Source organism: Polypterus senegalus, chromosome 17, assembly GCF_016835505.1.
Source record: "Polypterus senegalus isolate Bchr_013 chromosome 17, ASM1683550v1, whole genome shotgun sequence".
Lineage (NCBI taxonomy): Eukaryota > Metazoa > Chordata > Cladistia > Polypteriformes > Polypteridae > Polypterus > Polypterus senegalus.
This window is the reverse complement of record NC_053170.1, coordinates 13,042,311-13,312,985: the sequence shown is the minus strand read 5'-3', so window position 1 is coordinate 13,312,985 and position 270,675 is coordinate 13,042,311. Positions and strand designations below refer to the sequence as shown.

Sequence of the window (270,675 nt, the reverse complement as noted above, 5' to 3'; positions counted from 1 at the left end):
TTGGCCATCTTTATTTTGGCAATTGCAATTAAAACAAGATAATCATCATGGATCACAAGTGTTTTAACATCACTGCTTTGATTTGTTTTACAAAGAAGTATGAAAACATGAAGAGGCTGTTCATTTTGACAACATTAGTTCTCCCAGCTACTGTAAGATGCACAGATATTCATATACAGATATTATGGTCGGAAAACTTAACATCAGGCTGAAAAAATTTCCTGTTATTAGATCTTTCATTTTCATGTGATTGGGATTTTTGAAAAATATTTGTCCTAGAACTGTGAGAGTATTAAATCTAAACAATATACCCTCATTCAAATTAGTCTTACACCCAGAAATATTGTCAAAAGGATCTGTTATACCTATAACATACGTATACCTATTATACCTGTTATACCTTGGGGCAGCAGTAGCTGAGTCGATAGAGCGGGTTGTCCAGCAATCGCAGGTTCGATCCTGGCTCCTGGCATGAGAATGCAGCTGTTGTGTCCTTGGGCAAGACACTTAACCTACCTTGCCTGCTGGTGGTGGTCGGAAGGATTGGTGGCGCCAGTGTTCGGCAGCCTCGCCTCTGTCAGTGCGCCCCAGGGCAGCTGTGGCTATAAGTAGCTTATCATCACCAGCGTGTGAATGTGTGTGTGAATGGGTGAATGACTGTTGTGTTGTGAAGCGCCTAGGGGGGTTCTTGAACTCTAGTAGGCGCTATATCAAATATAGGCCATTTACCATTAAACATCCATCCATTATCCAACCCGCTATATCCTAACTACAGGGTCACGGGGTTCTGCTGGAGCCAATCCCAGCCAGCACAGGGCACAAGGCAGGAAACAAACCCCGGACAGGGTGCAAGCCCACCACATGGTGCACACACATCACCAATGCACCTAACCTGCATGTCTTTGGACTGTGGGAGGAAAGCGGAGCACCGGGGAGAACATGCAAACTCCACGAAGGGAGGACCTGGGAGGTGAACCCAGGTCTCCTAACTGCGTGGCAGCAGTGCTACCCACTGCTCCACCATGCCCCCTATTAAACATGGTAGTGTTAAATATCAATTACTGATATAAAGTACCATGTCCTTTACATAAAGAGTTGCTTTCATTCAAATCCATCTTTTACAATCCCCTGAATGTCAGTCAGTCATTTTCCAACCCGCTATATCCTAACATAGGGTCACAGGGGTCTGCTGGAGCCAATCCCTGCCAACGCAGGGTGCAAGGCAGGAACAAATCCCAAGCAGGGCACCACACACACACGGGACAATTTAGGATTGCCAATGCACCTAACCTGCATGTCTTTGGACTGTGGGAGGAAACCCATGCAAACATGGGGAGAACATTCAAATTCCACGCAGGGAGGACCTGGGAAGCGAACCCAGATCTCCTAACTGCGAGGCAGCAGCGCTACCCACTGTGCCACCATTTTTTAACCAGGAATTAAACAAAAAAAAGTTTCTTGACGGTGTCTGAAAACTCCATCAACGATTTAGAGGAACAATAAAGGATCGTCTTAAAAAATTGTTTGTATGGCTTTAGTAGTAGGGTGTTGTACCCTGTTAGCCATTATGGATGTGGTAAGAAGTTAATCAAAATTAAACCTTTTATTGGCTAACTAGAAAGATTATAATATGCAGACTTTTGAGGCAACTCGGGCCTCTTCTTCAGGCAAAATGTAATGTACTGATGGGGAGAACATGCAAACTCCACACAGGGAGGACCCAAGAGGCAAACCCTGGTCTCCTTACCACGAGGCAGCAGCGATGCCCACTGCGCCACCCTCCCCTGAATGTTTGCTTGTACAGTATATTGATTTGGAGAGCAAGCGGTTTGACAGCAATGGCAAAAAGCATAGGTGATAAAGGGTATCTCTGTTACATATTCAGAGTCTGTGCTATTTACAGGACATTAATGTTTGGGTTCACCCTCAGATTTTCACAGCATAGGAAGTCCTCATTCATTTTTAAAAATGTTTTCTCTGCATTCAGGCACAGCAAAGCATCAAGGAGCTTGGTAATTGTAGAAGTGTATACTACACTGAACATCTAGCAAAGTTTGGACAGTATTTGCCTTATTTTAACAAAAACCATTTGATCTTATGAAAGTATAGATGTGAAAGAGCTTGTTCAATTTGTTTTTTGTTTATTTGGTCCTTGCTAAAATGTTGACATCACAGTTCAATGGTGGAGTTGGTATGAAGGATACACATTCTAATGGGTTTAAAATTTATATTTGGAAGAAACTGTGACAGATGCCTCTTCTTTAGCTTTCTTGAATATAGCCAACAATAACTGACTTGATTTATTAATTTATTTTTTTTATATATATATGTAATCCTGCAGGACACCATCAGGGGCACCCAACATGTAAAGATAAAATAGCACCCTAAGTCTCAGAAAGCTACAGAGGTCTGTACAGCACATGTGAACACCGCATCTCAATGGACTCATAGAGTTGTGCAGATTATCGCCAAAGAGTGCCTATAAATGAATAGCAACATCCATCCATCCATCATCCAACCCACTATATCCTAACTACAGGGTCACAGGGGTCTGCTGGAGCCAATCCCAGCCAACACAGGAAACAAACCCCGGGCAGGACGCCAGCCCACCACAGGGCACACACACCAAGCACACACTAGGGACAATTTAAAATCGCCAATGCACCTAACCTGCGTGTCTTTGGACTGTGGGAGGAAACCCACGCAGACACGGGGAGAACATGCAAACTCCACGCAGGGAGGACCCAGGTCTCCTAACTGCAAGGCAGCAGCGCTACCCACTGCACCACCGTGCCACCCTAATAACAACATACAGACATAAATTAATGACAGGTAAGACACATACATTTATAATCTAAAAGTACTTAAATTGTTAATTCAGTTGACAACAGAGGAGAGGAAAATAAAATCTCCATTGTGACATGAATGTTGGAGACAATCAAACCAGACCCTGGGAAAGATCTTCAGATTCAAAAACCCATAACTTCAGAGCTGTGAGCATGATCTAAATAATTTAACTGGCCTACCTTCATGGGACAGATGTGTTAGGTTTATACTGGAGGAACTAACATAGTCACTAATACTACATGTCTATTGCTAATTTGTTTCTGTCTGATGTTACCATTATGATAAGAGAAAAGACAATAATTTAATTGGATTTTTAGGACAAGTATAGCATACTTTTTCCATGCTGTGCTCCTCAAGTTCTTCCCTGGTGGGCCACAGTGGCTACCTGGTTTTTTTTCCACCCAGATTCTCCACCAGAAGCCAATTCTTGCTTCTCAAGCAGTTCTTTCTCTTCCCTGTTGGTTTAGTTTTAATGAACTCACTCATCAAAATTTCCAATCCTTTATCTTTTCCTAAACAACATCATTCCCTGCTTTTAATTACCACTTGTCTTCTTAAATAGCTGCCAATTAACAATGGGATGCAAATGATAAAGTAACCAGCAGCACGCCATTTGACTTGATCTGTTTACCCCGTGTGTGTCGCCATTATGGTGTATCTGCTTGAATAAAATATTTGGAACAAAATGTGAGATTTAGTAAAGCGCGCCTGGTCATAAATCATGTGTATGATATCCTTAAAATGGAAAAATCCACAATTTAAGAATGAAATGATGTGGAAGAATGAAAACACTTCTAACAAGCCATAAAATTAAATAAGCTCTGATATGATCAAGGACCGGCTTCTGGTTAATCAATTGTGTCTGAACAGAAAACAACAGCCGCTGCGGCCCGCCGTGAGAATTCTTGATCGACAGCTCTGACAAATACCCGAAGAGCTTCTCGTCGAATCATTTACTGCAAAGCCTGAAGTGACCACTAAGAGGCAGTGTGGGTGCAGCATGTCAGATTGTGAGTACGACTGCCTCCGTATAATCAAACCATCTATATACGTCATAACATATTGTTCATTACATTTGCGTGCACTCTTAAAAGTGAAGGTGCCAAAGTGGTTGTACGGGGCGATGCCGTAATGCAGCGTTTTTCAACCTTTAAGTATCTGTGACCCTTATTTTTCATAACAGTTTTAATCGCGCCCCTCTAACGTTTTTTTGAAAGGAGCCCACTAATACCAATGTGTTCTTTTTTAATTAATGATATATCATAGATGCATATTTTATTATACCTACTTAACTTTTATTGACATTTTTCTAACTCTATATTTATTTTTCTAGTATCAGAATGTAGCTTAAGTTCATTTGTTTTGGTTTCAATAGATGTATTTTTCATATTTTTGATTTTTGTTTTCTTTTTGTCACATCTTCGCATCCCCCTTTTTGTTACTTTGTGCCCCTCTAGGGGGGCCCGCCCCACAGTTTGAGAACCACTGCCATAGGGCACGTGTGTCGAACTCCGGTCCTGGAGGGCCACAGTGGCTGCAGGTTTTCATTCTAACCGTCTTCTTCATTAGTCAACAGTTTTTGCTGCTAATTAACTTCTTTTGCCTTAATTTTAATTAAGTTGACTCTGACCACTTTGCTGTTTCGTTTACCTTAATTAGCAGCCAAATAATAGTGAGACACAAAACAAGCTGCTACATGACCAGTTCACCTGTGCCCATCACACAACATCTGAAAGTAAAGAAAAGTGAAAGTCTCAGTGAGGCTAATCTCTCAGGTCACCAAAATATTTTGATATTGCTGTTGCAGAATGAGAGCAGCAACAAGCCATGGAAATAAATAATGAGTTTAATTAACAGCAAGAATCGGCTTCTCATTAAGAAAGTGATTGGAGTGAAATTGGTTGGAGTCTGCAGCCCCAAGTTAATCTGCTCATCTGTTGGCTTGTTTCACGTCTCATTTCTGTTTGGCTCTTATTTAATGAAGAAATGAATCAGTTGAGAGAACTGAATCCTTAAAAACAGGGCTATTAAAATCAAGGGGAAAAGAAGTTAATTAGCAATGAAAACTGGTCACTGATTAGGAAAAGGGTTAGAATGAAAACCAGCAGCCACTGTGGCCCACCAGGCCTGGAGTTCGACACCCCTTCCATAGGGGAACCATTTTCACTTCCAAAGAACCATTCACATGTAAAAGGCACCATATAATAGATAGATAGATGTGAAAGGCACTGTATAATAAATAGACATATGTGAAAGGCAATATGTAATAGATAGATAGATAGATATATGAAATGCACTATATAATTTGAAAGGCACCATATAATAGATAGATAGATAGATGAAAGGCACTATATAATAGATTGATGTGAAAGGCACCATATAATAGATAGATAGATAGACATGAAAGGCACTATATAATAGATAGATAGATAGATGTGAAAGGCACCATATAATAGATAGATAGATAGATAGATAGATAGATAGATAGATAGATAGATAGATAGATAGCACTTTATTTGCTCCCTGAAAAATATGATGCAACAAATTGCCTCTCAAGTACACACCAGAATGACTAAAATGAAAGAAAACTAAATAGAAAGAAAACTGCTGACTGGTCTTAAGATTAAAAGAGCGGTCACTGTGAGGCGCTATAAAGACTATTGCTGTTGCTATAAAGGAGCCCCAAATACTTTTAAATGAAGGTCCCAATGTGTTTCTTCAGAGCTATGCATACCAAACACAACATGCACATGAAGGTTCCAGAAATGTCCTTAACTTGTTTAGATCCCTAATAACGTCCATAAATAAACATAAATTGATGATAACAGACCTGTGAAATTCCAGGTCTGGGTTTCTGATTTTAAAAGGACACTTTCTGCATACAGTAACACAGACTAAGTTCTGGTTTTCTTAATATGTTAGTATCCTACCTGCTATACACATTCAATATTTTTAGAGTATTGGGAGCTTTCTCAAAGCCCAATGGACCACTCTCATAGGCATAGAACCCTTCCTTGACTTAAGTGGTCCTTTTCAAGCAGTGGGTCAGCAAGGAACCATTCAACCCAGTAAAGTGCTATTGCAGAACCAGTATTTGTAAGAGTACAGTAGCATTTCTTAACACATTTCTGCTGAAATAATGTTGTGTCGGAGAGAGGATGTGCAGCAAAATGGTGGTCCGTTTTGACTCATTCTCTCCTCCAACACTACCTCCAGTGGGTTGAGAAGTCATCCTATAACTGAGCCTGCCTTTATAATTATCTTATTGATTCAGTGAGCCTCTCTTGAGTTGATGTTTCCAGCTCCAGCACACCACAAACTGGCAATCACTGAATTGCCGAGCATTTAAAGGATGCCATTGCACACATTAAAGGAGTGCAGTGTCTTTGTTAAAAGAGTCGGCTCCGCCCTTTCTTATAAAGTTCCACGAGATCAGTCCAGCTTGTCATTGATGTGGACCCCCAAGTACTTACAGAAGTGTGCCACCTGCACACTACTTGAAATGGTGGCTGGGAATGGAGGCTCATTGGTGAGGTGAAAAGCAGTTCCTTGGCTTTGGTGATATGGACTTGCAGACAATTATGTGAATTTCCCCTTGGGATTAATAAAGTATCTATCTATCTATCTATCTATCTATCTATCTATCTATCTATCTATCTATCTATCTATCTATCTATCTATCTATCTATCTACTGTATCTATCTATCTTCAATTCTCCAGGTTCTCCATTAGTGCAGAATCATCTGAGAATATCTGCAAGTGACATGATCAGGTGTTGTATTTATAGTCCAGGATGTAAAGGATGACGAGGAGAGGAGATGGGGCTGTTTCTTTTGGTTTTCCAGTGTTGCTCATATTCATATCAGAGACACACCCTGTTTGGATATAATATAATAGAAATAGTGGCTTGAGATATTTTACATTTAATTAAGTATTGGCCCTAGATCATCATATATGCAGGTGATATAACATTAATTGCAATGAGTGAGCAGAAGTTCCAAAGGAAACGGATAACATGGAAAAGCAAGCTTGAAGCCAAGGGTGTGGTAATAAATATCATACATTTGTAATGAAAATAACAAGATAAGACCAAGAAGAGAAATGGAAAATGTGGATGCAGATATGGAAAACAACTACAAAATAAGTATAATAACTGAAGATGGATTGGTAAAGAAATTAGAAATAAATAAAACAAATCTGATGTGCCAACAAATACGCTGCAGAATCTTAGGCAATAAACAAATATCCAAAATAATATAAATTGAAATGAAGTACTTAAGGTGAGTTTTGGGGAAAACAAAAAGATAGGATAGAAATTAAAGAAAACTCAATAACTCGTGAAATTTATTAAAAAAAAAAAAAAAAAACTACATTGGCATATAAGAAGGATGAATGAAATAACGTATCCTAAAAAGGTGCCCAAAATAAAATATAAAGGAAAAAAAAACGAGGGGAACACCAAGAAGGATATGAAGAAGAAAACATCAAGAATCAGTAAAAAAGAGAGCTGTGGCCATGGCATAAATGAAGACCCTGGTAAAAACAGAATACAACATACCCAACGGCACAATACCCATGGGTGTCATAGTTGGGGGTGAGCGGTGGATAAAGGTAATGATTACCCAGGGGCCACTGGGGGTCGGGACTCGAAGCCTGCCATGAAAAGGCCCCACTGTGACTGCTTATGTATAGGTATAGGGCCCAGAGTTCTATGCTACACCCCTGTCAATACCGTAACGTATAATGGGCAAAGATGAAGTAAGTAAGTAAGTAAGTAGTACGTAAGTAAGTAAATAACCCCGGTAAAGAGAGAGGGGTGGGGTGGTCGATTGGTGCATACTAAATACACAGCAGAAGTGCTCCGCAAGCTGTGGATTGTCAGGAAGCTTCTTTGTTACACGTGGACCAAGTTCGGCCTGCCATCGGAGTGGGAATGTGCGGCGCTTCTTCTCTCTACGCCCAGGAGGTGGCACTGTTTCTCTACCCTGATGTATTCTTCAGCTGCAGCTTGTGATTCAGCGACGGACTGCGTTTATTTATATATAAAGTGACAACAAGTAAGACGTGTTTGATCCAAGGCAAAGTCAGAGTAGACAAGAGCATTTATTTATTTAGCTAGTTGTGCGTATATGTGTTTATATATTTTTGCTTTGTCGAACGCTTTAAATAACATACATATATATATATTTTATTGATTAATTTTTTTTGCAGACCTCTACCTAATTAAAGACTTTTGCCAACACTAAATGAAAAGGGAATTGTCTCTCACAATTAAAAATGATGTAAAAGACATTGCGTACCGTCCTGAGCGCGTCTAGCAGGCACTATCTGATCCTCACGTTCAACTAGTAAAATCTCAGTGTTGAAAATTTTTCATCTTTTAGGTACTGAGAGTGCCGTGTTTTGGACTAATATGCTGTCCCTTTACATGCTGTCGCGTCCCTATTGACTTCTAAATGAATCACTTTATAATGCAAACAATTAATCCTAAAAGTCTTTCACAGCCTACCCTGTAGAGACTTTCATTTCATTACTGGAAAACCTTGGCAGCTGTAATTGTTATACATTTGTTGTAGTAAACAAAATCTATTAAGGGGAACAGTGATAATAAATATCAATTGGAACAATAAACGTAACAGTACACTCTAAAATACCGGTTCTGTAATGGTTGTTTGGCTACTTGTTGAAACACTGCTTGACAAAAGCCCTTTTCATTCAGGGAAGGCTTCTCTGCATATGAAGCTCGTTCTTTGTGGTTTAAAAAAAAACAAAACAGATATCTTTACTCTCTATAGGATACAACAGATGAGGAGCACCTGCAGTTAGCCGTTGTCTTTGCATACAGCGAGAGTCCTTTTGAAAACGGGGGGGATTTCACAAATCTATCTATTTGTGACTATTTTTGTAATCTGTAACGGATATCTGGAATCTTCGCGTGGATAGTTCAATTGGGTGATCAAAATTGCATCCCTCTGAAGAACCAGTTTGGCACCTATACTAAAAAACAGCTGATAAATCAGTATTTATTTTATATAGTGCCTTCCATTGAATGTAGCGTCCCAAAATTATATGCAATCGACCATAACATTACAACTTGTAAAAATACAATGTTAGCATTGATGAAATCCAATTAATTGCATGTTTAAGGTACAGTGGTTGAAAAATAATCGGAGAATTGTGGCGTCACGCTGCTGTCTCGCAGTACGAGACCAGAATTTGCGACCCACTAGTCCTTCAACAACAACAACAACAACATTTATTTCTATAGCACATTTTCATACAAACAGTAGCTCAAAGTGCTTTACATATTAAAGAATAGAAAAATGAAAGACACAATTATAACACAAAATAAATCAACATTAATTAACATCGAATAAGAGTAAGGTTCAATGGCCGGGGGGGACAGAAAAAACAAAAAAAACTCCAGACGGCTGGAGAAAAAATAAAATCTGTAGGGATTCCAGACCATGAGACCACCCAGTCCCCTCTGGGAATTCTACCTAACATAAATGAAACAGTCCTCTTTGGATTTAGGGTTCTCACGGAAGGGCTTGATGATGATGATGGTCACGTAGACTTCTGCCTTTTAATCCGTCCATCATTGTTGGAGCATCATGAAGCTTTGAGTAGGTGGTGGTGGCGCAGGCACCAGAAAAGAGAGTAGGGGTCCTTGTCCACTAGTCCTTGTGCGGAGATTGCATGTTCTCCCCGTCCAGGTCCTCGTAACCCCTTAATGTCCCAAGACATTCAAGTGAGGAGAATTAACGGTGCCAAATTGGTCCTAGTGTGTGTCTGTTTGTTCGCCCTGTAATAGACTGGGAATCGTGGAGCTGCGGATGTCTGCAGTTAGATTCCCTCTCCCAGCGTTTGTTCCTGACTTGCGCCTTATGCTAACTGTGATAGGCTCCACTCCCCTCGACCTTGGTCTTGATTGAGCGGGTTAGAAAATGACATGACGTGAGAAGTGTGAATACATTACTTCGATTTTCGCGTGAAGTGAGAGCCTCTCCCAGCATCAACGACTCTAAGGCAGGAGTCAAAAGGGAATAATCCGTCAATTCGTACCGCTGCTTTGTGTTCAAATTAATGGTAGAAAATGATTTACATACATCTGGCGATGTGTTTTAAGAAATTATAGAAAACAAACTGGACTTAAAAGTACAAATTAGTGCCAAAAATATATTCATCATTATTTAACCTTAGGATGGCACGATTGTGCCGTCGTAGCGTTGCTGCCTCTCAACTGGGGTTCACGTCCAGGGTGCTCCCTATCTGGAATTGTTATGTTCTCCTCATGTTCGTGTGTGTTTCCTCCAGGTACTCAGAGACCAAAGACACGCTGGTTTGCTGAATTAGCATTGCTAAATTGGCCCGTTTGTGACTGAGTGTGTTCACAATGTCCATGGATCGTCCCTGCATTGCGTCGGATGCTTGCCGTGCTATAGGCTTCAGTTTCTCCACGACGCTGCTATCAGGATACGCGGGTTTGAAAATGAAGAAATAGTTGACATTACTTCCTCGCGACCCTCCCATAATAAACTGGTTAGGAAAATGGATGGCTAGATAGCATTAGCTGCTTTCACGTCCTCTTCTATTCTGCCCGTGCGTGCGTAGGTTTTGGTTCCGCATCGCCGAGCGTTAGATGTCCTCTCGTTCCGAACAAGTGGGCGTGAAGCTTCACACGTTTGTGTTCCCTGCCATGGCCTGGAATAAGTGGGTTCAAATAGGGATGGGTGATCCATCTTCTTTCATCGGGGAGACTAGCTGTGAAAGCGCGTATATTGGTATTTTTTTTATATAAATGAAATACAAATAGAAAAACTAGTTGTTTTCCCATTATTTGCATCGCCTGATTAATTCGCGTCTTTTTTTAACTCAAAGCAAAAGCTGTAAAGCCGGACACGTCGTGCATTTCAAGATGTCAATGAAGCTCTGATGCACCGGCTAGTTCATCTGAGGGCTATTTTATATAGCGCCAGCGAGTCGGCATTTTACGATGTGGGCACAAGACCACATTAAAAAGACCGTGATAGGGATGAGAGTCCCTGTAATTTAAAGACGACCAGCCCCAATCCTCGGCCATTAGGGCGCGCTATCGGCCTGGCTAAACGGTAGTCATCGTTTCACTGCAATCTGCATTGAAGAGGAGCACAATTGCTGCTGACTGACATTAAAGTATGGCTTTAGAGATTAAATAACACGGATTAGTAAATGGATTTACGAGAAATTGCTTAATGTGCTTACTGTTCCAGCTACAGTAACCCAGGACGGGACGAGTCATGTTAGAGTTTTGTTCACGTAAACTGCTATTCATACCCAAGTGACTCAGTTTGTGGAGCCTTCCATATAAATCAACTGCAACGGGAGGCTGCACATAACCCACTATCAATAAATAATAAGACGCAGAGTTAAAACAACATGCCAACATGAAATGCTATTTTCCCAACGACAATGTCAAAAGGAGTCAGAGCTTGTCAAGGAGGATGGGAGGAATCCTGGCCGGGACATCAGCAAGTCTTTGGACTGTGGGATAGAAACTGGAGCCCTGGAAAATACAAACATTATTAATTACATAATCAATTACACATATGCGTGACTTAGGGACTCGCGTGAAAAAGTAAGTACAGCCGCTCTTAATTGAAAAGTTTTATGACTAAGACATAAATAACAATCTAACATCCGGTGACAACAACATAGAGAAGATTTGGCTTGATCGTTATTTTTTAAGGGAAAAAAAAAATCTAACTTGTAAAAAAAACACAAGTGTGAAAAAGTACATCCACCCACAGTTCAGTTAGCTTATAGAACAATAGCTGGAAGTAGCCGCTTTCTACACTTTATATAAGTCTATTCCATCATCACTGTTAAAAATTTAAGGTGCCAAAGTGGTTCTTCTGAGCGATGCCAAAGGGGAAACGTTTTTGGTTTCCAAAAGATCAGTCCATACTGGAAATAACCTTTATTTATTGTCATCCATAAAAGACTCTGTAAATAACAATAAATAGATGCCATTAATTTGAAAAGAAATCTTTCTGCACGCAATCACACAGGTTAAGTTCTGGTTTTCTTGATCGGTGTATCCCTGCCAGACAGCCTTCTATACATTAAGGATTTCTTTTTTGTCAACATATTTGAAATCATTTCAGAGCCCAAAGAATCAATTTATGCAAAAAAAAAAAAAAAGAAAAGATACAGAAAATCATTCACAGAAAGAAATGGCTCCTTGTCAAACAAACATTCTATAAGGAAACACACAAGCCAGTAAAGTGCCATTAAAAAAAACCAGAATGTTTAAGAGTGAAGCACAGGATTTTTGGTTCACTCCTATTATAAACATGCCAAGTTCAGGACATTGATGACTGGCTCCGTTTGTTAAAGGGATATTCTACCCCAGAGGTTCTCAACGTGTGGAGCGCGCCCACAAAAAAGGGGGTGCAAAGATGTGGATAAAAGAAAACAAGAATCGAAAATATGAAAAATACATCTATCGAAACCAAAACAAATTAACTTAAACTACATTCTGATGCTAGAAAAGTAGATATAGAGTTAGACAAATGTCGATAAAAGTTAAGTAGGTGTAATAAAATATGCATCAATGATATATCATTAATTAAAAAAGAACACATTGGTATTAGTGGGCTCCTTTCAGAAAAATGTTAGGGGGGCGCAATTAAAACTGTTATGAAAATTCGGATCGCAAATACGTAAAGGTTGAGAAACGCTGGTCTACCCAAACATTATATTTTTTCAAATGTTACTTACTCATGCCGTGAAGTTTGGAGTGATGGCTGTGAAAAAATGTTAATCTTATGTTTTCATGGAGAACAGTCATCACAAAAGTTTCTGTCAGAATAGGCGTCAATAGTAAGCAACGCTGGACAATACCAAAAATGTCCGCGAAAAAAAATCTCACATTACTCGTGTCGCAAAATCAATACATCAGATCTTACAATCATATACTCACAATGTGCATAATGCATGTATTTTAGCTAAAATATTGTTAAATTTATGCCTCCAGAAAATGAAACCAGTCCGTAAACAGGAAGCTCCTTCTCACAGGATCGCGCTTTTGAACTGAAGACCCGCCTCTCCCCCTCCAGTCATTGGTCAAGAGTTCTGTCTTCAGAAGCTCCACCACTGAACACTGGAAAGAGGAATCAAAGAGTATTCAGTATTTGTGAATAATCATCTATTTTGGACAATTCTAGTCAAAAAATAAAAAATAATAGTAACCCCAAGAAAAAGAAGATGGAAGGCTATGAAAAATTGTTAATCTTATGTTTTCATGGAGAACAGAAGTCACAAACGTTTCTGGCAGAATAGGCATCAATGGTAACCAATGCTGGACAATACCAAAAATGTCCACGATAAAAAAAAAATCTCACATTACTCATGTTACAAAATCAGTACATCAAATCTTACAGTCATATGCTCACAGCGTGCATAATGCATGTATTTTAGCTAGAATATTGTTAAATATATATCTCTAGAAAATGAAACCAGTCCATCTCATAGGATCACACTTTTGAACTGAAGACCCGCCTCTCCACCTTCTGTCATTGGTCAAGAGTCATGTCTTCTGAGCTCCACCACTGGACACTGGAAAGAGGAATCAAGGAATATTCAGTATTTGTGAATAATCACCTATATTAGTGAATTCTAGTAAAAAAATATATATATAATAGTAACCCCAAGAAAAAGAATATGAAGAATCAAGAACTTCATATTGTTTGGAAATGTTTTTATAATCCTATCCAGACCTAAAAATATAAGAATGCAACAAATGTGACAGACAAGGGGAGACAATTCAGCCCATCAAGCTTGTTTGTTCAGCTAATAGCTAAGCTGATCTGATATCCCATCCAGAGACTTCTTTAAGGTTGTCCAGGTTTCTTCCTCAGCTCCATGTTTTGGTAGTTTGTTCCAGACTTATATGTCAAAACCATTGTGTTTTCGTGACTAATTAGTGTTTGCATCTTGCACTGTGGCCTCTGTGTTTCTGTTCACGGAATCTTCTGCTGATCGTCATCTCTGACACGTCCACATCTACCCCATGATGACTGTGTCTGGTCCGTTGCACAGGCGCTGGGGGCTTCTTCTTCACTTTAGTGAGGGTTCTTCTGTCATCAGCACTGGCGGTCTTCCTTGGCCTACCAGTCCCTTTGTGAATTCTGAGCTCACCAGTGAGTTCTTTCTTCTTCATGATATTCCAGTTGATTTCGGTCATCCTAAGGTTTTACTGCTGTCTCCAAAGGTTTTGGTCTCTTTTTTTTCAGTGTCCTAATTTCTTTTGTCCTCATGTTAGGCAATGGGAAATATAGACTCCTAAGGGTAGAAACAAGCCAAGAAACCCACCTGAAAAATTACAAACACCAGTGATGGCAATTGTACCAAACATTATAGTGCCCTGAATTTGGGGGAACCATGTAGAAAATGTGTTGTCATCTCTGCATGGTGTGACTTCAAATGTATGCAAAGACCCTTAAATGAAAGTCTAACCACAATTGTTTGATTTGTGGCTTTGAACTGTGGAGCAGAGGGGCAAATCAAGAAAAATTGTTTCTTTGTCACAAACATTATGGACGGCATTGTATGTCATTTCCTTTTCTTCCAGTAGAGAGAATGACATGAAGATGGCACAGATATTAGTGCTGCGGCCTCACACATTCAGTGATCCAGGCTGGATTGCATGTCCTCCCTTTGTTCTGGTGGGTACTCCAGCTGCCTTTCATATCCAAACAAACCTGCACATTTGGTTAACCGCTGACTCCAAACTGGCACAGTCTGGGTTAGTGTGCCATATGCTGGACTGGTACCCTGTCATTCGTTCTTTAATTGTTAGAGTTCAAATAACAGCCGGTGCTCAGACCAGGAAAACTAGCAAATTTAATAGCCAAATAAAATTCAAATACCTAGCAGATACTTAAGAACACACTGGTATTGGACACCAGGAGGTCTTTGTAAGCACACCTGACAGGATTTATACAGTAAATTCTAAAATGTGCTTTAAAAATCGAGGACAGCTAAGGTACAGTATACAGTTCTAAAAACAAGGTACACGGCAAAAATGATTGACAAAGCAACAGATCAAACACAATTACACAATAAAACAATATAAGTTGCCAAATAACAGAACAGGATAACCAGAAAACATTCTCTTCTTGGCATTCAAATGTGGCACTTAGTGCCACAGCACACCTGCCAAGTTGTTTTGCCTGCCTAAGGTAAAGTCATCCCTGATGGAGGATCGCAGGAATCATGGGAAAGAGGGGTCCTTTCATCGGATTAGCGCTACTTCAGCTGTGGAATGGCCAAATAGGGGAGTCAGCTTGATGAATGAGGTCTCCAGGACTCTAAACAAATCCAAATCCTATTATCTGATATCATCTACTGTTAAATTCTACTTCGTACTTCTAAAAGTTTTATTTTTATACTGCATTGAGGATTTGTTCTGTTCTGTGTATTGTAGTGTATTGTATTGTATTGACCCCCTTCTTTTTGACACCCACTGCATGTCCAACCTACCTGGAAAGGGGTCTTTCCCAAGGTTTCTTCCATTTTTTCCTACAAGGGTTTTTTTGGGAGTTTTTCCATGTCTTCTTAGAGAGAGTCAAGGCTGCGGGGCTGTCAAGAGGCAAGGCCTGTTAAAGCCCATTGCGGCACTTCTTGTGTGATTTTAGGCTACACAAAAAAAATATATTGTAATTGTTTGAATGCTAGCAGACAAGATAATACCCATAGAGTGGCATCAAATTGTAGGCTAGGTTCCTGCCTGGTGGCTGACGTTGTTAGGATAGACTCCAGCCTCCTGAAACACTGTGCTAGAAAAAGTGGACTCAGACAGGGAATGGACAGATAGAAGGACATTTTCCATTGCCACTTTTCTAAACTTGTTTACTTCTAGCAAATTCCAAAGGGAAGTATGGACATTTTTCACAGCCGAGCACGTCTTAGATAAAGCCACTTAAAGAATACGATGGCAACAGATATCACTGTTGGCTCACTTCTTAGCCTTTGTGGATTGACTAATATGGTGTCTCAGGCACATAGGTAGGGTTTGTATCTTGCATTTTACAAACACAAAGGCACGTGAGCAGGTCACATCTCTTCCCTATGTGCACCCCTTATGGAGACCCCAGAAGGCCCCTTGATTAAAGTGGTGGCATTTCCCAGTCACCTCTTTTGTCCTTCAAATGAGGCCAATTGGAACAGCAGTAACTACCCTGATGCTTTGTCCTTTGGTGGTCATTTCACTTTAAGACCCCCGTGCCCCCCTTCAGAAACATATTTGCTTCAATCATTTAATGACATGAATCAAGAAAGTCCATTTGCAAAAGCATTTTCACCCTCGGGCAAACCTCCTTGGGCTCTGCCCTTCAGAAACCTGTTGGAAATGACGTAGCGGCAGTTGTTGAAGCACATTTCACACCAGGCTGTATGTGATATGTGGGATGAGCGTGTTCTATAAATGAAAACCCGCGTGAAAAAATACAATGTAGCATATGAGGATCCCAGTGAGGCAGATGTTGTGAAGTAAATGCTACCAGCCAATTGAGCTGACATTTCAATTTTGCCAAAGCAGAAATCCAACACATATGTGTTTAAAGCAAAAGCTCTGCGTTACATGAAATGTGCAATGTCAGTGATATTGGTCACCTTCAGTTTCCTCATCCTGTGTTTTGTACACGATCATGTGAAGCTGAAGCTTGTCCTGGCAGCTGTGTGCTCAAGACTGGAATCAGTTCTGGACTGGATGCCATTCCAGTAAAAAGGTTAGAATAATTCCCAATAGCTAGATATGGCAGAAATACCGAGTGCAAAGAAGGAACCAGGGTCGCGCCACAAGGCCCATTCAGACCTGCACAGGGGTAAATTGAAATCACCCATTATTATTATTATTATTATTATTATTATTATTATTATTATTATTATTATTATTTTGCAGATGCCTTTATTCAAGGTGATTTACAGATTAAGTTATAACGCATAATACAAGAATGACTAGAAGGTGCAAACTTTACAAGCAACAGAGAACAAGATAAAAACCTGCCATGAGGTTCTTTAGGGATGTGGGAGGTAAACTGAAGAGAATGTGTTAACTTCACAAAGCCAACGATGGAGGAGGGCAATTTGAACCCAGGACACTTTAACCACTTAATGTATAAAAAGAATTTCCCTGTTTAAAATACATTTTATTCTGGTTGTTTTCAAGGTTTCATCTGTTATGCGAGTTTGATTCTGTCACCAGGAAGCTCACAGAACAAAACTGATGGCAGCATGAATAACTTTTGAAGTTATAAACTTTCTCTGTACTCTGTACATGTGACAATGACAACCTTATAAACCTATTAGATTTGTACTATTCTTCTTTTTTTTGTTTCCTTCATTTTATTATCAACACTGGGACCCCAGCATTTATTTTTGTTCCATTATCCTTTTGTTTCACTATATATATATATATATATATATATATATATATATATATATATATATATATATATATATATATATATATATATATATATATATATATATATATATATATTGTCACAAGAATGAGACATGGACAGATAAAGGGTTGGAGCAGCCACCCGTATAATGTGGTATCCTGGCTGCAAAAGGTCGCTTTTATCAAATAATCAGCACTGAAGTGCATTCAACTGAGTCCAGGACAAGACTGAGGAAACAAAGGAAAAGGGGCAGGTTTTAAAGGGGGAGACAGGAAGTGAGGTCATATGGATCCGGCATGTGGTCTTCCACCATTGGTTCATAGCCGGACGTGACATCAGAGGGACTGGAGCTGGTGTGGCCGACTTCCATTGGCTCAGTCCCGGAAGTGATGTCAGGAGAGCCAGGTGAAATCCCCCGGGGATGGTCTACAGGCAAGGGAGAAAAAGAGTCATTGCACTCTGCCACACCCTGGCATGCCTCCGAACTGCCTTCACTCAAGCCCTTTAGCTGCCTCCGATGCGCACGTGTGTGACAATATATATATCCACCATCCATTATCCAACCCACTATATCCCAACTACAGGGTCATGGGGGTCTGCTGGAGCCAATCCCAGCCAACATAGGGCACAAGGCAGGAAACAAACACTGGGCAGGGTGCCAGCCCACCGCAGGGCGCACACACACACACACACCAAGCACACACTAGGGACAATTTAGAATCGCCAATGCACCTAACCGGCATGTCTTTGGACTATGGGAGGAAACCCACACAGACACGGGGAGAACATGCAAACTCCACGCAGGGAGGACCCGGCAAGCAAACCCGGGTCTCCTAACTTCGAGGCAGCAGCGCTACCCACTGTGCCACCGTGCTGCCCTATATATATATATATATATATATATATATATATATATATATATATACAGTATATATACTAGCCATCCCCCATGGCTTTGCCCACATACTAATGAAACAGGATAGCGAGGAATCTGTCTGATTCTGGCCACGACTATGTCACTTCCGGGTCCGGCTATATTTATATATAGGGTAGAGTGTTGGCTCTAAGGCAAAGTATCTGTGCTGGAAGGGGTCTTACTCCATTGGGCCCTTGAGCAAGGCCCTTAAACTGAAAAAGTTGCTCCAGCAAAATACAATAGGTGACCCAGCTTGGTACTATACATTAATACAATGTACCAAATATAGAAAAAAAATAAATAAATAAGGAAACCTGGGTTCGCTTCCCGGGTCCTCCCTCTGTGGATTTCCTCCCACAGTCCAAAGACATGCAGTTTAGGTGCATTGGCAATCCTAAATTGTCCCTAGTGTGTGTGTCCTGCGGAGGGCTGGTGCACTGCCCAGGATTTGTTCCTCCCTGTGCTGGGTGAGATCGGCACCAGCAGACCCCTGTGACCCTGTGTTAGGATATAGCAGGTTGGATGATGACTGGCTGATATACATAAAATATATCAAATGAAAAAATAGTATTTGTACATACATATTATAGTATAGTAAGTGAGGCAAGGGAGATAACAGAAGAGTTGGTGTTGGATGCTCCCCCACAACATAATAAAAAAAGGGAGCGGTTCCAGTGTACTCCCAGGATGAAACGTCTTATGCAGATGCATATCTATTATGTCTGCCCACTCCCAGTGAGTCAAGGATTTAAGCAGGTCCGATGTATAAGAGGCCGATGCTTAAGGGCGAATTCCATTCTCGAGGACATCAGTTGAAATTAAGGGGAAGTGAATTTAAAACTGAAGCCACGAAGCACTTCTTCATGCAAAGAGTTGTGGGACTCTGGAGTAAACTACTGGGACATGGAGTTGAAGCAGAGGCCCTGACAACCTTTAAGAAGGATCTGGATGAGATATTGGGACAGCTTAGCTATTTGCTAAACACACGTGTTTGATGGAACTGAATGGTCTCCTCTCGTTTGTCAAATTTCTTATGGTCTTATGAGACCTCCAGAAGATGGGGTGAACTGATGTCAGCAGACCCCCAGCCTGTTACCGCTGGATTTGGGAACAAAGGATGAAAGGTGTTAGCGACAGCCGGAGTGCAATTACACATGTGTCTGTCCAGTTGCTAGGCTGAGGAAGAAAAAAATAAAAAATAGACAAAGCATGTAGAAGAAAGGTCATACAAAATGTAAAATAATTTAATAAAAGTACCAAATAAGGGACTATAAATAAGAAAATGCATCAGTATTACACAAAAGCAATGTGGTGGCAAATGTATTGCACCTGCACGGGCCGTGTGAACGAGGTGTAAAGTGATAATTCTACGAGTGAAAACTTTATGTGGTTGGCAATGGATAAGTGAAAATAATCATAAATTGACACACGTGTTGGGAAATCAAAACTCTGAGACGAATGGGCTAGAGTCACTAAACGAGGCCTGTACTGCAGCAACCAGCACCACGTTTATCCCAGAAAAATGCTTCGACAATAAGAGAAATTAAGTTTGATGAGCAATAGATAGATAGATAGATAGATAGATATGAAAGGTGCTATATAATAGATAGATAGATAGATAGATAGATAGATAGATAGATAGATAGATAGATAGATAGATATGAAAGGCGCTATATAATAGATAGATAGATAGATAGATAGATAGATAGATAGATAGATAGATAGATAGATAGATAGATAGATAGATAGGAAAGGCGCTATATAATAGATAGATAGATAGATAGATAGATAAATGTGAAAGGCACTATATAATAGATAGATAGATAGATAGATAGATAGATAGATAGATAGATAGATAGATAGATAGATAGATAGATAGATAGGAAAGACACTATATGATAGATAGATAGATAGATAGATAGATAGATAGATAGATAGATAGATAGATAGATAGATAGATAGATAGATAGATAGATAGATACTTTATTAATCCCAAGGAAAAATTGACATACTCCAGCAGCAGCATACTGATAAAGAACAATACTAAATTAAAGAGTGATAAATATGCAGATATAACAGACAATAACTTTATATAATGTTAACGTTTACTCCCTCAGGGTGGAATTGAAGAGTCACATAGTGTGGGGTCTCCTCAGTCTGTTAGTGGAGCAGGACGGTGACAGCAGTCTGTCTGTCGCTGAAGCTGCTCCTCTGTCTGGAGATGATCCTGTTCAGTGGATGCAGTGGATTCTCCATGACTGACAGGAGTCTGCTCAGCGCCCGTCGCTCTGCCACGGATGTCAAACTGTCCAGCTCCGTGCCTACAATAGAGCCTGCCTTCCTCACCAGTTTGTCCAGGCGTGAGGCGTCCCTCTTCTTTATGCTGCCTCCTACTAATGTCTAATACTGAAAGGTGGTGGCAAAAACGGGCAGCTCTATTGGAAGAGGACAAGTGAAAGGGATTGGATGCATATTGTTATTCCAGACGAAATGGGTAACCCATGTATCAAATATGTATATATGTAAATCCACCTTAATTTTACGACGGGTGTCCGTGTCTCTGTGTATCTGTGTGTCCATCCAGTTGCTATGTTTCTGTCATTCCAACAGATGGTGCATCACAAACATTTGTAGTAATGCAGTGGTTCTCAACTTGTGGGGCGGGCCTCCCTAGGGGGGTGCGAAGTAACAAAAAAGGGGGTGTGAAAATGTGAAAAAAAGAAAACAAGAATCAAAAATATGAAAAAAACATCTGTTGAAACCAAAACAAATGAACTTAAACTACATTCTGATACTAGAACAATAAATATAGAGTTAGATAAATGTCAATAAAAGTTAAGTAGGTATAATAAAATATACATCTACATTTCAAAAAATGTTAGGGGAGGGGGCGCGATTAAAACCGTTATGAAAACTCGGGTTGCAAATACTTAAAGGTTGAGAAACGCTGTAGTAATGCATTTCGTTGCTATAAATATTGGTGATGTGCCATCTTTTGGAATAACAAATGCAATGCATGTTATTACTTCAACAAGAACATGTATTTCTATAACACATTTTCATACAAACAATGAAGCTCAAAGTGCTTTAGAAGATGTCAAAGAGAAAGTAAGTCAATAATTTTTAAAGAATAAGTAACATAGAAAAGAAAATCTTAATAAATAGATACATATCAAGTAGAAGAGCAGTGTCCTCATATACAATATCATGATGTAAGTCCCTAAATATGAGTACGGTGATAAAGTTAGATGACCGGGAAGACTGAAAAAAAAAAAAAAAACTCCAGTTAAGTTGGAATCTACAGACATTCCAAGGTCTAAAGACTTCCCAGTCCCCACAGGGCATTCTACCTAACATAAATGTTCTCAATTCATTCCTCTTTGTTTTCAGGCTTCATATGGGAGCCTTTGATGAAGTTGTTCTGATGGGCAGCTGGGGCTCCCGCCTTCATTCCATCATCACAGGTGACTCCAAGGTGTCTTGATCAGTGTGGTGGTGGTGGTGGCAGAGATCGAAGAAAAGACAGCAGAGAAAAGTAGGGATTAGTAAAGATTGCAAACCCCTGAAGAATATGGTAATTCTATTTCCATATAGTCTATTAGGAGTACAACTAAAATGTTGCTATGAAAAGTTCCTAAAGATGAGTCCAGTGACAAGGTCTGGTGAGTCTGGTGATACCCATATTCAAATAATGGGTTTTTAGCAGACTTTCAAAATGTCCCAATGTATTAGCCTGGCAAAATTTCTATTGATAAAGTATTTCAGATTTTAGGTGCATAACAGCAAAAGGCCACCTCACCACTTTTAAGCTTGGCTCTTGGAATTATAAGCTGACTACCAATTAGAAGATCTAAGGTTACGACTTGGAGTGTAAGGGGACAGGCACTTTAAAATATAGGAGGGGGCAAAATTATTTAAGGGTTTATACACCATTAGTAGTATCCATCCATTATTCAACCCGCTACATCCTAACTATAGGGTCACGGGGGTCTGCTGTAGCCAATCCCAGGGTGCAAGGCGGGAAACAAACCCTGGGCAGGGCGCACACACACACACACCAAGCACACACTGGGGACAATTTAGAATCGCCAATGCACCTAACCTGCATGTCTTTGGACTGTGGGAGGAAACCCACGCAGACACGGGGAGAACATGCAAACTCCACGCAGGGAGGCGAACACGGGTCTTCTCACTGCGAGGCAGCAGCGCCACAGTGCCGCCCCCATTAGTAGTATTTTAAAGGCACGGGTAGCCAATGTAACGATGCTAAAACTGCTGTTATGTGTTCAGCTTTTCTTTTTCTAGTTAAGATTCGGACTGCTGCATTCTGCACTAATTGCAACTGACTGATGTCTTTCTTAGGTTGTCCTGTTAGGAGTGCATTAAAATCATCTAGTCGACTAAAAAACAAAAGTGTGAATTCCAAAATGCATTCCAAAAGATGGTGCCCTGCAAACGTTAATGCTGAGGCCATGTTGATTGCTTAGATTTCAACCCGTCTTAGACAGGTGTATGTTTACTGTGAATATATAATAATCCTTCTATATAAAAGCGGTCGGGATTGTCCTTCCGTCCCGTGAGTGCTACGCAGGCGTGGAGTTTCACACACGCCCCGTCCATTTTGCAATGCACGATCAATCAATCAATCAACATTTATTTATATAGCACATATTCATACAAAAAAAATGTAGCTCAAAGTGCTTTACAAAATGAATAGAAAAATAGAAGACACAATAAAAAATAAACATAAGTCAACATTAATTAACATAGAATAAGTAAAAAACAAAAAAAAAAACTCCAAGAGCTGGAGAAAAAAAATTAAATCTATAGGGGTTCCAGACCACGAGACCACCCAGTCCCCTCTGGACAACCTACCTAACATAAATCAAACAGTCCTCTTTGTATTTAGGGTTTTCATGGAAGGACCTGATGATGATGGTCACGTAGACTTCTGGCTTTCAGTCCATCAATGTTGGTGCATCATGATGCTTTTACGATGGGATTTGTAGTTTTGTTTTTCCAGGTAAAAGATGATTTTCTACTCCAGACTGTGCGATATCTTCTTCTTCTTTCTTACTATATAAAAGCGGTCGGGATTGTCCTTCCGTCCCGTGAGTGGAAAGCGTAGCGGTATTCCGCTTATCACAGACTTACTATTTGCAGCTTGCGGTACGAAGCGACATGATGTGAGCAGAGTTCTGGTGCTCCCATCGTTCCCTTGCTTTTGTGCTCGATGCGCTGGAAAAATAGACAAAATGATGTCTCTGGAAATAATTAATGTTGATGGAGTACAAATGCCTCACCGCGTAGTAAATATCAGGGGGGTTCAAAAGGGCGACCTCAATATAGAAAAAATAATATAATAACAGAAACTACGAGTATTAAAGTAATACCGCTCAAATGCAATATAACCAAATTAATGAGTTTGTATAAAATATCAAATTGATCTACATACTGAATTGCCTTAAGAAGTGGTCAACTTAAAAGTCGGTCGCCTTAAAAGGCGGGTCAGCCTAGTAATAATAATAAATGAGGAGAGAGAGCGAGAATGAGAGGAGATTAGGGTCACCCTTGAGTCGTTCAGATAATAGCAAGAAGAAGTAAAAGATTATTTCTTCTATTTTGGGACACTGTATAATAGGGGTTCATATTGCAATGTTTCCCAAGGCCAGGGGTCTCCTCACTAGAGCGTCTTACATTGCATCTCTCCTTCTGTACATCATGCAATAGACTTCACCCCTGCCTCAACCAGGCCCTGTGATACTATATATTTGTAAATATGTTTGTGTTTTTAATCGACAATACTCAGTACCAAACATAATTGTGTATTTGTTCTTATTTGAGTAATTAGACATACATACTTTTCATCACTTATCAGTGGTCCCAGGTTCCGGCCCTGGACGGCCACAGTAGTTGCAGGTTTTCATTCTAACCCTTTTCTTAATTAGTGTCCTGTTTTTTGCTGCTAATTAACTTCTTTTGAACTCATTTTCATTGACTTGCTCTTGAAGACTCAGACCCCTTAATTGTTTCTTTTTCCAAACAATAATGAGATATAAAAAGAACCAAAACATGACCAGCAAACTGCATACATCACACAATATCTGAAAATAAAGAAAGGTGAAGGTCTCAGGAATGTTGATCTGCTCAGGTCCACAAAGCATTCTATCAGAGTTCTTAGAAAAGAGAAAAATCAACAATTTTGGAAATGTCTGCTATTGCACAATGAGAGCAGCAATAAGCCATGGAATTAAAGAACGGGTTCAATTAACAACAGGGCTCGTCGGCCAATTAAGCAACTGGTTGGAGTGAAATCGGTTGGCATTTGAGGACCTGACTTAGGTGGTCTTCTGTTGGCTCCCACACTTCACAATTCATTTCAGTTTGGGTGCCGTTTAAGGAAAGAAATGAAGCAATTCCGAGGAACAAATCATAAACAAGTCAATTAAAATGAAAGGAAAAGGAGTTAATTAGCAGCAAAAACTGGTCCCTAATTAAGAAAAGGGTTAGAATGAAAACCTGCAGCCACTGGGACCCTCCAGGACTGGAGCTGGGGACCCCTAACTTTCAGTATGTCTCATCCTTAGGTTTACTTGCATGCTAACTAAAGTACTGTTCCAAATCCGCCAGCCTTAGTCTGATTCTGCCTGTGCCACCTTTACAGGACAATTCACATCGAGGGTCTAGTCTTATGTTCATTGTCCCTTAACGCTTAACTGGAATCTCAATGGACTCAACGTGCTGAGACCCACAGATCATGTACCCATAAAGCAGTAGAATGTGGGCAAGACTAACAATTTAAGGGGCTTTGAATTTGGCCTGAAAGGGGATGCTGGATGTGCTGACACGGAATTATCAGGAACAGAAACTCTGCTAGAAGTTTCATGTGGAACACTGCAATGATCGATGATGAAAATAGTCCACCACCCTAAAAAAATGACATCTGATGAAATGAACTGTAAATCCTTTCAGAGTAAGAGATGGACAATGATAAACCAACGGTGATGCCAACAGTGACCAAGCAGGACAAATAATTTTAGTTTGTCATGGATTGAGTATGGAGGTCAACAACCCAGCCAAGTTCAACTCTTGCACTGTATGCTCTTAAAAAAATAAGATGACAAAATGGTTCTTCATAGAGATTCAATAGGGGAACCATTTTGAATTCCCAAAAGAACCATTCACATGAAGTTTCCAGAAAGATCCTTTTATCCGTAACAGGTTTCATAAATAGCCATGAACAGATGATAACAGATTTGTGAAATCCCAATGGGTTCCTAATTTTAGAAGGACTCTTACTGCATACAAGAAAACAGACCGAGTGAAGGTTTTCTAGACGTGTTAGCATTCTGCTACGCAACCTACTAGACAATAAAGATTTCTGGGTTTTTTTCCCCATATATTAGAATCCTTTTCAAAGCCCAAAGAGCCAATTTCATGTGCAAAGGACGCTTCTCAGAATGAAATGTTGTTTGTTTTTTTGTAATGTGATGGATCTATGAGAAACCACACAACCCATGAGCATACCACAAGAGTGTATGGCAAGAAGAAGTGAAAAACTGGAAAAAAAAACAACATTTCCTAATCTGAGGAAACCCGTATCCTGCTGATTCATGTAGAGGAAGAATAAGTCAAGTGAAGAAGCATGAAGGTCTCCTTTGAGTTCTCTGGTTTTACATGTCTGATTAGATTCAACTTTATTGTCATTGCACACAGCACAAGAACCATCAGGACATTACTAATAATCATCAGGTAATCACCAAGTCCTGTAAAGGTAGCCATGGGTGACAAGCAACACATAACAGATTTCTTTTTTTTTTTTGCTATTTATTCAACAGTGGAAGCTGGTTGCCGTCTCTGTGGAGTTTGCAGGTCCTCTCTGTATCCCCGTAGGGTTTTCTTCCAGCTGCTCAGGGTTAATACCACATCTACAAAGAAGTGCATGGCAGGCGGACTGGAAAAATTCACCCCAATGATGAATGTGTTAATAATCCTGGCTACGGACTGGCACTCTGTGCAGGGAGTGGTCTGTCTCATTACGCCCTGTTCTGGGGGGCAGGCGGGCAGGGGGGCGGGGGCATTTAGCCAGGTTAAACCCCTCAACATATCAGGCTCATAACAGCCAAAGGACCTGTGCAAACACGTACCACAAGGAGACCTTCCATCTGAGCACCAGGCACATTAAGTGTGTAGTCTTTGTTGAGAAGTGCTGCTGTCCACCCAGGTTGTAGGTGTCGAGGTGCTTAGAAGAATTTATATTTGTATCACAAATTCAATTTTTGTTTAGGGTTTTCTTGTCGTTTTTTATTTTTTGTAATCTTATTTTGGTTTACTGTCTGTGGTGGCATGGTGGCGCAGTGGGTAGCGCTGCTGCCTTGCAGTAAAGAGACTCGGGTTCGCTTCCCGGGTCCTCCCTGCGTGGACTTTGCATGTTCTCCCCGTGTCTGCGTGGGTTTCCTCCCACAGTCCAAAGACATGCAGGTTAGGTGGACTGACGATTCGAAATTGTCCCTAGTGTGTGTGTGTGCCCTGCGGTGGCTTGGCACCCTGCATGGGACTGGTTCCTGTGTTGGCTGGGATTGGCTCCAGCAGCACTCCTGTGTTCGGATTCAGCGGGCTGGAAAATGGATGGATGGATTTACTGTTTGTTATTTTAACTCAAAGTTTTGTGTTTCCTGTACATATCTTTATTTAGTGTTTTGTGTGGATTTCAGTTTGGATCCAAAGTTATGTTTTTTGTTTAAGGTTTTCTTGTTGTTAATTTATTTAATTTTTTTATATTTTTATTTTGGTTTACTGTCCAGGTGCTTAGACTAATTTATATTTGTATCACAAATTATATTATTATTTAGGGGTTTTTTTTTTTTTGTTTAATATTTATTTATTTATTTTGTATTTTTTATTCTGGTTTACTGTCCCTTATTTTAACTCAAAGTTTTGTGTTTCCTGTATATATCTTTATTTAGTATTTTGTGTGGATTTCATTTTGTATCCAAAGCTGCATATTCCCTGTGGTTCATTTAAAATTTCTGTAAAGTGCTTTGAGCATGGGAGAGGTGCTACATATAGTAAATAAAATGTATTATAAAATGTAGGCTAAATCTGTGGAACATTTCACTAAACTTCTATAAACCCTCTTTTGTAATCTGCCTTTCCAGTAATTATATCATAATGTATAGAGATCTGAATTATATATTTAGCTCCTTGTTGTGTCAATAAGTACCCAGCATTTGTCCACTGCTTTTTTTTTTTTGTTTTTTGTTTTTTGTCTTCCATCCTGTGGGGTGGCGTTATGTGCCACCACACCTGCTCAAAGCGCTCTGTTCTGTAGTCACCTCGGGCACTGGAAGAAATGAGGAGGACTTGGAAACCTTTATTGACGAGCGTATCAACTGTGGCCACTGGAGGGTGGGTGACCAGCTGGCCTCGGTCATTCTGACCTTCATGATGCACTAACTGATTACCATGAGACCTACTATCTGATTTGCTCGTTTCTGTCTTGTGACTTGTAGACCTCCAGAGGTTTATTTTTTCTCCTATGGCCATCATAGGAGTTTTTTGTTTTCCTCTCCTCCATTTCAGCTGGTGAAACATTCACATTCAGGAATCAAGAACTTCATCGACATCCTAAACCAACGGAAACTGCTATGGACTGTTCTGTTTGGTTTTGTATCTTTTCATTAACTTTAACAACATCAAACTGTTTCTACTAAATGGATTGCCTAGGTAGAATGTAGATACTACTATATATATTCATTAATATGTATATACATATATATATATATATTAATTTGGATCTGGCTGTTCTATTGTGAACTGTAATGTATAAATATATAAATAATTTAATTAGAAAATGTTTTTCTGATAAGAGTGAAGTTTGTTTGGCTCTTTAGTGGTTACATGTTGCTTAACAATAACAAGTTGATTTTGTATTTAGTATATTTACATTTATTAGAACTAATCATAGTATTAATTAATAAAAATAATCCAAGTAGATAGATAGATAGATAGATAGATAGATAGATAGATAGATAGATAGATAGATAGATAGATAGATAGATAGATAGATAGGAAAGGCACTATATAATAGATAGATAGATAGATAGATAGGAAAGGCACTATATACTAAATAGATAGATAGATAGATAGATAGATAGATAGATAGATAGATAGATAGATAGATAGATAGATAGATAGATACTTTATGTGGTATATCTTTGTTTTTGTTGATTAATCTGTGGAAAGCACCTTGAGTTGCATGATAAGCTGATAAAGTTTTGGTTTTTTTTTTAATCCACGCTCTCAAGTATAATTTTGCTTATTTGTTTTTTTGAGATTTTATCCTATCATACCCTCCCTCAGTATTTTCAGACACCTCCCTCAATATTTTGGTCTGGCACAAGGACTCATGCTAGTGCTGCCAGTTTGGCCTCAGACCTGCTCACACAGTTCTGTCTCCATCATCCTCTGAGTGGTCCTTCCTGTTGGACATCTCTTCTGCTTAATGTTTCATTAATGTTCTAATACATGATATCATCCTTCACCTATTTGTAAAAGTGACAACGAGAATAAAGATCTACCTTTCTATCTACCTATAACCGTAGAAAAAGAGTTTCTTTGTGGAATGTTGGGTGCCTCTTTAAGAATAACCAGCACCCGGGGTCCAAGCACATATCAGACTGCACAATATACAGTAGTGCCTTTAGAGCACCACAGCGCACTCCTTAAAATTCTTATATGTCCTGTCTTTGGAAAAATGAAACCTTGCGTAGTGTAATTCCACTGCCGTGTCTCACTTTCATGCAGACACAGGATTTAAAAATGTGCAAAAATGGAACAGCTGGAATTATGTAAATAATCTCTGAAAAGGTGATTATGTACCCCTCAGCTGACACCCACGCTCAAATATTTAGGGATATCAAAGATACAGTGTATCCCCCCCAAGCATTCCCATAACATCACCAGTCACCACTGTGCCTGCATGTACACCTACATGACAAGGAAACAGTAATAGAAAGAAAGAAAGAAAGAAAGAAAGAAAGATGACACAGGCCACCATTTATCCATTCATTTTGTTTTAGTCTGGAGATGGGACCTATCCAGGCCGCTTTGCGTACGAGGCAGGACAGGCTGGAACACCAGAAATTACATAACCCGTCAACTCCCACACCCAGCCTCACATTTTTGCCTTTGCCACTGAAATTCCGAAAAAGCATGAAAACTTTTCACGGAAGTCCTCCATTCTAGAGATCGAACCGTGGTTCAAATAGTGAGCGATGGTAGAAATACTGCTCCGCCAGCGCGTTGCCAGGCACATGCACCCACATGCGATGGGGAGTTACACGAGATCGATCTCTTTTTTAAAAATCTATCCACAGCATACCATTAGAATCTCGTGTAACCCGCGTTCATATACAGTACATACATGGAAGCACGTGCTTAATGATAAATATCCTCAATGCATCCCCTCCTATTGCATTCTTTCAAATATATAAATAAATCATTCAGATAGGAGCGCAGATCGCGAGACGGGGGCATGCGCGTCAGAATTTTTTTTTTTTTTTTGGTCATTCAAAGGCTCCTTTCCTGCCGCCCAGGGAGTATTGATTAGAACCTTTCACCCCACCCCCGCCAAAACACAAACGCATTCCTTCCAAACCCATCACCAGCCCCCATCTTCCCTCTCAGTCCAAAACGTTGCATTTGAAGCCAACAGATGGCCACACGGTTGCTACACAAACCTCGGCTCTGGTTTATATATGAGTGGATTAAGTCACACACTGACGGGCATGCGCGAAGCGGGCGCGCGCACTCACACACTTAAGCACACATTGCACATTACAATCAGCAGTGAGAGACTCTCATCGACACCCACTTCTTCTGCTCGTGAAAGGGGACGGCCCTCCAGTTTCTCTCACACCACGTGGTTTCCTTTTTGCAAACAAAAAAATTGACTCAATTTTTTTCAGGTCGATTTTATTTAGAGGCGGTGCCAGCGGCTGCAAGAAGGTCCTGTGACAGCGTTGGGTACGACTGTACGAGGTTTGGGGCAACGCGAAGGGAACATTTTTTTTTTCTGATCCCGCCATACTACCCCGGCTTCAGTTTGATCCGAGACGAAACTCTTCATTTAATAATTTTCCAAGAGGGAGGTCTTACTATTTTTTTCCCAGTGGCTCAGTTTCTCAGAAGCGTCCACTCTTCGCCTTCCATTCAATTGATTCGAACATTTTCAGTTCCGCTTAACTTTTCGTTTGAGTTGTCGGCTTTGTGACACTTGCATTTTTTCTGATTTGTTATTTGCAATACCTGTTTGTTGGACTGAGTCAAAATATTTGCTTCAACACCTCTAAACCGTTTCGGTTTTTCTGGGGGGGGTGACGATCTTACTATCCAACATGAACAAGCTATACATTGGAAATTTGAGTGAAAACGTGACACCAGAGGACTTAGAGAAAGTCTTTCAGGACTGCAAGATTCCATTCACCGGACAGTTTTTGGTAAAGACTGGCTATGCGTTTGTCGATTGTCCAGATGACCAATGGGCAATGAAAGCCATCGAGTCATTTTCTGGTAAGCTGTTTAATGCATGGATCTTCCTTTGCATATGTGTTGTGTGTGTTGGGGGTGGGGGTGGCTGATGGGAATAATCAATATAGTAGCCATCCTCTAATTACTTTATGCTGAGTTCATTTTGGAACGCTGTTTACAAATCATAAGAGAAAAGACGCGTTGTCTTGCTTTTTTTTTTAGAAAGTAGAATGAATGTCAAACATGTAGCACTCGAACTGCCATAGGCGGATGTATGGGAGTGTACTGTCAGTAAGCTGTTGTTTTATACATTAGACCAACTTTCACGGGGCGTAATCTAGTTTCTTTAAAAAAAATAATAACAATAAAAACATAAAATAAGTGAAGCCGATTTCGGAACGGGGGATGCACGGAGAAGCCACGAGAGGTGGAATGGACCGAGTTCCTAAAAGCTTTTGGCCCCCCAAGCCGCCCATCCAGAGTGGCGTCGCCCTTGCTGCTTTGGCTTTCTATACATTCAGAGCTATACGGTCGAGTCTCCTCCAGCTCCACCCTCCCCTCCCCCCTTTGCCAAATAATGGGCCATTATAGATTAGAATTCAATTACATCGGAACAAAAATACCCGTTGAGCGGGTCCAAGGGCGGCGAGCAGGGCTCTTGGGGTGTCCTCTACTTTCAAGAAGGAGGCGCCCAGCACCTTGAGCGCTGTTTTGGAGAAATGTGGATCGAAATTGCGCTTTACATTTCGGCTGTATTTTGCACGTTTCACGTAGCATGTGATGTGTTGTATAGAAGCGCGAAGATCGCCATGCTGCCAGTGATAAAACTCTTTTCCTAACGCCCGGGTGCAGGATCAGTCCAAGCAGGTCACCGCACCGTAAACATCAGGCACACAACCTCATTTATTATCATCGTTACACTAATTGATATGATAATAAAGTCAAATAAGCTTTGAAGTATTAATCGCCGTGGCCACTTCATAATTTAATTTGTTTACTAAGAAAGTTAACTCCGAGCTTCATGTTGGAGAAAAAAAAAAAAAGAAATTATCGATTTGATGGTTTTCTGCAGAGAGGCATTTAATGGTTTTCAATGGGCAGGAAACTTTTTCTCTTTTTTTTTGGCATTTTAAATAGACGAAAACAACAGGGTAACGTGTTACAAAATAATGTTGTATACGTTCATTAAAGATGGCTTCAAATTTGTTATGATGTTTTGTGAGAATGTATGTGGTGGTTTAAATAAACTTCTATAGAATGGATTTGTTTGTGAAATTACTCTGTAAAACGTTTTGTTCATGTTTTTTTTTTTTCTTTATATATTGTGAACTCTAATATAAAAGTTAAGATGATCGATACAAATTACAAGGAATCAAAACACGGCTTAATTTTGTTTTTAGGAAAAGTGGAGCTGCACGGTAAACGCATTGAGGTGGAGCACTCAGTCCCTAAAAAGCAAAGGTATTTTTTTTAATATATATATGTATATATGAATTTATTATTGAATCGTCGAATGTTGTATAACATTTCTGAATGCTTATTTGCATGACGACTTGAAAGAAAAATAAAAAAGAAAAAAAAAAAAGAAAATTGCTTTGGGACCAGTGAGCAATGTGGCGGTCGTTGAAAGGGCCAGGGTCAGTGGTGGGTCGATATGGGCTAGCTTGTTTCTAAAAGTTTATAGAGTGGCTGGAGGGTTTTGTGCAAGGAAGTTACTTCGTGTCTCCCTTTTCAATGGAAGTGAATGAAACTCACACTGTTGGGAGAAATTATTGCTGGGACACCACATGCTGCATGGGACTGAGGAGAAGGAAGCTGAAGGTGGAGATTTGCTGCTGTGTGCTCGTCTTGCTTTCTGAAAGTTCCAAAGTGCGTGTCATGTACAGCTTGTTTTCAAGTTATCAATGAATATTTGTGTGATCATTCATTTGAATTTTAGCTGCCAGCGTTCACAGAGTATATTGTAAATGTGTGGTTTGACTGGAAAACTGATTTAATGGGTAAACTTGTAGACATATTTAAATTTTAAAGGGGTTCAGTAGCCTGCTTTATTATCCCCCTTTTTTTTTTTTTTTTTTTTTTTTACAAATCACCTAGAGCTCAATTTTCAAATACGAAAAAGATTTATAATCAACTAGTCATGTGAACGTACAGTCAGCGCACGTTTTCATTCAACTGAATAACTCACACACACACAGAGACACACACCATATACTTTTATGTGAAGTTCTAAAGGATCACTCTGGAAAGCTTCATAGCCAACCAGGTTTCTCCATATATTGCAGTTTCACTCATACATGCAAGCAAATAACTACCACAAACACTTTTATCAAGGGGAATTTTTGAAAAAGTTATCTGAATATATTGGATATTCGTGTATTATTACAAGTAATATGCACTATACATACACACATAGCAGGAAATTCCTTAGGATTATTTGGAAAAGCTGTATGGCAAATAAACATTTTTACTGTATTATAAATCCACATGTATTTGTAAGCAAAACAGACACATACATGATATATACATATTGTATGCACTTATCAAGGAAAATTTGTGAAAAGTTTCATAACCAAGTAGTTATCTGAATATATTGGATATACATGCCTTAACAAAAGAAATACACACTCTACCTATAGAAGTAACTGGAAATTCTTTAAGATTATTTTGACAAAATTCCTAGTGTGTGTGTGTTATAAATTCACAGGTACATAATTCATTCATATATATATATATATATATATATATATATATATATATATATATATAGTAAGATTTTATAAAGAATAATTTTTGAAAAGCTTCATAGCCAAAAAGATAAGTGTATATCCTATTAGTTCATATGTGCTTGTGAGCAAATACCAACCACACATTATGTATATATATATATATATATAAATATATACATAGCTTGAATTTATAATGGATCATTTTTTAAAAGCCTCATAGTTAATAAGATATGTGTACACACTTTAAATTTATATATACATGTAAGAAAAATCCTACATTTTTATTATGCTATATTTGTATAGTATGACTTTATAGTGGATCACTTTAAAAGCCTAAGAGGTAACAAGTTTTGTGTACATGCTTCAAATTTATATACAAATGTAAGCAAATATCAGTGGTTCATTATACTGTATGAATTTATAATGAAACATTAAAAAAAACCCTCATAGTTAATAAGATCTGCATAGATGCTTTAAATGTATGTACACATGTAAGTAAATTTGAATGGTCTATTGTATTGAATAATATTGAATAAAAAGCCTTATAGTTAATCGGATATGTGTTCATGCTTTATATTTTTATCAAAGTAAATATTAATAGACCTGATTATGAACTATAAACAATTAGATGTGTGTGTATTGAATAAATTCATACAAGCTATAAACAAACACACATTTTATTTATATATGTATATATTTGTATAGTATGAATTTATAATGTAACATTTTTGAAAAGATGCATTACCAGTGATATATGTGTATATACAGTTAATTCATACATATACATACATACATACATACATACATATATAATGTACTGTATATATGTAGATAGATACTTTATTAATCCCAAGGGGAAATTCACATGTATGTATATATACAGTATATATATATATATATATGTGTGTGTGTGTGTGTGTGTGTGTGTGTATATATATATATATATATATATATATATAACAAAATACCTTGCACATATCATATATAGTATGAATATACAATGATAATTTTTGAAAATTTCACAGCCAAATAATATTTGCATATTATCAGGCAAATACCAAATATGCACACACAGCTCATATTATATATTGTTAATTTATAAAGCATTTTGGAACAGTTCATACCCAACAAGTTATGAGTTGCACATACACCCCCAAGTAACTCCCTTACACAATATGCATACATACACGTGCAGTAGCGACGTATAATTTTGAAAATGTTCAAAGTCAGCAAGTTATCTCAATATCCTACAAGTTGACACAAACATTTGAAAAACACCATAGACGTTCGTTGCATATACGAGCAGTACGAGATTATAAATAAAAAGTTTATATACATATTTACACGCGCACGAGCAAGGGAGTAAGGCACCTAGATATGTGTAAGGCATTGAGTAATCAGTAACTGAAGGTCATTCTTTCAAATGTTCCTAACTAGCACATTGTGTGTGTGTGTGTGTGTGTGTGTGTGTGTGTGTGTGGAGTACACAGGCACATGCACAGGGTAGAGGGCTGTAGACACCATCATGTTTAAAGAGCTGGATTACAACTCTGCATTTGAAAGGCTCATATTGGGTTTTACTTTTTCCTTCAGTGAAAACGTGTTTTTGTCATCAAGAGATTTCCTGCTTGGACGTTTTCATTGTCTTGTTAATTCGCATTAGAAAGAAATAAAGAAAGAAACTTCATTTTTGGTCCATGCGGTTGAGTTGTGGCCGTTGATTGCTTTAAACAAATGTGAAAGTGTTTCGTCTAATTTGAACTGTACTTGCTAAGCTAAGATCAACACAATCGAATTGAGGGACTGCTTTATATTTTTTTAGATGTAAATGTATAACTAGTACAACGCTTACAAATGTTGTATTTATGAATTCTTAAAAGTTCCAAATAAACTGTTAGGGTGATTTTATGATTATTTTTTTTTTAATTGATGAAAAAAGTTTGCCATGGTGGCTCCCAATCAGTTGTGTTGTTCCTCGCCATCACAAAATGAAGGTGGTGGAGTCGACGCCGAAGCTTTATTCTATATGACTCTGGGCCTGCTAGGCGTTGCCCTTCAGGGATTCGTTTGCAATTTACGATTTGTTTACGTGAGCTCGCTTTAGCTCCCGCCACGTGTGGAGTGGCCGAATTGAACAAAATCGAGTTTGTAAAGTAGCAGCAGCAGCATTGTCAATGCACACTGGGGCCACACATTTCCTGCCTGCACTGCCTTGTGAGCGCCTTTCTGCAGACAGGCTCATTCTGGTTCTTCATGTTGACTGCACCAGGGTCGTGGATTAAAGGGGCCAAAAAAAAAAATCTGTTCAAAACACTCGCACTGTCCACTCTGCACACACTTTAAAGAGGCACTTGATAAATGCTTTTTAAAAAGTTTTCAGTTCTTCCATCAGTATAATCCTCTTGCTTTTATTTTTTATTTCATATGGAATAATTCTGAGCGTAACTGTTAACGCAACACCACCAGCAAATTCTATTAATAATGGATTTTTATTCTGTCTCTGTTGTCTGGATTCTGTTCATGTTACACAATGTTTGGATGTCTGGAAAATGCTGCTTATCATTATAGCAGGCTGGAATTGCTTTCATGTTACAGAAAACTGTTGTAGGGCTTTGAAATGTGGACTCGTAAGCAATCAAAATAACACACTAAAAATAAAAGTTTAAAATAACACACGCCTGAGAAAAAAAATAAGGCAATTGAAACCCATGGTGTAAGAACAAATCTTCATCAAAAATCTAAAATAAATTCTTGAGAAAAGCCCAGTGCTTGCTACACAAGTCCCCCATAGTGTTCAAATGTGCCCGAGCACGTGCTCCCTCCCTCCCTCAAACCCCAAATTGCGCGCTCACGTCACTCGACTGAAAATGGTGGGCAAACTGGCAGCGCACTCCCCTCACTATTCCATGTGCCTCACACTGTCCCCCTAGGCCGCACTCTCTCTCTCTCTATCTCTCTCTCTCTCTCTCTCTCTGTCTTCTTCCGCTTGGGACCATATGAGCTAATAACTCTCCAAACTGGTAAATGATCAGTTTATTGTGGACCCTGAAAGGATTTCATCTTTTGTTAGAGCAAAATGTTTCACCATTCTGTTTACGCAAGGGGTGATTGTGCACCATTTTATCCCCCAGTTGATTTTTGTTTCGTATCTCAATAAATCCAGGTCTGCAAGTTGTGCTCGACCATTAAGGACGATTTTACAATGAAAATCGTCTACCTGTTTCTGTGAAAATCGTCGTTAACAAAGAAAAGTCTACGACACCACTGAGCCATGATACAACAATCCACAATTGACAAAATGTGTACTACATGTAGAAAAAATCACATCGGGGGCAACCTTATATTAATTTCAATTTGTATTATACACAATTAAAATAAAAATCTTTTAAATTAGAAATAAAAAATATTCAAATTTTGTTTGGATCATACAATGTGGTTGTATATAGCGCTCGCTGCTTCCTGCCTTTTGAGACACGTGGCGTTTGTATCTTTATTTAGCAGAGGCTCCATTTAGAAGATCATTTTACCTTGCTCTGTTCTTAAACAATTCGTTTAAACATTCCCCTTAAATCTAAATTATAACTGTAACCTAAATTATAACCCTGTTTAAAAAAAAAATCTTACGTGTATAAACATGCATTTTATCAACGGCAAAAAAAATCTTTTCAAAAGACAGAAGAAGACTCGTTAAAATCAACAGCGTAGTCCGCAATTTTTAATTTTTAGCCCATTGGTGTGAAAGTTGAATTTAAACTGCAAAACTTTTATTTTTTTAGAACATGTAAATATTTAAAAAGAATTGTCTGGGAAGACGGTCAAAAATCTAAAAATTTGATGAAAATCAAAGAAAAGTCTTCACAAATATTGAAAAGCACGTGTGTGTGTGCAGAGAAAATCTTTAGTGCAGCGGCTGTGATTTTCATATTCGTAACTGATCTACAGTAGTGGTGTTTATATACGAGCACACATACACACACACACATACACTGGGGGTGTGAATTAATAAATACACATCCATATCGAGTACAGAAAAGTGACTGCGTTTCTAATTTGTATTGTCTGCTCCTAATTGATTTGACTCTGACATGAAGTGTTGCTTCTGTATACCTAGGAGGTATGATGGGTGAGGGTCTCCAGAATGAAGGGGGGTTGTTTTCTTAAAAAAAAAAAAGTAGCTAGTTAGCTTTGTAAAAGGCAACTATGTGAAGTGTGAAGCTCTTACTCTAATTTTGACTCAATTATAAAGAGTATACCTGTTCCATTTTGTGGATCATTTTTGAGCATTTAATGTCTGTATTGCTCTCTGCAACCCCCTGAATTGGATTAAGAATGTTTCTATCTATCTATCTATCTATCTATCTATCTATCTATCTATCTATCTATCTATCTATCTATCTATCTATCTATCTATCTATCTATCTATCTATCTTTCTGTTGTAGTAGCTTTTCATGTCTGTCTATCTCATGTTTTTCATATCTAGGTATGTAGGTATGTTTGTATGCATTTATCTTTTATATAATGTCTATCATATGAGTATGACATCTCTTTGAAAGTTCACATTGGTGCCTGTATATTTCAGAGTGTGGAGTTCCTTTATACCAACAGCAATGTACTTTAATAATGTCTCACATTGACTGGAATTGCTCATTTTATCTCACACTAAGTCAGAAGCTTTTCCTTTTTTTAGTTTTTGTTCATTTTAGTCAAACAGGTGTTCATTTGTCAGGGGTTTGTTGATTGCCATAATATATTTAATTATTGAGCATTTGTATAAAAAAAAAAAAAAGCAAATTCCTCCTAAGAAAAAATAAGGTGCTATCAATATAGCAGCTCTGTATTAAAATAAGTGGGTCCAGCAAAAAGGTGTATGTGTGTTTAAATGAAAAAATACTTATGATAGCTTCTAATGTTCAACTTCCTAACTTTCTTCATAACTCAGTTCTGAACGGAATTTTTGCTGTTGCATCATCACTCTCTCTTTCCCATAGTCTCTTATCTGTGTATCTGTCTGTCTCTCTTTTAAATAGTGTCCTATCTATCTATCTATCTATCTATCTATCTATCTATCTATCTATCTATCTATCTATCTAATATTGCCAACTATACTAAAGTATCTATCTATCTATCTATCTAATATTGCCAATTATACTAAAGTATCTATCTATCTATCTAATATTGCCAATTATACTAAAGTATCTATCTATCTATCTATCTATCTATCTATCTATCTATCTATCTATCTATTCAGTTTGTGTGTGTGTGTGTGTATATAGAATATATGCAATATGTATTTGTATATCTAGAATGCAATTGTCTGTCTCTTGATTACTTGTGAACTAATGGCACTAGAATCTTCATCTTAAAAGCTTATGACCTCAAATGTTCCTGAAATAAAAAAAAAGGTTAATAAAATGTTTCATTTTAGGACCATATATACACACGTTTCCCTAGTATATGTACATAATAACCCTGTATATATAATATGTGTGTGAGTGCCTGTCTTTGTGGAATTGCCTACTGACAGACGGACAGTTTATTCTATAGATGTTACTAAATAAAGCAGCTTGTAGTGAATGCACACACTATACGGTTTTATTAACTTTATATGCTTGGGAGACAAGTGTTTGTAGGTATTCTTATAAACCGTGACGCGTGTACAGTGTGGTACAATCCTGTGAACTGCGCTCGGCTGATCCTGCAGGTCATCTTAGCGATGCCTTTAGCCTTTGTGATATGTCTGCGTAGCTGAGTATTTAGTTTGTGGTTTTCGACACTGACAGTCCACTCAGACCCCACACTCTGCTTCTTCGGACCCCTAAGTGGCTCCAGTTTCCCCAGCTCTCTTCCACTGACTCAGGTGTGTGCAGAGAACATGGAAGAGAAAGAGCTAAAATGTACTCTGATTTCTTATGAAGTTGTTTTGGTCCTCTCCAAAAAAGAAACTAATTGGCTGTGTGTTCTCTTGTTCTAGTTTTTGCGGACTATTCTGGAATGACAGCTCAAGTTAGCTGTTACACAATAAGTTGAAAGGGAAACGCTGAATGTTTAGTTGATGTCCCCATGTTTCACAAGGAGGTGGCTTCCCTTGTTTTGCTGTATCTATTACTTTGTACTCGGGAGTTGATGGTGTTTTGTTTTTCTCTTTGGCTTCTGCCCTTTTGATGATGCGTGTGGCCTGTTGACCACGGTTTTGAACTGTCTGTCAAATGATTAACTCAGAATTTCTGTAGGACACACCAGATAATATAAGCATTCTGGCTTCAAATTGTACCAGAAGCATCAGATCTATATATTTTTTTTTTTTTTGGCCAAAACTGGTTCTCATAGTCTGTCTCCCTTGGTTACATGTCTCTGAAACTTTTACAACGAATACAATTAAAATAAATTGCTCTCCAATAAAAACAGAGAGTTTAACACTTTGCTTTAAGCAATTAATCTCATTTGCTTATGTGCCTGTTTATGAGAGCCAATGATTCTGGGGTGCTGCTCCATATGCAGATGAACGTCCTTTTTTTTTTCCTTTGTGAAAACATACTCTGTGATGTCACTTCCTGTATAGAGCACAACTGCCCCCACAAGTATGGAAATAGGGTTAAAAGTTTAAGTTTAAAGCTCAACTAGTGAGGATTGGCTTATTTAAGGCTGTAAGATACGGTGCAAGTGCAGAAAGTTCCCAGACCTCTCTGCCGTGTAGAGCTGTAAGAGACATGCAAGGCGTCTCCTGCATTTTAAGCTTTTTCTTAACACAACAAACCCTCTCATACCCCCCAAACCCCACCCTCCTTCCCATCTGGCCAGATCTGAGAAATTCACCTTTCTATTCTTATCCCACCACTGCCTCCGGATACTGGTATTAAATTGCAGAATGGGGGCATTTTAAAGTAGGACTGCAGTATCTCTGTCATTGTGCTGGGTGCATGTGTGAGAAGGTGTGTCAGGGAAGTGGGGAACCTCTTAAAGATGAGTTTCAAAAAATAAATAAATTCCACGTGGGACACTGTGTGGCAGCCATTTGCCTTGATGTGCACTTGTGTGCCAAGATTGACTTTATGGCAGTCAGTGGTCAACTTTTAAAGTGTTTGTGACAAGCCAGACTTTCTGGAAGCTGTTGACCCACATGTGCTGTCACATAACCCTCATGAATTGTCTCTGAGGTTCAAGTGATGATTTAATGAAACAGAAATGGCTTCTGTGCAGTAGAGACTGTTGTGTAGGTGATGTGTGTGCACAAGCTGAAGAGGCAAGTGGCACGACGTGGAAAGCAACATTCATGAGGCTGGCTTTGCTCTGTGGTGGGCTGGCATCCCCATCCACTGTAGCTCTTGTTCTCGATTATCTACCTGCTACCCCGAGTGAAAAGACATCTGGATTATTTTGAAATCAGTTTTGCACAAAATGTATGAATTTCTTCAAAATCGTTTCATTTATTGACTTCTTTCACCCTTCTGGGAAGTTCAGTTTGTGCAGATCATCCAAATGATTAAGTAATGTTTTCTGAATGATATGACTTGGAAAAAAAAATTTTGTTTCATATATTGCCCCCTGTGTATGTAAATTACTTGTGTCTGTGTGGAAAGAAGTTGGGAGGGTTGCAAAAGAATTTTGACAACAAAAAAAAAATTTAAAGAAGACTCAAGACCCAAAGAGACAAACTTTGAGCTGTTGGACCTTCTTGTGAACCTCACTGTGTTTGAACGTGAAAGAGAAAAGGGCGGCAGTAATGTTTGTCTGAAAAAGGGGGGATAAATAAGGCAAAATAAGAAATAAAATAAAAAACATGTAATTAACTGGGAAGAAATGAAAATTTAACTTGTATCTTTATCATCTGATGCGGCACTTTTCTAGCTTTGTTTAGAAGTACTTGGAAACATTAGAGTGTATCGTCTGTGAAGGAAAAAAATAAAGGTGCAAATATATATATATATATTTCATTATTTGTATTTAAAATACATATCTCTATGTTATGACATATTTCATAATGATATACGACATATTTCATCCCTTGTACTTAAAATACATATCTCTACGTTATATATATTTATATATATAGATTTCATTACTTGTACTTAAAATACATATCTCTGTGTTATAGATATACAACATATTTCATTATTTGTACTTAAAATACACATTCCCTGTTATATATAATTATGCTTACAAATTAGAAATGCAATAAAGTGTTGAGATTTCATCAGTTGATGCAGCTCTTCCTGATCTGCATTTTTATATAAATAATATGAATGAGTGTAGCCTTAATTATTGTGTATGTGAAAAGGAAAAACGAAACAGGTGAACAGTGGCTGAAAACAAGAAAATGAATATGAAAAATAGAGGAAAAATATGTAAATACACTTAAGAGAGTCAATGTGTACAAACTGTGGAGTGTTCATTCTGTAATTTCTGATATACATTCATAACAACAACAACAACATGTATTTCTATAGCACATTTTCATACACACAGTAGCTGAAAGTGCTTTACATAATAAAGAATAGAAAAATAAAAGACACAATAAGAAAACTATACATATACAGTACATATACAGTAAATGAAGTCTTGCAGTAGTTTGTATCTTTTGTATCTCAAGAGGAGAAAAATGAAACAAAAATGGCAAAAAAAAAAAAAAACAAATAAATAAAGCTAATAAAATGTGAAAAATAACAAATTGTATCTTTATAGCCTGATGCAGCCTTTTTGTTGCTCCATTTAGAAGTAATTGAATTGGAGAAGGGCTGCATTAGAGTGTGTTTGAAAAGGGGAAAAAATAAAAGTACAAATAATGAAATCTATACAATGTATTTGTATATTATTATCGGGGCTTAAAATAGATAAATGTATTTGTATATGTATGTAGTGAAATCAGAAACACAATGGAGTGTCGATGCCGCCCTCCTCTAACTCCTGATGTACATTTTATTTAAATAACGCGAATGAGTGAAGCCTGCATTAGTGTGAAAGTGAAAAGGAAAAATGAGGTGAATATCCGCTGAGTGACTGAAAAGAAAAGAATGAACGTGAAAAACTTCAGAGATACAATATATATATATATATATATATATATATATATATATATATATATATATATATATATATATATATATATAAAAAAAAGTTCATCGATTTAATAGAGCCCTGCTGTAATTTCAATGTACATTCGAAATGCAGTAAAGGAAGTCTTGCAAAAGGAGAAAAGTAAAATAGGAAAAATAAAGCAAAATCACAAACAAACTTAATAAACTGTGAAAAATAACACGATAAACTGTATCGTTATCACCTGATTAAGAGCTTTGTTTAGAAGTAGCTGAATCCAAGAAGGGTCGCATTATAGAGTCTGAAAAGGAAAAAAAAATCTATGCAATATCTATGGAATTTATTTCATCATTTGTACTTAGTACTATGGTGGTGTACCGTGTTAGCCTTTATGAATGTAATGAGAAGTCAAGCAAAATGACCCCTTTTATTGGTTAACTAAAAAGATTGCAATATTATTACAATATAGTTAGCCAATAAAAGGGGTCATTTTGCTTGAATTTTCATTGTTTGTACTTAAAATATATATTTATATTTCTATATCTATGTTTAGAAATTAGAAGCACAATGGAGTTTTGAGAGTTTGAAGCAGCCCTTCCATAACTCCTGATAGGAGTTTTTATATATATATAATACAGTATATATATATAAATTATGTGTATATGAATGAGTGAAGTAATGGAAAAAAAGAGGTGAACAATCAACTGAAAATAAGAAACTGAATAGAAAATAAAATGTGTACAGAAACTTAGATAAAGATACAGTGGGCTGTTCAGAGTTCATCCATGAATGTAGCCCTGCTGTAATTCACAATTATACATTTATATACAGCATAATTATACAAAGTCTTGCAGTACTTTGTATCTAAAAAGGAAAAAAAAAATAACAAGTGAACATCAGAAGACTAACTGAGAGAAAAAAAATGAAAACAGTGAAGCAATTGAAGTAAAATAAATGTATAAATACAATGGGATTTTGATGGTTCACTAAATGATGCACCCCTTTCTTTAATTCCCTATAGTTGCATCTGTCTATGGGTATATAAATTATAAAAGACCTGCATTGTTGTGTACTTGAAATGTAAAATGAATTAAAAATAAATATAAATAGGAATAACAGAGAAAAGAAATTTATAATAAAGCTAAAAATGTAATATCTGGGCTGCTGAGATCTCAACATCCCATGTAGCCCTCCATACATATGTCTGTGCATACGATGTAAGTGGAGGGCTGCATTCGTGTAGCTGAGAAGAAATTACTAAAAAATAAAAGAAGGTTAGTCTGATGCTGAAAAATAAAAACTAAAAGTTAGAAATACAATATTAAAGGACCTTTATCACCTGACGCAGCTGTGCATATGTTTCTATATGTAAATTAATTACAGAATTAGAGACTTATATGCATCTGCCAAGGGAACATCTGTTGAATGATTGAAAATAAAAAATAAATATGAAAAAGCTAAATAAAAAAAAATCTAGAAGTTCAATAAACTGTAGAGATTTCACCAACTGGTGTACCTCTGTGTTTATTATATATAAGAATTAGAATATATATGTATATGAATTAGTATATGAAGTGCTGGATTAGCCTGTAACTGCAAAAGAAGGTGAACATCAGAGGAATGTTTGGAAACAAAAAGTTAAAAATGAAAATGAAGAAATAAAATAAAATAAAGTTAGAAAGATGAGATTTGGCTCTAGAGGATTCATCAACTGATTGAGCCCTTGTTTAATTCCTTAATTTTATAAATGTGTGTATATACTGTATAGTATATGTGTATGTATGTGTGTTTATATTTATATATGAATGTATCCATGTGTATGTATATTTATTTAATAAATAATAATAATGAAGTATACATCGAGAGAGATGAACAAAGGGCTACTCTTACGTACAGCTACCTACAAAGTAAAAAAGGGAAGGTAATCCTGATGATGGAAATAAAAGAAATAAAATAATAAACCCAGAAATGGCTTCTTGAGGCTGTTGAGCTTTCATTGCTTAGCAAGTCCGTTTTCAGCTCTCTATGTATTTCTGTGTATGTCTGACATATTGGCTATGAATCGTGAGAGTGTCTGATTTATTTAGTATCTGCAAAGTGTAACCAAAAATAAAAATAAGAAAATGGAGACAAATAATAATAAAACAAAATATTTGGACTGATGAGCACTCATCATCTTCTGTTATCCTTAGGTATTTCACTATATTCTATATATAAGCATGTATATGAACTGGATGAAGGCTGCATCAGAATGTATACAAAAAGGAGAAAAATATTTTAATGAGTTAAAAATAAAATAGTCAAAATGAAACTGTTTGAAGTAGACGATCCTTTTAAACTGTAATGTACATTGTCACGTGTACATGAATTAAATGATTCATTAGAATGTATACGCTGATTAAAGAACAATGGTGGAAGTCAGTTTATTGATTTGCGACTTAAAGTCACAAAATAAAACGTTTGGTCCACTGAGCCTTTCTGGTGGTGTTGTTCGCTAACTTTTCTTATCTGTGTTGCTTATCGGCCCACAATGAAGTGTGAATCTGTGTTTACGGCGAGACACACCACAATCTCGGTTTAAATGACCATTTGTGGCGAAACTGTGATGACGAATTTCATTTCATAATATGAACCGGCTTATTACTGTACATGTGGTGACTGGTGCTGATAGAAGTTCATGTCAATTATGAGATGCTCCCTTTACAGTGTGTCTTGTGTTTTGTTTCATGGAATAAAATAACAGAAACTGACGTCAACTCGCACGGTGGCTGTTCTGCTGTGATTTGGGTTTTCTTGCTTGGTTGCCATTTTCCTGTGGAGCTCCTCCAGCAAAGTTGGAAAAAACGGAAGAACCACCAAGTAGATCTAAAGAGGCCACCATAAAAGATGGAGGGCTGTGCAAAGATAGACAATGTACTGTCCGGTTGTGTGGTGTCGTTTGTGTTTAATATTTAAAACAGGGGGATTACACAGAGACAAATGTTGAGTTGTTTGAAGACGTTTCCACCTGCAAGAATTGTATGGAAGAGTAAATTAAGAAAAAAAAAATCCTATTGAACAGATAAAGATAAATATTTAAAGTTACATTAGCTAAAAGAAACCAAACCAACAACTCCATGGTGCATTTTAACACTGGCAACGTACTGTCTTGTTGGCAGAAACCTCTTTAGCAAGCATTATGGCCAAATCACACTTTTAATTTCGAGGAAGTAGGAGGAGAAAAGACTCCAGAGGTGTTAGCATTTTTGATTAAATGCGCACCCTTTTTGTATTTCTTTGGCTTCCTGTTTGTTTAAGCCAAGGATCTCCACCAACTAATCCCATAATAAAGAAGGCCCAGAATTTGTAGACTTGGACTTTTGGCTTAAGAGCCTGAAAAAAATGTGATGGGTGTGGCTGGAAGAAGGTGCTAAGGACCATTAATGATAACCTTCTGTAAAGCAGCGCCATCCACTGACTTAACCCGGCGGTTCTCAACCTGTGGGGCGCGCCACCCTAGTAACAAAAAAGGGGGCGCGAAGATGTGAAAAAAAGAAAAGAATCGAAAATATGAAAACTACATCTATTGAAACCAAAACAAATGAACTTAAACTACATTCTGATACTAGAAAAATCAATATAGAGTTAGATAACTGTCGATAAAAGTTAAATAGGTATAATAAAACTTGCAAAAAATATAGGAATACATTTTATTAGGGTCTCAAAAAAACGTTAGGGGGGCGCGATTATAACTGTTAAGAAAAGTCAGGTCGCAAATACTTAAAGGTTGAGAAACGCTGACTTACCGGTTTGTACAAATTTGACGCTTTTGCACCTAAATAACGTCGTGTTAACATTTGTAAAATTTCAGGAGCAAACAAGAGGTCACAAAAGAGTATTTTCAGTTGAAAGCGTTTTGAGGGAACCATCGAAATCACCGTTCTGCTCGTGAAAGCTGATGATTTTTGCCATTAAACATACATAAGGTATGATCTATAACATTGTACTAATTATACAAGATAATAAGAAAACTCTTGAACAGTGGCGTTCTTTACCCACAGGGCTGATTCTCGTTGTCTTTGTTATTCACCCAGAAAGGATTTGTGATCTACAATACAATACAATACAATACAATACAATACAATACAGTTTATTTTTGTATAGCCCAAAATCACACAGGAAGTGCCGCAATGGGCTTTAACAGGCCCTGCCTTTTGACAGCCCCCCAGCCTTGACTCTCTGAGAAGACAAGGAAAAACTCCCAATAAAACCTTGTAGGGAAAAATGGAAGAAACCTCGGAAAGGCAGTTCAAAGAGAGACCCCTTTCCAGGTAGGTTGGGCGTGCAGTGGGTGTCAAAAGTAGGGGGTCAATACAATACAATATACACAACAGAACAATTCCTTAAGACAGCATAATAATAAAAATTTTAGAAGTACGGCTTAACAGTAGATGATATGACATAATTAGGTTTGGATATTTTTAGAGTCCTGGAGACCTCATCCATCTAGCTGCCTCCCCATTTGGCCATGCCACAGCTGAAACGTTGCTCCGATGAAAGGACCCCTCTTTCCCATGATTCCTGTGATCCTCCATCAGGGATGACTTTACCAACTATATCTGATCTCAACTATAAAATTCAGAAACTTTCTAACCATCCGTCCATCAAGCTGCTAAACCCCAAACACAGGGTCATGGGGGTTTGGTGGAGCCAGTGCAGGGCGCAAGGCAGGAAACAAACCCCGGGCAGGGCGCCAGCCCACCACAGGGTGCACACACCAGGGACAATTTCAGATTGCCAATGCACCTAACCTGCATGTCTTTGGACTGTTGGAGGAAACCCACGCAGACACGGGGAGAACTCTACGCAGAGAGGACCTGGGAAGTGAACCCGGATCTCCTAACTGCGAGGCGGCAGCGCTAACACTGTGCCACCCAGTGGCGTAGAGTAGTGGGGGCGGCAGGGGCGGCCCGCCCTGGGCGGCACTTTTAGGGGGCAGCAAAGAATTACTGTATATTTTAGTCTTTTAAATTGAAATACCTAAATAAGGGGGTGGCAAAACTTTCCTCCGCCCCGGGCGGCTGACACCCACGCTATGCCACTGGTGCCACCGTGCCGCCATTTTCTAACCAGGAATTAAAAAAACAAAAAAGTGTCTTGACGGTGTCTGAAAACTCCAGCAAAGGTGTTGCAGGGTCCCTTTGGGGTATTCAGGTTATCATCGAGGAACAATAAAAGATCGTCTTAAAAAATTGTTTGTATGGCTTTAGTAGTAGGGTGTTGTACCCTGTTAGCCATTATGGATGTGGTAAGAAGTTAAGCGAAATTACACCTTTTACTGGCTAACTAGAAAGATTATAATATGCAGACTTTTGAGGCAACTCGGGCCTCTTCTTCAGGCAAAATGTAATGTACTGATGATTGTACTAGTAATAATATTACATTTTATTTATACAAGGTGCCTTTCTAAAAACTCAAGAACACCGAACAAACAATAAATAAATAAAAAACACGTGATAAGCAACTTAAAACATCAGAAAATATAAAAAATTCAAACCAAACGGAGTCACTGTAATCATAAAGAAAAGGCCATTTTAAACAGCTGGGTTTTAAGTTTACATTTGAAAGTTCAGTTTGATTCGATATTTCTAAGCTCAGCGGGTAGTGAGTGCCAGAGCTTGGGAGCAGAGCGGCTGAATGCTGTGCTCCCCATGGTGGTTAGACGGGCGAGAGGGACGGACAGATGGATGGATGGATGGAGGAGGAGGGAATGGCAACATGAAGAAGGTTGGACAGGTATGGAGGGGTTGAGGTTATGATTGGCCTTAAATGTTCACAGCAGAATTTTAAAATCAATTCGAAACTTAATCGGGAGCCAATGAAGCTGCTGCAATGTGCTAATGATGACATCTCGCCTGAAGATGGGGCCCGAGTTGCCTCGAAAGCTTGCGTATTGTAATCTTTCTAGTTAGCCAATAAAAGGGGTCATTTTGCTTAACGTCTCCCTACATTTGTATGGCTTGAAATGCGAATGACAGTAAATGTACGTCAGCTTCACCTTCAGAAGGTTTTGTGAGCGGAAAAATGGAATCAAATTACAATGAAAATTAAACAAAACTCCCATAAAATGTTTTTCTCAATTTCCTCCTCTGCCCCGTATTTTAATTTTTTTTTTCTCTTTACGTGACATAAAGAAGGAATGAATGTATCAGGGTGAAGTGTGAGGTACCAGTAGTCCTCTTAAACTTGGGCCTTGAGGTTTGATGTTCCACTCTGACACCGATGCAGCGTGTTGTTAGTAAAAATGTAATTAAAAGTGAAATTTTCTGACTAAAGAAACAAAGTCACAGTGACTGGTTGTCTTTGTGATCGGTGCAAAACGTTTCAGTTGTCTTCCTCATCATGGATCATCCATAATGAATGCTGGGATGAGTTTCAATAATAAGCAAAATCACCAGGGCGGAATTAACACATAAAGTGCATACATGCAATACATCCATCCATCCATTATCCGACCCGCTATATCCTATCTACAGGGTCACGGGGGTCTGCTGGAGCCAATCCCAGCCAGCACAGGGCGCAAGGCAGGAAACAAACCCCGGGTAGGGTGCCAGCCCACTGCAGGGCGCACACACACGGGACAATTTAGAATCGCCAATGCACCTAACCTGCATGTCTTTGGACTCTGGGAGGAAACCCAACATGCAAACTCCATGCAGGGAGGACCCAGGAAGCAAACCCGAGTCCCCTAAGTGTGAGGCAGTGGCGCTACCCACTGCGCCACTGTGCTGCCCCACATGCAATACAATTTTTATTTTTGTTTAGCCCAAAATCACACAAGAAGGGTGCCAATGGGCTTTATGACAGCCCCCCAGCCTTGACTCTCTAAGAAGGCAAGAAAAAACTCCCCCCAAAATACAACCCTAGTAGGGGAATAAAATGGAAGAAACCTCAGGAAAGGTTCAAAGAGAGACCCCTTTACCAGGTAGGTTGGGCGTGCAGTGGGTGTCAAAAAGAAGAGGGGTAACTACTGTACATGGAGAGACCCTTCCTTTATTTAAAGTTGTACGGGTTTCTTCAACAATACACACACAAGTTAATTTAACACTGCAAACTTTTTTACTGTGTGAATATGCCCCCCCGTTATGAATGAATAATTGCGTTTTCTGCATACCGTTCTGGGTGGCAACTGCTGCTTGTGGCGTTCACTCTATGAGCCTTTCAAAACGTGCCCTTTCCACACATCTTACATCAAATCATTCAAGAATCAGTCCAAACCACTACGACCCGTTCCTTCAGTGGGACCCTGCAGCTAAGAGTTCGTTCCGCTTTCTCTGCCACTGTCCTGCCACCACTGGGCATCAGTCCTCGTTCTTTCTGCTGAGGCGGTGGCAATGGAAACTTAGCAGTTTTTATGTTTAAATCTGGGAGCGTGACGTAAGAATTAAAGCATCCTGTAGGCTGGAAATCAGCTCCAGAGATCAGACGGACGCAAGCGGGGACCTGCGCCGGGGCCCTGCTGCTGTCGAGCAGCTTGTCACTTGCTATGCTCCGTTTTTAAAAGGGAGGCGGCACGGGATTTGAGAGTCTGAAAAATATTAAAAAGAAAAAAAAAAAAAGACCGAAGAAGGGATGAAAATGGGTGCCAAAAAATGAAATCAAACAAATGTGTGACTTTAAAACTTGTGTTGTGAGTCACTTTTTGTAAGTAAATGTAAAGCCCTGGAAACTGGAAAACGACTGTGTCAGGCGTCATCGGCAAAAGGAAATAACAGGTGACGCTGAATTCCACGTTGAAAGAAAAATCAAACATATGAGTAAGTCAAATGTATTTATCATGACAGACAGATAGAAAGAACTGAGCTGTACATTTGGTAGATACCCTTGAACCTAAATGTGTCTAAAATAAAGAGAATTCTGCCTTACGTTTTATGGATGGATAGTACTTGAAGTTGTGTGTTTTTCTTATTTCAGTTGTTGTTGTGTAATGTTCACAACTCACAGCACTTATTTTCCATTAAAATGTGTTAGCAGTATATTATTAAACAAACGTATATATGCATAAACAGAAGCATAGTTAGTTAAACTCACAATAAAAGGAATAATCCTAATGACATAAGCAGATATGACATTATAAAGTCCATTAGCATTCTAATTGAAATGAAATGACACGCTTTGTTAAGCTCTTCTCATTCTAACCCTTTCGTCTGGTTGCTTCTGTATTTACAGTTACATTTGAGAGAAGTAAAATAAAATAAACTGTATGGAGAGATGAAATAACAGAACAGTTGCAAGGTTGGATCGTATTTGACAAGCAGTTCCATGGCTACTTTTAGCTTGGAGTGAGCAGTCTGGCCATAGATATAAATTCAGAGTATTGTCACAGATAGATAAATACGCTACCATCTAAACACCCTGACAATGAGCATAGAATTAAAAAAAGCAAACTAAATAACATTCAATAAAGCACTGCAATATGTCTTTATGTATCACTTTTTAAAAATTTAAAGCTGCCCAATAGAGTGAGGCCATAGGGGAACCGTTCTTGGTGGACCAGAAAGTCTCAGAAAGAACCTGCGTTTATTTAGAGCTGTAACGGGATACAGCAATAACCATGACGATAGATTTGTGAAATGCTAATGGGGTCCTGATTGGAATATATTTCGTTTTCTGATTTGTCAGTATCCTATAGGTAGCCTCAAGATTTCTGGTTTGTCTAAATATTTGGAAACTTTTTCAAGCCCCAAAAAACAGCTTGTAATGAAAAAAAAAAAACCCTTCACAAAATCTAATAGTTCTTTATCAAACAATGGGTAAGCAACAGACCTCACAACCCAGTAAAGTGTCATTACAGAGCCAATACAGTTTAACAGTTTGTGTGTTTCAAATATAAAACAGTTCAACAATTAATTAATAGAAATGTATTCATGGTATCCATTTCTGTTAGTCAGTTTTTACTACATGTACTTTGTTTTCCAATCTGTCTAAACAAATCTGCGTCTTTATGTGTACTCATTATAGAGTTCGTAGTCTGTAAAGTTTGTATTTGTTTCTACCTGTGAACTTGTCAAAAAGCTCTGTGCCACAGTCAATGAAGAATGCTATGCAAAGATAAACTGAACTGAAGTGACAACATCCATCTGTCTATCTATTATATAGTGCCTTTCGTGTCTAGCTAGCTATTTATTATATTGTGCCTGTAATAGACATGGAATGCCCTATATGATAGATAGATTTATATAATCCCTTTCACATCTATCTATTTGTCTATCTGTTATATAGTGCCTTTCATGTTTATCTGTCTAGCTAGCTATCTATTACATATTGCCTTTCATTGACATGAAAGGCACTATATGATAGACAGATATGAAATGTATTAAATGATAGATAGATAAGGAAGGCGTTATATAAATCTATTAGATAGATAGATATGAAAGGCTCTATCTATCTATCTATCTATCTATACTATATGCACAAATATGGGACACGCCTTTTAATTATTGAATTCAGGTGTTTCAAACAGACCCACTAGCCATGCAGTCTCCATTTATAAACACTTTTGAAACAAAATGGGTCATTCAGAAGGGCTCATTGACCAAGCATGGTACTGCGATAGGATGCCACCTTTTCAATAAGACAGTCGGTTTGTGAAATTTCATCCCTGCTGGATAATCCATGGTCAACTGTATCTATCTATCTAAAGGTGGCATCATATTTACAAGGTTATAAAAATACTCCGATTAACTCTGTCCATTTCAGTTTGCAAGACCACATCAAGCAGCAAACGAAAAACAGAATCAGACCTTAAAAGTTCTTGATCTGCATACTCAGCTTCAAGTATGACATCCCTGATGAGAATGAATATATAATGTGTAGAATAATGTACATTTGGCAACAGATACCTTTATTGATTAGATATGTAAATGCCATAAAAATAAAAAGTATTTTTAATTGATCTTAATATATTTCAGAAAGTGTGGTGATTGGTGTCCTGTCCACAATTTGCTCCTACTTTGCACAGTTACTGCCAGGATTGGCTATGGATAAAACTGAACATAAAAGTATACAAAATTAGTTTGCAGAGATTTAATGTTATTAACGCCCCCAATGAGATGCTGGTGAAGCCAGATTGGCTGTTTGTGACTCTGAGTGTAGGTTCAGTCCAGGGTTCTTTCCTGCTGCCAGGATAAGCTCCACCTCCTGACTCTGAACTGGAATAAACAGGATTGAGAACATTATATAATATTTTAACAATAGAAAAGCAAACATACAGTTAGATAAGGGTAAGGTTTAGGGCTCTCTGAGGCAGTGCTCACTTGTCTATCTATCTATCTATCTATCTATCTATCTATCTATCTATCTATCTATCTATCTATCATGTAGTCCCTTTCATTTCTATCTATCTATCGAAATATATAGATAGATATGTTATTCAATAAATTCCTGTTTATAAAAATCAATTGGATAACCAGCTTCACCAAACCTTCATATATTTTAAGCTAAAGTGGGCCGTCAATAGAGAGGCACAGTATCTCAGTCTTCAGAGATTCAATTCCTCTGTCTCAGGAGGTGATCCAGGACAGCAAAGCAGACCATCACAAGAACATTTAGTAAAAACACAAAATACCACCCACCTGATCTGAATCAATCCGCATCATTTTAATTAGTTAATAACAATTCATAAAACCATGTAGGATCCCTCTGGTGAAGTTGGATGCTAAACTTGTAATGCAGGACAAAGTGCAAAATCTGCAACCTCTTCCTACACAGATATGTCAACTTTAAATAAACATTCATTACTCATAATATAGTTAAATAAATGCATTCATTTTCTGCCTTTCATTAGGTAGTTGATGTGGATTTTCACTCAGTTATGCTTCCCTTTTTATCCCGCACTTCCCCTGAACAAGTGTAGAAAGCGACATACGTCAACAAACTGAAGAAATGTAAAAGAAAAACATAATAAAGAACATTAAATAAATTACTACCTGATATGAATCAATCAGCACTATTATTATTATTATTAGGAGCAGTAGTAGTAGTAATATATTTTTAATAAGATTTTGTAGTAATAAGGCATCATGTAGCAATGCTATAAATAAACTGTGATGTTTTAATCCAGTACGGCCTATCCAACTAGCAGTAGAGGATAAGAAAACTCGGCTGAGACATTTCCATTTGTTCATTTAAGTTGTACTTTAAACTAAAACATATTTTTAAAAGTGCTAATCAGCGTATCGGCCGTAACTTAAACATACTGATCAGTTTATAGAAGTATACTGTATATATATATATATATATATATATTTTTTTTATCTATCTGCAAAGTTGGTCAAAGGGTTGTGAACTTTTTAACACTTGTTCACCACTGCAAACAATCTGAGTTGTGCCATCTTACAAGATAATGGTTGCAAAATGAAATCTTGAATATTTCCTATTTTTGTAACATTTTTCTCATGGAGACAACTGTGGTTTATAAAAGTGTTGTTAAACTTGCTGAACGCTTGTCAGTTGTGATTTCTGTAGAAATGAAATCAAAGAGCTATGTTTAAACTGGCCAGACTTTACAGTCGTGTTCCTGGTGGAACTTTTGTGCCTTAACAATGTGATATTCGTCATTTCAGGCTGCTCACCTTAATTTTCTTCCCAAAATGCTGGTGATTTTTCCAAGTTCCTTGTGTATGTTTGCCTGGCCCTCGGTTTGAATGGTTCCATTGTGTAGATTGATTTGGATTTTGTGAAGCTGTCTTTGGTGTTTGTCAGTGGACTCCGTGCTGCGTGACTGAACATCCATCACAAGGTACACACATACATGTTGCCACACACACACACACACACACTGGGCTGTGCTAACAGCATCATAGACCCCTGGGAAAAGTAGAGCACTGGGGCTCCCTTTTTGATAGCAAACAGAAACATAGGTAGGCATCAAAAAAAATGTAGGCCTCTATGCTTGTGGGGTCCCTGGGCGACTGCCAAGCGTGCCCATGCATTAAGATGGCCCTGCACAGACACACACACTCTCATACTATGCCACTTTAGAGATGCCAGTTGTCCTAACATGTAATTCTTTTTGAACCTGGCAGGCACCTGGAGTGCCAGCAGAAAGCTCAGACAAACTCAATGTGTAAATACAAGTTTTATCAAAACTGTACAACTCCGCTGTGGTGGGCTGGCACAATGCCTGGGGTTTGTTCCTGCCTTGTGCCCTGTGCTGGCTGGGATTGGCTCCAGCAGACCCCTGTGACCCTGTGTCAGAATATAGCCATGACTGACTGACTGTATAACCCAAACTATTATTTATTATTTTGTAAATCGCAGTTAAGCTTAGCCATTAGTGTGACTTACTGAAAAAAACAAAAAACAAATAAAAAGATGAACAATTATTTCAACATATGCCTTTAAAAGATCACTTTTTACTTCATTTCACTTTAATCACGTGTTTATTTTAATTACTTCTAGAAATATAAACGAAATGTATTTTATTTGAATAAAGCGCCTTTTGACAAAAGGATACAGTTCTGTAAGTAAGTTTGCAGTTTCTAATATCTTAAAATAAAATGTACAATACTGGCTTTTAGGGAGAGTCATTTATACGAGGTGTGTTGAAGGTGGAGTTGCAATTCTCCCTTTTTCTGTTTCTTTGTATTTTTGGAAAGCGAAAAAATATGAAAATAAATGTGCTGAAAATGATCAATAATTATATCATAGTTATGAAATTAGGCACGTTTTAGGCAAAGTATCATCACGCATTAATAAATAGGAATGAATCGTTTTGCTTTTGTTTCTGTATAATAAACTACATCAGTGTGACTCCGTAAAGCTAAGTCTTCTTTCTTTCTTTCTTTCTTTCTTTCTTTCTTTCCTTCCTTCCCATGTCTTTCTGTTTGAAGCGTGTGACGCGACTGGTTTCTTGTGCGAGTTGTTAAGACGTCGAGATCACAGCGTGCCTCTGCCCAGAGAGTGCTGCGCACCTTGCAGGAACAATTGAATACGTTTCTTTTTCTTTTTTTTTTTTTTTTTTTTTTTTTTGTTTATTAATAACTGGGAACTCGGCAGGAGACCAACATGCACAGATGATTTGTGAATGACTTTGAACAAACTAAACAGCCCCATAATTTCAAGTGTAACATTTTTTTTTTTTGTCGTTGTTGTTGTGGTTGTTTTTCATTGAGCGCATTCGGCAGCGTCCGTGTTCATTTCTGTCTTATACACCTTTTGGCTTCACAAATTGTTTGCTCTTTAAAGCCATTCAAGGAATAAAGATGCTGGTCAGACTCGTTTTTTCGCATTGAAACTAACTCGGATATTTTGCCAGAAGCAACTTTAAGAAATCGAGTTTGTTCAGTGAGCAGACAGGGAGAGCCTGTTGAATGCACAGCCGTACGCGCTGGGAGCTCAGGGGCATCGAGACCCTTGGCGGTCTGTCCAATTTATGACTGAAAAGAATGGTGTAAAGTATGTAGGAAATTGCATCCCGGGCAGATCGGAATAAACCTCTGATCAAAAGCTTAATGTACTTACCTTTCTTCAAAGATGTCTCATACTTTCTTTCCAGTCCCCCCCACGCCCCCCAAATTGATGTTCCAACAGACGTATTGGGTCGTTAACGAATAACCAACTATGGATTATGGCAGACAGCATCCATTTGATTTTCTGTGCGTCATCCCAGACTCCTCATCTGAAGATGTCTCCTTTGAATCATTTATAAATATGTCTGAAGTTGAATTCCATGGTTAGGTGTCTACCAAAACTCTACCCTTGGGGTGGTAAAAAATAAAATGAAATCTGCTTTCTGTCATGTTATTGAGAAAGTGGTGGCCATCACTAAATAGCTGGAATTCCATCTGAAGCTGATTGTCTACTTGGTCGTAGGAAAACCCTGAAGTTAATTGTAGTCCATAGCTTGTTTTTCAAAGATTTACTTTTTTCATCAAACACACTGGTATTATTGAGAGTTCTTAATTGATGACCATAATTAAAGGTGCTATATAACATAAAGCATGGCTGCCTTAAGCCTACACCGTTTAAAAATGGTTCTTCACAGGAATGCCCCAAGTGAACCATTTTTGGTTCCCAAAAGCCTCATCCACATGAAGGATCTAGAAAGACCCTTTATTTATGTTCGAGCAGTAAAATTCTCCATACAGTCCATGACCATGAATAGATGCAGCTCATTTGTGAAATTACAATGGCTCCTGATTTTACTCTTACTGTGTACCATAACACCGGCTATGTTCGGGTTTTCTTAATCTGTTATGCCCCTGCCTGGTAGCCTACCATACATTAAACATTTCAGGGTTTTTTTCTACATATTAGAAAGTTTTTCAAAGCAACAAAGAAACGACTTCATATGCAGAGAAACCATCCCAGAATGAAATAAAGCCCAATAAAGAAGCTTGAAGTGCCATTAAGAGTGTAGTCGATTTAAAAACACGCAGGATCCATCTGGCGAAGATGGGGGCTAAACTTGTATTGGATCTCAACGTGTAAATCTGTGACCACGTGCTTAGTTTCATACCTGGATACATATTAAATATAGATTCATGACTTACAGTGTCATTTAATAACTGAACTCGTATCCTGGATTTCTTCATGTAGCTGATGTGGACTTTTACTCAGATCAGTTCCCTTTTTTCCATTCTTTTTTGGGTAAGAAATGCAGAGGGAAAAGGATTTCAACAGGCTGGGCAATCAAACTGGCACTGCAGACAAAAACTGGGGTTGAAACATCAGGGTGTTAGTCTTGACGTGGAGCTCACATTTAAAGCGTACATTGACCGTGTTATGAGGCCTGCCTTCTCCCACCTCAGAATCACAGGCCATAAGTCTGTTCCTTAACGTGGGAGATGCTAAGAAGTGGACTTGTGCTTTTGTTTCCTCACACTTCGACTATTGTAATGCACTTCTCACAGGACTGTCTAAAAAGATAACAGAAAGATGACAACTTGTTTAGAATTCAGCACCAAAAGAGTACGTCCTCGTACTACAAGAGCTGAGCAAATGACCCTGATTTGAGCAAGACTGCATCGGTGACCTGTTGCTTCTAAAATACTTTTAATAGTATTTATAGTTGCTTTAAATAGACAAGCACCTTCATGTATTTCAGAGTGTCTGACTAAAAATGTCCCAAAACGGTCCTGAACATCATCAGGCACCTGCTTGAGAAACACAAGGAAAATGGAAAATCAGTTATTATGCACCAAAGATCTGGAGCAACCTGCCCTTAGATATTCGTCAGGCCTCTCCTCTTAGGATTGTCGAAAAGCAGCTGAAGAATACTTTACTACTCTGACTTTTAGTTAGTTTTCACTAGGATATATTCATGGATTTTTATTTTTACTTTTACCTAGCTTTTATCTTAATATGATTTCTTAATGTTGGATTGTGTTCTTATTTTATTATTATTATTATTATTGATTCTGTTTTGTTGTTATTTTGTCTAACAGGCTCTCTTTAAAGCACTTTGAGGTGCATTCAGATGTAAGAAACATGCTATGTAAATTAAATTATTATTATTGACAAACTTGTGAACAAATAGAAATTTGAAAGAAAACAACAAATAACATTGAATACAAGCAAAAAGATTATTATTATTATCATTTATAAAAAAGTCTTGATTCTTGTAATAAGGCCTTTACTACCAATAATATAAATAAACTGAAATTCGGTTTGGATAGAGGTTGGGAGCCTACCACCCACCACACCACAGACCACGGCAGGATCGCAAATTAGGACTTGGAAGGGCAGGGATAGGCAGACTTTATCATTCCAGAGGAAAATTTGTTTGCAGCAGGAAAATACAAAACAAAAGGGTATTGTTACACAAAGACATGTCCTATATATATATATATATATATATATATATATATATATATATATATATATATCTATATATCTATATATATATCTATATATCTATATATATATCTATATATCTATATATCTATATCTATATATCTATATATATATATCTATATATATATATATATCTATATATATCTATATATATGTGTATATATATATATATATATATATATATATATATATATATATATATATATATATATATAGAGAGAGACAGATATATATATATGTATATATATAATATATAACTATAGACAGATATAGATATCTATATATCTGTCTATATATATATTATATCTCTCTCTCTCTCTCTCTCTCTCTCTCTCTCTATATATATATATATATATATATATATATATATATATATATATATATATATATATATATATATATATATATATATATACTATATATATATAGGACATGTCTTTGTGTAACAATACCCTTACATACATATGTATGTGTGTATGTATATATGTATATGTATATATATATATATATATATATAGAGAGAGAGAGATAGATATATAGAGATATATACACGGTGGTCCAGATCTAATTATGCAGATCCAGATCGTCTGGATGACTTTGATTTATGCGGGGACGATTCCAGTTCGGTGCAAAGACGATTCTTCATGTTGTCAGTTCATACACTTCTCAATGGTCCGGGATTTTTCGGGTGAATATTCTATGTAATAAACTTAATAAGTTATAGCGTAATGAAAATTGCATAATTAGATCTGGACCACCCTATAGAGATAGATAGATATAGCGGGTTGGACAATGGAGATATATATATATGTTGTATACTAACTTTGTCTATGTTATATCTTAACGTATGATGTATAAAGTTATACTTTATGTTGTATACTGACTTAACATTAGGCGCTAGGGTTACAGTTGCTACCTCATCCTGTGATGTTATATATATAATATATATATATATATATATAAAATAAAGAGGGAGAGAGAGTTAAATCTAGAGAGATATATACTCATAACATACTTAAATAATTGAATTCATATTCTGTATTTGCTTATGTAGCTGATGTAGACTTTTGGTCTGTTTCTGCCACACACTTCCAAAGAAAAGTGTGGAAAGTTCCACTCATGAGCAAACAGACAACAACTTTAATTCATAAAAGCACAAAATGCAACCTGATAGGAGCTGATCAATATTATTATTATTATGATTAATAATAATAATAATAATAAGCCATCCTTTAGAAATTCTATAAATAAATTGTGATGTTTTAATACATTAAGTCATATCCAGTTATCAACAGAGATTAGGAATACAAAACTAAAACATTTCCATTTGTTCATTTAAGTCTGGCTTTTATCAAAATTAAATATGTGCTAATTAAATAAATTACCACCTGATATGAATCAATCAGCATTATTATTAGTAGTAGTAGTAGTAATGATAATATATTTTTAATATTACTTCGTAGTAATACGGCATCATGTAGCAATGCTATAAATAAACTGTGATGTTTTAATACATTAAGGCTTATCCAGCTAGCAGACATTTCCATTTGTTCATTTAAGTTGTGATTTTACCTAAAACATATTTTAAATAGTGCCAATCAGTGTACTGTTCGCAGTTTAAACATACCGATCAGTTTATAAAAGTGTGTCAGTCTGCCAAGTTGATCGAAATGTTGAGAACATCTGAAGAGCTGATTGCTACCAAAGTGAATTTCCACTCTCAAGGTAAATAAAAGCACCAGTGACCACCTGACAGGAGTCGACCAGCCTGCCTGCAAAGTTAGTCGAAGAGTCTATAACATTTTAATGATTACAATTGACAACAATTCTAGTTGTGCCATCATTTTTTTACAGAATTTGAGTGCTGAATATTTCCTATTTTTATCACAGTTTTCTCACAGGGACAATTGTGGTTTATTTGTAATAAAGTGTTGTCAAACCTGCTGACAATTTTTCAATGGTGAATTCTGCAGAAATAGAATCAAATAGGAATTGTAAGAGCATGCCCATGTTGTTTTTATGTTCTTGACGATGACTTGTTCATTATTTGAGCTTAATTCTGCTGACCTTAAATGCTGGTAAGACCTGTGAGTATTTTACACCCATTGTGTTCCAATACGTTGCATGATGTAAATTCTTTAGGATTTTGTGAAGCCCCCTTCGGTGTAATGTTTCTTGGATGGTGTCCTCAGTGCTGCATAAGAAAACAAGCATCCTTCAATAAACAGAAAAACTAAAAAAATCCTCGACTCGTGACCCTTTTTCTGCTGTGTTGTAAAACCAAATAGAACCACAGAAAACGCTTTCTTGCGACCATCCAAAAGAGGAACTCTTATCAAAATTAATTGGGCACATGAAATGATTCCTCGCCAAACTTCTGCAGATAAAACCTTTTTTTTTTTATTTAATATCTGTCAGAAACCCCTCAAAAGCCGGAAGTGATTCAAATGAAGTGGCACCCTCTCGTATTTCACAACAGAAAACACTTAATGACTTCCATACTTCTGGTGGGCCACTTGTCAAATGGGCCGGCGCTCTGCAGGACGGCCCATGAGGCTGAAACTGCTGTGTCGATGCAGAAGGGTGGCTTACTGTAGTTATGCCCAAGTGCTGCCATCACAGCCCACAGCAATGCTCAGGCCCAAAGAAGTGGCCATTGTGTTTTGTACAAAGTCATTTAATGACATTTTACTGGGTTGTGTGGTTCCTTGTACAACCTTTGCTTGACAAAGCACCATTTCATTCTGGGTAGGGTTCTTTGCATATGAATTTGGTTCTTTGTGCTTGGAAAAACTTTGTAATATGCTGAAAAAAACCTGAAATCTTTAATGTATGGTAGGCTACCTAGAAGAACATAACAGATTAAGAAAACCTGCACTTAGCCTGTGTTATTGTATGCAACAAGAGCCTCTTAAAAATCAGGACCATCGCTATTTACTGTATGGAGCCTGTTAAGGATGCAAATAAATAAAAGGTTCTCTCTGTAACCTTCCTGTGGATGGGTCCTTCAGAAACCAAAAAATGGTTCCCCTATGACAGGGGTCCTCAATCACGGTGGTCCTGGAGAGCCGCAGTGGCTGCAGGTTTTTGCTCCAACCCAGTTGCTTAATAAAAAGCACTTATTGCTAAAGTAACACTTCTGCTTCACTTTAGTGATTTTGAGCCCTTATTGCTTAATTTTGTCTTAAACAGCTATTTTAATTGCTCCTTATTATCAATAACATGCAAATGACAAGAGAGAGCAGCATTTCTCCATTTAGCTTATTTACATTTACACCTGTGTGTATTTATCTGTTTAATTAAATACTTGGAAGAAAAATGAAGAGAAAAAAGTGAAGGACTGAGAATTACTCGTCCATTTTAGCCTTCAAATCATTTGCATGATAGAAAGGGAAAGAAAATCTAGGATATGAGAATGACCTGACATAGCAGAGTTAATTTAATTTCATAGCTTGTTAGTGCTTTATTGGCAAGAATTGCTTTCTAATTAAGCAACCAGGTCAGAACAAAAACCTGCAGCCACTGCGGCTCTCCAGGACTGGGATTGAGGACCCCTATGGCATCGCTCTGAAGAACCAAACCTGTCGCCTTAATTTCTTCAGATTGTGGCTGTAATGTGGTGCAGATGGAAGAGTGAAGCCTCAGTACTTCTAACAAGAACGTAGTTAGCCAACATCAGCCGAAGGAGAAAGATCTGTTAAGATGGAGTCATTTCGTTCTGCGTGCCATGTGTCACTTAGCCCAAGAATTCCACGTTTTGTGCTGAGTCTATGAGATATGCGATCACCAAATGACTTCTTTATCAGTTTAAAGGTTAGGCACAGTCCAGCAAGAACAGACCCTGAAATGTGCCCCCAGATTAAATGATTAACAACACAGCAAAACCTGTCCAGAGTTGTAAAGGATGAATGCGGGAGTGAGCGAGTGAATGAACAGGGTGACTAAAGGAGTGTGTGAATGAATGAATGAATGAATGAATGAACACGTAAATGAGTGAGAAACAAAAATGAGACTTAAGCTAAGAACAATCCATTAATGTTTGTTTTATGGGAGTACCAGCCACAGCCTGCACCACCATCAAAAGAAAGGGAAATGTGGTGAACAGGTGCAAATTTTGAAATTCCCTGCTGTGTTTTTTTTTTTTATTATTATTATTTAAATGTCCGTTTTCCCAGCAGTAGCCTGGAGAGCCTCCCCTCACTCTGCATTATGCTTAGCAATATTTTCAAACAAGAATCCTGCATCGGAAACATTCGATTCATTCCTCAGCCACACCACATGCACTTCAGAGCAGCTCATCCACCTGAGGCTAAGCCCAGCCAGCATTTTGATGGGAGACCCCCTAGGAAAAGCTTGGGGTTGCTGCTGGAAGAAGGTGTTGGTGAGGCCAGCAGGGGGCGCTTACCCTGTGGTCTGAATGTGGACCCCAACACCTTCGTCAGTTTAGCAACGGGGACATTGTGCTGTATATATGGCGCCGTGCTTTGGATGAGACTCCTGACTCTCTGTGGTCATATAAGATCCCTGGGCATCCTTCATAAATAGTAGGGGGTATCCCAATATCCTATCCAAATTGCCCACATGGTCTAGAGATGCTGACCCCCTAATCTTCCCCTGTCTCTAACTGGCTAACTATCTCTCACCCCTTTACCACCTAACACACGGGTGTCGAACTCCGGTCCTGGAGGGCTGCAGTGGATGCAGGTTTTCATTCTCACCGTCTTCTTAATTTGTGACCAGTTCTCGCTGCTAATTAACTTCTTTTGCCTTAATTTTAATTATCGTGACTCAGACCCCATTAGTTGTCTCTTTTTCCTTAATTAGCAGTCAAACAATAAGGAGACACAAAAGGAGCCACCACATGAGCAGCTCACCTGTGCCCGTCACACAATATCTGAAAATAAAGAAAGGTGAAGGTCTCGGTGAGGTTGATCTGTCAGGTCACCAAAACATTTTGTCTGTGTTCTTTGAAAAAGCAGAAAATCAACAGTTTTGGAAATGTCTGCTGTGGCACAATGAGAGCAGCAGCAAGCCATGGAATGAAATGAATTTAATTAACAGCAAGAATAGCAGGCTTCTCATTAAAAAAAAAACAAAAAAAAACTGGTTGCAGTGAAATAGGTTGGAGTTTGAAATCCCAGTTTAGCTGGTCATCTGTTGGCTCATTTCACGTCTCATTTCTGCTTGGGTGCCATTTAATTAAGGAAGGAATACATTCTGAGGATGGAATCCTTAAAAACAGGGCTATTACAATGAAGGGAAAAGAAGTCAATTAGCACTGAAAACTGATTAAGAGGAGGGTGAGAATGAAAACATGCAGCCACTGTGGCCCTCCAGGACCGGAGTTCGACAGCCCTGACCTAACGGCTAATGTGTGGTGGCACAAAATTGGCTGCCGTTGCATCAGTGGTGGCTGAAGTGGCTCCCCACTCTCTGAAGCCATATGAATGTAAAGAATTATTATTATTATTATTATTTATCCATCCAGTAATTGGGTTCTTTCATACAATGTCATTTGTTTGTTTTAACCCACTACAGAGATACCAAAAAATAAAATGATCAAAGAAACCTATTCAAGTGGTAAAAGGCAGTGATTTAGAAAGGACCACCCTGGTTTCATCTGAGACCACAGCCAGGGTTGATCTGGCGTATCACTTACTTGCAAAAAACAAAAAAAAATTCTTCTTTATGAATGAACTCAAATCTAGCAACCATATTGGTCTATCACATCCAGTTTTAGAGAGATGAAAATATAGAAGAAAATAACTTCTTTTGAGAAAAAAGTAACATAATTTTAAAAGAGAAAATGATAAATTACGCATAAAATTGTTGTAAATATAATTTTTACTTACAAAAAGTAGTCACTTGGTAGTTTCTTGGGTTTTCTTTCCCCCCTCTTATAATCCCCTGATGGCGTTTCCCGGTCTGCTAACGTAGACTCGCTTCACTTCCCACTGTAACGTCTTTTCATTTGAGTCTCTCCCCATGTCCATCAGAGACCGCATCCTACCATAATCCAAATGAGAGTGACGCAAACGCACTCCAGCTAAGCATTGCTCCTCCGCCTGCTCGTCATAGTTTTACTCCTTTGTTACGCCCACGAAAATTGGGGCACACGCTTTCAGAGGCATCCCAAGCTCTTTGTTTCAACTTCTCACAGCATGGAGTTGAAGTTTGCATCCTCAGGAGAGCTCCTGGATTTGAGATCCAACCTTCCTTTTTCTAGCCATCCATTCCTCTCAGAAATTTTCTAAAAGCCGTAACTTTGGTGGTCTCAATAGGGGAAGGCTCTGCGTTCTTTGATCGTTTGCTTACCTGTTATCTGATCGAGACCACGGGCGGATCAACCTGGCCTTGCATATTAAGAAACTAGCGACTGGGAGCCCGATCGAATCGGGCTACAAATTCTACGTTTGTGAAATCCATACTTTCTCTGCAAAGAATTATTTGCTTTTTTTTGAAGTCCTTGAAATGATTTTGTTATCATGGCACTGATTTGTGCTTAAAATAGACCTTTTCGGCCGATGTAATGAAGAGCTTCCTGTTTAAAACGGGGCTGCGAGAAGTGAACTCAGCTCTTCGGCACACCTCGTTTGATTTTTTGCAGCAATCAAATTTTCAAAACATATTTTACAACTCTAATCAGAGTCGGAGCAATAATTATGTTGGCGTGGTCATTTTAAATCTGAGATCGGCTAAAATTTAAACAATGACCGTTGTTAACACCCAGCCGTCATTACTCAGTTCTCCAATCGATGCCAGAAGGACGGATGCTAACGACCGAACTGCCCAAAGATAGATTTTGACGTACCAAGCAAATGGCGATACGTTCTAAATTACTTTCGGTTCCGGAGCAGTCGAAGGGTTTAAGTCAGTCGACGATGTTAGTCCTGGAAAGTACGCCCCACCAAACCAACGTTCCAAAAACCAACCGAACTTACTGTTATCTGCTCGAACCAACAGCGACGTACTATACTCGGCCGTCCAGCGGCGTCACTGAAGCATTCGAACATATTCTTAGCCAATCATGCAATACTGCGTCTGCGTTTGCCACGTTATGTTCTAACTACAGAGGCAGAGTCCCATTGAATGGTTCTAACTTGTATTGAGTCGAGTTATTGATGCAAACACCATACATACGGATAGTATCAAATTATGTATAAGGATAGTTATTGAGAGGGAAAAAACCTGCAGCAAATACATGATTTTGAGATGTTTCCACCTCACCTAACATTAGGACCAAGGAAAGATGGCCATTTTTCTGCACAAAATATACTTTTTGAGCATGAAGTATATTTACACCTGTGGCATGGGATGCCCGGAAGGACTGGAGGAGAGATTGTGCCTCCTCCAGACCTCGAGAGGGTGACCTCCCTGGTGGCTTTGGGGACCACGGGAACAGAGCATAGAAGCTTTACCCTATAGGGGCCCGTGGTCACCGCCATGGGGCGCCCCAATGCCTGGAGAGCCCTGGTCCTCAGCATTTCTGCCACACCCGAAAGTCCTGGGCGGAAGATGACCAGGGACACCCGAAGTGCTTCTGGGTGCACAGCTGGTACTTCCGCCACACTGGGGAATGCCGGCGGAAGCTAATCGGGAGGCATCCGGGTGTGTATAAAAGGGGCCGCCTCCCACCATTTGTTGGCTGGAGTCGGGAGGAAGACGGAGGAGTGGAGGCGGGCCAGAGAGGAAGGCATTGTGTGAGAGGCCCGGACTTTGGGGGAGTTTTGGGTTGTGTGCTTCACTTTGTAAATATTAGTAATTGTAAATAAATGTGTGTGGGTTTCAACCAACGATGTCTACCTGTCTGTGTTCCACACACCATAAATCTTCTTCTTCTTTCGGCTGTTCCCGTTAGGGGTCGCCACAGTGGATCATCTTGTTCCACATCTTCCTGTCCTTGTCATCTTGTTCTGTCACACCCTTCACCTGCATGTCCTCTCTCACCACATCCATAAACCTTCTCTTAGGCCTTCCTCTTCTCCTCATGCCTGGCAGCTTTATCCTTAGTACCCTTCTCCCAATATACCCAATATATTGTGCTTTCTAATCCTGTCCGTCCTCGTCACACACAATGCAAATCTTAGCATCTTTAACTCTGCCACCTCCAGCTCTGTCTCCTAGGTAACTTATTATTTTTTTTTAAGAGATCAACAAGTTTCTTCAAAATGTTTTTCACTGAATCCGATAAAAGGCAGAAATCGTTGTGGTGGCAGAAAAATTTCCAGTTTCAGAAATGGATTCAGCACACCTCAATCTATTAAAATACCCTGTTGGTAGGATTTTGGTTCAGATCAGTGTCATTTCTACATATTTTTTTCCAGTATGAAGGATTTCAAACATTTAAGACCGTCCATCTTCCCAATCATTTTTTTTTTTTTTCCCTGTCCTAGCATAGCAGAACTCCCTTCAGCCTGCCACCTTTACAAAGCAAACACAAATACGCCACAATGAAATGGAGCCGAGCCCAAGTGTCTCCCCCCTGCCACTCCACACCAACCGTTTAAATGGTGGGAAGGCAGAGGCTCCTCCTCACCCCGGGGCAACTGCTTCCCACCCAGATTCACAACAAGGAACTCAAACAGGCATTGGAAAGTCAATCCGATGGAACTCGCGGAGAGCCGGTGTGTCCTGTTGCTCTTAGATTTCTCTTCCAGTGTTCGAATGTGTACTTCTGCCTACTCTGATATTCATGTTATTTACATGCTTTAACCGCAGAGTAACGTCCAATCGGGATTCTTTTAAGAAGTAATCTTTTCAGAAATAAAATGAGGGATGTTGTCTATACTTGACCTCCATTGCATGTACTGGTCACAAGTGGAAAAGGCCACTTTAGTGAAGTCCTAACCTACAGTTTATTGAACCAAAATAGTTCTTTAAATGATTCAAAGCGCCAATAAAAAAAAAAACACGGAGAGCCAAAAATGTGAATTGAAATGCAAGTACAATCGAAGAGTCTGAGCATATTTAATAAATAAAAAGCTGAAGAACATAAGTGGAGACGCAGTCAAAGCGTCCTCTACACCTGTCTGAGTCTTCTCCAGGGCCGCATGTAAAGCTGCACTTCATAATCATCTCTGATGTTCATACGTCCTGTAGCTGGTCAAAAAGAACAACCCTGCACTGCTTTTGAAAGCAGTTTTACTTACACGCAGACAATTGCAGCTTTTCTAAAGCACCGGTCAAGAAGCCTTTTCTTTAGAAACGTGACCTTAAAAAGCACATTTCAGAGATTTTTCTGTTAAGGATAGAAAAGCAAATAAATGAAGGATAAGGAGAAATAAAATGGAGAGAGGTTATTCCATAATGAAAAGTGGTCTGTTCACTATACCACCCAACCTGCAATGGGGGGGCATTCGAATGGAGGCTCTTTACAGAAATGAATTAATGAATTAAACAATTCCTAAAGTAATGGAGGTATGGCGGGGCGGGGGGGTCCCAGTTGGACCAGAAACTCAAGTCAAAAATGTCCTATTAGCTTTTGAGGTAATGAATTTCTACAGTAGCCCCTCACTGGCAATGCCAGGCAAGCAGATGGATTGAAAAGCTGGTCTTAGAAAGCCAAACATGACCAAGCTGCTTAGATGGAAATGCTGTGGCAAAAAGGGTATTATTTGTATTAACAGAAATGAAATAAATCCCAAAATGCCCCTGATAGAAATATTAGGTCAGAATTTAGGAGTTTTGGATTCTTTCTAAATAAGTCGGAACACAAAAACAGTCCCGAATTGGAGAGGGAAAGCATTACTGGAAAGTCCTGAATGGGAGTGGGTCCGATTTGTAACTTTTGGTTTTATTTATAAACCTTTCTTGACTGAGGTACCCAGAATTATTTATCATTGTGTTTTTAGAAAAAAAATTAAAAAATAAATTAATCAAAACTTTCAAAACAAGGTCTAGCCATTCAAAGCAAACAGACTTCCAGAACTCAACTCCCTGCACTCAATCATGAGGTTTCTAAACTTTGATGAGGGGGGTCTTCATCTTTCTAGGCTTCCTTTGTATCAGTTTGAAATTGGGTAAGTTAAACTCAGATAAAGTGCATCGATTTAGGGAAAACATTAATTTGCTAAAATAAGTATACATTTTAAACTTGTTGCAAATGATGACAGAAATCTAATTATTAAATGAATGTACTGACAAAAATTGTTTTTGCTTTAGCCTGGTGATTAATAAGAATAAATATTGGTAAAAAAAAAATATCCTTTAACTTTGCCTTTACAAAGAAAAGTTGTAAGTAAATGAAGATTGCAAAGAATCCTAAGACTTTTCAATTTTACCAAACTTTGAGAAAAACCAACTGATTAATTTTAGTTCATCAAATAGTTTTAAGACAGCGTTCACATGTGAAGTCAATTGCAAAATACTTGAAAGTTCATAAATAAAGAGAGAGTTGAAGGAGATTATAAAATGTGACAAATTATTTGTTGATTTCTGCCAGTTTAAAAACTCTGTGTACGTTTTGGTTTAAAGAAATCTCTTTTTCTTACCAATGTACATTTCATTAATTGTGTGACATATTTTTAGTATTTCAAGCTTTTAAATCTTGTTAGAGGTTTTACTGTGCAATGTGAAGCAAACAAAAAAAGCTGAAAAAAACTTCAGATAAATGGAACTTTGCAGAAATTTATGAACAAAAACACTCTGTGTGGGGTAAGGCATCTAAGTTAATAAAAATAAGAATTAATTAGAAACAAACAAACAAACAAAAACTAATTTGGATCAGTTCACCACAAAATAAAAAAACAGTTAAATAAAAAGTCAGTTTTTCAATTTTTAACCTGCAGTTTTCTGCAGGTTAGGATTCTGCTAAATAGATTTGTCTTGAAATAATTAACTTTTTTGTTTAGTGAATGTTAAATAAACTTTCATCTCTATTAGATGAATAATTATTTCTGTAATAAAAATATGTTTAGTTCTTGTATTTTGTTATTTTAAATAAATTCAGATTTGCACCATTTTAGTTCACAAACGATTTTACAAGGTAGAATCTTGTAAAACAAAAAAACGCTTTACCAATTAAATAGAAACAGACAACTTCTAAGTATTACTATTATTATTTATTTTTTGCACTTTTGGAAGTTTTTAAAACGGATTAAAGTGAAGGGAATGCTTTGCTCCAGTTTATAAATATTTATTTGTGAACATTTTTTTTTAAAATCACAAAAACACCAGAAAGGTTTATGTTCTATAAATCAGAGGAAAGTGTTTTTTAATTGTATTTTGTTGCCTCGAGTAAATATTTATTATGCATCCGAGAATTTAAGTATAGTTGAATTTAAGAATTTTATTGTTAGAATTGTTTAAACATTGTAAAGAATTGGCAGAAAAATTAGTCCTTAAAAGAAACAAAATGGCTCCAATTAAATTGTTCTTACTTACAATATCGTTATGATTCGAAAAATAACTAAAAAGAGCATTGGTTTTTATTTGTATTTTAAAATTTTACATTCTAAAAATAAGAGCTTCTGTTTTAGCAGTTCGTTATTTTCTTCCTGCGGTGTTCTAATATTAAGTGCAGCTGCATTTTTTCTGAACGTAAGAAGCAAATCGACTGATTACATTTGCACGCTTTTGTGATTTTCATTGTATTTATTTATTTTTAACGCAAAATCTATACGTCCAAAATAGAATCCAATTACGTAAGCAAAGGCAAAACACGCTTGCCGGTTTTGATCCTTCAATGTCCCGAAACCTGGTGGTCCGAAAAGGTGAGAAACTCTTCAGGGCGTGCGTTCACTTTAGTTTCGGGGGAAAAAATAGTTGTAAAGATCTAGCCATGCGGCCCCATAAAAGGGGGGTGGGTGCGCCTTGGTCGTTAAATTACGCATCCTCGTGTTTCCCCTTTGCATGTTTGTAAGCCGGAGACGGCGGCACCCAGCGCGCGCAGCTGCTTGATCTGTCCGCAACGTTCGGGAAGGCTGAGCGCGTTCACGAGTCCGCGCGCTGCCTCCCCTGATGGGCGGAGCGTGTTTTTCTCCCCGCCTCCAGCCCGCAGCTCTCGTACTACGCTCACTTTATGAATGGAGGAGAGTTTCCTCCCGTCGCCATTCTAAGGCCCGAGTGTTTATTTTGCGTACGAGGAGCCGTGCTTGTAGTAGTGGCGTGCAGCGAGAGGAGCGGAGACAAGGAGGAGACGTAATCCGCAGAGCTGTCCGCATGCACCTTGTGCCGTTCAGCGAGCACACGCGGGGCTGTGCTAAAGCCGAAAGTATTCTCGGCATGAGCAGCTGCATCTCTGCCCGGAGTTCTCTCTGGCTAACGTAGAAAAAAGTATAGAATGTCCGGCAGCGTGGTGCTTGAAAGAAGGCAATGAATCGTGGGGGCAGTCACGGCGCTTTCATACGAGAAGCGATAAGAAGGAAATGTTTCCACCGCTTTTCGAAGAAACAAATGTCACAAGCAGCCTAAACGATTTCCTTTCTTTGACAACACCTACATTTTTTAATGCCATATGCGTAATGTGTCAAGAATTATATCGTCTAACGATGCATTTTTTATGGTATTTCAGCTTTAGATTGTCCAGCTGATTATCCCCGGCAATAAATATGAATGCCCTCGTATAGTCATTCGGTTGTGAATTCAATGTTTATACGCATGTGCGTAAACAAACACACGTAGGTTAAGGTGAGAGACACGTGGTTTGTTGGCCAGTATCCTGCCACACTGTATATTGAACGTTTCTGTTTTGAGGGGATCCAATAGCGGAAGTGGCCTTTTACTAACTTTATTCTATGCTAAGGTGGTCCTACAGTTCCTGTATATATACCACAGATATTTAAGAAACGGAAGTCTCGTTGTGCCCGGTGAAGATAAATCACTTTCTTGTATAAAGCTCAGTTGTGCTTATACTGCACCATCTAATTGTCCAACCCGTTTATTCCAATGTAATATACAGTAAGCGCACATTATATAAATAGACACTGTTGCTTCGCTGTTTCAATTGAACCACTGTAGTTTGTTCACTTGTGTAAAATGCCTTTTCTCTTTTGTTTACTGATAATGATTAACGTATAATTCTGTGTTAGTATTCATGTGGAAGTGTTCAACATTAAGTATTGGTTATAATGTGTAGCATGTATAACATGTTAGAGTGCTTACCCTCAGTAATAAAGCTTGTCATTTTTATTTTATTCAAATAAAAATCCATCCATCCGTTTTCCTAAACTGCTTGTCCAGGGCAGCTGGAGCCTACCACAGGAATCATAGGGTGCAGAACAGGAACAGCACATGGGCAGGACAACAGCCCATCACAGTCTAAGGCATCCATTCATTCATCAAAACTGCTTTATTGTGAGCAGGGCTGCAGGGAAGCTGGAGCCTATCCCAGCAAACATGGCAGGCAAGGCAGGAACAATCAATCTCCAGACAGGACGGCAGTCCATCCCAGTCTAATAAACACATTGATGTTTATTGTACTCTCGTTAATAAACATCTTCATGCTTATAATACTAACATCCCACCTTCAACTGCTGCCTTACTATAGAAGTCACTTTTGTTTAAAGGGTAACACGGTGGCACAGGAGTAGCCTCTCAGTCATATCCTGGGTCCACCCTGTATGGAGTTTGCATGTTCTCCCTATGGCTTTCCTCCGGGTGCCCCTGTTTCCCCATCACTGTCCAAAGACATGTAGGTTAGGTGAATCGGTGACACGAAAATGGCCCTAGTGTGTGTATGTGTCTTTGCCCTGGCATATGCTAGCTGGGATAGGCTCCATCACCCATGCGTCCCTGGTCTGGATTAAGCGGGTTTGAAAATTACTTGACTTTTGTTTAGTACCCATTCATGCATCCACTTCCCAAACCCGCTTTTTATTATTTGAAGTCAGCAAGAGTTCTTATAAACAGCATGAGACATCAACACTACGCCCTTGTGGGAAAGAGAGGTGCCATCAGGAACAGAAACTCTGCCAAAGGTTTCACATGCAATACTGAAATGAGTGATGATGAACACTCAATTTTTTTTTTTGTGTTTTTCCACATATTAGAAACCTTTTCAAAGCCCAAAGAACTAATTTCATATGCAGAGAACCCTTACCAGGATGAACTGGTTCTTTGTCAAGCAATAGATCTATAAGGAAACAAACAACCCAGTAAAGTGCCAGTAAGGAGCCGAGTGCAGCTGAGGTCAGCAAGAGTTCAAATCAACAGCATGAGATGGCAGCCGGTCGCAGGGTACACACATGGCACACATGAACTCTTGATCAGGCAAGACACTTTAGTGGAGCAGGTAAAGAATACCAGTGCCAATGTGGAATATCTTCAGTGGCGATGAACAGACGGAGTCCAGGTCTCGGGTGCTAGGAGGCGATGCTGATAGCCAGCATAGTCAGGGTTGGCTGTGCCTTTTAGAAAAGATTGGGTGGTCACCTTGGGCAGCAAAGTCCAGGAGGCAGCACTTTCTTAAACATTACAGAGCCTGACTTACAAGCACTTGGCTCAATGCAACTGTCCAAATCCCTTTAGCCCCATTATATATTATTGTACATATTAGCAATGTTTGATCTTAACCAACTATACAGGTGGTCTTTTAAATGCCGAGATGCACCATACTCTCTTTACACTGAATACTCAATTTTCTTTGTTTTCCCCAGATGCCAATTTGCGCTAATACTTTTGCTTTATCACTGTTTGCCTTTTCAGCAAATGTATTTTTAATCTTATTATTTTGACATTGGGTAGACGCATATTTTGGATATATACATATTTTTTCCTTTTCATTTCTTCCTTTATTTCGCAAGCAGAGTGTGCATTGCCATTACAAGCATGTTAAGAAGAACCATTTATGTGCCTGTTAGGATTCCTGACAGAATTTAAGGAACAGAAAAACACCAAAGGCTGAATTTCTAAATTGGTCAACATACACTTTACAACCGTGGCATTTCTTAACTTAGATATTTAATATCATATATACCGTGCCTGTTTTATATTTCTATAATTATGATAAGTATTCTAAATTAGTAATAACATGTTATGAAATTAATGAGTAATTATAGAAAAACCCTATCATACAACAAAGCTGTCAAATATATATATATAATATATTTATCCCTATCTCTCTCTTTCTCTATATATATATATATACTGTATATATATGTATCTCTCTCTCTCTCTCTCTCTCTCTCTCTCTCTCTCTCTCTCTCTATATATATATATATATATATATATATATATATATATATATATATATATATATATATATATATATATATATATATATATATATATACTATCTATCTATCTATCTATCTATCTATCTATCTATCTATCCCTGTAGTTAGAATATAGTGGGTTGGATAATGGATGGATGGATGTGTATATACTTTATGTATATATATATATGTGTGTATATATATATATATATATATATATATGTATATATGTGTATGTGTATATATATATATATATATGTGTGTGTATATATATATATATATGTATATATGTGTATATATGTGTATGTGTGTATATATATATATGTATATATATATGTATATATATATATGTGTGTGGTTTATAAAAAGGTTTGGGGTACCATTTACACCTTTCAATACACTCTTAACATATCGGTTCATCAGTGTCACCTTACTGGATTGTATGGTTTCTGGCCAACCCTTCGCTTAATAAAGAACCGTTTCATCAGGGAAGGATTCTCTACATATATAAAGAGGTTCTTTTGTGCCTAATATGTGGACAAATCATAAATCTTTAATGTCTAGTAGCCTAGCTACCTACTGACAGATCATGAAAGCCTGATCTTAGCCTGTGTTATCAAAATTAGGAGCCCACTGGTATTTCACAGATTTGTTTTAATCTTCTTGGCTATTTGTAGAACCTGTTATGGATCTAAATAAAAATATAGTCTTAAAAATTATGGTTCTAAAATGACACTTTGGTGGATTGAGTCTAAAGAAATCTTTAAAGTGTATTAGGCAGGGAAACTTGAATTTCACCTGTTTGTTTGCAGTAAGAATCTTGATAAAATCAGAGACCTACTGGTATTTTACAAATCCGTTACCAGCCAATCATTAATTGTTATTTATGGAGCTTGTTATGAATCTAAATAAATAAACATTCTTTCTAGAATCTTCAAATGGATAGTTCTTTTGAGAACAAAAATGCCCTCTGTGCAGGGTGAGCTCATTTTTGCTATACAATGGAAAGTTGTAAAAGAACATTGTACAGTATATCTTCTATATACTGTAACACTGAAGAACGGTTCTTCCTTAGTATTTTAAGCACAGAGATATATTCACTCGAAAGAGAGGAGAGGTTGTCCCCCTTGGCGTTGTATTGGGTTTGACTGTTTATCAGTCAAGGTCTGCAATAGTTAAATTAAAATACACCCCCATTTTGCCACCCTAGGTGACCGCCAAGTTTTACCTATATGGTTGAGACGGCCCTGCCCCTATGCCATGACTCTGAAAAACCGCTCTGGTGCCGTCATTTTTAAGGGTCCAGGACAACTAGAGATTGCTCTGAAGACTGAGCTGCATTTAATAACTTTACAGTATATCGGCATTTTACACACCGTACATTTCTAGCATTTAAGAGTAAGCCAGACTGGCAGTGTCTTTGTATCTGTACGACTATTAGTAGATTCATTTTGCTGCATCTCCACGCTGTTGAAAACAATACCCGGATAATATATTGCATTCACTGGCACCTGCTGAATGATTAATAAATATAGAAGGTATATGTGAAAATACGCCAGTAATTAAGTAATATAAAACGTGTAATGTTAATTTTATGACCCTGCTTTTTATAAATCACCTACCCTTGCAATTTTGGCATAAAAAACACAAAAGCTGGAAGAGGCTCGTGTAATGAACGTGTTTCAGCAACATTCAAGAATGCGATTTCGAACGCTGCCGCTTTTGCCATCCATGATGTGTTTACATTCTTACGCTAATATCGAATAAATGCCCGCCTGTGCGTCCTTGTGAATGCGTGCATATTAATTCGCACGGGAAGCACGTCACGTGACCTCGGGGGTCCACTTATTTGAATAGTAACGCTGTCATTAACTAGATCCGATTCGAGCACATGCACATGTTGGTGTCGAGCCAGCTGGTAGTGTTTATGACCCAAACGGTAATTTATTGAAAGGAAATCCTTGACTAGCCCACGACACGTCAAGTCAATTTCTCAAGCCCTGTTTTTGCTGATCCAGCAGAACGGACTATGGCCGTGAAGCGCCTTAATTAATTAGCGATGTCAGTGCCTAATCCCGAGCAAAGAGAGAGAGACTGAGGAAGAGAGAGAGAGAGAGAGAGACGCGTCTGTTGGCGGAGGGGGGCGTCTTGCGCGACTCAAGTGGTTGCCTCGTGTTCGTCTGTTTTTATGAGGGCTAGTAAAACGCCGTGGAGGATGATAAATCCCCCCGGTCTGCCGACTTCGTGTGAGACTGGAGACTCCGCGCCAGGGCGAGAACACTTCCCCTTTACAGGAAATTGCTCATCGGGCTTGGAAGAGGGTCTCCGCGCAAACCCACATCCTGATTGGTTCTGTTCAGATCTGGGGGCTTTGGGAGACAGCCAGCTTCTCAAAATCTGCCTCTTTTTTTTTTGGTATGTGGGATACTTTAGTCAAATGTGACAGAACAAACCAAGAATGATCTTTTCGTGTCTTTTCCATGTTAAATAAGTTGGAAAGACTTGTGGTCTTGGTCATGAAAATTGCTTCTGTCTTCTAGCGACTGTAAACGGCGCAATTTATAGGCAACGCAAACAAAATTATTCCTGCTGCAGGGAATGGGAAGGATTGGGAGCTTCTATTTATAGGTCTGCTTGTCAGCTGGGGACTGGAAGTACTGGAATGGCGCTCTTTTGATATTTACATGTGGCTTCAGAGGAAGCATTTTTGAATAAAACCCGTCGGTGTGAAGGAAAGACCCCGTTGGTAGGAAATCACTCGTCCCCGCCCAGCCGTGCAGCCGTGCCCTGCCCTCGAATTCCATGCCTAGGCCTGCAGCCTCTAATCCAAACAAGCCAGATGGACACAGTGGCCGCCCCTCGTTTCTAAACTTTCTTATAGGCTCTGCATGGACCCGCACACGCGCTGTCCATATGCCCACCTCCATAGATCAACTGCCCTTGCTTACAAGTGTGGGGTAAACACTGCGATCCGTACAAAGCGACAACAGTATCCTCTGCCCAACATATATGTGAAGGGGACATATTGCAACAAATCACGACATACATACATAATAATAAATAACGGTCTTATGAGAGACTGGCCCATATTTCTTAAAACATGGACAGTTTCAGCAGAAAATGCTCCACGTCGCCATAGACAAAACTAGAAGCGGTTTGTATCATCTACCATCCCCGATACACATTTTCCCAGACCGCGTGTGGCTTCACACGAGGAGCTCACGAAAAGTGAAGGCAACGTTTACTTTGAGCGGAATTTCTTTTGGCGCAAGATAACAAAATGTACAACGTGTCATTTATGACATACAAACGAAGCAAACTGGCAGGGATTTTATGGTTTAGTGTTACCGTGTCCCGAATGCTGGTGTACAATGTTGAAAACTTTAAGGGGCAGCCGGAAACATGAAGGGTGTCTAATATCATCATGTTCTCGAATTTTACCACCGTTGTGCATATATATTTTTAAAATTTACCTTTTTCATTTCACTATTCGGTTCCTACTTTCTACACCAAAAATGCGAGTCAAAATCTTAGCGAAATATCTGCACGGTTTCACTTCACATGTCACTTTTCTAGTGCGTGGTGTATTCTTGCTTGCGTGCACACTACACCTCGCTTTCATTTGCCACATAGGCCGTTTGTATTTTTTTTTTCCGCGGGGGTGGGGTGGTGATTTTCACTATCTGAATGTAACCTCTCCTCGCCTGCAGACGAAGGGGGTCTGTCTTCCACCTCCAAGCAAAATGGCGTCGGAGAAAGAGAGAGAGAGAGAGACAAATAGAGCGAGAGAGAGAGAGAGAGAGAGGGAGAGCAACCTGTCAGTTGAGCGAAATCAGACCACCTCGGCCCTTAGGTGACCACAAAAGGAAGAGCACAGCATTTCCACATTTTCTTATTTTGATGATATTAATGGATTTTTCTTTTTACAGTGTAAATCGTCGAGTGTAACAGGCCATGAGCGCACTTCCAAAGACAAGGCGGTACACGAGGGAAGTGGCGGATCAAGGCACGCAATCGGCGTATTTTAAGGCCACAGTGGCCACTTGAGTTCCACTGGTATATACGTGAACATTTGGTGGCCCTTTGTAGACTAAGCACTAAGGGATGGGGAAGTGTAGTGGATGGAAGACCCTGAAGCAGGACAGCACACGAGCGGAATGGCGTAAAAGGAGTGGCACTGCCCAGGCAGGTCACCATTATAGTGGATAAGCGGAAATAAGAGTTTTACCTTTAGTGCATAATAATTTCTTTAGGGATACAGAACAATGAGTGACCATATATATGTAAACAAGCACGTGCAGCGTTTACCGTTTTACTTCAGGCAAAGAAGAACAACGATTACTGATTGGATTCTTGTGTGTATTTCAAATATGAAAATGTGTGTTCTGCATTTCTGTATTCAGTGTTCCGTTATGGAGGATTCTTTTGTGTGAATTCCGAGTTTGAGTGTTAAAAAAGGTAGAAGATAGGCAGAAATAATAATTTTTCATTTAGTGAAAAATAAATCGTCAAGGCATACTAATCAATGAGTGTGCATACACACACATACACATATATACTCGTATATATGTATGAGAGTGTAAATTCTATGTTTCTGTGTTCAGTGTTATGGAGGATTCTTTTATGTGTAATCTGCGTGTAAGTGTTTGAAAAGTGCATTTTTAAGGTGAAACGGTGTGAAATGTGTAAATTCGAGAATATGTGTTTCTACCGAATGTATATGCGCGCGTGCTCGTGTGCTACGCACATCTGTGTATATGCAGAATATACAATAGGTCAGTGTGTGTATTGATGTAGGGGTTTATCTGTCCAACTATCTATTTTGTAATGTCTCATCTTTCAATGTTATAGCGCCTTTCACATCTATCTGTCTATTTTATAGTGTTTGATCAGTCTATGCACATGTACTAGTAGCAGCTTTGTCACTTGTACAGAGTAATTATTATAAGAAGTAGTGGAACACGCGGAGCTACAGTCTTAAAATTAACTGCAAATAAAATTTACATTTTAGTACATACATTTTTTTGAATTTCCAGAATATATCGGGTCATAAAATGTAAATTAAGCCTAGGATCAAAGTTCTAGCCCCATTAGTTAGCGAGTAATCCCGTGATAGAGATATACACTAACATTTATATGGGCATACACCGCTACTGACAGTGTGTGACCTTGAGCAAGTCACTTCACCTGCCGGCGCTCCAACTGGAAAAACAAAGTGGTATTCATAACATATAGCGCCTTTCCCAAACTCAAAACGCTTCACGGAAAAAGAAAGGGACAACCGGAAAAAAGCAGATCAAATACACAACATTGGATATAAAATAGTAGAACAAAAGCTAAATAAAAATACCTTCAGGGAACAAAAATCTTTGAATTTGAATAAGACACAATAAACCAGAATAAAATCTGTATATATAAAATGTCTGTCCGTCTATGGGGCTAGAACCTTGCATCTTGATTTTTATCGACAGCTTATGACTCGATATGTTCTAGAAATTTAAATATATTTAGGTAATAAAATTTAGGATCGTACGTCCGCGTGTTTCATAGTAAAACAAGGAAACCCCGAACAGATAAACACAATCTCTGATACAAACGCAAATCAACCTGCGCACCTCGAATGAGGAATCAAGCAGAGCGGAAGGGTCACAATGTCCAGGGTACGTTAAATGTATCCTGAACAAATGCGTTTTAAGTTGCTTTTGAAAAGAATGTGCTGAGTTGGCTGAACTAATCGATTTAGGTGGTCGCTCCAAAGTCTGGGTGCAATAGAGCTGAATGCTGCCTCACCCATTGGTATTGGCATTGGCACAGTGTAATCCCCTTTTTTTAAATCGAATATAACTCAACCAAAGGACTTAACTTAACCTAGGAGTAACCTTGGAGCACACCTTTCCTTACCTCGCTTTATTCTTGACAGCATCTCATAAATCAGGAGACAACCCAGGAGAGGATGTCACACATCAATGCACACGTGCCAGGTCAAAATAAATTCCATGTAAACGGTGTCAAGCCAGAGAATCGAACCCAGGTCCACAGTGACTATATAACGTATACTGTGTACAATATACAATTTCTGACACCGATCTTTCCATTTTACGAGTGACACAACGTTTTATTTGCACGAATTCGTAGGATTTTTGCAGAAAGTAGGTAATGCTGATTGGGATTTGTACTGTGGCTTTGAATTACCGTTTTATAAAGCCAAAGTGAAAAGTGAGCGATCACCCCTGTCAACATTTAGCGCAATGCAAGGGAGGAACCAACCCTGGACGGGACGGGATAAGTGCAGCGCGGGCGGGAGGCGCCTTAACTTTTCATACCCACATAAGCAACAGCCATAGGCCGCCATTTTAGAGTCGCCAAATACGCTACTATTGTAACACGTCTTTTGGAATGTGGGAGGAAATGGGGGTGTACTGCCAAAAAAAAACCGCTAACAGAATCGCACCCTGGTCATTGAGCAACTAACTATATTTGAACGCGCTTACAAAATTAACGTGCAAATTAACAAGAAAGGCGCGGTCAGTAAAATTTTAAGGTGTTTTGCCAAAAAAAGACCGGATTTTTAAAAATCGTTACATGAAATGAGTTGGACATTAACATAAAAAAATCGAACATATTGGTTTTGGCCTTCGGTTACTACAAAATACTGTTTTAGGAAAAAGCCTACACGATCCGTTCGTGTACACAAGAAGCACGAGATCGTGGAAAGTGACGTGGTGGACAATTTTTGGACGGGAGGACTGAGATTGATAAATTCACGCGCATTTATTTAATTGTTTGTGCTGCCCGTGCACGCACATCTCTTATTTAGATTTATTTAATTGTTTGTACTCCTCGCGCGCGCATATCTCAATTATTTATAACTACTCAAGTAATTCGGGTAAAATCAACTATATCATCGCATTAAAATCGATCTGATTGATCAACTTGGTCCGTCCTTAATCTTTTATTTTATTTTTTTGCTTAAAATTTTGATTCGACATTTATTGTATTTTTTCTCACTTAAGGCCCTCGTGTCAGATCTTGAGGATGGGACACGTTCGAAGAGGAATCCACTGACGAAAAGTAACCTGTGAGGAACTTTCAGGAGTGATCGTGTTGCTTAGAAAGTACAATTTATTTTTATTAGAATACTGCCTCTTTTTTTTTTTGTTCATATAACAATTACATGCATGCGCACGTGGGCAGGGCAATTTAACAGGACGAAAAATGTTAATAAAGTAATCCCCTATACTCTATGATTTCATTTTTCACATCATTTCCACTGTTCCTTTTCACCCTAGCGCTGTATCTCCACTCATGTCCCGCGAGTACATTTTTTCCCCCAGTACATTTCGCATAAGCACACTTTGCTAGATGTGGCACACAAAATGGAGGCTCTGTGCACAGCTCTGCCTTCCCGATACAGGTCGTTGTTGAGCACAGCGTGAACTTTGACCTAGTGAAGGCACAGCCCCTTTTTTTTCTGAAGAGAGAAAAAAAAAAAAGAAACCACATTCCAGAGGTTGGTTTTCATTCTCAAAACCCCAACCCCCAAGAAAAAAATATACCCTTGAAGAAGTTTCGAAAATTACACAGTGACCGTGCAATGTGGATCATCAAAGATAACATGCAAGGCGCACGCACAGACTCCCAGTGCAGTGTTACTGAAGCAGGCATGCAGGTTACCATAGCTGTTTACACACACATCACTGGATCAATGCCTCCTCTTACACATTATGATTTTCCTAACATGATAAAGCAATTGTTTTTCTTTATTATCATCCATTCCATTCCAGCTACTGGATTTTTTATTTTCAAATGAATGAAATATTCATTTGAATTCCAAATTAAAATGAATGTCATGTGCCACCTGGCTTTAGAAACAGAAGCCCCATCAGTGAATCCCATCCACACCTTGTTGATCTCGAGTATATTGTCAGGAAACTTGACTGAAAACACTAAACAATGTAATTCGCCCCCACTGCCATCAATCTCCTGGCCCTGAAGGGGCGGGCCCAAGGCCTCATTAGGTTTTTTTTTTAAGTTACCAACCTACCATCCCCCCACCCCACCCCAACCCCACCCCTCCTTCTCCAACCTTTCGAGTTTCATTCTCTTCTTCCAACCCACCCAACCCCCCAGTCTGTTCAGCCCTGTTCTTCTGGCCTTTTAAACCGAGGAAGCAGAGCATTCCTAATCTTTGGCGAGGTCAAAGGTGAAAATACGGGTTTGAGACTTGATCACAAAGTTGGGTGGGAAAATGGCAAGGACCTCCGTGAGCCTGTTGGGACAGAGAGCAAAGGGGGTGGCCTCCAGCTCTGTGGAATTTGTGTGTACGGCGGTGGTGATAGATGGCGTGTGGGGTTGGCGGGAAGCACGTTTAATATTCAGGAAATATTCGAGCATGCTTTGTTATGGTCCTTGCTCTGAACAAGCCCAGATGTGACTTTCATTCTTTGAGGAGAATGAACACTACTGCTGGAACCATTCAATTTTTTTTTTTTTTTGTGGCTTACCATTGACAAAAGCACACAAGTGTCACGTAAAGAAAGAAAAAAAAGAGTCCACTAATAAGCATCAGAGGGACACAACAAAAAACCTGCAGTATATCTGCCTTTTCCTGTCTTATCCAGACTAGTGACAAAAAACCGATCAACAGATTTCCTATTGTTCATCTATAAACTGCAGTTACAACATTTGGCCACATAGTGGCACTGTTCTCCGATTAACTCTTTGTGTGCTTCAAAAAGCACAGTTTCACTCAGAAATCAACCTACAATGTCTGTCTCTGCATGCCGTGGCCACCAGTTTGCCGGGAATATGCGACAGGCTGGCTGCCCGGCTGTCTTTGTGTGGTGGTAGCAGCGGTCAGAGTCACAGTGTATCACAATCTGGTTTGTACCTCTTGTTATTATAAGTGGTGGCCCTCCCAGGACTGATCAGCAGATGCTGGTACCTCACATTCGTCTTCGGTCACGTCTATCAAAATCGGCGTCCGACAAGTCAGAGTTGGCGATAATATGCAAAACGTCATCCAGCGATTATTTTGCTCTCCGAATCCTCTTCGATCTCTCACCAGATGTCAATGGCAATTTTTTTTGCAGTTGTTTGCTCCTCGCTACTCATGTGAGCGCAGGGAATCTCGGTCAGACCAATGAAGCTATCTTTCCTTCTAAAACATAACGGTGGGTTTTTGTCACCACTTACAATTGATGACCACCGTCAACCCCTCCTTTTGACAAAAGTCGACATCGGCCCTGAAAGCAGGGTATGATTACTGAATGCAATTGAGCGTAGGGCCGCATTAAGGTGGGTGCTGTTGATACTGCAGCATTAGGCCCATTCCTGAAATAGGCCCAGATGAAAACAGATGAGAATTTTCCGGAAGCTGAACAGTTTTCCTTTGCTATATTAACCTCAAAATAATTCTTAGAATGAAATTTGGAGTCCGACTTTTCGGAGGCCTAGACACAGCGTTACTTATTATACAGTTACTATTGTTCTTTGCACTGTGACGTGACTATAACGTCGTCGTGTTTATTATTAACCGAAGATTTCAAGTTAATGCTATCAATTTTACGTTAAACAGTCTACTTAGTAATTTAGCTGCGTTTTTTGCAATATTTAGAGGATTCTTGCCACTTTATTATTGTTCGGTAAGTGCCACGTAGTAAATTTTTCACCCTGAAAGTTAGTTGTACAGTAAAAATCGATGGCTATTTAAATGGTTGTATCTGTAAAGGTAAAACTAAAAGCCTGCCCGCGGGCCCGGCATGGATGTTTAGAATTTTTTAAATCCTCGACAGGATTCTGGTCTATTATGAAGTTTAAATCGTTCACAAAATTTTTACCCTCAGGAGCCTGAGCTGAGTCACTTTGACCCAACGTCTCTGCAAATTCATTTTTTCTTACTCTGTTTCGTAAGAGAATTGTGAAATTTTGTGTATTTCATTGTTAAGTTTTCTGCATTAAGTCCACTTTTCAGACAATTGCTATCGAATGTTGATGTTACATAGTTTGATGTTAATCTCGAGTTGTTACGATACTACGTCGTTATTATTATTCATGTTCAATAAAGGCTGGCTGGTTGAGTTGCAAGCAATTAAGGCTCCTTGGTCGGTCTGAGTGTGTGTGTACGGTGAGTGTCGAATGCACCAATGGCGAGAAAAAATAGGCCATTTTTGCACTGCAGCATCAGGCCCAATTCCGTCTTAATCCGGCCCTGATTGAGCGCGTTCAGTTCCACCCACCAAGCCCAGGATAAGGTGAGTAACCTTAAAGCAGAAACCTGATTTCCTTTAAAAAACAAGTATGCTTCTGGAGTTCTTCTTTGGTAAAATGCTCCACTGCACAAAAAAGAATTAAACATCAGGATCAACTGCCTTGAATCTGAAAACAATCATGGAGCCTGTGCTGGTTTTACGTGTTTTATTAATATGTTTAGTCCCAAAAGTGCCATGACGTAATCGCATTCCATCCTCTTTTTACATCCCTGACTTGAGCCCCTGAGGATTCGATGCATTGTATGGCCGCCGCGTCACCCGGTTGCCACATTTCAGCATGTCTATTGCAGATAGCTGTATTCAAACTAAACTGACATTTTGTTAATATGTTTCTGTTACTAGATTGCACACTGCACACTCTTCTGTTTGGCTGTGCAGTTGAGCCCTGCAAAGGACCACCTAACTCTTACATGGGCTTCTTGCCTAAACCCATAGCTGCTGGCATAATAATAGCACAGGTATTTTTAATTCAGCAAAATAAGTATTATGATAGGTTGCTTATCACTTAAAGACTAATCAGACAGTGTAATGCACGCTATTTTTAACGTGTTAACTCCAACCCTGCGCCAGAGATTGTGTTGCTGAGTTTAGTGCTGAACGATTTCTAAAATACTGAAACAGATTAGTTCAACCAGAAGAAGGAATAAAGCAATCACCTGAGCGTTTGTCTTGGGAAGTTTATCTAGCAGACATTCCCACCGTCTTCTGCCCATGGCTACGACAAGCATGTGTGCAGCTGTATAGATCCACAGAATACGAAATCCTCAGCTGTAACTCAGTTAAGGGTTTAGGTAGTAGATAGAACTTTTATTTATCCCCAGGATGAAATTTGGCTTTTTACAGACGCCCTTCAAATAAAGAAATACATAAATGGATAGATAAATAAACAAATAAATACATACTACTAGGGGGCTTACCCACCTCTTGCTTCACTCGCCAACCCCCCAGCCTGTGCTACGCACCAGCCACTTCCTTTCTCTGCCACTCTGTGTTGTGAAGAGAGGGGGTCTGAACGCACCCCAAGGAGATGCGGCCGCTCCTCCAAAACCCCCTCTTAAATGGTGATACAATGGGAAACAAATACAGTTTGTTTTTTTTTTTTTACCTCCTCTTTGCTCGATCAGCTGGTGGCTTGCTGCTCCCGCCATGCTACGCGATCTGCATTTCGCATGGTGCTTTGAACATTTAAAAGCCTGTACAGCAGCTGTCCTACTCTTGGTCTTTTATTTCCGGCCCTGGGCGTGATTAAATCTCTTGGCACAAAGTCTCGTCTCGCGGGACGTGATTTCTTGATATTTTTTAATTTATAATTTAAAAACAGAATAAGAATCTGAAAATCTAACAACATCACAATAAAGTATGATAAATTCTGAAAAGAATGATGCCAAACATATATATGTAGGTTTTAAAATAAGGCCGATTTAAAATGTGACATAAAAATGTCACATAAAATCGTTGCTCAAAATTTTTGCACTTTTAGGCTTAGGATTTTATATATGTAGAGTAAATATATATATATATACAGTATATATATATATATATATATATATATAATAGAGAGAGATATATAGATATAGATAGATATGTATATATATAAACACACACACTGGAATGACTATAACGCAAGAAAATTAATAAAGTAAAATGTTCTGACCTGGCTGTCACAGTCCCAGTGAGGTGCTATACAGGTGTATTGGTGTTGGTATAAAGGACCCCCAGCCTCCCTTCTTGACACTTATGATGAATAATTCATTGTCTGAAAGTCCTCACTGTTGGTGTGCCACAGAGAGGGCGTGCAGCATTGTTCATAATGACATTTGGTTTTGTTTTATTCCTCTCCTTTGCTATGACCTCCAGATGGTCCCGAGTGTGTTCTGTAACTGAGCCTCCCATTTAATTATCTTGTTGATTTGGTGGACCTCCCTTGAAGTGATGTTTCCAGGCCAGCATACTACACTGGTCATCACAGAGTTCTAGAAAATGTGAAGGATGTCATTTCCCACATTAACGGAGCTCAGTCTCCTAAGAAAAAGCTCATAGTCCCTTTGTGTTTCAAGACCAGTCCGATCTGGTATTAATGTGGATCCTCAGATACTTGTAGGAATGGACCACCTCTACATCCACTCCTTGAACAGTGACCAGGTGTAGAGGCCTCTATTAGATTACATAGCCAAATAATCGGGTTACTTCTTGTTCTTCTTTTGGCTTCTCCCATTAGGGGTTGCCACATCGGATTATCTTTTTCCATATCTTCCTGTCCTCTTCATCTCACTCTGTCACACCCATCACTTACATGTCCTCTCTCACCACATCCATAGACCTTCTCTTGGGCCGCCTTCTTCTCCTCTTACCTGCTAGCTCTACCCTTAGTACTCTTCTCTCATTATACCCAGCATTTCTCCCCTGCACATGTCCAAACCAATAGCATCTTTAACTCTGCTACCTCCAGCTCTGTCTCCTGCTTTCTGGTCAGTGCCAATGTCTCCAGCCCATATAACACAGCTGGTCTCACTACCGTCTTGTGGACCTTCCCTTTCACTCTTGCTGATACCCGTCTGTCACTAATCACTCCTGTCACACTTCTCCACTCTACCTGCACTCTCTTTTTCACCTCTCTTCCACACTCCCCATTACTCTGTACTGTTGATCTCAAGTATTTAAACTCCTCCACCTTCACCAACTCCACTCCCTGCATCCTCACCATTCCACTGACCTCCCTCTCATTCACACTCTTGTATTCTGTCGTGGTGGTCCTACTGACCTTCATTCCTCTCCCCTCTAGAGCAGATCTACATTACATAGCCAAACAACCAGCTTACTCATGGAGAAAATTATGTGTGTTAACCTGATTTCCCAGAAACCCATGACTCGCTTTCTCTAACCGGAACTAGAGTCTACATAGGCATTTCAGAAACCGGGTTTTCTGTGAATCACCAGGTTATTAACGCTCATGTAAATGCACTGAATGAGAATTTCAAATTGAAGGACGTCTCGTCAACAACTGGAGGATATGCATTTGACGTTGTGTTGATAGTTACTGCAGAATTTGATTTACAAGAACTAGTAAACCAAGTAAAGCAGGTTTAACGTTCAGTGGCACAAAACCGGAAATAATGGCGTCATACCAACAAAAGAAATTTCACTAATGAGAGGAAACCATACAGTACATCGAGTTCGTTTTGGTTAGCTGCAAGCTAAGCTGTCCCAGTACCTCATCTACTGTAGATGCTTCTTAAAGGTTGTCCAGGTTTTCAGCTTCAACTCCACATCTCGGTAGTTTGTTTCCGATTTCCCCCAACTCTTCAGAAGTGCTTCCTGGCTTCAGTCCTGGGTCCCTTCCCCCTTTTTGTCCACTGGTGTCCTCGAGTGTGCGATTCTCCATTAAGCTGAAAGAACTCTGCTGGATCTCCTGTATTTTCTCGATGCCTTTTGAGAATTTTATCAAACTCGGTGAGTTCATCAGATGACGTCTTCTGCTTGAGACTAAACCGATTTGATTCTCGGAGTCTGTCACCGTAGGACACGTCCACAAATCCTGGGATGCACCTGGTTGCTCTGCACACCTTCAAGTGCTGCTATGTCTTTCTTGTGGCATTATGAGCAGAATTTCACGTCGTACTCCAGATGCAGTGTCACTAGTGCATTACATAGTCTGAGCGCATTTATATTCAATGGTTTTTACGATGGGCGGCAATGGTGGTCCAGTAAGGAGACCACTTTTGACATCTCAGGTCCTCGCTGTGTGGAGTTTGCATGTTCTCCATGTGTCTGCATGGGTTTCCAAGGTGGAAAGGTGGATTGGCCATGTGGCCTGTGGGAGTTTGTTCCCCTGCGATGGACTGTCCAGGGTTTATTCCTGCGTTGCACCCTTTGCATGCTGGGATATCCTCCAGCCCCCCTGCAACACAGCTCAGGATTAGGTGGGCTTAGATAAATGAAGGTTTTACGATGTGACCTCACATTTTATTAATCGCTTTTCCACATTGCTTACACGATGAGAATGTTTTCCTCAATATGAACCCCTTAACCTTTCCTGTAGCTCAGCGTCTCCCATCTTGCATTTCTAATTGATGTTCCTTTTGCCCATGTGTAGCACTTTTTTTGCTCTTTTCTACATTGAATTTCATTTTCCAAGTGTTCGCCCAGTTTTGAAGCTTGTCCAGAGTCTTTCTGAATTGTTTTTGTGGCCACCTTAGTGTCTGCCATTGCTCCAATTTCAGTATTCAGTATTACCCATATTTAAACTAATGTTATTAATATTAATTGGGGGAAAAAAAGAAACAGACTCAGGAGAAACCCCTGAGGGTCTCCACTGATGGCCCCATTTTCCACTTACCTGTACTCGTCGTCTCCTTTACCAACCCGAGATCCAGATTTGTAGGGTACCTCAGATGCCTACAAGCTACTAGTTTTAGAGTAAATCTTCAGTGTAGGATGAGCGAGTCAAAGGCTTTTTGAAAGTTCAAGTAAATTCTGTTTGTTTCTGTCAACTGTTCCAGTTGTCCGCTCAAGAAATTATCTCAAATATTGGTCAAGCAAGAGAACATCTCACAGGGAAATAATTCTTGCAGAAAAGGTATTGGGGCAGGTGGAGTGTTGTTCAAAGAAACTGGTAAGAGTGACGCAGATGAAACCAAGAAGATTGGCTTTGACTAGAAATGCAGTGAAGGTGCTTGGAAACTTCTGGAGAAGCAAGGACATCATGGTGGCGACCTAAAGTTAGACTGTGACAAACACTCGGATGGTCGATTGCAACAGATGAATGTGAAGGGTGGATGTTAAAGTAGAATGACCAATGGCGGGCAGAAGCTTTTAAATTGTGGTGCCATCGGAGGATGTTGAGGGGTTCTTGGATGGAACACAAAACAAATGAGCGGGTTTTACGTCGGGGACATGAGGGAAGGCAGTTGCTGCTTAAGATTAGAAGACACAAATTGAAAGGAGAACATTATGGCAGGGCTGTCTTAACAACATCATGGACCCCCTGGGCAAAGTAGTGTGCTGGGGCCCCTGTTTTAATAGCAAAACAGAAACATACATAGGCATCAGAAACATCGTGGGCCCCTGGCCAGTGCCCAATGTACCCATGTGTTAAGATGGCCCTGCATTATGGTCATGTGATGAGGAAACAAGTAGGTTTAGAGAAGGACGCTATTCAGGGATGGATGGAGGGGAAGACAGAGAAGAAGGTGGATACATAATGCCTGAGACTGGGTCAAGTATGGACGTCAACTCAGCTGCAAGAAGAACGGATGGCAGACAGAAATGGGAGCAGGTCCCGCTCACGCTGTCTGTCCTCCTGAAGTTTGGGATTAAACGGTACAATTTGGTGGCATGCATCAAGTGAGCCAATTCACAAATCTCATTGGCTCAGATTGTGCTTAAACATAAAAACACGCAGGCGGATGGCATCTTGGGAGAACGCCTGGCACAATGACTTCTGTTATTGCACATGCGGGCCAGGAGCCTCTTTGTTTCTCTCCGAGTCTCGTCTAATCATATTTAATGCATTGCTGATAAGAAATAAACAAATTGTTTCCCGTTAATTGCATTAAAATATTATTCGCAGCCGAGGGTTCACACAAAAACAGAAAGCCATGGTCTGTGTTTGGAAAAATAAAAAATAAAAAAACAACAACATTAGCTGAATTAGGCAGCACGGCGATACCGAGCCACACTTGTCATTTTGAGCGTAACATCCATGTGTTAGGAAACGCAAGTCGGGAGATTAAGCATATTTAACAAGCAGATGCAAAACCCTGGAGGATTTGAGAATTTCCTAAAAGCCTCCGAAAGGGTGTGATTGCTGTTAGATGGCAGCTCTTCAATTATACCATGTGGATGGGTGGGCATATTCATAAGACCCATTCACAAGTAAAATGTGCAGCACAATCTGCAATTTACATTTAAGGTGCTGCCCTAAAAAATAGATAAATAAATAAATAAAATGTTTACTCCACCTGAACAATCAGTGGGCACAGGAAATGTACAAGTGCTCCCATATCCATGTGGGGTTTCCTCCGGGTGCTCTGGTGTTCCTGCTACATCCGCAAAGACACGCAGGTTAAGTTCATAGAGAACTTTCAATTGGCTCCAGTGTGAGTGAATGTGGGTGTGTGTGTCTTGTGATGGACTGGCGTCCAGTTGTGGGCGGTTTGATGCATTGTGTCCAGTGGAGTTGGGATAAGAACTGAGACCCAGAATTGGACTGAGCAGCTCTGAGAATGAACGAGCAAATGAAGAAATGAATCTTGTCCTCCTTCCATTTGAGCTGTGGGAAGACATCAAATCATGGATGGGCTTTACACGCCTCCACCCAGAAGATTAAAGAGAGAGGACACCAGATGTTTCTTTTTTTATTTTTATTGACTTCAAGGTTTCATTATAAAGTGCCAGACATTGTTTCAACCCTCCTCTCAACCAGGAAGACTTTTGAAAATCCAAAAGATGAGCCACAGCAGGTGGAGAGTGAAGCAGCAAAGCACTCTGGGAGTCAAGTTTATGTTGTGATCCAAAACCAAAGTCTTGCAGCTCCAATATGAGATTCTATCTGTTATATAGTGTCTTTCACATCTATCTATCTATCTATCTATCTATCTATCTATCTATCTATCTATTATATAGTGCCATTTCTATCTATCTATCTATCTATCTATCTATCTATCTATCTATCTATCTATTATATAGTGCCTTTCATTATCTATCTATCTATCTATCTATCTATCTATCTATCTATCTATCTATCTATCTATCTATCTATTATATAGTGCCATTTCTATCTATCTATCTATCTATCTATCTATCTATCTATCTATCTATCTATCTATCTATCTATCTATTATATAGTGCCATTTCTATCTATCTATCTATCTATCTATTATATAGTGCCTTTCATTATCTATCTATCTATCTATCTATCTATCTATCTATCTATCTATCTATCTATTATATAGTGCCATTTCTATCTATCTATCTATCTATCTATCTATTATATAGTGCCATTTCTATCTATCTATCTATCTATCTATCTATCTATCTATTATATAGTGCCATTTCTATCTATCTATCTATCTATCTATTATATAGTGCCATTTCTATCTATCTATCTATCTATCTATCTATCTATCTATCTATCTATTATATAGTGCCTTTCATTATCTATCTATCTATCTATCTATCTATCTATCTATCTATCTATTATATAGTGCCATTTCTATCTATCTATCTATCTATCTATCTATCTATCTATCTATCTATTATATAGTGCCATTTCTATCTATCTATCTATCTATCTATCTATCTATCTATCTATCTATCTATCTATCTATCTATCTGTTATATAGTGCCTTTCATTATCTATCTATCTATCTATCTATCTATTATATAGTGCCATTTCTATCTATCTATCTATTATATAGTGTCTTTCACATCTAAACTGAAAAAAACATGTGATGATTCACGCTTAATATTTTCAATCTGAACCAATATAATTCTTTTTAGCTTATTGATCCCACAATTTTTAAGTTGAGGCAAATCATTTAAAGTGATTGGGTGCAATTCACTTGTTTTTTTTTTTACTTAAGTAAATCTATTTTTTAAGTTGTTCTTCTTTTTTAGCAGTTGGAAAGCCATCAAACTGGAAAGTTCAACCGGAAGAATATACAAAATGCCCCTCAAACACAGCACATGAACAACCTAAAATATTAAGTTAACTGAAATAGGATTTCTACGTTTATTCCCTCCACCATAACTTACTTTGGTACAAACATCTTTTTTTACTTTGATTGAGATCTGAAACCAAATATTTCAAGCTGCAACACTAAATGACTAATGTTAAGTTGCTTGAAAGAAAAAATTTACGTTGAATGAACAACATCCATGTTATACTTTTTTCAGTGATCTATCTCTCATTATTTTATAGCGCCTTTCCTATTTATGTATCTGTCTATCTCTCTATCGTGTAGTGCCTATCAAATCTTAATCTATTTAATTCTTCATTTGGTCAAGTAAAGTTAGCTATTTTAAAAAGTTTGAATAATAAACAGACTTCTGGACGATGTGACCTTTATTGTCACAGTGAGTTTTACGTTGAGAATACAATTGAAGTCCACGTGTTATTATGAAGGAGGTGCTGTGCTCCAATGTTGAAGACAGTTAAAAATTTGTGATTAAGCAAAATATTTCAACATGCATAGAAAATGAGGAGTTTTGTACTGTTGAACTTTTTAATGATGTCCAATTATGGCATTCTGTTAAACTAAAATGTTTAATGTGTAGTATAATGGATGAAGTGTTTAAAAAAGCTGTAGTGTTGGGGAAGGAGGTTAAATTGTTTTAGATGAAATGATTTGTTTGAAATTTTGAAAATGAGCAGTAATAATAATAATGATGATCATCATAATGTTGTTGCTGTTGATGATATTATAATAATCACAATAATAATAACAACAACAACAATAATAATAACAAGAAGAACAATAATCATAACAGTTGTTATTATTGTTATTATTATTATCATTATTGCAATTATTCATGCATTCATTTATTTATTCATCCATTACCTATCCAAGAAACTTGAGAAGATTTTTGAGTGTTTAGAAGTACAAAGTAAACAAGGAGACCAAACCAGATGTTAACGTTAAACACAGGAATCAGGTGTATTTTAAAACAAATCAGTCAGTAAAACCTACATTTAGATAAATTCTTGTTGCATAACAATTAGAAGCTAAGGTATTCTGTCGTGAGAATAAAGTCCACATTTGGTTCAATATAAAATTATAATAACACATTAAAGCAAATTTGGATTTTGGGAGCTTTTTTTTTTAATTATTATTAAAATTGTGTGAATTGGATTTCTGATGGTTATGATGTGCCCAGCATTTAGCTCCTTTTAGACTACTGATCTTTGTCTATTTTACTCTCCACATTCAGACACATTTGAGGCTCAGTCTTAAATGTTTTAAACTTTGGAGGAAATAATTAGTTTGATAAAATAAGAATAATAAAAATGCGTTGGCACATCTGAGGTTTGAGCTAAACAAACGAGTTTGATGGACTGAATGGTCTCCTCTCATTTGTCAAATTGTTTCTGTTCTTATGAAATGTTAAAAAAAATCTTTACTAAATATTAAAAAAAAAATCCTTACTAGTTATTCGTTATCTTAGACTCGAAATTCATCCAAATAGGAAACGTAAACACCTATTAAAAAACTTTGGTAAAAATTGAAAGTACAAATATCTCCTTACTGATTATTTTGCTATATTTATGGTGAAGTGACCTTTCCAAAACTTGTGGAAATATAAATGAAATTGGAGAGCTGTAATTTTATTTATATTTTTATATATAAAGCGTATCGCTTAAATTAGTGTAAAATTTGTGAAAAACAAAATTTCTCATTTCTAATCACTAATTTAGAAATTTGTGTAAAATAAAGTAAATATTTGAAAAATTGTTTGTTATAAACTTGCTAACCAAAGTTGTGGGTCTGAAAAGTAATAAAATGGTTTATGAATGTAATGAAACTTCTTAACTGTCGTGTGTTTCGAAATACTTAAGCACAAGTGAGATGTTTTCATAATTCAGAACTGGTTCCTGCTTGTGCTCTCCTGTTTTGGTTAGACTTGGGCTTTACTTTCCTGATTTAACCTAATTATTTTATATAATGATTATTTTTTATTTTTTATTTTTTACTTTATTAATTAATATTTATTAATTTTTTGTGAATTTCCCCTTGGGATTAATAAAGTATCTATCTATCTATCTATCTATCTATCATATAGTGCCTTTCCTATCTATCTATCTATCTATCTATCTATCTATCTATCTATCTATCTATCTATCTATCTAGAAGTAACTTACACGCCATGATCTTCTTCTTCTTCTTCTTCTTCCGGCTGCTCCCGTTAGGGGTCGCCACATCGGATCTTCTTCTTCCAGCTCTTCCTGTCCTCGTCATCTTGTTCTGTTACACCATCACCTGCATGTCTTCTCTCACCACAGAAGCATAACACGAGGGATTTGATTAAAATCTCCAGCTTAAAATGAGCGGATTCCTAATGGCTGATTTTTATTTACATTACGTTGAGTCAATTGTGGAGTTTATCCATTGAACATTAATGCCTGTTGACAGAATTAAAAAGTATTTCTTAATAACTTGTGATGTCTTGAACAGTTGGTTCTCGCTGCTTATGAAGCTATCAGATTAGAAATAAATGTAGCATTTAAAGTCCAGACAGGACAATCTGACACCATTAACTATTTTGGTTCCATTTATTTTTCAAACGTTTACAATTACAGATTTTTTTATTTTATATATTTTAATTAAGCACGCCAAATTCCGTTAAACATGTCAGTTAAACTTGTGAAAATACACTTTGGGCTTTTGGAGGAACGGCTTCATTCTCGGTGGTTTATGTGTATTTATTTAGCAGGGACTTTTATTGAAACCAATTTTCAAATCAAAAACTCCATAAACAGGAATAAGACGGGCGCAGAAGCTTCAACTCCAAAGCACGTTCGGATCGTAATTAATATTTTTCTACAAATGAACTGTATGAAATATATATAATTATTCGTTGATGTTCTATTCATTATGGTAAAGGAAATTTGGTTTTAACAATTGAATATTTTACTAAGTTAGAGGTTGTTTTTAACTTAATTTTTTAATAAACCAGAATTTTTTTGTTATCAAAACGATTTCTGAATACGCGAAAATTTGGGAATTAAACTCACAACGGATTTTTGAGATCTAATTGCTCATAATGTTCCCAGATAACAAATATGACATTAAAATTCAAGATAGTAAAGTCTGATACCATTAAATATTTAATAGGTTTTTCAAAAATGCCCAATTACTAATCATTGCTTCAATATGCAAACTTATGATAACAAACTTTGAAAATAAAAAAATATATATATAAATAAATAAATAAAAGAACAGTGGGCGAATTAAGCCATAATTGTTACTGTATTTATTTGGCAGGGGGCTTTTATTCAAAGTGACTTGCAAAGCTACATGTTATGGTCAGAGCAGCACAAATTGTAGGACCTTCTTTACGACAAAAGCTCATTCTCGTCTAATTTAAATTTTTGCATGAAGAATAAAGTCTGAAAAGCTAAAACATAGGAGTATTATGATCTATAAATCCAAACAGATTTGTTTTGTTGCGAGCAGGTAAAGATTTTGTAACCAAAGTAAAAACTATAAAAGTGATTTGATTATGTTGCTTCCAGATCCGACACGTAACTTCAGAGCGACCGTTTTGAATGAACTGAACAACTCGTTTGTTAAAGTGAGATTTTGAAAACTTCATACTTTACTTCTATAAACTCCAGATTTAAACAAATTTTGAAGTTAAACGCATTGTGATACAATTGAATATTTCTGTACTGGTGTGATCTAAAATAGCAGTGGCAAGTTAAAGGGAACAGATGAAGAAAATGACATCGAAAAAGAGCAAAAAAGCAGATGGCAAAGACACCAAAGGCCGATAAGCACTACAGAAATGAAAGTCAAAAAGACCTGCCTGAGAGTCCCAAACCAGAGAAATAAAGAAACACAAAGTGCACGAGCTCTTCACTTTCTAAATGATCCACAACCTTGGATAGAGAATAGAGACAGGACTTTAGTCGAGACCCTTTATCTCGTCACAACTGCGTCATCACGCACTACAAACATCCGGTTGAATTCCCTGAAAGCCAACAAGATGGTGGCTCCTGTATACAAACCAAAATAGCTTTAGAAGAGGCACAAAATAATCGTATCAATTAAAATCATCTTAAGTACAGACTGAACATAGAAATGAACATTCAAAACCCAAAATGAGCACACAAAACCCTTAAAACATGGAAGGGAAAAATGAATAGAAAAAAAAAAATAAAATCATAAAGCAACATCCAACAATGTTAGGGGGAAATTCATCCTTCTAACAGTATAGAAATATATTGCATATATTTCAATAAATGTATAAATGTATCGCCCTGCCATAGAATGACAAGCCATCCAGGGTTGTGTCCTGCCATTTGTGAAATGCTGTCAGGAGAGGCGCATCCCTCTGATAATCCTGAACTGGATTAAACAGGTCTGAAGACTGGCAGGTGGAAGGACAGACTGACAGTTGATGATTTATTTTATGTCTTTATTTAACAAGGACTTCTATTCAAAAGGCAGATTCATAAAAGGAAATGTGTGGGAACCATAGAATACAGAATTTAAGATTTTCATTAAGGAGATTATCACAGTTTGATAAAATAAAATTCCAGCTTTTAAAATTTAATCACTGTTAATTCAACGGCATTTTAAAACCTGGCAATTCTAATCCAGGATGGCATGGGAGTGCCTGTTTAGAACAGCCAAGGACATAGTGAGAGCCCTGTAAAGGATTATATATAAATATATACTGCGTATGTTTGTATGTATGTGTGTGTATATATATGTATATTTATCCATCCATCCATCCATCCTCTTCCGCTTATCCGAGGTCGGGTCGCGGGGGCAGCAGCTTAAGCAGAGAGGCCCAGACTTCCCTCTCCCCGGCCACTTCTTCCAGCTCTTCCGGGAGAATCCCAAGGCGTCCCCAGGCCAGCCGGGAGACATAGTCCCTCCAGCGTGTCCTGGGTCTTCCCCGGGGCCTCCTCCCGGTTGGACGTGCCCGGAACACCTCACCAGGGAGGCGTCCAGGAGGCATCCTGATCAGATGCCCGAGCCACCTCATCTGACTCCTCTCGATGCGGAGGAGCAGCGGCTCTACTCTGAGCCCCTCCCGGATGACTGAGCTCCTCACCCTATCCTTAAGGGAAAGCCCAGACACCCTGCGGAGGAAACTCATTTCAGCCGCTTGTATTCAGATCTCGTTCTTTCGTCACTACCCATAGCTCATGACCATAGGTGAGGGTAGGAAGGTAGATCGACTGGTAAATTGAGAGCTTTGCCTTACGGCTCAGCTCCTTTTTCACCACGACAGACCGATGCAGAGCCCGCATCACTGCGGATGCCGCACCGATCCGCCTGTCGATCTCACGCTCCATTCTTCCCTCACTCGTGAACAAGACCCCGAGATACTTGAACTCCTCCACTTGGGGCAGGATCTCTCCCCAACCCTGAGAGGGCACTCCACCCTTTTCCGGCTGAGGACCATGCTCTCGGATTTGGAGGTGCTGATTCTCATCCCAGCCGCTTCACACTCAGCTGCGAACCGATCCAGAGAGCTGAAGATCACGGCCTGATGAAGCAAACAGGACAACATCATCTGCAAAAGCAGTGACCCAATCCTGAGTCCACCAAACCGACCCCTTCAACACCCTGGCTGCGCTTAGAAATTCTGTCCATAAAAGTTATGAACAGAATCGGTGACAAAGGGCAGCCCTGGCGGAGTCCAACTCTCACTGGAAGCGGGCTCGACTTACTGCCGGCAATGCGGACCAAGCTCTGACACGGTTGTACAGAGACCGAACAGCTCTTATCAGGGGTCCGTACCCCATACTCCCGAGCACCCCCACAGGATTCCCGAGGGACACGGTCGAATGCCTTTTCCAAGTCCACAAAACACATGTAGACCGGTCGGGCAAACTCCCATGCACCCTCCAGGACTCTGCTAAGGGTGAAGAGCTGGTCCACTGTTCCGACCAGGACTAAAACCACACTGTTCCTCCTGAATCCGAGGTTCACTATCTGACGGACCCTCCTCTCCAGAACCCCCGAATAGACTTTTCCAGGGAGGCTGAGGAGTGTGATCCCTCTATAGTTGGAACACACCCTCCGGTCCCCTTTTAAAGAGGGGACCACCACCCGGTCTGCCAATCCAGAGGCACTGTCCCGATGTCCATGCGATGTTGCAGAGACGTGTCAACCAAGACAGTCCTACAACATCCAGAGCCTTAAGGAACTCGGTATCTCATCCACCCCGGGCCCTGCCACCAAGGAGTTTTTGACCACCTCGGTGACTTCAGTCCCAGAGATGGGAGAGCCCACCTCAGAGTCCCCAGGCTCTGCTTCCTCATTGGAAGGCATGTTAGTGGGATTGAGGAGGTCTTGAAGTACTCCTCCCACCGACCCGCAACGGCCCGAGTCGAGGTCAGCAGCGCACCATCCCCACCATATACGGTGTTGACACTGCACTGCTTCCCCTCCTGAGACGCCGGACGGTGGACCAGAATCTCCTCGAAGCCGTCCAAAGTCGCTCTCCATGGCCTCTCAAACTCCTCCCATGCCCGAAGTTTTGCCTCAGCAACAACCGCCGTTCGCTTGGCCTGCCGGTACCTATCAGCTGCCTCCAGAGACCCACAGGACAAAAAGTCCTATAGGACTCCTTCTTCAGCTTGACGGCATCCCTCACCGGTGTCCACCAACGGGTTCGGGATTGCCGCCACGACAGGCACCGACCACCTTGCGGCCACAGCTCCGTCAGCCGCCTCAACAATAGAGGCACGGAACATGGCCCATTCGACTCAATGTCCCCACCTCCCTCGGGGCGTGGTTGAAGTTCTGCCGGAGGTGGGAGTTGAAGCTACTTCTGACAGGGGACTCTGCCAGCCGCTCCCAGCAGACCCTCACAACACGCTTTGGGCCTACCAGGTCTGACCGCATCTTCCCCACCATCGAAGCCAACTCACCACCAGGTGGTGATCAGTTGACAGCTCGCCCTCTCTTCACCCGAGTGTCCAAGACATATGGCCGCAAGTCCGGCGACACGACCACAAAGTCGATCATCGACCTGAGGCCTAGGGTGTCCTGGTGCCAAGTGCACATATGAACACCCTTATGCTTGAACATGGTGTTCGTTATGGACAATCCGTGCGAGCACAGAAGTCCAATAACAAAACACCGCCGGGTTCAGATCGGGGCCATTCCTCCCAATCACGCCCTTCCAGGTCTCACTGTCATTGCCCACGTGAGCATTGAAGTCTCCCAGCAAAACGAGGGAATCCCCAGAAGGTATGCCCTCTAGCAACCCTCCAGAGACTCCAAAAGGGTGGATACTCCAAACTGCTGTTCGGGCGATACGCACAAACAACAGTCAGGACCCTTCCCCACCCGGCGGAGGGAGGCCACCCTCTCGCCCACCGGGTAAACCCCAATGCACAGGCTCCAGTCGGGGCAATAAGTATGCCCACACCTGCTCGGCGCCTCTCACCGGGGGCAACTCCAGAGTGGTAGAGAGTCCAGCCCCTCTCAAGGAGATTGGTTCCAGAGTCCAAGCTGTGCGTCGAGGTGAGTCCGACTATATCTAGCCGGAACCTCTCGACCTCGCGCACTAGCTCAGGCTCCTTCCCCTTCAGAGAGGTGACATTCCACGTCCCAAGAGCCAGTTTCTGTAGCCGAGGATCAGACCGCCAAGGTCCCGCCGCCACCACCCAACTCACATTGCACCCAACCTCCTTGGCCCCTCCCATAGGTGGTGAGCCCATGGGGAGGAGGACCCACGTTACCTCTTCGGGCTGTGCCCGCCGAGCCCCATGGGTGCAGGCCCGCCACCAGGCGCCGCCATCGAGCCCCACCTCCAGGCCTGGCTCCAGAGGGGCCCGGTGACCAGCGTCCGGCAAGGGAAAACGTTGTCCAAGTTTTATTTTCATTGGAGGTTTATTGAACCGCTCTTTGTCTCATCCCTCACCTAGGACCAGTTTGCCTTGGGTGGTTCTACCGGGGCATAAAGCCCCGGACAACATAGCTCCTAGGATCATTGGGACACGCAAACCCCTCCACCACGATAAGGTGACGGTTCAAGGAGGAGTATGTATATTTATCTATATGTATATACACTCACCTAAAGGATTATTAGGAACACCTGTTCAATTTCTCATGAATGCAATTATCTAATCAACCAATCACATGGCAGTTGCTTCAATGCATTTAGGGGTGTGGTCCTGGTCAAGATAATCTCCTAAACTCCAAACTGAATGTCAGAATGGCAAAGAAAGGTGATTTAAGCAATTTGGAGCGTGGCATGGTTGTTGGTGCCAGACGGGCCGGTCTGAGTATTTCACAGTCTGCTCAGTTACTGGGATTTTCACGCACAACCATTTCTAGGGTTTACAAAGAATGGTGTGAAAAGGGAAAAACATCCAGTATGCAGCAGTCCTGTGGGCGACAATGCCTTGTTGATGCTAGTGGTCAGAGGAGAATGAAAGGGCCGACTGATTCAAGCTGATAGAAGAGCAACTTTGACTGAAATAACCACTCGTTACAACCGAGGTAGGCAGCAAAGCATTTGTAAAGCCACAACACACACAACCTTGAGGCGGATGGGCTACAACAGCAGAAGACCCCACCGGGTACCACTCATCTCCACTACAAATAGGAAAAAGAGGCTACAATTTGTACGAGCTCACCAAAATTGGACAGTTGAAGACTGGAAAAATGTTGCCTGGCCTGATGAGTCTCGATTTCTGTTGAGACATTCAAATGGTAGAGTCAGAATTTGGCGTAAACAGAATGAGAACATGGATCCATCATGCCTTGTTACCACTGTGCAGGCTGGTGGTGGTGGTGTAATGGTGTGGGGGATGTTTTCTTGGCACACTTTAGGCCCCTTAGTGCCAATTGGGCATCGTTTAAATGCCACGGGCTACCTGAGCATTATTTCTGACCATGTCCATCCCTTCAGGACCACCATGTACCCATCCTCTGATGGCTACTTCCAGCAGGGTAATGCACCATGTCACAAAGCTCGAATCAGTTCAAATTGGTTTCTTGAACATGACAATGAGTTCACTGTACTAAAATGGCCCCCACAGTCACCAGATCTCAACCCAATAGAGCATCTTTGGGATGTGGTGGAACGGGAGCTTCGTGCCCTGGATGTGCATCCCACAAATCTCCATCAACTGCAAGATGCTATCCTATCGATATGGGCCAACATTTCTAAAGAATGCTTTCAGCAGCACCTTGTTGAATCAATGCCATGTAGAATTAAGGCAGTTCTGAAGGCGAAAGGGGGTCAAACACCGTATTAGTATGGTGGTCCTAATAATCCTTTAGGTGAGTGTATATAGATAGATAAATAAATATATATAGTGTATATACTGTACGTACACATTATACAAATATATATGAACCTTTCCACAATATACATACATACGCATTTTTAATGCCTGTCTATCTATCTATCTATCTCTCATTATTTTATAGCGCCTTTCCTATTTATGTATCTGTCTATCTCTCTATCGTGTAGTGCCTATCAAATCTTAATCTATTTAATTCTTCATTTGGTCAAGTAAAGTTAGCTATTTTAAAAAGTTTGAATAATAAACAGACTTCTGGACGATGTGATCTTTATTGTCACAGTGAGTTTTACGTTGAGAATACAATTGAAGTCCACGTGTTATTATGAAGGAGGTGCTGTGCTCCAATGTTGAAGACAGTTAAAAATTTGTGATTAAGCAAAATATTTCAATATGCATAGAAAATTAGGAGTTTTGTACTGTCGAACTTTTTAATGATGTCCAATTATGGCATTCTGTTAAACTAAAATGTTTAATGTGTAGTATAATGGATGAAGTGTTTAAAAAAGCTGTAGTGTTGGGGAAGGAGGTTAAATTGTTTTAGATGAAATGATTTGTTTGAAATTTTGAAAATGAGCAGTAATAATAATGCTGTTGATGATAATAATATTATAATAACAATAACAACAATCATAATAGCTGTTATTGTAATTATTCATGCATCCATTTATTTATTCATCCATTACCTATCCAAGAAGCTTGAGAATTTAAATGATTATTTCACAGTTACACAGCAGTCTTACCCGTCGAATATCCTGCATTTTGGCTGATGGGCTACGACCCACCCTACGCAGGGGTCCAGGAGTGTTTTCACCCTGGTTATATAAATTACATCTTTTCAAACGCCTGTTCCATTAAAACTTCACGACTGTAAGCTTTGCCCCCAAGTTCCCAAAGACAATGGACAAGATAAAGATGGACAGCTGGATGGGTAATAGTTGCATTCATTCTAAAATATAATTCACTGAGCAGACCATCTTTAAATGTGGTCCAGTCCGTCATGCCGTCCCACTCCCACTCTGCCCAGTTAGTTAATCTGTAGCTCATTTAGCACCTTTGACGAGGAGCTGCATGAAGCACGTGAAGACTGTGGTAGAGGCGAGGGAAGTCCTTTCAGCACACGATTCTGAATGTGTTGGTTAGCAACATTCTTCCCAAATTGGCGACTCCAAGCTTCTGTAAGATAAAGCAGATGTCCCTGTCCTTGTCCCTGTCCCTGCACGCCGTGATGTTCTCACATACCGACATCTACATGACATTACTCACTTTTTATTTCATGTCATGTGTTCATTTTGTGTTTTTTTATTTTGTATACCGCCTTTCCTAGTAGACCCAGTTACAAATTACTTAACGTAAACCTTTGTGAAACATTGGAGCCCTGGAGCTCTGCGGACCGGACTGTGAAATAAAGTAAGTGATCCCCGGAAAGCCGAAAATGCCAGCGTGACACGAGCTAAACGTTTCAGTGGTCTTCTGAACTGTTGAACAGGCTTTCTTTCAATGGCAGGATTTGACTCCTTTGGTCCACCACACACTTCTCTGAAAGTCCAGCCAAAGGACATTTATTAATTGGTCTGTGGTCGTGGCTGCTGTGCGTCCTGCCACGTCAGACGGGGAGCCTCTGGACGCCTCGGGACGCTTAGGCCGTGTGAGCGCATTTGTGTGGTTGAGCATTCTTTGCTGAGGCAGAAGCCATGTGTCAATGGGGACCGGTCATCAGTGTGAAAGCGGCAGGCCGACATCAAAGTATTCAGCATGGGACTGTAGTGGCTGGTGTTGTAACAAAGAGTGTGTGCACGTTGGGTGCTTCCTACAGGAATGTCTTCCGAGAAACTGAAGCCAATTCACCGCCAGTTTCCTCCTCTACTTTTTATAGTCCGCTGCACACTGACAATTCAATTAGCATGAGGGCCGCACGGTGGAACACATGGCCATCGAGTCTCAGGTTCAAATCCTGGGCCAGCCAGTTGCTGTCTGTGTGGCGTTTGCATGTTCTGCCTTGGCTCTTATGAGATTTATTATAATCTGAAATGTATTAACTTCTGGGTTATTAGAGCTTTAACGATTGACATGTTTGGCTGTTTGACAAGTCCATACTGGGTGAATGGCCTGTTCTAGGATGGCACAACCCAACATGCTGTCACGTCAGGTCAGGTTGAGGAGCACACACTAGTACAGCACTTTACCGGACCCCCCACATGACCAAACAGCTCGGGAACCCGGTTGGCAACCAAAGCTGACACGCGGTCCAGTCCCACCCAATCTACCTGCCACAGCCAGGTATTAATGTGGACGTCCCCTTGGCCTGGTCCAGCCACTCAGGCCCTCAACAATGAGCCAGACCACCCTCAGGTAATCGAGCACCATGGCCGTAGTGCCATAACTGACGCTCCCTCACAATGCAGGTCATGTGCCTCATTCGGGACTCCGTGATAAACACAAAAGTCAAACCCAAGGACTCTCCGAAGAGACACTAGTGAAGGAGTCCAGTCTTCGTCTCTTCGTCACTGGATAGCGTCCATGTCTCACAAACAGGAAACACCAGGACTCTAAAGACTTGGACCTTCATCCTTGTGCAGATATCAGGAGTGTCTCACACCCTTTTCCAGCGACCTCATGGCCCCCCCATGCTCTCCCAATCTGTCTACTGACTTCATGAATGTCGAGGTAAGTAAACCTCTCGATGAGGTGACACTCTCTCCGCAGACAGACATACAACCCCAAGAGGTCATTAAAGGCCTGGATGTTGGTTTTTATCAGGACACTCGGACCCCTCACTCAGTCTCTCGAGACCCCCAATCAGAGCCTCCATTGATTCCAAGAAGATCCCAGTATTGTCAGCAAAGTTAGGATCAGTGAATCTTTCTTCACTAACAGACGCCCCACAGCCACCAGACCCCACAACCCTACCCACCACCCAGACTGTGCAAGCACTGAACAGAGTAGGAGCAGAACAGACCCCTGATAGACCCCAGAATCAACTGGGAAAGACACTCTGCACAGCACTCCCAGTACCAGTGTACAGGCCGGCCATGATACCAGCAACTTCAGAAGGACATAGTTTGTCAGTCTTTATTCACGTAAGTCTTGCAAAATTACACTGGGTTGAGTTTTGAGAGTCCCTGAAGTATTAATGTCCACCATACTACGTATTCGACTATTTCTATTTATGCGATTCCCTGTGTGAAGAAGTGCAAACTTTGTCACATATGAACAGGATGGGTTGTGACAAGTGACCTTGAGCTGGATAAGTGGATGTAGAAAATGGATGGATGGATAAACCAAAGAGTTCTTCCTGAATGCAAGCCCTGTGTGGCTCAGTGACGTAGCTGGTTAAGCTGTACCTTTAAAATCACTGTGTCACCCTGAGCCAAATATTGCCAGTACTCCCATGCTTAAAAAAGAACACCAGCTCTGTAATGTAACCAAATCTAATGAGGCGCCTGTCCGCTCGTAATACTAATTCTCTAGTCTTCAGTGTCAGAGGAACAGATTGACTGTACATAAATTCTCAAATTTGGGGATTTTTGTGTTATTCAATGAGCTTCTTCTTCCTCTTTTTTTTTTCTCATTTTATTTTTGAATCGACAGCCTTACTTTTAGGGTGGCAGAGTGGCACAGTGGTAGCGCTGCTGCCTCGCAGTTAGGAGACCTGGGTTCGATCCCGGGTCCTCCCTGCGTAGTGTTTGCATGTTCTCCCCGTGTCTGCGTGGGTTTCCTCCCACAGTCCAAAGACATGCAGGTTAGGTGAAATTGTTCCTAATGTGCTTGGTGTGTGTGTGCCCTGTGGTGGGTTGGCACCCTGCCTGGGGATTTGTTCCTGTGCTGGCTGGGACTGGCTCCAGCAGACCCCCGTGACATTGTGTTAGGATGCAGCGGGTTGGATAATGACTGACTGACCATACTTTTACAGACTGATGGCAAAACTGTTGCAAGATAGTATGACGCTTATGTTTAGGAAACTCATGCAATCAACTGCAGATATTTAGATACTATGAGGGGGAGTCAAGCTAAAGGTGGAAAATGGAATGATCCTTAACAAACCTGCTCATGTCATTTCTCAAAGGAGTCTTCACCCTTTTCAAGGCACTTGCACCACCTGCCTGGCAGTGCCAGCAGAATAAAAGGTTTTGCCTTGTCCTCGCCACCCCTCATGCCCCCAAGTTATTGTCAAACACTCCATGCCAAGGGGTACTACAGTCACTAGTGCAGGTTACTGTGACTTGATGGAGACCAAGGTGAAGCCTGCCATTCGATCCAAGTGGTGGGGACTGCTGCTGTCTCAAGGGGTCCTTGAATGAAACACACACTGCTAAGAACACCAAGGCCTGTCTGGAGAAACTGAAGTGTGAGGTATTGCCACCTCCTCCTTACTCGCCAGATTTGGCACCGGGTGATTTCCAACTTTTTTGGACTGCTAAAAAAAAAAAAAATCATCTGGGTACTCGTCGATTCAAGATGAATGACAACGTGAAGAGAGTGATGCACAAATGGTGGCGAGGACGAGATAAAACCTTGTATCCTGCATTGAGAAGGGTGGAGACTCCACTGAGAAATGACATGATCTGGTTTATTAAGGTTTGTTCCATTTTTGGATAAATTCCATTTTCTAACTTTAGTTTGACTCCCCCTCGTACTAACAAATTTTAAAATTTAATCGATGACTTTGAAACTGGGCAACATGGGTAATTCACATTAACTGCCGAAGTACTTAGGTTAGATTAAATAAAGTTTATTAATCCCATGGGGAATTTCAGAATTAGGGTTAGGGTTAGGGTTCTACTCCATTTGTACAGCTCATTAAATGTGATGTGGACCACAGTGGTGTGAACAGCCACCCTAACCCGACACAGACTGGCAGAGACACGAGTTCCAGCACACAACGCACTTTACTTCACTGGTGGAGGACTTTTTCTTTGCTCCCACAACACAGAACAACAAAGCACAGCACAGTCAATTCTTTCTTTCTTTCTTTCTTTCTCTGCCACCTCCAGTCCTCCCTTGCTTGTTGTCGTTGTCGTCCTCCTCCTCCACCCCCCCACGACTCAGGCTCCTCAAATGGAGAGAGGCCGCTCCGTTTATTCAGTTCCTGGGAGTCCTCCATTAGTATTACCTGGAATCACTCCCAGGTGTGGTGGAAGTCCATGACAGGTCTCTGTAGCTCCCCCTGGCAGCCCCCTCACGGAATCCAACAGGGCTGCACCAAACTCCAGCTCCCCCCGTGGAGTCACAGCCACCCAGGAGGGCTGCCCTCTAGCATCCCAGGGGAGGTATTGCCTCAGTGATCTTGTCTCTGCTCCGCTCCTTGCTTTCCTTCCAGGTAATGGCTGTGACCGCCCGTCACAGTGGCCAATAAAAGATTAAATTTGACACATGGTCGGCTTGTTCAGAACTGTTCAAATGATCAAGGAGTTCTACGAGTGTCTGTTTGATCCTAGCTAAGATGTTTTTAATTCAATAATATGTTGGCCACCTGGTATTGTTGCGCAAATGCATTGACTTGGGTTGTAACCTCCCCGACGTCCTCCATTTTGAGTTAGCACGTTCTCCTTGCATCTGTGTGGGCTTTCCTCTAAGTAGTCTGTTTTTTTCCTTCCCCATCGCTAGCCGAGCCCAAATCAATGTGTTGTGATGGACGGCCCGGGATGCTTTCATAAAGGAAGGAGGAGAGAACATCCACATGGCGCTAGATGGCAGCCCCCCCCTGGGTTACACCAGTGCCTCGAAATCCCACAGGGCTTCATGGGAGCCGGAGTTTGGTTCAGCCTTGGTGCTACCAGGGAGATGCTGCAGGGATTGTAATGCCCAATTTTGGCGGGCATCCGCATCAGATGGAAGTGCTTCTGGACAACGCTAACAGGCCACCAGAAGAACTCCTGGGTGCAGGATAAAAAAAAAAAAGCTCACTGCCACTGTTGGGAGGAAGGGGGTACGAAGACAGAGAAGAGAAAGAGACAAATATGGCTTTTTATTATGTGTGCTTTGTACTGCATGTTTGCAAGTGGGGAAACGACTGGGAAGAGTTTCCCACAGCAGAGTAAAGTGCCCGTGTGTGTTGAAGAACTTGTGTCTGCATCTGTCGGTGTCAGGTTTGGTGAACTGGTGTGCCCCCCTGCAGGTCACAGTGTGTATGAATGGACCCTGTGGTGCACTGCCATGCAGTGCATGACTGGTAAACAAGCCTTGTGCACAGTGCTTCCAGGATAGGCATCTACTCATGCGACCCTAATTTGGATGAAGCAGATTTGATAATGTTATTACTTTGAACACAACATCCACTCCAACCTACCACACTATGGACGGCTGTGTCAACTGTTTAAAGGTGGAATCCACCGTGACGGCATTTTGAGATCTTACTGGATGTCAAACAGAGCGCATCTCCAGGCAGGAAAGAGTTAATAATCCAGTTTGCCCAAATCCTGTCGTCTGTGCAGACAGGACAGCGGCGCTGATTGCTAGATTCACCGCTCAAGGAGCTGGATTGCCGCTGATTATACCGTACAGAACATGCGTCTCCACACCCAGTTGGCAGACCTCCACGCCACTGACTGACTGGAAAGTTCAGAGTGTCTGCCGAGTCGTCCTTGTCATTGGATGCACTTGTGTGAATTGTGTAGCAACGCCCTCCCCTAATGCTCCCCCAAAATAGCAAGAAATGCTTTTAGGAGATGAGGAAATGTGGTTTCAGCTTTATCTGAAGCTGCTGTCACTTGTCGTCCAGATCGCTTGTCTGCAAGGCCCGTTTCCCCGACTTACTCATCGAACAGAAGTCGCGTGTAGCTCCATCTCCAGCCGTTACTGCCACATCAAAGGAGACTCAAGGGCCGCAGGCAGTGCTCCCAATTTGGTTGTTTTACCCTACATGTTGGCATGGCTGGCCTGTTGCCAGAGGTCCCCGCCTATAGAAATTCTTCAGTCTGAGAAGACACTGAGATTTGGAAAGCCACCTTCCTGTAATTCTTATCACCTATTTGTATATTCAGGGTTGATGAAGGGGCCCGTGTTGTGGAGCATAATGTCCTAACAAAGTGGCACAAAGTGTCATGATTTATACACTTCCTTGATCGTCCCCCTTTACAACCAAACAGCCATTCAATCCATGTATTAACCCACCTACCTGCTAATTACCTTGGGGGGGCTACAGCTTATCCTGGTAGCATCAGTCACAATCTAGGAATCATCTCCGGATGGAATGGCTGGTCTCTCCCACAGCCAGTAGTAATAAAACTATATGATTAAATTATCAGAGCTGTCATCCTCTTACGGTAAAGCCTGCGTTCAATTTCAGAGCCCATTTGCTGTGAGTGGCATGGTGGCACAGTGGGTAGTGCTGCTGGCTCACAGCCCTACTATGCTGGGTGTGAATTCCATACCCAAACATTGTCTGTGTTGATATTGCTTGTTCTTCCCATTTCCACCAGATGCTCTGGTTGTGGTCCCAGATCCCCAAAAATGTGCAGCTTTAGCCCACTGGCGTTCACAGACTGCCCCCCTGTGTAAGTTGTAGGTGCAGGTGTAACTGGGTCCTCCAACTGACGGATGCCCTGTTTAAGATTTCTTTCCTACTTTGTGCCTAGGACTACCAGGATAGGCCCCACCTCCCATCCCTAAATTAAATTCATTAGGTTTGTAAAGTTTTGACCCTATAAAATGCACACATCCCAAAGGGATTTTTGTAGCTTGCAATCAGAGCCCCAAACAACAACAGCAACATTTATTTCTATAGCACATTTTCATGCAAATGCTGTAGCTCAAAGTGCTTTACAAGGATGAAGAAAAAGAAAAAAGACAAAATATATAAAAAATAAAATTGGTAGGGCTGCTGCCTCGCAGTTAGGAGACTCGGGTTTGCTTCCCAGGTCCTCCCTGAGTGGAGTTTGCACGTCCTTCCCGTGTCTGCGTGGGTTTCCTCCCACAGTCCAAAGACATGCAGGTTAGGTAGACTGGTGATCCAAAATTGTCCCTAATGTATGCTATGTGTGTGGCTGCGTGCCCTGCGGTGGGCTGGCATCCTGCCCAGGGTTTGTTTCCTGCTTTGCACCCTGTGTTGGCTAAGATTGGCTCCAGCAGACTCCCGTGACCCTGTAGTTAGGATATAGCGAGTTGGACAATGACTGACTGACTAAAAGTAAGGTCCAATGGCCAGGGAGGACAGAGAAAAAAAAAATAACTCTAGAGAGCTGGAGAAAAAAAAATCTGCAGGGGTTCCAAGGCCATGAGACCACCCAGCCCCCCTCCCCCCAGGCATTCTACATAACAAAAATGACCTCAATCAGTCCTCATGGTATTCAGGGCTTACATGGAAGAACTTTTTTTTTGTTCTTTATTTCACCTTATACAATTTCTTGTATTAGGAATGTGTTAGTTTTCGCATACCCCTTGGGGTCAGAGTGCAGGGTCAGCCATTGTACAGCGCTCCTGGAGCAATTGAAGGTTAAGGGCCTTGTTCAAGGGCCCAGCAGAGTAGGATCTCCTTTGGCAGTGATGGGGATTGAAACTGGCAACCTTCAGGATACCAGCGCAGATCCTTAGCCTCAGAACTTGATGATGAGTTCTCTCCGTGTCTGTGAGAGATTCCTCCGGGTGCTCCAATTTCCTCCCACAGTCCAAAGACATGCAGGTTAGGTGGACTGGTGTTTCTAAATTGTCCCTAATGTGTGCTTGGTGTGTGGATGTGTGTGTGCCTTGTGGTGGACTGGCACCCTACGCGGGCTTTGTTTCCTGCCTTGCGCTCTGTGTTGGCTGGGATTGGCTCCAGCAGACCCCCGTGACCCTGTAGTTAGGATATAGCAGGTTTGATAATGGATGGATGGAACTTGATGATGACGGTCATGTGGACTTCTGGCCTTTTAATCCATTGATGTTGGGACATCATCACGGTGCTTTGATTAGGTTTTGGTGGCGCTGATCATCATCACAGAAAACAGGAAAAAGAACAGCAGAGAAAGTAGGGGTTAGTATGGATTATGGAGCCACCATGAATGATAATGATAATTAAATGCATATACAGAATATCAGGATTAAACTAAAGATGAAGCTTCGAGAAAGCCATGTTAAAGTAATGTGTTGTTAGAAGTTTTTTAAAGTGCGAATTTCTATCAGTCAGCTATTCCAGATTTTAGGTGTCTAACAGCAGAAGGCCGCCTCACCACTTCTTTTAAGTTGAGCTCTTGGAATTCTAAGCAGACCCTCATTTGAAGATCCAAGGTTACGATTTGGAGTGGAAGGTGAGAGGCCTTCTGAGATGTAGGATGGAGCAGATTATTGAAGGCTTGGTAAACCATAAGCAGTAATTTAAAGTCATCTGAAAAGGGGTGGAATCTCAGTGTGGAAAAGGGGTGTGGTCATCTGCAGAAGAAGTTCTAGAATGATGGGTGTGGTGCGAGCTCAGCCAGTCTGAACAGTTCACAGCCCAAAGCAATGAGGCTACCAGGCATTACACCACAATTTAGCCAGCTTTGGACCCCCAACACCCCTAAGGGACCATAGCTCTTTGGGTCTCATTTTTTTCCCCATTTCAGCTGCTGTGTAGCTGCCACTCCTCATTTTGTGTTCTTCCCTTCCCTTGTGGACTTTCCTCCACCACCGATGTTTCAGAGATGCTAGCAGGTAGGTTAACTCTGAATTCAGATGTTGGGAGTCTGCATGCAGATTGAGGCACCACGACACTGTATAATTGAAATCTGACTGTTTTCCCTCATGCGTGCATGGTTTTGCTCTGATTTATTCAATTACTTATTAATGTGCTTTTTGACCTAACCAATGACTGTACGGGGAAGCTTGCTGAAAATGTCTTCTGGCTGCCCCTTAATGATCTGCTTATCTTTGTGTGGGATTGTTTACATAAGTTTCCTTTGTAAGCCGCTAGCACATACATCCCCTGGTGACAGAATCGGGGGATTCCCCTAAGAGAGGAGCGCACTTGAGCTCAGTGTCTCGTAGAAGCAGTAATAAAAAAAAAAACAAAAAAAAAACAACAACATAAGAAACGGCAAAGGACCTCTTGGTGCCATCTGGTGTTCTTCTTTATTATTATTATTACCCAGCTAAATCTCCAGTGTTAAATCACCTGCTATATTATAAAAGTAACCCTTAAAAGTACAGAACTGGAAACAAGCATTTCTGTGCATACTCTTCATGTTAATTTCACATTTGTAAAATTTACTTTGAATTATTATTGCTGCTGTTGTTTATTTAAAGTGGTTTATTAAGCCTGAGCATCAATAATATGGCCACTTAACACACAAGGTGTCCCACCGGCCATATTTCAGATTTAGCTTGAGGATGTTGCAATAAAACCACAAGTCAACCAAAAATAATATAAGCATTTTTACATACCCAAGGGTGTCTTCTTCCAAGTAAATCATAGGTTTCCATGTTCAAGACTATCTCTCTATTATAAAAAAAAAAAATCTTTGGAGGGAGACGAGACGTGATCTTCTTGTAAGACACTTTGACGTCCCGCAAGACAAGGCAGTGGGGCGAAAGGACAGCTGCTGTACAGGCTTTTAAATGATTGACGTGCACCGTGACAAGCAGAAGACGCAGCTCGCCAGCAGCAGCAAGACAGCAGCTGATCCGACCGCATCTCCTTAGCGTGCATTCAGCACCCCCCTTCACAACGCAAGCAGCATTATACGTCCCACGAGAAAAATATTTAACCACGCCCGGGGCCAGAAATAAAGGACAAAGAGTAGATGACAAAGTACAACGTTGTAAAGAATTCAGAAATGTTGGCGCGGTACACATGCAGAGCAGGTTAGAGATAATGCAAGTGTGAAAAATTTTGAAAGTCTCAAAAAAAGGATAGCAAAGATCGCATTAGCGCAAACAAACGGAAATGATTACTCAGGAAATAATGGAGCAGTGAAAAGAGATTGAATGCATTGTTCAGTAGAAACTTTAAGTCAGAGAATGGTAGATCGTCTAATTTGTGTGGCCAGCCAGAATTAAAAGATTCCCAAATCGATGGTGCGGTATGAAGTTCCACGAGACGGAGACTTATAACATGAGATTCTTTCACCTCACACCCTACTTACAACTATTTTCAAACAAGACCACGGTCATCTAACCTCTCAGTTGTGTGTAAGCTCTTTTTAGACACACTTCCTGCGCTCTCAGCTCTTATAAATTTTATAAGGACAATAATTTTATACGTTCTAGATGACACGTCAACAACAAAGCAAAGAAAAAAGTGCACGGAGAAACATTCAAGAAAGTCGTTTTATTTATTAGAGAGAAAGAAACGATATTCACTCACAGGCAGTTATACGTTGTGTTATCAAGATGAAAGTCCAAAAACTGAATCAAAATTCAATGCGATCTTGAAGAAAAGTTAATTCCAAATATTGTTTTTTACGAAAGTTTTAAAGTAAAAGTGAAAATAATGCATTTGTAACAGTTCCCATGAAAATAACAATCTCTTAAAATTGTAAATCCGGTTAACCAAACCGGGGAATGGGTGAGAAAAGCGAGAAGGGGCGGAGCCCCCTAGTCTTTCATTAGTAAAATATGCGACTTGAACGTATATGTGCCATGGCAAGCGGCGCGTCACAGCTGAGAGAATCTACTTTTATCAAAGATCCCACCTGCATTGAGCCGCATACGGTGAAAGACCTGAGACCATTAGACAGCTGACTTTCAGACCTTTCTAATGGTGGTGTATAGCTGTCTGTGATTGGTCGTTTGTTCAACATGTCACAGCTGTGTGTAGAAGGCTGCAAATATACACAGTGGACCCTTGACTTACAAACGATTCGTTCGCAAGGGCTGGTTGTAACTCAAGTTGGTTGTAAGTCAAGACTATTTTTCCCATAAGAAATAATGGAAATACCCATAATGCGCTCCGAACCTCCCACAGCAACACTTACTTAACCTTTTCATAATAAAAAAGGATTGTATAATGTGCATAATTTACCAAAACACAAATAATTTTTCTAATGTACTAACCAAAAAGTTATAAAAAGTACCTAGCCTACCAGAAACAACAATTTCATACTGTACTCACCATTTAATTTGACATCTTTGGGCTGCAGGAAGGGAGGAGGAGGAGAATGAAACGGAAGGTGGTTATTGTTTAGAAGGAGCCTCCTTATGCAAATCTTTTCTTTGTAAAATTGTCGAGATGGTGGATTTCGACATGTTGTACATACGTATTAGCGAGATCGGTCACACGAACACCACTCTCATATTTCCGCACAATTTCCTTCTTCGTTTCGATTGTGACCGCTGTTTCTCAAGTTAATAATGACAGTAGTCGAGCACTCAGTTCAAAGCTGGCAGTGTGGTGAACTGCTGTAATAATACACTCCAAAGCGAGCCGGTGCTGACTCAGCCTGATGACATCATCATGTACCACGGCAGCCCGCTAGCTAACATCCCTTAACAATCACTTTCTTTACCTTCGTTACCTTCTCTTCCTTCCTTAGCAATTATGCGTCTCGCTTGCCATGGTCTTAGTGAATTATATATATAGATAAATCACTGCACTGACCGAAATTACGTCCACAAACACATGTATCTGGGCTCCGACTGACGCTTACGAACGTTCTCGGCTGTTTGTTTACAATCGCACAAGTGGATACACGTGACCGCATTCGGGTCGTAACACAAGATGTTGGTCGTAAATCAAAACTAAAATTTGAGTCGTAAATCAAGTTGCTCGCATGTCAGGCCGGTCGTATATCAAGGGTCGACTGTATTGCATATGTGACAGTTAGTCTATGCACACCATTTTTTCTTAGCTTGCATGCAGATTGTTAGGGTGATGTGCACTAAGACTTGAAGTTTGTACTATGGAAGTGTCTTCTTCTTCAAGAACAGAAAACATACGGTTAAGAAAGTTCTAGAAAATTTATAGCATGCTAGTGATATAGAATATGAAGACCCTGAATGGCATTTCTGATCTTCTGTGAACTAGGCATTTGCTGAGTGCAACTTTGAAGCATCACGGTGGACAGCTTTACAGTTCAAGCGTCCTATCTGGATGTTCTCTTCTGCACGATGTCCCAATGTTAGTTTTCTGAGCAGTGCTCTTCCTGTTTCAACTTCTTAGTGTAGGCTACTGGTGAAGTTTTGTTACGCGGTACAAAAAACTGCAATGCGTGTTTTGAGAGAACGTGTAGGTGCAAGAGGCTAAATGTTTCCAAAGAAGGGGGTCATCTTGTGCCCAACAGTATAGCTCCGCCATGGGACATCCTATCTAAAATTGGCCCAATGACAGCGGACAGATTGGGGCGCAAAAGATTATATGGTTGTGCCTCATAAAATGTCTTGGTTATGTACTGTAAAGTCCAGTTTTTTTTACAGAGAAATTCCTAAAACGCCTTTGTTGATAGTGGTGTGAAACAAAAGGTTTTTATTCATTGTGGTCGCCCAAGTTAAGGAGGGTCAGTGAAACAGAACTATTTTGGGATGCCAACACGGTCCTCCCAGTTTACTGATATTGCCCAACAAAGTAACAATGCAAAGGCAAGAAAGTTAAATGGCACATAGTCAAGTGATGTCTAAGCGTTTCAGTTCTGCTGATGGGTCTTCTGACCTGGAGCTCCTTTCATCAGGTCGTCTCTCTGCAATCATGGATGCCTCCTTCCAAGCAGTTGTCCCTGTGAAGCTCCTTGTCTGGAAGGTGGGGGTGGTCGTCAGTTGCCCTATCTGGGTGGTTTCTTAAAACTGTGAAACAAGAAAATGAGAAGGCTGTTAGCAGCATCACCCCCCACTTGGACTGGGGTGTCGTCACATACCTGGGAAGAACTTGAATGGTGATTCTCAGACGTGCATAAATGATACCATAATAAGACATTTTTGAAGCTCCTTTATATCATTAGAATTTGACACAATGAAAGCCCTTTGTTTATTGAAGAATTTGTGTCCGAGCCTGTTGTGTTGGGAGTTTGAGGGGCTGCACTGCCCCCTGGGGACCACAGAATATATCATATACTTCTGGATTAAATCAGTCTCTCACAGACATGATGTCATTGGGGTTTTCTTCTTAGCTTGTGGCTGTGTTTATGAAATCTGCACACAAGGCGGTTACATTCTCTGCAGCTCCCTTTGCAGCAGAGATTTTAAGGGTTAGTGTGTCATGGTGGGCCGAGGTCTACCACAGCAGCACTGATTGCATGGCAGAAAGCAACTCCAGAAATAGGGCAGCAGACCATCCAAATGCAAACTCACAGAGGGCCAGAACATGAAACCTGCAAATCTTTGGGGATATGGGAGGAGAACTCATGTAGATATAAGTAGAACTTTTGAATGGAACACCAATGACGTCCAAGTGTAAGAGCTGAACCCCCAAGACTCTGAATCTGTGAAGCAGCAGCACTAACCGTTCACAACACCCCCTGAACTGGACTAAGGAGGCTTGGAGGCTGTCATGTGATGTCATCTGAACTCAACTGACATCATTTTGACTGACCCCTTCACATACTGCTCACCACTCTGCATGCTGGTAAGGTGGTCTTAGGGTTCAATTCCACATCTTTTTCGTAGCTGGGGGTGAAGTTTATGCACTAGACTCTGAATGGTCAGCCATAGCAAATGGGCGTCTTTCAGTGTCTTCAGATTGGTCTTCTGAGGTGCTCAAGTGTACTTTAGGTGGGCCAGCCATGCATCACTGGTAATGTGAAGGGGACTTCCTACCTTTAGCTATCTTTAGTTTGGCTCTGAATATTAAGTGAGACCTTTTCTAATCAGACGTAGGTTTTAGTGACTGTAAGAAGTTCTGTATCCCGAAGTGCATGGGATGACAACTTTAGATCGGCCATTGCTGTTGTGGGAAGCAGCCCGGACACAGACAGACGGACATCATTTCAAGTCCAACACACGTTTATTTACACAATAAAGTAGTGCACAAACCCAGTGCCGCAGCACCAATCACCCCAACAGTCCAGGCCTCTGTCCACAATGCCTTTCCTTCAGATTGCCTCCTTCTCTCTCTATCCAGACCTCGTCCTCTTCCACCCGACTCCAGCCCTGAATAAAGGGAGGTGACCCCTTTTATGTCCCCCCGGATGTGCTCCGGCAATCTTCCACTGACACGCCCCAGTGTGGCGGAAGTGCCAGCTGTATCCCCGGAAGCACTCCAGGTGTCCCTGCTCCTCTCCCCAAGCACTTCCTGGTGTGGCAGAAGTGCTGAGGTCCAGGGCTCTCCGGGCATTGGGGCGCCCCCCTTGCAGTGACCACGGGCCCCTACAGAGTTTGAGCTTCAAAGCTCTGCACCCGTGGCACCCAAAGCAACCAGGGCGGTCACCCATTCATGGTCTAGAGAAGACGCAAGCCCTCCTCCGGTCCTCCTGGGCGTCACCCCCAGCCGCGTGCCACACCGTGTAAAGCCTATAATGTCATGACAGGAAACACCGCGTGTCTCCCGGAACGTCAGGAGTGGGATATTGTTACAACAGGCCACCAATCTGGTGACTCTCAGGACTGCCAGATAAACTTTTCTGATGAGCCACAGTCCTTGCACATACTGCCGGTGGGGGCTCCTCACATTGGCTGTGACTGTACCGTATGTAACGTGCAGTGTCATGCAAGGATCCCAACTTTGAGCCTCCATTGATTGTTATGAGCCACTCTCTGATAGCACTGAGTAACTCCCAGTACCGTACCACGGATTGGGAGCTGCAGCTTATCCTGGTAGCATCAGTCGCAATCTAGGAATCATCTCATCTCTGGATGGAATGGCAGGTCTCACCCACAGCAAGTAATAATAAAACTATATTATTAAATTATCAAAGCGGTCATCCTCTTACAGTAAAGCCTGCGTTCAATTTCAGAGCCCATTTGCTGTGAGTGGCATGGTGGCACAGTGGGTAGTGCTGCTGGCTCACGGCTCTACTATGCTGGGTGTAAATTCTATACCCCAAACATTGTCTGTGTTGATATTGCTTGTTCTTCCCATTTCCACCAGATGCTCTGGTTGTTGTCCCAGATCCCCAAAAACGTTCAGCTTTAGCCCACTGGCATTCACAGACTGCCCCCCTGTGTAAGTTGTAGGTGCAGGTGCAACTGGGTCTTAGAACTGATGGATGTCCTGTTTAAGATTCTTTCCTACTTTGTGCCTAGGGCTACCAGGATAGGCTCCGACATCCCTAAATAAAGTTAGGTAGGTTTGTAAAGTTTTGACCCTTTAAAATACACACATCCCTAAGGGTCTTTTGTAGCTTGCAATCAGAGCCCCCAAGAACAAATTGTATTTATAGAGCACATTTTCAAATAAATTATGTCACTCAAAGTGCTTTACAGGATGAAGAGAAAAAAGACAAAATATATAAAAAATAAAACTAGGCAATACTAATTAACATAAAATAAAAGTAAAGTCTGATGGCCAGGGAGGACCGAAACTCCAGACGGCTGGAGAAAAACAAAATCTGCAGGGGTTCTGAGGCCATGAGACCACCCAGCCCCCCTAATATAAATGATCTCAATCAGTCCTCATGGTTTTCAGGCTCCACGTGGAAGAATTAGATGATGATGATGGTCATGTGGACCTCTGGCCTTCAACCCATCAATGTAGGGACTGCACGGTGCTTTGATCAGGTACTACCACAGAAAACTGGGAAAAGAACAGCAGAGAAAGTAGGGGTTAGTTACGGATTCCGGAGCCACCATGAATGATAATGATAATTAAATGCATATACAGAATATCAGGATTAAACTAAGATCAAGCTCTGAGAAAGCCATGTTAAAGTAACGTGTTGTTAGCAGTTTTTTAAAGTGCTCCACCATATTAGCCTGGCGAATTTCTATCAGTCAGCTATTCCAGATTTTAGGTGCAGAACAGCAGAAGGCCGCCTCACCACTTCTTTTGAGTTGAGCTCTTGGAATTCTAAGCAAACCCTCATTTGAAGATCTAAGGTTACGATTTGGAGTGGAAAGTGAGAGGCCTTCTGAGATACAGGATGGAGCAGATTATTGAAGGCTTGGTAAACCATAAGCAGCATTCTAAAGTCATCTGAAAAGGGGTGGAGTCTCAGCGTGGAAAAGGGGTGTGGTCATCTGCGTAGCCAGCTCAGCCAGCCTGAACAGTTCACAGCCCAAAGCGATGAGGCTACCAGGCATCACTGTGGAAAGTGAGAGGCATTCTGAGATACAGGATGGAGCAGATTATTGAAGGCTTGGTAAACCATAAGCAGCATTCTAAAGTCATCTGAAAAGAGGTGGAGTCTCAGCGTGGAAAAGGGGTGTGGTCATCTGTGTAGCCAGCTCAGCCAGCCTGAACAGTTCACAGCCCAAAGCGATGAGGCTACCAGGCATCACTGTGGAAAGTGAGAGGCATTCTGAGATATAGGATGGAGCAGATTATTGATGGCGCACGAAAAACTAAACCGTCTCCGACTGGCTGGCTCAAGCTATTATACAGGTGGGAGTCTTGTTGTCACGACAGGGTCCGCAGCCCCAACTGTACATTAGTAAGGAAGCTGTGAACCAGTGGGTACAGACGTGCGTGAAAGAGATCCGGAAGATGTATTCTCTGCAACAGAGGATTGGAATAGTGGAGGCATATGTGTCTACCAGGTCTTTTAAGGAAACGCGAGACATTTTTAGCACAGAAGTTTTCCTGGCGTAAATCTACCAGCAAATAGCAGTATTCACGAGTTGATGAAGAAGTGGCGTAAGACTGCGTCAGTTGCAAAATTCAAAAAGAATCAGGCCCCATTGCTCATTTTGTGTACGGGCTAAGAATCATACGTCGACGTTGGAGTCGGAGATGGTTCGGTTTTTCGTGCACCACCCTGTATAAGCAGTAATTGAAAGTCAATTCTAAATTGCACTAATGTAACCAATGTAGTGACATCAAAACTGGCGTAATGTGCTAGGAATTTCTTTTCCTAGTTAAGGTTCTGGCAGCTGCATTCTGCACTCGTTGCAATCGATTGATGTTTTGATCAGACACAGTCTTCAGGAGGCAGATGTGGACGTGTTAGAGATGAGTACCTGCAGAACACTTCATGAACAGAAACACAGAGGCCACACTGCAAGATGCAAACCACAAAAACAGGATGGCCAGATGACAGTTTGTGAAAAGAGACTTAAAAGAGCCTGCAGAATTGTGGGAAAAGGTCTTGTGGACATTCGAGACAAAGATGAATCTGCATCAGAGTAATGGTAAGAGCAAAGTGTGGAGACCAAAATGAACTGCCCGAGAGCCAAAGCAGAACACCTCATCTGTTGGACATGGTCGGGGTGGTGTTATGACTTGGGCATGAATGGCCACCACAGGACCTGGCACACTTGTCTTCATTGATGATGGAACTGCTGACGGCAGCACCACAATGGATTCTGAGGGGTGTAGAAACATCTCGAATTCCAGGACATACCTACAACCTCAGCGGACGGCGTTTCATCCTACGACAAGATGATCCAAACATGTTGCTGAGGCAACACAGGGGCTGATCAAAGCTAAAAAATGGAAAACTCTTGAATGGTCAATTGAGCAGGCCTTCCATATGCTGAAGAGAAAATGTAAGGGGACGAGCCCCCGAAACAAGCAGGAGCTGAAAATGCCCACATTAGAGGCCTGGCAGAGCATCACCAGTGAAGATTCTCAGTCATTGCAGTCAAGGGATATATCACCAAAGAGCTAGATATGACAACTTTAATAAGTTTTAAGGCCAGTGCCAGACATTATGGTGCCCTGAAATGGGGGCACCGTGTAGAAAAAGTGTTGCGTCACCAAAACGTATTCACCTTCCCTTAAATGAAAGTCTGAAATGCGCACTTTAATCACGTCTGGATTGTTTGATTTGAGATTTTAAACCGTGCATCAAGGAGAAACATGTCTTTGTCCCAGACATTATGTTGTCAGGGAGGCCACCTCAGCTTCATTGTAACTGTTCTTGTCACGAAAGGAGGCCACTTCCTCTTCCATCTGTACCCAGTATGTAACTGCTGATGACATGAAAGACGTCCTCTGCCCAGCCACAGCAGTGCCATGGAGACAGACTTCCTGAAATGAGCCGCACCTTTGTGTAAGCACTTGAGTAAGCAATGTGGCCTGACAGCCCATGATGTGCAACGTCAAATGTGACAATAAATAAATAAAAACACAACGGTACATGAACACAAATCATTCAGCGTTTCATGAAGTATAGTTTTTGTTGCTTTTTTCTTTATTTCTTCACTTATTTCATTGACGCCACATGCAACAAGAAGTACAAAATGAGGTGAGAACGGTCCATTTCACTTGTCAAGTCAACAGGGTGGGTGGGGCTCTGACAAGTCCTGCGTTTTGATTGGTGAGTTGCCGGGTCATCAAGGTCCACATTTACAGCGGATACGTGCGAATACAGACGCCTGAATCGATAAATTCCGAGTTTCTTGAATTCCAAGTAAACGCTTTGTGAATTCATTCCGCACAACTATTTCTTGCATCCTACCATGGCGGCCCATTGACGTAACTTAAGGCTGACGATTCACCAATCAAAACACGATACGTGTTACAGCCCACCCTCTTATGGGTAGAATGGCAGTTTTCCTTTCATTCCATATTTCGTGTTGTGTGCGGAGTCAATGAAATTAATAAGTGAAGGAATATTTAAATAAATACATAATGGAATAAGCAACAAAGATGTATTTCATGTTACGTATGCTTACCTATTGTTGTGTTTTTATTAATTTACAAGTGAAACAAATGGTCCTAAATTAAATTTCAAATTTGCGTTTTATTACAGAAAATTTTTTATAATTTCCAGAACAGATCATAAGGTTTCATTCAAGACCGGGATCAACGTTCGGGCCTCATTACTTTACGAGTAACCGCGTGACAGACGGACAGACATTAGCATTTCCTAGCACATTTCTTCATTTGCATATTTATTCAATTGTTTTGTCCAAAACATACCTCCATAAGTAAAGGCCGTGTCATATTCGACGACACTTCCCGTGATTTTTCAGTTGTAGCCTTCATTTATGTAATTTTAGCAAACAGGTGGCAGTCAAGTCAAAGTCAAAGTGAACTTTATTGTCATCTTAACCATATAGAAGGATACAGATAGACGAAATCGCGAAGCTTAGGGTCCACAGTGTAACAACATGGTGTGCAAATAATACATTAAAAATTGAATTAAAATTTTAATTTAAAAGTAAAACACAAACAAGACAGGACATTGTGCAAAGACAAGACAAAGAAGTAGCCGCAATATTGACGTGTAGTTAGCAATATGAACATTGATGCAATGTATGGTATTTGCAATCTAGACACATAAATATAGTCAATAGATATGTAATATAATAAATATTAGATATAGATAATACAGAAATGATCAGTGTATGATAATAGTTGTTTAAGCCATGTGTAAACAATGACAGGACAGAATGTTTCACAGCTGAAGGATATCAAGAGTGTCAAAACACTTAAAGGTCAGTATGAGAGTTTCAGTTCTTTTCTACCTGCACGCTCGTCTTTACAGGACAGGGGCCTGCATGTATAAAAGTTCTGTTTTTAGAGGTAGGTGGGTGAGCCCGTGTGGAAGATCCCAGGGGGCTGCATGGTGTTAAGGAGTCTGACAGCTTGGAGGTAACAACTCTCCTGCAGCCTAGCAGATCTGGCTCTGATGCTGCAGTATCTTCTCTTGGATGGCAGAAGTGTGAAAAGTCCATGTGAGGGGTGTAAGGGGTCCTGCTCAATGCTGCAGGCCTTGCGGACGCTGCGTTTGTAAAATATGTCCTGTAGTGAAGGGAGAGGCACCCCAGTACAGTGAACCCTCGTTTATCACGGTTCATCCGTTCCAGACTCTACCGTGATAAATGAATTTTCGCGAAGTAGGATTCTTTATTTATAAATCGAATATTTTCGCAGTTAGAGTCTAGAAAACCTGTTTACGACCTTCTAAATACGTTTTTTAACATTATTGGAGCCCTCTAGACATGAAATAACACCCTTTAGTCACCATTACACTCGTATTACCCAAGATATTAGACAAAATAGGAGAAAATAAGACATATTAGACGTTACAAATATCATATTACTAGGCGCACTCGCCTTTTAAGGCGACCGACTTTTATCCTCAATTTTTGTGCGCTCCATGTGTACATCAGGCATGTAAGTGTAGGGAATGAGAACATCAAAGTGTCCATTCATAACATCTTTTTTTTTTCATCCCCTCAAGTGCCTGTCCAAAGTCGTACAATGTCGGCCCGAATCTGTACCGCTACAGACGGAGTTTCCTGCACTAAATAAGCTATAGATGAGAATAAGCAAGCACCATCTCCCCTGATATTTACTACGCGGTGAGGCATTTGTACTCCATAAACATTAATTATTTCCAGAGACATAATTTTGTCTATTTTTCCAGTGCATTGTGCACAAAAGCAAGGGAGCGATGACAGCACCAGAACTCTGCTCACATCGCGTCGCCCCACCTCAAGCCGCCAAGTAGTAAGTCTGTAATAGGTGGAATACCGCTACGCTTTGCACTCACGGGACGGAAGGACAATCCCGAACGCTTTTATATAGTAGATTATTGTACTGTACATTTAATTGCACACAACCACTAACCTATAAAGGCACGACCTCAGTAGGAGAGTCTCCAGAGGTGGTGCAGTATCTTCAGCAGGTGCGTTGTTGTCGGAGTACTAGGAGTAGGCAGTGGGTGTCTGGGTGTGCGGCTGAAGAACATCTTGATAGGCAGTTGCTGGCTGTCTTTTCATATCGTGAGGAGGCTTTTGTAGGGTATTGCCATCTTTAATCATATCCAAGAGTTTCACCTTCTCCTGGATAGTAAGCATCTTCCTCCGGCGCTTAGTTTTATTGTCAGAAGCAATAGAAGAAAGCGGCACGGTTAGGAGCCATCGTAGGGCTTAGATAAAAGTTCTCAGAAAGCGAATGCGTAGTGACGTAAGCGTGTATGAGAAAAAAATCGCGATAGAGTGAAGCCGCAAAAGTGTGATCATTGGAATTTTCTCTGCTGTCTTCACTCTCCTTTGCAGGCGCTTGCGGTCGGATATGTTGCAGTTGCCATACCAGACAGTGATGCAGCTGGTCAGAACACTCTCAATGGTGCCTCTGTAGAACATGGTGAGGATGGAAGGGGGAAGACTTGCTCGCTTCAGCCGCCTCAGGAAGTGTAGTCTCTGCTGGGCTTTCTTGATTAGTGATGAGGTGTTATGTGTCCATGGAAGTTCCTCAGTTATGTACACACCGAGGAACTTGGTACTCGGCGGCGCACTCTCGTGATCGACAGTTGTCTAGCCTGACATACTCAGCAGCTCATTCCAACTAATCCATGACTTGACCCGATAAAATAAAAGGAATCTGATTTTGTCTTTAGTCATAGGGGGCGGGCTCTGTATGTAGGACAGCTGACAACCAATGAATGGTCATCCTGAAGTACAACGCGCAGAGTGCAGCGACGTGGAATAAGAATTGAACGTTGTAGGGGTTTTGGACATCAGAAATGGAAGAGAAGCTCGTCTGTCTGATGTCTCATGTTTTGCATACCGTGACAGTGAGATAACGGCTCAACTCACACTACCTGTTAACCCTTCATACAGCGCCACCTCTGTCAGGCAGTACACTGTCAGCTGTCACGGAAAGGGGAGAACACGACTGTGCTGAGAAGTCAACGCTTAATCGCTAAATTTGACCTGCCCAGCGATTTTTCAGTCATTTAAATTGACATAGTCCAGCGATGAGCTCAGCAACTGCAGACATCAAGTCTGACATATCCTACGGACAGAAGTGACGTGGGGTGACATTGGCTCAAGACACTTCATCACAGCAGCCGACAAAGGCCTTTCCGCTCATTCATTTCCATTTCATTATTTTTGCCTGCCACATCTGCATGTGAGTACAATGTGTCAACCATAGCTGGCAGACCAAAATAAAACAGTGGTATCTCAAGGAGTGCCTACAAAATAATTGCCATGTGCCAGTTGTCGAGAATTTAAGAAGTCGGTCTATTTTTCAACAAAAGTCATCTCTTGCCATTAAGGCACAGCTGAACTGGCTGGTTGGTGCTCTTTAGCAGAAGACCACATCCGTACTGCTGACTTGGGCATCACCACCTCCTCCTCCTCCTCCTCCTCCATAGGCCTACACTCCCCTGGCATTTCACAACACACAGCTTCCACATTTGTCTTCATGTTTCGGCTCCATTAGTCACACCTCATTTATTTGTTAGCAGCCATACCACGTGCACTTCAGAACAGGTCATCCATCTGACGTTAAGCCGGCCCAGCCCCAGTACTTGGATGGGGGAAAGATTGCTGCTGGGAGCGGTGTTGGTGAGGCCAATAGGGGGCACTTACCCTGCGGTCTCTGTGTGGATCCCAATACACCAGTGCAGTGACGGGGATGTCATGCTGTAAAAACTGGAACCGTCCTTCAGGTGAGACTTGATGTGGTCCTAAAAGATCCCTTGGGCATCTTTCGTAAACCGTAGGGGGTACCCCCTCTGGATGTCTGGGCTAAATTGCCCATCACAGCCTGGTCATTCTGTCCCCTTATTGGCTAATTATCTCTCTCACCCCTTCACCACCTAGTAAGTAAGATGTAGTAAGCGTACTGGCACAAAATGGGTATTGTAGCATCATCCAGATGGATGCTGCATATTGGTGGTGGGTGAAGTGGTCTCGCCCCCAAGTGAGTATCTTGAAAAGCGCAATATAAATGCATTGTCGACGACTTCTACTTCTTCTTCTACTCTTTTCTTTCTTCTTCCGTCTTTTTTCTTCTTCCTTCTTTCTTTTTCATTCTTTCTTGTTTCTTCTTCTTTCTTTCTTCTTCCTTCTTTCTTTCTTCTTTTTTCTTCTTCCTTCTTTCTTCTTCTTTCTTTTTTTTCTTTCTTCTTCCATCTTTCTTTCATGTTTCTTTCATCTTTCTTGTTTCTTTCTTCTTTCTTCTTTCTTTCTTGTCTTCTTTCTTCTTTCTTTTCTTGTTCTTCTTTCTTCTTCTTCCTTCTTTCTTTCTTCTTTTTCTTTTGTTTTTCTTTCTTGTTCTTCTTTCTTCTTTCTTCTTCTTTCTTTCTTCTTCTTTCTTTCTTCTTTCTTTCTTCTTCTTTCTTTCTTTTTTCTTCTTTCTTTCTTTCTTCTTTCTTTTTTCTTCTTTCTTTCTTGTTTCTTTCTTCTTTTTTCTTGTTTCTTCTTCTTTCTTCTTTTTTCTTCTTCCTTCTTTCTTCTTCTTTCTTTCTTGCTTCTTTCTTCTTTCTTTCTTGTTTCTTCTTTTTTCTTGTTTCTTCTTCTTTCTTCGTTTTTCTTCTTCCTTCTTTCTTTCTTCTTTCTTCTTTTTTTCTTTCTTCTTCTTCCTTCTTTCTTCTTTTTCTTTCTTCTTTCTTCTCACCTATGTGAAACTTTGTGTCCTTTTGAAAATCGGCATGGGGGACAGCCCCCGGTATTTAATCTGTAGGTTGCCCTCTCTTCCCCTGCATCTGAATTCAATTTAAAAACCTAACTAGCAGAAATTCCGTACTCCACTGCAGATATCAAAGTTTTACACGTATGACATCAGTGTCTGTCACCACACACACACACACACGCACACGCACACACAATCGCGATGCGGGGGAGCCCAGCAAAAAACCGTGAAGAGAATGCGGCCGCGTTGCACGGGGGTTTAGGTGCATCTTCAAAATAGAGGCGGGAGGGGGGGTGGGTTTAATCTTCTCAGGAACGGGGGACACTGAAATTTGCTTTTTTGATGAGAAAGGCAAGAGCTGTGCAGACTCTGCTGACTTGGTGGGGGGATTGCAAGTCTGGCAAGAGTGGGCACTGGAGGCGCATAGCCTCCATTTCAGGCTTATGTGTTTACTTGGTAGTCTGCCTTGATGGGCTGGATTGTTTTATATCGGATTCTCATCTGGTTTCTGAATGGACTTGTGATAAGGAGTCCATCCGTCCTTTTTCTGAAAATTCTGCAGCAAGGCAGGAACCCCCCCCCCTTGGACGTGATGTTAGTTTTCTATATAAAATAAAGGTTGAATATTACATTAGTTTAGATAAACTTTATTGATCCTAAGGGAAAATTAAAATGCATGCAGCAGCAGAAAAATAATAAAAAAGGATACAGACTCACAGGACATATAATATAGTCAATCAATCGATCAATCGATCAATCAAAACAAAATGAATGAGTACATCGGATGGAAACATTGAATTTCCTGATAGCAGTGGGCAGAAAAAGATGCCCCAAGGTGCTTATTAGCATATCGTGGAGGAATTGAGGAACAAGAGGGCGCCTCCTGGAGGGGATGGAGGGGACTTTTCATAATGGCATCCAATTTTGCCCCCATCCTCTTTTCCACAACAGCTTAAACTGTAAAGGCTCCGCTCTTTTCATCTTTCCTCATAACTCACCCCCTGTAGCCCTGAATCAGCCTCGTCACTCTTCTCTGGACCTTCTCCTGTGCTGTTGTGTCCTTTTTGTAGCCTGGAGACCCAAACTGCACACAGGACTCCAGCTGAGGCCTCACCCGTGTGTTATAAAGCTTGAGCAGAGCCTCCTGTGACTTGTACTTGTTTGGCAGACCCCTTTATTCAAGGCAATTTACAACATTTGGGATACAATTGGTGACATTTCTTTTTGGTTTTCCAATTGGACCACGGAGAGGTCAAGTGAATTGCTCAGGGTCACACAGTGTCAGTAACGGGATTCAAACCCACATCCTCATTGTTTGAAGTACAATTCGAAACAATACAATGTATTGTTTGTATAGCCCAAAATCACACAAGACGTGCCGCAATGGGCTTTAACAGACCCTGCCTCTTGACAGCCCCCCAGCCTTGACTCTCTAAGAAGACAAGGAAAAACTCCCAAAAAAAAGCCTTGTAGGGAAAAAATGGAAGAAACCTTGGGAAAGGCAGTTCATAGAGAGACCCCTTTACTGGTAGGTTGGGCGTGTAGTGGGTGTCAATACAATACAATACAATACACAGAACAGAAGAAATCCTCAATACAGTATAAAAATCAAAATTTTAGAAGTACGGAGTAGAAGTCCAAAGCCATAACCATTACACCACACTGCCATTTATCCAAGTGAAGGATTATGTGCTAAGGACACCGAGGGGCAATGGATACCCCAGTCCTCCCAAGTTTAATAATACTGAAAGTGTTCTGAACACACCAAGCGGAGTTTACCTAGGGGTGCCATTTATGTAACTCAAGTGGCGGGCCTGCTCTGGACATTTAAGCCCCCACCTCACCCCCACACCACACCAGGTCCAGACTTTGGACACCAAGGGTGCCCCCTGCCTAAGGCTCCATATGGGCTTCGAACAGGACTGCTTAACTGGAAAGTTGCCAGTTCAAATCCCGTTACTGCCAGAAGGGATCCTACTCCGATGGGCCTTGAGCAAAGCACTTAACCTGAAAATTGCTCTAATTGCTGTACAATAGCTGACCCTGCGCTCTGACACCAAAAGGTCTTGCAAGAAGAGTATTTCCCCTTGGGGATTAACAAAGTACATCAAATGAAAAATCAAAATCCAAAATATATACATATTTATGTGTGAGTTTGTGGGTGTGTGTATATATAGATATCGATATAGATATATATGGTCAAGGGGCAAATAAGCAGAGTGGTCCATAGGAAAAGTTGGGGGAACCACCCCATTTATTGCAAAAGTCCAAAAAAGCAGAACTTAAACAGCTGCCCGATGGCACAATAACACAAAACAGGCACACAAACTGCCTGGGTGGCCTACTCAGCTTCTTGATTTTCAATGCTGTGTCAAGCTGATCAGTTTCAGGGATGTCCGTCCCACAGGAGGTCCGCTTCTCAACTGACGCTGCTCCTTCAGGGGACATCGGCATTTATAGGCCTTGACCGTAAGGGGCGTGGTCTTCCAAAGCATTGTGGGCAGGGCTCAGTTGCCCTCACTGGGTGTTCTCTTTGCACTGCAGAGTGATAAGAAGAGACAATGTAGTTGGTGACAGTGCCACCTCTTGCTCTGAAGTGGTACTGCAAGCATCAGCGAAATCTGATGGAAGATCCTCAGACTCCCATGTGTGACGATGTATATAAGTTTAATGGCATTGTAAGTGATATTTATTATTTGTTTATGGTGCAGTCTGCTGCTTTTATTGGCTTTGCAAGAGGTCAGGGGATGATGCTCCATCTGAAGAGGCTTTATCCTGTTCTGTAAGTTTTATTATTTCAGTGTGGGTTTTAAGTTCATCATCATTTATAAAGCCCACTTCTCATAGCTCATGAAGGATGTTAGTTTTTACTTAATGCCTTTATCCAAGGAAACTTACAACATCTGAGATACAGTCCTTTTGTTATTCCAATTGGAGCTCAAGTAACTTGCTCATGGTCACACACTGTCAAAAGCAGGAGTTGAACCCACAACCTGAGGGCTTGAAGTCCAAAGTCTTAACCATTACGCCGCACTGTCTATCCCTGTATAACGATTGTGTCCTGCTGGCTTGTGTGGTTCCTTTATTGACTCAATACAAGCATTTCATTCCAGGAATTGCTCTTTGCATATGGACCTTTGAAAAAAAGATTCCAAATATGTGAACAAAACAGAAATCTTTAATATCTAGTAGGCGGCCTAGCAGAATATTAACAGATGAGGAAAACCTGAAATTTGCCTGTGTTAGGATATGCAGAAAGAGATCCCTTTAAAATCAGGAACCTATTGACATTTTACAAATCTATTATGATTAATTCATGATCATTTATGGAACCTGATATGGATCAGAAAAAAAAATAAAGGCTCTTTCTAGAACCTTCATGAGGATAGTGCTTTAAGGAACAAAAAATGGCTCCCCAATGGCATTGCCCTGAAGATTTATTTTTAGAAGTGTACTCCTCAAGTTCTACCATTTCCTTTCTGCAATACTTCCTTTTCCCGGAACTCCTCTACTTTTCGCATTTAAGTCTAATTGTGCCCCGTCAGGCAACTGACCTAAAGCTGATTAGTCGTTGACACCAAACCCGACATTTCTATTCATTTGCTAAAGAGCGTCCACTTTGTGGCTGTCCACTGGAGAAGTCTTCCCCAGGCAGTGCGGTACATTGATCCACCACAGAAATGCAAAGAGCAAGCCTTTCTGGGAGTATGTATGTCATCTGGCATTGTGTAGACCCTGTCTTTCTGGGGGGTTGGTGGGTGTCCCGTACTGATAAACTGTCCAGCGCTAGTCAGCTGTCCTTCTGGTTAAAGTCTTAAGCGGGCGGATATGATAGTCCAACGAGCGATTTCAGCTGGGACAGGAAAATGTGCATGTTTGTATATGTGTGTGACGAGGAGTCCTGGGGGGTGGTAGAGGGGCTTCTTTTTTTCTCGCTTCCTTCTTTGCATTCTTGCAATAACAAGCGACAGTTCGCGACCAAGCGTCCCTGTCAGTCAGGCAGTGGCGGCGCGTGCGAGTTTCATAGCAACGCTGCGCAGATCGCGGCGCGCTCATCGAGTGACGAGGCCGGCGGCGCTGATAGCATTTCTTCCGTTGCATTTCTGGGGGTCGCTTGCTTTTTCTGTCAGCTGAGAAGAGCGTCGGAGAGAGGGAGAGGGAGAGGGGCCGTGGCAGTCCCTTCCCCCAATCAGTGTCTCTTCCATCCGGGGCAGAGCCGTTTATGGCGTAGGCGGGGGCTTTACCAGCACGTGCTTTCATTTTTCTCCTATTTATTGCGTAATGCATTTACTATGGCGATGAAAATAGTAAGGTTGCCCGCGATGGTGACATTATGCAAAAGAATGTGTTATATGGTCACTTACCATCCCCATTTAAAGTGGTATGTTAAGAATCACCGCGAAAGGCCTTCATACATTACAGAAGCTGTTGTTACGGGTGGACATCTTTAACTTGGACATACCCGCCATGAGCGCAGTTACCCGATTTTGAAAAGTTCAGGTTTTGACTGGTGGGCGAGGTCGCAAAAACACATCGATGTGGCAGTAAATGCGGCCGGGAACTTAAGAAGCTCTCCTAGCTATCTGAGAGATTCTTGTAATCCAACAGGGGAAGCAGAGCATTTGGCCTGTACCCCCATGAGACAAAACGGACATTTTAAAGGCCATACAGGGAGTGGTGTTGAGGTACAAGGCAGGAGGCTCGGGTGGGGTTTGGCATTTTTTTCCATCATTTAGTTAATTTGCCATCCGAAATGAGCCCCAATCAAGATCAACTGGCGCCCCATCCGGAGTTGCCTACTACCTCGCGCTCACGGATACCAGGATAGACTCCGCCCCCAAACTCCCTGAACTGGTTTAAGCAGGTTTGACAATGGATGGTCGGATGTACGCCCGCGAGTATCTAAATTAAGATAATGACACTTTTTGCCTTCTCTAAAATGGTATAGTTGTGTTTCTCCCGTTGTCTCCACGGTTAAATTTGTGGCTTTTTCAGTTGCATTTATATAGCGCTTTTCTCACTACTCAAAGCGCTCAGCAATTGCAGGTTAAGGGCCTTGCTCAAGGGCCCAACAGAGCAGAGTCCCTGTTTGGCGTTTACGGGGTTTGAACCAGCAACCTTCCGATTGCCAGTGCAGATCCCTAGCCTCAGAGCCACCACTCCACCTATGACAATATATATTTGATAGGTTGATAGATAAGGCAACATATATTTAATAGTTAAGATAATATATATTTGATAGGGCATTATAAATATGATAAGGCAATATATATTTGATAGAAACCTTAATAATCCCGAAGAAAATTCAAGGGTTACAATATTAGACAAAAAGACACAAATATACATATAACAAGAATTAACTATACATAAAGTAAAAAGGTGTAGGTATTTACTTAGTGTAAAATAATTAGATTTGCATATACCTTCTTAAAAGTCTTGGTTCTTTATTGGTATTTGACTGGATGGTGTGGTTCCTTGTAGACCCATTGCTTGACCAGAACCATCTCTTTCTGTGATGGGTTCTCAGTCTTTGAAAATGTTCCTAACATGTGGAAATGTTTAATGTCTGGTAGTCAAGGCGGCACGGTGATGCAGTGATTGTGCTGCTGCCTCCCAGACAGGAGATCAGGCCTCCCAGCCTGGGTTGTTCTTGCGTGGGGTTTGCATGTTCTCTCCGTGTGCGTGTGATTTTTGCTCCAGGAGCTCCGTTTTCCTCCCATAGTCCAAAGAAGACAGGCAGTTTAAATTCTAAATTCTAAATTTTAAATTCTCTCCTTGTCTGTGTGTCTCTTCACTCTGCAATGGTCTGGGACCCTGTTGAGGAATTGTTCCTGCCTTGCACCCATGTTTACTGGGATAAGCTCCATCTTCTTTGAGTCCCTACTCTGGATGAAGCGGGCTTAGAAGATGGATGGCATGGTAGTCTACCAGCAGGATACCAATGGATTAAGAAAACCTGAAACTTAGTCCATGCGCTTGTATGCAGTGAGAGTGCTTTTCAAATCAGGAAACACTGGGATTTCACAAATCTTTTATCATCTCTTCTTGATTATGGAGCCTGTTGGCCCTTCTTTCTTTTTCAAGACCTCTGCAATTCGCACTGCCATGCTGTCCATCAACTTCTGGGCCATATCCTGACTGATGGCAGGCCATTCTTGCATAATCAATGCTTGGTGTTTGTCAGAATGGGGGGGTTTGTTTGTCCTCCCACATCTTGAGGATTGACCACAACTTCTCAATGTGATTAAAGGTCTAGGGAGTATCCAGGCCATGGAGCTAAAATTTCAATGTTTTGTTCCCCGAGCCACTTAGTTATCACTTTTGCCTTGACTGTACATGTCCTCACCACCGGCACATCTTTTCCATCAATGAGTTGCATGCCCAGAGTGGGCTTGACCCTCCAGAGGTCTTTTATTATCTTCTTTGTCTTATTCACGGTGAGAAGCAGGCGGTTCATTGTGCACCATTCAACAAAGTCCTTCACTAGTGTCCTGTGTTCATTCTCCGGCCCACCACTGATATGACTGTAACACTGGAAAAAATGTCTGCAGGTGACCTAATTTCAGCATTGTATCTAAAGTGTGAGGTGTACTGGGTAAACTGGAAGGGAGCCAGACCAGTTCCCTGTGGGACCCCAGTGCTACTCATGACCTTGTCCGATATGCTGCTCTTAAGTTGCATAAACTGTGCTGTGTCAGATTCAGCAGATGGCTTGATTCACTACTGTATGTAAAGACTACCTTCTTCTGCCTCTTCTTCTTCTTCGTCTGCTTCCTCTTTTTCGTCTGCTTCTTCATCTGCTCCTCATTCTTCTTCATCTGCTTCTTCATCTGCTCCTCATTCTTCTGCTTCTTCATCTGCTTCTTCTTTGTCTGCTTCTCCTTCTTTGTCTGCTTCACCTTCTTTTTCTGCTTCTCCTCCTTCATCTGCCTCTCCTTCTATGACTGATTCTTCTTCATCTTTGACTGATTGTTTTTCTTCCTCTTCTTTGTCTGATTCTTCTTTTTCTTCTTTGACTGATTCTTCTTCTTTATCTTTGACTGATTCATCTTCTTTCTCATCTGATTCTTCTTCTTCATCTGATTCTTGTTCTTCTTTTTCATCTGACTCGTCTGTTTCTTCTTACTCATTTATGACTTATAATATTGTGATATTCAGCCAAATTACATTTTTTGGTGAAAGTAAGGCAGAACTCTTGTGTAGGGTTTGCCACTCAGCCCCACCGGGTACTGACAAGTGACTCTTATCAATGCCCCCTCACACCCACAGGGTAGGCTTTCAAAGAGTGAATGAGTGAATGCCTATTGTTAACGTGGAGGCCCCCATCTCGTATCATTTACACATTTGAGAAACATCAGGAAGTTGCAGTGGAATATACAGTATGTGCTGTTACTTCCCACACAAGAGATTTCCTGTCTCTCCTCTGACCCCCTTGAGCAGTGTGCCTCGTATACTCTGTGGGTTTAATACGTTGCAGGTTAAGGCACACAGTAGTAGGCACTTCAGGTGCCATGTATGATGGAAGGCAAGGTGGATCGCTCCCAACCAAGAAACTCCAGCTTCCTTTTTTTCATCATAAAACAAAGGGGTTGTAATGTGAAGTGGCACAAGGGTTAGTGCTGCCCGCATGTGGGTTCGGGAGAACGTGTGCAGATCTCCATTCGGCTATCGTATATGTGGAGTGTGAATGTTCTCTCAGTTTCCAGGAAAGACTTCTATGTGAAATTAATTCACGTAGTACACTGGCATTTGGACTCAGTCAGTGTGGTTGTGTGCACACCTTGAGCAAGTTAGACTCCAAGATGGAGGGACAGTTCTCATGAGGTGGCACAATGGTTAGTTTCGCTGTCCAGTGATCAGTCTGCCAAGGCACCAACTTTCCTTCAACTGCCACCTGAATGAATCGAACCCTTATGACACCTCCTTCAGGTTGATGGCCCCATGTCTCTCATGCTCGGCCCAAGCCCTGTGGGTAAAGCTTCGACCACCAGGCTCTCACTGACAAGCCACCCCCCTCTCCAGGACCCCAGTATCCCTTTTCTGGCTCCTGGACTAAACTGTTCATAATGGTTAATTGAACCCCCATTTTTGTGGTCTCTTACTTAGGACCATTTTGCCTTGGGTGACCCTACCAGGAGTGACTGCCCCAGACACACAAAGCTCCTAAGGTCATTGGGATAGATAGTTTGGGGGATGAGGTGCTGCCCAACCTCAGGTGGTGGAGTTTAAGTATCTCAGGGTCTTGTGAAGGAAGGAGGAAGCAGGAGATCGACAGGCAGATTGGAGCAGCGTCTGTAGTAGTCAAGGGGACTTTGTACCAGTCAGTCATGGTGAAGGCAAACTCCTTGATTTACCAGTCAATCTACATTCCTGCCCTTTTCTTGCTATGGTCAGGGGCTGTGGGTATTGACCAAAAGACCAAGATCGCAGAGCCGAGCGACAGGAGTGTATGAGGAGCTCAAAGTAAATCTGTGGCTCCTCCGCATCAAAAGGAGTCCGTAGCGGTGGACCAGGCATCAGAATTAGGATGACTCCTGGACGTTTCTCTGGTAAGGTATTTCGGGCATGTCCAACTAGGAGGACATGCCAGACAGGTTATATCACACAGTTGGCCTGGGAACACATAGGTATGTCTATGGAAAAGGTAGCCAGCAGGGAAAAGGGCAGTCTGGGTATCTTTGCTTGGACTGTTGAACCAGAGATTTGGACCCGCATAAATGGCAAAAAATGGGTGGACAGATGGCATAGTGGTTATATCTCTGGTGATTCCTCGGCCCAGCCACCTGGGTTCATGTCATATATATATATATATATATGTGTATATATATATGTATGTGTATATATATATATATATATGTATATATATATATATATATATATATATATATATATATATATATATATATATATATATATATATATATATATATATATATATATATATACCTGCGTGGGTTGGCACCCTGCCCAGGATTGGTTCCTGCCTTGTGCCCTATGTTGGCTGGGATTGGCTCCAGCAGACCCCCATGACCCTGTGTTCGGATTCAGCGGGTTGGAAAATGGATGGATATATATATATATATATATATATATATACACACTAGGGGATATGCCCCCTGCTCACTTTGCTCTCCAATCCCCTTGGCCTGTTCTATGTGCCAGCCGCTTCACGTCTCTGCTGCTTGTGTTGTGAAGAAGGGATCTGAACGCACCCCAAGGAGATGCTGTCGCGCCTCCAAAACCCTTCCTTAAACGGTGATACAAAGGGAAACAAATACAGTTGTTTCTTTTTTTTACCTCCTCTTTGCTCGATCAGCTGCTGGCTTGCTGCTGCTGCCGTGCTATGTGATCTGCATTTCGCACATCACTTTGAAAGTTTAAAAGCCTGTACAGCAGCTCTCCTACTCTTTGTCTTTTATTTCCGGCCCCAGTGTGGTTAAGTCTCTTGGCACAAAGTCTTGTCTCGCAGGACGTGAGTTGTTGATATTTTTTAGTTTATAATTTAAAAATGGAATAAGAATCTGAAAATCTAACAACATCACATTAAAGGTTGATAAATTCTGAAAAGAATGATACCAAACATATATATAGGTTTTAAACTAAGCCTGATTTAAAGCGTGACAAAAAAGTCACATAAAATCGTTGCACTTTTAGGCTTAGGATTTTATATATAGAGTAGATATATACATAGTATAAATATATATATATATATATATATGTGTATATATATATGTATATATATATATATATATATATATATATATATATATATATATATATATATATATATATATATATATGTATATATGTATATATATATGTATATATGTATATATATATATATATATGTATATATATGTGTGTGTGTATATGTGTGTATATATAAATGTATGTTACATAGTTTACTGTCAAATAATGCAAAGAGTACACAACATGTGTTTCGCCCTTATTTGGGCTCATCAGGCGTACACACTCCACTGCACCCCTCGCGGGGATCGAACCTTGGACGTCAGACACGAAGCCCCTTCACGCTGTGCCACAGCGTGTGGTTCGTTTATTTGACAGCCTGGAGATCGGAGTAATTACATTCATAGCATCCGTTGTCTGAGTCCCGATCTGATAGTATGGGCGTGGCGGATGTTTGCCGACTGGCAGACCAACCACATGTGTTACCAGGTAGGTAACCACCCATACAATAAGATCGGGACTCAGACTACGGATACTATGAAAATATATATAATGTATGTATATATATATATATATATATATATATATATATATATATATATATATATATATATATATATATATGTGTGTATATATACTAGCTATTCCCTGCAGCTTCACCCCTGTATCAATGAAACAGGACAAACTTCAAATAGGTATCGCTAGCTAAGCAGTGGCAGGTTACCCTCCAAAACACAGAGGTTGCCCGGCTCCCCACTCCTGACGTCACACTTCCCCTTCCCCTCAGTCCGCAGCCTCTGTTTCGGATTAGCATGAATAAATCGCTCCTGCAAGCGAACTATGATTCTTAGTGCAATGAAAGAAGTCGCAAAATCAACCGGAATGTTCAAGCAAATTCTAGAAAAAAAAACTCGATCTAAATCCATTAAGTCGTGAAAAGTGGACAGATGGACAGACAGACACAGACAGACAGACAGACAGACGTTGGATTTTATATAGCGATATATATACATTTACTGTATTTATGTATGTGTGCATGTACAGTATATATATATATATATATATATATACTGTACATATACATATAAATATTGTGATGAAAGGCATGGGTTGTTGAGGCTAGGGATCTGCACTGGCAATCGGAAGGTTGCCGGTTCGAATCCCGTAAATGCCAATAGGAACTCTGCTCTGTTGGGCCCTTGAGCAAGGAAGGCCCTTAACCTGCAATTGCTGAGCGCTTTGAGTAATGAGAAAAGCGCTATATAAATGTAAAGAATTATTATTATTATTTATTTATTGCCTCGCAGGATATTATAATGCCTACAAAAATGATAAGAAGGTCCAAGCACCGAAAGCAAAACTGTGTAAGAGGCAGTCGTACTGCTACTGTTTAATTAACCCAACAGTTAGACTACGACACAAATCAGCATCTTAAGTTCTCAGTCAGTACAACAGCAGCTGTCCTGTGGAAGAGACACCAAGCACTTCCAGAATATTTCATTTTTTAAAAGACCCCTAAACACGAGCAATTAGGATGCAGCTTGAATACACAACATGAGATCACTGCACAGCTCTCTGGAATGAATGGCTGACCCAGCCAAGCGACTGTCACAGAGGAAGGCATTAGGAGACTGCCACTTTGGAGCCACGGGTTCCCTCGGTAGGATGGGTGGCAGCATCCCTTTGGTGGGGTCTCAAATTCTGTGTACCCAATAGGCAGCATGAGATCTACGGTCCTGATGGGTGAACCTGCTGGGGTACTTAGTTCCAGCCATGGGAGACTACTAGGTGGGGACTCCCCCTTGTCCTATAAAAAATCAGCCTGGCGCAGAAGGGCTTCTTTGTGTCAATATTATTCTCCTGGGTCCTGGTTGAAAAGGAGCTGCAACAGTGGAGGTGTGTGAGGGGACTGGGGAAGGAGAACGGAAAGAACGAATGAGAGAAAGAAAGAGCAAGAACTGTTTGTGTGAATTTGGGCTTTCTTTCTTTTTGTTGTCAAGATTAGATCTTGGAACCTGAGACTTGTGTCAGTGAAGTTGTGTGTGGGGTTTGGTTTGTAGAGGTCACGTATGGACACACACCATGTGTGAATATATATATATATATATATATATATACATACTGTAATGGACTGGCATCCGGTCCAGCCTTGTGCCCAGTCCTGCCAGGGTCAGTTTCAAACCCGAATGAGCTTAAATTCAATTGTGTGGGTGGGTGTCCTGTGATGGACTGGCGTCCCTTCCAGGTATTGTTCCTACCTTGTGCCTGATAACTGCTGAGAGAGGCTCCAGCTGCACTGTGATGCTGCCATGGATGAATGGGTTTGAAAATTGAATTTTTTACACATCCATTAAATATGTATGTATGTAAATAAATGTGCAAATGTTACTTTAATTTCTGCTTAGTTTTGTGCGGTCAATGGTAGTTAAAACTGTGTTTAGTTTGCGGGACAGCAGCTCAATCAAATCAGTCTGTTAGCTCTAAAAATGTAAGATTATGAAACAAGAAAGCCAAGGTTAATTTCCAGAGGTCTGCTCTCACGTGTGGCGAGGGGCGGCCACTGTGCTAATCTGCCAGGGCCCCTTTGCCAGGCACACACACACACACACACACACACACACAGGGGTTTAAAATGGAGAACAGAGCCGCGTGTCAGCAGAGGTCAGAGTTCACAGGAAAGCGTGCAGGCTGAGGCCTGTTCCGCGAGGAAATACGCAAGCAGGGTGGCGGAAAGAGGTCTGGGGCAAGAAGCGCCACGCAGCACATGGCAGGCATGTTCACAAGCTGCCATTAGCGGGGAGCACAAAGCAAATTCTGACGAGATAAAAGAGATGTTAAGGATCAGAGGGGAGCCATAATAGGCATATCCTGCCCGAGCGAGAGCGAGGGGGGCGACCATATCGAGTTCTCACAAAGGTCAAGCGGCCTTCTCCTTGAGCCTCTCTGTTCGCCTTTTAAAAATGAGCTCCTTTGTCTTTGACGAGTTTAAAACCGGGATTCTCAACCTTTTCACACTGGTTGTCCCCCTGGCGAGAAAACACATTTAGCTCACGACTGGCAGCATTGGGGATGCTTCACTTGAGTTTAATCAGGGGTTCTCAACCTTTTCCTGTTCGTGTCTTCTTCTAGTGAGGAAAAACATTCCATCGCTCCTGACATCCAGCGGGGACTACGACATTTAGGTGAATTTAAACATCCTTTTCAGGATTTGCTTCCCGTGCTAACGCATTCACCTCACGGCTTCCATGCTGGCACTCAGCAAGGGTTCTCATCCTTTTCACACTTGTGCTTTGACCGAATCCTGTGATGGAATACCAAATTCAGATGAGACTCTCAACACATTCACCACATAATTTATTACCGTTGGATACAAGACGTGTTCATGATTTGTAAAAGCATAAAAAATTTTTAAAAACTTGCAATTATTTTCATTAATTTATTTGACTGATGCCTTTTATCCAAGGAGACGTCAGCATTGAGATACAATTGGTTGCTGACACAGTGTCAGTAGTGAGATCGAAAGCCACAACCTTAGGGTTGTGTTGTAACCACTAGACAGCCTGCCAGACGAGTACCTTGTGACCGCTTACATCTGTGTCTTGACAGCAAGGACAAACCGGCCAAATCCAGTTACTCGTGTTCACATGGCACCCTCTGCAGTCTAACACCCTCACCACTAAGCCATGCCGTGTAAACCTTCAGAAGACCGTTACGTTGCGCTTTGTTTTTAGTGAGGTGGAAGGACTAAAGAGAGATTTTATATATCCATTTATGTCTGAACCTACTGTTCTCAGTAGAAACGGTGCCAGTCCTGAATGGGATGCCAGCCCAAAATGACCACATGTTATGAAATTAGACTCGGACTTTGCTTAAAGACTGACAATATTTAATGTATGTTTTAATTCATCCAATATAATTAAAGGACAAGTGTCTGTGTATCTGTCTGACTGCTGCATCACAAACATTTGTAATAATAAAATGCATTGCATTTGTCATTCCAACAGATTGTGCATCACATATATTGACACTGCTTTTCGGGAGCCCATACCAAATGGCATATAACAGAAACATATTGCATTTGTCATTCCAACACATGGTGCAACACAAACATTAACACTGCTTTTTATGAATCCCAAACCTATGGCATATAACAGAGACCTGTGCATTGCATTTGTCGCTTCAGCGGATGGTGCATCACAAACATTTGTAGTAATAAAATGCATGGCATTTGTCATTCCAACAGATTGTGCATCACAAATATTAACACTGCTTTTAGGAATTCCATACCAAATGGCCTCTAAGAGACATGTGCATTTCATTTGTCATTCTAGCAGACAGTGCATCACAAACATTCGTAGTAATACGATGTATTGCATTTGTCATTCCAACAAATGGTGCAACACAAACATTAACGCTGCTTTTATAAATTTCATACCTATGGCATATAACAGAGACATGTGCATTGCATTTGTCATTCCAACAGATGGTGCAAGACAGACATTTGTAGTAATAAAATGAGATGCATTTCTCATTCCAACAAATTGTGCATCACAAAACACTAATTCTGTTTCGATGAATCCCATACCTGTGGCATATAACATAGACATATGCATTGCAATTGTCATTCCAACAATTGGCACATCACAAACATTTGTAATAATAAAATGGTTTGCATTTTTCATTCTAACAGACGGTGCATCACAAACATTACCACTGCTTTTCACAAATCCCATACCAAATGGCACATAACGGAGACATGTGCATTGCATTTGTCATACCAATAGGTGGCACACGTCAAACATTTGTAGCAATGCATTTTATTACTACAAATGTTTGTGATGCACCATCTGTTGGAATGAAAAATGCAATTTGAGGTCTAAGTGGATTACTTAGATTTCAGCCCGACAGAGACACGGGTAGCACAGCTTGTAAGAAATTAAAAAGATCAGAACTTTTGTCAGGCAAGAGGAGACCATTCAGTCTATCAGGTTTATTTGTTTTGCTAATAGCTAAGCTGCCCCATTTGCTTATTCTTTGCAATTACATTTTTCCTTTACTTTTTGAGTTTTATAGTTTCATCTACAGTGCACTTCTTGTAAGACAGTCTTTTCCAGACTCCCAGACAAATCTTCACATCTTGCCTCATATATACATATATATATATATATATATATATATATATACACACTGTATATATATATATATATATATATATATACTGTGTATATATATATATGTATATATATATGTGTGTGTATGTATATGTATGTATATATGCATATATATATATATATATATATATATATATATATATATATATATATATATATATATTTGGAGTTTTTGTGTGTTACACGTGACAGTGGGAATGGAGACCCCCTGCATTTTTCAAATGATAACTGTTGAAAGGGAATCTCTCCGCTCACCTCCCTTGTCACAGTTTCACTTGCCTCGCTCCTCCATTTTCATTCATCTCAGGTCGACTATCCACACCCCTACCCCCCACATTATCCATAAAGCCCAGCCTGAATCAATACCCCCTACCCCCAACCATCCCCTTTTCCTGGCCATTTCCCTTCATCACAATGTCAAAGACAAAAAAAAGAAGAAGAAGAAGAAATGACCATCCCACAAGTGGGCCCCCTGACCTTTGATCTGGTGCAAGTTGCTAAACTTTGAAATGCGGCTCGTGTGTGTGTGTGTGTGTGCGCGCCCTTCATATCTCTTGACTGTTGAAATGCCCTTTGCCCTGCCTTTGTATTTTTCTAGAATAAACCAAGATATCCTTTTATTTTATTTATTTTTTGTATGGGAAATGAATCAGTAAAATTAGGGAAAATGAATCAATAAGCTCAACTGCAAAGCTGAGAGGCAGCAGGCATGGAGTTAGTGGTCACAGACCGGGTGCCCCCCTGGCCAAGTGTGGATGTGTGTGATCAACACTGGTGAATTAATATGCAAAATTCCTAACACTTTTAATTTTATAATTGTGTTCATTAGACTGACTTCTGGTGCTTTTGAAATCACTTCATTTTTTTGTTTATTTGTTCCCCGCCTCTCGACTCAACGATACGAACAAAACCCCCCACATATGACATTATGTTGGACTCGTCGTGATGTTTAATAATGCAACACGTCAAGCTTTTTGTTGATCCCCCCCCCCCCTATTTGTTGACCCCTAAATCCAAACAAAAGTCTTTGTTAGGCCATTTTGGACCATATTTTATTCACGCTTATGATAAAAAGTAAACCAATAGATGTCTTCAGCAAAAATGATCAGAGGGACTTGAGGTTCTGCAGACCCCCTAATGAGAAACGAGGGGCCAAAGTTACTCCTTTTCACAAAACTTCAAAAAAATAAAAGAAAGAAATGGGGAGGCATGTGGAGTGTTATTTTATACCATTTTAAGGTTGCTAATCGTAAATATGATTATAGTTTTGATATTTTTATTCTTTACTGGTGGTCCTAGCCCCCTAAGAGACGCTCCCAGAAGATTAAAAATGGCAAATTTCAAACATAAGCATGTGGGGGATCGTTTCATACTATTTCTAGGTCAGTGATTATGCATATGAGGTTATTTTTGATTTCTGATCCTTTATTAGTGGTCTAGCCCCCTATGGTCCTCTACCAGAGTGTGACAAATTTCTGTTATAATCAAGAATATTTTGACTTTATTGAAAACTGAAGCACACATTTTCATATTTCAAACATCTGACACAGTTATTCTTGTTTATTATGTAGCTCTACCTCATGAAGTAAATCATTATATTTTTAAGAAGACCCCTGAATTAGGCTGGCTTATTCTAATTCACAATCTTTGCCTTTTCTTTTTTGCACTCCCTCCTAGGACCATCCATATGTAATTTTTTTTATCTATTTGTGCTACACTTTAATATTATTGTTGCATCATTTGTTGTGATCTGCCTGTTAATGGCACGGGCTGATGTTCAAGGCACCATATTCGTTATACAGGATTCGTTATATTCCCTTAACCACCCAGGAGACCGGTATGGTGAAACAATGGAGGGAGTCTCAGTTCCAGAAATATATGCCTCACCAAAGCATTAGATGGCAGCACCTCTGGAGGCAGGTACAAACTGCAGAGCATTCTGGGACTTGTAGTGTCGTGAGGCAACCCTGCTGGGGTGTGTGGGTGCCACCAGAGGGCGCTACTGGAAGTTACGCTCCCTGCTTTAATGACTGGCCCAAAAGTACTTCCATCTGGCTATTAAAGGAGTCACTCGACCTCCGAGTCGGGACTTGTGAGAGGAAGAGGAGTCTGCAGAAGAACAGAGAAGGAAGAGAAATCCTGGCTATTTGTGATTATTTTGTGGAGGAATGTATTGTAGATAACAAAAAAAAAAAACCTTTTATTTGAACCTGTGACTGTGTGTGTGTGTCAGTTGTGACTGGGGAGTGGGGCTCAGTGGTGCCCCCTATCTACCTCAACAGTAAACAGTGGAATAATTAGCATGGGGATTCACTCTTAAGCAATTACGGTACTGGGTTGTGTAGTTACTTGTAGAGCCATTCATTGACATAGAGAGCATTTTAAGTCTGAGGAGACTTCTTAGCATCTCAAGTTGGTTTTTTATGTTTTGATAGATTCCAAATATGTGGGCAAAACAGAAATCTCTAGTAGGCTGCCTAGCAGAATACTGACAGATAAAGAAAACCCGAAAGCCTGTGTGATTATATACAGTACAGTAAGGGTCTTTTTAAAGACATACAGATCCATTGGTATTTCACGAATCCGTTACCTACTCATGATTAAATATGAAACCAATTTGTGGATCTAAACAGATAAACGCGTCTTTCAGGAACCTTCATGTTGTTCTTTTGTGAGCCAAAACGGTTCCCCTATGGCATCGCCCTGAACCACTTTGGCACCTTTAGTTGTAACAGAGTGGCAGTACTGCGCAATCGCCGGCCGGGACGCCAGTCCATCATCAGGGCACAGTAGTACAGTATACTTACAGGGATTGAAGATGAATGTGGCAGCAAAATGGCGCAGTGGTTAGTGCTGCCGCCACTCGAGTCTCGCCATTCCTGTGCTCCTCACGGTTATGTCTAAAACGGGGGTTTTGCAAGCCGTCCCCGCGTCTGTGTGACTTTTCCTTCCACATCACACAAAGACTTCCGTTAGGTGGACTGACGATTCCAAATGCCTTCACCCGCTCGACCTTCGATTTGGATCGGATGGTTTTGGGGGCCATGCCTTTCATTGCTGTCAAAGCGTTACCTGAGACCAAGTCGAGTCCGGAAACGGATGGCGGTATTAACTGTGCATTCAGTTGTACGCGAGTTTGCTCTCAAGATGTCATTTCAGCGACCCGCTTTAAACTCCGAGAAGTCTCAATTGAGGCGAACTGTGAACCACAGTGCCACCCTGTGGATGAAACGGGGAATTGTACAATTTAATACACGTGGATAGCAAGGCAGCAGTAGCGCTCAAACTCTCCGGTGTTCACGAAGTAAAAGAAAGTTCGTGTGTCCAACAGGACAAAGTGAAGTGAAGCGGCGGTTAACGACCAAAGCAAACAATTCTGGGTATGATGAAGATCTAAGGGAGCAAAGCTAGGAACTGCTGAACAAATGGTCAGGATGAGGAAGATTCCAAGAACGTGGGCATGCGGTGCCCAAAAGCTAAAGCGCAGCAATGAACGATGTGTGCTCCCAGGATAATATGGCAATTGCAATTAAATTCAGAGAATCCCACGTCAATGGACCTGATCACAAAAGGCCAATTAGCTGTAAGCGATCAATGTAATGCATGTAGTTAGGATGAGCAATGAAAATAAGGAATAATAGTAATAAAATAATAGTAATAATAACCCTTTACGTTTATACTGTATAGGGTTTTTCTCGCTATTCAGATTATTGCTTTACATAGACAGAGAGCCGCACATCCTTGATCTGAATCCCCATTCTACCACATCTCAAAGGTGCTCTACTGGACTGAGATCTGGCGACCGTGGAGGCCTTTTGAGTCCAGTGAGCTCATTGTCATGTTCGAGAAACCAGTTGGAGATGATGTGAGCTTTGTGACATGGCACGTTATCCTGCTGGAATGATAGGAACAAAGATGGGGACATAAAAGGGACGAGCAACAATACTCAGATAGGCTGTGGCATTTAAACGACGCTCAGCTGGTACTAAAGGGGCTCAAAGTGTGCCAAGAAAATATCAAGACACCAGCACCACCACCACCAGCCTGAACGTCGCAGCAGAAATTGAAATTTGTCAGACCAGGCAATGTTTTTCTAATATTGTGTTGTCCAGTTTTGGTGAGCCTGTGTGATTTGTAGCGTCAGTTGCCTGTTTTTAGCTGACAAGAGTGGCCTCCTGCTACTGAAGCCCACCTGCTTCATGTCTCGACGTGTTTCATTCTCAGAGATGCTCTTCTGCACACCTCAGTTGTAACGAGTTGTCATTTGAGTTCCTGTTGCGTTTCTCTCAGCTCAAACCAGTCTGGCCATTCTCCTCTGACCTCTGGCATCAACAAGGCATTTTCGCCCAGAGACCTGCCACTCACTGGATATTTTCCCTTTTCTGGACTATTCTCTGTAAACCCCCTAGAGATGGCTGTGCGTGAAAACCCCAGCAATTTCTGAAATACTCAGACCAGCCATTCTGGCACCCACAACCACACCAGGTTCAAAGTCACTTCACTACCCTTTATTCTTCCTCATTTTGATGCCCAGTTTGGACCTCAGCAGGTCTTCTTGATGATGTCTGCAGGCCGAAATGCATCGACTTGCTGCCATGTGATTAGCTGATTGGATTTTTGCGTTAACAAGCATTAAAGTGGCCGGTGAGTGAATAACCTAACGTCCTATTAACCTTCTAATGGCTGATGGATGTACATAGATAGTGATGAGTCCACTCTGACTCCCAGGTCCTTCTCATAAGATGAACTTTCAAATTTCAGACCTTCCACTGTGTATTCGCATTTTACATTTCTACTGTAACACTTTACGTTTATTTACATTCAGTTTCTTCTGCCACTAATCCGCCCAAGTCCCTCCGTAAAGATTTATCTGATTCGAGATTATTGGCTAGTTTGGTGTCATCTGCAAACTTAACCAGCTTGTTCTTTATATTTCTATCCAGATCATATGAACAGCAGCAGCCCCAGCACTGACCCCTGCTGGACACTACTGTTAACCTCACCCTCACACCCTAACCTTTAGATTTCTGTGTCTTCCTCAATTTCATATTCACCTAAAGTACCTTCTTTTAGTTTGATGTCCAGCCTTCCATGTCAGACCTTATCAAAAACTTTCTGCAATTCATCTTCAAATCCAGAGAAATAATATCGTTTGCCCCACACTGATCATCTGCTTGTGCTGCTTTCTCCTAGAATTCCAGCATAATAGTAAAATAGGTTCTTCCCCGTCTGAATCCATGTTGAGTATTTCCTAAAACGGTTGTTCTTGACACGTGCTGCCTGATCGTTTCATTAATAATTCCTTCCATTCATTTACATGTGATGCACGTTAAGCTTACTCATCTCTATTCGCTTGGATCTGCTGCTTCACCCTTTTTTATGTAACTGGAATTAGTGTGGGATTCTAATCTTAGGGACTGTAAATGTGAGGCAGCAGCTCTAACCACTGCACCACCCAGCCTTCCAAACCAAGCTTCTAGAAATTCATCTCCTCTTTAGTTCTCCAAACTCTTGTTCCTCAAAGGTTTCCTGCCGGTGGAAGTGCCAAAGTGTCCCAAACAATGCCAGTGACAACTTTAAGAACTAGAAATGCCAAAGTGTCCCAAACAATGCCAGTGACAACTTTAAGAACTAGAAATGCCAAAGTGTCCCAAACAATGCCAGTGACAACTTTAAGAACTAGAAATGCCAAAGTGTCCCAAACAATGCCTGTGACAATTTTAAGAACTAGAAATGCCAAAGTGTCCCAAACAATGCCTGTGACAACTTTAAGAAATGGAAATGCAAAAGTGTCCCAAACAATGCCAGTGACAACTTTAAGAAATAGAAATGCCAAAGTGTCCCAAACAATGCCTGTGACAATTTTAAGTACTGGAAATGCCAAAGTGTCCCAAACAATGCCTGTGCCAAATTTAAGAACTAGAAATGCCAAAATGTCCCAAACAATGTGCCCGTGACCACTTTAAGAATTGGAAATGATCATGCTAACCATGGATAATGCCAAATCAATGGAGTGAATGAAACATACAGGGAGTTCACATTCTATATTAACTTAAAGATGTCAGATGAGACATTCCTGCGTCTTATAAGGGATTGCCCAGGGGTAATGAGGCACGGGCATACATAAACACAGGAGAAACAACTAACAGGGAGCTAGAAAAGAAAGAAGAACCCATACCCTCGAGTGGAGATTAGCTCTACCAGATTGTGTGGGCAGACCTGCACCACCAGGGGGCAGAATGCTCTGTAAATACATAGCAGGCCATTAAAATTGAAACAAAGTCGTCTTATTGGTCCAAAACGTAAAGGATGGCTAGGTCAGGGTCGAGTGTGAAAATGATTACAAGTGTAGTATATGTGCCAAGGATGTGGGCAAGTTACACCTATGGACTTTTCCACATTGGCCATCTGAACCAGGAGCCTCGCTGAGTGACTGCTGGCAGTTGGTGTTCTCCAAAGGAGAGAATTGTGGGAATACGGGATTGTGGATTAATCTTTCCCAAACATCAACACACACAGCGAGCACAGTGATTATGGCATCAGTGAATAGAGGAGGGGCGGCATGGTGGTGCAGTGTATAGCGCTGCTGCCTCACATTTAGGTGACCCAGGTTCACTTCCTGGTTTCTCCCTGCGGGGAGTTTGCATGTCCTCACCGTGTCTGCGTGGGTTTCCTCCGGGTGCTCCGGTTTCCTCCCACAGTCCAAAGACATGCAGATTAGGTGCCTTGGCGATTCTAAATTGTCCCTTGTGTGTGTGTGTGTGTGTGTGTGTGTGCGTGCCCTGCGGTGGGTTGAGACCCTGCCCGGGGTTTGTTTCCTGCCTTGCACCTTGTGTTGGCTGGGATTGGCTCCACCAGACCCCTGTGATCCTCTAATTAGGATTTAGCAAGTTGGATGATGGATGGATGGATAGAGGAGGGCTGGACCCACCGAAGAGAGGTGTCTGGAGGGCCCCAACACACAAATCAATGAGAGGACAGACCACTCGTACCCTAGGTAGCGAAAGACTGAACAGCCACATCCCAGACTCCTGCCCAAGAGATGGAGACACATGTCCGCACTCACTGTTCGACCATCTTGCTTGCCACCCATTGACACCTTGACCCTAAAGCACTGGCAGCTTCGACTGCAGTAATGCCAAGAATGCCACCGGGACAAGATGACTGGCATCAGCTTGAGTTTCTTGACGAGTGCTGTACCAGGATAGATAGAACTGTGCATGGTGACACTGCGGCTGAAAGGCTCCTGGTGGCAGGAGTTTTGCAGCGCCATACGGGCTCAGCACCAGGGGTTATGATGTGGGCTGCCATTGGGTTCCACTGTTGCCTCCGCCTCATCTGCCGGTACTTTATTAAGGTGCAATTTCCCGTAACTGGTCTGCAGAGAAATGAGAGAAACAGTTAGTGCACACCGCCACCCTCTGGTCTGGCATGGCATGCCACTTTGATTTAGTTGCCTCCCATGCGCATGTGTGTGACAATACATACATTATCTAACCCACTATATCCTAACTACAAGGGTCACAGGGAGTCTGCCGGAGCCACCGTGCCACCCAAATATATATATACAAAGTGCAAGAAATGCTGAAATAAACACTGGGAAAAAAGACGTTGGTGGTGGTGCGGAGGAATGGGGGGGTTGCTGAATAAAACCATTTGTGAGTTTGATGGCCTGTGGGGAAAAACCTATTGTTCTATCTGTTTATGTTGGCGTTTGTTAATCTATAACGCCTGGCTGATGGAAGAAGTTCAAGGAGGTGGTAGCCCGGATGTGAGTGGCCCAGGAATGATTTTCCTAGCTCGTTACATGACTCTGGAAAAATAAAGGTCCTGTAAGGTGGGCAGACTGGCACCAATGACAATTTCAGCATACCTGACTATTCAATGTAGCCTGGTTTTGCCATGTTTAGTCACTGGTCTGCACCACACTGTTATGGATTGTCTCTGGTGGAGCCCGTGGTCCTTCTGGTTTGTCTTCTCCTGTCTTTCCAATATACTGGCCTCCCGACCGGGTATTGTTCCTGGGTCTGACCCATCCAGGATGCCCATGTACCCACTATTGTGTTGGCATCTTCTACCTGCCCTTGGGGTGAGACAGGACGATATTGGCCTTGTACCTCCTGGAATCATAAGGCTGGCACCCTGTCTGTGCTCCATCCCAGCCAGGATGCCCGCCTATTGTAATTTATATTGTGCTTTTCCCTTCACCCACCACCAGTGTGTAGCACCAACCTGGATGGTGCAATGGCAGCCATTTTTGCACCAGTACACTCACCGCACATTAGCTGTTAGGTGGTGAAGAGGTGAGAGAGAGACAGCCGGGGGATGATTAGGGGGACAGAATGACCAGGTTGTGGGGGGCAATTTAGCCAGGACATCGGGATACACCCTACTCTTTTTGAAAAATGCCAGGGATCTTTAATGACCATAGATGAGGGATGTCCAACTCTGGTCCTGGTGGGCCGTAGTAGCTGCATGTTTTCATTCTAACCATCTTCTTCATTAGTGAGCCATTTTTGCTGCTGATTAACTTGTTTTGCCTTCATTTTAATTGATGTGACTCGGACCCTTTAGTTGTTTCTGTTTCCTTAATGAGCAGCCAAACAATAATGAGACACAAAACAAGACCAGCTCACCTGAAAATAAGGAAAGGTGAAGGTCTCGGTTATGTTGGTCTGCTCAGGTCACCTAAATATCTTGACGGTGGTCTTAAAAAAAAACAGAAAATCAACAGCCTGCTGAGAGCAGCAACAAGTCCTGATATTCAATAATTAAACAGCAAGAATTGGCTTCTCATTAAGAAACTGGTTGGGATGAAGTTGGCTGGAGTTTGACATTCCAGTTTAGCTGCTCATCTGTCAGCTCGTTTCACATCTCATTTCTGTTTGGCTGCCATTTAATGAAGAAACAAATCAATTCAGAGGACTGAATCCTTAAAAACAGGGCTATTAAAATGAAGGGAAAAGGAGTTCATTAGCAGTGAAAACTGATCACTGATTAGGAGGGGGGTTAGAATGAAAACCTGCAGCCACTGCAACCCACCAGGACCAGAGTTGGCCACCCCTGACACAAAGAGTCAGGACCTCGATTTTATGTCTCATCCAAAGGATGGCACCATGTCCAGTGCAGTGTCCCCGTCCCTGTACTGGGTTATTGGGGTCCAGTGTCACTTCTTGTCCATGTGGTTATTTACACCCGTGGGGGATACACCAAATACTCCACGTGCAAGGCCAATTAGTAATCTGCCATATAATTATCACTGCGATATTTCATATGTCCTTCTTGGTGTACAAAGGGTGTCCTGGATTTTCAATTTTTCTGGAATGTTGGATTCAGAAGTAAATCACTGTGAATTGGGAGTAAAGCAGAAATATTCCTCCATGACGACAGAAAGTTGGTGAGGTTTTGTTTTCACTGGACAAGAGCAGGCAGGCCGCTCATTAATATGGCCTCCTGCTCCCTTAAAGTAAGTTGGGCTCGGTGGTGTCATTTTTCAGGTGGCCACAAGGGGTCCCAGTGCTCTGTCGGCTGTCTTTACTTAATGAAAAGTCCGGTGACCACATCTCAGTCTTTCCAGTACTACATACTCTATGGCTGGGGGCTTAGGTGGGAGGGGGATGCAGGTTATCGTTATCATCAATACCCTCACACCTGTAATGCCCACCATTTGTCATATTTAGATACAATGTTCACCGGCTGTCATATTTAGATACAACGAGAGCGCTTCGTAAGGAGCCACAAGTAGTCCGAGTACCAAGCCCCCAAAAACTGAATCACCAGTGGAGGGCTGAATGGCATTTCAGAAAAGGCCTGTAGCTGTGTGTGTGCGAGAGAGAGAGCTTCATGAATGTAGTCACTGATTTATTGTCCTTGTTTCAGGTTATTTTTGGATACCAGGACATGCTGCCCCATGCACCCAGCAGGCAAGGGGGGTGGGGGGTGGATGTTTGGGACTCGGGAGGAGAGAGCAGGGCTGGGGTTTTAGTCTTGGCAGGAGGTGCAACATACCAAGTTCAGAGGTTGGCCAGGATTAAGGCGTGTCTCTTCAAAACAATTCCGGCAACGCTGAGGATCTCGGAGACATTCCACACATTCCAGAAGGGTTAACTCTTGGAGAGCTGACTATCCCCATTCCATTCTTCATAGTCGCCATTGCCTGCCTTATAACTGCCTTTGGAAGAACATCTCAAAAGTCCTTCATTCTTTTTTTAGTAATGTGTCCACATGCCCCCAACTGGTAGACTCATTCATTCATCGCCAAACCTGCTTCATTCAATTCAGACCTGTAAGGTCTTGACAGCAGAGAGGGCAGGAAACACCACAGGGACCAGCAGCAGTCTGAGATAAACTTCAGTGTGTACATAATGAGCTACACATGGAGCTGACGCTCCTCTAACTGGCCCTTACATCATGGCTTATAGTACTGGAACTGGAACTCCCATAAGTGAATGGCTTACTGTAGTAGTCCCTAACAAGAAGTTAGTGGCCACAGGCACTCTATAACAGTTGGACAGACTGGCACTTTATAAGACACAGACAGATAGACAGACAGACAGGCAAACCGACCAGCACTTTATAACAGACAGACAGGTAGGCAGATAGGCACTATATAACAGTTGGACAGAAAGATAGACTGGCACTTTATAACAGACAGACTGACCAACCAGCACTTTATAACAGATAGACAGACAGGTAGGCAGATAGGCACTCTATAACAGACAGACAGACTGACTGACCAGCACTCTATAACACAGACAGACAGCCAGACTGGCCAGCACTCTATAACAGACTGACAGACTGACTGGCCAGCACTCTATAACAGACTGACAGTCAGACTGGCCAGCACTCTATAACAGACAGACAGACTGACTGACCAGCACTCTATAACACAGACAGACAGCCAGACTGGCCAGCACTCTATAACAGACTGACAGACTGACTGGCCAGCACTCTATAACAGACTGACAGTCAGACTGGCCAGCACTCTATAACAGACAGACAGACTGACTGAACAGCACTCTATAACACAGACAGACAGCCAGACTGGCCAGCACTCTATAACAGACAGACAGACAGACAGACTGACTGACCAGCACTCTATAACAGACAGACAAACAGACAGACCGACTGACCAACCAGCACTTTATAACAGATAGACAGACAGGTAGGCAGATAGGCACTCTATAACAGACAGACAGCCAGACTGGCCAGCACTCTATAACAGACAGACAGACTGGCCCTGTGTGTGTGTGTGTATATATATATATATATATATATATATATATATAGTTATATATATACAGTATAAGTGATAGTCAGTGTACTACTAAGACACAATACCTGAGGAGAGAACATGAAACTGATAGCCATGATTAATGAATGGTAGGCATTAAAGGCACTATATAATGGGTAGATGGCTATGACATATTTTTTTATTATTAAATAAAAATTATTATTATGTTCTCCCTCTGACTTTGAGATGGTGCACATTAAAGTGGGTTCTCTTTATTTCCATATTACAATAGAATTCTACTGCAGCTGGCTCCTCTCCCATAGCGCCCATTACTATGTGCTTTAAATGCATTGTGTATAGAATGAAGGTTTACACTTGGAGGTTCAGCAGGTTATGTCACCATAGTGTCACATTGCTGTCATTTCAGGCATCACCCTACATCAGTGCTGCTTTCCTCTCAAAGCACAGCACAAGCCAAAAGCGCAGAGCAGCATGCGGGCATCACTCCACTGCACACTCATTAAGCTTTGTAGTGAGTGGTGCCGGTAATTAAAGGGAGAAGCGTTGCCAGCTGACGGATTGTTGTATGGCTGCCACCCGGGATTCTTGTTCCTTGTTTGCTAATAAAGTGCAGTCTTGTTGTCCCCGAGGAGACCTCTCTGCTCCCTTTTGAGCTCCACTAACCACTGTGCTGTCTCACAACATTGTGCCTAATATTAAAAATATATTAGGCTAGCCAGTGATTGAGGATCCCACTCTTTTTAATGGTGCCAATCCAGTACCCATTTTAGAAGAGTCTATAGGTGGCATGGGCTGTGCCTGCTGACTGCTATTCTTTCTGGGTGAAAAGAGTTGTATGTCATGATGAAATGGAGATGGTGAAGCCCACGACTGCTTCTTCTGTCTTTCCAGCCCACATGCCCACACTGCCAGTTGTGCCTCTCATCTTGTAGAGTGAAGAAGCAGGTTCATTTGGCAGTTTGGGCACTTGGCTTGTGCCGGGCAGCTGTGCGGGTTTAAAAACAGCTCAAAGGAAAAGGCATGCATCCAGCTTTATGCCACACAATCCTTCAACACTGAGATGTAGCTGGCATCCAAAGGGGGCATTAAAAATGATTATTTGCCATGCTAAAAACTTCACCCACCATTATGTAGGGAGAATAAGAGGAGTTAACATCCAGGGCCACTGACAGATAGGAAGGACACCTAAGGATGAAAGTGGCAGGGAACAGAACAGTCGCGCCAGGCCCATAACAGCAGATGGCATGCTTAGCTATGGAAGCATGTCACAGTGCCAACATTTCAATGAATGAAAGTGAAAGTGAATACCAGCTGCGGGCTGATCTTATAAATTTAAATGACTGTGACTCACACGTGTAATTTAAACAGTTATATTGAAGTGAATGGAACGTGTGCCAGCCTACCCTGAAGCAGCCACGTGCCACGTGCAAGACTCTGACCGCAGCAGGCATCTAGACGGCAGCCCGTGTCAATACCTCCTTCTCCTTAACCTTCACAGATGTTTCGAGGGCACACCTGACTGGGTAAGCACCTGTTCCTTAGGTGTCCTCACCCTGTTGCTCGTGCTTTCCCGGGCATCCAATATAGCAACTCTCCATTCATTCAGTTTGACAGTCCAGCTGAGCACGCACAACTGGCAGGGCATCAAAGGTTGCTGTTAGCATAGTGCCCAGTTAATCTAATATGAAAAGAATGGGTATTTGATCCAGCTCAGATGCCAATGCATTGTTCTTCATCAACAGAACTGGCAGCGTATTCTGCTCTAGTGATACACCATTGCCCATTGTGTTCCCTGATGGCAAAACTGCAGTCACTAAAGCTGTGTCAGGAAAGCCATGGCCAGTGTGCCCAGTATGACCACAAAATGTAAAGAATCAGGCCTTTGGGTCAGTCTGGCGTCCAGAGACAGTGGCATGAGCCATAAATCCAGCTCAGATGCCCAGTTAAGCTATAGTGTCAGTGTAGTGCCTGCTGGAAACAGACCAAGAATGAATCTAGCTCAAATGTCAATGTGATGCCCAGATCAGTTTTGTATGGGGAGCCGCGGCAGTTTACTGAGCTCTAGTGACAGTCCAGTGCCTATTTGACAAAAAGACTGGCACAGCTTGGCTAAAAACAACTTTCAAAAATCAGTCTTGAACACCAATTCAGTGTCCAGAAAAAAAAAGTAGCGGGCAGTAAATCCAGTTCAATGCCCACAACAGCACAGTATGCATATACCTGAAAGTGCACCCATCACCAGTCCAGGGCCCATTTCGCAAAACATATGGTGACATGAGGAAAGAGACCAGTGTGCCCACCAATTTTAAGTGGCAATTGAATTGGCAGGAAATATAGCTTAGATGACAATGTAATGCCCAGTTGTGCAAACAATAAACAGAACTGGCAGTCAGTTCAGGTTTGATGTCAGCCCAATGCCCTGTTCAATCCACTGCTAGCAATTTTATGGATCTGGCATCAGTGTAGTGCAATGTGTTACCCAATTGGAGAAGAACAAATAGTGAATCCAGCTCCGATGCCAATACAATACCCAGTATGACTATGTGTCAAGAAAGCCATTGGGGCTCCTTCATGCCAATGGCAATATGCCAGCATAGTGCCTCACTGTGTACGTAATGACCGAGTTGGACGTTTTTTCTCTCTTTTTACATTTTCTTTTTAGTCTATCTATCTGTCTATCTATCTATTATATAGTGCCCTTCATTTATTTCTATCTATCTATCTATCTATCTATCTATCTATCTATCTATCTATCTATCTATCTATCTATCGACATCTGGCTGCAAGTCCTACTCTAATGACAGTCAAATTACATTTTCACCCAAAAACAAAAACTGTAACTTTTTTTTTTGGCATGGTTAGTAAAAGTAAATAATCAAATTCAGAGCTCAGTCTAATGTCCAGTGCACACAGAAAGCCTGTTTCAGTTGGCAGTGCAACTGCCCAATATTCCCATGGTGAGCAAATCATTTGAGGAATCAACCCAGAGGACAGTCCAGTGTCCAGTACCAAGGAAATGGGCATCGTGACCAACTCTGTTTCATCTAAAAAGTATTAGACATGGCAGTGAATGTGTATTTGGTGGGAGCTGATTGCCCACTACATTTCAATTGCCAAAATAACTGTTAGTGATAGGAGCTCTGCTGTCACTACTATGCCCAGTGTGCCAGGTATAAACAGAATGAGTGGAAACTGGAGAGCTGAGATGTCTATTCAGGAGGGTTTCAACTGGCTTTGTGAATAAAGCAAACTCTGGGGTCAGTTTTGTACCCTATTTGCCCAGGGAAAACAGCTTTCAATTACTAAACTCAAATACAGATGCCAATCCAGCGTCTTTTCCAGTCTCACTATGGTGTCCGTCCAGTTTCCACTTCAGGACTAGTGAAAGAACGCAGCTGAAAGGAAAGTGTATGCAACTGCATATGCATCTATGTGCCAACTACGGACGAGCACCCCACTCAGAACTTCTCATTTAGGTGCCTTTATGATGTCACTGTCACCTTTGATGAGCTACTTATACAAGAAATCTAGGTGGCATGGGCTGTGCCCACTTTTACATAGGAGTGGGTAACTGAGCAGCTTTTTATGGTTCTATGATGGCATTTCTTGGACTATATTACATAACGGTCATACTTATCCTTCATCCAGCTTTCCATTTTGCTGGAATCTTAACACAGATATCAGAAATTCAATGTGACAGAGTGTGGTTTGTGATGTCCACTTTGACTAAAGTGACCTGCGGAGAGGTGTTTGTAAAGGGCAAACTGTCGAATAATGGGGGAGGGTGGTTTATTGGGCTCAAACTTGGACGGGGAAGCCATAAAACTGAAAGGAAGGAAAAGGTGATGGAGTGACAGCCATTAAGTTCCTTTATACCCCACCCCCTGAGCCAAATGGACAATTACAGTGACTTTGTTTGCCTATATCTAACCAGGCCTTTTTTTCCCCCTTCTTTTGTTGCAGGACACGTAAAATTCAGATCAGGAACATTCCGCCCCATCTGCAGTGGGAGGTAAGTGTGGGAATACTTTGGAAAAGGGAGGGATAGACAAGTCACCAGAGCAGCATGTGGGAGGTGCTAAGTGGGGACAACTTCCTGTGGGGTTTTCCTCAGAAGTGATGAACAAACAGCTAGAAGTGGACTTCCTCAGACATATTGATATGGGGGTAAGGTGGGGGGATTGTAGAGATCCCACTAGGAAGGGAAATAAGCGTAAGGATGTTGCCCTCTAGACAGAAGACAGATTGGCAGTCATAAGTGTGGAAGTCTAACTATTAAGAGCCTATTTAACAGAAAGAAGTACCATATTTCCCCAACGATAAGCCGCCCTACATTATAGGCCACCCCATTCTATAAGCCGCAAAAAATGCTCATTTATATTTTAAAACTCTAAGATAAGCCGCCCCATGTTATTAGCCGCGGCATTACTGAATTTTTCCAATCTGAAGTAAAAGCATCTAAATTGGCACACCCCTGTGGGCCTTTGCAACTCTATAGTGACATTATAGTTGAGCGTGAACAATTAAATTGATAATATTTTGCACTTACCGATATCATCCCGCAACGCAAGTCCTATGCTGCAGAATTTAAGCTCCAGCTCGTTGCTTTCGCGAAAGAAAATGGCAATTGTTCAGCTGGATGCCATTTTGAAGTAAATGAAAAACAATTGAGAAATTGGCGGAAAGATAAGGAAGCTTTGCACGCGCTTCCACCGTGCAGGCTGCAAGGCTTACAAGTAAAGCAAATTGGCCAAACTTAAAGAAGCGACTTAAAGAATGGATTCTCAAACAGCCTGAGGACAATCGGATAGTTTTAACAATAGCCATCAAAACGAAGGCACGAGGAATGGCGACCAAAATGTTTTTAGATAGGCTGCCCCATTCAAGCAAGCTGTACCCAATACGCAGGTTTGTAAAATTAATGTACTGTATAAGTTGCGGCCTATCGTTGGGGAAATACGGTAAATGTCTTCCTGGCCTCCTAACAGGGTAAACTTGATGACCACCAGAGGGCACTCTAAACACAGGAGTGAATGACAGTTTTTTACAGTCACTTGGGTTATGTCCAGCTACTTCTACATTTTCTTCACTAGCGTTCTCACATTGTTTATGAAAGCATCTCTGGCCAACAAGAAAACAAATGAAAATGCAAATGTCATAGACTTTAGCCAACAATGGGCAGTGGAAAAAATCCTTGAAGTGATGGGTAACGCTGTCGGCTGATGGTTTTACAGTGAATCCCTCCTTGATCGCGGGGGTTGCTTTCCAGAACCCTCCGCGAAAGGTGAAAATCCGTGAAGTAAAAACCATATGTTTATATGGTTATTTTTATATATTTTAAGCCTTTATAAACTCTCCCACACTCTTATAAACATTTCCAACACATTTATACAGCATAAACCCTGTATATTCTCTTAGATATGAGGTAAGATTTGTTGAAATTATGTATTAATTTCATGTATTAATTTACTGTTTATATACAGTAAAACCTAAATGTTATTTTAAAGATATCGAGCGTCTCCACTATCACGTATGTTACAGCCATTACGATAGACAGGCCACCAGCAATAAATACGTACAGTGCAAGAAAAACTGTATACAGTAAAATGTGTGTACAGTTACACTAAACGTACGTACATGTACTAAGTACGTAGAAAATTAGTTGTGGGTACTCACCAACAGTGACACGACGACTTGTCTGATAACGATGAGTTTAATTTTAACAAAGGAGAACGTTACAGCTCTTCGAAAGGAGCCTCTTCAGGCGACTGTGTAGCACCGCGGTTGTCGTCTGGAGTTTCTTCTTCCACTGAAGGTGTACTAGGTGGTGTTTTGCGGGTAAGGAACATCGTGATGGGCAGTTGCTGGCGCTGCTTTTTCATTTGTATAGGGAGGTTTTTATACACTTCCATGGCGTCATCAAGAGCATTTCTAAATTGCAAATAACGAATCATTTGCGGGTCCCATTCTTCAACCGATATCTATCGATCTTTTACCATTCATAGAATGGTCGCGAGACGCTCGAGAGTTAGGCCAGCGTCTTCTTCCTGTGCTGGGTCCTCTTGTTCCTTATCTTCCTCGCTCGTTGACTTGGTCATCTCGGCCAAATCTTTGTCGCTCAGCGTCTTGGAGTGGGCGTCAAGCAGCTCATTGACGAAACTTAACTCTTTACACAGCGAAACACGTTGATGCTGAATGAGCGAGATTTCCTGGTTAACGCAAAGAGGAACTGAATTCTGCGCTCTGTCGCAATTATTGCCAATTGTTGTCTCGCCAAAAAACTTCAGTATGCTCTACACGAACCACCTTTACTTGAAGACTGGAGGTCTGCACATTCTGAACTCTTTTTCGAAACGATGAGTTTTATGAGAAAAAAAACTAGGACAATACAAAATGTTCAAAAGAGTGAAAATCAGAATAAGTGATGTGCCAAAAAAGGCAATCCAAGGCAAGCAAGTCCAAACCCACAGTCTGAAGGCAAATCCAAGAAACAAGCAAATAAATCCCCCACGATCCACCGAATTCCAGAGAAACAAAAATCCTCGTAAACAGCCACAATGATCAGCTGCTGATGTTCTCTCTCTGACTCCATAAATAGGCAGTGGGTGATCCTAGCAGCAACCTGGAGGGTTCCACCCCAAAACACAATAAAAATGTAACGGGACAGTACATAATTATGGAATAATCACCATAACAAAATTTACATACTGTAGAAAGATGAAGAAAAATTAACTCAAATTATAAAGCACAACAATAAAACCGAAAATATGCAGAAATCCAAGCTGGCACATACTGTACTGTAACAGATGGTCCAATGGGAGTCGTTGCTGCTTCATATTCCAGTGTTGTGGGTTTGAGTCCTACAACTGGTCATTATTAGTAATGGTGTTGTTTTTCCAGGGTCCTCTGGGTATCCACACGCCTCCCCAACGACGTGCAGGTTTTGGTTAAGTGGTGATTCCAAACATATGCTATGTATGCGTTTGAGTGGCCTGTCTCGTACCCAGTGAGGCTCCAGCCCACTCCCCACCTTGAATTGGGGTCAGTGGGTTGAGTACGTTATGTTTTCTTAGAAGTCTGACTGGTGGACGGCAAAAGATTCTGAGGGGCCTGCTGAGGTATAGGAGCAAATGTGTGCCTGGCCTCCTCTAGTGAGCAGTTGTGATGACCACCTGAATAAAGAACTAACTCTGCACAACATGGCTGTTGAAGAATTAGAGGGAATACATGTTTGAGGGGTCTCCTCAGGGAAGTAGAATATGGGAAACGCATAAGATCTCCCTTGGGAGCCATTTTGTAGGTGGTCTGTTAGAGAGCCTCTACATCAGTGCTCTCAAACTCTGGTCCTGGAGGGCCGCACTGGCTGCAGGTTTTCATTCTAACCCTTTTATTAATTAGTGACCTAATTATAATTGACTTGTTCTTGAAGACTCAGACCCCTTAATTGTTTCTTTTTCCTTAATCAGCAGTCAAACAATAATGAGATATAAAATGAGCCAAAATATGACCAGCAAACGGAGACCATCACACAATATCTGAAAATTAAGAAAGATGAAGGTCTCAGGAATGCCGATCTGCTCGGGTCCCCAAAACATTCTAACATTGCTCTTAGATAAGACAAAATCAACAATTTTTGAAATGTCTGCTATCACACAATGAGAGCAGCAACAAGCCATGGAATTAAAGAACGAGTTTAATTAACGATAAGAATCAGCGCCTGATTAAGCAGCTGGTTGGAGTTTGAGGCCCTAACTTAGTTGGTCTTCTATTGGCTCACTGGCTTCACATGTCATTTCTGTTTGGGTGCCGTTTAAGGAAAGAAATGAAGCAATTCAGAGGAACAATCGGGGAACAATCAGATGAACAATCAGGGGAACAAATTAAAAAAAAAAAAAAACAAGTCAATTAAAATTAATTCAAAACAAGTTAATTAACAGCAAAAACAGGTCACTAATTAAGAAAAGGGTTAGAATGAAAACCTGCAGCCGCTGCGGCCCACCAGCACTGGAGTTTGAGACCCCTGTTCTACATCAACTCTGGAAGGGATGCTGCACAGGGGAATGAATGGTTGCATGGCCTCCTGGGGAACAGCATTTGAGGGACACTGCCAGGAGTAAACTGAGCAGGACTCCTCAGTTATGTTATGGAGGGCTGCAGTGACCACAGAGATGCTCTCAGGAAGTAAAAAATCTGCAACGTGATAAAGATTTGTCCTGGAAGAATGAGAGCACTAACAGGCTAGATAATGTTAAATGCCAAGTTTCTGTACTTGCTAGGCCTTTTTGGAATGAAAACCTGCGCCACTGCAGCCCTCAAAGACAATAACTGAAGACACCTGACATAGAGTCTCTACAGAGTGTGGGTTTTAGAGAACTAAACATCTAGAGGGTCCGTTTCATGTAAACGGCCAAATGTGTGAGTGGCTACCACAAGAAGCTCTTACCTTTGCAGTGACTGGTGGGTAGAGAACTAAACATTTGGAGGACATCTTAACAGGTGAAGGAGCGAGGGTGTGGCTGTTGGAAAACTCAACATGTGAAAATCTTTGTTGATGTGGAAGGAATTTACAAATGACCTTCTCTAGAAAGATGTCTGACTGGCATCTTAAAATTAGGATGAAGTACCCACTCAGGGGACTGGTTTGGAGGTAAAGAAGTAATGACCTCTAGAGGCTGGAAACTAAATATATTAGAGAAAATGGCGAATTGGGAGGTAGCTGGAGAAGAGATAAAATGGTTTTCACCACCTGTTTAGTGATAAAGGTGTGAACATGGAACTTCCTGTTGAGGGCAATGCAGGTGGCCACCACCAGAGGACACTCTGAAAAGAGAAGTGAAGTATGAAGGAGCTCTTCAGAGGGCGGCTGGTTCAAATCTGTTTAGCAATAAAAGAGTGAGTGTGTGGGATGTGTGTGTAGCCATCACGAGAGGGGGGCTATGAATGAAGACTTGAATGCATGAAGGACCTCATCAGAATATTTCTTTTGGGAGAACCAGATGGGTGAAGAAGTCAAAGTGGATGGTGGTGTATACATACTTAAGTACCATAAATCTGTGGAAAACACTTTCTTGAGGATGGAAACAGGAGACAATATGTCAAATATAGGCAAAGCCAGAGGAAGGGGTTTTGGGTTTGAATCCTCCCCGAAATATATACTGCTCAAAAAAATTAAAGGAATACTTTTTGATCAGAGTATAGCATCACATCGATGAAACTTGTGGGCTATTGATCTGGTCAGTTAAGTAATAGAGGAAGTTGTTAGTCAGTTTTAGCTGCTTTGATGTTAATGAAATTAACAAGAGGTGCACTAGACAGGCAACAAAGAGACGACTCCCAAAATAGGAATGGTTTAACAGGTGGAGGCCACTGACATTTTCCCCTCTTTATCTGTTTTATCACTCGTTTTTCATTTGGCTACGGTCAGTGTCACTACTGGTAGTATGAGGCCATACCTGGACCCTACAAAGCTGGCACAGGTAGTCCAACTTCTCCAGGATGACACAGCAATACGTGCCTGTCATTGCCAGAAGGTTTGCTGTGTCTCCCAGCACAGTCGCAAGGGCATGTTGGAGAATCCAGGAGACAGACATTTACTCTAGGAGAGCTGGACAGAACCCCTCGTAGAAGTTCCTCAGCAGGACTGGTATCTGCTCTTTTGGGCAAGGAGGAACAGGATGAGAACTGCTAGAGCCCTACAAAATGACCTCCAGCAGGCAGGCCACTGGTGTGAATGTCTCTGACCAAACAATCAGAAACAGACTTCATGGTGCCCAACATCCCTTAGTGGCACCTGTTCTCACTGCTCGCTCGGCACAGTGGCGCTCGATTGGCATTTGCCAAAGAAAACCAGAATTGGCAGGTCCACTGCTGGCACCCTGTGCTTTTCACAGATGAGAGCAGGTTCACTCTGAGCATATGTGACAGACGTAAAAGGGTCTGGAAAAGCCATGGAGAACGTTATGCTGCCTGTAACATCATTCAGCATGACTGTTTTGGTAGCGGGTAAAGTGATGGTCTGGGGAGGCATATCCATGGAGGGACACACAGACCTCTACAGGCTAGACAACGGCACCTTGGCTGCCATTAGGTATTGGGATGAAATCCTTAGATCCATTGTCAGACCCTATGCTAGTGTAGTGGTTCCTGGGTTCCTCCTGGTGTGTGACAATGCCCAGCCTCATGGGGCGAGAGTATGCAGGCAGTTCCTGGAGGATGAAGGAATTGATACCATTGACTGCCCCCACGCTCATTCGCCTGACCTCAATCCAATAGAACACCTCTGGGTGGGACATTATGTCTCAGTCCATCCAACTCGGCCAGGTTGCACCTCAGACTGTCCAAGAGCTCAGTGATGCCCTGGTCCAGATCTGGGAGGAGATCCCCCAGGACACCATCTGTTATCTCATTAGGAGCATGACCCCCAGACGTTGTCAGGCATGCATACAAGCATGCGGGGGCTATACAACAACAACAACAACATCATTTATTTATATAGCACATTTTCATACAAATAATGTAGCTCAAACTACTGAGTATGATTTGGAGTTGCTGCAATGAAATTTCGGCAAAATGGACTCGTCTGCTGTATCATTTTTTCACTTTGATTTTTGGGGTGTCTTTGAATTCAGCCCTATGTAGATTGATCATTTTTATTTCCATCAAATGATGTGGCATCCCTGTGGTGGGTTGGCACCCTGCCCAGGATTGGTTCCTGCCTTGTGCCCTGTGTTGGCTGGGATTGGCTCCAGCAGACCCCCGTGACCCTGTATTCGGATTCAGCGGGTTAGAAAATGGATGGATGGATGTGGCATCCTTTTGTTCCTAACACATTACCATATCAGTCCTTATCAGTAGAGATATCCAGCAGGATTTTTAATCCCATTGAGATCTGATCTGTTTTCAATGTGTTCCTTTAATTTTTTTGAGCACTTTATTTTAAGGGCAATTCCAACTGATCAATCACGATTCATGTAGTTTCTGATCCCTCCTGCAGTCAATCGCTCACTACACCTCTGATGTCATGGTTTGCCTTTTGTGGTGAACTAACACTGTAACTGTCATGGTGTGACTGGCCTCTTCATGAGTGGTAGGTGGAAGGACATCGTACAATAGGGAGTGATTGTGAGCAAAAGAGGATGGAATGATGGAACATGTTGAGGACCTTCTTTGAGGAGTCAATATGTGAAAAGCTTTCTCATGAGTGACCATGGAAGGGGGAGAGTGAATGTGAGCCTAATCTTCTCATCTGGATGGGAACAGAAGTCCAGGTTCTCCTTAGAAGTGGAAATTAAGAGAGTTAAGTGTCTGGTAGACTTCTTTGACTTGTTGGAGGAGCAAATGTGTGCACAGCCTACATTCACACACAAGGAGCCCCTTAATCCTGCACCAGTTAATGTGGTGGTATAGAGTCCACTGCAGAGAGGTTCTGGAAATCACATTTTGCCTTTTGTTCAGTGATATTTTATGTAGCTTTTGCAATTTAGTTTGACGACTTCTCTTCTTCTCCAGGTACTTGACGGTCTGCTGGCTCAATATGGCACTGTGGATAACTGTGAACAAGGTACAGTAGATTCCTGGCATTTGGGCATTGAGTGCCTTACCACCCTGAAGACATTACATCTCACACACACCCGGAGCCTTTGTCATTCCAACTTTAATGATAATGTCACACACATCCAGAGTGGACTCATCCAGTCATGTCTAGCTGGTTACCCCAAAGCAGTTCAGAGCCTCAGGAGTCAGATGGTGCTGTTGTCTATGCGTCATCAGCTCGGCCTGATTTGATTTGAAACTGATTTTTGGCATTCATTTTAGTTAAACACATCCCAGCCTAAAGGGGTCGGCTTTCAGTTTAGCTAACCGGCACATCTTCATCTCTCCATTTACTAAACCTGCCAATGTATTTTCTTGCAATATTGTGCAAAATGCAGGAAGGATACTTTGATGTGACCGCATGAGCCGGGGCAGAATATACTGACTAACATCTCCACGTCCAGTTTAATAGCTGGAAATTAACCCAACACGCACGTCTTTAGTGTGTGGAACAAAAACATGGGGAAAACTGCACATGAACTCATGGAGACCTTGCAAAGTCCACACAGCCAGAGACCCGTACAGGAACTGAGCCCTGATTCCTGAAGCTGTAAATCAATGCTGTGCCCACTGTTTTTCAAAGTCCAGAATGAAATTCCTCTATAAATGATAAATCTAGAATACAGCTGGTCACTCCAAGCCTATGAGCAGCTTTTTCTCACTCTTTGGTTCTTCTCTTGCTTTTCAGTAAACACAGAGAGCGAGACTGCTGTGGTGAATGTCACCTACGGGACAAGAGAGCAGGCCAGACAGTAAGTGCCCTTGGCTTTCCTTTTTTGTGTATCTAACTGTGCATTAATTTCACAGGCGGAGTAGTTTTGGGTTAAAAATTGTGTCCATTTCACATGACTGATTCAATCGACCACGACCAGTAGCAGAAGATTTCAGAAAACTTGTCCGCTGCCTTCTGTTGGGTTATGGGTGCCATCTACTGGCCTCTTGTGGGATTGCACCCAGCATAGTCCTCTAAGAATTTGACAAGCCCTAACTAATTGGATAGTAACATAAGAAATTTGACAAATGAGAACAGACCATTCAGTCCATCAAGCTTGTGTGTTTAGCTAATAGCTAAGCTGGCCCAACATCTCATCCAAATCCTCCTTAAAGGTTGTCAAGGTTTCTTCTTCATCTCCATGTCTTAGTAGTTAGTTCCAGAGACCCACAAATCTGCATAAATAAGTGCTTGCTGGCTTCAGTCCTAAAAGCACTTCCTGTTCATTTCCAAAGGTGTCCTCGAGTACGTGATTCACCATTATGTTGAGGCAATTCTGTTGTATCTGCTTTCTCAGTGTCTTTGAGACTTTTGAAACCCTGGATTAGGTCTCCACATAGTCTCCTCTGCTCAAGACTAAACACGTTTAATTCTCTGAGCCTGTCATAGTTGGACTTGTCTTTAAATCCTGGAATGTACCTGGTCATTCTCTTCTACACACCTTCAAGTGCTGTCTTTTTTTTGATAGCGTGGTGACCAGAATTCCAATCAACTCTCCCGGGTTGGTTTTAATAGACCTTTATATAGTGTGAGCATGACATCCCTCAATTTATATTCAACTAGCTGTCCCCTGCGGCTCTGCCCGTGTATTAGTGAAACAGGACAAACTTTAAAAATCAATAAACAAACAGGTATCGCTAGCTAAGCGGAGGCAAGGTCCGCTCCAAAACGCAGAGGCTTGCGTGTGAGTGAGGAGGGTCCTGCCTGGCTCTCCTGCTCCTGACATCACACTTTCTCCTCCCCTCAACCTGTTGCCTCTATCTCGGATTAGCACGAATATATATTGCTCCTGCAAGTGAGCTGTGATTCTTAGCGCAATGAGAGAAGTCGCAAAATCAACCAAAATGTGCAAGCAAATTATAGAAAAAAACCCAATCTAAATCCATTAAGTAGTTCTCTCGTTCGCTAGCTAAGCGGATGTAAGGAACACCCTGAGGCTGGCGCGTGAATGAGGAAGGCCCCGTTGCCCTCCCCTCGGTTCACTGCGTCTCTCTCGGATTCACGCAAATAAATTGGTACTGCAAGCGAACTATGATAATTAGCGCAATGAAAAAGAGGTCGCAAAATCAACTGGAATGTTGAAGCAAATTATAGAAAAAAACCGGATTTAAATCCGTTAAGTAGTTCTCTTGTGAAAAGTGGACAGACCTACAGAAAGACAGACAGATTTTATATATATATTGTGAACTGGGACCCGGACACAGGCAGACGGACAACATGGTTCCACCACACACCGTTTATTTACAATACTATATACAAGTTGGCTCACGTGCACAAACCCCAGTGCCTCCAGCACCGATTCCCCAAAGTCCAGGCCACACACTCAGTCACTGTGCCTCTCTCTCGACCGCCTCCCATCCTCTCTCCAGCTCAGTCCTCTTCCACCCGACATCCACTTCTGACTGGAGGGAGGCGGCCCCTTAAATGGGAACCCGGATGGGCTCCAGCTGCTTTCCGGCAATCAGTCCTAGCCACACCCCAGTGTGGCGGAAGTGCCTGCTGCGCACCCGGAAGCCGTCCGGTGTCCCCTGTCGTCTTCCCCAGCACTTCCTGGTGTGGCGGAAGTGCTGGGCTCCAGGGTTCCTCAGGCACCTGGGCGCCGCCTGGCGGTGGCCACGGGCCCCTACAGGGTTGGGCTTCCAAGCCCTCTACCCGTGGCCCCCAATACAACCAGGGCGATCGCTCCCTCGCGGTCTGGAGGAGGCACAAGTCCTCCTCTGGTCCTCCTGGGTGTCCTGGCCAGGCTCCAGCCCCGGCCGGGGACCACACGGGATATTCCGGCACCGGGGTGCCGCCTGCCGGTGGCCACGGGTCCCTACAGGGCTGGGCTTCCAAGCCCTGTACCCGAGGCCCCCAACATAATCAGGACGGACGCCCCTCGCGGTCTGGAGGAGGCACAAGCCCTCCTCTGGTCCTCCTGGGTGTCCCGGCCGGGGACCACAGTATATACAGTATATAAATATATACATAAATATATATACATACATATACTAGCCGTGTAAGCCTGTGCTGTAAAAAGCTCCTAGAAACTATTGAAATCGTCAGAAAAAAAACTGAAATGCAGAGTCGGAGGTTTTGTTTTGTGGACGTGCTCGCCCCCCTTGTCTATCAGCGGGTAAGCGAGTTTGTCTCTGACTCGCTAACTTGGGGCCACCTTGCCGGCTCATTGAGCTGCATTGCTGTAGCCTCGCACTTCCGGGGCTGCCTTACACTCAAGTGTCACAAAGAATATCTGGTCTACAGGTTCTGTGTATGGATATATATAATGGATATATATAATGTAAAAGGCACTATATAGCGCCTGACCCGACACAGATTGGACACGGGACGCACGTGTAAAATAAAAGGATTTTTTATTCCTCTTCAGCTGGAGGGCACGTCTTCTTCATACTCCCCAGCCACAACACAGTCCCAAACACCAGTACAGCACCAGTAAAACACAAACACTCTTCTCTGGCACCACCACTCCTCCCTCACAACCTTGTCTTCCTCCACCCAACTCTGGCCGATGAGTGGTGGTTGCTGGCTCCCTTTTATAGGTCACCTTGAAGTGCTCCAGGTGTTTGATCACCAAGATCTGGCGGCACTTCCAGGTGTGATGAAGCTGTTGTCCACACGGGCTCAGGAGTCCAAAACACAGCACCCCTGCCGGTACCTGCGGGACCCAACAGGGCTGCCCCCAACTCCAATTCCCAGGGAGCCCTGTGGGAAACTGAGGCACTACACCAGCCCAGGGGCGGCCATCTAGCGTCCAGGGGAAGGTATTGCACTGTCCAAGGCTGCTCCCCCTAAATAGTGTGTGCAGGGGCGTACCGACTGGGCACGGACGCCAGGCGCCTGTCACAATATATATATATATATATATATCTCTATCTTGTTTTTTATCTCAGGTGTGTAACTTGGAGAGTTACCAAAACCGGAGTCAATTCCTTGATAAATAAATATCATTCTAATTCTGATCCTGATGAGGAAAATGTATTTATGCAAAGTATCAAACAAGGGCATCCGGTGTAAAATTTTGCCAAATCAATATGCGGACATATGATCCATTGTGGCAACCCCTAACGGGAGTAGCCAAAAGAAGAAGAAGATCAAACAAGAGTTTAAACAAGAAAGTTTAGGAAATCAGAAAGAGAGCACTTGATATATATTTGTCCACACTGTATATATTATATTGCCAGATAAGTTGCTAATAATAGCAGCTAATAAAAACAGTTGAAAAAAAGCAAAAAGTTAATAAATCTCCAAATACAGCTGTGCAAGGCCGTGCTGTAAAAAGCCTGGTGTCCTAGAAACTATTGAAATCGTCAGAAAAAAAATTGAAATTTAGAGATGTCAGGTAATTTAAAGGAACTACTCTGGGCATCTGTCTCCTAGGAGGTTTTGTTTTACCAACGTGCTCGCCTCACTTGTGCATTAGCGGTGGGAGGAAAAGTTTTGTTGATGTGCTCGCCTCATTTCTGTATATGCGGCTAAGCGAGTGGCACTTTCTTTGGAGGTTTCGTTTTGCCAACGTGCTGGCCTTGCTTGTGCACCCTCAGAGGTGGTACCCTTACCCCAACACCACCTCTCAAAATTATAGAAAAAAAACAGATCTAAATCCATTAAGTAGCTCTCTCATGAAAAGCGGACAGACATAAAGACAGACAGACGTTGGAATTAATATATATACCATTAACGGCGCACTGCACGTTACGCTTGACTTGAGCATTCCTAGTTTTCAGACTCTTTCTCTGCACGTTTAGCAGTCGTTTGCTCAGAGGTTGATGCGCTTGCTGCTTCATGAGCAGCTCTTGTTTTCTCCACCCTAGCGGCCCGCTTCTTCTCTTCTTTCGTTGGCATCTTTTGCCGTTAAAACTGATTAAGTCAGTGTTTGTATTGCAATTACTTAGTATGTTTTCCTTAAATTTTCACTTAAGCTGGCACTTAAGTCTTATATCTTCATTTAAGATATGAAGAGATAGGAGTAGAGACGGCAAAGGTGGTCGGGATGAGAACGGCACCCGAACGCATGTGTTGCACGGCCACCCTGCTGGTTGATTCTACAAAAAAATAAAATAAAATGAGGAATAACCTTGGAGGTCAATAATCACCCCAAAAGCGGATAGTAGACATCATCACATAGTATATGCATATCAGATTTCAGGTTAATAGGTCAAACGGTTTGCGATTCACAGGTGATTTAAATCCTGGACAGACAAATGGACAGACACAGTAGAGTATTATATATAAAGATAGAGATCATTTTTACAATATAACCTAACATTTTATTTGCCTTTTTAATCACTTCTGCACATTGATCAATGTACTAGTTTTCTTTTATACGTCCTGATGTTTGCATGGGAAGTTGTATATGCACATTTTGAACCTCTTTTTGTGCATACGCAAGCTTTATAAATGAGGCCACACCTGCAGTTTGAGGTCATTTCATATCAAAGACCCAGAGAGAGACAATGTCGGGGGGAGCATGCTCCTAATGAGACGACGGATGGTGTCCTGAGGGATCTGCTTCCAGATCCTGGACCAGGGCATCACTGAGCTCCTGGACAGTCTGAGGTGCAACCTGGCAGTGTTGGATGAACCCAAACATTATGTCCCACCCAGAGGTGTTCTATTGGATTGATGTCAGGCGAGTGAGCGTGGGGGCCAGTCAATGGTATCAATTCCTGCATACTCTCGCCACATGAGGTCGGACATTGTCGTACTCCAGGAGGAATCCAGGAGCCACTGCACCAGCATAGGTTCTGACAATGGGTCCAAGGATTTCATCCCAATACCTAATGGCAGTCAAGGTTCCGTTGTCTAGCCTGTAGAGGTCTGTGCGTCCCTCCATGGATATGCCTCCCCAGACCATCACTGACAACACCACCAAACCTGGTCATGCTGAACGATGTGACAAGCAGCATAACATTCTCCACAGCTTCTCCAGACCTTTTCACATCTGTCACATATGCTCAGGGTGAACCTGTTCTCTCATCTGTGAAAAGCACAGGGCGCCAGGGGTGGACCTGCCAATTCTGGTATTCTATGGTAAATGCCAATTGAGCTCCGTGGTGCCCACTAGAGGACATTGGGCACTTAGGCCACCCTCATTTGGTTATAAGGCAGCAGTTCTTGCCACTGCAACATCCAAGAACACATATCAGTTATCTGTCAGTTGACATTTGAGGATGAGTTTGCAACTCATTGACAGCAACATGTAAATTGAATGATTCTGATTGTTTGGTCAGAGACATTCTCATCAGTGGCCTGCCTGCTGGAGGTCATTTTATAGGCTCTGCCAGTGCTCATCCTGTTCCTCCTTGCCAAAAGAAGCAGATGCCAGTCCTGCTGATGGGTTAAGGACATTCTACGAGGGGCCCTGTCCAGCTCTCCTAGAGTAACTGCCTGTCTCCTGGAATCTCCTTCATGCCCTTGTGCCATCGTGGAGAAGTTGGACTACCTGTGCCAGCTCTGTAGGGTCCAAGTATCGCCTCATGATACCAGTAGTGCAACACTAGAGAAAAAACAGATGAGGAGGGAAAAATGTCAATGGCCTCCACCTGTTATACCATTCATTCCTGTTTCGGGGGTTGTCTCATTGTTGCCCCTCTAGTGCACCAAAGCAGCTGAAACTGATTAACAACCCGCCTCTGCTACTTAACTGACCACATCAATAGCCCAGAAGTTTCATGGACTTGACGCTATACTCTGATTAAAAAGTGGTCCTTTCATTTTTTTGAGCAGTATATTATAGAAGTAATAAGAGCAGCTCACTACTCAAAAGGAGAAACAACTGGACTCGAACCTGCAACCTTTTGGTTATAAGGCAGCAGTTCTTACCACTGCAACATCCAAGAACACATATCAGTTATCTGTCAGTTGACATTTGAGGATGAATTTGCAACTCATTGACAGCAACATGTAAATTGAATGATTTTTTTTTTTTTTGGTTATATTCTAGAATAAAGGCGCACGTTTATTTGATATTTGGACTAGTCTTCACGTATTATACACATCACGTCATTATTACTATAACATAGAAAACGTTTCCGTTTTAGGTGTGTGTTCAGCATTTCTTGCCTTGTTTTTCATGTCATCCTACATTTACCCAGATCATTGTAGACACAGAACACACATGAAATGTATATATTCCAAATAATGATGTATTATTTACTATCTACAACTCCAGGCACCTCATGCCCAGTTAAACAGACCTGAGCTCTGAGAATCTTGAGGTGCATTGAGGTGGGATGGGATAGCAGGCTGCTTGGGCTGATGGACACATTTGCAAAACAAAAGACGCTGATGAGGAGGTGCGATGGAATTTAAGGGGGCCCGGGATTACGACGTTTTCCATAGGCTTCAGGGATTCTAATGTTTAGATAGCAAATAATAATCCTTTGCCTTCTAATGTTAGGTTTTGACATAAGTGAACATCACACACTGATTCAAAGCTTCTCCATCGTTGGCGTGATGTTTTGCAAGGTGTACTTGTCCCCATATGCAAAACCACAACTGCTAAAACTATCTCCACCTATTTTCGCACAGACTCCCCGCTAGTACAAGGGCGGACCATAAGCACAGTAAAAATAATACTGTAAAATAAGCGAGATAAAGAAAAAGAACATAAGCCAGGGAACACACCTCAGCTGTAAAATCACAGCATGAGACAGGAGGAAATCCAATGAAGTGCTTTGACCAGAATCTAGCAGAATCATCCAGCAACAAAGTATGTGCTTTGACTGCATAAGGAAGTCTTGTAGGGCATAGAGAAATGGCATTGCACAAAAGACCATAAAGCATGGATTGACAACAAGCTAAAAGGAGTGATGTTATCCTCGTTGGTGTGTCAGAAGAAGAGTCAATGAAAAGTGCACTAATATTTGCCTGCAGCCTTCTATGAAGCACATTGATAGCTCTGTCATGATCTGAGGTGAGTTATAGCCATCAGGGTAAGGATCTGGTCCAAAATCAATGAAATGATGACTGCTGAGAAGGAGAAATAGAGTTTGATGCATTGTGCTGTACCTTCGGGAAAAAGGGCCTATTGGCAAAAACGTCATCTTCCAGCACAGTAATGACCCCAAACACAATTAAGACCTACATGGAATAAAAGGCTGCAGATGGAGTACTATAAGGATTAGAACAGCTACCCCAGAGCCATGACCTCAACATAAATGACAGTGTGGGATCAAGGACAGAGAAAAGAACGAAAAGCAGAGTCAAAAAAATAGTTATGCCAAGTCCTATGACAAATTTCTAAGAATTTAGCATGGGACAATTAATGACAAATACTGTATGGGTTCTGTCCGGTGTGAATTTTTGTGTGGGCATAAGAGCTGGTGATTTGTGTAAATCGTTTCCCACATTCAGAACAGCAATATGACTTCTTTCAGCGATTAATTTTTCAACAATGGTTTAGTTTGCTTACTTTTTTCATAGCACAGGAGTGGACCTTACTCTTGGGTCGTGAAGTGTGATTGGTTTTCTGGAGTGATTCCTCTCTCCAGTGTAAAGTTGTGTGTGGGCATGAAGACTGACAATGTGTGCAAATCGTTTCCCACTTTCAGAATGGCAATGTGGCTTCTTTTGGGGGGATTCATTTCCCAACAATGGTTTAGTTTGCTTACTTTTTCAGCACAGGAGTGACCCTCATTTTTGAGTCCTGAAGTGTGGTTGATTTTATGGAGTGATTTTTGCCATGTTAGTGTTTCATTGTCTTGGGTTTGCTGCTACAACTCAGCATACTACTGGCATTGTCCCTAAAAGTGCTTTCTTCTGTAAGTCATACAGAGTAGTGGTAATTGGTAGGGCATCCAGATGAGCTTGGAAACTTTTTTTTGGTAAGGTCTGTTGATCGCATGGCACACAGTCTGGGTGCTTTTATTCCATATCTGGTTAATATCAGATTGATATTTGGCTTTCCAATCTGAGTCCAGAGTACACAATAATCGCTTGGGACTGAAACTTCAGTGATCCATGTTTTACCTGACTGTTTTTCTTTGACAACCATGTCTGGTTTCCTGACATCTATCTTTCCGCCTGTTGGTATTGTTATGCCCCAAGATGCTAACACCTTATTATTTTTGGTTATTCATTCTCAAGTGTCATTCCAATGCATCTCTGGTACAGGCAAGTTGGACATTTTACATATATGTCCAGTGAATCAGTCTAGCAAGTTTATTGTATCTTTGTTTGTTTAAGCCTTCTGTCATCAGAAACGTGCAACCAGCAACTAGAGTGACTGTTTTATCTCTGCTTGGCAGAATCGGTACCTTCATGTTTTCCCCTTCTTTTCATTCATTGCCCTGACCCATCTTGTGTACAGGTCATTGTCTTGTGCAGCCTTTATTAGGCGCTCGTCCCTGGGTGTTAACTGACTGCCTCTAAGCCAGAGGTGCCCAATGCGTCGATCGCGATCGACCAGTAGATCGGAAAGGTAGTGCAGGTAGATCGCGTTGCATTCAAAAAAAACTTTTTTTAAACATTAGTCTATCATATATCCTCCCTATGGCATTTGCCACTTGATTGACATACAGGGCGGCCAGTCTGAGATCTCTTTTCTTCAAACACACTGGTCATCCTGCACGCACGATCAAACGCACAAGCTACTGCAAAACTCCAGCTGTGATCTAGTTAGCCTTCCATTTTATATCGACTAAAGAAGGGACTTAAAAAAAAATTGTTTGGGGAGGGTATGGGCTGAATGTGGGATTGGAAGAGGATTTTTTTTCTCCCAATGTCACAATCGAAGTGAGTTTGTCCGAGGTTCAATCACCAATGAGGGGTGCAGTGAGTGTGTACGCCTGATGAGCCCAAAATAGGGTGAAACAAGTGTCACGTACTCTTTGCATTATTTGACGGTTAACTATGTAACATTCTATGATCTGCTTCTGGCAACTGAGAGGGCACCCGTGGCGGATGTTTGCCGACATGCAGACCAACCACACACGTTACCTGGTAGGTAACCACCCATACAATCAGATTGTGATTCAGACTTCGAAAGCTATGTATATATATACTAATAAAAGGCAAAGCACTGACTGACTGACTGACTGACTGACTGACTCACTCACTCACTCACTCACTCACTCACTCACTCACTCACTCACTCACTAATTCTCCAACTTCTCGTGTAGGTAGAAGGCTGAAATTTGGCAGGCTCATTCCTAACAGCTTACTTACAAAAGTTGGGCAGGTTTCATTTCGAACTTCTACACGTAATGGTCATAACTGGAAGCTATTTTTCTACATATACTGTAATGTAGTTGAGCTCGAAAGCTGTGGGGGCGGAGTTTCATGTGACATCATCACGCCTCCCACGTAATCAGGTGAACTGACTGTCAACGCACTACATAGAAAACCAGGAAGAGCTCCAAAAAGCGCTGAAGAAAACATGCATTATATAATTGAGAAGGCAGCGAAACAATAAGAAGCAAGCGAGTGACATATACAACCATATTCATGAGTGCTGCTACCTCGGAAAGAAAGCAAGGTGTAAACCTAAACTTTAAATTAAGTTCATAGACAGGCTACCGCTGGCGTTTCACATGCCCACGGGTAATGCGGGATACAAGTTTAATGAGAGGACGCAGGATATAAACGAGAGTTTTGATCACTTTGTAACTAAGTTAAAATTGTAGGTGAAGGGGTGTGCTTATGCAAATTCCGAGAGACTGTGTTTGTGGGGGATTGACAGTTAAGGCGGGTGGGGGAGTCACGTCATCATCTCCCCTCCCATTCACCTCATTTCGCTCTGAGCTGAGCTCTGCAGCTAACGCAGTGTTACGACTTTGTGACGCTGCCACCAAATACTCACAGAAAAATCCACAAGTTAATACACACGCTGTGTCTAGAGTTTCTCCACACTGAATCCTCCAGGCACTACTTACAAAAGGTTACATTGACAATCGTGTTATTTTTAAAATGTTTCCTTTTATTAGCACAAGCACAGCTGAGAAGCTTCGATGCATGTGCTCCATAACGCGTTAAAAATCACGCATTTAATCACAAGCAAAGGGGAACTTCTGTCAATGCATGATTTAATGGTACAACGATTACATTGATCAGTGCTTCCCGATTCATTTTAGCCTCGCACCCCCTTGGTTTGAGAAGAAGTATGAAAAAATATGAGGTCAACACAGAAAAACAGATCACCAATTCAAGCTTTATGAATAATCGATTTGCCATCACTAATTGTTTTGGTAAAGCCATACTCGGTGTAATCCTCCTTCCATTTTATAATTTTTCTGCCACTAGCCATGATTAAATGAACGGTAAAAAAGTAAGAGCGAAGCGAGGGGGACTTATTTAGGCAGGCAGGCGACAGCTCAATAGGTCGAATTTGGATACAAGTAGCTTCTATTTAGTCGCCAGAAATATCTTTGTTAGGAATGGAAGTTGAATTTAGTCTTTAAATTTCTATGGTAAAGAAAAAGTTATACAATGATGACTACATTTAACTATATAAAGTCAAAACTTGTATATATAAAGTCATTCCCAAATGTATAAAGTCAAAACCTGAGTATATAAACACGGCATTGGAATATTTCGGAATATATAAAGTCAGCGTCGGAATATATAAAGTCAGCGTCGGAATATATAAGTCAAATCTTGCAAATATAAAGTCAGCTTCGGAATACAGGCTATAAAGTAAGCGCAGCAATATATAAAGTCAAAACTTCAATATACAAAGTCAGCGCTGGAATATCCATCCATTTCCCAACACGTTGAATCCGACCACAGGGTCACGGGGGTCTGCTGGAGACAATCCCAGCCAACACTGGGCGCAAGGCAGGAACCAATCCTGGGCAGGGCACATGCATCATTTTCAAAACATTAACCGAACAGTGTTTTTTTAATTTATTTTTCTGAATACGTTTTTGTTAACTTAGTTCAGTTCAGAGTCGTTTCAATCAATAGATTTTGACTTTCACTTTATATATTCAGGAGTGAGTTTATATACTCTGATGTTGACTTTATATAATCAGGAATGATTTTATAAATTCCGACGCTGACTTTATATATTCAGGTTTTGATTTTATATTTTTCAGCGATGACTTTATATATTCAACTTTTGACTTTATATATTCGGGAATGACTTTATATATGGGCAGCACTGTGGTGCAGTGGTAGCGCTGCTGCCTCGCAGTTAGGAAACCCGGGTTCACCTCCCAGGTCCTCCCTGCATGGAGTTTGCATGTTCTCCCCGTGTCTGCGTGGGTTTCCTCCGGGCACTCCGGTTTCCCCCCACAGTCCAAAGACATGCAGGTTAGGTGGACTGGCGATTCTAAATTGTCCCTAGTGTGTGCTTGGTGTGTGTGTCCTGCGGTGGGTTGGCACCCTGCCCAGAATTGGTTCCTGCCCTGTGTTGGCTGGGATTGGCTCCAGCAGACCCCCGTGACCCTATTCGGATTCAGCGGGTTGGACAGTGGATGGATGGATGGACTTTATATATTCAAGTTTTGACTTTATATATTCTGACGCCGACTTTATATATTCACAAAATCTATTTATTTGCCTGTTTGGCACCCCATAGTATATGTGTGTGTATATATGTACACATGTAAGTGTATATGTATATATATATATATATATATATATATATATATATATATATATATATATATATATATATATATATGCCAGCAACACTCATGACAATCACAAAACAATTACATTGTCAATCATGTTACGTTATTATTAAAATGTTTCCTTTTCTTTTACTCCGCCAAGTGGGTATTTTGCTATATATATATATATATATATATATATATATATATATATATATATATATATATGATATGATATGATATGATATGATAACAACACTCATATCAAAGACAAAACAATTACATTAACATTCATGTTACTTTATTTTTAAAATTTTTCCTTTTCTTTTTACTTCTCCGCTACGAAGCGCGGGTATTCTGCCAGTATATATATAATTTTTAATGTAGGTAGATCATTTCGACCTGGTCATTTTAAAAGTAGCTCGCAAGCCAAAAGAGTGTGGGCACTCCTGCTCTAAGCCATCCATGGGTTAGCTCTTGATCTACAGTATGTATGGCTGGAGCGGGAGGTCTGCATACTTTCCACTAAATCTGTAGTCTTTTCAATTGCTCTTCCACTTCTGTTGGTCAGTCCTTTTGTTTTCTTGCTTTTGTTGTCTAGCCATCTGCACTGCTCTTGTTTGTGTAAAGGGTGGGGGTGTCTCTTGGGTTTAATTTACTAAGATTTTCTTGGTGTGCTACCTAAACAGTGAACCTCACTCTTTAGTCAGGACAGTCTAATTGTATGGTTTATTTCTTACTCTCTTAAGTCTGCAGCAAGGGTTCGGCGTGACACCTGCATTATTCCTAATAAGGTTTGTTTTCGTATTTCACAAGGAGTTACTGCAGCGTTTCTCAAAGTATTTACGACCCGAGTTTTCATAACAGTTTTAATCGCGCCCCCCCCCAACACTTTTTTGAAATGTAGATGCATATTTTATTATACTTACTTAACTTTTATCGACATTTATCTAACTCTATATTTATTGTTCTAGTATCAGAATGTAGTTTAAGTTAATTTGTTTTGGTTTCAACAGATGTTTTTTTCATATTTTTGATTCTTGTTTTCTTTTTTTCACATCTTTGCGTCCCCCTTTTTGTTACTTCGCGCCCCCCTAGTGGGTCCCGCCCCACAGGTTGAGAACCACTGAGTTACTGTAATTGGTAAGATGTCAAAATGGGATGAAAGATTCCCCTTTATTAGTCCTGTTGATCCCAGAACAACCGGCACTATTTCTGGTTTTTTTTTTTGTCCCTCACTTGGCATATCTCAGATTGCATTTCTTGGTATATTGTCATTTTATGAGTAGTCACTAGGAACTGATCCTTCTATTAACCAGGCTTTCTTAGTCTGTTTTTCCTGGATGACTATATTTTTGATTTTCTGGCATCTGTTTTTCTGTCAATCGGTATTGGTGTGTCTCATGTGACTAACAACTCCTCATTTTCCATTATGCAGTTTGGGTTGTAGTCCCAGTGTCCTTCTAGTGCTGGTAAGTTGTATTTCTTGCAGAGTTTCCAGTGTGATTTCCTTTGTGGTTCTGAAGACTGCTACTTATTGAAAACTGAGCAAAGCTCAGAACCAGAATATGGCTTCCCCCCGCTGTGCGAACTGTTTTGTGGTTCTGAAGATGGCTCTTTTTTAAGAACTGTTTCCTACATTCAAAAGAGGAATACAGCTTCTATATTGTGTGAAGTCGCAGAATCGCTTATCGCATTCTGAACAGCAATATTGCAAATTTACTAAAAACCATAAAGGTGAAATCTCTCGTGCTTTGAAGTATTTTCAGTGAGTCGTACAAAATCAGTTCAGCAGAGTACAAGAGGAGAGCACAGTTCATGATGCTGCCAGCAGCTTTCGTTTCACGGGTAGATGTTTCAAATGCAGGTGCACAGTGTGGTCGGTCTGATGTTGTGTTCACATGCTATCAGACAGACAGTTAAAAAAAAGGTTTATCGAGTTGTAAATTTTATGTGATTGCCCTATGAAATTGTAGCTACAGGTCAGACAATTTGGAGAAAACAAACCTACCCAAATTCTTCCAGTTGTGACATACCACTAGCTTTGACCGAATAAATACTCTATGTGATTCTTCTGGCCACATCTTCAGTGGTTTTCTTGGATTCCACAAGTGTTTTGGGTCTTTCTCCTCCATTTGACCCAGCTGTGGTTGATCAGGCCTCAGCTTGGCACCAGATAGTAAGTAGGCTTACTTCACCCCTCATGGCTGTCCTATGTTGAGCCACAGCCATCTAGAGTGTTCGGTGGTGCTGCTGATGGCTCTTCTCCTCTTTCTCCTTCGATGTCCATTAATCCATGGGCTCTGCCCAAGGAATCGGCCTGTGAAACCACTGCATCCTGTCTCTACAGGCAGGCACCTTGCTCTCCAAGTCTTCAATCGTGGACCAGCCCTCAGACTTGGGGAGTTTTCTCTTGAAAGCTTCATCCATATAGAGGGACTGCCAGCTCTTGCTTGGTGGCTTCATATTAGCCAACTGTATAAAAAAAATAACTTGATCAGCTAGAAATGCAAATTTTGTGGTGAAATTGCATTTGGAGCATGTGATATATATTAAATATTTTCTATCCCCCGTGGTTACGTCCATGTAGTAGTGAAACAGGACAGTGAGGAGGGCCCTGCCCAACTTCCTACTCCTGACGTCACACTTCCCCATCCCCTCGGCCCACAGCCTCTGTGTCAGATTAGCATGAATATATTGCTCCTGCAAGCAAATTATGATCCTTAGCGCGATCAGAGAAGTCACAAAATCAACCGGAATGTTCAAGCAAATTCTAGAAAAACACCCGATCTAAATCTGTTAAGTAGTTCTCTCGATCGCTAGCTAAGCACAAGTAAGGTACAAGCCCTGAGGCTGGAACATGAATGCGGAGGTCCCAACCCCTTCCCCTCGTCCCACTGCATGTCTCTCAGATTCATGTAAATAAATCGATAGCGCAAGTGAACTATGATACTTAGTGCGATGAGAGAAGTCACAAAATCAACCGGAATGTTCAAGCAAATTCTAGAAAAACACCCGATCTAAATCTGTTAAGTAGTTCTCTCGATCGCTAGCTAAGCACAAGTAAGTACAAGCCCTGAGGCTGGAACATGAATGCGGAGGTCCCAACCCCTTCCCCTCGTCCCACTGCATGTCTCTCAGATTCATGTAAATAAATCGATAGCGCAAGTGAACTATGATACTTAGTGCGATGAGAGAAGTCACAAAATCAACCGGAATGTTCAAGCAAATTATAGAAAAACACCCGATCTAAATCCATTAAGTAGTTCTCTCGTGAAAAGCAGACAGACAGACATTGGATTTTATATTTTGTCACAATAACAGTCTACAGAAATCAAAAAGGGTTGGGGCAGCAACCCGTATATTATGCCCTGGCTGCAAATGGGTATTTTGGTTGAGTTGTTCAAGGGTTGGAGTCCAAAACAGAACTGTTTTAAGATTGCAAATATACCCGGGCAGGAAGTGACGTCATCGTGGGGGACCAGAAGTGATGTCACGATTAGCGCCGGAAACCTGAAATAGCATTGTCTGGACCTGGAAGTGACGTCATCAACAGCGCCAGTAGTGGAAGTGATGTTATCACAAGCACCGGGACCTAGTGGGATTTCCCGTGGATGGTCTGCAGAGAATTGAGAGAGAAAGTCAGTGCTGCATGCCGCCCCCTCGTCTGGCATGGTACTGTTATTATTCAGGCCCTTTTTCTGGCTCCCAATCGCACGTGTGTGACAATATATAGAAATATTTTAATTTGCTCGCTATTTTCAGAAAAAAAAGTGTATCTATAATTCTTTTTATGCCAACCAAATAACAAATCAACAGAGTCCTTGCAATTCCTCAAAAAGTGAAACAAAAATTCACCCGAGGGCAGTGAAAAGAAAAGGTAAAATTTCACGAGTTGGACCTCTGAAAACCCCACTACCATGTGAACACAGCATGGTTCATGATCCTGATTCAGTTATCTTCTAGTTCCTTCCTGAATCATTACCGGGGAAAAAGAACTCTGTCACTAGTGATTCCTTTGTTCATCATACAAATACAATACAGTAAAAACATATTTATATTAGAAGGTATTGATTGTTTGTTTTGTATAATTCATTATTGAATCAGTAAAGCCCAGAGAATCACACGTAAAGTTTTTCTGTCCAATACACAGGTAAATTTGAAAAAGGAAATGTACATGCCAGAGGTTATAGGTCACAGCGATGACGATAAATGCCACGGACTCCCACAGAACTCTGGGAGAGTTGCCTAGGCAACAACTTGCCATTTCTAACACAAAATTGAGAATCCTGCAAGCAAACCAAAATGGCATTGCAGGAAAATGATAAACATTATTAAGATTTAAAAGAAGACAGACAGAGAGAAACTCATTTGAAAATCAGATTCCCTGAGTATAAATAAATCACCAAAAGATACAAAGGGACAGGCACAAAAAATTAATATAATGTACCAATTATAACTGTGAGCAGAGATGACCAAAATAACGTTTGCCATTCACAGAAAGATCTCTAAGGAAACTCTGGATCTCCATCTATCCTCAAATGGCATTTTCTTGGAATTTGACACCTTGTATAACTCTTATTACTCTCTCTCTCTCTCTCTGCCAGGGCAATCCAGAAGCTGAATGGCTACCAGTTTGAGAACAATGCCCTTCGAGTCTCCTACATTCCAGATGAACAGTCAGCCCAGCAAGGACAGCAGAGCCCAGACAATGGCCGGCGAGCAGGATATGGACCCCGTGGGGTACCCCGCCAGAGCTCACCAGGGACTGTGGCTACTCCAAAGCACCAGCATTCCGACATCCCCCTGCGCCTCCTTGTACCAACGCAATATGTGGGTGCCATCATTGGAAAAGAGGGGGCAACCATCCGCAATATCACAAAACAGACTCAGTCTAAGTAAGTAGGCTATTAGTAAGGGGAAGGGTTGTGTGGAGTTGGATCTTAAACTATAAGTTCAGAAGATCATGGGTTCAAAATGTAACCCTCGTCCAGGTGTCCTCCTTTTGGAGTCTGCTTATTGGTCTCATCTAAAATCCACCCAGTCAGACCATTTATCTACAAACAACAAATGGAATCTTTTGTATTTGTATGCAGTAACTTCAAAGACACTATATAAGGACAGGGTGATTGTTTGTGCCTCACAATCACGTACCATCATTACAAACACAAACAAACAACTTTAATAATAATAATACATTTTGTTTATATAGCGCCCTTCCCATGCTCAAGGCACTTACAGAATTTAAGAAAGAACGGCAGTGTATACATTATATAGCATTGTACAAACCAGATAAATAAATAAAGAAAATTAAGACAGTAAATTCAGAGAAAAAACCTAACAGGCAACATAACTGATGGTCTAGAACACACACATACAGGTTACATGAACATCTTGACAGAGAGGTAAACTGAGAGAAGCGTAATAAAGTCAGGTAGAGGTAAAAGCCTTCCTGAACAGATGAGTTTTGAGTTGTTTTTTAAAAGAATGCATGGAGTCCGCTGGCCTGATTAATTTCGGTAGGTCATTCCAGGGTCTGGGCACTCGCTCTACAGCTGAAGGCCCTGCTGTCACCCATGGAGTGAGGATTAGCGTGGGGCACAGCAAGATTGCCAGAATCAGAGGACCTTAGTGGACGGACAGGCACGTAGTGATGGAGAAGTTCACTGATGTAGTTTGGCGCAAGGTCATTTAAGGCTTTGTAGGTTATTAGTAGGATTTTATATTCGATTCTGTAAGACACAGGGAGCTTTGTATTCCCCATAGCACCTTGGGTGCCTACAATCCCAAATTATCTTGCAAAAATGGAGCTATAAGACAGTAGCTAACATTTGGTTCACAACAAATTACATGATTTGCTCAGGGTCATACTGGGAACTGAACCAGCATCCTTGCGCCTCCCAGTCTCACACCATAGCCATGGGAAAATGATTTCACAGGAACTGCATCCTAAAAGTTTAAAATAAAAACGATGGAATTCTGGCTGTAGGCATATATTTCTGGGCTTCACTTTTGAGACAAAATGATTAAGATGATTTTGTTTTAATTTAATTGTGCCCTGCTTATTAGAGAAAAACTTCAAAAAACAAAATGAATTAAATTAAAGTAGAAGCCTGATGGGTACCTGAAGTGAAGACCACCAGGCAGATTATTACAATAGTGTGATGGTTGGCTGGTTAGGGTTTCTGATTCTTTGTCTTGCAACTCATTCAAGTCCTCTGTTTCATTGCAGGATTGACGTCCATCGTAAAGAAAATGCTGGAGCTGCTGAGAAGCCCATCAGCATCCATTCAACCCCAGAAGGCTGTTCTGCTGCCTGCAAGATGATCCTGGAAATCATGCAGCAGGAGGCAAAGGATACCAAGACGTGAGTGGGGAGTTGTCCCATGGGACTGTGGGGGGCGGCACACATGTTAAGAATATAAGACATTTGACAAACAAGAGGAGGCCATTCAGTCTATCAAGCTTGTTTCTTTAGCTAATCTCATTCAAATAGTTAATAAAGGTTGCCAAGGGTTCTGCTTCAACTACATGTCTCTTTACATAAAGAAGCGCTTCCTAGCTTAGTCCTAATCTCCACTGGTGTTCTCAAGTATGTGATTCACTGTTTTGTTGAAATAATTCTGCTGGATCTACTTTATCATTCCTTTGAGGATTCTGAAGACCTGCACTAGATCCCCATGCAGTCCTCTGCTTGAGTCTGTGACAGTAATACACAGAGGCAGCCTTAGGGGTGTGCGGGGCCTAGGGCTTACCAACGCCACACAGTGCCGGTTTCGTCAAATGCTGTTTACCGGTGGACTATATAAACATGCGCACAAATTTAATGTTAACATTATTTTTGCAAGACACCATACCAACTTTATCAAAATATAACAATATAATCTATTAAAAAAGTGCAATTCATAATTCATGACAATACCACGACAGTGCGAAATGTGATGCATTGTCATGTGGAAATTAGCAGGGCCTAATATATATATCATATATATACTGGAGAATATAACTTGATAAATCCACTTGAACGGGACACGCAGACCTCAAAAGTAGGGCCCCCTTAGGCGCAGGGCCTGGGGCGGTCGGCCCACTTGCCACCCCCAAACGCCGCTCTTGGTAGGACATGTCCTTAAGTCCTGGGATGCACTTGCCTTCAGGTGCTGCTATGTCTTTTTTTGTAGCACTGTGACCAAAACTGCACACAGTGCTCCAGATGTGGTCTGACCAATGCATTACATAGTCTGAGCATAATGTCCTTCAATTTATATTCAACAGTTTTCACGATATTACTTAATTACTGGGCGGCACGGTGGCGCAGTGGTAGCGCTGCTGCCTCGCAGTTAGGAGACCCGGGTTCACTTCCGGGTCCTCCCTCGTGGAGTTGCATGTTCTCCCGTGTCTGCGTGGGTTTCCTCCGGGTGCTCCGGTTTCCTCCCACAATCCAAAGACATGCAGGTTAGGTGGATTGGCGATATTAAATTGGCCCTAGTGTGTGCTTGGTGTGTTTGTGTGTGTCCTGCGGTGGGTTGGCACCCTGCCCGGGATTGGTTCCTGCCTTGTGCCCTGTGTTGGCTGGGATTGGCTCCAGCAGACCCCCGTGACCCTGTATTCGGATTCAGCAGGTTTGAAAATTGATGGATGAATTACTTCTATATCTTCCTTAGAGAATGAGATTGTTGAGTCAACTTAAACCCTTGAAATCCTTTCCAGAGGTTGCTTCCTGTAGGTCTGTGTCTCCCATAATTGACATTCCATTTGCCCAAGTCTAGCACTTTGCATTTTTCTTCATTAACCTGAAAATTAAAAATGTAAGATTATTCATGCCAAAATGAAATGCAATCCAATGTGTTTACAACGTTGACATACAACACAAAAGCAGGTGGTGCATTTTATTTTGGCACAGTTTTACTGTGTCATAATTAAAAACTTATCAACCAAATGATCCATTGCTTTTTACTATGGCACCCAAATTTATTGTCAGCTTAAAATTCAATAAAAAAAGCATATCATGTTCATAGATCCCGTGCCGTAACTAAAAGGAAAAGCAGACGTATTGCAATTTGCTTAGCGGTAGCTCTCTGCGTATTACATTTCAATTTGAGTCCAAACTTTAATTGCACCCAAAACTAAAAGGAGTCAAATGACCAATCAGCTTCAAAAAGGTGAGGCAAGGGGGCGTTAACAATTGGGGAATGAGGCGGTCCACTTCTAAATGTTTCTGTGTTTGGCCGGCGAGCATTAGTTTAGTCAATATGGACTTGTGGAGTGGTTATCTGAAACAATGAAAAGTATGTTTTATGTCTCGATGAAAAGGTTTACTCTTATGGTGCCTAATGCTGTTTTCGTTTCTGTACATGTTAAATTAACTTTCAAGGTGTGGGTTGTTTGCGATGTTTACGAAGTACTGAACATTTGTTAGTGACTCCAAACTTGATTTCTTCATAGCTTTTTATTATACGTATAGCTGAGGTCCTGACTCTCTGTGGTCATTAAAGATTACTGGGCATCTTTTGAAAAGAGCAGGGTTTATCCCAATGTCCTAGCTAAATCGTCCAGATAGATAGATAGATAGATAGATACTTTATTAATCCCAAGGGGAAATTCACATAATCCATCATGGTCCCATCCATTCTAGCCCCCTAACCATCCCCTGTCTCTAATTGGCTATCTCTCTTTCACTCCTTCACCACGTAATAGTTAATGCGTGGTGAGCATACTGGCGCAATAATGGCTGCTGCTGTCCCATCATCCAGGTGGGTGCTGTGCATTGGCAGTGGCTGAAATGGTTCCTCTCTGTCTAAGTGCTTTGAGTAGTGAGAGGTGCGTGCATCCATGTTATTATTATTTTATTATTGTTATTATTCCCTCTGTGATCACCAGATATTATTTACTTTCTCCCTTCCTTCGTCACACAACAGAATGAAATTTCCATTAATATCATCAGCTTCTATCTGTTTAATGAGGCGGCGGATCCCCTATCTTATCAACTCCCTGTTCACCTTCTTTCCAAGTGCAACTCACTCAAGATTAGAACACCTCTTTTATATCAACTGTTGATGCCCCTTAGCCCACATTTTGATGTGGATTGGTCATTAGATTACTTTTAGTTTTGACACAATTAAAGCGTGGTCTTGAAATCGAAGTGAAATACATGTGGAGCTGCTGCTAAGCAAAATGCAGTATGTCTGCTTCGCTTGTAGTTGTGACATGCAGTCTACAGACATAAACTAAAATGCAATGTGCTTCTGTATTGTACTTTAAACTGACAAGAATATTGCATGCTGTAGTGAACAGCAATTGATCATTTGATGGAAACATTTTTAGTTATGACATGATAAAACTGGGCCAAAATTAAATAGCATATGTATTGTATTTCAATGTAGCTAACACATTGGATCACACTTAATTTTGGAACAAATAATCCTCCATAGTGTGACCACACGGGGGCACCACTGAGCCCAAACTCTAATACACCACACGTTACTGGAATAAAACAAAGGATATTTACTTCCCACAGTCCTCTCTGCAGTAATGTGCCACATAACAATACAAAGTACACAATTCTTCCTTCTTCTCTGCCTCCTCTGAGTGTTGCCCGCTGCATCCCGAATACCAAGCACTTCTCACAATCCTCTCTGCAGTAATCAACCACAAAACAATACAAAGTATGTAATTCTTCCTTCTTCTCTACCTCCTCTGACTGTTGCCCGCTGCCTCCCGACTCCCTGATGTTAGGCAGTCGACTTCTCTTTAAGTCTGACCCAGCAATGCCTCGGTTGCTACGCTGTATCCCAGGCCATAGACAAAGTTGGGAAGTCCTTCCCTGACAGTGCCCTCTAACGATACCCAGGGACCCCAACAGGGCTGCACTTCTGGACTCCATGCCCCAAGTACCCCTGAGAGTATCCTGACTGGGTTACCATATGAGCACCACTGCCACTTATTTCATGGGGAGTAGAATGACTCCTTTTCCTCTGTTTTTCTTAGTCTATCCATTAAATCATAATAAATATAAATTTATTCCCTTATCCTGCCAGCCAATGGCCTTCCGTCCGGGTAATGATACGTCCTCTGATCCGTCTGGAATGCCCGTTCGCCTCCTACAATAGTTAAAAGATGAAGGAAGTGATTCATGTCACAAGGTGCAAGGTTATGTGTGACAATGAGAGAGGAGGTGATGCAGCTTTAGCAGGACCTGCCTTACTTTAAGTGCTCTTAGAACATAAGACATTTGGCAAAACGAGAGGAGACCATTCAGTCCATCAAGCTTGTCTGTTTAGCTCATAGCTAATATGTCCCAAGGCCAGAAGGTAGTTAGAGTTCAGCTTGTGGAAATGCTTGCAAACAATCTCTGTTTCTATTATTCAGTGACTCCTTAAAATTCTTGATTTTTGTTTTATTTTTCCATTCAGCGCGGAAGAAGTCCCCTTGAAGATTCTTGCCCACAATAACTTTGTAGGAAGGCTGATTGGCAAGGAAGGACGCAACCTGAAGAAAGTGGAGCAGGATACCGATACGAAGATCACCATTTCACCGTGAGTTTCCCTGTCTCTCTCTATGAAGCCATTTTCATCAGACATGGATAGCATCCTGTGATGGCTTATTCTATGAATGGCACAACATAAAACCAATATTCACTGAATGATTGCTTAGTTGATTTGCTTAATCTTATGGCTTTTTGGTCTTGGGTTTCTTTGTCTGTATGCTCTGTCAAATGTGTGCAGGTCACTCTAGGACTGCAATGAGCATTAGGACATGGCGATTATCCTGATGGCTTAAGGTGAAGATTCCTTTTATGTAGTGAATAAGCTGACAAAAATAAACAGATGTAGGGGAGAACTTTGCAGTCGCAATCAAGCATCACTTCATATATTTAATGTTTTGTACTCCAGTATAGGAAGGCCCAGTGGTTTGCATGGTCTCACAGCTCCAGAGACCTGGGTTTGATGCCTTCCAATGCGACTCCTTTATTACAACTTCTTCTCACATCCCAAAAACATACAGCTTAGGCCGATAACTGTCTCTGAAATGGCAGCAAGAGCAAATATGACTTTGTGTGTGAGCAGGGTCTCCATTATCAACTGCCTTGCATTTGATGCTTCTGGGATAAGCTCAGGTTCCCTGAGATCCTTGAAACAGGGAAAAGTGAACCGACAATATAGTTTTGGGAATTATTTTGATAAATATGAATACATTAATGGAAAAGTGATCTTATACAGGTGTTTGGTCACGGTGTCCCTATTTTCCTTTCCAGACTCATCATTATTTAATGTGAACAATCCCATCTACTGTACATCCTTTGTGTGTTTTTTCTTACTGGCCTGGTCTCTGTCAGGGTTGACCGCTACTGTAGCCAATGTTGTGCATGAACTAGTTCAAAAGAGCGCCTTTCATTGAACAAGCTCATTTTTCTAAGAATGGTGAACTTAAGGTAACATATTTGTAAGTGAAGAACTTGAACATGAGCTAGTTCAGTTTTATGTGACATTCTGGATCTGGTTTAGGTGCAGATTAAACATTTTCTCTTACCCTGTAATGTATGGGTGGAGCCGAATCCGAATACGGTATTCGAATAAGCACAAATAGTGGATTTTTACAAATATTTATATCGTATTAATTTTTGCCATTTAACGTAAAATCAAATAGGTGCTGTCTGTGTTTGCCTGCTTGGGTTTAAGCTGCACCCCCTCTGACACGAGCATGCGGTGAAGTTCCACTTTCGCTTTTTGGAAAATGTTGTACTTCGCGAGGCCACTTTATATTTTTCGCCGTTGGACATGCAATATGTGACGCGAATTTTGACCGGCAGCATAATAGGTTGGAAATAGAGGTAATTAATATGTATACTTGTATCTACAGTATTTAATTTCTCTTTTGATTTAGAGGATATTAGCATATATGGTTACATGTGTTTGTTACTGGGTATAACTTGTGGAAGACGAATGTTCTCTTCGTTCCCTTGTACTAATTCATGTCTGAGAAGTAAGCTTTACAAAACCATGTAATAGCATGCTTTGTTTTAGCAAACAGAAAAGTGTTTGTGCAAAGAACTCAAGGTCTGAGCATTCCACACATGAGTCTGCCTTATCACGTTTTCCCTTAGCTTACATCTGAACGCCATAACAAAAGGAGCCAAGAAATCAAGTTGCACAAGGGGCGTTGAAGGGGCTAAAGGTTTGTGTATAATAAATGTGTTGACTGTTACATTTTATAATGATATTAAATTACGCATTCTAGGGGTATAAAACTGGACCCCACCCAACAGACGGGGTTCAGAAGAGCCCTGACGCTGTCATGTACATTTGATTGTCTGCTTTTCTGAAACTCTTCTCACCGTGACTCTGAAAATAAAGCTGCTTTATAACCGCACCTGCTGTCGGGTCTGAGATTTCGTCCACAAACTCAATAAAGTATCTCTCTATTATATAAAAAAAATCCTGCGACGTGACGTGACTTTTGTGAAGAGATTCTTCAAGTCCCGCAAAACTTTGGCCATGACATTTTTTCAAGTCCCACCCTCCTCTCAATCATATTCAACCATGCACAAGGTCCTCTCACCTCTCATTCATGTGAATGCTTTTGTCAGACACAGTTCCTGCTCTCTCAGCTCTTATACATTTTAACGTTTTCCTCACTTTAAGTTCCCAATTAAAGAAGACGTATTATGTCCAAATCTTATTGATGAATTTCATCATGAAGGGTTATCAACAGAAAAAATGAGTGCACGGACAATCCTAGCATTGAAGTCAAACGAATTAACGCCAAAAATGTTGATCGGTTACTCAGCAAATTGATTAAATGCATATCAGTAGACTATGCTGAAACAGTTGGTGGTGATCATGAGGAACATGAAAACATCAACTTATCCCGAAGAATGTCTACAACCATTAACAACGTCCGGTCTTCCACCGCACAAATTACTGTTGAAAGAAGGATGTATCCAAGAAAGATAATGTAGTAAATCTTCCGCGGATAACATTAGACAACAAAGGACATCTTGATATTCCATTCCTATTAAAATGTTTCCCGTTAGAATAGCTTTTGCAAAGACAATTAACAAATCTCAGAGCCAAACATTTGAAAAAGTCATTTTATTTAATAGAGAGAAAGAAACGAAATTCAATCACGGGCAGTTACACGTTGGGTTGTCACGATGAAAGTCCAAACACAGAATCAATATTCAATGCAATATTGATGAAAATGTTATTCAAAAAGTTGTTTTTACTGAAGTTTTACAGTAAACGTGTAAGTTTAAAAAGTATTTCCTTGTTAATTTCAAAGCCAAACAGAATTAAATCATATTACTCAACGAATAACGCAACATGAAACACAATTTACTTTCAAATTATTATGTTTTACTGTTTTTTAATATGGTTAATTACTCGCTGTAATGTAAAATAGTTAGTTCTATTATGCATATGTAACAATTCCCATGAAAATAAAAATCTGCGAGTGGCAGAACCACAAAGAGGCTAGCGTGTAGTGCAGGCCCAGGGGTTGGCAAGCAAAGTGAGCAGGGGGCCAATAAAAAAGGCTTCATAATTATTGCATTTTATTCAAGAACACTGTAATAGCCTAATATAAGGCATGCAAAATTGAAAAAAGTAAACTCATGGTTCATTTATTCTCACTTCTTAAAAAATACAAAATGAACTGAACATGAACTATAGTTCGAAATAGAAATGGTGAACTATGAACGTGAATGTATTCATTTTAATCTGTGTGAACGGAACTCTAAGCTAGTTCTTGTTAGGTGTGAACTTGCACAACACTGACTGTAGTGCAATATCCCCCTGCATTCTTATACCTTTTGTCTTGTATTATAGTAATCATGATAATTAAATATAGAGAAAAAGCCTTTAATGTAATCAGATACATTATAAATTTAATTCAAAAAGTCTTCTTTAAAACTAGGATAAAACGGACTCTCGTATAACTCCTTTAGTCTGAAAGATCAGTTCTGAATGAGCATTTTGTCTTTTATTGGCTAAATTGTATAATTATATGAACTCCACATGAGGTTACATTATGTGACCATGCTGTAATGTTGAATTTTCTAAAAGTAGGTTTTGTAAGGAGCTATATATTTTATATAACATGCAGACATCTTGCACTGATATTTGATTTACTTGTACTATTTCCCTTAAAGCATTGTTTCTAAACCTTTTTTGGTGTCGTGATCTAGTTTTTTTTTTCTCATACAAGTGTCATCACAAACCACCAAAGGGGAAAAGGGGTCTCCCTTGGTGAATCAAATGTGATCCTCAGAGCGATCCCCCATGGTAAGTTGAGCGCGATAGTCACAACAGCGACCCACCATATGACCCAATCGCAATTTACCAGGACCCACTGCCATTAGAATCAACAGTGACTCCCAGTCAACCCAGTCTTTGAGAAACGCTGCCTTAAAGCTCTTTGTCAAAGTGTTCACTTTATTGGGTGCCATACTGTTTTCCTGTTTTGTTTTTTTTTTCTGGTAATGGAAATCAAGAATGCTAATAGCTTTGAAGGGGCTTATTGCTAACCAAGTTTATTTCCTGGCATAAGCAAAATATGTACAATTTCTAGCCCCTTTGGAGCCTAAGCAGTATACCCCATAACTCATATTCTCTGTGTAGGTAGGAATCCTAAAGTAGGTGTGCCCCTAAGGCCCCAAAAAGTCTAGAAAGAGCACTTCCGCCATCTTGGAGTGCAAATAAAGCAAATAAGATGGGAAAATGTAGGTGTGGATAAGTCAGATCACATATCTGACTTCCGTGTGCTGCGTTGACTAACTGCACTAACTGCATCCATGCACTGTCCCCATATTCATGTCTTAGGCTGCAAGATCTCACACTATATAACCCAGAGAGGACGATAACTGTGAAAGGTTCCATCGAAGCCTGCTGCCAGGCCGAGCAGGAGATCATGAAGAAGGTGCGGGAAGCCTATGAAAACGACATGGCAGCATTGAACGTAAGTGAATCAGGCAGCCAGTCCTGTAGCCACTCTCTCTTTCTACTTGTCTCCCTAAAACCGTCCATGAGATTCCTCATATTTTCATCTTTTTCATCCTAACTTTCTAGATCTTATTTTCTTTTAACTTGTTTCTCTTTGTTCGCTCATTTGATTCTTAATGTCCATCTCCTTCTTTGTTTGTATTGAGCCCTTTTGTTTAACCTCAGACCCTTGTATGATCCTGTTGCTATTTCACTGTCTGAGGCTTTCCTTGCATTTATAGAACAATTTGTGATGGCAACTGAACTTTCCCCCACAGCTTCAAGCCCACTTGATTCCAGGATTGAACCTTAATGCACTTGGAATCTTCCCACCTTCATCTTCCTCAGTGCCACCTCCTCCTGGGAACTCGGCTTCTGCTGCCCCTTATGGATCATTTGCGGTAACTACACATCTTCTTATTGCTGTCTCTGAAACCTTCTGCACTGGTTTGAGATCTTGCTGTGTGTCAGAGGGACTTCATTACATTGTATTTGACTTTTTTTCCAAAACAGAACTGACTTTATTATCAGATGAAAGATTCTTTTACACATGTACTGCAAAAGATAGCCATGTAACACATTGTTTCTTTTTTTCTTTTGCAGCAGACACCAGAGCAAGAGACGGTCAATGTATTTATCCCAGCTCAAGCAGTGGGAGCCATTATTGGGAAGAAAGGACAGCACATCAAACAGCTTTCACGATTTGCTGGAGCCTCCATCAAGGTGATGCTTTCATTCTCTTCCCTTAGACTAGCTGATCTAAATTAATGTGGCGTGGCATGTTAAAGTTAAGCTCTTTATGGGATAACATATTGTAAATACATTTTGTGACAGCAAACCTATAAATGTCAGATATGGGAATATAAAGGAATATAAGGAGGGAAAGGCTAACAAGAAACTCCAATAAAATATAGATGATGGCAGTTAATCAGAACCTCCTCATAAAATATAAAGGAATATAGATAACCAGACCATTCTTCGAAATATAAACAAACCCCTCTCATAAAGGGATGATGGGTACCCTAAACCCCCTTGTTAAATAAATGGAGATAAATTGTCACAAGAACCCTTACTTATTGTAGCAGGGTGCCAACCAGGCAAAACCCCATTTAATTACAAGGGGAAAAAAAATGAAAATATGCACTTGCAGGTGCTGTTTCTAAGTACTCACTATCATGGTCAGGTCCGAAATGAGATGCCACCTTCTGGGAGTGTCTTCCTTTTAGACCAGGTAGACTGGAAGAGGCGGGGCTTCTCAGCCCTCAAGGGGCGGTTCCCCAAGGCTGTGAGGGTAAAAAGAGACAAGACTGTTAACGACAGCACCACCTCTCATCCCAGGGTGATACTCACATACTGTACCTTAGGTGAGCCTTGAAGGCGACCCTCTAGCGCACATATGTGACACTATTTACTGTAATACCTCGTTTAACAAAGTAGATACATTCTGAGAAACTACCGTATATACTCGCATTTAAATTCTCTCACAGAAAAGTCGGGGCTTGATTTACCGTATAGTTTCCAGTATTTTATAATGTTGAAGTCACTAGGGCCATCTTGAATTAGAAACTGTTCTATCAACAAACTGGCAGATACACTTTTGAAGAAAAAACAGGAGAGGCGTGTAAAAAAATCTAAACGATAAAAAAGATACAAAGTGAAACAATACTAAAACCCAGTACGAGAGACAATAATCATGGTCGAGAGAACAAGAGGGTCAAACCCAAAAGTACACACAAGAAAAGAGCACAAAGATAAACTTTGGCAAACACTTCAGAGATCTGAAATCCACATATTGGCACTTGTTTATTATGCATGGGTCCCAACCTCAGAAGCCACGGCCCTGGCAACACTGGAAACAGACGTAACGATGGAAATAAACAGTGACAGCCCTTCCAGGACCCCAAATCATACCAAATCATGACAGAAACGAACCACAATACTGAAGAGCTACTGTATGACGATGACTGCATCCACCGAGTGACAGTGCATGCAGTGACTGTTACATTTATATATTGTCACTTCCATGACGTTGTTAGTTCAGAGATTACAGTCACGTGATGTCTCTAAACGATGCCACACAAACAATACATATCAAGAATAAACTCAGTCAAATTAATAGATGTCAAGATACAGTGCATTGCCACACCCACCACATGACAAACCAACTCGGGATCCCCCAGTGTGGAACCAGTGTGAGGTTTTTTTTAAGGTGGCTGGAGTTCGAATTCTGCCACCAACACCCAGATTTTTCCCTGCAGGTTGGAGGGCCTACATGCAGGGCTGGATGTACTGTAGATTAACGTCATATCCAGGACGGAGCAATTGCAGGTTAAGGGCCATACTCAAGGGCCCAATGAAGTAGAGTCACTTTTGGCGTTTACAGGATTCGAACCGGCAACCTTCCGATTGTCAGTGCAAATCCCTAACCTCAACGCCACCACTCTCCCCAAATTAAGTTAAAATAAAAAAAAACACTGAAAAGAAGTTATTTGTGAAAAAATGATACATAACAATGTGTTAATATAAAATGCAAGTGATATCAAGAATAACAAAAAAATATTACTATCGTCTTATTTTAGGGAAATTTTTTAAGATATTCACACTCTTCACTCTTTACTTCTGTATTTACTTCTTGTATTTATTTTACATTATTTTCTTGTCTGGTAGCATACTAACATCTTTTGATTTTCTTTCCATTACCAGCTTCTGTATTTTGTCATTAAAAATGACTACATTTTCAATATTGTGACAGTTTCAGGGTATTGCTCGCACCCTTGTACCCTCAGACACCACGTCAGACACCAGATAAAAGTCCAATTATTATTTATTATTATAATAATGTGCACAAAGCACGCTCCTCTCCACAATTCCCAATAAACAAACAATACTCAAATAACCAATAACCAAATCCTCCAATCTCCCAGACGCTTAGCCACCCTGCCTCCCAGCTCAGCTCGTCTGTCTGGGAGTTCCCACAGTCCTTTTATATCCCCCGACCCGGAAGTGTTCCCAATCCAACAGTCCACAAGTCCTTATTCCTTCCGGGTCAGGGTAAACAATGCTTTTTCTCACCCCGGAAGCCCGTCGCTCTTCCTATGACGAACTTCCGGGTCATAGCACGAAGAACTCTTGGTCCTCCTGCAGCTCCCTCTCATGGCCCCATGGCATCCAGCAGGGCGGTGCATAAAAACTCCATTGTCCATGATGCCCTGCTGGTCTTCTGGGGACCTCCATGCTGCAAGGAGGGCTCCACCTGGCGGCTTGGGGGTATTGTCCGGGGTACATGGCCGGCCATATCTTACAATATCCATTGAAATCCAAACATTCATCTTCTCTTTCTATTCTGCATCGTTCTTTATTCATTCAGTTGTCTGATTTGCTCTTGCACACTTATTTATCTGGAAGTTTAAAATTATTACTCTGGTTCATGAGTATGTCATAAGTATTTCATCAATTTATCCATTCCTATATGTACTGTGTTATCTATTTCATGAAAAACACCAAATGTATGGCAGAATGTCAGCCTTAATTAGTGATAGTAAAACAGAAGAGAATGATGGGTGACAAGAAGCTCCCGGGAAACAGAAGAGGGTTTACTGTAACCAGAATGTTATGGAAATACATGAATGATGAATGATACCAGAATCACCAGGAAAATATTAAGGATAGGACAGTTGACTAGAACTTCTAAGAACAAAAGTAGAAGAAGACAGTGCATTTACAGTATATATCGCTTTACATAAAAAGGGGGGGAGCCACTTCAGCCACCACCAATATGCAGCATCCACCTGGAAGACACGGCGGCAGCCATTTTGCGCTACTACGCCTACCACACATTGGTTATTAGGTGGTGAAGGGGTCAGAGATACAGTTAGCCAATTAGAGACTGTGGATTATTAGGACGCCCCAATGACTAGGCCGTGATGGCCTATTTAGCCACAACATTAGGAAATGCCCTACACTTTACCAAACACGCCCAGGGATCCTTTATGCCCTCATAAAGTCAGAACCTCTGGTTTTACATCTCATCCGAGGGACGGAAGAAAAGAGGAACATTCATCAGTCCTCGGATGCCTATGTTCTAAACCACTAGTAGTGAAGTCACTCAAGAGGGGGGAAAAAAAATAACATGAAGCATGTGTTAGGAAATTCTTGTCAGGGGATGAAAACAGATAATCTGCTTTGGCACGTGGTGTCCACATGGGCTACCAAGAGCCAGTGTGGCACATACTGAAAGCTGGCTAGTGCGGGCACGGGACACTTTCTGACTTCTGCCCATTCTGCTAGCTTAAGTTGATGCCAACTAAAGTTTTGACTTTTTTGTGTGTTTTTTTTTTGACAGATTGCTCCACCTGAATCTCCCGACTCAAAAATCCGGATGGTGATCATCACTGGGCCCCCTGAAGCACAGTTCAAGGTACTGTATACTGCTCATGCCACAGAGATGAAAAAACTACTTTTCTACATGGGTTAGTCTTTCACGATATGTTCTGGGATGAGAACTATGGGTTAAGCCATGAGAGCAATGAGTGCTGGTCTTGAGATGCCTAAATAATTTAACAACTGAGACAGGCAATTAAGGAGTTTGCATGTTCTCCCCGTGTCTGCGTGGGTTTCCTCCGGGCACTCCGGTTTCCTCCCACAATCCAAAGACATGCAGGTTAGGTGGATTGGCGATTCTACATTGGCCCTAGTGTGTGCTTGGTGTGTGGATGTGTTTGTGTGTGTCCTGTGGTGGGTTGGCACCCTGCCCAGGATTGGTTCCTGCCTTGTGCCCTGTGTTGGCTGGGATTGGCTCCAGCAGACCCCCGTGACCCTGTATTCGGATTCAGCGGGTTAGGAAATGGATGGATGGATGGACAGGCAATTAAACTAAATGGAAGAACCGCAGAAAGATAAACATCTAAACATGTCAAGGTGAGCTAGCACCAAACAGAAGCTCTCTTTGTAGGTTTTGGATGTCTATAGTATTACTTACCCTACACCTTTATGGTCTGAATCACTGACACATCAGATATTTAGACAGAGCAGAGATGGGGGATGAAAAAGATCATGAGCCACAAGGGAGACAATGCTTTAATGGTTTTTCATCCTAGAGAATGGAATTGGAAGAAGATATAAACTATGGTTCTAGAGGGGATAGGAAGAAGAAGCATATCTTTCTGCTGACTCATATATATCCTGCTTTTCTAAAGGCACAAGGCAGAATCTATGGAAAACTCAAGGAAGAGAACTTCTTTGGACCCAAAGAGGAGGTCAAATTAGAGACGCACATCAAGGTGGCTGCCACAGCAGCAGGAAGAGTAATTGGCAAAGGCGGGAGGACGGTAAGAAGGCTCAGCTTGGTCAGCTGGTGTAAGACGTCCCAAAGTTATTTCAGACGACTGACATAGCGACCTTCTGAAGTGGATGAAATGGTCTCTAAGAGCAAAATCAAAGGCTAGTCTTTCCTCACTTGACCAACTGCTACTCTTTCCACAGGTGAATGAGCTGCAGAACTTGACAGCTGCCGAGGTGGTGGTACCAAGAGAACAGACACCCGACGAGAATGATCAGGTCATCGTCAAAATTATTGGGCATTTCTATGCAAGCCAGGTAAGGAAAAAGAAAGATGGCGAAGGAGCTTGATTTAGTCCAATAGGTCAAAAATCACGTGGCTGTGCCAGAAGGGCAACAGAAAACTGATAAAAACTTAAAAGATGAGTGTGTGTAGGAATGAAGGCAGCTTGGGCTTGGGCAGACTTGCATCAGTGGGGTTGCAGCTTTGAATCTCCATAATTTACTGTGTGCCCCTCACCATAGGTGACCTGTCTTGGTGTCAACCTTGTCCAGCACATTAGGCCTACCAATGAAACCCGATTGTCACACATTCTCTCAGCTTAAAATCCCTTGATGCTCATCCTCCAACGTCAGTGGATGACATTTATATTTCTCTCAGATGGACAGCCATCACCTAAACGTATTGCAGCCCCAGCCCAACTTCCGCACAGGCTAACCTGGACTATTGCCCAGGGCTCTGAAATTATTCAAAATATCTGAATAAATATTTGTAATATTCCTGCCGCTACACTTTACTGTTACCCACCATCCACCACTACTAAGTCGTATACAATGGGTGGAATTTTAAGGAAAATCAGTCCATACTTTAAGAAAAATGTATACACAAATGCGTTTTATTTCCATAGGGTTCACTTACTTTTTCTCACCACTGTTCATGTGCTTAAACTGTACTCATCAAGCAATCATTATATAGAACATTTCATGTGTGCACCATTCCATCCCACTCAAATGAAATCAACACGGCAGCAGGCTGCCACTAAGAAATGGTGTCAGATTTGTTATTTCCGATCTGGGTCAAGACTACCGAGATTACGTATGCCCTGTTCAAATTTAAATGTTTCAGTGGGAATTTCCAGAGAATGTGAGAGAGAAATTAAAAGGGAGATGAAGCTGCTGCTGCTGCGTCAATATTTCAGGTCTGAACAGCACCCCTTGTCTTTTCCAACAAGTAAATCTGCCTCTATATCCATCTCTCCAGTGCATCCACTCACATTGTCAAATTTAGGGCTACGGGGTGAGTAAGCGTAACCACAAGCAAAGTCAACGGGTGGCACAGTTTTTAGCACAGCCACCACCCAGATCCAAAGTTCTGCATGACCAATCACCATACCAGGGCCTAAGTGAATGTGCCAATGATGAACTGGTGTCCCATCTGAGTTTGCAACCTCTCAGCTTCCTTTAAATCTGTTTTGAAATAAGCAGGCTTATGATAATAAGTAAATGAAGTGTATAAAGTGCAAAAGATTGGGGTGATATTGCTTTCTCGAAAGAAAAATTGTTTACACACAGACCATTCTTGTTGTCCATGGGGGTTACGTTCCTGAAAAACCATGCAGATACTTAAGGAAAATGAGGTCGGGTTTCTAGCAGGACACCAACTCAGAGCAATGCTTCGGCCCTGTGCTCACGATGCTCCCGGAAGCTCAGTAATGATCTTTCCATAGGTTTACCTTGCTACAACTATTACTTCCTCTATAGTCGAGTTCGATCGTCTTCTAGGTGCTCCGCCAGAGGCCATGAGTGATGGTAGCAGGGCAGATCTGAAAATCTCACTAGACCATTCAATCGGCAGTAGAAATGGCTGGTGTGTACAAAAGGCAGGGACACAATCAATGTGAACTTATGACCCTCATTTACTGGGAATTCCTCACTAATGTGGAACAACTGTAAGCCTCAGTCCTCATCACAAATGGGGTTCAACGGCTTACACATGCCTCTCTGTACAGCACAGACATATGTAGATCCATTCGGTGTAGTGCGCGTGCTGCCCAGACATCAGGGCATCACAGACCTGTTATTGGTTAAGCTCTTGTCTAGCTGCAGCATGATAGGTCACTCGGAAATTCTTTTTTTAGCTGTGTCTGGCCTAGAAAGGGCTTGATTAAACCAAAGGTGTTGCAAAATGATTATAACTTTATAATAGCAGACAAGGAAACCCACAGATAACAAGTATTTACTGTACTAGGATTTTTATTTATATTTTTAAACTTCACCACATTATGTAATTTAATTATCTGACACAACCATGTGAGAATGCCCTGTGACACACTGGCAACACATATGGAATAGACTATGACTCTCTAAAACCCTACTAGACTATAGACACACTCCCTTCGGATTCTGTGTCAGGACTTCCGGCGCTGATATCAAAACAGACTAGCAATGGCGTTTTTCACCTGATCACTTCAGGACGTGCCCAGACTTACAGTAAACGACGCAAGTCGCGTTATTCAAATATTGTGCCAAACATCTGGAACTAAAAAGCAGAATGGCTTCAAACTACATGTTTCAAACTACATCCACAATTACAAAGTTACGATCCGGGCGTATTTAAATCTTGCGTCTACTATGAACTTATTTGGGACAAATATGTGATTACATTAGGCTTCTTTAAAAAACAGAATTTCAATAATTAGTAATTAAACTTTATTCAGGGACAAGTGAATAAGTATGTAAGCTTAATACGGCAACGGCTCTGGATGAGTTATATCACCCAGGAATGAGTCACCTCCGAATGAGCCACTATTACATCATCATTCCTAGTAGTGCGGCAATAGGCAAACAGTGCTTTTATAGTGAGCCACCTTAAAGAGCAGAGAATCCATGCATTGCGGCACTCGTCGCCGATGTTATAATACATAATTACATGACTCTGCTGGGAATCTTACCTTGTAAAAAACCATATGTCTCTGTCCGACCCAACAAAACAATGACACTAAACCATTGCTTCATTGTAAATGTCCCGATTTGTTTCCTCAGCTGAAGGATCTCCTCTCTGAGGGATACGTTTTCATTAAGGGCTAGGTCAACAACTGCTAGCTGTAGTGTAGTCGTGGTCCTTGAGAATTTTGTCATCCTCTTCGCCCGGTGTATCATCCTCTGTCAGTCGCACTCTCCTCTACCAAACCCTTAATCTTGAAAGTGAAACAGAGAAATCGTTCCACTCAAACAACACAGGAACCGCTCCCTTCAACAGTCGTGGCCCTGCCTCAGACCCTGGCTCGTGAAAATTCTCTCTTTTAAAATGCCGGCTACAGGCTAATCTGGGGACTAATCGTGAAGCTCTCTCCAGATAGCAGCAATTCATTTACGTCGAGTTTCCGCATCGGAGGGAAATGTATGAAAATGAAATGCCTTGTTGTACTTACTGGAATCTCGACATAAACATATACAATGATGTTCACCTGTAGAGCTATCTGTATGCTGAAACTGAAACTTCTTTTTCTCAGACATTCTCACCACTAAACAAAAAATCACAATTACAGTATCGACAACGGAAGTGACTGAGCTAGGCGAGATTTCCCTGGAGTTACGCCAGCACTAGATAGATAGATAGATAGATACTTTATTAATCCCAAGGGGAAATTCACATAATCCAGCAGCAGTATACTGATACAAAGAAACAATTTTAAATAAAATAGTAATAAAAATGAAAAAAATTAAAATAAAATTAATGTTAGCATTTACTCCCCCGGGTGGAATTGAAGAGTCGCATAGTGTGGGGGAGGAACGATCTCCTCAGTCTGTCAGTGGAGCAGGACGGTGACAAAAGTCTGTCACTGAAGCTACTCCTCTGCCTGGAGATGACACTGTTCAGTGGATGCAGTGGATTCTTCATGATTGACAGGAGTTTACGGCTGCTAGTTGTTACCACAGAATTAAAAAACACCTTATTTTCCCTCATTTTATCCTTTAATCAAAAATCAAAATCAGAAAATTCAATATTTTCATTTTTGCTCTGAAACGACATTTGAAATACAAAAAAGTACACAGACCCATTACATATGTCACGTAAGGCGATCAGCTTCAACTGGCTAAAAAAAAAATGCTGGAAAAGTCATCTAATGTGCCAGGGCAAGAGCGGCGTTTGGGGATGGCAAGTGAGGCGACCGCCCCAGGCCCTGCATCTAAGGGGGGCCACGCTTTTGAGGTTTGCGTGTCCCGTCCAAGCCAATTTGTCAAGTTATATTCTCCGGTATAGACCAACCATGTCTCAAGACAGACTTTGCGTTCTGGTGCTCCTATCTATAGAAAAAGACATTGCATCCAGATTAGACTACGAAGAAGGCAAGAAAAGTGGATTTTCATCTCTGAAACTGGAAACCAGTAAGAGATTTCATGAACATACCTCTAAGTTAATTTCACACTTCCTGTCGAAACACTGAAACTCACATTTTAATTGTAGGCCATAAATGTCCAAATATTAATACACAAAAACACGTATCGCTAACGATAACTGGCTGACACGACATCAACGTGAGTTATGACTATGACATCCGGCATATCGAGACTCAGAGTATACTTGCCATTTGGGTCCTTTTCTAGAAGAGGCCCTGCTAATTTCCGCATGACACCACTTCACATTTTGCACTGTCGTGGTATTGACATGAATTATGAATTACACTTTTTTAATAGATTATATCGTTATATTTTGATAAAGTCTACGTGTTATCTTGCAAAAATTTAGCTTAATACTGTAATGAGAAAATCCAGTGTATGTTAACATTATTTTTATTAATTTCGAACTCGGGTTTATACAGTCCGCACATACCGGTAACAGCGTTTGACGTAACCGGCCCCGCGTGGGGTTGGTCAGCCCTAGGCCCCCTCACACCCCTAAGGCCGCCTCTACGCCAAGGGGCTTTATTTGAAAAAAGATTGGGTTCAGCAATTGAAATGAATTAAAATTTTTAAAGCAGTAAACTCATTGAGTGCCACTCCAGGTTACGGTGTGGTAAGGGGCAGTTATGGACAGATTTATCTCTTTATCCCTTTTAAAGGATGTCGCCATTAGGGTCTGCGAAGTGAATGTTTGAATGGATTTTTGTCATAAGGCTTTTATGGCGTAACAGCTACAATGCGGTCATGCTGGGCCTTGTCTTCACCAACGTGCAGGCCTACGTGTGAAAGACCAAGCGTGCCAGTGTGATGGGTTACTTTTATTCCACTCTACTCAAAAGCCTCTTTTCTTCTTTTCTTTTTTTTTTTCTCCAGCTGGCACAGCGCAGGATCAGGGATATTCTGACGCAAGTAAAGCAGCAGCAGCAGAAAGGAGCAGGTGGGCAGCAATCTCTGCAGCAGCACCATCCACAGCAACCCCACGTGCCACAGGATGCCCAACAGCCCTTGCACACTGTTCCCCAGCAAGTACCACCACAGACACGCCGGAAGTGAAGAGCAGACAGGCAGCAGGGCGGCAATGCAATGAACCAGAGAAGGAAAAATGACAAAAAAAAAGAGAGAACCCTGCTAGAGAGATTTTGAAAGCATATATATATTTATATATATATAGATATATATATATATACATAGTGAGAGAGACGGAAATAAAAAAAAAAAATATGAAAACAGAGACCAGATGCCAGGCCAGAGGGTGACTGGAAATGCATAACCCATGCTGGGGGTAGTGGGTGAGAAGGGGGGTCCAAAGGGGAAGGGGTTTTTGGGCATATTTGCAACACTGTGGTTCAGTGCTGAGACATAGTCAAGTGATGGGGATGATGTTGGCAGCAAAGGGGGCAATGTTGCATGTCCTTCTGTGGCACACGGCACCTTTCCAAATTCTCAGCTCCCCACTCATTATGGGAGCTGGTGGTCTGTAATAAGGTGGCAGCCTCTTTTTTTTTATTTTTAACCAAACCGTGTGTGTTTTCTTGCATGGGGGCACCTCATCCCCCTTACTTCCAAGAGAGTCCAATTATGGGATTCATTTCCAGTCACTCTTAGTTTTCCAGGTCTTTTTTTTTTTTAAAAAAAGAAGTATATATATAAATAGATTAAACTATTATATTACAACAAAGAGGAAACCTTAAACGGTGGACCAGGGTGTGTTGGGTAAGGCGGATTGCAGTTCTGTACTCCAACAGTTGGTGGGGGGCATAGGGATGAGAACAAGCGATTTTGTAGATAAGCCTCTCCTGCCATTAAAGGTGCCTTTCGGGCCTTTTCTTTTTTAACTTGGGCAATTCAAGCAGGGTGTAGCTACCCTGCCATTGATTATGGGACACGGGTGTCAAACCACCCCACCCACAACTACCTAACCTTTAATAATCCAGCGACTCTATAAGGGGAATGATAACTAAAAATTAAAGGAACCACACTACCCCTTTGCCAGGCGGCATAAAATTACTGACAAGTTCTCAAGTGGGCAATGTGAAAAGATGCCTCATGAGTACCAGAGAAAATATTTTAAAAATGGAACACACTGAAAGAGGCTTTCTGTTTGTGTGATGTTCTGGAATATCATGCATGAGGTAACAGTTATCCATGCTTCATATTCCACATCCCCACCAGCCCCCACACACAATGAGCTTTTTTTTAATCAAAATATTAATTTTAGGGAAGGGAAAAAATTAGAGGACGGGGCCCAAGACGAAAAAGGGAACAGGGAGGTGGAAGAGCCGGGAGGACGAATGGGGAAAGTCAATAAATTGTGTATTTTATCACCCAGTAGTTTTGAATTGATTTGCTCAGTTGGAACAGCAGCTTGCTTCCGCCACCCATGATCGCACACCCAGTGCCCTTGAAGCACTGGTTTGCTATACTTAATAGCCCAGACAGAGAGAGATTCCTGAGATGATAAGAGCCGGGCATATAGTTGGTTTCACAAGATGAGAGAGGAATAATTGAAAGAAAAGAAAAACCTACCTCAAGGTGTAGTTACCTCAGTGTTTTGCTTTCTTTATTTTTTTTTTTTTTGCTTGCTGGTATTTTATATAAAGCTGATAGTCTTGAATATTTTATTTTTTTAATAAAAGAAAAAGAAAAGATTTTTTGGGGGTAAGGGGCAAAAGTATGATGAGATGAGCCAAACGCCAGGGGCGTTTGTTGAAACATCCGCCAGAGAGATGACGCAAAACTGAGGAAGGCCACCATTGCATTTGCATGGCGTGGGGCTCTTTTCTTTTTTTTTAAAACAAAAAAAGAATGGTTAGTGGAGGATTTTTGTTGTTTTTTTTTTGGGAAGTAGAAATCGTTGTTGCGGAAGGACGTGTAAAATAAGCGTCAGTTTGGCTGTCAGCGTAGAGTTTACAAGATGAGTGGGGTGGAAATGGGAGGCCATCTTTACGTATTTATTATTTGAATCATTGTTTTACACCGGTGAATATGTGATAGTGATGAGAGAACGTGTCAAAGTGTTTTTCTTGCAGGTAAAGGCTGCTAAAATGGAGCTTTAAGACTGCCATGGCATGCCACGCTACTAAAAGTTGGAAAGCAGATTGAGGTGCAGCATGTTAAGTTGGTGCCCCCAAGGCTGGGCTTTTTACCAGAAATCGTGGTGGGTGCACCCTTAGCAGGATAATTTAAATGAAGTCCTGGATATTTTGTGCGTGGTTGTCTTTAAATATTGGTGCTTTTTAAAATTTTATTTCATTGTTATGTTTATTTTTATGATCGTCCAGGAAATTTCCATTTACCAGTGATCTTGCCAAATTTTACCTCTTGGAAATTGACACGTTTTCTTAATATAGTACTGAAAAGAACAAAAAAAAAAAAAAACGCACTGAGAAATTTCAGCTTGCTCACACGGGCAGGCAAAAAGTGCAGCTCCAACTCCCAGCATCACATTTGCGAGGAAGCCATTCGCGTCAGGGATGAGCTGGAGCTCCGCCCCCTCTGCCATTCCGTTTGCCTAGACTCCCGCTGTGTGTGTGTGTGCGCGCGCGTGCGCGTCTGTTGCTCAGCAGCACTAATGATGGGCGGGGCAAATGGAAAGTACAAGAAAAAGAGTTGGCTGGGGGCTTAGCTCTGGTCATTTCCTAACAATGTGGCCCTCACTTTGCATCTCACCTGCCACATTGACTGCCATGTTGCATAACTAGGAGGGCAAATGCTCACCAGTTGTCATGAACTGGACGCTGAATGCCAAACAGTGTTATTTTTACATCCTCTGCAATAATGTTTTATATAAAAATTATATATATATATATATATAAAATAATATATATATATATAGTAAAAAAATAAAATAAAATTGGCTTTGGTTTATATTTTTTAAACTGTGGAGAAATTCTAACCATTTAAATGGGAGCTAATAAATAATGAAAAAAAGTGTATATAAGATGTAAAGCAGCAATGAAAAGATAGAAAATGTATTTTTAGATGATTTAAAGAAAAAAAGGAAAAGAAAAAAGAGAAGCAAACAAAACCACCACTAAATGCGTCTAATACACCACAAATCAGAAAGATGGCTTTTAAATACCTTTATCAGCGTTAAAAAAAATTTATCCAATACTTTGTGCTTCCATTCTCGAAAAAAAACAGATTTCCCCCTTTTGTTGTTATTTTGTTTTTGTTTTTTTTCTTTTGGAGGTTAAGGGTGCCTTTTTGAGGGGGATTTACACAGACAAGGGTTAACCAAAGAGTGGATTGTAGGCGAAGTGACGGAGAGAGCCTATGACGCCAAAATAAACTAAAAATGCCTCATCAGCATGGAGTTGGATGGATGAGACAAGAATAACACTCATCAATAGAAGCCTGACTTCACTCTTTTGCTGATGCCCTAGTGGATGAATTCATTTAAGCATGAGGAGATTGAAAAAGCCGACATGGTGGGATAATAACAGAGGCTCCCAGTTTTAAAATTTGACAAAATATCAAAACTGCTGACCAAGAACTCTCATCCATGGTAACAAGCCCTGCCCCTTTTTTCAACTCTTTTTTTTTTCCTGCTTGAAGTCTCCACCCCTTTATAGTGAGTAGAGGGTTCCCACTATATTCAGTGAAAAAATGGTGGGGCTAACCATAATAGATGCGGGCTCCTCATTTGCACCAGAAACTTCTAGAGCTTGGCTACAAAATGAATGCAGCTTTATGCAAATAATAGAAGGGGCAAGGCTCTGTATGCTCTCCCTAAGTCTAAGTAGATTTTTCTATGTGTCCCTGCTGCCCCATTTAATTAGAAACTTCAGAATTGGCCCCTTTATGAGTAAATGTACCCTGCAATGAACTGGCAGCCAGGGTGGATTCTGATTGGACTCAAAATAAATATATTCATTAAACAAGGTAAAAAGAGTATAGCAGATGTTCAAAAGCCACGCTCCACATCATTTGGATGTTATCATAGCATCAGCTTGCAAGTCACACATCAGGCTAGGGCTCAGCCTCAAGCTCGACAATTGTAGTCCAGTGTGAATTTCACCAAAGCGTCACACCTTGACTTGTTAAACCCTCAAAAGGAAAAAACCTCCACAAGAAAAAAAATAAAAATTATTCAAAAAACAAATCCCAGTTTTGACTCTTTCAGAATGTTACCCTCCACACATTTTTTTTTTTTTTCAAATGCACGTAGCGGCTTATTCAGACATCGGCCTTAAAAAAAGAAAAAAGTATAAAATTTACAGCTTTTTTATTTATTTCTTTTACCTTTTTTAAACAACAGCAAGCTTAACTCGGACGTGACATCTGGTTGAAACTTTTGTGTCAACCAAAATAAGTTTAAAAACAAAAAAAAAAAAAGAAATGACTACAGGACATACAAAATAAGATTCTTTTTCGGGGGACTCAGAACTGATGCAGAGGACTCATAACGGCTATGACAGTCGGGAGGAGGCATTGAGGCAACAGCTGCAGATGATTGACACAGGGGTCCTGCCACTGGAGGGACAAGCATTTTTAAATCTCCTCTCCAAATCCACACTGCCGTCAAAGGTGGCAAATTTTTAAAGAGGAGAGCAGGTGGAACGTTTTGACCTTCCATGCCTACATTGTAATTTTGCAACATGGAGGCCTGTTTGCGATTGACAGACAGCATTTTATGGAGCACCTTAGACGTGCCAAATAGGCGTCTGATCCCTCCAGCCACTCTTAACACCCAGAAGTATGAATTGTGGGAGGTCAGACATGATGGGTGGCTTGGTGGCAGTGATCCCCTCTGACCAATCCAGCTTAAGCCAGTGCGATCTTCTCCAACTTTCATTTTGAATCTTCAATATGTCTTTTGTTTTAAACATTAGGGAGCATTTAAACTAAATCTAACTGGACCTGTAAGCCAAATCTTGGATCACCCAGGCTCCCTGACTTTACTATTCTTATTGTTTTTCATTGAATATGTTTGTGAAGAATCCAAAACATGGACTTTTTTTTTTGCAGTGTTTGCAGTAATTACACGCCAGCTCAGTTTACGTTTGATTTGGTTTTTTTTTTTCTTGTAACATTCTCAAAACTGCTGGTTGTGCATATGAATACTGTGTACAATTTACACTTTGAGCAGACTTGGCTTGTTGAGATTATATCCTGCTTAATTTGTGTAAAACAAAAAAAGAAAAGAAAAAATGAAATAAAATCAAGATTGCAATTGTTTGGTTTCACGTGAACCGGTGCTGTAAGTTTGCACAGGGGCGAGTTTCGTCGTTAGATTTAACGGACTGTAAAAGTGTTGATTCCCCCTCGGAACATTTTTTTTTTTTGTGTGTTATAACGTGGAATGGTAATGGGTTTCATTTGGATTTGCGTCAACCTGATGTCCAAAAGACACCAACTTTTTACAAATCCCTCTAAATGAAACACAAAACAAGAAGAAAAAAATAATACTTCAATTAGGCCTTTTCACATTTCATTGTGTTACATGCTGACACACTGGCAGGGTTTTTGCTATGAATCAGTATAACAGGATTTTTATTGTATTATCTAATTCTGTTCCTAAATCAAAGAAAGAAGAAAAAAACAAACAAGAAAACACAATACAATCCCAATTAAATCATTATGACTACATACTGTAGCACAATAAAATGAAATCAGTTATTTATTAAACACCTATAAGGGGTCAATGTCCCTTTCACGTAGCAGAGTATTCTGTTTTTTTGTCGATAAATGGGAAACGTCACAATAAAATCCATTACGATTCCACATTGTAACACAATATTAATGTTGAACTACTTCACCTAAATAGCCAAGTCTGCACACTTTGTTAGCCTGGTTCATTAACCAATGTGAAAAAATACCAAGGTGCTGCTTTGTAAGAAACGCCTCCTCTTGGTCATATCGAATCTGTTGCCTTCTTACTGACCACTCGCTTTTGAACTGCTAAGCGCACCGAATCTTAACGTCGTCATCTCTACTTTTAGGATTTGTATAGTTATATATTTTTTTTTGTTCTTTTTACAAACCAACCTGGTTTATTTTCCTAAAACACATAAGCTAATATCAACCCTAGGTGGATAGACATTTTAGGAAAAAGCTTTTTTTTTTTTTAAGCTTCTTCCTTCATTTTGTTTTCTTTAAAGAACTTAACACATAACTGATAATCTCTCAACATTTGTGTGGTTTTATTATTATTCTTATGAATTTTAGCACGTATACCTTGACATTAACCAGCTTCATTTACCACACCATCCATTTGAGAACCATCATTGCTCTGGTTAAACATATCACAACAATTGGTCCTCTCTTTGACTTTAATCAGCATGGCTGACCTTGCAGGTCTCTACCAGTTTTGTTTTTTTTTTTTTTTGAATGTTTTTTTTTTTTCCGGTATTACTTTTCACTCTCTACCATCAGCGATATACTAGACCATTGCTGCTGGTACCAAATCTATGCGACTTAATTCCCGGAGTGAAGGACACATGCTTGAGGTTCACTCCTGCAGTGTCACAAGGTCTCGAAGTTCACCTGTCGCTCCACAGGCGTGAAACACACGCAGGGTACACCTAACCTTCTTCGCGGTTCCATTGATGGCAAAGCAAATGTACAACATACAGGTGCTACAAACTTGATGCATGATTAGTAAACTACCTCAACACTTTTTGCCATAAGATTGTTAAAAATAAAAGTAAATGTGCATTGTTCCCTGCTTTCATGTTATACAGTTCATCATCATATGTAACTCATTTTCTTTTGTTACCTCTTCATTGCCAGAGCATGTATGATCATGAAGGGGTTAACAGGGACTGGGTGGGGTTAGAAGCTACAGATTAGCTCCTCCAGGCGATTTATTTCTTCTGGGGGCAAGGTGCCTGCTGCCAGTGCCACCAAATCCATTGGCACAGCCTGGATGTAGCCCAGATTATATGAGGATGGCACTCAGGTTTATTGATCGAAGGGGTCTTCTATAAGCTACATCTTATTTTGGCTGCTTGGGACTGAAACTATCTGATCTTAAATTCAGGGTTGGAATAGGACGGGGTGGGGGTGTTATGGATCACAGACCCTCACCTGTTTAAAGCAAAGTCACCACAGTTTCTGATGACTCAAGCAGTCAATCGGGTGGTTAGACTCCTCAGGACTGGCTGACCCACCCTTCATTTTAACACCTGCTCTGTGCTTTAAATCACGTGGGCACGATTTTCCTAAAAAAATTACTTTTTTTTTTTTTGTTGTTGGTTTTGTTGATCTACCTCTTAGACTAATAGTAAAAAAAATGAAATTAAAGAAAAGAAGAAAAAAAAAAACAAGAAATTGGGTAGTGGCATTTCCATATACAGTAGCTTATAGTCTAAAAACCTTATACTTCTTCCAAAGATGATTTTTTTTTTATTTTCCATAACTAGAAATAATTTTAAAAGCAAAAAAGTTTTAAAATGTGAGCTGTTTTAATTCCTTTTTTTTCCATGCATTTCTTCATCATTAGATTCTTGCATTTTAACCTGAAATTATTCACCTCTGGTTCCTTTTAAATGATGACAATGGATTGTACTTTTTTGTTACATTAGAAATTTTTCTCTGTAAACAGTGGAACTAATAATATGCTACAGGATGTTTCAAGCAGCATGATAAAATTTCAAACAATATTAAAGAAAAGGATTATGGGAAAGAAAATCTGATTTTTGTGCGCCTGGTTTTTGTTGTTGTAGTTCCTTGCTTCTTGCTTTAGGGTAAATATCATTTGCTGCTCAGCCTAAAAATCAAGTGTAAATGGACATGGTTTCCCCAAAATACTGCAAATTACTGTTTGTCATATACACAACTGGGATTACCTGATCAATGGAAAAAGGAAAATTTGGCAAAAATGACACATGTAAGTTCAGTCCAGTTTATCAGATTGATGGTGTGCAGTAGCAACTGGCATCAAGACTGTGAGATTCAATGCCATCTGATGTCACAATATATAGCCATGTGGCAGTGCACCACCAGTACCTATTACAGTTTCCATTTACCACAATTCGTGGTCCAGTTTGCATGAAAACTCACAATAGAAGGTCACTCTGTTCAAGTTTGCTGGCAATCAGATTTGCAGATCTGTTACTCTCACAACCAGAACTAGAGGCCCATAAAAAACAAAAAACAGACTAGGTCGGATTAAAATTACTTTTTTGAAAATTTACCTCCATGACGCCATTTTTATATGCTGTACAAAGAACTGAGTGACTCTGAAAGGTAGTGAGTGGCCATTTAAGAGGACAGAAGGTCAACTCCACACATCATGAACCACCTTGGGTATAAAGATGTGACAGTGGCACAGTGCTGGCAAGGTGGCAGTGTGCAGAAGTCGCTAACTTTCTGCAGAGTCAAGTGCTACAGACCTCCAAAAGCTCAAGAACAGTGCATAGAGAGAGAAATTCATGAAATGAGTCTCCATGGCCAAGCAGCTGCATCCAAGTGCATGGAGTTGGCCCACCATTTGTAACTATAACAGCTTCAACTCTTCTGGGAAGGCTTTTCACACGGCTTAGGAGTGTGTTTTTGGGAATGTGTGACCAGGGGCCTCATGTATAAATGGTGCGTATGCACAAAAATGTTGCATAATCCTGTTTCCGCGTTCAAATCACAATGTATAAAACCTTAACTTGGTGTAAAGCCACGCACATTTCCACTTTGCAGACTGGCGGTACCCAGCGTCAAAGCAGTGCTACTGTTCCTGTGTGGTTTCCCTTTCTTTTTTGGATCCACATCCATGACGCGACTTTATAAATACACTGAAATTAACTGCATATTGTTTATTAGTTTAATGCATCTGATTGTAATTAACCTGTAACAATATAAAGGTCCACGGAATGGTCAAACTATTCTAAACACCATAACTGCTTTAGCGTTGTTACTCTAACTGCACCATCTTTTTCTTCTTTCAACTGCTCCCGTTAGGGGTTGCCACAGCGGATCATCTTTTTCCATATTACTATCACTCGGAGCAGCTGATTGGAAAGAAAATTATCGGTATACAGCATCAAACACATGCTGCCTCAGCCATGCTGCCTATTTGAACTGCTCTCACACGGCAAACGCTTCAAAACCTTTCCTGTACGGACATCGCGGTTCACAAACAGTTTCATCCCAAGAACTCTAAACCCACTCAATCAGTCCATCAAGTGCTCTTTGTAGAACTGTTTGTACTAATAAGTACAATCACCTCACTGTAAACTTGCACTACTGTTATAATGTTGCACAACCTGAGCCACTTTATAAAGCGTGTATTTACATATGATGACGATATCATTTTTAAGATGAAATGCAGAAAAATATGTTTATTATATTATACAGATAAAACTTTAACTTTAAATAATCTATATTGTTAATAATTAAACATGTGAGGACACAGTGCTGCAGTGCTAGCAAGGATCTGGTGCTCCGTTCACAGATTGTTCCTGTCTCGCGCTGTATTCTTGCTAGGACTGGCGTGACCCTGGAAGGATAGAATAAATGAACATGTACTACGAAGATATTTCAATGTTCTTTAAAAGTTTTGAAGAATCGGCGTTGTAAGCTTACAGATGGCTTAACGTCTATTGCGGAGCGGATTGTGTGGCGATTGGATATTCGGAGAAAGAAAAGTAAGGACAGGAATTGGGGGTTAGTACGTTTGAAAGAGACAGTACTGCTTCAATAAATTATTTCATTGAAGGTTGCGCACAATCACTGCACCACCGTGTTCCAATCCTTCTATATAAAAGCGGTCGGGATTGTCCTTCCGTCCCGTGAGTGCTACGCAGGCGCGGAGTTTCACACATACCCTGTCCATTTTGCAATGCACGATGGGATTTGTAGTTTCGTTTTTCTAGGTAAAAGATGATTTTCTACTTCTTTCTTACTATATAAAAGCGGTCGGGATTGTCCTTCCGTCCCGTGAGTGGAAAGCGTAGCGGTATTCCGCTTATCACAGACTTACTATTTGCAGCTTGCGGTACGAAGCGACATGATGTGAGCAGAGTTCTGGTGCTCCCATCGTTCCCTTGCTTTTGTGCGCGATGCACTGGAAAAACAGACAAAATTATGTCTCTGGAAATAATTAATGTTGATGGAGTACAAATGCCTCAACGCATAGTAAATATCAGGGGGGTTCAAAAGTGCAACCTCAATATAGAAGAAAAGTTTAAATTTCATCACAAAAATAACAGAAACTACGAGTATTAAAGTAATACCGCTCAAATGCAATATAACCAAATTAATGAGTTTGTATAAAATATCAAATTGATCTACATATTGAATTGCCTTAAGAAGTGGTCAACTTAAAACTCGGTCGCCTTAAAAGGCGGGTCAGCCTAGTGTTTAATAACATGCTTTAACTCCTATCATCATGAAAATGACATCAAGTATACATTTCAGTATTTTAATTATTCAGAGAGCTGCAATATTATGAATGTAATGGATTCTGTGTCCTGTCAGAGGAAGAGAAAGCCCAGAAGCACATAGTTATTCATACACATAGAGCACATAGAAGACCAAATACAAAACAAAGCATTTAACATGCTACTTTAGTTACGTTGGGATTTGAGAACCTAGTAAATTAAATTATTTCTTTTTTCTCTGTAACCCAATAAGCTTTCATATGACACTCAGAGGGTGGGCAACGTCTCGGCTTTTCCTGGCGACTTTGATATCTAACAACTTCTTTTTTATTTCGAGCACTGTGCGACTTTGTGAACTTGAGATTTCGAGTTTCTCTGACACTCTATGTCACTCAATCATTTTCCTTTTGTTGTTCATATCACTGTTTAAACCAACAATTAGTACATTTTTCATTTGCCTCCACTTGGTATTCGCTGAAATTCTTCTATTTCCCCCGTGCTTTTGCCATTGCCTTTTCACAGAGCGCTGAGCTTAAGGGCTATTTATATTGATTTGCATATTCAAAGAGGCGTAATTCTGGGAGGAGACGGGGCGGGACAGCAGCCGCATGCACGTACATTACTTTTCACGCTGACCGGAATTTATGTAGCGGAAAAATGTGGAAGTTGGTGTTCGCACAGATTTATGCATCTGGATTTTTTTGTGCACAAGCACATTTTCACTTTTGTGCTTACGCCATGTTATAGTGTGAATTCTACGCACGCCGTTCTGCATGGAGCCCCAGGAGAGCATTTGTGAGGTCAGGCACTGATGTTGGACGAGAAGCCCTGGCTCACTTGCAGTCTCCGCTCTAATTCATCCCAAAGGTGTTCTATCGGGTTGAGGTCAGAGCTCTGTGCAGGCCAGCCAAGTTCCTCTACACCAAACTCAATCATCCATTTCTTTATAGACCTTGCTTTGTGCACTGGTGTGTATGCAGTCATGTTGCCATCCCCAAACTGTTCCCACAAAGTCCAAAATGGCTTTGTATGCTGAAGCATTAAGTATTCCTTTCACTGGAATTAAAAGGCCAAGCCCATCCTTTGAATAATAACCCCACACCATAATCTGCCCTCCACCAAACTTTACACTTGGCATAGTACCATTCTCCTGGCAACTGCCAAACCCAGACTCATCTATCGGATTGCCAGACAGAGAAGCGTGATTCGTCACTCCAAAGGACACATCTGCACTGCTCTAGAGTCCAGTGCCCGCGTGCTTTATGCCACTGCATCTGACACTTTGGTGATGTAAGGCTTGCTCAGCCATGGAAACCCATTCTATGAAGCTCTCTGCTGCACTGTCGTTGAGCTTTTGGAGGTCTGTAGCTATCGACTAATTAGCGACTTCTGCACACTGTACACCTCAGCATGTGCCGTCCCCACTCTGTGATTTTACGTGGCCTACAACTATGTGGTTGAGTTGCTGTTGTTCCCAATTGCTTCCACTTTATTATAATACCACTAACAGCTGACTGTGGAATATTTAGTAGCAAGGAAATTTCATGAACAGACATATTGCACAGGTGGCATCCTATGACGGTAGCATGCTTGAATTCACTGAGCTCATGAGAGCGACCCATTCTTTCACAAAGGTTTGTAGAAGCCTTCTGCATGCCGAGGTGCTCGATGTTATACACCTATGGCCATAGAAGTGATTGGAACACCTGAATTCAGTGATTTGGAGGGGTGTCCCAATACTTTTAGCAATATGGTGCATTTATGGATGAGATGATTTGTTTTTTATGTTATATTTTGAATACTTTACTACAATACAACCAGGGAATTCTGACATTTTGAAGCAAATTCTAATGAAGATACAAATACTTTTCTTGAAACTGGTATGTCTGGTATTTCAAGTATTCCTTAAAATTGGAAACAAAACTACACCAAGTATATATATATCTGCAGCCTGGAGTTCCAAATAGGTGGTCTTGACTCCAATGGGCACCAATAGGTCTCCAGAGCTCCATCCTTTTATACTCTGGTTAAGATTAGCATTGTGGAAGGTTTATCTGACTGAAAAAATGCCAATTACTGTCAGGTAAGATAAGTCCGCCTACTTGGAGCACCAAGGTGGAGACTCCAAGCTGCAGAGATACCAGGCTCAACTACACAGGTATACATTGAAAAAAATTGTTTTGATTATTTCATGTGTTATTTTTTTTATTATATTTGTGGGTCCTGAATTCAAAAATGAAAACCATTTTTCTCTGTCATGTAACGTTTTTTCACACAACACATTTTTAGCTGTCACTTACAGCTTTTTTTTTATTATTTTGCACTATAAATAGTTAGCTATGAGTATCTTATTTTGATGATCAGTCAGGTCGGGTTGAGGAGCATGAACTAACCCACCACATGACGAAACTGCTTGGGATCCTGATTGTCAACCGCCTGGGCAGACACGTGGTCCAATCTAACCCCGTCCGGAAATGACTCTCTGTCTGCCACAGCCAAGTGTTACGTGGGTGTCCCCTTGGCCTGGTCCAGCCACTCAGGTCCTCAACAATGAGCCTGATCACCCTCTGGGAATTGCACCACATGGCCATAGTGCTGTAACTGGTGCTCCCCCACCAATGCAGGTCATGTGCCTCATTCAGGACTCCATGAGCAACCACTCATTCGACACAAAGTCAAACCAATGGTACCTAAACATTTTCCAAAAAGACACAGTACTGAAGGAATCCAGTCTTTGTCTCAGGTCACTGGATAGCGTCCATGTCTCACAACCATATAGCAAGACAGGAAGCACCAGGACTCTAAAGACGTGGACCTTCGTCCTTTTGCAGAGTTATCAGGAGCGCCACACACCCCTTTTCCAGCGACCTCATGACCCCCCATGCTCACCCAACCCATCTACTGACTTCACAGAAAGAGTCACCAGAGACATGAATGTCACTGCCGAGGTAAGTAAGTCGACACTCTCTCTGTAGACAGACACACTGGTGATGGATGTGCCCAAGAGGTCATTAAAGGTGATAACTTGTTTAAATGTATTATTTTTTCTAATATTAAAATATATGTTTAAACCTGTAAAAATCTCAAAATGAACTACAATGAGCACAGATGGTTACACTGGATGTAGGAACCTGAAAGTTCTGTGTATTTTACTGGATCAGCAGTCATGGCATACAAAATTCCCATGTGAGTGAGTCAGCAGAGCCAAACACTGGCACTGGGTACAGAAAAAATGGCCAACTATATACAAAAAAAAAACAGCTTAGTGCCCAAAATATCACCAGAGCTAGCTTGGTGGATTCAGATAAATTGCTGCTACCACCACTCGGTTAAATGAAGAAGTTTGTCAAAACCCTCTCAAAAAATGTTTTATTTATTTGTTCTGAAAGTTTCCAGGTTTATCTGGGGCTAAATTGAAAAAGGGGAATTTTCATGTGGATCTCATATTAGAAAACCGATTTCCAATGAAGAATTTGATGGTACGATGAACAACCTGGAACAAGAGGCTCGGGTATCATTCAAAAAAGTTATTTCTAAGTTTTTATGTAACAGTAAAGTCCTAAACTACTACGAGACTGCAAAAAATGTATTTAGTTAGGTTTAAGGAATTGAGTTGCAACTTTGCTTCTCAAAGTTCACTTTTTGGGTTTGTATTTGGAATTGTTCAATGAAAACCTTGGCGAGGTGAATGAAGAACAGATTGAAACATTCCATCAGATTATCAAGGATCTGGAATGAAGGTACCTGGGGCCCTGGGATGTCAGTATGATGGCGGATTAGTGGTAAATGATTTGTAAGGACGCAGCAGAAAAAGTGAACAAACAACTGAAATAAAAAAAAAAAGTGACAAAAACATGAGAAATTATATGCATGTCAAAGAATATATACTGTTGTTTTCTTTACATATACAGTGTTCAATGTTTAACAATATTAGATTCACTACTTATTTTCATGTTAGTTTGGTTCAGAATAACATTATATATATTAATAAATTGTCATTTTTGTACACTCAATTTAATTTAATTTCAAATAAATGTGATGTAAGAGAAGGAATTTAATCATATGTTTTATTTTGTTCATGAAACCAAATAAAAATAACTTTACACTGTAAACAATTCTTCTATCGGCTGCTCTAATATTTTTACACAATCTATCAGTCGCATAGGTAAGCAGTGGTTTAACAGACGCCTTGTGTTGTTCGTAACCAACACCAAACACTCAGTCTACCATCATTTTTCATCATAATACCCACGTAGCCTACTCGTGTCATTTATTATAACCCCGCCACTCAACCCAGATTGAGTGCGTCTCCATTCACTCATCACCCTTTCGATTAGAAATTCGCGACAGAAGTAATGTTTCAAAAATAATTACAAATCAAATTTTACATATTCATGTTTTTGTTTTGTAAATAAAAGAATGTAAAAAAACTATGAAATTTTTCTCTTGCCTATGACAGTGGCGGTGTTATAACACACGAGTACCAAGTAAAATTAAGGACGTTCGTTTCAATGAAGAAAGGTGAATACAGTTAATAACGTCTGTTTCTCTATGAAGAAAAGTGAAGGAACCCACCACCTCCTCTACATACCCTAATCCCCATGACCGGGCTGTAGTGCTCCAAACAAATTTAACATAAAGCAGTTTTTGGGCTATAGATGTTGTACTAGTGATGTAAAAAGTTCCATTTCCGCCACACTGAACATGACTTCCAACCTCTGCCCATTCCCGCTTCTGTTGATTTCCTTTTAACAGGCTAAATGTTCGACCTTCTCCTTTTCTCATTGGAGAACTTATTTGAAAACCGGAAAAACGTCATCGTTGGGCGGTAAATTTGGTTTAGTTTTTTTTTTCTCTTCTCAGTTACGAGTTTTGTCTTCTTAAGGATGGAAGACCCTGTCAGGTATTGTTTAGATATTTTGTCTTTGTTTATTTTGCTTTTTTTTATTTATTTAAAAGTGTCCAAACAGTACGTTCACCGCGGCTTGCACATTTTAAAGTGGGGTTATAATATGACAGAAACTCCAGTAGTTGAAATGTGTTTCTGTTAAAGTTTGGATGATGTGTTTACGGATAACTTCACTGGCAAATGTACGGAATGCTGGCAAAACATTTTGAGTGAAAAATCATTTATGTAAATGTGTCCTCCTTTGAATTTTATGTGAGAAGCTACTTCGTGGGCGTCTTCTTGTGCCTTGCTCCGAAACAAATAAGATCGCCTTCATAAAGTATTATGATATTTAAATGATGATTTGGCCTAAGCGTATTTAAACCTTGAAATGATGGTAAGTACGAAAAATCAATAAGTGCGTGGAATATAAAGATCATAATTTCTGGCCTGCCGACAGATTTCGTTATTAGAAAATGCAGTCAGCACTATTTAAACCGTCTTTAAAATCGGTTTATCTAGATCAAGATTTCTCAACCTTGCTATTATACACCTAAAATGAATACAAGTTTTTATTTCAATTGATCGCATCTTTAGTTACTCAAATCTTTATTTGTCTTTCTTGTATAATTAGTCAACCATTTTTATGCTTGTATTCTTTTTGTCAGATTTTATAGAGTATCTTTTTTTTTCCGATGTATTGTAGGTAGATTTTTATTTTTGACGTGGATCTTGATACTTAAGAATATTTTTCTTTGTGTTAAACCAACCTGTTTACAGTTGAATGTAAATAGTTCATTTGAAGGCTTTAACAAAGAGTAAAAAAAAGTGAGAAACAGAGGTAGCACTTATTTCAGTGGTGTCATCCAGGAAGATTATTACTAAATAAATGTATTTGTTGGAAAAAAAAAAAGTCTGTATGCTGGTTAGTACTACAGTCTCAGCCCATCTACCCGTCTTCAAACCCCAGGGTGAGACACTGGTCTGTGTCTTTGTGAGACGTTCTGTGGTTGCCCCCTTCCATTTTTTTAATTTACCCCTTTCTACACCCGGCAGATGTGTATGTTTAATTAAGTAGCAACTCTAAATCGGCCCTATTTGAGTGTTTCCTGCAATACATAAGGCTTTATCCAGCTTCACACCTTTGGGATGTGGTAAAAAGGGAGATTTGTACCATGAATATGCAGCAGAAATTGCATGTTGTAAACATGTCCACATGGAGCAGAATCTTAAAAGAAAAATTTCCAACATCTTGTGGGATCCATGCCACCAAGATTTGATGCTGTGGTGAAAGTAAAAGGAGGCTTACCAAGTCGGTTAGTTTACAGTATATCATTTTCGAACTGGTGTTTAGTTGCAGACAATGCTCTACTACTGAAAGATTAGCCTTGAGAGACTTCTATGCAGTTAATTAATGGTGAACACACAATGCATCTGAGGTGCGAGACAGAAATGAGCTTTAAGACGAGCTGCCAATCCATTACCTTGCAAATGTGCACCCTTTCTTTTTGTTATAGCCACTCCAGTTTAGTGTGAAACTTTAGTCTAAGAGTATCAAAGTGATACCTCCAGTGTCTTGGGTTTGAATCTCATACCTGGTTATTGTCTGTCTGTTCTTCCCTCATCTCCCAAGATATTAATGTGAAGTTAATTGGAAATTTCATATTGCTCCCATATGCATGGTTGTGTTCATTGACGGGCAGGTTTGCTGTCTTGAGCTGTGTGTCCAGCAGAGAATGCTTGCATCTTAGATGGAGTGGGATCAATGCTAAGAATCGCACTGTGGAAAGGGTGTTCCAAAAAAAAAAAACCCATCAGAAACACAAATAATAAGTTTATACTGTAGTTGGTTTGTATTTCAACATATAAATCCACAAATGGGCTCTGACAGGAGACCCAAAGTAATCTGACATGAGATGAATGCAGCAGCCTGTTATTTTCTCCAGAAGACGTAGGAATAGTGGAGTCTGTAACGCTGCAGACGGCTGCAATTCAAAAGTCCCAGGGTCGAGCACATAAGCAGCAGTACTGCTCCAGCATGTTTAAGGTCTAGCCAATGTGGGGTCTCAACATTTCGGGGTGTGGTATCACTTTTCTGGCCCTCATTTTCCAGAAGCATCTCGGTTAAAAAAAAAAAAAGAAAATTTAAAAATAAATTTTCTGTGCCTTTCTCCCAGAAGAGCCCAAGAAGTGCTTTGTCATATGTTTATATAGTGCAAAAATTAAAGCAAAGTAAGCAAGGCATAATAAAAAGGAAAAGCAAATAATCTTAACAGTTTAATAAAATAGATAATAAGTACGAGTGCAAAGCTTAATAAATAAACAGACCATAGTGATGCACTGAAAACAATTTTTTTTCTCTCTCAAAAATTTTAATTCCTGACAGATTTTCCATGATGATGATAAATCTCTTCAAGCTGAATATAAATATAATTTCAGATTGACTAAATCATGTATAAATTTGGAGAAAATTGAAATTCACTTTTATTGAATTGATTAATCACCTAATAACCCTGACGCTGTGAACTGCGAGGGGGAGTCGAGCTAAAGTGGGATTTATTTAGAAAATGGAATGAACCTTAACAAAACTGATCATGTCATTTCTCAGTGTCGTCTCCACCCTTCTCATGGCACTTGCGCCACCTGCCTGGTGCAGTTTAAGGGCCTTGCTCAAGGGTGCCAATGAAATGGTCACCTCTGGTGTTTGCGGGATGCAAACTGGCAACCTTCTGATTGCTGGCGCATATCCTTGACCTCAGAGCCACCACTCTGCCACAAATAAAATGGTATGTGACCATTAAATATGACTTATGTCATCAGCACAGTAAAATCCAAAACATATACCATAGTGTTCGGGAAGCAAAATCTTTGTTGTCCATTGAAATCCTTAATCTTCATTGCCAACTACAAACTGGATCCTGAAATTGTCAGAAAAGGTTCCAGCCCCTCTCCCTGCTATATTAAATAAAGCGGAATTTATGTAAGTTAGTCTAAACTGCACAGCCTTAAGATGTAGGAGGAAACTGGCGTGTCAAGAGAAACATTCATTGAAAGTGTAAAGGGCCAGGCCTGAACCCAGGTCAGTGCACTACTCTGGCACTGTATCATCTTTCCTCTACCTCTCTTAATTCAAACATTCATGGAAAAAGCCACTGAGTTGTACCAATTTGCTCTGGTGCACAAAGCACAGCATTTTTTAAGAGCAGGAGCAAGCATTCTCTTTAAATGACATTTGAATTAAACTGACTTCTTCATAAAACATAAGCCATCTGTCCATTTTTTTTAGCCTATTCAAGAGTGGGAGCCAGCTAATTTATTTATTTGTTTATTTTTAAACTCAAGTTAACACATGCTGTCACTGGTGTTCATTCTAGGGATACAGATATCCTTATGTAAGCTAAGCATTGTGGCATAGGGTCTAAGGCTTTGGACTTAAACTCCGAGGTTGTGAATTCAAGCCACTCTACTGACACAGTGACCCTGAGCAAGTCCCTTTACCTGTGTGTGCCCCAATTGAGAAAAAGAAAATGAATGTAACCAATTGTATCTTAAATGTAATGGATGGAGGTGTCTGACTATTAATATATCCATCCATTATCCAACCCGCTATATCCCAACTACTGGGTCACGGGGTCTGCTGGAGCCAATCCCAGCCACCATAGGGCGCAAGGCAAGAAACAAATCCTGGGAAGGCTGCCAGCCCACCGCAGGACACACACCAAGTACACACTAAGGATCGCCAATCCACCTAACCTGAATGTCTTTGGACTATGGGAGGACACCCAGGCAGACATGGGGAGAACATGCAAACTCCACGCAGGGAGGACCCGGGAAGCGAACCCGAATCTCCTTACTGCGAGGCTGCAGCGCTACCCACTGCGCCACCATGCCGTCCCTATTAATATATATATTTAATAATAGTAAATGGTGTTTAAACTGGTCCTGGTGTGTTCCATTGCTTCATAAATATATGATGTGCAAAGCACCTTCCAAAAAAGCTTACAAGGCACTTTCAAAGCTAAAAAGACAAAGTACAAACACAAAACTAATCTTTCTTATAAATCATTTATGTTTTTCCTTATTGGGATTTGCATCTCTTTCATGAAACACCTGGCTGAGAGACAACAAGAAAACAGAATACATTTATGTTACATAAGATAATTCAGTTGTTTATATAATGGTTAATTATGCATTAGTTAAAATAAATACATTAGTTACTTTTTACTTTATTAAGGACATTTTTCAAAAGAGTCAAAAGGTTTCATCTTATCAAGCTGAATCGTTTGTGTGTGTGTGTGACTTTCAAACTTAAGTGTATGACTACAAAAATATGCTTTGCAACACTCATTATTTACATGAGGTATTTGGAAAAAGGAAATTCTTATGTATTTACATTGAGTCCTATTAAAAAAGATAAATAGTACTGAGATTTTTGGAAGGCACCCAACAACAAATGGGTGCCTTTATGCTTGAGGTAATTGTCTTGCTGGAAAACAAATCTCTCAAGGTATAGAGTTTCCTCCTGGGTTCCCCCCTATTTTGCTTCATTTTTTTTTGTTTCCCTTACAAGCCTTCCATGGCCTGCTACAGAGAAGTGGCAGCACCAGGATATGTGGATAATCTCCCATAAAACTGTGATTGGCGAAGCCCCCTGGGCACTGTTATTTGCACAGTCAATTCCAATGTTCTCCATTGTCGCTTGTCACTCCTTTAGATTTCTCAATTGTCCCTTAGTTGTCTCCCTCACTCATCTTCTTTAGTTTTTGTGGACAACCTGCTCTAGCTTCATGATTGATTTAACTGAATTTTCACCGATTTGGATATTTTCTGGTCTCCATTCCCTGACTTGTGCTTTTCACAAGTTGATTGGTGTCTTCATTTTGAAGATTAGAACATCATACTGGTCCACCACAAGTTAGCCCTTCCATGTACAGGTGCATTTAAAGTACAGTCGTTTGAAACCCCAGACAGGTGGTCTTCCACTGAACTAATTTTGTAACTTGTAAAGCCAGTCGGCTGTCCAAGTCATGATTTAGGTATTGAAGTGGATAAATAATTATGTGATCAATGATTATAATGTTTTATATTTGCAATTAGTTTAGACCACTTTGCAGACACCTATTTTTACTTTGACATTAAAGGGTCTTTTACAGTACTGGTGTCACAAAAGCAAAAATTAATCCATTTTGATTCAGTGGTGCATAATAAAATTGAAAGCTTCCAAGGAGGTGAACACTTGTTATAGGCACTGTATATTTATTTATTTAATATGCTAATTTGTTCTCATTCATATGCACACCATAGGCTACTGGAGAGCTGTGAAGATGCATTATCTGATGTCCAGTTAGAGGGTGAGAGCCATGAGCTCATTGAGGGAGAGCTGCCAGCGAGGTTCTCATTGCCTCACTTGCAGGTAAGTTAAAGCTGTTTTTGAACATATGTGGCACTTCCAAGAGAACAGCTAGGTACACAAGAAAAAATACAAACTGTATTTCATACAATCTCTGCAATAATTTTAAATAATGGCTTTTGTGTTTTTCATGTATTTTCCCTTTATTCTGTATTGTTCAGTATTTGACAGAAAAAGAATGGTGTATGAAATTCAGTACGTTTTTGACCAAGATTTATCTTTCATTGTGGGGAGGCACATTTCTTTTTCAGTCTTGCTGCCAAAAAAAGCATATCCACAAATTAATTTAGAATAAATAATTTCACACACTTCTGTTTCATTAGACAGTATTTCATATTGTGGCACTGAAGGTATTTAAATATAAAATTACTTCCAGAATTGCTTTAGTACTAATCAGTAAACTAAAATACATGAACAGTACATCGTGTTTAGTACATAAATAGTTTGGAAGCACATTAAAAATGTCACCAGAAAATATGCGTGAGAGGTGGAAAGTACAAAGAGCTTAGTGAATATCGCTGAAAATGTACACGCTGAATTTTAATAAAGATCTTTACTCCGCAAGTCCAATTAATTTCAGTTTATTTTAATATAACATATTATTCAGAGCACTACACAGATTGTCTCATCTACAATATTGCATGAGAAACGTACAGCTAATAATAAAAATATCAAGTTTTAAATAAAAGGGATCCAACCATCTTTTCTTATGCAGGTGTATAAAATCCAACGTCTGTATGTCTGTCCACTTTTCACGAAAGAGCTACTTAACGGATTTAGATCTTTTTTTTTTTTCTTTTTCTTTCTAGAATTTGCTTGAACATTCCGGTTGATTTTGCGGCTTCTCTCATTGCGCCAAGGATCGTAGTTCGCTTGCAGGAATGATACTTGCGCTAATCTGACAGAGAGGCTGCGGGCCGAGGACAGGGGGAAGCGTGACGTCGGGAGTAGGGAGCTGTTAGGGCCTTCCTTGCTGTCCTGTTCCGCGGGACACGGCTAGTTAATTATAAAACTGAAGACGTTATCTTTGCATACTAAGAGTAAAAAGATGTTTGTGTTTTTCTTGCAAGTTTGACCCCCTTCACGTCAATTTTACTGTTTTTAGGAGACTCGCCGAAAACAAAAACTTCTTTTCACTCAGCTTCATGTGAAGAAATCGGTTTTAAGTGCTCTGCAGGTTAGAGATCCTGAAGCTTTCCTTGATGGCTTGTGTTTGAAGGAGATGAGTAAGTGCAAGATTTGTTTCTTCTGTTTTGACATAAAACAGCAATTGAGAATCGTGGCAGGCGGAAATCCACCCTGGAACCTTTGAACACAAGCTAGGAACCAACCCTGTGTAGTGCAATAGAGGTCATTATACAGTCGTAGCCAAAAGTTTTGAGAATGACAGAAGTATTGGTTGTTTTTTACAAAGTTAATGGTACCAAAACATCCTCCAAGAGCTGCTTCTCCCAACCATACAAGAACAGTTTGGTGGCAAACAATGCCTTTTCCAGCATGATGGAGCACCTTTTCATAAGGCAAAAGTGATAACTAAGTGGCTCAGGGAACAAAACATGGAAATTTTGGGTCCATGGCCAGGAAACTCCCCTGACCGTAATCCCATTGAGACCTTGTGGTCAAGTGGTGAGTGGACAAACAAAAACCCACCAATTATGACAAACTCCAAGCATAGATTATGTAAGAATGGACTGCTGTCAGTCAGGATTTGGCCCAGAAATTGATTGACAGCATGCCAGGGCAAATTGCAGAGGTCTTGACAAAGAAAGAAGGGCCAACACAGCAAATATTGACTCTTTACATAAACTTAATAGAATTGTAAATACAAGTCTTTGAAACTTATGAACTGCTTGTAATTCTACTTCAGTACACCATAGAAACATCTGACTAAAAGATCTAAAACACTGAAGCAGCAAACTTTGTGAAAACCAATACTTGTGTCATTTTCCAAACTTTTGGCCACAACTGTAGTTAATGGGCAATAAAGTCAAGCTAATATTTAGAGATATTTGTCATATGTGGAGAAAACTGAGAAAAAGAACATTACAGATGCCACACAAACGGTGACTGTAAGATTTCATTGCAGAATGCTCCGTTTTATGAAAACAGCAGTGTACTGCCCCTCCTGATCTGTTAACATTTCAATTTGTTTTCTCTGTATTTGTTTGCTTTTAAATGTTTTCTAGTGGAGAAGGTATGAAGGCTCAGTGATTACATCTATTGCATGTAGTCTCCATGATTCTGGGTTTATATCTCCTTTTTAGAGTTAACCTGGGTGCTCTGATTTTTTTTCCCCACGCCACAAATATCTTGTATTAAACAGTCTGAGTAGGGAATGTGGGTGTGAGGAGAAGAAGAATTGTCAGTTAATTAGTTTTGCCTTTGGCAATGGCAGTTATTTAGTGATTTGATATGGCCTCCACTTTGTTTTCCTTATCTTTCTCTGTAGTATTTCTGAATTGTTTGACTTTTAGTTTATCATTGTAACATATTTGTTTTAAGAAACCAAATACTACAATTTGTTGATAAACTCAAGGGTTATAGAAATATGGTTACCTGTGTGTGTGTCTCTATATACAGACAGAGATCAATCTATATATCATTATTATCATATCATTATTATTATATAGTGCCTTTCATATCAATCTATCTGTCATTTATTGATATATATATCTATATCTCTATATCTATCTATAGATATAGATATATATATGTATCTACTGTATCAAATTGGTCTGCATACTGGAAGTTCAACATGGCACCTCATGGCAAAGATCTCTGAGGATCTGAAAAAAAGAATTGTTACTCTACATAAAGATGGCTGAGGCTATAAGAAGATTGGCAAGACCCTGAAACTGAGCTGCAGCACGGTGGCCAAGACCATACAGCGACAGGTTCCACTCACAACAGGCCCCGACATGGTCGACCAAAGAAGTTGAGTGCACGTGCTCAGCATCATATCCAAAGGTTGTCTTTTCAAAATAGACGTATGAGTGCTGCCATCATTGCTGCAGAGGTTGAAGGGGTGAGGAGTCAGCCTGTCAGTGCTCAGACCATATGCCCGCCGCACACTGCATCAGATTGGTCTGCATGTCTGTCATCTCAGAAGGAATCCTCTTCTAAAGATGATGCACAAGGAAGCCCGCAAAACAGTTTGCTGAAGACAAAAGACTGATCATGAGACAGACAAACCGAACACAGAAGAGTCTGGCTGTTCTCAGTTTGTTTACTGGTCTTCTAGATTTACTTAATTTTTTTCAAGCTTTTCAATTTAGATTTTTGGATTTTAACGTGACTTCACAATCAGAAGGTCCGTGCTCCAATGTTGTTAAAAACTTGTAAAAAGTTTTCCTAACATACTTGTGAACTTGTTACACAGTAAATCAAATTCTACAAAGGTGTTTAGATGGTTGTTAACTTTACAATTTATATTTCTAATTGATCTTGACACAGATAAACTGTTTTATGATACCAAGTCTTCAAGGATGATTTCCAGTGCTGGGTGGAACTAAGTTTTATTGCTCCTGGTTCAGATGGAAAACTGTTCTTGCGTTGCACATCTTGTGTTTGCTACATACTCCTTTGTCTGTGGTTTAGTATGACATTGCCTTCCTCTTGCTTTTAGGCTCTTTTCTGTGTCGTCCTGCAATTTCATAGGGAAAAGCATTACTCTTGGCAGTACAAGTAGAGAAGCTGAAGTTCCCCTCTTGAAGTAATGCTGCTTCTCGGTGTTTTTTATATTTGGCATTGTCACTGACCTAGAATGTGACTTGGAACAGTGAAGTTTAGAGCTAGTTCAGGGCATCCAGGCCAAAGAAAGTTTGCGAGCTATTTTCTGTGCAGAGAATGGGTGACTCCTCAATCTAATGAGAGAGTGGATCGTTGGCTTTCAACTCCCATACAGACAGAAGAGATGAATGTACCTAGTTTTGAAAGAAACTGTAACCTTTCGCATTGGATCAAGATTCCTTCCATTTACAGAGCCAGGGCCTGCTTATAGGTGCACTATTTTACTCATCAAATTCAGACAGAGTTCAGTTTGCAGTTACAAGCCTAAAATGAATATATATATATTTTTTAATCTAACGGAGCCTCTGTAGTGCTGTCAATTCACCTCTGATTTACACAGTCAGTATATCAGATCAAATATAGAACTGTCTGAGGTTGAGCTGTTGAGCCATTCGATTTGGTGTTAAATCTGAAATGTAGATGGCGGTGAAAATGTTTTTTTACATCCCTGTTAAATCTGCTGTCTTAACAGCCCTTGTGTGCCTCCCCATTTTGTCTTGCAACTGCCAACTCGACTTTTGTCCAGGATTAGAGGATACAAGTGCATAGGTATCTACATTAGTGTACTCTGTGATAGACTGATGGAGCTTAATGATGTCTGTGACTGACTGACTGACTGATTGGCTGTAACCTCCCTCAACCCTGAAATGGAGAAAGCCTTTGTACTAAATGGTTGGGTATTTTTGAAGGTGGACATGGTGTAGCATTTCGTTTGGTTGCCTTACAGAGACCAATACAGGGAATTGATGTCCAACTTGACAAATATCTGTCTGGATTTTCTTTGAGTACTCTCACATTTTCATATGCACGTTCGGTTAATTGATGTCTCTGAATTTAACTAGTAGGTCTCCCTGTGATGGGAAAAATTTTCATTTAAGAAAATGTCTGCTTATTTCCTAGGGCACAATTTGCCTTTAAAATGAATTGCTTAGATGCGTCAGATCTGGTTTGTTTTGACCTTGCATGTCTGTTTCTTACAGATTTAAAGGCCGGAGCAACACAGAAGAATGTGAGAAATATGAAGTCCCAATATCAGGAAAAGCTGAGTAATATGGAGTCATTGATCACCGATTACATAAATAAAATTGAGGCACTCAAGTCATTGAAAATTAAGCTGAATACCTTCTTGGAAGAGCATGTAAAAATATTTTTAATTCTTATTCTAGAGATTTCTGGATTTGTGTTGAAATTAATTTGCGAAGTGAATAATTCTAGCATGCCAGTTCATTGCAAGTCATATTATTTAATACTGCACCAATTTAGGCAACAATTAATACGACTTGCACATATTGTAACAAGGAGAGTGGAAACCCTCCAGTACCCAGAGATTCCATGAACATGCGAACCCCACCACAGACATCGATCAGTTTGGGACTCAAATCCCAGGTCCCTGGGGCCTCATGTATAAATGGTGCGTACGCACAAATATGTTGCATACGAACGTTTCCACATTCAAATCGCGATGTATAAAACCTAAATTTGGCGTAAAGCCATGCACATTTTCACGGTCGCTCCAACCCTGGCGTAAGCAACTTCTCCGCTCGGTTTTGCAGACTGGCGGCACCCAGCGTCAAAGCAGTGCTACTGTTCCAGTGTGGTTTCCCTTTCTTTTTTAGATCCACATCCCTGACGTGGCTTTATAGATGCACTGAAATTGACTGCTTACTGTTTATTAGTTTAATGCATCTGATTGTAATTAACCTGTAACAATATAATGGTCCACAGAATGGTCAGACTATTCTAAATACCATAGCTGCTTTACCGTTGTTACTCTCACTGCACCACCTTCTTCTTCTTTTAGCTGCTCGCGTTAGGGGTTGCCACAGCGGATCATCATTTTCTATATTACTCTCACTGCACCACTTGGAGTATTTATATTACTGTATCTGAGTGGGGAATCACAGCTGTGCAACAGCTGAATGGAAAGAGAATTATTGGTATACAGCATTTAGCACATGCTGCCTCAGCCATGCTGTCTACTGAACTGCTATCACACGGCAAACGCTTCAGAGCCTTTCCTCGCAGTTCACAAACAGTTTCACCCCAAGAACTCTAAACGCACTCAATCGGTCCATTAACTGCTCCATGTAGAGCTGTTTGTACTTGTAAGTACAATTACCTCACTATAAACGTGCAATACAGTAATAATATTGCACAACCTGAGCCACTTTATAAAGCGCATATTTATATATGATGACGATATATTTTTAAGATGAAATGCAGCAAAATGTTTATTATATTATACAGATAAAACTTTAACTTCATTTAAATAATCTATATTGTTAATAATTAAACATGTGAGGACATGGTGCCGCAGCGCTAGCAAGGAGCTGATGTTCCGTTCACGGATTGTTTCCAGCCTCGCGCTGTATTCTTGCTGGTGCAACAAGGGAAGGATAGATAGATAGATAGATGGATGGAATAATTAAACATGTACTACAAAGATATTTCAATGTTCCTTAAAAGTTTTGAAGAATCTGCATTCTAAACTTACAGATGGCTTAACGTCTATTACAGAGCTGATTGTGTGGCGATGGGTTACTTGGAGAAAGAAAAGTAAGGACAGGATTAGAGGTTAGTACGTTTTGAAAGAGACAGTACTGCTGCAATAAAGTATTTCATTGACAGTCGCGCACGGCGCAGCAGCATCTTGAGTGAGACAGAAACAATCACTCCGCCACACTGTTCCCATGTTTAATAACATGCTTTAACTCCTGTCATCATGAAAATGATATCAAGTATACATCTCATTATTTTAATTATTCAGAGAGCTGTAATATCACAAATGTAATGGATTCTGTGTCCTGTCGGAGGAAGAGAAAGCCCATTTAAGAAGCACGTAGTGATTCACGCACACAGAACACATAGAAGATCAAATACAAAGCAAAGCATTTAATGTGCTACTTTAGTTATGATGGTATTTGAGAAACTAGTAAATTAAACGATTTTAAGATGAAGTTTATGATGTTCTACTTTAATGACAAAATAAACTATGTGATTAAAGTGGAAATTTAGAGATTAAAGTTGACATTTCGTGCTTTTTTTTTCCCCATTGTGTGCCTATTTTTTATTTATTTTTTTTCTCTGTACCCTGATAAGCTTTTATATGACACTCAGACGGTGGGCTATAACTCGCCTTTTCACGGCGACTTTGATATCTGACAACTTTTTATTTTATATTTTGGGCACTGTGTGACTTTGTGAACTTGAGCTTTTCAGTTTCTCCAACACTCTGTCACTCGATCAGCTTCCTTTTGTTATTTATACCACTGTTTAAACCAACAAATAGTACGTTTTTCCTTCCCTCCACTTGGTATTCACTGAAATTCTTCTATTTCCTCCTTTGCTTTTACCATTGCCTTTTCACAGAACGCTGAACTTAAGGGCTATTTATATTGATTTGCATATTCAAAGAGGCGTAATTCGGGGTGGGACAGCAGGCGCGTGCATGTGCGTTACTTTTCAGGCTGATCGGAATTTATGTAGCGGGAGAACGTGGAAGATGGCGTTCACACAGATTTATGCATCTGGATTTTTTTGTGCGTACGCACATTTACGCTTTTGTCCGTATGCCATGTTATTGTGTGAATTCTTCGCACGGCATTATGCATGAGGCCCCTTAAGCTGTGAGATGTGAGCAATATCAACAGAGCCATAGATAGTAACAAGAAATATGGACTCTCAAAAACTACCAAACCCAGCTGCATAAACTGTATTTGAACATCCTCTTATAGATTTAATAAGTGTATTTAAAGGGCAAAAAAATGAATGTTGTATTTATTTAACAGGCGACAGTAGTCCTTCAAAGTAACATAAGAGTCTCAAATCTGCTTAATCCTTTTTGAGGTCATGTCACATTAGACAATTTTTGCAGTGACAGCCTTCATTTACATAATCTTACTAAGTTGGAGGCAGTTTTCAAGTCTGTTATTTTATCCATACTCCTTTTAAACGTCAGTTGTGTAGTCTGACATATCCAGCAACTCACTCCAACTAGTCCACGACTTGCCTTGACATTTTGCCTTTTAATTCTAGTAATGGGGTCTGTGTGTGTAAGAGTTGAAAACTAATGAAAGTTCATCAAGAAATGCAATGTAAAGAATTCAGCGACAAGAAATACAGGTGTTTTGGACATCACAACCAGAAGAGAAGTTTGTAGAATGATGCATGCAAGTGGCATTTTTAGATTAAATGACTTAGGGTGTCATAATGAGGCAGTAGTTAGCTCTGCTTCCTCATAGATCCAATTTCCACACTCAGTGATGCTTGAGAAGAGCCCACACAGATTTGGTGAGAACACGCAAACTTCACCCAATGACGTTGTGGACCACCCAGACTGGCACTGCCAGCTGAACCCGACTCAGACAAGTGTGGGACACAAGTTCAAGGCACACACATTTTTTATTTTCTTTTTCCTCGTGGGAAACAAATTCCCCGTTTCTCACAGGCACAACACAGTCCAAAGCACAGCACAACTCAATAGTCTTCTCTCTCTCTCGCTTCTCCTGTCCACTACTCTGGTCAAGCTCCTCCTCCTCCTCCTCCTGATTTTTGCTCCTCGATTAGTGGTTGCTGGCTCCTTCCTGGCGGCACCTGTGGATCCCAAAAGAGCTGCACCAAACTCCAACTCCCATTAAGTCCTGCAGGAGTCCGAGGCACCGCTGCAACCCGGGAGGGTTGCCATCTAGCGTCCCGGGGCAGGTAACGCTCTGGCCAGGCTTGCTCCCCCGGTCCTCCCGGCGTGGAGGTGTCCCAGCTGGACAAGGGCAGCCCCTTCCGCACGCTACAATGTGTATTAGTTTAGTTTACTTTAGGTGTGGATGTGTGTGAGTGGACCCTCCAAGCTCCTCTAACTGAGGCAGTGGAGGCCCTTATAAGCATAGTTCCGGGATTCCTTCCGTCACCAATACCACCTTCCTGAAAGCACTTCTCAGTGTTCAAGCAGAGATGTACATGGGTAGTACAGTTCCTAGTAGCCTCCTAAGGTACTTCAAGTCTTGTAGTAGAAAAGTTCTGCTGCCCACTAGAAGCTTGGGGAATTCCTGTTCCTACAGAGTTCAACCCCAGCCAAGACTCTTGTCATGAGGTATTGGCCGGGTAAGAGAGTGTGTGTGTGTGTATATTTATTTAAAAATTTGTGTGTCTATATTTGGTGTATTTCTCTGTCATTATGAGTCTGCTATAAGATGAGGAGAGCCGTGGACTTGCTGTTAACTTTTGGTCTCAACAAAGATCAAATCTGAGAGATGGGACAGAAATGGCTATTCTTTCTTGGGAAATTTGATTGTTTTAAAGTGGAGAAAGCCATAATGAGACTTTTTTTACTTGTCTTTTATTAAAATTGTTGTTACATTTGGTTTTATATTAAGTATGTTGTTTGCACCATACTTTAAGCTGTTTTTGTTTCCTGAAAACAGGTTGAATGTGCACAAGAAAAAAAGCAAGAATATGAAGAAACCCTAAATGACTTGGAAGAACAGCTTAAGAGCAGCAACCAGACCCTTGACAACCTAACTAAAGTCAAAACCAGGTAGATAATACTTTATTTGCCCCAAGATGAAATTATGAATTTGCAGAGCCTCAAGAAAATTAGAGATATTCTAATAAACAGGAATTCCCCAGCCCCAAGCACACACACACACAAATGTTGTGAAAATGAAAATCGAGAGTCCTCCATACCATACCCTCAAAGCTCCCATATTCTTTACAAGATAAGTGGCAAAAGCTTATGAATTTGAAGAAAGAGATGACGGAGAGGTGGATATTGACAATCTAACTACATTTCTACATCGACAGGCTAAGATGTTGATACATCCCATTTAGAAAAGGTTCAACTGTATGAGCAAAGTAAAAGAATGAAACAAGCTTTAAACAGAACTTTTCTTTGCTATAACAATTTTTTTCTCCATTTTTGTGTGAACTGTTTTATCTTGACTTTTTACTAAAGCTTTTAAAAACAAAGATATTTTGTCTGTGGAATCATTTCAATGTGTCAAGCTATTGCCAGAATCCCATGAAGCAAGGGAGTGCCAAGTAAAATAAGGTGGTCTGCCTTGAAGAAATGAGAGAAGACTTGGAGGATCTGCCTCACATGCAAAGATATTTTTAATTTTATTATTTATTTATTTTCCCCCCCCACCAGATATCTGGACACGCTTCAGCTCCTAGCAGACCTCCAAGGGGTCACCTTTACTTCAGTCAGTGAAGACAGAGTAGAGCTAAGTTTGAATTTGCAGACGCTTATTCCAGCTTGTGACTTGGAACTAACACAAAAACTGCTACAGTTGCCAGGAGATGAAAATCTCCAAGTTCAGGTGAGCGTCTCCTGAAATGTTTAGTTGTTATGTCCTTTCTGCGGACATTGATTTATGTAGCACTCACTGCTAGCCTAAGCAAATAACAAACCAAAGGTGAATGAATATAAATTTTATGATATTATGCTCAAGTCTAAACTATGTACAGTCAAAGTAAAAAGTGTGTGAACCCTTTGGAATTATCTGGTTTTACTGTATGAATTGGTCATAAATAGTGGTCTGATCTTCATCTGAGTCACAGGTACTGATGATATACACAATGAGCTTCAGCCAATGACACACAAAAAATTCTACTCTTTCATGTCTTTATTTTACAAACACATTCAACGTTCACAGTGGAAAAAGTAAGTGAACCTTGGGATTTAACTACTGGTTGACCCTCTTTTGACAGCAATGACCTCAACCAGGCGCTTCCTGTAACTGCAGATCAGACCTGCACGTTGTGCAGGGGGAATTTGAGCCCATTCTTCCCTGCAGGACTCCCTTAACTCTTCCATATTCATTGGTTGTCGTCTGTGTATGGCTCTCTTTAAGTCATTCCACAGTATCTCAATAGGATTGAGATCTGGGCTCTGACTGTGCCACTCCAAAAGGCTGAGTTTGTTCTTCTGAAGCCATTGTGCTGTGGATTTGCTGTGATGTTTGGGGTCATTGTCCTGTTGCATCACCCAACCTCTTCTGAGCTTAAATTGACGGACAGACACCCTCACATTATCCTGGAGAATTTGTTGATGAACTTGTCAATTCATTTTCCCCTCAATGATGGCAAGCTGTCCAGGCCCTGATGCAGCAAAGCAGACCCAAATCATGATGTTCCCTCCACCATACTTTACTGTAGGGATGATATTTTGATGTTGATATGTGGTTCCGTTTTTACGCCAAATCAAGTTCTGCTTGTTCCTCCCAAAGAGTTCAATTTTGGTTTCACCACTCCACGAAACATTTTCCCAGTACCGTTGTGGAGTGTCCAAGTGCTCTTTCGCAAACTTCAGGTGTTCAGCAATATTCATTTTTGATAGCAGTGGCTTCCTTCTTTGTGTCCTGCCATGGACTCCTTTCTTGTTCAATGTTTTGCGTACAGTTGACTCACGTACAGAGATGTTAGCCACTTCTAATGACTTCCTCAAAACAAGATTAAAGACTCATTTCTATTCACTTGCATTCAGTGACCTTCAGTAATACTGATGGTTTCCTCATTATGATTATGTAACATTATTTCTATTTATTTTATTTATGTTCATTTATTTTTTTTTTCTATTTATGTTATTCATGTTAATTGTATGTTTTTCTTTTATTCTATTATTGTAAAGCACTTTGGCCACAGCATTCCTATGTTGTTTTAAATGTGCTATATAAATAAAATTTGATGTTGACATTGACTCTAGGGTTCATCTTTACCGAATTGCTGACTTTACGTTGTGCTCATCTTTGCAGGGCGCCCACTTCTAGGCCACAATACCAAATTGTCTCCATTTATAGACAACTTGCCTAACAGTATTGAGTGATGAATATCTCAAATCTTTGAGATGAATTTGTAACCCTTTCCAACCTTCTGTAGATGAACAATTCTCGACCATAGCTCTTCTGACAGCTCTTTTGTGCGAGGCATGATTCCCATCTGGATATGCTTCTTGTCAAAAACTCAAATTCTATACTGTGTTTTATCAATCGAAGTCATTCTAGGCCACACCTTCATTAAATGGACTCCAGGTGTGCTAAATTCGGACTGCAATGAGCTTTTTTAAAAGTCATTAGCTTAGGGTTCACTTGCTTTTTCCAACCTTCAGTTTCACCGTTTGAATGATTTATTCAATACGGTCAAAAAATCTCTGAAAATCTGTGTATCTTTGGTTATAGGAGACTGTATTTGTTCATTATTGTGACTGACATGAAGATACGGCCATGTTTTATATGGGAAATAGACATAAATATAGAAATATAGGGGTTTACATACTTTTTACTTTGACTGCATTTCTTAAATTATACGAGTGCTAGTCAGCAATGTTTATTTAGGACAAGATTAAAATAAAAGTGATAGCAGTACTATGGTCTACTGGGCCAGAGTGGCTTCTGTTTAAGTATTTGTTTCTTGATGGCAATGTGAAGTGTCAATAAATGAATAATTAGCATTTAGAAATTATATTACAGAGTAAAATAATATTTTTCCTGTACCTAATACTGCATATATACACTAAAATAAATGGCAAAGTGTACATCTTTTGATCTCCTCCTTATGTGTGCTTCTTCTTCCAGACGAGCATTGATGCACTAGGACTAAAAGAAGTACAACACTTGAGGTCTTTGGCTAATATAAATTCTGCCCGACTGGAAATGATACACCAAATGCTTCTGACAGCCAAGCCAGGTTTTTTAATGAACTGAGGACAGTGCTGAATTTTCTTGTAAAAATGGATTTTCTTTGTTAAAATTGGTATTTAATTTTTTTGTATGCTACAGAAACTCAAAAGGATGTTTGCACATATGAATCAATAAATTAATGTTATTAGTTTTATGTTCCTGATCAGAAGCAGGCTGAGTCTTTGAATCCGTTCTATTTATTCCCTTTATAAGGAGTAGATTTTGAATTATGGAGTCAGTGCTGCTGTCCCATGCATCCTTGATTCAACTCTCCTGCTCAGTTGTTGTTTGGGTGGAGTCTGCACATTTCTCTCCAGGTTGTCCAATTTTCCTTCCGACCTCATAAATCCATGGTGGTTAGTAATTCAAAACTGGCACTGGGTAGGTGTGCCATGTGTCCTGGGCACCATCCAGAGCTGGTTCCTGCCTTGTGCCAGTGCTCCCAGAGTTGGCTATGACACCCAAGTGATCTTGAAGAGAATTTAAGCAGGTTTGACAAAGTTATATTTTTTTAATACAGAAAATTAGAATTTTTAAAGCTGCAAAGAGAGTTTCCACAAATTAACTTTGGTTTCTATTGGATATTAACATTCTTTACTAACACCTGTGTTTTTCACTGTGCTTTATAGCTGCACCAAGAAGTACCAGTATTTTGAAGGAATTGCACGATTTCCCATTCAGTTCCTGAAGTATTCCTTTACTGAAAGCCACAAGCCAGAACAGGTCTGTAATTTTAAAACATAATCTACAGTAACCTGTGAGTCACTGTTGGCTGGCAGATATGATGTTGTTTTCAAAGTCTCTGAGGGTTTCTGTTCAGCAGATACAGCTAATGTTTGACCAGCAGAGGGTGCTCACATCCTTCAGGTCTCAAAGCTTGGTGTTCACAGGTAATTATATTATACTTGTAAAGATTACAATATGCAAGCTTCCGAGGCAACTCAGGCCCCTTCATCTTAATCCTACTAGTTAGCCAATAATAGGTATCCTTTTGCTTAATTTCTCACTACATCCATAATGGCTAATATGGTATAGCATCCTAGTAAACCACCACAGGGGTCATGGGAGGAGGGCAGCTGACCTATTCTGGCAGTACTGGGTGCAACATCGACCAAAACCCCAGATGTACAAGACCAGTGCAGAATTGCCAAGCAGCTTAACGTGAAAGCATTGAGTTGCAGGAAGACAACCCACACTGCCCATCTAACTCAAACGATTCGTCTAACAATTTTAATGCATTTCAGGGCTGCAGGGCCGAGACCAAATGTGCATGGGATATGGGGGGGAGAGAAACAAAAATAGATGAGCAGAACATACAAATTTCACACAGACAGAGCTGGGATGAGATTTGAATGTGGTGGTGCGGAGCTGAAAGGCATCTGTGCTAACCACTGTACCACTATGCTACCCCACATCCATGTTCAATTCAATTTATTCCTATTAAGATTATGTGCCCAATGTGCTATGCAATAATTATAAATATACCGTGTGGATAAATGCAACATTAAAAAAATCAATATTGAAATATCAACCACAAGGAATTGTGCAATAAATCCAAAAATGGACACAGGCACGTGCAGTACCTGTAAATAGTATTGAACCCTTTTGGAATTTTTACATTTTCTTGTTGTACAACATTGAAATACAGCGGATTTAATGTAACTTATTTGATATTCTCAGCAGAAAAAGAATCTTTAATGCCAAAGCGATTACAAATTTCTGCAATGTGGTCTAAATTAATTACAAATATAAAACACTGAATTGACAAAGCAAAGACAGTGAGAGGTTTTGGGGCACTCCATATAACTGATGTTTCAAGAAAGGGAACTAAAGATGGGTTAATGCATTACATTGCGTCTTTTCAGAGAGGAGTATGGATACGACCGCCAGACATGGCAGTTCTGGTTAAGACTGTTTCCGGCAGGAAGAGGCGGGTCCAGGTGAACAGACACCGGAAGTGGTGTCACCTGTAGAAAAGCCATCAGTCAAGGGAAGGTGTTACTGTAGAGTGCCAATCCCTGGAGTGGTGGTGAATTGCTGTCACCAGTAGTGCTGGGAGGTGTACCGGTTCATACCGAAAAGCGTTTTTCATTTTTGTTATTATATGAATTTTTCTTACACCGCAATACCGGTTTAAATAGCCTAAATAACATTCAGAACGTGGCGCAGCGAGAAATTGGGGGGGTTAGACAACCTTTTTTTACTGCTACACCGCTAATCACGCATGCAATGGAGTACATGTGTTAGTGGAGGCATTGAGTGGTGAAAATGGACAGAGAACATTCCGAAACTGAAGGTGTAGCAGATGATAAAATTGAACATGATGACACAGAAAAACTTTTGCCGATATAAGGAGCCGCGTCTGTTGTCTGAAGATTTTGGTTTTAAAAGGTCGGATGTGGACTATTTACTGCAAATGCTGTGGAACTAAAGTTGTCGCTGGAGGCGGTAACACGAGCAATTTACTGCACCACCTTAGCCGCAAACATGCTAAAAGTACCATGAATGTATGGAACTAAGATTGTCGCCCTCCACGTCCTCCGGTAAAACTGAAAAAGCTAAAGGGCACTTGAGTCAGACGTCACTTGTAGACGTGTTTGCTAGAGGACTGCGTATCACAAAAGCAAGCGGTGGATCGAGATAACCAACGCCATTAAAATCCATGTAGCTAACGTGTCCATGGACAGAGTTTGTTAACATTAACAGAAAGTGGAGTTGGTTTACAAAAAATACTTATTATTTATTCCTTTTCTAAGACATGTTCAGTGCAATACAACTTTTGATAAGCACCTCTGGATATTTTACTGTCTAAATACCTCTTTGGATGGTTGAAAATTTGTTGTCATAATTATAGTTTAAGTTGTTTGCAAAATTAGTTCAATAAAATGGTTCTATATTTTGACTGCAACTGTCATTAAACGTGATGCCTTCTCTTCATTAGTGCCACCCCCTTGAAAACTATCACTTTATGGGACCATGCAAACCTGTATTAATACTTGTGTGCACATTATATTTTTTTTTGTACAATTCTCATGACAGTGGAATAGGTTCTTCTTAGCCAGTCTACTGAAACGAGAACACCATCAACAGACATTTGGACATAAACCTGGCATATGCAAACTTAAGAAGAACATGTTCATAATACGGTAAATAAAACTTTGCAACCAATAAGCTCCCCCCCACCCCGATCACACTGACGTGGCCCCTGCAACCCGCCTTCTTGTAGTTTTTGCTATACATTGCCTTTGATTCTTGTAAGTCTAAGCATCATCCTCTGATGAAGACCCCTGGCGGAGGCTGAAAGCTCAGGAATGAAAACTACTTTATGCAACGTGATTCATTTTCTCCCTTTGTGGATCTCCAGTGGTATGTGTGTATGAAATATAAATATACTGTATATATATATATATATATATATATATATATATATATATATATATATATATATATATATATATATGTATATATATATATATATATATATATATATATATATATATATATATATATATATATATATATAAATAATACTCACCTAAAGGATTATTAGGAACACCTGTTCAATTTCTCATTAATGCAATTATCTAATCAACCAATCATATGGCAGTTGCTTCAATGCATTTAGGGGTGTGGTCCTGGTCAAGACAATCTCCTGAACTCCAAACTGAATGTCAGAATGGCAAAGAAAGGTGATTTAAGCAATTCTGAGCGTGGCATGGTTGTTGGTGCCAGATGGGCCAGTCTGAGTATTTCACAATCTGCTCAGTTACTGGGATTTTCATGCACAACCATTTCTAGGGTTTACAAAGAATGGTGTGAAAAGGGAAAAACATCCAGTATGCGGCAGTCCTGTGGCCGAAAATGCCTTGTTGATGCTAGAGGTCAGAGGAGAATGGGCCGACTGATTCAAGCTGATAGAAGAGCAACTTTGACTGAAATAACCACTCGTTACAACCGAGGTATGCAGCAAAGCATTTGTGAAGCCACAACACGCACAACCTTGAGGCGGATGGGCTACAACAGCAGAAGACCCCACCGGGTACCACTCATCTCCACTACAAATAGGAAAAAGAGGCAACAATTCACACAAGCTCACCAAAATTGGACAGTTAAAGACTGGAAAAATGTTGCCTGGTCTGATGAGTCTCAATTTCTGTTGAGACATTCAAATGGTAGTCAGAATTTGGCGTAAACAGAATGAGAACATGGATCCATCATGCCTTGTTACCACTGTGCAGGCTGGTGGTGGTGGTGTAATGGTGTGGGGGATGTTTTCTTGGCACACTTTAGGCCCCTTAGTGCCAATTGGGCATCGTTTAAATGCCACGGGCTACCTGAGCATTGTTTCTGACCATGTCCATCCCTTCATGACCACCATGTACCCATCCTCTGATGGCTACTTCCAGCAGGATAATGCACCATGTCACAAAGCTCGAATCATTTCAAATTGGTTTCTTGAACATGACAATGAGTTCACTGTACTAAAATGGCCCCCACAGTCACCAGATCTCAACCCAATAGAGCATCTTTGGGATGTGGTGGAACGGGAGCTTCGTGCCCTGGATGTGCATCCCACAAATCTCCATCAACTGCAAGATGCTATCCTATCAATATGGGCCAGCATTTCTAAAGAATGCTTTCAGCACCTTGTTGAATCAATGCTACGTAGAATTAAGGCAGTTCTGAAGACGAAAGGGGGTCAAACACCGTATTAGTATGGTGGTCCTAATAATCCTTTAGGTGAGTGTAATAAAAGCTGTTATTTACAGAATTATATTTTATAACACAAAGTAAAATGCACAAAGGAAATGTTAATTATGGGCTTTTGAGTCATTTTTGCTATTGGCTAACCTGTATATAAACCAATAGATTTAAACATTTTTACCTTTATGCAAAGAAACATTAGGGGAAAAAGCAGTTTCCATTCAAGCACAAGGTTATTGAATGCATGCAGCTTGCTGCATTGGTTGGGGAAGACCTTTTCTCGTAGCAAATCTATTAGCCTGTGCCGCCATGTAGCAGATGGGATCCACTAGTATGAATTCCCTTCATGATTTTTGATCCTGTCACCTCTTAATCTCCATTTGCTTGAACTGAAGAGGTTCAACTCCTTTAGCTCCTATCGTGCAGCCCCAATCTGCCTAGTTGCTCTTCTCTGGATTTGTTGTAACCCTATTTTATTTATTTTCCCCTGTTGTGATATAGAGACCAGAACTGCCCACAGTACTCCAGGTGAGTCTCCATAAGTGTGTTACAAAGCTTCAGCATGACCTGCCTTGACTTGCACTCCACATGTCTGGCGCCATATACCATAACATCCTATAAATCTTCACGATTGCTTCTGTCCTTCGTATATAGATAGTGATGAGTCCACTTTGACTCCTCGGTCCTTCTTATGAGGGGTATTTTCTAGCATCAGACCTCCCATTGTGTTGTTTCTACTTCCTACATGTCATTCTTTACATTTAGTTACATCAAACTTCATCAACTCTAGTCCCTGTGTAACAGATTTAGTGGATTCTGCATCTGCCCTTCCACTTAACATCTGGTAATGGGACAAGCAAGTTGGAAAATGTATGGATGAAAGGAAATCACACACTGGGATAAATATATATATATATATAATACCTTTTTAATTTTTTTATACAGTGTTATTTACAGAATTATATATTATAATACAAAGTAAAATGCACAAAGGAAATGTTGATTCTGGGCTTTTGTGTCAATTTTGCTATTGGCTAACCTGTATGTAAACCAATAGATTTAAACATTTTACCTTTTTGCAAAGAAACCATAAAAGAAACATTAGAAAAAGAACCAGTTTCCATACAAGCGCAAGGTTATTGAATGCATGCAGCTTGCTGTTGAGGAGGTGGAATTGGTTTACACAAGTGGATTAGTTTTATGTATCTTCACGCACACGCACACATATATGGGCCTCTTGAACTTCTCCAGTCTTCTTCTACAGATCGATACTCTGAAGATGGGTGACTTTGCCTGCTCTAAATGAAACTTCTCTGCTCATTTTCAGTGTCTTGATATCATCACCGAGGACTTAAAGCATTCATTTTCAGAAAATGCACAGCTTCAGACAGGATGCATCTGTAAGTGTTTATTTACAGTTTCTCTATTTAGACTCATGCACGGGCAAGTAGTAAAAGCTTATCTATTCAAAAAGACAATGGTGGGTTGTTTTTTCCATTATACAAGAAATTCTCAAACTGGTCACCAGGTAATTACTTTATCATAATGAGTGAGATAATTCTGATCCCTTTAGCAATACAGCAGTGGATTGAGGCATTAAGTGCCAGCTTGTTTCAAAATCTACCTAAAGCCTTGATCAAATTTGTTTCCAACTGGTTTTTATTTATTTTTTTTAATGTCTTTTAAAATGGAAGATGCTGGAAACTTAATTTCAGTTACAGCTCCATGAAACAGCCCAGGCGTCAGCAAACAGACTGCTAAGGGATTACATTAATTTTTACTCCCCATTAAAGCTGATGGTGAGTTCATGTGCCAGGGGGGACTCTTCCACAAGGCAGCTTTACACTTCCTTTTACTTTTTGATAAAGTAAAGTTTCCAGTGGTTCTCAGTTAGTCCTGGGACCCCCAGAAGGTAGCTGCAGGTTTTATTGTTCCAATCAGTTTCACGTTTAATTGATCTCATTGTTTCATTAGCTGTCCTTTTTACTTCCTATTTTAATATAGTGTTAGATTTGCATCTATGCAAAGTTAAGTAATATTTGTATTTTTTTGTTGTCATGGTTAACTCTGTTATTCTTTATTTTAACTAGCTGTGGTACCCATCTAAGATGTGTTGAAATCAAAGCAATCAACCTTAGAGCTTAGCGTTTTAACGTTTACAGGGCACCATGCAATGTGTATGTCTCAGCTATATGCCATTTGCTATGGGATTCATACAAGCAGTGTTAATGTCTGTGAGGTGCCATATGTTGGAATGAGAAATGTATTTTATTACTAAAAAATGTTTCGGATGCACCATCTTTTGGAATTGCAGAGCCATAGCAATGGGATAGACATATATCCTTTATTAAGGTGGATTCTCTTTTCCCCGTGGACTTTGCTGCCTTAATTCTCTCTTAAAACTGACAAATAATGACGCTCACTGCTAAACGTGACCAGTTTGTGTATTTATCAGTAAACAAGATCATACATAGCCAGAAAGGGCCAAAATTCTGAAAACGGATGTTTTTACATCTAAATTCCTGCTTCATTGCGTAAAAGAAACCACGAGTTTTGTAACTTCTGAATTGAGACAGAAACCCCAAACTCGGCTAATGTCTTGCTATATTAATAGACGAGTCCAATTAGAACAAGAGAAGAGTTGGAATGAAAACCTGCAGTGTTGAGGGGCTTCCAGGACTGAACGTGAGGACCACTGAAGTAAACGATTGAGTCCATAACTGACTGATTTATCTGCCCATGGAAGTGTTAATGAAACATGTTAAATTTTATACACTTTGGTAGATTAATTTACCCAAGATGGCTTTGCAAGATCAGGATTCCTCACAGGTTTTCTTCCAGATGCAGGTTTACCAGACTCACTCCATGACCATGTACATTTAAAATCCACACTGCCAACTTTGAGGTAACACGCTCTGTAAAGATTGGAGCCTGTTGTCAAAAACACTGAATTTTTAATTTTGACAAGTTAGATAAATCGCTTAGAAGAACGCTGGTCTGCTTCAACACAAGCATTTCTTGAGTGTTTTTATAAACTTGAAGCTGTGTGAATAAATTAACATAAAATTCTTAAACCCACTTAATCCAATTCAGGGGTACGGGGTGCCAGAGCCTGTCATGGCAAACCCCTGACCTGCAATGCAGATGGCCTTACTGGACAGGGTGCCAGCACACAGGGTCAATTTGGAATTGTCGATTACACCAAGTCACACATCTTCGGGGGGAAAAAAAAAAAACCAGGAATATGTCCATTCCAAAAAGCCAACAACCAGGCACGAGATTCAAACGGAGGACATTGGTCCACAAGGCAGCACTGTGGCACTACCATGTGTGAATGAAAACTGCAATCTAAAGAAACAAAACTAAATTTATACCACTGGCTTGTGGCAATGAGTAAACCTGAGGAAATTAGTTTATTTTCTCCCTTTAAACATAATCTTGTTATCTGATACTTAAAATACCTTCTCTTTGTATTTGTGTGCAGCACTTTCTGTGTAAGCCCTGAGTGACTGGGCATTCCAGTTGGTAAGAATGTGGATTCATGTGGGCATCAGATACTGCTGGGTTGGTGTCATGCGCCAGTTACATACACCTCTGAACGGCACTTTCATGTCCTCCCACATTTGAGCATCTCTTGTTTTTTTTGCTATAATGCAGCAGCCCTTCAAGCCAGAGGACTGCTGGTCATTTTAGGCCAATAGGCACCCTACAATTAAATAATGTCTACAAGTAACATTTTAAATATAAAGCATCATCTTCCTTATAAAATATTATGTCAAGCTCAAACATTTCTCTCCTGTGTGTATATGTATATTTATATAGAAATATTTACAGTATAAGCTCAGTTTTTGTATGTCTTTTTTTTAACATTCATTCATTAAAATTATAAATAGAAACCAGAACATAAAAAAAAAAGTATCTGAATTTTCATGTTAGGTTTAGGGAAGCAGCATTTTTTCTTTGTCTTTTTTAAAAAGCAATCTGAGTTGAATGGCTTTGTTTCAGTTCAGCCATCGATCCGGAAAGACAGCAGTTTCTCCGAGTGCATGTTGTTTAAGGTGCGCAGATCGGGTAGTTTTAACAACAGTTTGGTGAAACGTGACGTGTCATCGGGGTAGTTTTTCGTCACCAAGGTTCTCAGGGCCCGGATCAGAGACTCCTGCAAGTGTTCCACGGAAGTGATATTTTCTATCCCAGAGCGGTCTAGAAAGGTACAAAAGGGGAAGAAAAAATTAAAGAATTATTAGTTTTGGGCAGTTAACCAAAACGAATTCTGCAATAGAATTTGTAGAGATTGGGAAAGCTGGGAAAATGTTTCTCTCTCTACTCTTTACCTGCTGAAACGAGCACAACGGCGGTGAAGAGCCCCAGCTCGTCTGCGTTGAGAGCCAACATGCTGAGCTTTTCACTGAACTCGAACATAGAGTTGAGCAGTTCTCCCATTCCCATCCCTCGCAGCGTCTCCAGGCTGTAAGTCACCCCCGAGATGAAGGTAACTGTCTGCTCCTTTACGTTGAAAAGTGATGCAAATCTGACCATGAGCACCTGTGCACAAATAAAAGTTTAACAGTCACTCCTCAGACTTCATGAACAGGATTTTACAAGTCATAAAATGATAAGAGAGAGAGAGACACAGACGTTAGGAGCCTGCGCGGACACCGCACGTTGCTGCACCCACCACATGACAAACCAGATTAGGACAACGGGTGACACCTCAGCACCACACTAGGTCAGATGGCATGGAACAGTGCGAGGGAATTTATGGTGACTGCAGTGCCAATCCTGCCCCCAAGTTTTCCCTGCAGGTTAAAGGGCCCAACGGAGTTTAATCATGTCGGGCATTTATGGGATTTGCGTCGGCAGCCTTCAGATTGCCAGTGCCGATCCCTAACCTCCGAGCCAGCACTCTGCCCGTTTTAATAAAAGGGTCAGTTTGATATTATTCAAGATGAAGTTATTTCTTCATAAACATGCTATAAATCATTGATTTGCAAAATTGAGCCCTAAAGTTAATCACTTTCAATAAATTAGAAGAATGTGGCACATTACACATTGCAGTGTATGGGGCACAGAGGAAAAGCATAAAAACTTAACCAAATACATCCATTTTTTCAAGCCAAGACCATTGTTGAATATTGATGCGCATCTTGCGATTACACACACATCGTAAAAGAGTTTCAACAAGTCCATTTTGAACCAAAAAATAAAGATTCATCCATTTAAATAGACCAGACATACGGGATGGCTCAGCACTTCCCAGGGGGTGATTTCATCCCGACAGGCCAAATCACAGTAAACACTTAGTTCCACGGGATTGATTTTCTTTTGATTTCCTTTCATATTTTTGCGACAATTCATAGAAGCGACAAGAGGGGGAAAAAAAATAAAGAAGAGTACCTGGAACACGCGATAAAATACTTTCTAAATCCCCATTGTCAGAAATGTGTGGAAAACACTGAAGGCGTGGCTCAATACTCAACAACTAACATGGCTTGAAAAATGGAGGAGGAGAGAGGGTGGGAGCATGTGCTGATAACACGTAGCCACACGCAAAACCACCCTGGCATAGTGTTTTTTTTTTTTAAATGGTGGTTGAAGTGCCAATCCTGCCATCAACCCCCAGAGAAATAGAAGTATCTGTTAAATTTTTAAGTTTTTCTTCTGTGCACCATACCCTACACTAGGGGTGTCCAACTGCGGTTCTGGTGGGCTGCAGGTTTTCATTCTAACCCTTTTTCCTAATCAGTGATTAGTTTTCGCTGCTAATTTTAAGGATTCGGTCCTCTGAATTGATTCTTTTCTTCATTAAATGGCAGCCAAACAGAAATGAGATGTGAAACGAGCTGACAGATGACCAGCTAAACTGGAATGTCAAACCAGCCAGTTTCACTCCAACCGGTTTCTTAATGAGAAGCCAATTCTTGCAGTTAATTATTTAATGTCAGGACTTGTTGCTGCTCTCAGCTGGCTGTTGATTTTCTGTTTTTTCTAAGACCACCATCAAGATATTTAGGTGACCTGAGCAGACCAACATGACTAAGACCTTCACCTTTCATTATTTTAGGTGAGCTGGTCATGTGGTGGCTCGTTTTGTGTCTCATTATTGTTTGGCTGCTCATTAAGGAAAAAGAAGCAACCAAGGGGCCTGAGTCACGTCAATTAAAATGAAGGCAAAACAAGTGAATCGACAGCAAAAACGGCTCACAAATTAAGAAGATGGTTAGAATGAAAACCTGCGGCCCACCAGGACCGGTGCTGGATTACCCTACGCTATAAAGCTCAGCGTGAGTGAGATACTTAATTTATGGAAAGCGCTTAACATAATTTCCTGTGGCAAATGCATATATACTATGTTTGTGAAGAAATAACTTGAAAACTACCCAACTTATCCTTTAAATTAATAAATATTCATTTGCAACAGGGAATTGTGTCCTCGTCCATCCTTCTGTGTCCCTGCCCTATATGAGCAAGTTAAGGACAGCAGGAGCATATCCCAGCCATCATTGGGTCGGGGGGGATTATTTCATTTTAAGGATGAATCCCATACTGGAGGATGCCAGTGAAAATTAACGATAAGTGCTTTTAAGCCAAGCCAGGAAGTACTACTTTATGCAGAGACTTGTGGGAATCTAGAACAGAACTACCAAGGTATGGAGTTAAAGCAGAAACCTTGACAATGTTTAAGGCATTTTGTGGATGAGATACTAGGGCAGGTTAGCCATTCACTAAACATACACGCTCAATGGGCTGCATGCTCTCCTCGTGTTTCTTATGTTCTAACACCCAAACAAGGCCCAGCCTATTGTAAGGTGAAAATGCAGACACATTGGGGGGGCAGTCTAGCAACACCGGTTCACTAAACCTGCCCGTTATTGAGGAAATCCATGTCAACATGCAAACTCTACACTGGGTGCACCAGGCCATGAACCCAGGTCGCCTTGTTGTGTGGCAGCAAAGCTCATTTTATAAATTAAAAACAAAATGACTGCCTGTTACTGCTGCCTCCAAATAGGGCACTTAGCCATTTTATTGTTTGTTTCACATTTGGACAACAACCTAAAGCAAAGTAAACCATTCGCACCTCAAAGGTTCCCGCTTTCAGCAGTGTAACTTGGTCATGCTGAGACAGATCACGGAAGCCAGGGATGTGTTTGGCAAACTCCACGACTTCTCGGACAGCCGGCGTGAAGCTCAGAGAGAAGTCTTCCCAGATCTCCTGTGGAGATTTTTTGGCATCTCCATGAGGTTGTAGATTCATGGGGCAGGCCTGGAAGGAGAAAAGACACAGCAGCCCATTACTCTCTAAACAACAACCCTGGAACAAAAACAGATATGACAAATCTCCTTGTAACAAGGCTTTGCTTCGCATTGCTACATTTTGAATCCTGTTACTAAAACGTTTAAATTATTTCCATCCATCCATTATCCAACCCGCTATATCCTAACTACAGGGTCACAGGGGTCTGCTGGAGCCAATCCCAGCCAACACAGGGTGCAAGGCAGGAAACAAACCCTGGGCAGGGCCGCCAGCCCACCACAGGGCACACACACGGGGCAATTTTTAGGATCGCCACTGCACCTAACCTGCATGTCTTTGGACTGTGAGGAAACCCACGCAGACACGGGGAGAACATGCAAACTCCACACAGGGAAAATAATACATAAAAAGGATGTATGGAAATAATTCAGTTAGGGCCTGCCTTAAAAAAATGCTGTTTTTGTATGTTACCTAGCAAACAAACAAACAAATGGTGTAGCTCAAAGTGCGTCACAAGATAAGAAAAGTTTATGTGAAATAAATATAAGAGTAGGCAATATTAAATAACAAAGAATAAAGTAAAGTCAGATGGTCAAGAAGACAGACAAAAAAACAAAAAAATCTACAGGGGCTCCAAGGGCCAAGAGACCACCCAGCCCCCACTGGACATTCTACCCAACCTAATCGGGGGTCCCCAACTCCGGTCCTGGAGAGGCCCCAGTGGCCGCAGGTTTTCATTCTCACCCTTTTATTAATGAGTGAATTGGTTTATGCTGCTAAATTAACTTCTTTTGAATTCATTTTAATTGACTTGCTCCCTCAGACCCCTTAATTGTTTCTTTTTCCTTAATTTGCAGCCAAATAACAGTAAAATACCAAATGAACCAAAACGAGACCAACATTGTCAGTCATACAATATAAATAAAGAAAGGTGAAGGTCACAGGAATGCTGATCTGCTCAGGTCCACAAAACATTTTATCAGAGCTCTTAGAAAAGTGAAAATCCACAAATTTCAGAAATATCTGATGTTGACCAATGAGAGTAGCAACAAGCCATAAAATTAAAGAACAGGATTAATTAATGATAAGAATCGGAGTCTGATTAAGCAACTGGTTGGAGTCTGAGGCCCTGACTTAGTTTGTTTTCTGTCGGCTCCCTCACTTCACAGTTCATTTCTGTTTGGGTGCCGTTTAAGGAAAGAAATGAAGCAATTCAGAGGAATAAATCTTAAAAAACAATTTAAAATTAATTCAAAAGAAGTTAATTCGGAGCAAAAACAGGTCACTAATTAAGGAAAGGGTTAGAATGAAAACCTGCAGCCACTGAGGCCCTCCAGGATCGGAGTTGGGGACCCCCTGATCTAGAACTGAAGATTAGCAGGATGCTCACCAGCAAGACATTGCGGTTCCCCTTCCATGGACATTTCTGTACTGGACTGTGGCTTGGTGGGTGCCTGCTGTCCATATCTTGGTTCTGCATATTCTGCTGGCTGCACATATTGCTGGGGCAAAGTCTGTGTCCATTGCAGTTGTTCTGGTGAAAGAAGCCATTAGTGTGTCCATTGGGGTAAATTATGCCAGATGTGGGGGGCATGTGACAGTTATTTTTGATGGGGTTTGCACTAATATTGTCTGTGAAACCATTCCGGTGGCCTACATTATTGTCATGGTAGTAGGTGCTGTTCACTCCATTCAGATGGTAGCCATTGGAACAGTGATTATCCATTTCAACATTCTGATGGTTAAACCTCAGGGAAGAACAGCTCAACTTGTCATGGGCATAGACAAAGGTTTCCTTGTGAGCTTTGGCAATGAGTGTGATCGTCTTGTCCGTCTCCGGGCTGGGGCACTGCGGTGGGGAAGCGGGATGGATCTGGGGCAGAGGAGAAAGTGGTTGACTGCAGCCAATCTGTTGGGGACTTTGCTGGGGTTGAGGAGGCAGAGCCGGCGAGGTTGACATTGGTGGTGTACTGTGTGGGTGGAGCTGGACATCCGGCTGCAGCTGATTATTCACCATGTTATTCATAGCACTCTGCATTTCTGCAAGCATTCTCTGCTTCTCTCTCTTGGGAATGCGTCCAAAGCGGACAGCTGTGGAAAGAAGGAAAGTAATTAGAATAAAAGGGGTCTTGGAAAGCCAACGTTCCCCTCGGGAAGTGTCCCTAGTCAATGCAATACTCCTTACAAAAGTACCAGCATTGTAACAAGAGTAAAAATCCTGAAGTGTGCAGCTCAGATCCTCTGAATGTGTACTCAAACCTTTTTATTAATATAAACCAGTATGCCTGGTAACAGAAAGGCTTACAAATGGAATCATCTAGAATTTGGGAACTCAAAATAAAAAAATAAGGTGGCAGGTACACTTTTAATAGCATAGACCTGCAACCATGTTAAATATAATCAGACAAGAGTAACATGAGAATGTTTTCTTCTTCCAGGGATGTTTTTCCATGTACTTTGCCGTCCAGTTTTGGTAACCATTAGGGTAAACTGTTTCATCTCACTCTACATAAAAACATGAATTTTACATTTTTTCTCTGCCTTCACTATAAAGTACATGAGGTGAGTAACATTTAATTGTTTTTTGGTGGAGTATTACTTTAAGTTAGAAGGGAATGACTGGCCGAGTCATACGTGTCTGAATGTCCTGCTTTAAATCAGTTCTTAATGTTTTGGTGGAAGGAAAATTTACTGAAAGTTAAACCTTATGGTTCAGGGGTGTCAAACTCCAGGCCTGGAGGGCCGCAGCAGCTACAGGTTTTCATTCTAACCCTTTTCCTAATCAGTGACCAGTTCTCACTGCTAATTATCTTTTTTTCCCCCATCATTTTAATATCCCCTGTTAGAAGGATTCAGCCCTCTGAATTGATTCTTTTCTTCACTAAATGACAGCCAAACAAAAATGAGATGTGAAACGAGCTACCAGATGACCAGCTAAACTGGGGCTTCAAACACCAGCCAATTTCTTAATGAGAATCCGATTCTTGCTGTTAATTAAACTTGTTATTTAATTCCATGGCTTGTTACTGTTCTCATTCTGCCACAGCACACATTTTCAAAACTGTTTTCTAATTTTTCTAAGAACATTGTCAAAATGTTTTGGTGACCTGAGAGATCAACCTTACCAAGACCTTCACCTTTCTTTATTTTCAGATATTGTGTGATGGGCACAGGTTAGCTGCTCATGTGGTGGCTTGTTTTGTGTCTCATTATTGTTTGGCTGCTAATTAAGGGAAAAAACTACTAAGGGGTCTGAGTCAAGTTAATTATAAGAAGTAATCCGCAGCAAAAACTGGTCCCTAATTAAGAAGATTGTAAGAATGATAACCTGCAGCCACTGTGGCCCTCTAGGACTGGAGTTCAACAACCCTGATCTAGTCCAGGGAGCTCAAACTCCGGTCCTGGAGGGCCACAGTGGCTGCAGGTTTTCATTCTAACCCTTAAATTAGTGATCCATTTTTGCTGCTAATTAAATTCCTTTGAATTAAATTTAATGGACTTGTTTTTGAAGACTAAGTCCCCTTACACTAATTGTTTGTTTTTCTTTAACTAGCAGCCAAACAATAATGACATACAAAATGAGCCAAAACATGACCAGCACACGGTGTCCATCATACAGTATCTGAAAGTAAAGAAAGACGAAGGTCTCAGGAATGTTGATCTGCTCAGGTCCCCAAAACATTCTACCAGCGCTCTTAGAAAAGAGAAAAATCACCAATTTGAGAAATGTCTGCTATTGCACAGTGAGAGCAGCGACAAGCCGTGAAATTAAAGAACAAGTTTAATTAACAACAAGTCTCGGCACCTGATTAAGCAATTGGCTGGAGTCGGAGGCCCTGACTTAGTTGGACTTCTGTTGGCTCACTCACTTCACACTACATTTCTGTTTGGGTGCCATGGAAGGAAAGAAATGAAGAAATTCAGGGGAACAAATCTTACAAAACACATCAATTTAAAATGAAAGGAAAAGGAGTTAATTAGCAGCAAAAACTGGTCACTAATGAAGAAAAGGGTTAGACTTAAAACATGCAGCCCTCCAGGGCCGGAGTTTGAGACCACTGGTCTAGTCCTTCTAGTATACCTGTAACTTTTTGCAAACATTTTTTTTTTTTTAAATTTCCAGACTGATGCCATCACCACCACCACCTGCCAATGCCCTGCACCATTTCCATATCTGTCTGGGAGTCTGTGATTTAATGATGGCATCCTAAAGGGTACTCCTTTCCATCTTAAATTAACGATTTCTTACTTATTCAATTTGTTCTTCTGGGTAGGGAAGGAGAAATTTAAATACAGGGTGGTCCAGATCTAATTATGCAGATCCAGATCGTCTGGATGACTCATTTATGTGGGGACGATTCCAGTTTGGTGCAAAGACGACTCATTTCGTCAGTTCGCACACTTCTCGATGGTCTCGGATTTTTCAGGTGATTTTCTATGTAATAAACTTAAGTTATAGCGTAATGAAAATTGCATAATTAGATCTGGACCACCCTCTCTCTCTTTTATATATATATATATATATATATATATATATATATATATATATATATATAAAAAATATGAGAGAGAGATAGATATATAGATAGATATGAGAGAGAGAAGTGTGACTCTAAATCTGAAGTGATCACATTGAAGGGCAGCACACAGACAGCTCGGGATGCCATCATGATGCATATTCAGTATATTTGGGGGGGGGAATCGACTACTTGCTAAAATAACTTCATTCAAGCAATTATTTTGGAATACACAGTAGCTGGAATGCAGAAAATACAAGCACCAATTTGTGATCAGGAATGCAAAGCTATGGTTCCTACGTGACTGGCTTTTTCATTGCTGTCTCACTAAAGATGGAGGGAAGACATGTATACACAGTGGCCCTTTATTTGAGAGGAACTGGCACCGAAAACTCACCATCTCGTGACATGCCCACAGACAGGCACTTCTTAAAGCGGCACTGCTGGCACCTGTTGCGGTTGATCCTCATGATGGAGCAGTTCTCATTCTTTAGGCATTTCTTGTACTGGATATTCTGCTGAATACTGCGCCGGAAGAAGCCCTGAGGAAAAGAGATGGCCAAGTTCAAGCACTGGGTTTTATAAAAAAAAGAGAAGCTGACTTCTCTTTATAAATGGACACTCCTTTTGTCAAAATATCCATCAAGCACCTACTTCTAAGCTGGATAAAATTCCAGTCAAACATGGTTTTTAAGACATGGGCTCACCTTGCAGCCTTCACAGGCATGAACTCCATAATGGAAGCCTGATGCCACATCGCCACACACTTTACACAACAGCACCATGCCATGAAGCTCTGCAGAAAACAAAACAGAAGAAATTAAAATAAAATCTCATTCTACTTCATCCAGTCAAGTTAAAAGTAAATCCCTACTGACTTTCTGTGCATGCATTGCATGTTTTGTTTTTTTTTTTTGTTTTTTAATCTGAGAAGCACATTAATAATTTTGTAATTTGCATTGAGGTGATGTCGATCACCCCGTGCCAGTGTGAGTGGGCTAGGAGATGAATTTGTATGAGCTAAATAAATACAGGCTGATTGTTAAACTAGAAGGAGATCTGCAGACCAAATGATGGCAATTCACCACTTCGCTAAGCTTTAAAATCTCACTGTTCAGTTACTCGGACCACATGAAGTGCCATCATTATGGATTCTCCAAATCAGAATGCTGAATAACACTTACTGGTGATGTTGCTGCTTGCTTTGCTAGGAGAAGAACGGCTGTTTGACTCCTCTCTGCAAGAAGGCCTGTGTGGCGAGCCTCCTGAGCTGGTAGAGCCTGCGTCCTCTCCTGACCCTGACAAAGAGCCACTCCCATACTGCCGTGTGGAATCTTGGGAAAGGGAACCACTGGGCGAAGGAGGGAAGGATGAGCCAAAGGACGGCTGCGACAGAGACAAGGACAACGAGTGGAAGCTGCTGTTGGAGCTCTCGCTGTAAAGTGACACTGGGCTTGTGCGATTCGGGGAACCCCCTGCTGGCCCAATGTATGAAATGACACTTCCTGGAAGAAAGCAAGCAAAGAAAGAAGGGGAAAGAGTTAGAACATTAAGTCCACAAGGAGGAGAACTTCATATCAACAACCACCTTCCAAAGATGTGCTGGAGATACAGACGATCAATACATCCAAGAACGCTAGTAAGTAACAGCATTATGGGGATAAGATCACTTTTTTAGGCATTTTATTGTGGGTTGGTTCTGTTTGAACAATGGATGCTGCTCATGGACACCTAGTGGGGACTAACAGGAAGTGCAATCAAAATAACAAGTAGCTCTTCAAGAACGTAAGACGTTTGACAAACAAGAGAAAGCCATTCAGTCCATCAAACTCTTATATTTACTTTCTCGTATACGAAGTATAGGGAAAATATTGTAATCAACCAAAAATTCAACCTCGAGATTGTGATGAATCTCAGTGCTTTAGACCTCCCCGAGTCTGAAAATACCATTTTTGAAATTATGTCTGTTTGTCTCTGTGGGTGTCCGTAAACAGGATAACTTGAGTACACTTTCACTTGGGTCAACCACATTTTGCCTACAGGAATTTAGTACAAAACATCGATTTTTATCCACCTTTGAGCTACAGTATTTCCGCTAACCAGAAGTGGTACTTTTTTTATTCATGTGGCTGCAGAGTCTGATTTATTACTTTTACAATAATTGTCCATTATTTTATTTGTTGTTGATGGTTTTTTAATGCACATAATATAAAAATATAATCCTTGTCTTGCAGTTTACATCTCAAACATTCATCCCCATATCCGAGTATACAAGAAAGTCGAGGGGAGAACACTGCTGATTTTTAAAGAATTGCTAAGTTCCCCTAATATCTCATGGAGATTCTTCTTAAAACAGGTTCCTGTTTCAACTCCATGACTTGGTAGTTTGTTCCAGACCCACACAACTGAGGGTTTGAGTAAAGAAGTGATTTCTGGCTTCTATCCTAAACGCACTTCCCTTTAATCTCCATTGGTGTCCTTGAGTATGCCGTTCAATATTAAACTGGTACAACATTTTAAGTCATATGCTTGGAGTAGCACCCTTAATAACTTTGTTGTGATCCATCTTCTTAACCCGCTTATCCAGGGCAGGGGGATGGGGAAGGAGAGCTGGAGCCTATCCCTGCAATCATTGGGAGCAAAGTAGGAATAACCTGCGGACAACGACAGTCCATCAAACACACACCAGGCTACTAAATGAGCCAAAAAGTGTTCTCTTTTTAGTTACAAAATATTTGTATTCTTGGAATTACAAAGTGAGAGTCCAGGGTTGGTCTGTTCCTTGTGCTGGATTCCCACCCTGCACCACGCTGAACTGGAATAAGCAGGCAATACCGTGTTACTATTTAATGGAAAATGCCCGCAAGAATTGAACTATAAATAAATGTGTGATTGCTACTGAGTGCACTTCATCAAATTTAAAATCTTTCCCTGGGGCAGCACCTCTCATACTCAAGTTGTCCGAGCGTTACAGAACCATGGCACTTAATGTGCACGGCTGGAACACAGGCCTGTTACCTGAGGTTATTGAAAAATTGAGTTTGCTTTCAATGATTGGCCCAGAAAGACTGCAGCCCGTAAAATGGTTTTGCATAATATATGCACAAGTGGTGGGCTTTCTCTTTAAATACAGCCATTAAAGCACTTTAAACCTAGTATCAGGCATTCCGACTGAGCAGCTTGGACTCACGTTTTTCCAGCCCACCTTCCCAACCAGGACACCCATTTAAACATTTAGTTTGCTTTCAGCGATTGACCAGCTAGGTGTTCTTTAAAATCTAAATGCGTCATTAGTTTTTGAAAGAAAAAATTTGTTTTCCGCATTTAAAAATGATTTTAAAGAAAGTATATAGCTAATTATTAAGCAAAATAATTATATTTATAAAAACTGCATACGAAAATGTGATGGGGAAATGTCTAGACTTTTGCAGCCATCTACTGGAATACTTCACCACAACCCAATCAATTTTCTATCAAACACATGAACACAAATCACTTGGCACACAGAAATGACGTTTGCAACAACTTAGACAATAATACACTAATGCCTCATATCAGTCGTGCGACCTGTTTAATTACGTCAAAAATGTTTCTGGGTGGGAGTGAAGCATGTTAGAGTAGTGGAGGGGATAAATTATTGTCTGTTGGGTATATAGAACTAATACGTGCTTCGAAATCAGAAAGAGACAAAAAAACAAGAAAAAGATATCCTCATACTGATGGAGTGATGGACTGAGCATGCGAATGTTTTTTTTATTTACTTTTTAGTGCATTCAAGAATGGAAAACATTTCATTCTAAAATTTCATAACATCAACTTGGCACCCCCTGGATGCTGCACCTGGGGACAGAGGTCCTTCCTTGCCCCCGGGCTACGCCACTGCTCGGCACTGCCCTCATTCAAGCCCTTTAGCTGCCTCCCATGGACAAGTGGTGGGCTTTTTCTTTAAATATAGCCAACGATACTTAATAAGAACCTTCACAGCATCTAAAAAAAGACAACTTATCCACACCCTAATGTTAGAGGATTCTGTTAACAAAGAGGGCAGTGCTCGTCACTAAGCCATGTGGGAAGCATTTCAGCCGTAACTGACACCATAACTACTAACATGAAAGCAAAAAGAGAGGAGAGATGGAAGGAAAGTGCACTCCTGGCCTCCTAAAACCAAACACAGCATTACCGACAGATGTAAGGTGCTTCTTTTACGCACTCTTGATTCTGATCCCCATATAGAACACCTGTAAGCAGCAAACGCCCACAAGACTTGGTTCAGGAATGTTTTTATCTACTCTGTAACTGCACTCAGGTTGCATTGGGCTTTTGTTTTGGTGGAGCGTATGAAATACTGAGTCAGAGTCTTAACAGTCAAGCCTGTAATAAGCACATGCCGCCAGGTCACAAAGACTCATTTTCACAGCGATTGAGTTACAGGCCTCTTTACCCTCAACGACATTATTCTTTCAGCAAGATAGCAATGTGACGTGGCACTTTTGAATTTCACTAAGTGTTACTTCCTTTCTGTTTTAAAAACACTGCCGAGTTGGGTAGTATTATATGGCACAACTGCTTTGCATTCCATTAAATAATACCGAATGAACATTTTGCAGCCTTGAGAAAAAGAAAAGCTTTTAAACCTATTATAGCCCCAGCAATAATAGTGGCATTAAGAAAATATGAGTTCATCTTCTACATTCGGGTCTTCAGTTTTCTCTTGCGGTCACTATCAAGGGCAGCACAGTGGATTGTGTGTCCAACCGGTAATGTTGTCTGTGTGGACTTTGCGTGTCAATCAAAATAACAAGTAGCTCTTCAAGCATGTAGTTAGAACGCAAGACATTTGACAAACAAGAGAAGGCCACTCAGTCCATCAAACTCTTATTTTTTTACTTGATCGTATAGGGAAAATATTGTAATCGTCCAAAAAAATTCGACCTCGAGAATTTTGCTGAATGTCAGCGTTTTAGACCTCCTTGAGTCTGATTAACTTTCTTGTAGGGAAAGTATTGTAAATCAACCAAAATCCAATTTCAAGATTTTGATGAATCTTGATGTTTTAGACTTCCCTGAGTCTGAAAATACCATTTTTGGAATTATGTGCGTGTATGTTGCATACAAGTATTAGATAGATAGATAGATAGATAGATTAGTAACCAGTTACTGCTGCTATTCGAACAGACTGCTTTGGGTTACTCTTAATTGACTTACTTGTTCAGACTCAGAACTCTTATTTGATTCTTTCATTATCATTATTAACAAGGGCCTAAACAAAAATGACATACAAAGTGAGCCAACATATGACCAGGGGACCTCAACATCCAACCAGTTTCTTATTTTGAAGCCATTTCTTGTTGGTAGTGAAACCAGTTATTTAATTCCACTGCTTGTTTGTGGCCACACCAGTAGTTTTCAAATCTGACTCTCTATACCCCCAATCAAAATGTTTGGTGGACCATCAATATTTATCGGACTTTCTAACCTGATGGGCACACAGGTGTCATTTGGATCAGTTTATCACTTGTGTTGGCTCACTTTGAATAGCTTTGATGATTAAGGATCTCTAAGTCCATTAAGTTTTTAAAAAAGTATTTTTCGTTCTCAGTAGTAATTGACTGGTAATTAAAATGGTTAGAACGAAAATCTGCAGCCATAACTTGTAGACCCTGAGCTTCAAACGCGAGCACAACTTATTTATTTATTTATTTATTTTTAAAGAGTTGTACAGTGTTTATTATTTGTTTTTGTGTATAATACAGTATACATTTTGGTAAGAAACAAGTACTAGATTATTAAAATGGTAATCCATATTTATTATTACACCTCAAGAATTAAGAATATCTAGCTGGTACAGTTAAGAAAAAAACCTGTATAAATATAGTGCAAAAATAGTGAAATTAATGACTGAAAATGATTAAAACATATAAAGTGCATTTGTATTTACATTTAAGCAGCATTTAATTGCTAATATCAATTAATTGATTGTGTGAGAATATATATTAGTAGTTGGAGATCCATGAAGGGAGAGAATGAATTATGTATCATAGAGTAGTTTTTATTCCTGAGCTTTCAGCTCCTGCTAGGAGCTGTCATCAGAAGATAATGATTAGATTTACAAGAATCAAGGGCAATATATAGCAAAATAAGGTGATGGGGATGGGGGGGTTAGGGGGCGGTAGGTGAGTGTGTGCGGTGTGGGGGTAATGAGGTGGGGTTAGGAAGGTTTTGGTTGTAAAGTTTTATTTATTATGAGGATGTTCTTCTTCTTAAGTTTGTATATGCTGGGTTTATGTCCAAATATCTGTTAAGGGGATTTTTGTTTGATAGACAAGATTCAGCCAGTTCTCTGGCACTTTTAGTAGTGGCCTTAATCTTACTTGTGCATTGTCCCAGTTAAATGTATGTTTAGTTGAATTTGTGTGCATATAAATCAGTGATCGTGAGTCCTTCCTTCTGATGGCATGTTGATGCTTCTGCATACGTGTTGTGATTCTTTTTGACGTTTGTCCTATGTATACCGCTGGGTAAGAACTGCATGGAATGCTATAATCTGCGTTTCGTGTCTCTGCTGCAAACGCGAGCACAACTTAAATGAGCGGCCGACACAGGATGCATGTTTGACGAAACCCAATTTCGATTAAAGTACTTTATTTATTGTTTATACACACTGTTTAAGAAATGCAAAAAAAAACTGTAAACTGCACATTTAATACATTAACGTTTTAAATAAGCCTCCAAATATCGCTCTGGTACTAACAAATTTAAACTCCTTAAACATCGTCAGCTCGTTACCGATACAGTCCGGAGCTCTGCACACTGCGCAATGTCACCAGTCTGCGTCAAGGGGCGGGGCTACGATTTAACACCGTTACGCACGTGCCCAGGGAAATGGAAGCGGTGGCGGTGCTGCTGTTCGATTCGTGGAATGGATTTAAACACCCGACGGTGGGGTTATTAATATGGGGATGGCGACTAATCTGCAGCTTAATATGTCGTTCTCATAGGTACAGAGTAAGAAGGGCATGTGCAAAAACGTGAATGTATTGACGTACGCTGTTGAGGAGATGCATGCGGAGCACTATTTCAGATTTAAATTAACACGACGACGATTAGATAAATCATCCTTGGAACAAAGGGTCACAGGATCAGTGTGTCAGGTAGCTGCTCATCTTCGACACGTGCGAGCGCACCACTGAAAGGTGTCCGTGCCATTCTGTCGCATGGTAGCCGCTGGTCCAGCAATTTGCTTTATTAATCAAACAATGTTAAAAAGATGTGTGACGAATCTGACAGTATTATTACCTACAGCTTACGGAACCTTAATTTAACCAATAACCTCCAATTACAGGCAGTTAATTATTTTAGATGGAATCCCTCTCGGAAACCCTTTCTGCAGATTCATGTCTTACTCCTGGCCAAAATACAAAAATGAAATAATAAAAAAAAAAAGTTTTTATAAAATGCATATATATTGATAAATAGAAACGTGATATACTAATGTTTTTATTGAGCATCTGTAAAAGCTACATTTCTCTCTGGGGACAAGTAAAGTGCTGTCTATGGCTTTTTTTTTGATAAGCAGTGAAGATATTAACCATGCACACTTAAAAATAAAAAGATGCCAGTGTAGTTCTTTAGGGTGATGTCATAAGGGAACAATTTTGGGTTCACAAAAGAACCATCCATATGAAGGTTCAAAAAAAGAAGCGTTTGGTATTTAGATCCATTATCCATGAAGAGATGATAATGGGTTTGTTACACGGGCTCCTGGATCCCGCTGCATGTAATAACTCGGGCTAAATTCAGGTTTTCTTGATCCCTCCTTACCCTTGTGAGGTAACCTACTATACATTAAAGATTTGTTTTTTCCACATATTTGGAGCCTCTTCAAAGAACCTTTCCCAGAATGAACTCGTTCGTTGTTAAACAATGATGCTGTGAGGAACCAGACATCCCAGTTAAGTGTCATTACAGAAACATTAAGAGTGCAGCACAAAGTAGACTAAAATACCACACGTACAAACACTTCGATTCGATATTTTTTCAAACCCGCTTTATTCTTTAAAGGTTTCCCGTGCAGCTGGACCCTGGTAGTTTAGGGGCTCGTGGTTGAGAGGGCAAGCCACTCCACGGTGAAGTCCATTCTCTCGCAGAAGTCTAACGGTAACAGGAAATCGGAGTCCCTGGTGAATAAGTGGGTAACGGTTTTAATTTAGCAAATTCTGAATGTGTGTTGTATTTTAAAATTACAATCCGTGCTGTGCTCAGCGGTCCTACAGAGAAAAGCAAGAATGAATTAAAACTACTGCTAATGCCGGTCGATGGTGTATGTATGTAACACGCAACATTACAATTTAATTTTGACATTCTGTGAACAAAGAAAACCGAAGTGGAGTCGAAATTTAATTTTTTTACCAATAAACAGCCTTGAAGACACACACACCCCTTCCCCTCCTTCTCTCCCGATTGCTCCGTAGGCAATGGCACGTATATTTAATGTTTAACATTTTCAAACCCGCTGATACGAATAAAAAAAAAGCCCCGTAATAAAAAAAAAATCATTCAACAAGTCTCTGGTTTCTAAGAAGCGACTTACCCGTGACTGACTTGTTATTCAGCTTGAAGGGCCAACAGAGACAAAGGTCAAAAAAACAGCCCTGAATCCGAGAGCCCTTGCTGTGTATTCCAACGTGAATGTGCTGCAGTCACGCCTCGGCTCCACGTGTTTCCTGAAAAGTAAGGCACTTCAACGGGACCGCGGACGCCCCGCCCCGCTCCTCCCCTTCGGAGGCTTAGAACACGTTGCTCTGCCGGCGCAGCGCGGCACGGCACGCTCCTATTTTGCATTACAAATGCGACTAAAGGAGGGCTCATCCTCTGACCCACTTCTTATCCACGAGCTAACTGCCTTTCTTTCGTTTTTAACACCTCTCACGTGTACTCTGAGCGCAGTGCAGCTGTCTTGTTTACAACAGGGTGGTAGATGGGAGTGAGACATTGAACCCGAAACCGCAGCGTTGCAAGTTAAATCTTCACATGCTCGCGCTCCAACTGCAAAAAATATATACAACTGTAATGATCACTCATCATGTACATCGTCTTTAATGAAATCATCGGGCGAAAAAATAAATACATATACTTTCAATTAACATAGGGAGCTGCGCCGGGATACTTGGAGCATTTCTATATAAAGGCTGTTCGCCGATATAGCTGGCCTGATTAAAATAACATACGAGCTTCACATCAGCCATTTGGATGCACTGTAATGACAGTAAGTTACCCATCAATTCAATTAACTCTGTTCCCGTACAGCTTATCATTCTTATTTGGCGGACACCTTTATTCATGGCGACCTGCAGCATCAATTACTTACATCTTTTTTTTCCAATTGGAACACAGGCAGGCTCGTGGTCACATAAGTGTCGGGATCTGAACTAACAACCTCAGGGTTTGAAGTCCAAAACCTTACCCACTACGCTTATGCTTAGAAGTAGCAGTCTTGGAAAGGATGCCCCCCACCCCCCGGCCACATTGCTTAAATGCACTTTTTCCACTCTGTTATGCCAGTAAGTCGTTTTCGTTTATATGGCCGCTTCGGTAGTATATCGGCCATATTGATCACACAGCAACTTGCGTGAAAACAGCCTTTTCGTTTCTGTAAAACTGTTCTCCATTTACACGTTTTCTCTCTAACCAGTTTTCACGAGTGGCCCAATCTTATCACGCCCATTGTGTTACGTCATTGCGGGCGGCGTCCACTGAACGAGACCCCAGGATTGACGTATGATTATGTAATGAGGCGGACTGTCCAATCAGCGAGGAGCAGGGTTATAAATGAAAACAAAACGCACATGGCTAGACTGCGAGGTGCATGTGAGTCCCTACAGAACACGGGGTGTGAGAGATCAGAAGGGATCCGGATTAAAGCACACCTGACTTTTAGAGAGTGACCTATATATTGCATTTCCTGGGCGCCCTGCATGGAAAGCGAATCTCGGTGCTTTATACGCAGTATTGGATCGTAACATAATCCGGAATCCACACAGTCAAATCTGTAACCTGAGTGACCGATTTGTACTTGCATCTGAATAAACTTTTTGCTCTAATTTGGACTCATGTTACTTGTAAAACTTTAACCGGAGTTGCATGTCCCCTTTTCTTGTTTTTTTTCCCCACACACACACATTTTCAGTTTAGCTACGGACACTATTTGTGGTTGCGTGCCTATGGACTGGTTTTCACTTTAGGATCCATTTCTGTCTGTACTTTGCTGCCTGGACTCTTTACTGTAAAAAGTGGATAGACTTAACCATTTTTCTTTGTTTATACACATTTATTCAGTTCAAATGTATGAATATAACCAGATTAGATAGATACTTTATTAATCCCAAGGGGAAATTCACAAATAAAAACGTACAATTAATACAAGCTGCCTTGTTCGTATATGCAGCAGTGTTACACTCAGAAAGCCCATCCTACCACTGCACATGATAAAACTACACGAAACCGAGTGACAGCTCTCTCTGTCGTTCGTGCATGTACCTCAAATTAGCGGCAGTAAAAGTCGCAATGGCGCGATTGTTAATTATAAAGCTTGCAAACGAATATGTAAACGACTCATTCCTATTTTCTACAGGGCGCACCCTACTGACCCACTCTTCCCTGCTGTAACACTTTCAAGAAAGTTTTCAAAGGTCAGCTCCCCATGAATAAACGGGTCTGATACTCAAGAATCCGAACCAGCACTACCAACACGAACCACACATCTTTAAAAGGAGAAAAAAACCACTTACCCGTGCTGTTGTTGTTAGCATCCATCGTTGTCATCTTCTTGAAATCGAGCAAAGTCATACAGTGTAAGCAGAGCGTGACACGCCGCTTTATCTGACACTGCGGCAGCGTTTTTTTTAATTTCCTACACTGGTGAAATTTTGCGACTGCGTTTTTTAAGAATCAACCCACCACGACCTGCATGTCTGATGCTCAGTTAATGTTTCAAAAAAAACGGACGCACTCGCCTATCGCACTTATTTCAACACTTGTGCTGCAAGGCGTGCAGGTTGCCAGACACTGGCATCATATTCGACGGTTCGGGAAAGGCTTGCGTTCGGCTGCTGCTGTACTTTCGGTGTGAAGCGCATCTCCCTCTCCTGCCAGGTTTTGATTACCGTTCGCATCTGTAGGAATGAGTCCACCGCGCCTGCGCAGCTCTGCGATAGCAATCCGCACGCGGCTGCGAAACGGGACCATGTGACCCCGGGGAGTGCCTCGTGCCCCAGTGACACACTTTTCAGAACATGTCTCATTCTCGTATTTTTTTCTCATTCCAGCGCACGTGGAGAAGTAGGTTGTGCAAAGGAGAACGGGAGTTGCAGTTTGTTACTAAGACAGGGGCGGGAAGAAAATAAAGAAGATGCCGTAAAAGCAGATCCTACCCTGCTTCTAAAAGATCTACATTAATTACACACACACACACACACATACACATATATATATATATATATATATATATAATATATATATATATATATATATATATATATATGCATGCGAGGGACGTTCAAAAAGTTTCCGCACTTTTTAAAAATTCTTTCCTCTTGCATTCGATCTCCGTAGGGGAATGCAAAACTGCGTAACCCCTGGCAAGCCCCAATTAGGGCGAAACACGTGTCGTGTACTCTTTGTATTATTTGGCAGGTACTGCATCACATATCAATAAGCTGCTTCTCGCAGCTGAGAGGATGTTTGCCGACTGGCAGACCGACCACAAGTGTTACCTGGTAGTTAGCCACCTAATAATCAGATTGCGATTCAGACTTAAAAAAATTATATATATGGTATGTAACTAGAAAACTGAAAGGTTACTGGACATAAATCCAGAGTCATCAGTGCTGATGAAATCGGCAGGTCGGTTATTCAAAGTCAAACGCTTTTAGACTAAGGCGAGATTCCATATTTTGTACCTGCACACTTGTCATGGGCATAATGTTATTGTTTACTATAGAATCACAAATTCATCCTCAATCTGTTAGTTATAATGTTAATCTGTTCAGTTCCTGTCATCTCCCAGCTTTAAAATGGTAGAGAAAGTAGAAAATAAATTGTGCAGTTGTAGAGGACTTTCAAATGTGGCACTGCACTAAAAAATGTAGATGTACTGAAATGAAAAGGCATTTTTTTACTCCTTCTTGTAATAGAAAAAATGTGTTTGCAGTGCATGAATTTTAAATGTTCAGTTCTTCATCCTAACTTAACTAAAACCCAAAAGCTAACCTTTATTAATTACACATGATGAATTAACTTAATTCATTTAGTATTTTTTTTTTTTTAATCACTTTTCTTACCCACACTGAGAACAAGGAGTGAGGAGTGTTGGGGACCCAAAATAACTACATGGCTTTGCCTTTGCTGTATACATATAACAATATTTGTGCTGTACCTATAAATTGCTTCGATATAACACCAGTGTTCACCAAGGTGCTCTGTAAAATAAAATGGTGTATATTACGTCGTATGGAGATTTGGCCTGATGGATGCTGGTATGCAAGACACAACGTTTGTGCCTTACATCAACTGACAGTGAGATGCCGGACTATTTCAAAATGAAATAAATACACAAATGTATTTTGAAATGTGACATCCATCCATCCATTATCCAACCCGCTGCATCCTAACAAAGGGTCACGGGGGTCTGCTGGAGCCAATCCCAGGCAGCACAGGGCGCAAAGCAGGAACAAACCCTGGGCAGGGCACCAGCCAACCACAGGGCACACAACACACCAAGCACACACTAGGGACAATTTAGGATCGCCAATGCACCTAACCTGCATGTCTGTGGACTGTGGGAGGAAACCCACGCAGACACGGGGAGAACATGCAAACTCCAGGAAGTGAACCCGGGTCTCCTTACTGCGAGGCAGCAGCGCTACACCCACTACGTGACCGTGCCGCCCGAAATGTGACAATAAATCAATACAAAGTCAATGATATGTCAGCATGAATAATTAAGTGTCAAGAAATGTTTTTGTTGCTTATTTCTTTATGAATGTACAGTATTTAATTATTTCCTCATTTATCTGTTTCAGTGACTCTGTGTGAAATCTGAAATAGGCCTTGGAATGCAAATGTCAATTCAATGTCATTTTCATCAGTTAAAGTTGAGTGGGCGGGCTCTAGCATGTACTGTGTTTTGATTGGTGGATCGTCTGTAGCGAGTGCATTGTCCATCAAGTCCTCCCATTAGAACCTGGTTTAAATCGAGACAAGAGCTTTATGACCAGACTGTTCACATCTGTCTGACTGACCCTGACAACCTGACTACAGATCCACATTGGGTGGAAAGACTTTGTTAGACAATTATCTTATCAAAAGATCTTGACTATACATTGTTCTTCTCTTTTGTTAAACGAATCTTAGCCTGTGGAGGTCTATTCATTTTTTACATTTAAGTTGACCCACTAGAAGGTTTTCCAGTGCTCTCTGTCCTGTACCTATATAAACACCGGGAATTCCAGTTTCTGTTTTTACATCTTGCCTGAACTGAAAAGCTTGCATATTGTAATCGTTTTAGTTAGCCAAGAAAAGGTAGTAAGTAGAGTGTTGTACTGTGTTAGCCATAGATTGATACAGGAGAAAGTAGGGTGAAATGACACCTTTTATTGGCTAACTAAATAGATTACAAATGCAAGCTTTCGAGGCAGCTAAGGCCCCTTCATCAGGCAACAAAGTGTAACAAAGAAACTGAAAAATACTCTCGCTTATATTGGGACAGGAAAGTGATTTTTTCTTTCATCTTAATAACCTTTTTGTTCAAATGTTAGCAAAATGAATATACCTGTGATGAATTAACCCTGAAAGAAGAGAACAATGAACTAATAAAATGTAGAGATAAGATAACCAGCACTAGAGGAAGTCCTGTATGGTTATTTTGAAGTGCATTGTCTGTAAGATAGGCCTCTGATGTAGTCAGCTGGTCAATCAGTCTGTTAGCCTACATATTTGCTCATAAAACTCTTGTCTATATTAATATATTAAGACCAATAAGTCATTTTGCTTGGCTTTTCTCTACACTCATAATGGCTAACATGGTACAACACCCTAGTGTATGTATGTGTGTGTATATACAGTGCATCCAGAAAGTATTCACAGTGCATCACTTTTTCCACATTTTGTTATCTTACAGCCTTATTCCAAAATGGATTAAATTCATTTTTTTCCTCAGAATTCTACACACAACACCCCATAATGACAACATGAAAAAAGTTTACTTGAGATTTTTGCAAATTTATTAAAAATAAAAAAACTGAGAAAGCACATGTACATAAGTATTCACAGCCTTTGCCATGGAGCTCCAAATTGAGCTCAGGTGCATCCTGTTTCCCCTGATCATCCTTGAGATGTTTCTGCAGCTTCATTGGAGTCCACCTGTGGTAAATTCAGTTGATTGGACGTGATTTGGAAAGGCACACACCTGTCTATAGAAGGTCCCACAGTTGACAGTTCATGTCAGAGCACAAACCAAGCATGAAGTCAAAGGAATTGTCTGTAGACCTCCAAGACAGGATTGTCTCGAGGCACAAATCTGGGGAAGGTTACAGAAAAATTTCTGCTGCTTTGAAGGTCCCAACGAGCACAGTGGCCTCCATCGTCCGTAAGTGGAAGAAGTTCGAAACCACCAGGACTCTTCCTAGAGCTGGCCGGCCATCTAAACTGAGCGATCGGGGAGAAGGGCCTTAGTCAGGAAGGTGACCAAGAACCCGATGGTCACTCTGTCAGAGCTCCAGAGGTCCTCTGTAGAGACAGGAGAACCTTCCAGAAGGACAACCATCTCTGCAGCACTCCACCAATCAGGCCTGTATGGTAGAGTGGCCAGACGGAAGCCACTCCTTAGTAAAAGGCACATGGCAGCCCACCTGGAGTTTGCTAAAAGGCACCTGAAGGACTCTCAGACTATGAGAAACAAAATTCTCTGGTCTGATGAAACAAAGATTGAACTCTTTGGTGTGAATGCCAGCTGTCACATTTGGAGGAAACCAGGCACCGCTCATCACCAGGCCAATACCATCCCTACAGTGAAGCATGGTGGTGGCAGCATCATGCTGTGGGGATGTTTTTCAGCGGCAGGAACTGGGAGACCAGTCAGGATAAAGGGAAAGATGACTGCAGCAATGTACAGAGACATCCTGGATGAAAACCTGCTCCAGAGCGCTCTTGACCTCAGACTGGGGCGACGGTTCATCTTTCAGCAGGACAACAACCCTAAGCACACAGCCAAGATATCAAAGGAGTGGCTTCAGGACAACTCTGTGAATGTCCTTCAGTGGCCCAGCCAGAGCCCAAACTTGAATCTGATTGAACGTCTCTGGAGAGATCTTAAAATGGCTGTGCACCGACGCTTCCCATCCAACCTGATGGAGCTTGAGAGGTGCTGCAAAGAGGAATGGGCGAAACTGGCCAAGGATAGGTGTGCCAAGCTTGTGGCATCATATTCAAAAAGACTTGAGGCTGGAATTGCTGCCAAAGGTGCATCGACAAAATATTGAGCAAAGGCTGTGAATGCTTATGTACATGGGATTTCTCAGTTTTTTTATTTTTAATAAAGTTGCAAAAACCTCAAGTAAACGTTTTTCATGTTGTCATTATGGGGTGTTGTGTATAGAATTCTGAGGAAAAAAATTAATTTAATCCATTTTGGAATAAGGCTGTAACACAACAAAATGTGGAAAAAGTGATGCGCTGTGAATACTTTCCGGATGCACTGTATATATGTGTGTGTGTGTGTGTGTGTGTGTGTATATATATATGTATATGTATATGTATATGTATGTGTATATATATATATATATATTTCTCCATCCATCCATTATCCAACCCGCTATATTCTAAGAAAGGGTCACGGGGTCTGCTGGAGCCAATCCTAGTCAACACAGGCCGCAAGGCAGGAATAATATATATATATAATTCTAAACTGTGCCCCTGCTTCTTTTACATAAATGTCATATCAAAACATGTTTGTGTTGAAAAATAAAAAGCAGTCCTTGGAGTCTCTCGTCCATGTGATGTTTCACGTGTTCACTGTTATCGCTAAAAGAAAGTTCAATGCGGTTGTTTTGTTTACTTTTACTTTCAGCCGGCCAATAGAGATGAAGATAACAAGAAATGACATGTTGATATTGTGAACGGCCTATAATAAAATAAAAAACAAATTCCATATGCCAGTTGGCAGCTGCGTCAGACACGTGTGTCCTGAATAAGATAACGCTGATGTTTTTTTTTTTTAAGTGTCTAATGTTTAATCCACGAAAACAACATAAAGCTATAAAGTTCCCCCTTTTAGATTTCCAAGAATCCTGGCTGGAGCTCCACACCTTTCGGCGAATTCCTGCTCCGATCACGTGTAACCACACAGTGCCTTTTTCACCTCAAGCCGGAGATGCTTTGACCTGCTGGAGCCGCCGGCGTGTCTGCCTCATCTGAAAGCGGTTAGCGGCGGGCAGCGCGGCTTTTCTCTCACGTTCACTGCGCTGAGCCCTTGGCACGTGCGGCCAGCCCTCTGAACACCTACCGCCGCCTTACCATGGGCGCCAGCGGCAGCTAAAAAATGCGTCTTTGATCCCTTCTCTTGGCGTCTTCCTTGGATTTGAATTCGCCGCATTAGAACTGCAGCAATTAGTGGGAATTAATCTGAAAAGCGCGTTTTAATGCGCGTGCTGTCACTCAGCTGAAGTTTGTCTTCAAAAGAATGTCAAGTGTGCGGGGGGCATCCACACATCATATATCAGTTGATGGTGAAGTTAATATGAATCTAATAGAAAATCTGATCTTTTCTTAAATAAATCAGCATGAGTTATGGCACTTTTAATAAGTAAGCCACAATAAAAAAGTAAAAACAGCATTTTTTTCACATTAAAATACTATTTTGAAAAATGTATCAGGTGATTACAACAGGCGAAGTCCTATTCAGTCATAAGACAGCAAAATTACTGGTCCGCGTTGCATTGTGGGACATTTTCAGTTCGTGCATTGATTTAGCGTGTTTTTTCTTTTGTTAATTTTGTAATAATAATTCTTTGCATTTATATAGCGCTTTTCTCACTACTCAAAGCGCTCAGCAATTGCAGGTTAAGGGCCTTGCTCACGGGCCCAACAGAGCAGAGTCCCTTTTGGCATTTACGGGATTCGAACCGGCAGCCTTCTGATTGACAGAGTAGATCCCTAGCCTCAGAGCCACCATATTACAAAAACAACTTTTCTTTTTCCAGCTGACATCATGAACTACTAAACATTGAATTTTTATTAATAGTAATAACGATTAGATTAGATCAGGGGTTGTCAGACTCCTTGGGACCCCGATGGCTGCAGGGTTTTGTTCCATCCAGCTTCTGTTTTTAATTGGACTGCTGGGCTAATTAAGTCAATTGTTACTTCCCAAAACTAAGTTGGGTGTGTATATATATATATATATATATATATATATGTATTCAAAAAATTAAGGGAACACTTTTTAATTTACTTCTGGGCTGTTGATCTGCACAGTTGAGTAGCAGAGGGGCTTGTTCATCAGTTTCAGCTGCTTTGGCGCTAGAGGGGCAACAATGAGATGACCCCTAAAACAGGAATGAATGGTTTAACAGGTGGAGGGAGGCCACTGACATTTGACATTCTCACAAAACACAGAATCTGGGAAAAAACATTTCACTTAATTAGCCCAGGAGTTCAATTAAAAACAAAAGCAGGTTGGAACAAAAACCTGCTGCCACAGGGGGTTCCCCAGGAACTGAGTTTGAGAACACATTTATGGTTCCCCAAAGTACCATCCACATGAAAGTCACAGGAGGTGCTTGTATTTATTTAGATCGGTAACAAGTTCTAGAAATAACCACAGACAGATGACCACAGATTTGTGAAATACCAACGGGCTCCTGAATTTAAAAGACTGTTAGTGTCATGCTAGGAGGGACGTTCTTAGGCATACGCGAACTACGCATCCACGTAGGGCCTCAGCCCAGCCCCAACTTATAATCTTTTTGATTTTTTTTTTGTTGTCAGGCTGTGGGACTGGGGCTCCTGTCATGCCCCTGGCACTGCAGGCATCTGTGCCAGTCCCTCACGTCGTGTGACACGATACCCTCCTCATCCTAAATTTTATCATTCTTTTCCGGACATTTTATTAGAACACCTTCCTGAGCTGACCCCCTACCTGGGGCCTGTACATCGGGTGCCTGCACATTTCTGAACCACGTAGTTCCCCCAAACTGCTAAGAACGGCCCTGATCCGAGGTAGGCTGCTAGACATTCAAGATTTCTGCTTTGTCCACATGCAAAAAAAAAAAAACAAAAAAACCTTTCCTAGAATAAAATGGTTCTTTATGAAGCAATGTTTCAACGAGGAACCACACAACCCAGTAAAGAACCATTTTAGAACCAGTATTGTTAAGAGTGTACGTGAATTTGCCATGTGATGCACTGGCGTATTGTCCAAGCCTGGTCTGTAACTCCCACCTAATGCAAGCTGGCATGGCTTTTAAATTTCAGTAACCCTGTATTAGGTAAAGGAGAAGGAGGAAGACAAGGAGGACTTTGGGAGCCTGCACTGATACAGCACATTGCTGCACCCACCTCAGGATCCCAAATTAGGACGCGAGTGACACCTCAGCACCTCACTAGCTCGAATGGATTAGGCAAAACAGGTTCTAAAAACCAACTGGCGTCGCAGTAATCGCAGGGAACTCGTTAAATGCTGGAATTGCTGACTTGTCAAGACGTCCTTAAACAAACTGCACCACCACACATCTTACATTCGACACAATACATGACTTTATTTAAAAAAAGAAAAGGTTCTAAACAAATCAACTCCCACCCCTGAGAAAGAGAGCTAGGCCAGCAAAGTAAAACTTTACGCTAGTAAAGAAAAGTGAATAGATAAATTAATAAATGGAGTAAAAGAGGGGAGAGAATCTGATTCCTCAATTTAAGTGCTATATTCTAAAATGTTCTTGATTAGATCCTGCCAGGTTTTGAAAACGTTTTGTACAGATCCTCAAAGTGCGAATTTGCTTTTTTTCCGGCATGCATGACTTTATTATCCAAGTGCTTAGCAAGCACACACCTGACAGGACTATTTGCACATTTCGGTCACCTTGATGAATGTCTCCTTGTAACAAATTACGTTGCACGGCGGCTCAGTGTTTAACAAGCCCCTGCTATGTGGATTCAAATCTTGTTGAGCCTTCATATGCGTCCCTTATTTTTGTGATCCTAAGAATATACTGAATGTTTTGAATCACTTTTTAGTTTAGTTTTTTTTGTTGATGTTGTTGTTGTCTGGAACAAAGAACAACTTCAGAAATTTGACCAACGACAGGAGTCCATCAAGTCCATCAAGTACTTTTATTTGGCTAATAGCTAAGCTGTCCCAATATCTCATCCAGATTTTTCTTAAAGGTTGTCAAGGTTTCTGCCTCAACTCCATGTCACGGTAGTTTGCCCCAGTGTCCCACATCTCTTTGCGTACAGAAGTGCTTCATAGTTTCTTAAATTCATTTCCCCTTAACGTCCACTGATGTTCTCGAGTACGGGATTCACCCTTAAGCTGAAAGGAATAGTGACGGATCAACTTTATCAAGGCCTGTGAGCCTCCTGACTCAACGGTATGAGGACAACCCCACAGATGAAACACCGTTCGACTTGTCTTGATGTCTAATTATGCAAGGAGTTGAGCTTTTAAGAGTTCTCCCTATTTGTGGCTCTGTAGACCCCAATTTTTTAGGCCATCTTTGGACCATATTTTGCACAGGAAATGACACCCCTTATGATAAACAGGTAAACCAATAGTTGCGTTCAGCAAAAATGGTCAGAAGGACTTGAAGATGTGCAGACCACATCGTCCGACCCCCGAATGGGATACGAGGGGTCACAGTTAACCCCTTTTCACAAAAACTTTGAAAAAATAGGGGCTGGTAATGCAGGCAGGTGAAATGTCACTTAATGCTATTTTGAGGTTTCTGATCAAAAATATATCTTTATTGGGGGTCCTAGCCCTCTAAGAGCCACTGCCACCAGATGAAAAATGACAGATTTCAAACATAAGCAGTGATTTTGAATATGATGTTATTTTTGATTTTTGATCTAATTGTCTAGTCCTCTATGACCCTCTATCAGA

At 40.8% G+C, this 270,675-nt stretch overlaps 3 protein-coding genes across 4 annotated transcripts; 2 read left to right on the top strand and 1 right to left on the bottom strand.

Annotated features, from left to right (window-relative positions):
• Positions 1-30,080: 30,080 nt before the first annotated feature.
• igf2bp1 (insulin-like growth factor 2 mRNA binding protein 1) lies at positions 30,081-202,181 on the top strand. 2 transcript variants are annotated; one of them, XM_039739584.1, is made up of 15 exons: positions 30,081-30,786; positions 32,145-32,205; positions 155,134-155,182; positions 162,679-162,730; positions 163,451-163,514; positions 179,916-180,206; positions 181,541-181,675; positions 185,718-185,840; positions 190,125-190,260; positions 190,562-190,684; positions 190,890-191,006; positions 194,626-194,700; positions 195,479-195,610; positions 195,765-195,878; positions 200,838-202,181. In XM_039739584.1, the coding sequence occupies exons 1-15, from the start codon at positions 30,612-30,614 to the stop codon at positions 201,015-201,017; spliced, it is 1,827 nt and encodes a 608-aa protein (XP_039595518.1). In that variant the 5' UTR covers positions 30,081-30,611; the 3' UTR covers positions 201,018-202,181. The 2 variants fall into 2 exon arrangements, with proteins under 2 accessions (XP_039595518.1, XP_039595517.1); XM_039739583.1 differs by having other exon boundaries at positions 30,082-30,786; positions 190,887-191,006.
• A 13,911-nt stretch (positions 202,182-216,092) lies between these two features.
• On the top strand, positions 216,093-234,210 carry LOC120517993. The gene is made up of 7 exons (XM_039740537.1): positions 216,093-216,185; positions 221,475-221,583; positions 222,686-222,806; positions 226,350-226,507; positions 230,787-230,899; positions 231,512-231,683; positions 233,937-234,210. The coding sequence occupies exons 1-7, from the start codon at positions 216,169-216,171 to the stop codon at positions 234,063-234,065; spliced, it is 819 nt and encodes a 272-aa protein (XP_039596471.1). The 5' UTR covers positions 216,093-216,168; the 3' UTR covers positions 234,066-234,210.
• Positions 234,211-239,772: 5,562 nt separating this feature from the next.
• On the bottom strand, positions 239,773-261,661 carry nr1d1 (nuclear receptor subfamily 1, group d, member 1). Its single transcript, XM_039739292.1, has 8 exons — positions 261,308-261,661; positions 251,705-252,025; positions 251,228-251,316; positions 250,918-251,062; positions 247,394-248,094; positions 245,827-246,012; positions 243,080-243,290; positions 239,773-242,948 (listed from the first exon to the last, which is right to left on the bottom strand). The coding sequence occupies exons 1-8, from the start codon at positions 261,363-261,365 to the stop codon at positions 242,752-242,754; spliced, it is 1,908 nt and encodes a 635-aa protein (XP_039595226.1). The 5' UTR covers positions 261,366-261,661; the 3' UTR covers positions 239,773-242,751.
• Positions 261,662-270,675: the final 9,014 nt, after the last annotated feature.

What these genes read in the sequence shown, in the direction of transcription:
- igf2bp1 (XM_039739583.1), top strand. Translation starts at nt 30,612, where the DNA reads ATGAACAAGCTATACATTGGAAATTTGAGTGAAAACGTGACACCAGAG. An exon ending in ACAAAACAGACTCAGTCTAA is followed by an intron (nt 180,207 to 181,540) that starts GTAAGTAGGCTA and finishes GTTTCATTGCAG; the next exon opens with GATTGACGTCCATCGTAAAG. An exon ending in ACGAAGATCACCATTTCACC is followed by an intron (nt 185,841 to 190,124) that starts GTGAGTTTCCCT and finishes TTCATGTCTTAG; the next exon opens with GCTGCAAGATCTCACACTAT.
- LOC120517993 (XM_039740537.1), top strand. An exon ending in ATACCTTCTTGGAAGAGCAT is followed by an intron (nt 226,508 to 230,786) that starts GTAAAAATATTT and finishes TCCTGAAAACAG; the next exon opens with GTTGAATGTGCACAAGAAAA. An exon ending in CTAACTAAAGTCAAAACCAG is followed by an intron (nt 230,900 to 231,511) that starts GTAGATAATACT and finishes CCCCCCCACCAG; the next exon opens with ATATCTGGACACGCTTCAGC.
- nr1d1 (XM_039739292.1), bottom strand. Translation starts at nt 261,365, where the DNA reads ATGACTTTGCTCGATTTCAAGAAGATGACAACGATGGATGCTAACAAC. An exon ending in TGTGGGCATGTCACGAGATG is followed by an intron (nt 248,095 to 250,917) that starts GTGAGTTTTCGG and finishes TTCTTTCCACAG; the next exon opens with CTGTCCGCTTTGGACGCATT. An exon ending in TGAAAGCGGGAACCTTTGAG is followed by an intron (nt 243,291 to 245,826) that starts GTGCGAATGGTT and finishes ATTTGTGCACAG; the next exon opens with GTGCTCATGGTCAGATTTGC.